Source organism: Phocoena sinus, chromosome X, assembly GCF_008692025.1.
Source record: "Phocoena sinus isolate mPhoSin1 chromosome X, mPhoSin1.pri, whole genome shotgun sequence".
Lineage (NCBI taxonomy): Eukaryota > Metazoa > Chordata > Mammalia > Artiodactyla > Phocoenidae > Phocoena > Phocoena sinus.
In genome coordinates, this window is record NC_045784.1 from 34,480,107 (window position 1) to 34,768,464 (window position 288,358).

Here is a 288,358-nt window from a genome sequence, read left to right on the forward strand (position 1 = left end):
TAAAATGGGGTAACTATACCCTGTTTATCTCACTCAATGCAGCTATAAAACCTGGATAGAGGGCTTCCCTGGTGGCCCAGTGGTTGAGAGTCTGCCTGCCGATGCGGGGGACACGGGTTCGTGCCCCGGTCGGGGAAGATCCCACATGCCACGGAGCGGCTGGGCCCGTGAGCCATGGCCGCTGAGCCTGGGCGCCCGAAGCCTGTGCTCCGCAACGGGAGAGGCCACAACAGTGAGAGGCCCGCGTACCGCAAAAAAAAAAAAAAAAACCTGGACAGAATGCATAGGGCAGCTATTTGAGGATTCTGAAAAGTAAACAACGTGCAGATTGGGAAAGAAGACATACCTGAATCCAAAGTACGACCAAACTGGTGGTGAGTTTATCATTTACTTTTCCTCTGCTATCCCTGGCCTAGAATCAAGGCAGCCCCAAACCTAGAAGTAGATACTGGGCAGGGACAGAGAGAGAGCTCCAAGGGAAGCCCTCTAGTTCTGTCTGGAAGGGCAGGAAAGAGATCTCCTGATGCTCAAAGAGAATAGGGGAAATCTCCAGGGTTTTCCCCCCTTTTCTGTTTTCTTGCACTCCAGGAAATCCTGCAGTAGCAGCAGAGACAGCAAGCAGCAACGGGGACCTGTGGGTGCCTAGAACTGAAGAAGGGGAACGTTACATTTTGATCAGAAGAGCTGTGTCCCAAGAGGATGTGGTGAACCCCCATAGCTATTTTTCTCTCTCTTCCCTCCTGCTGCTTGGTCCCAGACATGGGTACAGCTGTGGGAAGTACACAGCACAGCACAATAGCTAAAGCCCCATCTTTCTGAGGTCAGAGACTAAAAGGTGAGCCCCAGGGAAGAACTGGTAATGGGGAAATTTGGGGAGAGAGTATAGCTTGGGAAAACCACCCTATAAGATTGTCTCTGAACTCCTCGGCTCACTCCCTAGCTGTACATATGTGGATCTGACCCTAAATAATATACCAAAGATTCCGAGAACCGAATTATGGGATAGAACGCTGTCCAGGTCCCAGACTGGCCACTGAGCGGCACACACATGAGACAGATCTGAATAGCACTGCAGGGGCTTTAAAACTGAACTGAGCCCGGAGCCAAAACCCACAGAAGGCTGGCTGCAATGTGCAGCCTGAACCCAAACAAGTTGATGGCCCGTTAAAAATAGCTACGTTCCCCACAAACTTTATACAAGACCCAGAATCTCATAACTCGGAGTCTCCCAAAACATCCAAGATAGAATCTAAAATTAATCAGCATACAGAGAACCAGGAAAAACCTTCAACTCACATCGGAAAAGACAACCAACAGACACCAATGCCATGATGACAGGTGCTGGGATTATCGAAGACTTTAAAGTAACTATTATTAAAATGTTCCAAGAAGTAAAGAACACTTTGGAAATGAAGGGAAAGATAGAAAGTCTCTGCAGAGAAACAGAATATATAAAGAAGAATCAAGTTGGAAATTTTGAACGGAAAAATGCAATAACCAAAGTAAAAAACACACAAGATGGGCTCAAAAGGAAAATGAAAATAATAAATAGTGAATTTATTGGTAGATCAATAGAAATTATTCAATCCAAACAAAAGGGTGAAAAAATATTGAAAAATTAATGAACATGGTCCTGGAAGCTGTAGGAAAATACTAAAGGTTTAACATTTGTGTCATTGGAGGCCCAGAAGGAGATGAGAAAGGGTATGCTGTTGAGAAGATATTTGAGGACATAATGGCAAAAAACATCACAAATTTGGCGCAAGACATAAACTTACAGGTTTAAGAAGCTCAATGGATCTCAAATAGTACAGTATAAACCCAAAGAAATCCATGCCTAGACACATCACAATCAAACTGCTAAAAACTAAATACAAAGAAAAAATCTTGTGAGTAGCCAGAGAAAATATCACATTACTTATAGGAGAATTACAATTTGAATGTCAGCAAATTCTCTTCAGAAACTGTGGAAGCTCCTATGTTATCTTCTAGGCCATTTACAGTTTTGTGTTTTACATGTAGGTCTGTGATCGACTGATTTCTGTGACGAGTGTAATATCTGTGTCTAGATTATTATTATCATTATTTTTGCAGGTGGATGTCCAGTTTTCCAGTACCATTTGTTAAACAGACTATCTTTGCTCCATTGTACTGCTTCTGTTCCTTTGTCAAAGATCAGTCGACTATATTTATGGGGTTCTATTTCTGAACTCCCTATTCTCTTCCATCGATCTATTTGCCTATTCTTTCACCAATACCACACTGTCTTGATTACTGTAGCTCTACAGCAAGTCTTGAAGTCAGATACCATGAGTCCTCCAACTTTGCGCTCCTTTAATATTATGTTGGCTATTCTGGGTCTTTTGCCTCTTCATATAAACTTTAGATTCATATTGTCAATATCCATGGAATATACTTGCTGAGATTTTGATTGGCATTGCATTGAATCTAGAGATCAAATTGGGAAGACCTGATATAGTGACAATTTTGAGTTTTCCTATCCATGAAGATGGACTAGCTGTCCATTTATTTAGTTTTCTTTGATTTTTGTTCATCAGAGTTTTGTAGTTTTCCTCATATAGATCTTATACATATTTTGTTAGATTTATACATACTTCATTTTGGGGATACCAATGTAAATGGTATTGTGTTTTTAATTTCAAATTCTACTTGTTCATTGCTGGTATATAGGAAAGTGACTGACTTTTTAAAATTAACCTTGTATCCTGCAACCTTGCTATGATTGCTTATTAGTTACAGGAGTTCTTTGGTTGATTCTTTTGGATTTTCTACATAGACAATCATGTCTTCTGTGAACAAAGACAGTTTTTTCTTTCTCAATCTGTATACCTTTTATTTCACTTTTTATTGCATTAGCTCAAACTTCCAGTATGATGTTGAAAACAAATGGTACAGTAGGGAGACATCCTTGCCTGGTACCTGATCTTAGTTGGAAAGCTTCGAGTTTCTCACCATTAAGTTTGATGTTAGCTGTAGAATTTTTTGTATATGGTCAATTACAATGCAGGTTTCTCTACCCTAGCACTGGTTTCCTGCAGTGGTTTCTGCTACTGAGTCTCTGCTCTGGTAAGCTACAAATCCCTTTATTTGCCTTTCTGTCTCTCCAATATTGGGGGCAGTGGTTTGCCCTATGTTTTCTCTGTTATGGATCCAAGAAAAGTTGTTGATTTTTCAGTCTGCTCAGATTTTTACTTGTTAGGATGGAGTGGCAGCTTCCAGGCTCCTTATATGCAGAACTTGAAACTGAAAGTCCCTCACCAGCAAACCTTTTCTGAAAGAATCATTAAAAGAAGTGCTTCAAATAAAAGGGAAATGTTACCAGAAAGAAACCTGGAACATTAGGAATGTATGAAGAGCAAAAAAATGGTAAACATCTGGGTAAATAGAACAACCTCTCTTGTTGAGTTCTTTAAAATATGTTTGATGATTAAAAGTAAAATTTATCACATTTTCTGATGAAGCTTTTGATGCATGTAGATAGACTATATAAAAAGCAACTACAATATAAAGGAGGGAGGGTAAAGGGAACTATATGGTGGTAATATTTTTCCACTTAAAGTAGTAAAATATTGATTCTGAGTGGACTGTGAAAAATTGAATATGTATATTATAATCCCTAGAACCAACACTAAAAATACTATATAAAGAGACAGTAAAAAGCACAAGAGAAAAATTTAAATGTAATATTAAAACATGTCTAAATAATCCAAAAAGAGGCAGAAAAAGGGAAACAGAGAAATGAAAAATAGAAGGAACAATAAAACAAATAATGAAATAGCAGGCTTAAATAAAAATATCAATAATTAAATGTAAAAGTCAGAGACTGTCAGAATAAATTAAAAAGAAATAAGACCCAACTATATGTTCTTCACAAGAGACTCACTTCAAATATAATGATATAGGTATATTAAAAGTTAAAAGATATATCTTTAGGCAACTACTATCAATAATAAAAGGAGGACTTTCCTGGTGGCGTAGTGGTTAAGAATCTGCCTGCCCATGCAGGGGACACGGGTTCGAGCCCTGGTCCGGGAAGATCCCACATGCCACGGAGCAACTAAGCCCGTGTGCCACAACTACTGAGCCTGCGTTCTAGAGCCTGTGAACCACAACTACTGAGCCCGCGTGCCACAACTACTGAACCCCATTGCCTGAGCCCGTGCTCCGCAACAAGAGAAGCCACCACGGTGAGAGGCCTGCACACCGCAACAAAGAGTAGCCCCCGCTCGCCACAACTCGAGAAAGCCTGTGTGCAGCCAATGAAGACCCAACGCAGCCAAAAATTTAAAAATAAATAAAAATTTATAAAAAAATTAAAGAATAAAAGGAAAGCTGGAGTGACTATAGTTTAAAAAAAGAGAAGAAGACACTATGGCAAAGTGGCACAATGCTGAATCTAAGCTACTTGTCACCATTAATTCCTTAATAAACTATTTACATTCTTAGGAAAGTTTTACTGTCTTACCTTTCACGCATCCAGATACTAAAAAGCTGCTAGCACTAGCTGGACAGCTTTTGTGAATGTTCACGGGATTGGAATTAGAACCTTACAGACTGCTGCACTCTAATGATTTACCGTAAGAACACAGGACATAACACCTTTATCCCTAACTTTCCCAGTTATTTTCATTTTACCCCCTCCGTAGTACAAAGCCTTATGCTTCAAAACTACAAGAAAACAAGGTGGCCATATAACTAACATCACTTGCCTTGAGTCTCATTTGTCTGTTAAGAAAGTTATGTGTAGCCACCACAAGTAAGGGGATACTACTCTGAACCCCTTCTTTATAAGAATAGTTCTTTAAGTACAGAGGTCCCTTAAAAAACTAAAAATAGAACTACCACATGAACCAGCGATCCTACTCCTGGGCATATATCCAGAGAAAACTACAATTTGAAAAGATACATGCACCCCAATGTTCATTGCAGCACTATTTACAATAGCCGGGACATGGAAGCAACCTAAATGTCCACTGAAATGGGAGTGGATAAAGAAGATGTGGTATATATATACAATGGAATACTACTCAGCCACTAAAAAGAATGAACTAATGCCATCTGCAGCAACATGGATGGACCTAGAGATTATCATACTGAGTGAAGTAAGTCAGGCAAAGAGAAATATTGTATGATATCCCTTATATGCAAATCTAAAAAGAAACGATACAAGTGAACTTATTTATAAAACAGAAGTAGACCCACAGACTTAGAGAACGAACTTATGGTTACCAGGGGAAAGGATGGGGGGAAGGGGTAGTCAGGGAGTTTGGGATCGACATGTACATACTGCTATATTTAAAATGGATAACCAACAAGGATCTACTGTATAACAAAGGGAACTCTGCTCAATGTTGTGTGGTAGCCTGGATGGGAGGGGAGTTTGGGGGAGAATGGATACATGTATATGTATGGCTGAGTTCCTTTGCTGTAACCTGAAACTATTACAACATTGTTAATCGGCTATACTCCAATACACAAAAAAAAGTTTAAAGTAAAAGCGAACATTATATACAGGGGTTTCCTCACACATAAAAAATTTCAGTACAAAGCTATGTATTCTAACTTCCCATGGGAATGATAGGCAGAGAAATGATAGGGATTTGGGACCTAGTTTCCTAAATTTTGGAAAGTTACAGATCCTTTATGACTTCAGTTTTCCATTATATAATGGAGATAATAACACCTATGTGATATGGTTGTTGTGAATATTAAGATACCTTATGAAGATGCAAACTAGTATATATAGGATGGATAAAAAACAAGGTCCTACTGTATAGCACAGGGAACTATATTCAATATCCTGTGGTAAACCATAATGGAAAAGAATATGAAGAAGAATATATACGTATAACGGAGTCACTTTGCTGTACAGCAGAAATTAACACAACATTGTAAATCAACTACACTTCAATTAAATTTTTAAAAAAGATACCTTATGAGATGTCTTAGCATAATGCCTGGCACACAGTGGGTACTCAATGAACATAGTTTGCTTCTTCTTCGTTTTCATTCCCTAGCGTTATTTTTACTAAAGAAATTGAAAGTAAGGAGATATCATGTCAGCTTTGAAGTTCCAGAGTAGGCTTTATGGAGGGTATGTAATGATCTTGGCTTTGAGGGAAAGCTGAGATTTGATGGACAGTGAAAAAGAAGAAAGGCCTCCCAGGGCCTGGTAATAAGATGGGAAGAAGATAATCTTTGAAATCTCAGGCAGCCAAAGGTAGGATTAATGAATAAAGAACACTGGATAAGTAGGAGAGATATTGACTTGGAACCTAGCCTTAAGTAAACACAATGAGAAAGTCTTGTGTGGGTGTGAGAGTTGACTTAAGGTTAGCCCATGACTACATGGTGAAGTAGGCAGAATTTTCCTTTGGTGCTTTTCCAACATGACTTTTCTGCCTTTCCTTCCCTTTCAGCATCATTTCTTCCAAAGACTTCATTATACTACTTATGCTCAACTATCACCTATTTGGGAAGAAAGTGGGCTAAAAAAATATCCAATTCATACTAAAGGGGTTTTGACCTAATGCGTTAATCCTCCTAGGTCATCGGTATTTTAAAAGAGAATCTTGGATTGTCTTATGATTAATCAAGAGAAAAGCTCTCCAGTGACTGAATTTCCACCACTTCTCCTGAGTAGGGAAGACAGTTTTGATTATAGGGGCTACCCACTCAAATCATACCACAAAGATAACGTCCCACTCCATCTATGGGTGATAAGGACCCTAATTAATAGACCTGGGCATGCACAGTCTAGACATAATCATGCTTTAATGTCAACATTCTAAACGAGGCTCTAGAAGAATTTGTCTGAATTACCCCTATGTGAATGTCAGGGTTGAATAATATATTATTATATATAGCCCTGGGGACAAAGAAATAGCTCTGGGGACAAAGAAATGGAGGAGAAAGCAAGGGGAAAAAGGCCAAGCCTCAAAGCAACAGTATTAAATCCAAAGGGCCAGATGTATGATTGCCAATTATCCTCCAAGCTTTGGGAGTTAGGGAGGTGGGGTGCAAAACGGGAACTGGTCAGGAACAAACGTTAACTCCAAGGGGATTGTGGTGATCAGTCCATCCATAACATCCATGGCTCATGTTTCTTATTCAGTGGCTGCCAGCTGTGACTGCCCACTGGATTAGCTTAAAAGCTTAAAGGCAGGGTGAGTATAGAAGATGCGGCAACGGACTTGTGCAGAAATTTTAAATAAATATTAGAGAAGAATTGGTAGTTATTAAAATACAGAAGCTAAGAAGCTATTAGAATACAGAAGTTATGGCACATGCGTCCAGAGGAGGTAGTAAAATCACTATTTAAAGACTCATTAGACACCCATTTATTTTTAAGACAGGATTTAAGAAAAATAATGAGATCTAGCTTCTGGTAGTGCTGAGATACGAGCTAAATGACCCACAAGAGGTCTCTTCAAACCCAAGAGATTCTGTTTAAATGTTAGAATCCATCTGCCAGAATGGAAATTAAATCTGATAAGCATCCTTCTCGGAAAAACGTTGCTTTAGATGAGCAATGCTCTATTTGCTCTTCTCTTTCTTTCTTTTCATCCCTTCCAAATTAAAAACTGGCTCAAACCTATCTCAAAAGTAATTTTCTTGACATTAACCCCTAAGAACAGGATTCATAACTTAATATACCAAGAATGGCAAACAGACTTCACCTTGATAGAAGTTTCCTGAACTTTGTGTTGAGAAATATTCTGATGCTGCATTCAGAGGGCTATGTCTGATTAGCAATGCCTGCCCTGTGCAGGAAGCAGGGATTAGAGCATGCTCACCGGGTGTTTGCTACTCCTGCTATATAACAACCCAAGGAATATTTATAATTAAAAGCAAGAAAAAGGTAATCTAATATTTTAATATTCTGAGGCATATATGATCTCACAGGTATCAATGAGATTTGGTGCATGATATAATGGACTCCTTCCAAGTATATGGAAATAAGGGGCTAGTTACTGTTCAAAAGAAAAAGATCCGGCAGAAGAGGAAAAGACATAATACTGGTGCACTAAGAATAGGTAGGCTTTTTTTTCCAAATCCACTGGCCTAAAGTTAGAACCCTAAGGAAAATATTTAGGTGTTATTTAAAGGAGAGAGGAAACAGAACTGATACTGTTAGGACCATATACCACGTGGATTGGCCTAATGAAGGCACAGATAACATTCTTCTAATATTGATTACAAAACCGATTTTACAAGCAGAGAGCTGGACTGCAACTGTCATCCACTTCCAGAGCCCTCTTGTTAACCACAAAGCTATACTGCCTAAATCTTAGCTGGAACTCTGATCCCTCGCTGTGCTTAGTAACTTTTATTTCTTTTGATAGCCAAACTACTCAGCTGCCTAACAGCCTTTAGGGTCCAGCTCTTTCAAGGGATTCAACCCAGAATTTCATGGGCCTTGGAGTCAATCCCCCTCTACCATCTAAAGTCGTGGCGATCTGTCACATGGTCTGGTTGCTAGGGTGATGTCGAACACCCTAGCACAGTGCATACATTCCTCCAGCCCCTATCAGCTTTCCCTGAGATGAGCCAAAGGGGTACATGGGTGGTAGTTGGGGGTGATGTGGCAGGGGGATTTGAGGGGATATTGCCTGATATACTGTTGGAACTCAAAGATTTAACAAATGAATAAATAGTTCAACGAATGTGTGGAATTCTGGGGACTACCTTAAACAGTGGGAGGAAAAGTGCCTTCTGGCCTTGGGAAAACAAATATAGCAAGCCATAAATATAGAAGCAGGCCACTGTATGTAAGGCCGTTGCTTTCCTATCCTGCTATCACCAAACATCCTCCTCCTAAGACAGGAAAACTAGGATAGCTTTGCACAGAAGGCTTGTCTGTCAGTGGGAGAATCCCAAGACAGGAGGTTAAACTTCCAGTTAGCAGGGGGAAGTTTAGGTAGGCATGTTGACATCGGGCGGCACTTCATCTGGGAGTTCTCTAGCATGTACAGTATGAAGTAAAAGGGTCATGCACAGAATCATTAAAGTGTACGGTTTGTTCTAATTTCAAATCTGGGCATGAACAAATAGACTTTTTCCTCTTTAACAATATACTGGTATGTTGGGAGATAAACAACATCTACAACTCTGCAGCCTTTAAAAACTTTAATGGAGGAAACAGCTATGCTTAGTTTTAGTAACCAGAGATGAACTTGAAATAGTTTCTGAGTAAAAAACTGATTTTTGTTTTCAATTTAATCTTTTCTGAATTGTTCATTTTGGATGTCAAGCTGTGCTGCTACTGTCACTTTTAAAGAGGGAGAGTTTCGTGATGTTTGATCATCAAAGAAAATTAGTGCATAAGGCTGTACGAAATTGGCTATGTTTGGACTTCATTTTAAAAGCACCTTTGCAGAAGATATACAGTCTTGGGAAACAGTGGTACCTAGAATCTAGTAGCAGAACAAGTTTTGCCTTGGCAAGAGCAAATTTTGCTTTACAGTAAATTACTTGGACAATGCTTATGCCTTTTATGTTTCATCAATTTCAGTTATTTTATAAGCAAAATATTATTAATTATGGAATGAAATATGTAACTTAATTTCCATTTAGGTTTGGATATCATTCTAACTAAAATAAGTATCTACTTGGTGAAGGTGTACAGAAGAAAAACACATTCTCAGCTCCAACTTACCCATTATCATGGATTGCTGTCGATGGAGAAAACTACTTCATACCACCAGCTCTGCTCCACAGAGGCAACATATTTTGAACCTAATGCTCGTCTATATAATTTCAACTATATAGATTGCTTAATTCAATCCATTACTGGAACATAGGTAGAAACATTTAATTTATCCTGTGCTCTTGGGCTCAAAATAGAACTGAGTTTTCTCAGGAATATAGAAAACTAGGAATTTATAAAATTAGGGAAGTATGAAATTATGGCTTTGGAGTTGAGAATGAACTTTCACAGAATTCAGAATACCTAGATATTCTGCAGGGCAGGCTATAAGCGCTGGGAGATGAAAGCCCTCCAGGACCAGCCCTTGCACACTGATAGCTGGGACTTGGTGGATAAGGATGCCAGGTCTCAAGCCTCTTGGATGGGATACCTCTGAGGTGTCCGTCTACATCATGGATAGCAAACCATTTCTGTAAAGGGCCAGAGAGTAAAGTTTTAGACTTTGACACCACATGGTTTCTACCCCAACTATTCAACTCTGCTGTTGTAGAGTGAAAGCAGCCATAAACAATTCGTAAATGAATAAGCATGGCTATATTCCACTAAAACTTTATTTATGGACACAGAAATTTGAATTTCACATCATTTTTATGTGTCACGAAATATTCGTCTTCTTTTGATGTTTGTAACCGTTTAAAAAACCCTGTAAAAACCATTCGTAGCTCATGGGCTATATAAAACCAGGCTGGATTTGGCCCACATAGGCTGTATGTGCTAATCCGTGTTCTAACATTATCTCTTGAAGTTTCCCTTGGGGATTCCACAGTGGTATCTTACTGGAAAATTCACCCTTTATTGCTTTCCTTATCTTCCCTGTCTCATTTCCCCATTCACTTAACAGTGTTCCCAGGAATCACCTCCAAATAAGCTACTTGCACTTGGATACTGGTCTTGAGGTCTGCTTCTGGGGGGGAAGCAAAACTAAGACAACCAGCTTGGCTGATTAATCACTGAATTGAACATTCGTTGCTTTGACATCATGAAGATCCTGTTGAAAGACTCCTGGGATCCTAAGAGTAGATTCAATAAAAGGCTCTTTTCATTATATTCTCAGACTGACAGTGCAGTAGGTTAAATGTGTAAACTTTACCATTCCAGTCTTTTGATTTGCACCCAAGGTAAAACTGAGAGTGTTAACACCGGCAATGAGCCCAAGGCAGCCACTCTGTCTCAGATCCATCGCTCTCAAACCCTCATGCTGGTTGTATCCGCAGTGAGGACGTCAAGATGCTTTGCAGCAGTATGTGTGTGAGTCAGAGTCAACCGAGCCATGTAACAGCCCACAGGAACCCAGAGGCACTGGGTGTGATGATAACCACTGCAGCAATCTCTGTAGCCATGTGGATTTATGAAATGGGTTTCCTCCCCAAAGCTGCCTGACAATAACCAAAGGACTGAACGATTTCTAGATCAAGAATAGTAGGTGGGTAGATGGGGCGTTCATTTTTTTGGTCCCATCTTGTTCATTTTATGTAGTAATTTCTTTCTTTGCACATTGAAAAAGCTTTCCTCACCCTGTTCTATGCTGTTCCAGATGGCTGTACCCTCTCAACCTGGCAGGCGCCTGCCTATTGGCAGTAAGGCTGTGAACTTATTAAGTACAGCGATTTCTGATCTTAAGACACAAATGAAGCACAGTAGATTCTTTTATTAATGACAGGCTTTTCTAAAAAAGGATAGGCCATGGCATGTGGACTACAAGGAAATTATGTAGCCGTATCTGGTTCTGAAGTGCTAGGGACTTGTGCATTGTCTAAAAGTTGATTAATAGACACTGGTTTCCCCTAGTCCTACTTGGTATGCAACATACAACAAAAATATAATTATAAACTTAAAAGGAAAAAAAGCTGACATTCCAGAACTAGCTCTGGAGTGTTTACAAGTTCTAACAAAATCCTTCAAAAAATGTGTTTTAATTCGGTTTCTATTAGCAAGTCTAATCCATTGGGACTCCCTAATTACTAAGGTAAGTCTTAACTCACTTTCATCATTATTTTCTCTCTTTCAGTCCAAAATAGAAAGGAAGAAGTTCTCTTTATTAACATGTGAATTTTAAACTGAACTTGAGTCCAGCAATGTTAGCTATCACTGGTTCTTTCTGAGCCTAACCCTCTGGAGGGCTTCATTTTAAAATTCAAATACAGGGAGATTATTTATCACTGTGGTTTTGGCAGTGACATAATTGCCCCTTGAAGAAAACAAATTGGCAGCCTTGCAAAAGAGGAAGTGATTTTTATTTATTTATTTATTCTGTATGGGAATGAAGTTCTGCAAACAAATACCTCTGGCTACTGGGGCTTTAAAACATGCTGTATGGTGTTCAAATGAAAAAGCAACATGAAGCCAGTAAATGCCGATAGTCATAGGGTGTGGGAAGTGTAGCCATACTAATAATAACCAAAGTGCCGGGGAGTAGTAAACCAATGCCTTGGACCTATAAGCTGGCTGAAATTTCTACCCTAGGCTCCACATTCCTGCTTGAAAAACACCTTCTTCTTCTTTTTTAAAAATCTTATCTCAAGTTTTAGGATTACATTAAAAGGACTCAAGTAATTATTCAGATATTTGAATATATCCAGACTTAGAAATATCCACGAAGAATTAGCAGCATTTTTTCTGATATTCCTTACCGTGTAAACATGTCCCGAGAGGCTACCTTTACAGTAAATTAATGCAACAAATTAAAGGAGGGCAGATATTCAAGGCATTACAATTTTAAATGGTGGTAGTAGCTAGATTTTAATGATTACTTTAAAGGTTCCCCATCAGAAATCTATCCTAAAAGATTTCAATTAAAATAAATTAATGTATCTAAAACACTGAGCATCACACCTTCTTGATGGGACACATGAAGGCCTGTGTTTCTGTGGTGTAGCAGGATGCAGCCAGGGTAGAGTAGAAAGAGAACTGGCTTCTTCCTGCCCATAGCAGCCTCTGGGTACATATGCTGCAGGCTGAGGCGGAGGACAGAAAGGAGCTATTTCTTACCATCAACCAGCTTCCCAGCTCTGGCATTTTTTTCATCAATTTGCATAACCAGGAACAGCAGGTGTATTTCAGACACATATGGACCACTGTCCCACTTCCCCATCACACACATACCTTCTCCTAGGTCTCCCTCCAGGCCCACTCTATCATATACATTGCCATCTGCTTTTTAATGCTGAAAAGTTCACATCTAGGGATCTATTTCTTGGATGTAAGGCCTGGTTTCTTAGTAATATGCACATAATCCTGGGGTGTATAACACGTTTACCCCTTAGCTTTTGAATTTAAACAAACCCACAATGTTCAGTGAAATTAATTACTTTAAAATAATCACAAAATTAAAATGAATAAGGTCTATTACTCACTTACACGTTACTGAATACAGGTAGGGGGAGGATTAGGCAAAGAAGGATACAAAAAGGGGAGATTGTGTGATCTCCATAATGATCAGGTCAATGGAAATGAAAACTGCCATTATTCTATTCAACACAACCTCTCATTGCCATAAGGAAAGAAGATTCTACACAGGTGTTCATTTTTTATACTTTCTAAGGCATACCCTTTTCTATGAATGAAATATCAATATATAATAAAATACATTTAAAAAAAAAAGATTCAGCTTAAATACCCTGTTTGGGACCTAGAAATGAAATTCATCAGAAAACTCTTCATGATTTTATCCCATTTGGCCAGTAGAGATATCATTATATGGCATTTCTCCAAGTCCCCAAGCTTATTTATATCAGTTTGCTATCTTCATAACATCTGTGCTCTTAGGAGAGTAGGAATATACTTCATTGAATACTTTTCTGTGTAGCCAGGAGAAGAAGCAATAAAAACGCGGAAACCTAAGAACTGTCATATCAATCAACTATGTTTCAATTTAAAAAATTAAATTAAAAAAAGAACTGTCGGGACTTCCCTGGTGGCGCAGTGGTTAAGAATCCACCTGCCAATGCAGGGGACAGGGGTTCGAGCCCTGGCCCGGGAAGATCCCACATGCCGCGGAGCAACTAAGCCTGTGCGCCACAACTACTGAGCCTGCGCTCTAGAGCCCACGCACTGCTACTGAGTCCACACGCTGCAACTACTGAAGCCCACAGGCCTAGAGCCCGTGCTCTGCAACAAGAGAAGCCACTGCAATGAGAGGCCCGTGCACCACAACAAAGAGTAGCCCCCGCTCGCTGCAACTAGAGAAAGCCCGCGCACAGCAAAGAAGACCCAACGCAACCAAAAAAAAAAAGAACTGTCACATCGTGATCATGTAGGGAATGTGGAACGCTCATAAACAGTTGGTTAGAGCATAACCTGAAGGACAAATTTGACCATTCTGTCAAACTATCATGTGATATAAAGTAGTGGTATTTTTTCCAGAAAGTTATTGTATAGAAGCACCCTAACAAACAAGTGAACCAAGGTATAAAATATATGTGAGAAAAAAAAATATTCATTGTAACATTGTAAATGGGGCAAATGCTGGAAACATCCTAAATTTTGTTAGTAGGTTAAATAAACTATGGCTTATTCACACAATGGAATATTATGCAGCCACTAAAAAATTAAGTTTATATGTACTGATCGAGAAAGGTACCCAAGATATTTTATTAAGTAAACTGTATGTATACTATCACTTTATATATATATATATATACACACATATACACACACACACATATATATGTATATATATGTGTGTTGTGTGTGTGTATATATATATATATATATATATATATATATATATATTACAAGGAGAAATGGACAGGCTTCCCTCTGAGGAGAAGGATGTTGGCAGGAGAAATTTTTACTTTACATTTCATAGTCTTCCGAACTGTTTGAATTTCCTTTTTGGAAGTGCCCATTCATTACTTCTCTAAAATAATAACAATAAAATAATGAAAAATAAAAAAGGGAAAAGTGAATTATCCTTCTGGAAGCATACCTAGGTGTCATTTGGGCCTACAGTCTCTCTTTGACAGTGGCTGTAGTACTGGGTTAGAAGAGGTCAGAAATGCCTTCCTGGATGTGGCCTGAGTATTAGTGTTCCTGCATAGGTTATAGATTTGTCACCATGAAATAATATCTATCATATATGAATCAGTATAAATTGCTCATAGCACTGCTTGGGGGTAACAAGTTTCATAAACTCATCACTCCCACTTCATATTCCTATCAGGGATGCAGAGGGGAGAGGCCTCTAAATTTAGTTCTTTCAATCTTCAAGAGCTGCTTATAAGGTTTGATGAATAATTTGGTGTTCATTGCTCCATGTCTTTCAGAAGTGTATAGTTTTTGACTCTATCTCCCACTCAAACTTGCCTTTCCAGGCAGAAGAATAAGAAATCTTTTCATCTGCCTTCAAATAGAAAGACCTCCTGTTTTTCCAGTCATTTTAGCTGCCCTTTTCTGGGTCCTTTCCAGCTCCAATATGAATTTTTGAGAGGTTTCAGAATCAGAATTGCAAATGGTTTCCTCAGCATGGCTGTGCAGGGATTCTATCCAGTGTTCCCTTTATTGTTCCCACTGCTTGGCCAGCCTTTTGGAACAAGCTATCCAACTCCCTTTAGCCATTCTTCTCCCTCTGCAAGACACCAGACCTCTAAGATGAAAATGGAAAACATTCAGATGTTTCTAAATCATGGAATCCCAGAATAGAACTGAAACGGTCATTAGCTATAGTCCTGTCCAAACCTCCCATTCCATAAATGGGGGAAACTGAGGCCCAGAGAGGTTAAGCAAGGACTCCAACTTAAATCTCCCAACTTCCATGCCAGCCCCCTCTCCATTCCATCTGTGTGCAGGAGAAATATTAAACAGATTTAATAGCTGTAAATACCTCAGGCACCAGACTGAAAACCCACCCAAGTGTTGGGGTACAGTCCTGAAGGCACCCTTCTGTGGTGGATGATAACTCTTTATTTGCTGGGTCAAGGAGTGGTGTGTGGGGTTCCAGGGGGTGGACAGAGGTGACAGGGGTGGCAGGTAGGGGGAGCTTGTGGAGCTCAGAGCGGCATCTCTTCACCAACCAATATGGCAGTTTTTTAACATGTTAACAACTGGGACAGTCATCCAAGTGTGTTCCACTTGTGTAGCACTTGCGTTTATATAGTTCTTTGGTCTAATTTAGATAAAACGTACGTATAGTTTCTTTCTTTATTGGAATGCTTTGGTGTGTGAAGACTCAGAGTCGCTGGCAAAGTGATATGCTTTAAATCTTTTAAAATTTAGACATCATGAAATGACTTCCAGGTATTCTGAACATTACACATAATTAACCAAATTCTAGAGGTCTCACACCTCCAGTGGCATTACAGTACTACAGCCTTTTCGTATCAGTCATAAAAATGAAATGTTTAAATTGCACGATAGATATATCGACACAGAAATGTGAGCTCTCTAAAAATGCATGAGCTGATGCTTATCTGTCTTCAAGCAAAATGAGTCACAGTAATGTTTCCCTCTGTGCAACAGATTTTAAATTGTGATTTATGCAGCTTAAAAGCAGCTAAGTATACATTGTCAGTAACACTCTCACGAGATTGTTTGATGGAGACCACTTTGTACAAATTACCTAATCAACTCAATTCCCCTTCCTCAGAGCAGAAGAGTAAGGAATACTCAACCCCAGAAATGGGTGGGGTCTGTGTGTGTGTGTGAAGAGGCTCTTCTCTTATTCTGGTTTTCTCCCTCCAGCTCCTCAGGAGGTACTGCAGGAGACACAGCATACGTGAAAACTAAACAATACGATGTACAGAAATGTTCCTCCCCCACCCCCTAACACCAAAACATCTCTCCCACAGCTTGAAATCCCAACATTCCATTTTGTCTTTAAGAGTCCCCAAGTAAACAAAATTATTCCTGATGAGCCATAAATACTTCTATCTCCGGTAACCTTTTCCCTCACGAACAAATGGGATCTGGGTTCTCACAAGAATTAATTTTCTCATCTATTTATTTAACAGGTCTTTCCAAAATGTCAAAAGTCAAATTACACTTATTCATACTTTTAAAGAAATAATCTTTGTTGAATAGAAAAAGATGAGATGAATAGAGATATAGAAGAGGCTCAACAGAATATCTGTTGAATGTTGGATGAGCAAAAATTTAATCAATATGTTTGTCAATTACACCTCAATATACTGTTTAAAAGATCAATTCATAGGAACTTGCATATCTGAACTGGGAACTTCTGACGTCAAATCTGTATCACATAGGGTCCAACCAGAGAAGCAAAACCACTACACACACAAAAGGGATTTGTTACAGGGATCTGACCTTACACAATTGTGGAAGCTAGTTAAGCAGTCTCTGTGAGGTTGTTGTCTTTGCTTCTGATGCTGAAGTTTAAAGTACGCAGAGCAGGCAGCGGGGGGGGGGGGGGGGGGGGGGGGGGGGGGGGGGGGGGCGGGGGGGGGCGGTGGCGGAAGGGAAGATGGATATGAAATGAGGAAAAGCAAGAATGAGCTGGAACCCAGAAGCACCAGCTGAAGACCACAAGGACACTGAAACCCGTGTCAGTTCCTGTTGCCTCTGACCTTAGTAGAATGGTTGTCCTGTAGAAGCTGGGGACCCTTCCTCCCAGAGCTAAACCAACACATCTAGCCCAGGAGTAGAAGCAGCTGAAGGGGGAGCTGGGGGAAGGTGGGGCTGTGGAAAACCCAGCTGCTGTCTCACTCCCACGAGGTACGTGAGCAGACCAGTGACGATGTGTGTGAGCTACAAAATGGCTGCTGTTCTCTCCTCCCTCCAAATCTGAAATAAGAATCTCTCTTGTGGCCCACCATAATCAGAGACATATAGGAAAGGGATTCCTGGAATATGTAGCTCAGCCTAGTCAAGTTGACACATTGCAAAGCCACCATACTAGTCACTATACTCAGGGAGAAATGAGAAGTGTTAACAGATTTCTGAGAACAGATTTCTGAGTGTAAAAAAAATCGGACTGAAGGTCTTTGCCTAGTAGGGCAGAGAAGAGGGCAAGGGTGCTGCAAGGAGAGATAAGAAGGTATATATTTGGCTAGTTGCCCTCCTTCATTTCATTCATTAAAAACACGTGTTGAGCATTTACCGTGTGTCAGGCCCTGTGTTCAATTTTATTTTTCCAAGATGGCCACGCCAATATAACCCTTCCAGTATGTTCATCTTACACTGTGATCTTGAAACTCCTATATCAAGAGACGTGGTCTATGTTCACTCACTTTAATTCTGGGCAGGACTGTGACTATGGCTGAAGTGACACTGCACGACTTCTGAGGCTAAGTCACAAAGGTTATTGAATTTCTGGAGACTCTCATCACTGACTTAGTCCCCATGTTACAAAGAAGCTCAGCCCTCATGGAGAGGTCATGTGTAGGTGTTCCAGTTGACATTTCCAGCTAAGATCTCAGCATCAACCAGCTAGTATCAATCACTAAATATGTGAATGAGTTTTCCAATGATTCCTGCCCCCAGTCTTCAAGTATCACTCCCCCCAAATTGATGCCAAAATGGAGCAGAGAGATGAGTCTCACTCAAATTACAGATTTGAGAGCAAAATAAATGCTGTCATTATTTCAAGTCACCCAAGTCAGGGGGTAATTTGTTACACAGCCATAGTAACTGAAATAGGCTCTGTGCCAGACTGATAGGGGATATAATGATTGTTATATGTTGTTATATCCTAAATCCTTCTGCTATTAATATTAGATCCACTGGCTTGAAGCTAAGTTTTAAATCAGTACTTTTGTATAAATAATGGTATGTTTTATAGTTTTTGTCCTGAAGTAACTGTAGATTTGCATGCAATTTTAAGAAATAATACAGAGAGATCACATATACTTTTCATCTAGTTTCTCCCCATGGTGTTAACATCTTGCCTAACTAGAGTACAATATCATAACCAGGAAAATGAGATTGATGCAACTGACTGATTTTATTCAGGTTTCACCAGTTATACGTAATCATTTGTGTGTGTATATATATTTAGTTCTATGCAATATTATCACATGTGTAGTTTCATGTGACAACGATTAGAGTCAAGATACAGAACAACTCCATCACAAGGATCTCTTATGCACCCTTTATAGCAACAGCCACCTCCCTCCCAATACCACCCCCCCCAATCCCTGGCAACCTTTAATCTGTTCTCCATTTCTATGATTTTGTCGTTTCAAGAATGTTATATAAATGAAATCATAGAGTATGTAAACTTTTGGGATTATCTTTTTTCACTCAGCATAATTCCCTGGAAATCCATCCAACTTGTTATGCATATCATTAGCTTGTTCCTTTTTGTAGCCGAGTTGTATTTCATGGTATGGATGTCACATAGTTCTTTAAGCATTCACTCATTAAAGAACAACTGGGTTGTTTCCTGTTTGGGGATATCATGAATAAAGCTCTATGAACATTCGCATACAGTTTTTTTGTGTGAACATAAATTTTCATTTCTCTGGTATGAACGTACAAGAGTGAAACTGGTGGGTTGTATGGTAAGCATATGTTTAGTTTGGTAAGAGACTGTCATACTCTTTTCTAGAGTGGCTCTACCATACATTCCCATTGGCAATGTATGAGTGATCCAGTCTTTTGCATCCTCTCTAGAATTTGGTGTTATCACTATTTTGAATTTTAGCCATTCTGATAGGTGTGATATAGTGATATAATAACATATTTTGTAATATGACTTGGCCACATGTCCATGAACCCTTGTCCTTTCTTGTTTACACCCATGTTGGATGGTGGGGGGAGGGCTCTTTTATTTTTTTCACTACCACTTCTTCCCTCTTGATCAACCTCTTTGAAATGGAGAATACAATTAGCTACTTGGGGTCTGTAGCTAATGGCTGGTTTCATTTTCTTCGAAATCATCCCTAATACATATGCAGAGGCAGAATTCATTGCTTTATTACCCAAAAAAGATTTAAATAAATTTTCTACAACAAAACATTTTAAGTAAATGAGGAGTTAAAGAAAGATAACCTTGGGAAAAGATTAAATCTGGAATAAGGTTAAATATATAAAGTGCATAAGGCCTCTTGCAATTGAGTCACAGATTTGTCTGTGCATTTGTAGAGTTAAGAGGGAGATATAGGAAGTTATCTAGTTCATAACACTCATAAAGAACTAATAAACTGGTAACTCAGAAAAGGCCATCCTGATTCTGAGACCAGAATGGAAATGCCCCCATGTTTATAGAGGCCATGTAGGTAATGTAAATGAGTGAAACAAACTGGGACTAACATGACAAGGGAGGATGGTGCTAGGTCTGTGCTAAACTGAAAAGCACAGGCACAGTCTAAGAGGGCAGCCACTACTCAGTTTTAGCTGATATTGCCAAGAGGGTAAAGTAGGCCCAACGTATCCAGCTTTTCCAGTTTCTTAAGAGAGGCTATAAAGTCAGATTTGCAGGGGTTATCTTCTGATAATATATTAACAACTGTATCTGTTAAAATACTAGCTGAACAAACACTTCTTCAGTCCAGAGTTGGCCTACCACTGCCAGTTGAAAACCTCTGGCCTTGATAAGTAGGCAGGAACGTCTAATGCAAGACAATCCTTATAAATATGACCTTTCTCTTTATCAAAGCTCAGCTTTGGGTAAATCGTGAATGTCACTGAGTCGGTGGTTATGCTCTCTGACATGCATACAGAATGCAGATTGTCTGTGTGGTTGGTCAAGTATGGTGTCATAGATTTTCACAGTCAGCCAACAACAACAAAGTGAACAAAAGACTTGAACAGGCACTTCACAAAAGGTATCCAAATTGCCAACAAGCATATGAAAAGGTGCTCAACATCATTAATCACTGGGGAAATATGAATCAAAACCACAATGAGATAAAACTATACACCCACCATTTGATATATTTATATCAAATATAAATATATTTGATATTTGGAAAATATCAAATATACCAAGTGTGGGTGAAGATGTGGAACAACTGGAACTCTCAAACATTACTGACAGAATGTACAATTGTACGCCCTTGTTTCTAATAAAATTTAATATAGTCCTTCCTCATGACCCAGCCATTCCACTTCCAAATATATATTAAACATAAGAAAGGAATGCATACAAAGTCCATAGAAAGACTTGTACAAGAATGTTCAGAGCAGCTTTATTCAGACTAGCCTTTAACGAAGTATCCCAACAGGAAAATGAATAAGCAAAAAACTTTGTGGTATATTCATACAATTAATGAGCAATAAAAGAACTAATTAGGATGGATCCAATAACATGGATTAATCTCAAAAACATTAGGTTGAGTGAAAGGAGCCTTAAACAAATAGCATAGCTTCAAATTCTGGCTCCCCCAGATACTACCTCAGTGACCTTAAATTCTTTTACTGTTCTAAGCCTTTCATTTCACATCTATAAAATGGGCATAATAACACCTTCTTGGAGGTGTTGTCATGGGGATTGTTTATAAGGGGCTTACCTAGCACAATGACACATACATAGCGAAGTATTCAATAAACTGTAGCATTTCACTCTATAGACTTATGGAAACCAAATGCCTGAACATCTACCCTTCAAGGCTTGTCTACTGCCTTCTCCCTAAAGATCCTTTCACCATTCTAAGACGACTAGGAGGAGTAACACACTAAGTCCTTAACACCTTAGTGCAAATTACCTTTAGCAAGAAATGTCTTCTCAGAGACAAGCAGGATGGGCAGGTTATAGAGTAATTTACTTGGGGTAGATATAAGGAAAAGCACTGCTAAAGGAGGATGTGTCAGTTAGGGTCCTCTGCTGACAAGTAACCCAAACAAGCTCTGCTTAACTGAAGATAGAAGGTTGGAAAGTCAGGTTTGAGAGTCTGTAGAAACCAGGGTCACTCTATAGACCTAGGCCACCCATTCCCTAGCCACCAACTCAAAGCAAAAAGTGACTAATTAGTGCATGACCTCCAATCATTTTTGTGCATCATTTGCTCAAGATTCAGTCTTAAGAGACAGCATCATATTAGCCAAGCTCAGGTCAACTTCTCCATCCTGGCTCTTAAGGTAGGCAAGGCAAGGAAGGACTGAATGCCTTTGGCTTCCAAAGGGTGAGGCAGGAACCCAAAATTATGTTACACCAAGACCACCTTAATTAGGGAGAGATATTCCCCAAAAGAAAACTGGGGAACTCTTGGGAACTGGCAGTGGATTCTGGGCAGTTGAAAACAGCAAATGTCTACCAGAGAGAGTTCACAGGGCAGAGTAGCAGAGGGCCAGAAGAGGCCCCCTTTTCCATTCTTGGCAGGTTCTTAATTGACTGTATTTGGAGCTTAATGACCTTTTCAGCGATCCTGTTGTTAAATTCATCTTAACAACAGCTCTGAGCAGCAGAAAAGGACCACTAATTTATCTTCTTATTAGTGACCTGTTCAGTATCTCACTGTATTTCTTAAGAGTCCAAGTGCTTTCTGTGGAGGTTAGCAAGAAGCCTAGAACAAATGTTGAAGACTGTCATTTTGTGGTACATATCTTACACATGTGAAAGTTAAAAAATTAGGGTGACTTCTTGCACAAATCATAGGAAAGCAACTGTACTAGTAAGATACACATTGTAGTCATCAGTAGACAGAAATACAGAGAAATTTAATTTTCAGTTCATGTACATGTTGCCAGAATGAATATTTTACTTTCACAGAAATATCACTTTGGTGTTGCCCACTATGGCCTTCTAGGGAAGGAGGTCAAAATATAAATTTGAAAACTGTAATATATCTAAAGTTTATTTTAATTCAAAAAAAATTCCCCGGCTTTCCTATATGAATTTTCCTCAGCTTGAGAGAAACCATGTACTGCCATGCTAAAATAATTTTTGTATCCAATATGAACTTGATTCCAATAGTTTTTTAGTTCCGTTAATGTGTGACTGTATAAAGTCTTTGTGAATTTTGACAACTGACTTTTAAATATTGATTGCTATAATATCACAGCTTTTTAGACTCAGTTTTGTATCATTTGTGCATGTCAACCAATTCCAAGTATACTTCTGCTCCCTAGGCATCTTCACTTTGTAAAAACCTTTTTATCATGACACTGAGCTTCACATAGTATTGTTTTCATATTGTATCACAAAAGAGAACTGTATCTTCAATGCTGAACTTTTTAACTGAATTTTCAATTGAATTAGTAATAATGCCATACTTTTCCCTTTGACAGAATGAACTTATAAAAACTTCACTGTGATTCCATGAATTGGGTAAAACTAAAATTAAACCATCATCGAGATTAACAGATTTTCTGTTTGAAACTTCCAATACTACTGATATAAAACTGACCTTACTTAATTGTTTTTTGCAGTTCTTCGAGTTAACACAATAGCATCTATCACTTCATTTATAATATGTGCACATGAAAACTTGGAATAAGAATTAATGGCATTAATTTAGTAAAGCAATTGTTTGATGTAAATGAAAAGTCATGCTTCACAGCGTGATATATAAATACACCTTCTGACGATGCACATGTTAAACTGTTGATCTCAGGCTCAGGCTTCTTAAATAAATTACCAAATTTCAAAATAGATGTTTATGTATTCCTCACAGATTTATGTCCCAGGATCTTATACAGTCAATTATATTATTTTGGCTCCCAGGGTGGATGGTAAATGTCTCCAAAAATTTTGTGCAATTTACATGCCATGATCAACTTTCTTGAGAAGTGGAAATTCAGTGGTTCATTTGTCATTAATGATCACATACTTCATTTTCTCAGCTCATCGGAAATGAAAGGGTTTATTGCAAAATAAAAAGCATTGCTAAACATAAAATAGTTGTTGATCAGCATCATAAAATAAATGACAGAACAACTGTAGTAATAATGTTCAGGCTATTCCTTTATATCTGTGGACCAAATCCAGCCCATGTCCTGTTTGTGAAATAAAGCTGTATTGGAACACAGACGTTCATTTTCATTTATGAATATTGTCTATGGTTGAAACAGAGATTTTGTGATCCACAAAGCCTAAAATATTTACTACCTGGCCCATTAAAGAAAATGTTTGCCAATCTCTGCTCCATATGCAACACAGCAGGGCTGGTCAGTCTCTACTTCCTGTACATATTTTATGTATACCTAACCCAGAGTTTCTCAACCTTGGGACTATTGCCATTTGTGGCTGGATAATTCTTTGTTGGGGAAGTGGGGGTTGTCCTGTGCATTGTGGGATATTTAGCAGCAACCCTGATCTTTACTCCCTGGATGCCAGTAGCACCCTCCCATTTGCAGCAACCCAAAATGTCTACAGACATTGCCAAATATCCCCTAGTGGGCAAAATCACCTCCAAGTGAGAATCACTGACCTCGCCTATAATTTCCCACTGATCCCACCGATTGGGACCTGCCAGTTTCACGCATCTTGCAGGGTGCAGCTTAATACATACCACAACTGGCTGGTACTCCAAGTGGCCAGTGGGGGCAAAGCAGTGTCAAATACTTTTCCCACCACCTTCCAAGACCAGTGGGCAATAGCCATCTAGTCACTGATGAAGCACACTTCTTCAGAGTGCCCTGCAGTCTGTTCTTGGAAAGGGTGTGCTAGTTACTTTGTGTCTGGAAAGGGTCAGAAAATGAGTGCTGGGTTATTGCTAATCACTTTTCAGATTTAACTGAATGTGAAACTGAGAATATGGTTCACTTCCTATGTATCTCACACACTACTAGAGGAGAATATGGCAGAAGTTCTAAGTATAAAGTACCAAAACATGTGAACTGAATGAGTGAATAGGTAATATACAATGAATCCACTACAAAATTTCTACCTTCCTGTCTTTGGATTCCTTCATCTGTGTCATACTTAGAAACTTTTAGCATCTCAACTTCCTTTACTCTGGGCCCCCTTATTGAGTCCAACTGAACAAACCACTGGATTACCTTCCAGCATCTTAAGCTGGCACAATGAAATCACAATTTCCTCATAAGTGCTTCCTAAATAATGAATTCAGTTTTATCTAGTGTTTTGTTCTGCTTTCCTTGGTATAGCACTCAGTGACGCTATTCTGATTTTTGCTAATACACATTAGTAAATTCGCAATTTGCCAACTGGAGCCTGCCATGACTTCATTCTAGTTTAGGTGTGGCAATAGTTAGAAGTGGTGGGCTAAGAAGTCAGAAGAAATTTTCTCTCCTCTTCAAGGTAACACTCTCGGCAAAGTTGTTACAGAGTCTTCAAGGAATGAACAGCCTCATCAGCCAGGAGAGGAAGGAACGCTCTATGGGGTTTTGGGTACTAAGCCACCTGAGTCCTACATGTGTCCATTCCAATTCTTGGGATCCCATTCTCTCCCAATCCAAATATAACTTTTGTGTAGAATATCTGGGAAACCAATGTTTTTATACAACAGCCTAAGAATCAAAATTTGAGTTTTGTTTTAGCTATCTCAGCCCAGTGGCTGCAAGTGATAAGAGATTCTTTGAATAAAATCATAGAAATTCTATAAACTTCTGCTTTTGCTTTGATACAAGCGCTCATCTTTTTTTAAACTGTTAACTTCAGCTGGAAGCAACTAGCTTAAACTGTAAAAATTACATTTCTTAAGCTTTTCATATTATTCTATTACAACTGCCCCTACATACCTTAGAACCTTTGCCAAAATGAGTATGTTATTCCTAGTGAGCACAGGTAATAATTAAATTAGCTATTTGATTGATGCATGTCTTAGACTGATTCAGTGACAGCCAGGTTTTCAGACACATCAGCAACAATTAAAAGAGATAATCAACCTGAGATTTCACCCCACTTTCCTGAGGATCCATTGCCTGCAACCATTTCTGGTACCATTTTCTTGATCAAGCTGATTATTAAGCAGAAAAGTCACTCATTCATAGTTCTCACAACCGCTCAGAGGGCTGCAGAACTGGGCCGGAAACTAAACTTCCAGGAACAGAACTTGAAATCATACTTCAAAACAGACTTGATAAACCACTGCCATTGATCACTAGAAGAAGCCCTCATTGCTGCTATCCTGATGCCAGATGTGGGGCAGGAACTCAATTTTGCAACTACCGAGAAACTACTGGCATTGCCGCTGCTAGAGGATAGACACATCTCCAGAAGAAATGGAAGCATCACTGACTGCTCATTTCTAAACTGGTGTCTCACATGGGTGCATCTGATTGACAGGGTCTAGGTCCCATCTCTATACACTAGATGCAAAAAGGGCTGTAAATTTGAGTTTTTTGTTTTTAACGTTTTTATTGGAGTATAACTGCTTTACAAGGGTGTGTTAGTTTCTGCTTTATAACAAAGTGAATCAGTTATACATATATCCCCATATCTCTTCCCTCTTGCATCTCCCACCCTCCCACCCTCCCTACCCCACCCCTCTAGGTGGTCACAAAGCACGGAGCTGATCTCCCTGTGCTATGTGGCTGCTTCCCACTAGCTATCTATTTTACATTTGGTACTGTATATACGTCCATATATACACTACAACTCTCTCACTTTGTCCCAGCTAACCCTTCCCGCTCCCCATGTCCTCAAGTCCATTCTCTAGTGGTCTGTGTCTTTATTCCCGTCCTGCCCCTAGGTTCTTCAAGACCTTTTTTTTTTTTAGGTTCCATATATATGTGTTAGCATACGGTATTTGTTTTTCTCTTTCTGACTTACTTCACTCTGTATGACAGACTCTAGGTCCATCCACCTCACTACAAATAACTCAATTTCGTTTCTTTTCATGGCTGAGTAATATTCCATTGTATAGATGTGCCACATCTTCTTTATCCATTCATCTGTCAATGGACATCTAGGTTGCTTCCATGTCCTAGCTATTGTAAACAGAGCTGCAATGAACATTGTGGTACATGACTCTTTTTGAATTATGGTTTTCTCAGGGTATATGTCCAGTAGTGGGATTGCTGGGTCGTATGGTAGTTCTATTTTTAGTTTTTTAAGGAACCTCCAAACTGTTTTCCATAGTGCCTGTATAAATTTCCATTCCCACCAACAGTGTAAGAGGGTTTCCTTTCCTCCACACTCTCTCCAGCATTTACTGTTGGTAGATTTTTTTTTTTTTTAACATCTTTATTGGGGTATAATTGCTTTACAATGGTGTGTTAGTTTCTGCTTTATAACAAAGTGAATCAGCTATACATATACATATGTTCCCATATGTCTTCCCTCTTGCGTCTCCCTCCCTCCCACTCTCCCCATCCCACCCTTCCAGGCTGTCACAAAGCACCGAGCTAATATCCCTGTGCCTTGCGGCTGCTTCCCCCCAGCTATCTACCTTACTACGTTTGTTAGTGTGTATATGTCCATGACTCTCTCTCGCCCTGTCAAAACTCACCCCTCCCCCTCCCCATACCCTCAAGTCCGTTCTCCAGTAGGTCTGCGTCTTTATTCCTATCTTACCCCTAGGTTCTTCATGACATTTTTTTCCCTTAAATTCCATATATATGTGTTAGCATACGGTATTTGTCTTTTTCTTTCTGACTTACTTCACTCTGTATGACAGACTCTAGGTCTATCCATCTCATTACAAATAGCTCAATTTCATTTCTTTTTAAGGCTGAGTAATATTCCATTATGTATATGTGCCACATCTTCTTTATCCATTCATCCGATGATGGGCGCTTAGGTTGTTTCCATGTCCTGGCTATTGTAAATAGAGCTGCAATGAACATTTTGGTACATGACTCTTTTTGAATTTTGGTTTTCTCAGGGTATATGCCAAGTAGTGGGATTGCTGGGTCATATGGTAATTCTATTTGTAGTTTTTTAAGGAACCTCCATACTGTTCTCCACAGTGGCTGAACCAATTCACATTCCCACCAGCAGTGCAAGAGTGTCCCCTTTTCTCCACACCCTCTCCAGCATTTATTGTTTCTAGATTTTTTTGATGATGGCCGTTCTGACTGGTGTGAGGTGGTACCTCATTGTAGTTTTAATTTGCATTTCTCTAATGATGTTGAGCATTCTTTCATGTGTTTTTTGGCAATCTGTATATCTGCTTTGGAGGAATGTCTATTTAGGTCTTCTGCCCATTTTTGGATTGGGTTGTTTGTTTTTTTGATATTGAGCTGCATGAGCTGCTTGTATATTTTGGAGATTAATCCTTTGTCAGTTGCTTCATTTGCAAATATTTTCTCCCATTCTGAGGGTTGTCTTTTGGTATTGTTTATGTTTTCCTTTGCTGTGCAAAAGCTTTTAAGTTTCATTAGGTCCCATTTTTTGTTTGTTTGTTTTTATTTCCATTTCTCTAGGAGGTGAGTCAAAAAGGATCTTGCTGTGATTTATGTCAGAGTGTTCTTCCTACGTTTTCCTCTAAGAGTTTTATAGTGTCTGGCCTTACATTTAGGTCTTTAATCCCTTTTGAGTTTATTTTTGTGTATGGTGTTAGGGAGGGTTCTAATTTCATTCTTTTACATGTAGCTGTCCAGTTTTCCCAGCACCACTTATTAAAGAGGCTGTCTTTTCTCCATTGTATATTCTTGCCTCCTTTATCAAAGATAAGGTGACCATATGTGTGTGGGTTTACCTCTGGGCTTTGTATCCTGTTCCATTGATCTATATTTCTGTTTTTGTGCCAGTACCTTACTGTCTTGATTACTGTAGCTTTGTAGTACAGTCTGAAGTCTGGAAGCCTGATTCCTCCAGCTCCGTTTTTCTTTCTCAATGTTACTTTGGCTATTTGGAGTCTTTTGTGTTTCCATACAAATTGTGTATTTTTTTGTTCTAGTTCTGTGAAAAATGCCAGTGGTAGTTTGATAGGGATTGCATTAAATCTGTAGATTGCTTTGGGTAGTAGAGTCATTTTCACAACATTGATCCTTCCAATCCAAGAACATGGTATATCTCTCCATCTATTTGTATCATCTTTAATTTCTTTCATCAGTGTCTTATAATTTTCTGCATACAAGTCTTTTGTCTCCTTAGGTAGGTTTATTCCTAGTTATTTTATTCTTTTTGTTGCAATGGTAAATGGGAGAGTTTTCTTAATTTCACTTTCAGATTTTTCATCATTAGTGTATAGGAATGCCAGAGATTTCTGTGCACTAATTTTGTATCCTGCTACTTTACCAAATTCATTGATTAGCTCTAGTAGTTTTCTGGTAGCATCTTTAGGATTATCTATGTATAGTATCATGTCATCTGCAAACACTGACAGCTTTACTTCTTCATTTCCAACTTGGATTCCTTTTATTTCTTTTTCTTCTCTGAATGCTGTGGCTAAAACTTCCAGAACTATGTTGAATAATAGTGGTGAGAGTGGACATCCTTGTCTTGTTCCTGATCTTAGTGGAAATGGTTTCAGTTTTTCACCACTGAGGACGATGTTGGCTGTGGGTTTGTCATATATGCCCTTTATTATACGGAGGTAAGTTCCCTCTATGCCTACTTTCTGGAGGCTTTTTATCATAAATGGGTGTTGAATTTGGTCGAAAGATTTCTCTGCATCTATTGAGATGAACATATGGTTTTTCTCCTTCAATTTGTTAATATGGTGTATCACATTGATTGATTTGCGTATACTGAAGAATCCTTGCATTCCTGGAATAAACCCCACTTGATCATGGTGTACAATCCTTTTAATGTGCTGTTGGATTCTGTTTGCTAGTATTTTGTTGAGGATTTTTGCATCTATGTTCATCAGTGATACTGGTCTGTAGTTTTCTTCCTTTGTGACATCTTTGTCTGGTTTTGGTATCAGGGTGATGGTGGCCTCGTAGAATGAGTTTGGGAGTGTTCCTCCCTCTGCTGTATTTTGGAAGAGTTTGAGAAGGATAGGTGTTAGCTCTTCTCTAAATGTTTGATAGAATTCACCTGTGAAGCCATCTGGTCCTGGGCTTTTGTTTGTTGGAAGATTTTAAATCACAGTTTCAATTTCAGTGCTTGTGATTGGTCCGTTCATATTTTCTATTTCTTCCTGATTCAGTTTTGGCAGGTTCTGCATTTCTAAGAATTTGTCCATTTCTTCCAGGTTGTCCATTTTATTGGCATAGAGTTGCTTGTAGTAATCTCTCATGATCTTTTGTATTTCTGCAGTATCAGTTGTTACCTCTTCTTTTTCATTTCTAATTCTATTGATTTGAGTCTTTTTTTTTCTTGACGAGTCTGGCTAATGGTTTATCAATTTTGCTTAACTTCTCAAAGAACCAGCTTTTAGTTTTATTGGTCTTTGCTATTGTTTCCTTCATTTCTTTTTTATTTATTTCTGATCTGATCTTTATGATTTCTTTCCTTCTGCTAACTTTGGGAGTTTTTTGTTCTTCTTTCCCTAATTGCTTTAGGTGTAAGGTTAGGTTGTTTATTTGAGATGCTTCTTGTTTCTTAAGGTAGGATTGTATTGCTATAAACTTCCCTCTTAGAAGTGCTTTTGCTGCATCGCATAGGTTTTGGGTCATCATGTTTTCATTGTCATTTGTTTCTCGGTATTTTTTGATTTCCTCTTTGATTTCTCCAGGGATCTCTCGGTTATTAAGTAGTGTATTGTTTAGCCTCCATGTGTTTGTATTTTTTTACAGATTTTCACCTGTAATTGATATCTAGTCTCATAGCATTGTGGTCACAAAATGTACTTGATATGATTTTAATTTTCTTACATTTACCAAGGCTTGACTTGTGACCCAAGATATGATCTATCCTGGATAATGTTCCATGAGCACTTGAGAAGAAAGTGTATTCTGTTGCTTTTGGATGGAATGTCCTATAAATTTCAATTAAGTCCATCTTGTTTAATGTATCATTTAAAGCTTGTGTTTCCTAATTTATTTTCATTTTGGATGATCTGTCCACTGGTGAAAGTGGGGTGTTAAAGTCCCCTACTATGATTGTGTTACTGTCACTTTCCCATTTTATGGCTGTTAGTATTTGCCTTATGTATTGAGGTGCTCCTATGTTGGGTGCATAAATATTTACAATTGTTATATCTTCTTCTTGGATTGATCCCTTGATCATTATGTAGTGTCCTTCTTTGTCTCTTGTAATAGTCTTTATTTTAAAGTCTATTTTGTCTGATATGAGAATTGCTACTCCAGCTTTCTTTTGGTTTCCATTTGCATGGAATATCTTTTTCCATCCCCTCACTTTCAGCGTGTATGTGTCCCTAGGTCTCTTGTAGACAGCATGTATACGGGTCTTGTTTTTGGATCCATTCAGCCAGTCTATGTCTTTTGGTGGGAGCATTTAATCCATTTACATTTAAGGTAATTATTGATATGTGTGTTCCTATTTCCATTTTCTCAATTGTTTTGGGTTTGTTATTGTAGGTCTTTTCCTTCTCTTGTGTTTCCTGTCTAGAGAAGTTCCTTTAGCATTTGTTGTAAAGCTGGTTTGGTTGTGCTGAATTCTCTGAGCTTTTGCTTGTCTGTAAAGGTTTTAATTTCACCATCAAATCTGAATGAGATCCTTGCTGGATGGAGTAATCTTGGTTGTAGGTTTTTCCCTTTCATCACTTTAAATATGTCATGCCACTCCCTTCTGGCTTGCAGAGCTTGTGCTGAAAGATCAACTGTTAACCTTATGGGGATTCCCTTGTATGTTATTTGTTGTTTTTCCCTTGCTGCTTTTAATATTTGTTCCTTGTATTTAATTTTTGATAGTTTGATTAAAGGACTCACCTATAAATTTCACCTATAAATTTTCAGATGGGTTTTAAAACCATCACATTCTCTGACTACAGAAAGACTATCCAACATGCACCCCCATGTTCACAGCACCACTATTTACAATAGCTAAGACATGGAAACAACCTAAATGTCCACTGACAGATGAATGGCTAAAGAAGATATGGTACATATATACAATGGAATACTACTCAGTCATAAAAAGAACAAAATATGGCTTCCCTGGTGGCGCAGTGGTTAAGAATCTGCCTGCCAATGCAGGGGACATGGTTTTGAGCCCTGGTCCGGTAAGATCCCACATGCCCTGGAGCAACTAAGCCTGTGCACCACAACTACTGAGCCTGCACTCTACAGCCCGAGGGCCACAACTACTGAGCCTGCATGCCACAGCTACTGAAGGCTGCGCACCTAGAGCCCGTGCTCCACAACATGAGAAGCCACGCCCATGCACCGCAACCAACACCCAACACAGCCAAAAAAAACCCCATATAAATAAATACATTTATTTGAAAAAAAAGAATGAAATAATGCCATTTGCAGCAACATGGACTGACCTAGAGATTATCATACTAAGTGAAGTCAGAAAGAGAAAGACAAATACCATATGATATCACTTATATGTGGAATCCAAAATATGACACAAAAGAACTCATCTACGACAGAAACAGACCCACAGACATAGAAAACAAACTTTTGGTTACCAAAGGGTAAGGGGGTGTGGGAGAGGGATGGAGTGGGAGTTTGGGGTTAGTAGATGCAAACTCTTAAATATAGAATGGATAAACAACAAGGTCCTACTGTATAGCACAGGGAACTATATTCAATATCCTCTGATAAACCATAATGGAAGATAATACGAAAAAGAATGTATATGTGTGTGTCTGTATATATGCATATATATATATATATATAACTAAATCACTTTGCTGTATAGCAGAAATTAACACATTGTAAATCAACTATATGTCAATTAAAAAAAAGAAAGACTATCCAAAAACTAATGGGCAATCATGAATAGGAGGACTATGATGGATGCCCTCTACAAACGGTATACACCCAAATACTGACAGTGTTTAGATTAAGGTGTAGAAATTATAGAAGGGTTTTTCTTCTTGTATATAGTTTCTGAATTTTCTTCAATGAACACATATTCCTTAATTAAAAATAGATATGCAAACACATCCTCACATCTAAGTTTGATAATTAAGTAAGAAAAAAAATTCAGGATAAAATGTCAAACAGAATACCTTGTAAACCAAATTAAAAAAAAACTTTTAACAGCTTTATTGAGATGTAATTTTATATCATAAAATTTAATTGTTTTAACTGTACAATTAAATACTTTTTAGTAACTTTATAGTTTGTAACCATCACCAAAATCCACTTTTAGGACATTTCTATCACCCCAAAAAGATTCCTTCTACCCACTTTTAGTCAATCTCGATTCTCACTTCCAGCTCCAGGCAACCACTATCTAATTTCCATGTTTATAGATTTCCCAGTTCTCATACAACATGTAGTCTGTGTCTGTTTTCTTTCCCTTAGCAAAGAGTTCTTGAGGTTCATCCATGTTGTAGTATGTATCAGTCCTTTGTTCCTTTTTATTGCTGAATAAAATTCCATTGTATAGATATGCCACAATTTGTTTATTTACTCTTAAGTTGATGGGTATTTGGATTGTTTCAGTTTTTGACTACTATAAATAATGTTGCTATAAACATCCACATATAAGTCCTTTAGTGAACACTGCTTTCAATTTTCTTGGCTACATACTCAGGAGTAGAATTGCTGGGTCATGTGGTAAATGCATGTTTGCCTTTTCAAGAGACTGCCAAACTTTTTCCAAAGTTGCTGTACCATTTTACATATCTGCCAGTTCCCATTTCTCCATATCTTCCCTAACACTTTGCAGTGTCTGTCTGTCTTTCTTTTTTTTTTTTTTTTTTTTTTTTTGCGGTACGTGGGCCTCTCACTGCTGTGGCCTCTCCCGCTGCGGAGCACAGGCTCCGGACGCACAGGCTCAGTGGCCATGGCTCACGGGCCCAGCCGCTCCGCGGCACGTGGGATCTTCACGGACCAGGGCACGAACCCGTGTCCCCTGCATCGGCAGACAGACTCCCAACCACTGCGCCACCAGGGAAGCCTGGGTGTCTGTCTTTCTGATTGTAGCCATTCTTGTGGATGTAAGGTGGCATTTCATTTTATTTTTTATTTGCATTTCCCTAATGACTAATGATATTGAGCATCTTTCCATGTACATCTTAGCCAGTTTTATGTCTTCTTTGGTGAAACATTTATTAAAATCTTTTCCTTGTTTTTAAGTTTATTATTTGCCTGGCTATTGAGCTGTAAGACTTCTTTATATATTCTGTATATAAGACTTTTATCAGATATATAATTTGCAAATATTTTTTCTAGTCTATAACCTTTCTCCCAGTCTGGAATCTAGATTTTATGCATTCAATAGTATAATTATCACCAATTGTATGATTTTGTCCATGGAATGCACCAAATTTGAAGCAAATTGAATTAATGAGAAGGTGTGCTTTGGTAGAGCTCTGTTTCTAAGGTTTGAAATTGAAAAGGCAACTGCAATTGTCCAAGAGCTGGCAATAATTTAGTTACTTTAGAAACCCTGTAAATTAATCTTGACCACCAACTTGGACCAGGAGAAAAATTAAAGAAACAATATACAAGAGGACTAAATATATCCTGAAAAAACAAATCAGTACATTTAATACATGTCTCTACCACTGGTTTAAATTCCAGAAGCATTGAAAATCGTTTTGCCTCAATTATCTAGGGATTGGAAATCAAAGTATAAAACCATATTTTCCAAAATGATAAACTAAGGGTTTTCTGAGATAAGCATTTCTTATTTCAAAAGGAAAGCCACAGTTCTGGGGTTTAATTTCACAACTGAAATGTAAGTCATTTTATCTGCATCTGGATGATTTTATCAATGTAAAATAAAGCAGGTGGCTCAATTCAGCAAATATTTACTGAGCATCTGTTAAATGAGACCCTGTGCTAGGTGAGGCAGGGAATATTAGGACAAGAATAACTGTTCAATTGTGGTTTACTAAACAAGGTGACAGATAACCTAAGTGGTGAGATGTGCAGAATAATTTTATGAGCTGCTACGGATAAGCTCAATTCTGTATTCTGCTAGTGAAGAGTAAAACTGTGTAAGAGGATATAAAAATGAAACTCTTTCTGCCTCAGTTTTGTCTGAGTCCCCAAAGGACGAGAAAAACCAGTACATTACAAATACATTCATGTGCCTGAAGACTTGCAGAAGTAATGTTTTTCAATCTTCAGCCCATCATCTTTTTTGAAGACATATAAATGGTTTCAAGGGGCCCACTCAGCTTCACACCGACCTCTGGGTTTGGGAGACTGATGCCTGACCCTCTCAGAGACAAGTTCAAATGCTGAGAACAATTTTTTTCAATTATTAGTACATTTTCTTATGCAGAGGGAAGGACTGAACATGTGCATTTTATTATTTTATCTCTACTTTTCAGAAAGTGGGTATTTTGTTTGCTTATCCTACCAGTGTTTGAACATAAATATTAATATTTCCTCCCTTTTTACATAAAAGTTAGCATATGCATTGTATTACATCTTGACATTTTTACTTAATATATTTTAGAGTTTGTAGCACATCAGCACAGAAAATGCAGCCTCAATCTTTTCATAATTGCATAGCATTTATTGTGTGGATGTATCATAATTTCTTAAACCAATCCTAAGTTGATGGACATTGGGTGGCCTCCAAATTTTTATCTATTATCAAAGTTTTAAAAAAAACTACAATGAACAACCTTGCATATAAATTTTCTTATATATGTGCGTGTACACATTTGGTAGATAAATGTTCATTTTGATGTCTGTAAAAGTTTTCCAAGTCTCCTTAGGTCTTCTTAGAGACCCTGTATTATCTATATAATCTATTCAGCTACAAAAGAAACACTTGACAGAATAAGTGACATGTACGTGCACACATGTACATGTCCAGAAGAATTCTCGGGTCCAAACTGCATGTGTAATTTTGATGAATACTGCCAAATTGCCTTTCATAAGAGATATATTTACTATTTTCCACCAGAAATGTACACGGGTGCTTGTTTCTTTACAGAGAAGGCCGTAGTTTTCAATGAACTCAGTTGTTTTTTAACTAAAAAACAACAAACAAACAAAACTCCCAAAACCAAAAACTAGTTTTACAGACCCTCAGCTGGAATCAGGCTTTATTTTTTCCCTGTGTAGGCAAATTCATTCTTCTAATTTGCAGACAGGCAAACCCAAATGCAAATAAATTCTTTTCTAAATATAGGCCTCAAGTTATTACATTTTAAAACATCTTTTCTTCTGGTTTCTGCTAAAATTTCTGTTTATATGATCCATTTAACTGTTCCTCCTTAAAATTTTGAAATATTTGATCCATCAGGACAGAGTTGTGGTAGCTCCAAATGGAGATATAAGCTCATGTTAATACACACTGTTAAATCACTCCACTTCTTTAGTCAAAGAAGAAGTGTCCCTGGAAGCTAAACATTATCAAATTCTCCCTTACTGTCAGAAATATTACCAGAGATACAAAGAACTAAAACACCTCACATATTTACAATTTATCTTTCGTATGCTTTTCCACATAACTAAAAATTACTTAAAATACAAAATCACTCATTTAGGAAAAGATTTTTCAGATAATTTTCCCATAAAGAAAAATTGATTTTTTTCCAGAGGAAAACAAGCTTGGTGATACTATTAACATAGTTTATTTTAAAATAATGACATGAGGTTGATCAAAAATTTATAATGCTTTGATATATAACCCTATAAGAATAAGCAGAATTTGGGGTCCTATTAATGTGTAGTGTTATAACAATAACCATAATGACTCACATATTTATGGTGCTTTACAGTTTACAAAGCACTTCCATGTACATGATAATAATTGCAGCTGCCGTTGGTTATAAAAACCAGGTATTTTGATAAACTGTACACTAGAAACTATTAGTCTCTTTTCATCCAAGATGAGGGGAATGAAAACGCATTGTTTGCTTAAGGACAAAAAGCCAGTGAGTGGTAAATCATAGAGACGGGAAGTAGAATGGTAGTTCCCAGGGGCTAGGGCGAGGGGGGATGGGGAATTATTGTTTAATGGGTTTAGAGTTTTTAGTTTTGCAAGATGAAGCGTTCTGTAGATGGATGGTGGTGATAGTTGCGCAACGATATGAGTGTGCCTAATACCACTGAATTGTACTTAAATGGTTAAGGTGGTACATTTTCTGTTATGTGTATTATATCACAATAAAAAAAACTGGGGGGGGGGGGCGGGGAAAGCCAGTGAGTGGTGAAGCCTGAATTTGATTTCATTTTGATCCAACCTTTTCCTTCTACTCAGAGCAGTTATTATCCTCATGTTACAGATCAGGGGACTAAAGCCCAGAAGGACTGAATTGACTTTAGTCACACAATTATCAAGTGGCAGAGTTGAAGTTCAATCCAATGGAAGTGATTTTATAAGCACAGGAAGTCAAAATAAAACCAAGGACTCATCAAACCCACTAAGGGTTGGGTAATATTGCGTTAATCACTTTACCTGCCTGGGCTGCAGTTTACTAAGTTGTAAAATGAAGGAATGGATATAGATTAAACTATTTTTTTAAAAAATTCAACATTTTTAACCATGACTTACGATAAGAAATGTTTTATATTGACCCAGTACACACACATACACACCACCTTGCCCTAGGTTGGGTTTACCAGAAGCAGACCTTGAGGTAAGGATTTGATTGCAAATGATTTATCAAGGATGTTTTCGGGAGAAAGTGGTATGGGAATAGAGGTGGCAGAGCAGGAAAGGTGCAGAAATCAACCAAGGATCAAATTTCAGGTGAAGTCTCAGCCTCAGCCTGATCCCGTGGGGAGCTCTGGAACATAAGATACACCAGAGACTGACTCGCTTTGAGACAAGAAAGCTGGGCTTTCATATTTCATCCCTAGTCAATCACTGGTTACAGGCCACCCCAGCAGGATGTAACCTTCCAGGCATTTAAGTTCATGGTACCTGTGGTAGCCAGTCCCCAAAGGTGGCCTCCAATGATCCCAGCCTTGTAGTATTCACACCTTCCTGCCTACGCTGTTCCATGGTTGGTCACTTTAACCAATGAAATACAGCAGAAGCAATGGTATGTCACTTCTGAGATTAAGATATGAAAGACTGCGGCTTCCATCTTGGATTCTCTCTTTCTTCACTGCCTCTGTGGGAAGCAAGGTCTCATTTTGTGAGCAGTCCTATAAAGAGGTCCATGACATGCACTCTCATAACAAGGACCTGAGGCCCCCAGCCAACAGCCAGCAAGGAACTGAGGCCTGCCAACAACCACAGGAGTGAGTCTGAAGGCAGATCCTCCAGCCCGTCAAACCTTGAGATGACTGCAGCCCCAGCTATTAGCTTTACTGAAATCTCATGATATTCTCTAAGCTAGAACACCCAGCTAAGTTACTTCTGGATTCCTGACCCTCAGAAATTGTGTAAGATAATAAATGTTGTCATTTTAAGTCACTAGGTTGTTGAAAAATTTATTATGCGACAACAGATAAATAATACAAATACATTGGGCTACCATGTCTCCAGTAGCTGAAGGGAAGTTTTCTGAAAAACTACAGAGAAGATTCTTTAGGAAAGAAGCACAACGACACTGAGGGATGGGCAGAACCAGCAAAAGAGACCTGAGGTGATGTGAGCAGAGCATCAATCATGTCTGCTATCTCTCCAAAACAAATGTTTCATGAAACAACACTTACCCTTATTACATGCAATGCACTTTGATAATTTCTATTTGATTATACTCTTATTTGGTTTATTAAGTGCTGGGAGCGAGCCCTTAAATTGATTTCACAGTTCACTAACAAGTTGTGACCTGCAGCTGAAAAACACTGAACTTAATCGTCTTTGAGGCTCCTTTTAGATCTAAGCTTTTGTAATTAGGAGTTGGCACAGTGCTATTACATTAACGACTAATATTTATTGAACACCCACTATGCCATAACTATTCCAAGCACTTCACATATATTGCTTCATGTGAAGACAATAAGGTAGTAACTACTGATATCCCCATGTTACAGATGTGAAGACTGGTAAGTGGCAGAGGCCAGGAGGAAACCCAGTCAGTCTGCCTTCAAAACCCATTGTCAAGAGTGCAGGCACCTACATGCGACTGTTTGGGTTCAAATCCTGATGCCAAGAGTCGATCAATAAATGTTTCTAATTATGATCAGGATATAACCCAATTATTGGCAGTCATCAGCTCACTGACGGGGATAGTTCTAACAAAAGGAAGTTTAGGATCAGGGTCATGCATATGGACTGAATTTAGAGGTTAACTCATTGATAATCAGCTCAATGTTCCACTCTGCTTCAGCCATGCTGGCCCAGTCTTCACCTTAAATTTAGCCACTTATACATTTAAATAAGGGCTCTGGTCTCGGTTATTTAACATCTGCATGGTTGAATACCTAAAGTACATTTCACTGTAAATAGAAGGAATTTCAACATACTCATTTTTATGTATTGTTTCATTAAAGTACAAAGATACTTCTCTAATAAATGAATCTACCTAAAATACATTAGTCACCATTATGTAGAGAATATTCCTACTGAAGTCAGTGAACACTAATCAATCTTTGGGTTTGAAAAATAGGGTCAATAAACATTACGATATAAATGACTAAAATGGTTAAAAAACGGACTTCCCTGGTGGCACAGTGGTTAAGAACCCACCTGCCAATGCAGGGGGCACGGGTTCGAGCCCTGGTCCAGGAAGATCCCACATGCCGCGGAGCAACTAAACCCGTGTGCCACAACTACTGAGCCTGCGCTCTAGAGTCCATGAGCCACAACTACTGAGCTCGAGTGCCCTAGAGCCCGTGCTCCACAACAAGAGAAGCCACTGCAATGAGAAGCCAGCGCACCACAACGCGTAGCCCCTGCTCGCCGCAACTAGAGAAAGCCCGTGCACAGCAAGGAAGACCCAACGCAGCCCCAAATAAACAAATTAATTAACTAATTTTAAAAAACTGCACAGAACCTGTATATCTGGAACTATTACCTTTTGGCTGAATGCTTCTGAGTCATGTTTCCATCAATTATATCTTTTATGTCACAGGATAAATACAGCATTTACACAGGTAGTGAAGTCAGTATAAAAGCATAACATCCTTTTAATAGAAGATTATGAGTAATCAAAGATTTATACACCTGCTGAGTGAATTATCTAGAGCTGGACACATGTAGGGGATACATGTCAGGAAGATATTTCAGCAGCTTTGTTGTCAGGTGACTTGAAGGATTTAGAAAGTAGAAAGAAAAATATGGTTTATGTCCCACTTCATATGCTACTGTGTGATTATGGATTACAGGGCAACAAGGGTGACTGCAACCTAGCTTGTGACACTGTTAGCAGATATAAGACACTGTTCCCCTGTCACCTATTTTTTAAAAAAAAACACAAAAAACAAAACCCACTCATTTTGTATACATCGCTAAAGAGGGAGTTACAGAAAGCATCGTGGCTCCCCCAAACCAAATATCAATCTAGATATCCTGAAAAATTAACAATTTAAAATAAAAATTTTTTCTGGGCAGAAGACCTAAATAGATATGTTTCCAAAGAAGACATACAGATGGCCAACAGGCACATGAAAAGATGCTCAACATTGCTAATTATTAGAGAAATGCAAATCAAAACTACAATGAGGTAGCACCTCACACCAGTCAGAATGGCCATCATTTAAAAAAATCTACAAATAACAAATGCTGGAGAGGGTATGGAGAAAAGAGAACCCTCCTACACTGTTGGTGCGAATGTAAATTGGTGCAGCCACTATGGAAAACAGTATGGAGGTTCCTCAGAAAACTAAAAGTAGAGTTGCCATATGATCTAGCAATCCCACTCCTGGGCATATATCCAGACAAAACTATAATTCAAAAAGATATATGCACCCTTATGTTCATAGCAGCACTATTCACAATAGTCAAGACATGGAAACAACCTAAATATACATTGACAGATGAACGGATAAAGATGTGGTACATATATACAATGGAATACTACTCAGCCATAAAAAAGAATGAAATAATGCCATTTGCAGCAACATGGACTGACCTAGAGACTATCATACTAAATGAAGTGAAGTAAGTCAGAAAGAGAAGGACAAATACCATATGACATCACTTATATGTGGAATCTAAAACATGACACAAATGAACTTATCTACAAAACAGAAACAGACTCAGAGACATAGAGAACAGACTTGTGGTTGCCAAAGGGGAGGGGGGGTGGAGGAGGGATGGACTGGGAGTTTGGGGTTAGCAGATGCAAACTATTATAGACAGAGTGGATAAACAACAAGGGCCTACTGTACAGCACAGGTAACTATATTCAATATCCTGTGATGAACCATAATGGAAAAGAATATGAAAAAGAATGTGTGCAGGTGTATATATATATATATATATATATATATATATATATATATTTATTTATTTATTTATTTATTTAACTGAATCACTCTTCTGTACAGCAGAAATTAACACAACATTGTAAATCAACTATACTTCAATAAAATAAAATAAAATAAAATTTTTTCTAATGATAAAGGAAATACATGCTTTCACAAAGCATTTAGTAAATGTAGAAAATGTAAAGGAAAAAAATCACAAAGTGATCAGATATCAGATCATGAGGTAATAATTATCACTATTTATGTGTGTGTGTATATATATATCCAAATTGGCATCATACTACATGTACTTTTTATAATTTCATTTTTTCACTTAAAAACATACTATGGGAATTTCCCTATGTCAAAGTATTCTACTTGAACATTAATCTGATAGAATCCCATTCTATGGACATAGCATTTGTAACAGTCAGTATCCAGCAGGCAGACAGAAACCACTCTATACATTTAATGCAGGAACAGACTTAATGCTAGTAACTTGCTACAAAGTTATAAAACATGCTAAAAAAAAAAGAGAGAAAGGTATATATTAGTTAGCTATCACTATGTAACAAATCACTTCAAACTGACTCGTGTAAAACCAGAATTTACTTAAGAAAAAATTCTGTGGTTAACAATTTAGGCTGGATTCATCTAGGTATGTCTCTGGTCTCAGTTGAGGGCCCTCATGCATCTACAGTTGGTTGTGGGTTGGCTTTGCTGATCTTGGCTGGGCTCCTTTACATGTCTGGGGACCTCAGCTGGGACAAGAGGACTGGCTAGACTCAGACCCACATGGTTTCTCACTCTCTAGCAGGCCAGTGTGGGCTTATTCCATGGCAGTCACGTGGCTCCAAGAGAATGAGCAGAAGCCCGAGAGTCCTCTTGGGACCTAGGCTTGGGACTGTCACAGTGCCATTTTGTCTACCTTCTATTGTTCAAAGTAAGGAACAAGGTCAGCCCAGATTCCAAGAGTAGAGAAACAGATTCCACGAGTAGAGAAACAGATTCCACTTTTTATGTGAAAAACTGCAAAGTCACATTGCAAAGGGGCGTTGAAACAGGGAGAGAAAGAATTCTGGCCAGTTCTGCAAACAATTGATCACAGTGTGTCTTACGTAGAAACCTGAAAGCTGCCACCACTCCTGGGGCTGGAGCCCATATGTGGGCCATTGCACTTGTGACACTCGATGCTGATCTGTGAGAGGTACTACTGCTGCCTCTACTACCACTGAGTAGAAACCCAGGAGTCCATAGCCTTACTAATCTGTTAAAACTGCCACAGATGTTTTGGGAACAAATAGTTGCCTGCAGTCATTGCTGCTGCCTCTATTGCTATTGGAAGGACCCCTAGAGACAGACAAAAAGGCTACTCTCTTTTCCACCTTATAGTCTCCCCACCAGTGCCTCCCAGTAGCAAACCTCATGTGATGCAAGCTGAAAGGGAATATGGAAAATGTAGTTGACTGGTTTCTAACCACCTGTGATACAGAGAAGAGCATGGAAAGTATAGCTGAGAGTCAACTGAAAAGTGACTGCACAATAACATCATTTATTTAACTAGTCCCCTGTTGCTGGATATTTAGATTATTTCTCTGGAAATACAACATAAATGTAGAAAGCAAAGCCGTCAATGGGACAGTTTCTGAACCCAATGGACAATGTTTTTTAATTGCTAAAAAAGGCATTTAAAAAGGGATGCGTCCTTGAGCTCAGCAGTAAACAAATGATATGTAAAACAGAACAGCTCTAAATAGCTCTGCTCTGTCCCTCCAAAAGTAGATGTGTGTCATCATGACGGGAACAACACTGTTCTATCCACGTGGAGCTTTAATGACATAGTTTACCTCAAAAATTATTTTCTTCACATTGCATTTCCATTTGGTTGAGGTCAAAAGGAATTATTCTGAAGTCATAATTATAATTTTTGTACCCCCATATATACAAAAGTCTTACCTGAATTTCCCTATGTTCAACAGCCACAGGATACATATAAAATCCCAATAACAATTTTTCAAAAAGCATTTCTAGGGTTAGCCTCTATAGTGTTTCTTTCTAATAACTTATTTTTATTATAAATGTAATACTGCTTGTAAAAAAAATCAAATGAACATTTTCAGAGGTGAAATTCCATCATTCAAAGCTTGTCATGTATCTTTCATCCTGATGTTTTCCTATGAATGATCTATTTTATTATTATAGTCACAGAAGAATATTATAGTTCTCTTCTGTAACTTGTTTTTATAAGTAAAAACTATATATTATATATATATGTATATATATATCTTGATAGACCGTTTGTGTTAATTTATTATAAATATACCTAACATATACATAACATATAAATATACCTAACATATAACATATACCTACATCATAGCATTCTATAGTATGGATACGCTAAAATTTATTTTATTGTTTGTCTTCCCCAGAAGAGTGCAAGCTCCCTGAGGATAGGGACCTGGTTTGGTTTGGTCACAGCTGTATCTTCAATGCTTAGACAAGCACCTGGCAAATAGCAGGTGTTCAAAAATTTTGTAGAATGAAAGACTAAATGGCAAAACACTTTTGATGAATATTTGTATTGTTTCCATCTTTCACCATTCCAATAATGAATTTTGCAATTAGTAATCTTATAAATACATGTTGTACATTTATTTATTTTTGTAAGGAAAAGTCATAGAGGAGGAATTGCCGGGTCAAAAAAAACCACACCAAAATTGAAGAACTTCAATCCCTCTCAAATTCCTCCCAACATGTTCAGAAAGTCCCCAGTGGGAAGGGAGGTAGCACTTGTATTTAAAACTCTGGTCTTCCTAGCTATCACTTAGACCTGCCACTATAGTCTCACAAGTGTAGTCCTGTTACAGAGTGGCATTGGCCTTTTCCTTCCTTTTAATTTGTGCTGTCTGGGGAAGTTGTCTGAGATGCTTATGTTTCCACTCCATGTTCTGAGACATTCAGCTGTCATTCTGTTGAAATGAGAACAGTACCCTTTGTTCCTGAAATTTTTTGTTAAGCAGGCTATATTGGCTGTAAAACTTTATGCTCCCAATATCTCTATGAAATCTTTTTTCTAATCTAGCTTTTTTTTTAAACATCAGCTTTCCCCCAAGGCTCAGGGATAAATCCCTAATGAGGAAACACGAGGGCCTGCATCATTCATTCCATGTATAATATATATCGAGCTGTCCTCAGAACAACCCTAATTCTCTGATACTTATACCAAGGCTCCTTAGACCAAATCTGCAAACCTTAGTTCTCTCGTTTCTTTGGTTGAGTGCTTTCCTGAGTGGCTTTTGCAAACATACCTTTAGCAGGTCCAGTCTCAGTCCTGTAGACATTTCTGAATCCCAGGGTAAAAGTCACTTGCAGTGTTCAGGTAGGGATCCCTGGAAACACACAGATATATTAATAAATACAGAAATTTAGATGAATGGACATATGCTCAAAGTTCACTTAAGCAAATTCTCAAAACAGTTCAAGATTTTCCCCCCTTAAGCCCTAAAAACTTTAATATTTTAATCTTTTGTGTAGAGGGCTTCCTTTATAAAATATCCTCTTTTATTATAAATGTTATATATGATCATTTAGAAATTTGGGAAAATAGAGTATATATAAAAAATGGGAAATAAAATCACCTATAACCCCACCCCCACCCCTGAGCTACCAGTGTGAACATTTTATACAGATTTTCTTCCAATTTCCTTTCTATATGTTCTTAAATAGTTCAGGTCATAGTGCATATAAAATTTTCTATTGTTTTATTTTTCCTTAATATTATAACAAAAATGTCCTTTTGTGACTAAAAAAGTTCTTCATATACATACCCGCTAATAACCGTAAACTAGTCCCTTGTTTAGATGTACCATATATTGAGATTATGCATTTTAAAAGCTGTCCTTCAAGTTTCTCAGACTAGAAGTAAGTCATATTCAATTCCTCCTTTTCCTTCATTACCCAAATCCACTTAGTCCTGAAGGCTGTCTATGCTATTTCTGAACAGTTTCTTTTATCTGTCCCAGGGATTTCAATCCCAGCTAGAGCATACAGGGAGCTTTTAAAAATACTGATTGCTGGGGCCCCACCAGAGACCGAGTTAACCGGAATCTCTGGGGGATGGAGCCCAGGCATCCACAAGTCTAAATGCTCCCCAGTAGATTTTAATGCAGCCAGAGTTGAGATGCACTGCCTCGGCCCCTCCTCCAGCCCCACTTCCACTTTCCAAGGCCCAGCCCTCATCAACTCCCAATTAGGTTATTGCAGTTACCTCCTAACTCTTTTCCTGTTTCTAGTCTCTCTCTTCTGCAACCTCTAATCCTGCATACTGCTTCCTAAATTACTTTGGTAAAAACATGGGTCAGATCACATCACTCCCCTACTAAACAAGAGAGTCAAACTTGGCCTGAGTAAGGCCCTCCTCCAACCTACATTTCTGCATCCTTTCCTACTCTGGGTCTTCTAGTGCACCTCACCACGCATCTGAGTTAGCTTTCTGCCTTTGTTCATGCTGTTCCGTAGCCCATAATGATCTCCTTCTCCATTGCTCAAAGACTGCCATTATCTTACACATATTTCAAAGTCCATTTCAAATACCACATCCTTCTTCAATCAGGCAACAATCATCTATTGAATGACTACTATGTACCATCCATCTGTTCAACATTTTTTAAAATTTATTTATTTATTTTATATTTATTTTTGGCTGTGTTGGGTCTTCGTTTCTGTGCAAGGGCTTTCTCCAGCTGCAGCGAGCGGGGACCAGTCTTCATCACGGTGCGCGGGCCTCTCACTGTCACGGCCTCTCCCGTTGCGGAGCACAGGCTCCAGACACACAGGCTCAGTAGTTGTGGCTCACGGGCCTAGCCACTCCGCGGCATGCGGGATCCTCCCGGACCAGGGCACGAACCCATGCCCCCTGCATCGGCAGGCGGACTCCCAACCACTGCGCCACCAGGGAAGCCCTGTTCAACATTTTTTGAGTTGCTATTGTATCTAGGTACTGGGGATACAACAGTGAACAAGACAGACAAAACTACCTGCCTGTTTGGAGAGGAGGACAACAAAACAAGCACACAAATAAGAAAATGTTAGATAAGTGTGACGCAGAGAATTAGAATATATAGTGACTAGGTGGCTATTTTCGACTGGGTGGCTATTTTCATCTGAAATGGCCTTTCCGAGGAGGTGACATCTATACTGAGATCTAAATGACAGGAAGTGAGGGACCAGCCATTCAGAGTTTAAGGGGCAAAGCATTCTAAAGATAGGACCAGCTAATATGAAGGCTTTCAGGCAAAATGAAGTCTGATTGAAGAGCTGAAAGAAGGCCAGAGCAGCTGAAGCACAGGGGTACAGGGGGAGTCATGGGAGAGGAAGTTGGAGTCAGCTCATGTATGCTTTCTAAGTCAGGGAAAAGAGTCGAAATCTGATTCTTTGGGCAATGATGGGAAGCCACTGGAGGGGTTTAAGTGACAGGGTGACATGATATGGTTTGTGTTTGAACAAGATCACTCTGGTTGCTGTGGGAACAACAGATTGAGGGGGTGACAGGAGGAGCAGGGACCACGTAGGTGCTTTGGTGGCAGTCTGGTTCTCCTCCAAGTACTTGCTTCATTTAAGACAAATAAATATCAAAAGCTCCTCGTTTTTAAGCAAAATATTAAAATTCTTATCATCATCTAACAGGACCTGGATGGGCTGACCTCTCTCTGGCCTCCTGTACACCATCTCTGCTCCTGCTATTGAGCCTTGCTGACCTTTTGTCAGCTCCTCAAATATATCATTCCTTCAGGCCACAGGGCCTTTGGACTTGCTGTGGTTATATGTTATTTGTGTATGTGATAAAATATACATAACATAAAATTTACTATTTTTAACCATTTAAAAGTGTACAATTCAGAGGCATTAAGTACAACCATCATCACTCTCTAGCTGCAGAACTTTTTCATCAGCTCAACAGGAAACACTGGACCTATTAAGCAGTCACTTCCCATTCCCTCCTCCCCCAGCCCCAGGCGACCATTAATCTGCTTTCTGTCTCTGTGGATTTGCCTGTTCTGGATAGTTCACAAAAATGGAATAATACAATATGTGGTATTTGTATGGCTTCTTTCACTCAGTATAAAGTTTCCAAGATTCATCCATATGGCTTCCCCAGTGGCGCAGCGGTTAAGAATCCGCCTGCCAATGCGGGGGACACGGGTTTGAGCCCTGTTCTGGGAAGATCCCACATGCCGCGGAGCAACTAAGCCTGTGTGCCACAACTACTGAGCCTGCGCTCCAGAGCCTGGAAGCCACAACTCCTGAAGCTCGGGCACCTAGAGCCCATGCTCTGCAACAAGAGAAGCCACCGCAATGAGAAGCCTGCGCACTGCAACAAAGAGTAGCCCCCGCTCACCGCGACTGGAGAAAGCCCACGCGCAGCAACAAAGACCCAACGCAGCCAAAAATAAATTTAAAAAAAGAAAAAAAAGATTCATCCATATGGTAGCATGTGTTAGTACTTCATTCCTTTTTATGACTGAATAATATTCCACTGTATGGATTTACCATAGTTTGTTTACCCATTCCTTAGTTGATAGACATTTAAGTTGTTTCCACCCTTCAGCTGTTGTGATTAGTGCGACTGTGAACACTCATGTACACGTTCTTGTTAGAACACCTGCTTTCAATTTTGTCACACCCAACAGTGCTAGGTGATATGGTAGCTGTGGTCATATTTTGAGGAACTGGAGATCAGTGAATCTTAGACATGTATTAGTTTCCTGTGGCTGCTGTAACAAAATACCCCCAAATGGGTGGCTTAAAATAACTTAAAAAATTTATTTTCTCACAGTTCTGAAGGCCAGAAGTCTGAAATCAAATTGTCAGTAGGGCCATGCTTCCTCTGAGACTAAGGAGAATTCTTGCTTGCCGCTTCCTAACTTCTAGTGCCGACAGTCAATCCTTGGTGCTTTTGGCTTGCAGCTGCATCATTTCAATCAGTCACATGGCATTTACCCTGTTTGTCTCTGTGTCTTCACATGGCCCTCTTCCTGGGTCTCTTCTTCTTTCAAGGATACCAGTTATATTGGATTAAGGGCTTACCCTATTCCAGGATGACCTCCTCTTAACTTAAATAATTACATCTGCAACAACACTACTTCCAAATAAGGTCACATTCTGAGGCAATAGGGTTAGGACTTCAACATCTCATTTTGGAGGACACAATTCAATCCATGACAAACTGACAGACATTACTGGGCATCTGAATCCCCTGGGGACCTTGTTAACATGGGCTTGCGGTGAGGCCTGAGGTTCTGCATTTTCAATAAACTCTCCCAGCTGATATCAGTGCTGATAGGGTGGCTGACTGGTTTTGCTTTTAGCAATAAAAATCCAGAGTTAAAGGAAACCCCTCAGTCCTGGGAAAACTGGCATGGTTTGTCACCCTATTATATCATAGACCACAATTTGAATAGCAAGGATCCAGCTATGAACTATGGTAATTTACCCATTAATTACATTGCTGACTATTCATATTTATCTTTACATTTAAATAACTTATTTTTGCTAGAACGGTCCAAGTTTTCAAGAATCTGGACCCCAAAAAGCTCCAAACTGTGAAATGGTGAGTTACTTGAGCTGATGGGCACCATCTGTGAATATCATATATTAACTCATGAAATTATCTATGATGCTCAGCAGTGCCCCTGTTGGGTTGAAAATGGAGATTTCCAACCCCTTTACAGAGTAATTATGCATGGGCAAGAACTTTTTTTTGGCTAAGAGTACTCACTGGGTTTGAAATCTTCAGTATCTTTCTTTGGCTGCTGCCCAGGGACTGTAAAAATGAAGGAGAAAGCTCCTTTCTGAAGTTGGGTTTGAGCTCACTGCAGTAGGGACAGCATCCCTCCACTCTTGATTCCTATTAGGACCACCTGAAGAACTTTAAAAACTGCTGAGCCCTCACTCTGGACCAAATGACTCAGGCTACCTGGGATTGGGCACAGGCAGTCAGAGCTTCGTTCTTGTTGTTGTCATTGTTTTAAGTTCTCCAGGTGATGCAAATGAGCAACTAGAGTAGAGAATCATTGTGCAAGGTCTTCCTTTATAAGAGAAACCTTGCCAATCTGTTCCCTAATCCTTTTTTCACCTGCACCCATATTCTTCTCTACTCCTCTCTATGTCCACATACTTCTTTGTTATGGTTGATCATTACCTTAAGCAAGTTCTCCTCTTCCTCATATTTGTGTCCTGTTTATACAATGACCTCACTGACCTGGGACCATGTACAACCCATTGGCGGTAATAATTACTCCTGCAACCGACCTTGGCAGGCTTTCCTCAAGCTTTATTGACTGTTTTTCACTCTTTCACAAAAGGTATCCTTAACATCATCCACAACTGAGTTAGCCTGTGACAGTGCTGCTGTTCTGACTGCAGACTCTCTCAGGAATCAAGTGAAATCTCCCACAGAATCTGTACTGTGTGTTCCTCTACAAACCATCCACAGGAAATCTGGGTGGAGAGTACATTACTTTTTTATTGGGATATAATTCACATGCCATAAAATTCACCCTTTTAAAGTGTCCAATTCAGTGGTTTTTAGTATATTCACAAAATTGTGCAACCGTCACCACAGTCTAATTCTAGAACACTTTTGTCACTCCCCAAAGAACCCCCTTACTAACAGTCACTCCTTATTCCTGCCGCCCCCTGCAACCACTAATCTATTTCTGTCTCTATGGATCTATCCTGGACATTGCCTATAAATGGACAGTTCAACATGTGGTCTTTTGTGTCTGGCTTCTTTCATTTAGCATATTTTCAAAGTTCATACATGTTAAAGCATGTACCAGTACTGCATTCCTTTTTGTGGCCAAATAATTTTCCATTGTATGGATGTACTATATTATGTTCATCCATTCATAATTAATGGTCATTGTGGTTGTTTCTGGCTATGGTAAATGGTGCTATGAACATTCATGGACAGGCTTTTGTGTGGACAAGTTGTCATTGCTTTTGGTTCTATACTTAGGAGTGGAATCGCTGGGTCATATGGTAACTTTATGTTTAGCTTTTTGAGCAACTTCTGAATTGTTTTTGAACTGTATTTTTTGACCCTGAAACAGTTCTCTTTTAGTGTGAGGTGGTCTGTACTTGTTAGGGTGGGAAAAATGAGTCTCAGGGACTTTAAACATTTTTTTTCTGTTATCTGTTATACATTTTATGTGCAGGAACAATGGTACCTTCATACAGAAACTTCTTGTCATTCGGCTTCATCATTTCAAAATGTGAGGAAATCTAAAACATGGAGCTCCCGCGTTGGCAAGGACTGGGAGTGTCTGTCTGAGTTCCCGGGTTCCTGACCATCCCTCCAGCTGTATCTCCGGCCACCTGCCACAGTCTGTTACTGGCACAGACAAGGCCTGCTTGTTCCAAGGACATGACTACTGGGCCACTTCCATCTGAGAAGGCCTGGTGGGGCGTCCAAATGCAGAAACCTGACTGCTTTCCGTGGATAGCAATAAACCAGATGCAGACGACCCTGCAAATGTAAAGCTCCATTGTGTACAAAGCAGAAACTCACGTACCACGGCGGCCACGAAAAGGCCCTGACCTTCGACCCGGCCTCCATCCAGGCTCTCCTACTCCCTCCTGGCTGCCCTGCCCCGCTCCTCGGCTCGGGGTCTGAGCCTGCGCGGGCTCGCGGAGGCGGGCGGCCTTCTCCGCATGCGCAGTCTCTGCCGGCCTGTTCCTTCAGCGGGGGCTCTGCCGAGTGCGCGCTCACGCACACGCAACGTCTCGTCTGCGCGCTCACGGGGCCTCTCGCGGCACGCGCCTCCGCCCCGCCCGGCCCCGCCCCGCCTCCTTCCCCCTCCCGCGCGCCGGCCCGCCGCACGCCCCTGCCGCCGCCGCCGCCGCCGCCGCCGCAGCCGCCGCCGCCGCCGCCGCCGCCGCTGCCGCCGCCGCCGGAGCTCTGTAGTATGGCATCGAGGAGAATGGAGACCAAACCTGTGATAACCTGTCTCAAAACCCTCCTCATCATCTACTCCTTCGTCTTCTGGGTGAGTGGCTACGCCTGACCGGCGGCTGGGCCGCCGTCCATCGGTCAGTGTAGTGATGCTCCGGGAAGGGAAGGGGGAGGAAAAAACCCAAAGCAAATATCAAATCTCGGTCCCCTCCTTCAGGAGACAGACGCAGGGCTGGGGCTGCAGGATGGCGGGGTGCAGGCTTGGGGCTGCTCAGACCCTGGACCCCGCCCGGTGCAGGGTGTAAGGGGCTGCGTGGTGGCGGTGACTGCAGGTTGCCGACCTTTCCAAAATATTTTAATGCATTGACTTATTTTTTTAACTCGCGGGTTAGGGTCAGCCTTTGGGGAAAGTTGCGGGTTTATTCGTCTGTTTTCCACTCTGGACACCCCTCCCCACCCTCCCTTAGCAGCCCGTTCTCGGTGTCTCTTGGAGCTAACCTGTGGCCGGCTGGGAGCAGGCGCGAGAGCGCAGGGTTTGATCCCAGATTCCCGGTTATTCCCAACCCCGTGGGGCTGCGAGAGGCAGGCGCTGGGAGCCCTGAGCTGCCTGTCTGGGCAAGGGCGACCAAAGGCCTCCAAACGCGGTGATGGGGGGCGGGCGCCGTTGCCGCGCGGAGACGCACAGAGGGGAGAGGGTCTTACATAACCCAGGGGCATCTTTGCGCTTTCTTGGCGACCCAGGAGATGGGTCTTAGGACCCTTTTCCCACGCCCTTGCACCCTTACACTTATCTTTCTGTCATTGCGTAAACCCAATCCGCAGAGCCCTGGGGAAGGACCCCAGCCACTTGGTGACAGCAGTAGCGCCTCAACTCTGCTCCCCATCTAACTGGTGCTGCTACCGGTCCTTGAAGCTCAATGCAGAAGGATGACGTCAGCCCCTCAGCCGAAGCCTTGGGGGGCTGCGTGGTGCACTTCGCGGAGCTATGCGCGCTTTTGCGCGCAGGAGGAGGAGGAGCGGGGCGGGCGGTGGGGTGCGGGGGGTGCTCCAGGCTTGTGCCTTACCTCATCCTGTTTGGCAATTCGTGGAGTCAGTGCCGGGCTGACACTGCAGTGATTCATTTGAAGTAGGTGGTACCTAAAGATCATTCCCCATTATTTCTCTTTCCATGTCGACGACTCCCTTCTCTCCAAGTTCTCCTTTCCTACACCAAGCCACAGCCACCCTGCAGGAGAATGAATGTCTGTCACCACCCCCCCAACACACACACACACACACACACACACACACACACACACACACAAATAATCTGGGTCATTTCAGCGTTCAAGGCAGTCATTTTGAAACCCGAGGCTCTGCAGAAAAAGCCAGTCCTGCCTTTGGTTGTTTTTCTCTTTGCCAATTAGCCCTAATTGGTCCTAATTTTGGTTTGAAACTGGGGCACAGTGCTTTATAAGGTACCCAGACTCGGCTTGATGGTGAAACAAGCTGTTTGTAATGACCAAGACAGGAACTGAGATTTATTAAGGATTTTTTTTAAAATCCCTAATGCGCCCCCACCCCCGCGGACATTCCTTGTCACTGGCATTGGTGATTCTTCAGGTTGGGGAATTGTGGACTCTGGAGACCGGGCATACCAAGAACTCTGCATTGAGATAAGACAGAATAACAGGTATATCACACAAGGCAACCACAGAAATGGACTTTATTTGGACTGAAAACAACACAGGTTGAAAAATTTCAGCAGTGGAATTGTGAGCTCTGCACAGATCCTATATTATGTTCTTCTTGGAAAAAGCAATAATGCATGCTGGTTGCTGAAACTTCCCAGTAGCCATTCCTCGGAGCTGGCTTAGCTATTTTTGTTTGTTTGTTTCATTAAATCTCTTTGTGTTTGGTCCTTTAGTATTTACTTGACTTCCTATTTGTTACTGGAGTAAATCATACGGGTGATTATTTTTAGCTTCCTGAAAAATCTTTCAGCATCCCTGCAGGCTGGTAAAGAAGGGAGTCTTCTAGACGAAGCCTTTTCATATGAGCTCTTTAACTCTTCTTGGCTTACCTTCCCCCCATCTCATGAATCTAATTACTTAATGCACCCTGATACATCTTAAGCGCAGAATTTTATGTCCTCTGAAGTTCCTTGATGCCTGCATTTTAATGTTTTCCTACTTCCAAGATTTCCATAGTCTTAAAGTGTTTACCTAAAGCATTTTCAGTAGTTTAAATAGCCTTCAATAATCATTTCATACTTCACAACCAAAGAATGAGATCTCTCCAGATGCATGGGTATTTTAAGCAAGACATTTTCATTAATAAACCATGGTCCAAATGCTGTGTTCTCCATTGTACCTTAAATGCTGTTTTTCTTTTTAAACAGCTTTATTGAGAAGCAATTCACATAACATATAATTCACCCTTTTTAAAGTGTACAATTCAGTAGGTTTAGTATATTCACAGATTTGTGCAACCATCACCCCAGTCAATTTTAGAACATTTTTATTACCTGAAAAAGAAACCCCATGCCCTTTAACTGTCATTCCCCTTGTCCTCCCAATAAGCCCCACCACCCCAAGCAATCACTAATCTTTCTTCTTTTAAAAATATAAATGTATTTATTTATTTATTTTTGGCTGAGTTGGGTCTTTGTTGCTGCACGTGGGCATTCTCTAGTTGCAGCGAGCGGGGGCTACTCTTCGTTGCGGTGCGCGGGCTTCTCATTGCGGTGGCTTCTCGTTGCGGAGCACCGGCTCTAGGCATGCGGGCTTAAGTAGTTGTGGCTCGCGGGCTCTAGAGCGCAGTCTCAGTAGTTGTGGCGCACGGGCTTGGTTGCTCCATGGCATGTGGGATCTTTCCAGACCAGGGCTCGAACCTGTGTCCCATACATTGGCAGGCGGATTCTTAACCACTGTGCCACCAGGGAAGCCCTAATCTACTTTCTGTATCTATAGATTTCCCTTTTTTGGACATTTCATCTAAATGAAATCATATAGTATGTGGTCTTTTGTGAATGGCTACTTTTGCTTAGCATAACGTTCTCAAAATTCATCCATGTTTATTCCTTTTTATGGCCAAATAATACTCCACTGTATGCCTGTATCACATTTTGTTCATTCATTTGTCCACTGCTAGACATTTGGGTTGTTTCTGTCTTTTGGCTATTATGAGTAACAGTGCTACAAACATTTATGTACAAGTTTTTGTGTGAACATGTCTTCATTCCTCTTGAGTGTATACCTAGGTGTGGAATTGCTGGGTCATGTGGTAACCGTGATGAATCATTTGAAGAACTGCCAGACTGTTTTCCAAAGTGACTACCATTTTACATTCCTGCCAGCAGTGTATGAGTATGTTGATTTCTCCACATCCTTGCCAACATTTGTTATTATCTGACTTTTAAAATTCTAGCCATCCTAATGGGTATCTTATTGTGGTTTGGATTTGAATTTCCTTGATGAGTAATGATGTTGAGCATCTTTGTATGTGCTTATTGGTCATTTGTATATCTTCCTTGAAGAAATGTCTCTTCGTATCCTTTGATCAATTTTTATTTTGTTATTCTTTAATTATTGAGTTTATATGTTCTTTATGTATTCTTGACTCAAGTCTCTTATCAGATATATCATTTGCAAATATTTTCTCCTATTCTGTGTGTTGGTTATTCACTTTCTTGGTGGTGTCCTTTGAAGTACAAACGTTTTTTATTTTGATAAAGTCCAGTCTACCTATTTTTCTTTTGTTGCTTGTGCTTTTGGTGTCATATTTAAGAATCCTTCACCAAATGCAAGACTATGAAGAAAACACTGTCTATAAGAGTGACAACAATTCAGTAAATGCAGTTGATAACTTTATCTTTCTCTGGCACCTAGAACTGTCTGGCACATAGTAGGTACTCAAATATTTGTCAAAACTTCTGGAGTTATGTTAGGTAATTAACAAAGAGGATGATCTTTTAAGTGAAAGATGGAGGAAAGATTAGGCAGAATTTTTTTCCTTCCTGTTCTCGGTGAATCATTTTAATGGGACTGCTTCTCTTCCCTTAGCTCAGTTTAGATTTAGGACTAGAAGACATTTGAGCTTAAAATGGTGGTAGACCAGTAGCATCAAGAGATTGATGTACCTACAGTTATGAAAGAGAGATCTTTGTTTTATCTGGCCTCCTCTTCTATCTATAATCACTCTCCCTCTCTGAGATGTTCCTCTAAAGCAGTGGTTCTCAACAGGGGACAATTTTGCCTCCCCCCCCACAATAGTTGGCAATGTCTGGAGACATTTTTTAGTTACTGCTGGGAGTGAGGTGCTATTGGCATCTAGTTGGTAGAGGCCACAGGTGCAGCTCAGCATACTACAAGGTACGGGACAGCCCCTCACAAGAAAGAGTTTTATGGCTCAAAATGTCAACAGTGCCTACAACCTCTGCACTAGTGAACTTTACATAGTATACTAGTAAGTCCTATGTAGAAAAAGAGAGTCTTATGCAAAACTCCCAATGTATACTGTTGTTTGGAACCACCATACCCGAGCATTCTCAACACAATCGCAAGTAAGAAGAAAAACATTCTCCATGGTGTACCATAGTTCTTTATTTGAAGACAAAGGTAGGTAGTTCTTTATATAATAGTGTTGAAATGGATGGGACGATCTGTCCTCCGGTTAGATAGCATCACCTGAATGTTAGGTAAATGGCTCCTTTATTCTCTTTGATTTGTACGTTTCATTTTCAGTTTTATAGAAGAGGAAAAAAAACACACCTAGGAGTAAGTTATCCTGTGCTTTAAGACTAGCAAACAGTGCCTGACACATAACAGGTTTACTCTGGAAGTATTTACTTAATGAATGAATGAATAAATGAAATTTTATTGACTACTCTTGGGCTCATGTATTTATTTCAACTCATCTCAATTGGGAGGCTTTTTAAAATGATATTTCCTGTCTACCTGTGGTGGTTTAAATGTGTTCCTGACAGTGATGTGTGGAAAGGTGGAGTAGAGGACTGTATAAGACTTACTTATCCAAATGTTAGTTCAATTATTATATTTTTATGATCAGCTAGTTTGCCGGACATTTTAGTTACCTAAAATTTTAATTGGAATTGAATTTGCTATGTTTGAATTAAAAAGATATCTATCTTACACTAATACAAAAATATCTCTCCATGGCAAATATAGTTTTTTCAACAACAAACAGGAAAACTATCAATATGATGCTTACAAGGTAAATTCCATTTTTAAAAAAATTTTGTTGGAGTATAGTTGCTTTACAATGTTGTGTTAGTTTCAGGTGTACAGCAAAGTGAATCAGTTATACGTATACATATATTCACTCTTTTTTAGATTTTATTCCCACATAGGCCATTATAGAGTATTGAGTAGAGTTCCCTGTGCTATACGGTAGATAAGGTAAATTCTGTTTTGATTTAGAAATTTTTTAATGTATTTTAAACATTCATCTGTGTTCTGAGCTTAGATTTAAATCCACTACAGCTACATCCACTAAGTAATACTGTGAAGAGAAATATCCTTGCTTCATTCCAGTGTACATTGGATTTGGTTTCTTTGATTATCCGGGGAGGCAGTTAGCTTTATCAATAGTGCTATCAAATTCTCTTATAGTGAAATATTAGTGATTTTTTTTTAATTTGGGAAGCATCACTAATCTTTCTTGGGGGAAGATTGAAAGAAATAATAGTCAAAATGTTTCTTCTCTTTTGTCATCCAGAAAGTTTAGGTACTTGGGTTAAATAGAGGGGAAAAAGTCTTAAAGATTTTTGTTTTCCCTTCAGTTAAAAATTGCCTTGTTTTATCCTTCGCTTGTTAATTTTCTTTATTTATCCCTAAATTATCCCCATATTCTCCCCAAGAACTGCATATCTTCACTTAGTGTATTGAAACATTTTGTGTGTCCTATCAGTTTCCTATTCTTAGAGACATTTGTCCCAGAGCATTCTGGCCTTCGATCTGGGCTAGTGTTCTCCAGGCCTTTGAAGCAGCTGACATCATTATAATCTCCCTTTACCATAATCCTGGGGAATCCTGTCTCCTTTTATGTTGTATCCTTGGTTTTCTAGATGTCCAGTCTTCCTCTTTCTTGGTCGTTCATCCATTTTGGTGGAGCAAATCTCCTAGTAACTTTCTGGAAAAGAGTGCATGGGAGGTTAATTTTTTGAGACCTTGCAGTTGTGCAGATCTTACTGTGCTCTTGCATTTAATTTGATAGTTTGGCTGAGTATAGAATTCTAGTTTGTAAATCATTTACCCTCAGAACTTTGCTGCCACTTCCTCTTTTCCCCAGGTCTCTTGGTATTGTTACTGTTGAGAAATCAAATGTTATTTTGATTCTTCTTAAATTCTGCTGTTCTTTGAAAGCTTCTGGAATCTCTGTCTTGTTCCTAGTGCTCTGAAATTTCACAATACTACCCCATGGCGTATGTTTATTTTTATCTCTTTCCTCTGCACCCTTTCAATTTGCAAACTCATGTCCTTCCGTTTGGGGAAATTTTCTTGAATTGTTTTTTTGTTTTGTTTTATTTTAAATTTCCCTTCATTTTCTCTGTTCTCTCTGTTTTGATGCTGGACCTCTTAGATCCTCTGTCTCCCCCTTCTGTTTTCTAATTCTCTTTGTCTTTTTGTTCTACTTTCTGGGAGATCCCTCCCAGCTTACCTTGCCTGTTATTGCATTTTTCATTCGTTTTATATGTTGATATCTAGGAGCTCTCTGTTGAGGCCTAAGCGTTTCTTTTTCTAGCATCCTGCTCTTGTTTCATAAATGTAATATTTTAAAATCCTTCTGACAATATTAATGATTTTTTTTAAAGTTTGCTTTTTTTTGCTGTTTCCTCCAAGCTTCTCTGTTATCTGGCATACTACAGACTTACCTCAAATTTCTGGTACCCATTTTCTCTTTGTTGTTTAAGAGTAGAGCACTAAAAATGCTGATTGGAAGCTCTTAGTGGGAGTTGTTGATTATAAGTTGGGTGATTTGGCTGGGCAGTTGAGTTTTGGAACCAAGGTCAATCTCTTTAGGTCTTCTCCTTTGATCTAATCAGATTTCCTGTAGAAGAATCTTCCAATCTTCTCTCTGGATGAAGAAGGTTGGGGATATGGATGTCCCCACATGCAGTATAAATGCACCTGTTTCAAGTGTAGAAGCCAATGTTCACCGTGCTTTGGTTCCCCAGTTCACTTCACTCTCCCTGGAAAATAAATCTCTGAACCCATGCTGGAATGGGGGAGAAGGCAGAGACTGGAAGTTGGGGGGGATCTAAGTGCTTTTCAAAAAGCTTTTCCCAGATTCTCCTTATTTTAGCCCCCTTTCATCCCTACTTCCAAGAGTGCATGGAGCTGCCTTCTGGGGGTGCTTGTGTGCAAATATTTTATTCTTGACTTTTCTCACAGCTGCCATAGGATTTGGCTTTTTCTGAGCTCCCAAAATGTCATTGCGGTTGTCTCTTCTTCCATTCTCATTGTTACTGTGGGTTAAAAAAAATCCTTTTAGTGTCATTTCAGTGGAGTCTTGGGAGATAGCCAAAGTAAATGGATGGGTTCAATTCATCATCTTTAACTGGAAGTCCTTTATATCTGTATCTCTACATTGCATGGTACTAATTAAATACGTAGTTGATTGCGAGTGATTAAATAGACTGTCTGAGATGGCAACAGTTGGGCTATTCTAATAGATATTGGTATCTACTTTACAGTTTTTAAAAAGCTTTTGGATGTCAAGGGGAATGTTCTAGGTTGAAACAGGCTTATGAAAGCACATCCTATTTAAGGTCATCTGGTCATCAGGGACTGGAGTTGGACAAATGGGAATGAAGCTCTGAAGGTTGCTGCTGTTTTTTCTGCTCATCGAATTTCTTCCCACCAGGTGGAGGCCCATGTGTCTTCTGACCTAATTCAGATCTTGGTGAATTAATTTAATGTGGAAGCAGCAGAGTTCAAAGTATGGTGGGGAGTGGGGTGCTTGATGTTAGACAAGTCATTGCTCTGCTATTTTTCTGTTACTACAATGATAACCCTTTGTGTTTATTACAGACTTGTGCATTGTAATTTGAAAAGTTTTTTTCCTTATTTAAGCAACTTCCTGCGTGCAACATGCAATTAGGATATGGGTACTACCTTTTACAGCATTTGTGGAACATTGTTGCTTAGAAACTAGCTGACTTTTTTATCCAGATAGATTGAAATACTTTTCTCAATTTTAATTATAGCTAAAGTTCTTGATTTGACCCTATCGTGAGCTACATTACTTATGATTCATTGACTGTTCAGCATTTTGTCCTGTTTTAAGTAAGCACTTCAGAAGGTGCTTTGAATTGAAAGTCATCTGTGACTGTGTTTCTCTGTTTAAACATGTTAAACCTTTGACATAGGTGACTAATGCACCACTAAACCAATTTGAAGTGCACTTTAGAAATATATTCTTATGTCTTTTTCTCCTTTGGACCCATTACAGCAGCTTCCAGTTTGGGTTATCTCTTCATGACAGGCAGATTGTTGGATTACTGCTCTTAAATTTCCTTTTTTTGGCTGTTATCCCACTTGCCTTGACTGAATGCTTTTCATTCTTGGCTGAATATTTTTGTCCCCTTTTATATAGAGCCCCAATATTCATCAAGGAAAGGACATAGAGGGGTAAAGATAGGAGAGGGCTTTTCTTGCTTTCCCTTTGGTTATTTGATCACTTGAACATGTAAGCATGTGAAATAGTTTGGTGATAGAATTAAGGATCACAATTCTACTGTGGAAGATTCCTTTTTCGTCATCATCTGTTTTAGGAGAAATTGCAGTTGCCTTGTACTGAAAGATGGGCTGGGTCAGGTGCAGGTACTAGGTGAGTAATCTAGATCTGTGGTTCTCAACCCTGTTTGCTCATCAGGATTGCCTAAGGAGCCCTAAAATACTATGTGCTTAGACCTCACCCTAAGAGATTCTGATTCAGTTGGCCTGGGGGAGGGTGCCAGCTTTCATAATTTTAAGATGATCTTCCAGGTGATTCAGCTGTGCAAGTAGGATCGAGAACCATTGATTCAGAGAGAACTCTGTATAATAGCAGGCCTGGTTCATCTTGAGTCTCTTGGATCTGGAGATAGCTAGGGAATATCTAGCTATTGAATATCTAGCATGGGCCTGATTTGGTCTGCTTTGCCCAAAAGTCTTAGGCTAGGTCTCCAGTCTCTCTTAGTAAACCAAAATGGCCTTGTCACTCTTAGGAGACCTTGCTAGTCATTTCTAACTAGAGGAGTGCTCATCAGAATCATTAAGGGGCTTTTAAAAATCACAGCTGTTTGGTCCTAGCTCATGAAGTTTCCATTTTAATTGATTTGGAGAGGGGCCTAGGTATGTATTTTTTAAAAAAACATTCCCAAGGTGATTCTGATTCCTGGGATGTTACTCTGGTCTGTGATGCAGTTTGTCATAAATAAATTCGTACCGTATGAATGCTTTCCTGTGATGATCTGTAGTACCATAAAGCTAGTTTGAGGAGAAGCAAGATGTAGCCAATCTAGTATTTTTCTCACCCACTGAACTGGTCCCTGGCAAGTGTTTGCAATTGAACTCTTGGAGTTTGGAGTAGTTTCCGTTCCTTAGGGGGAATGTATTTGTTTACAGTTGCGCTGAGAAGTTAGGAAGAGACTTGGTTTTCCCTCTTTCAAAATATTAGACTGTCATCCAGTATGTAAAACAAAAACCTGAATTCATTTCTTACTAAAGTAAGAGAGAGCAGTACTAGTCAAGCACCGTTTATGAGTGAAACAGCTTGCGGGTCTTTTTGGGAAGTGTGGTGGTGTTTGATGGTTGCTCTGGGTACAGAAGCAGATTGGTTGACCTTGGCCTTAGAACCATGGCTATTTGGGTGAGACTGTTGTTGATGGCCTCTGAGAAGCATAGTCACTGCAGTGCATCTGCTGCTGATTGGTTGCTCTTGAACTGTGCGAGGCTGTCACTGTAATTAGCTTCTAGAAGTATGTTCCCTGAAAGAAGTTGAGTTTTTTTTTTTTGTGTGTGTGTGTGTGGTACGCAGGCCTCTCACTGCTGTGGCCTCTCCCGTTGCGGAGCACAGGCTCCGGATGCGCAGGCTCAGCGGCCATGGCTCACAGGCTCAGCGGCCATGGCTCACGGGCCCAGCCGCTCCGCGGCACGTGGGATCTTCCCGGACCGGGGCACGAACCCGTGTCCCCCGCATCGGCAGGCGGACTCGCAACCACTGCGCCACCAGGGAAGCCCCAGAAGTTGAGTTTTTATTGATAATTAGGCTAAGGTGAGTTGCCACTGCTCAAATAGGTTTAGAAGTGGGTGCTGGTAGTTACTAGTTACCATGCCTACTGAATAATCAATCTTCTTCCCCCCAGGAGTATAGAGACTTTTATTCTTGCCTCAGATTACCAATTCTCATTTCTCAGTGAAATGAGTTTGTCTCTGCACCTCAATTCCCATTCTCCAAACATCATCATGGTGATGTATAGAATTCTTTGGTGAGTTCATTGTTCTAATCATTCCACAAACAGTCATTAGGAGTTTACGATTTCCAGGGAGTATACTAGGACTTCTCTAGGGTAGACCCCTTTGGGTTGAAAAGGAACCCAGATCTTGATCATGAAGCTGGGTGGTAAATGTTCCTAAACATCCCTTCCACATCCACATCCGTATTTGTGTTCAATTTCTATTTCTGATGAAGCTTTTCAGGATTTTTCACCTCTTCCAATTTCTGTTTCATACTAAACTGTATCACTCTCTTGCTATTCTTTTAGCTATTGCCTTCTATTGCAGGGGATTTGAGATTAGTCCTATGTGAAGTCTTGGCTGAGACACTTGCTGTGTGACCTTAGGCAATTCACATGCTCTCTCTGAGCCTCGGTTTCCTCTTCAGAATTGAACATATCTGCCTCAGTCAAGTGGTGAAGGTTAAATAACATTCAAGTGCTTTGTAAAGTGTAACAGGTATGTTTTTGGCAACATTATTTCTTATAGTGTAGAGTGTTGCTTTTTTCTTAATTTCCTGCGCATGGGAGGTACTATGTCAATATTTGTTAAATGAATAAATTGATCAGAACACCCCATACCCTGGAAATTAGGGATGATTAACTTTTCAGGCTTTATAGTTTGCTACCAGAGAGAGCTGGTATTCCAGGAGGGTTTGAATGGAAACCAAAAACATAGTGAGTTTAGGTCGCTGAGTTTAGCCCTGTCATTGGGATAAGGGTATTCCTATTTAGGATAAATAAATATAAACCTGCCATTTAAAATGTATAAAATAAATAAGCTACAAGGGTATATTTTACAACACAGGGAATATAGCCAATATTTTATAATAACTATAAACGGAGTATGACCTTTAAAAATTGTGAATCACTATGCTGTACAGCTGTAACATATAACATTAAGTATAACTAAATAAAAAATCAAATGAGAAATTGATGGCTTATTCTTTTTTAAAATAAACTTTTTTTTTTTTTTTTTTGCGGTACGCGGGCCTCTCACCATTGTGGCCTCTCCCGCCGCGGAGCACAGGCTCCAGACGTGCAGGCTCAGCGGCCATGGCTCACGGGCCCAGTCGCTCTGCGGCACGTGGGATCTTCCCGGACCGGGGCACGAACCCGTGTCCCCTGCATCGGCAGGCGGACTCTCAACCACTGCGCCACCAGGGAAGCCCTAAACTTTTAATTTTAGAACAGAAAAATTGTGGAGATAGTACATAGAGTTCCCACATACCACACAACCAGTTTTTCCTGTTACTAGCATCCTACTTTAGTATGGTACATTAGTATGTTACAGTTAATGAACCAAGATTGATGCATTATTAACTAAAGTCCATACTTAATTCAGAATTTTTGGGTTTTTACCTAATATCTCATTAAGGCTACCACATTACATTTAGTAGTCATGTCTCCTTAGACTTCATTGGACTGTGACAGTTTCTCAGACTTTCCTTGTTTTTGATGACTTTGACAGTTTTGAAGAGTTCAGGTCACGTACTTTGTACAATGTCCCTCAATTGGGATTTGTCTGATGTTTTTCTCATGATTGCACTAGAGTTATGTGTTTTGGGGAGGAAAATCTAAGAGGTTAAGTGCCGTTTTCATCACATCATATGAAGAGTACATACTGTCAATATGACTTATCACTGTTGATACTGACCTTGATTACCTGGCTGAGATACTTTGTCAGATTTCTCATTATAAAGTTACTCTTTTTCCCCCTTTCCATACTCTACCGTTTGGAAGAAAGTCACTGTGCCTAGCTCACACTTAACGAGTGGGGAGTTTTGCTGTACCTCATTGAGGGTGGAGTATCTACCATTATTTCTTTTATTAGCAGAGATGATTTCCAGTCAACAGTTGTTAAAACCAACTGTAGGGGTTTACCTGGTGGCACAGTGGTTAAGAATCCACCTGCCAATGCAGGGGACACGGTTCAAGCCCTGGTCCGGGAAGATCCCACGTGCTACAGAGCAACTAAGCCCATGCGCCACAACTACTGAGCTTGTGCTCTAGAGCCCGTGAGTCACAACTACTGAAGCCCATGCACCTAGAGCCTGTGCTCTGCAACAAGAGAAACCACCGCAATGAGAAGCCTGCGCACTGCAGCAAAGAGTTGCAGCAAAGCCCGCTCACCACAACTAGAGAAAGCCCCTGCACAGCAACGAAGACCCAACGCAGCCAAAACTAAATAAATAAATTTATTTTAAAAAAACTGTAAATATTTTTTCAAATAGTAAAATGTTAAAAACATTTGGTTCAGTTGGGAACTAGACAGATTCTTGGTTACCAATATTATTTATGATTTTGGCTTATCTACAAATATAAAAAGACAAAGAATAACTCAATGTTGGAAAAAGTAGAGATAAAATGATCTCTTCACGGATGCAATTGTTGTATCCTGAGAAACCTAGTAGAGTTTAGTTTAAAGATAAACTAATACGAGAATTTGGTAAAGTGGTTAGATACAAGATAAAAATACAAAAATTAATTGCTTTTCATTATTTTAGCATAAGCCTTAGAAAAGGAGAGGGAGGAAAAAATTTCAGTCTCAGTAGCAACAGAAATCATAACTATTTCAGAATAGTTAAGAACATGAAGGAAACTAAAATCTTACTGAGGGTCATAAGAGCTGAAGAGATTAAAGGACATTGTGTTCTTGAGTGGGGAGATTTAATATTATAAAAGTCAATTTAAAAAATGCGCTTAATGTAATTCCAAATAAACTCCCAACGGGATTTCTTGAGGGGGATGGCACTCGATAAAATAATAATGTTTATATAGAAGAATAAATGCCTGAGAAGGCAGGAGAAATATGGGGTGGGGGGAAAGAAGTATGTGCCTTAACAGTGTTATCAGAATATACTATTGTATATAAGATGGCCACCATGATCCCCATTTCTGGTATCATGTTCTTGTGTAATCTCCTTCACTCGGGTTCAGGCAGGACCTCTGACTTGTTTCTAACTAATAGAATACAACAAAGGTGTTTCGATGTGTGTGAATACATGTACATGATCATATTAGGTAAGATTGTAATGTCTGTCTTCCTGAGAGACTCTGTCCCTGGCTGGCTTTGAAGAAGCCAGCTTCTATGTTGTGATCTACCCTATGGAGAGGACCACATGGCAAGGAACTGAGGGCAGTCTCCCACTGACAGTCAGAAACTGAGGCCCTCAGTTTGGCAGCCTGCAAGCAACAAAATGATGCCAACAATCAAGTGATCTTGGAAGCAGATCCTTCCCCATTTAGGCCTCAGATGAGACTGCAACCACCTGACACCTTGATTGAAGCTTTAGGAGATCCTGAAACAGAAGACAAGAGTTAAGTTGTACCCAGACTCCTGACCCCACAGAAACTCTGAGATAATAACTGTGTGCTGTTTTAAGTCTCTACACTTACGGTAATATTGTTATGTAGCAATGCATAACTACTACAACGATAAAGTCACTAATTGATTCAATATGATGTTGACTTATAAAGAGATAAATAGGTCAGTGGAATAATAGAGAATCCAGAAATAAATTCTAGTATATATGAGTTAATATATGAAAAGGGACATTCATTTTAGAGAAAGCTAAGTTTAAATGATTCTGGTACTACTGCATGTATGGAAAAAATAAAATTGGAGCCCTTACTTGAATTTTATTAAAACTTCTAGTTGTTTTAAATGCTTAGACATAAACACAAAACAAAATTCTGTAAAAGTATAGTGATCATATGAACAATACAGGAATGAGAGAAACTTCTTTATCCAAGCTGGAGACTCAGAAGCAATTAAATTAAAAAATCAATATATTTGCCTATAAAATTTTTAAAAATTACATGGCATAACTACAATAAAGTCAATTAAACAGTTATGGTGAGATTCAGAGCCAGTACCAGATTGTTAACTAATATACTGCTTTTTTCATTAAGAAAATCTTGTTACAAAAAAAAAATCTATTTACATTCTGATGGAAGCTCCTTCTTATTTTAGACTGATAATGGTTTGCTGACCAGCACTGGCCTACTGACCACACTTAGTGTATTACTGCTCTGGGAAAGGAGTCAGCAAACTGTTTCTGCAAAGGGCCAGATAGTGAATATTTTAGGCTTTGTGGGCCATATGGTCTCTGTTGCATCTACTCAACTCTGCCATTGTCCTGTGAAAGCAACACAGACAAATGAAAAATGAGTAAGCAAGGTTATATTAAAATAAAACTTTATTTACAAAAAAAGAGGTGGCCAGCCAGATTTGACCCTTGGGCTGTAGTTTTTGCTCTAGGGGATACCAATATAAGGAAGGTATAATACTTAGCCTCAAAAACTAAAGTTTAGAAGACATCTAGATGGCCAACAGGCACATGAAAAGGTGCTCAACATCTCTATTAGAGGAATGCAAATCAAAACTACGTTGAGGTATCACCTCGCACCAGTCAGAATGGCCATCATCAAAAAATCTACAAGTAATAAATGCTGGAGAAGGTGTGGTGAAAAGGGAACCCTCCTGCACTGTTGGTGGGAATGTAAGTTGGTGCAGCCACTGTGGAGAACAGCATGGAAGTTCCTTAACTAAAATAGAGCTACCATATGATCCAGCAATCCCACTCCTGGGCATATATCCAGAAAAGATGAAAACTTTAATTCGAAAAGATACGTGCACTCCAACGTTCATAGCAGCACTATTTACAATAGCCAAGACATGGAAGCAACCCTAAGTTTCCATCTACAGATGAATGGATAAAGATGTGGTGTGTGTGTTTATATATATATATATACATACACACACACATACATGCACAATGGAATACTACTCAGCCATAAAAAAGAATGAAATAATGCCATTTGCAGCAACACGGATGACCTAGAGATTATCATACTAAATGAAGTAAGTCAGACAGAGAAAGACAAATATGATATCACTTACGTGTGGAATCTAAAAAAAATGATACAAATGAACTTATTTACAAAACAGAAACACACTCATAGACCTAGAAAACAGACTTATGGTTACCAAAGGGGAAAGAGGAGGAGGGATAAATTAGAAGCTTGGGATTAAAAAAAAATTAAAATTTAAAGTTTTACATGGGCTTATAGGAGAGGGAATGAAGGAAGCCTTACCATTTTTAGCTTGAAAGAGTTGGTCATGCACTATCCAATAAGGAGTATACAAATTGAGATGTGTTCTAAGTGTAAAATGCATATCAGATTTTGAAGATTTAATATGCAAAAATGTAAAGTATCTCAATTTTTATACTGATTACATTACTACATGAAATGGTAGTATTTTCGACATGAAGAGTTCAATGAAACATTATTAAAATGAATTTCACCTGTTTCTTTCCAATTTGAATATGGCTACTAGGAAATTTAGATATGTAGCTTGTCAATATATCTCTATTGGACAGCACTGAACTAGAAGTGCTAGATGTTTAAATTAAGTGCTATGGGACCAAGGGAGAGAGCTCATCTAGCTGGGGAGTTTGGAAAGGTCATGCAGACAGAATTGACCTTGGAGAATGACAGGATTTTGGCAAGTGGTGCCCTGGGAGGATAATGAAGTCTATCAGATGGAGGAAGTGGCATAAACAGAGGTTTGGAGACAACAGAATGGTTTCTGTGTTGGGACAGGAGTGAGTTTAGCTGTAATAAGGGACAAAGCACGTGATGAGTCTAGGCAAGTAGGTATAGGCCTTATTGTGGGTTGTGTGCATGGGTTAGGGTTTGGACCTATTCTGTGGGGGAGGGGGGATAACTAGGCCATAGCTTTGAGCAGGGAGGGGTAACTTTGAAAGCTGTTTATACGTCTAATCTAGGAAAGAATAAGTTGATTCGGTTGGGATAAGAAAGGCAATAAACGGTGAAACCAGGTTAACTAGGAAAGACCAAAGGTCTAATATAGGGTGACAATGGGAATGGAGAATAGAAGATAGTGGAAAGCCACTTTATATCGTGGCAAGGATGTGTGTGAATGAGTGAGAACCCCAGTGTCGTGTGCTTGACAAACTTGGATAATGGTGGAAATGCAGACCTTAGAAGTTGGTTTGAGATTAATATGATGTGTTTAGTTTTAGACACCAGTAGATTTAAAAGACAGGCCCGCTCTCAGAAGCTTGCTCACTTTAGTCTTTTGCTGGCAAAAGTGGCCCTGGGCAGTTCTTTACTTTTGGTCGTCTCTGTACTTCCTGACCCTGCCCACCGGCCACCACGGTCACAGTTAATTGATCAGGGGAAAGGATCTGACCCTTGGATATTTGCTTGTTGGCTGGTCAGTGGAACTTGATGATCAGGCTTGTAAGATCTGAATGGAGCAGTTCTTTTTTTAGGCATTTGAACTTGAGATACAAGAGAGAGAGCTGGCATAGGGACAGGAGAAAGAAGCTCAGGGAGAAATCTCAGGGAAAGGGGAAAGCTAAGTCAGTGGGAGTGGTGGAGAGGTGAGTGGGACCAGTGAACTCCTGGCCACTAGACTATGTACGTTCTTGGACAGATCTACAGCGGCCCATGCTTTTCCCTTCTGGCTTGAAAGAGTGGCTTTTCTTGGTTCTGGTGAGGCATGATCAAGTGGCCATGATTCCTTTCCTCCTTATTCCGTCCTTTTTCCTAACAGTAAAGCTCCCTGGCTAACCAAGAAGGGTGATTAGGTGGATGTTCGAAGTTGTAAGAAAGGTAGGTTTGGAATTTAAAGAGGAGGTTGGTGTGGAGATGAAAAGTTGAGAAAAGCCCAATTTGTTCATGCAAGAGGCATGAGATTGTAAACAGTATTCTTTCCAGCTGCCCAGGAAGCCCAGCGTTCTAAATGCAGTTGATGCTAAATTGCTTGCTGATAATAGGTGTAATAGGTGTAGCAAAGCATTCAGCCAGCAGCACCTAATGGAAGCCTGAGTTTCCAGTAAGACTTGTTTATAGGATGAAGGTTCTGCTATAGGGTAGGAGCAAGTTATTCAAGCAAGTTACTTATTAATCTCCTTAACAGCAGCTTCTCTGTTTGTGAAGTAAGGTTGGCAGTTGTTTTAGTTTATATCCTTCAGGGATGTTTTAAGGACAAACAAGTAACAGCTTTGTATGTTGTAGTTTTCATTAGATAGTCCTGGTCTACAGAGGTGGTAGCTAGCCTGACAATTTTTATAAACAGCTTAGAACAGGCAGCTCTGAGTGGTGACTCAGTGAGGGCTTTGGGGGAGCTTCGATTTGGTCTCAATGCCACTTTGTTGGCAACTCGGATCAAAGTCTTTTAAGCTAAGATGTCAGGAGTGAACTCTGTGTATATAGCATGCAGATTATTTTGAGATAAAAATAAAGGAAAAGGGAGGTGCATAAATGAGTATTCAAATAAAAAAGCTGTTCAAATAAGCTGTCTACAAAACAATATGTACATGTGGTATACCATTTTTGTAAGCTAAAAAATGCACATAACAAATCCTAGAGAGTGACCCACATCAGAATGTTAATAGTTATGGTTGGGTGATAGGATAATTCATGGGTTACATTTTTATTTTTGTTTGTCTTTATTTTCCAAGGTTTTTCTTCTCTCCTTACACATAGCCATGAATTACTTTGTAATTAAGAAAACAGTGAATGCCGTTTTAAAAACAATTTTTTCTAGGCATTTTATAATACATAGTTTTCTTTTGTTTCTCAAAGATCGAGTGCCTGTTTTTACCACCTCGTCTCATTTATAATATAGCAGTTCTTTAGCCCAGTCTATTTTAGCTATTAGATTAAATTAATGCAGAGCAAAAGCATATTTAACTTGATTTTTAAGCCTTGTCTCCTCAAAATAAAGGGAAACGCATGTTTGTATTGAATACTTAAAAAGAAAATTTTGAGATGTGTTTCAAATATAATACTAAGACAGGGAATAATGTGATAATTATCTGTGTATCTACCACCCAGCTTTATTAGATCTTGGCATTATGCCTTATTTGCTTTGGGTTTGGATATTTGGATTTTAAAGAAATGTAAAAAAATTACAGTTGATTCTCCTACATCTTCTGTCTGTCATGAATTCAGTTTATCACTTGAGCCTATTTTTATACACTTACTAATATGTACATATCCACAATTATTATAAAGTATTGCCTTCAGATTTTTAAACTTTGTGTTAATGAAGCATGCCATGCATATTGTTTTGGAACTTGCATTTTTGGCTCAACACTGCTTGACATGTTTCCATGTTGGTGGATATGGATCAAGTTCAGCGGTTAACAAACTATGGCCTGTGGGCCAAATCTAGCCAGCCACCTCTTTTTGTAAATAAACTTTATGTATTTTCGATGGCCACTTTCACACCAAACAACAGAGTTGAGTAGCTGTGACAGAGACTGTATGGCCTGGAAAGCCTAAAATATTTACCATCTGGCTCTTTACAGAAAAAGTTTGCTGACCTCTGATCTAGTCCATTCTTTGTATGGATATATCATTATTTATCCATTTTCCTGTCTGTGGACACTTATTTCCTGATTACTTGTAAGAAATGGTGTTTTGGTGAACATTGGTATATATATCTCCTTACCAGAATTGAGAGGGTTTCTAGTGCAGCATATGGATCATGAAACAACTAAGCTTTTAATATATTTTGGTGTGTTTTTCATACTAAGCAAAAAAAAAAAAAAAAATCTAAGGCAGACTTGGGCCCTGTTAGCTGATAGGTGTGTTATTTAGTAGTTTGAGATAGAGAAGATATTTTTATTCTTGATTTAAATAGTTTTTCTCAAAGTGAATTTTTATTGCTGGAAGAGAGAAAAGCACTGAGTGGTCCACATGGAGCAAAGCAAGAGTTACATATGGTCCTTCCAGCCATCACAGTAGAGTTGACCCGCTCCCATTTCACCCTCCCACCACCTCTCTTCCCCTCTGGTTTTCACTCATATGTGGAGTGTTAAAAAAAAAAACAAAATAAACCAAACCAAACAAAATAAACTGTTTTTAAAAGTGGTTGTAAGTTGATGAGAAGAGGCAGCTGAGATGCAGAGTTTAGCCCAAGGTCATGTTTAAGTGAGGCTTCAGTTTGGACCTCTCCACCTGCTCTGACCTGATATTCAATGTCCAGGAGCACAGTTCTAGGTGGTAGACCTTGGTAGATGGGTTAGAGAGTACTTTTTGAGACTCCGCACTGCCGTGAAGCAGAGTCCTCATTGGTTCCAGCCTTGGCTCCTATAAGCTGGTCACGGCTTCATACACAAAGGTTTTCCAGAAAGGTCAAAGTTTACAACTTCAGTGGGAGTAATTACCCCACATGGCACTTTTGTAGAAAACAGAAACCAGGGCCATCTTTTCACATTTTTTCCTGTCCTCCCACCTTAGAACCCCAGTTTCCCAAGCAAGAGTTATACTGCTTCACAGACAGTGGATGCTCAAGACTGTCTAAGGGATCCTAATGTCAGGCTCAGAGTTGGTCCTGAACGCCTGGGCAGCTGCCTATTCACTTCCAAAGGTTTGAATCTGTAAGTGTCTTTTCTCCTTTTCAGTTCGTGGCTCGTGTAGGCAAGACATAAGAAATCCTGAGGGTCTTTCCACTCTCATTTTAAAAAATCATATGCCTGAAAGTCTCCAAATTACTGGCTCAAACTGCATGGGTTTACTTCCCCTGAAGCTGTTAAACATGGTAAGGACATGAACTTGTCTCTTACGACTATAAGCTCCCAACCACTTTGAACAAGATAGAAGCCAGGGCACTAAAAACTGTTGGAGACAAATGGGACCTAATGAAACTTCAAAGCTTTTGCACAGCAAAGGAAACCATAAACAAGATGAAAAGACAACCCTCAGAATGGGAGAAAATATCTGCAAATGAAGCAACTGACAAAGGATTAATCTCCAAAATTTACAAGCAGCTCATGCAGCTCAATAACAAAAAAACAAACAACCCAATCCAAAAATGGGCAGAAGACCTAAATAGACATTTCTCCAAAGAAGATATACAGATTGCCAACAAACACATGAAAAGATGCTCAACATCACTAATCATTAGAGAAATGCAAATCAAAACTACAATGAGGTATCACCTCACACCAGTCAGAATGGCCATCATCAAAAAATCTACAAACAATAAATGCTGGAGAGGGTGTGGAGAAAAGGGAGCCCTCTTGCACTCTTGGTGGGAATGTAAATTGGTACAGCCACTATGGAGAACAGTATGGAGGTTCCTTAAAAAACTAAAAATAGAACTACCATACGACCCAGCAATCCCACTACTGGGCATATACCCTGAGAAAACCATAATTCAAAAAGAGTCATGTTCCACAATGTTCATTGCAGCTCTGTTTATAATAGCCAGGACATGGAAGCAATCTAAGTGTCCATCGACAGACGAATGGATAAAGAAGATGTGGCACATATATACAATGGAGTATTACTCAACCATAAAAAGAAAAATTGAGTTACTTGTAGTGAGGTGGATGGACCTAGAGTCTGTCACACAGAGTGAAGTAAGTCAGAAAGAGAAAAACAAATACCACACGCTAACACATACATATGGAATCTAAAAAAAAAATGGTTCTGATGAACCTAAGGGCAGGACAGGAATAAAGACACAGACATAGAGAATGGGCTTGAGGACACAGGGAGGGGGAAGGGTAAGCTGGGATGAAGTAAGAGAGTAGCAATGACATATATACACTACCAGATGTAAAATAGATAGCTAGTGGGAAGCAGCCGCATGGCACAGGGAGATCAGCTTGGTCCTTTGCGACCACCTAGAGGGGTGGGATAAGGAGGGTGGGAGGGAGATGCAAGAGGGAGGGGATATGGGGATATACGTATGTTTATAGCTGATTCACTTTGTTATACAGCAGAAACTAACACAACACTGTAAAGCAATTATACTCTAATAAAGATGTTAAAAAAAAAACTGTTGGAGATGCGGTTTCTTCTTTGCTTTAAAGAAACAAAGCTGAAAGCAGCGGGAATCATCAAGCATTTTCCTGTGGAGCTGACACTAGCTTAAATACAGTTATCTAATCCACAAGTGGACACACAGATAAAGCTCACTGGCACAATTGCCAAGTAAAAGTTTGTCAGCTAGAGTGATCTTGCTTCCTCCCTGAACTTGCTTTCAGACAATAATCTGACCATTTATATTCCCTATGGATGGCAAAAGGAATTCTTGTCTATATCAGGGTAATTAACTATCTTAGCTCTGATGAAAAGAATTTTTTTATAGATTTTTTTTCATTTTTATTTATTTGTTTGTTTTTGGCTGCATTGTGTCCTCGTTGCTGCGCGCGGGCTTCTCATTGCAGTGGCTTCTCTTGTTGCAGAGCGTGGGCTCTAGGCACGCGGGCTTCCTTAATTGTGGCCCATGGGCTCAGTAGTTGTGGCTCGCAGCTCTAGAGCTCAGGCTCAGTAGTTTTGGTGCATGGGCCTAGTAGCTCCGCGGCATGTGGGATCTTTCCAGACCAGGTATCGAATCCGTGTCCCTTGCATTGGTAGGCGGATTCTTAACCACTGCACCACCAGGAAAGTCCCTGATGAAAAGAATTTAAGACACTGGAGTGCATTGGAAAAGGTCTAGTTTTAAAATTGAAGTCCCTTCCAGGCTGCTAAAATCACAGCCAATAGATGGGCCTCCTTTTCTTCTTGTACGATCAACCATACACAAACAATAATGATAATAATCCATCATACATTACAAAGATCATTAACATAAATTATTCCTTAAACTATATTAGTTAATGCCCACGTTTCCTACTTCTACCATCATTCAAACTGGGATACTGTTCTCCTGTCCCAGAACCTTGCGGCCTGTTGACTTGGGGCATAGCTTCAAGGGACCTGTCTTAAATCTAGTGTTCCTGTGTATCCATGGCAACATTTTGTAACCCTGCTCTGGGGCCTCTGACTTCCCTCCACATCAGGTCCCTATAATTGTAAAGTTCATTAAAGATTTCAGAGAATTTTTAAAAATCTATTTGTAGATGAGGCCATTGGTCAGAGAGACAGAAAAAGTTGCTTTCAGGTCGAGTCCAAGTTGAGCAGAATGTGCAAAGTTATGTTGTCTTTTGTATGTGAGCCTCCAGCACCCCCCCCCCCCCGCCCCAGCAATTAATCAATGGAGTTAGTCTCTTTTCTTCCCCTTTCATTCCTACCGCCCCCCACATCTCCTTTCCTCATATATGGATTTGTTATATCCGGTTTCCTAAGTTATAAATGCTGGATTTTTGCTTGGCCTCACCTTCACTCTTATCCCATGAATCACCACGCTCTGTTGATTCTAATTCTCAGATAGCTTACACGTCACTTTCCTTTTCTCCGTCTCACTGCCACTGTCTTTTCTCTCACTTCTCTCAGCATTACAGCATTTTCCTGTTTTTCCTACCTCCTCATTTCATCCCATCTATTCCGTTGAAGCAATTGTTCTGAAACAAAGCAATCTGATAAAAACTGGTGGTTCTTTCATGTTACCTACAAAGCTAAGTTAGATTTGTGTGTCTGTGTGCTGATAGTACTCGTATGGTAATCATTTACCTGCTTACCTGTCAGCCTGCCCTATTTATTCGTTGCATTTGCTCAAGGAATTTTCTAGGAATACGAGTGCCTGTTCTATGTCAGTTTCTGGGATTTAACAGTGAAGAGAATGAACAAGATGCTCTGTTAGGAAGGGGGGAAAGTAGACAGTAAAAAGAAAACAAATATGACACTTTCAGTGATAAGTTCTGTGAAGAACAGAGTTCCTGGAAAAGTGGCATGGGGCTTACCTGGTACAGTGATCGCAGAAAGCCTCCCTGAGCAGGTGACATTTGAGCTGAGACCCGAAGAAAAAGGAGAACCCAGGAGTTTGAATTTGAATGATGCAGAATTCAGTGTGCTATTTGCTGTTTGCTGACTATTGTTAATCTGATCATTCCAGTTATCTGTGCTGAAGTAGGTAACTTAGAAACCAGTGGACAGCAGCACTAGATTTGCCTTCCTAATTATTCTTTTAGCATGAAAAAACACAAACCTGATTTTTTAAAATTTATTTTTTAAGGGAGGTATATAAACCGTGGAGTAGAAATGGAAAAGGACTGTCTTGGTTAATTTACATAGGGGTGATTAAGAGATGGCCATGATATAAAGCACTCTGGCGTTAAATATAATTGTGACTGGAATGAGCAAATGAAATTAGGGTGGGCCATTCTGCCATTTCCTGAAACTTGCCTGATCCTTTCTTTCTCTCTCATTTTCCTTACATCTAACCTTGAAAATTTCTCCACTCATTTCCTTTATCCAAGCTGATGTGGCTTCATGGCTTATTCACACATATAATCACTCTCTTTACTTTTATGATTATATCACCACTAATGAAAAAAATACAGCACCCTGCTTTGTAGTGACAATAAAAATTTTTTTTTGCCATGAAATATAATTGTCAACCAAAAAATTTCCATTGTAGAATATCAGTTGTAGAATCAGCCAACATCTAGACTTGGGTACACAATCCACCTTGTATGTTTGCCTTCTGAAAATGCCTATTAAACGTCAATTCAGAGACTTGTGGTTATTCTAAACCCATTGTCAATTGGACCTCTTTTTGCATATTGATTTTTTTGACACCACCAGCTCTAGATTTAATCTGTTGTGTGACATCAGTCAAATAGGTTTGAAATTATGAACCCAAGCATTCCTACCAGAAAAGCCCCAATGAGCGTGACTTTATCTCATCACTTCCAACTAGCCTGTGGTCTTCGTTGTTGTATCTTTATATCTATGCCAGCGGCCCCCAACCTTTTTGGCACTGGGGACCAGTTTCATGGAAGACAGTTTTTCCACGGACGGTGGCGGGGGGATGATGGTTCAGGCGGTAATGTGAGTGATGGAGAGCGGCAGATGAAGCTTCGCTTGCTCACCCACCACTCACCTCCTGCTGTGCGGCCCAGGGTGGGGGGGGGCTGGGGGGTGTGGGGGACCCCTGATCTATGCAATTGTAATCATCTTAAACACACTGAGTCCACTTTTTCCAGTTAATGTTATTCAGATGTGGACTTGCATATGTCAAAATTGTTGTGTGTATTGCTTTGTGTTTGAAAAGTAAAGCCTTTACATTGTGAGAGAAACATAAAGGACTATGAAAATACTTATATACAGTTTAGAGTCATTAAAAAGCAGATACTTATTGTAGTTAACCTCCCAGGTTAAGAGATAGAACATTGTCAGTATCCCCAGAAGCCTCTTGAGGGACCCTCTTTATTATTGATATGTCTTCCTCTGTCCCCCTCACCTCTGTAGGGAAACGCTATACAGACGTATTTACCACCACCTTGCTTTTCTTTCTTCCTTCCTCCCTCCCTCTCTTCCTCCCTTCCTTCTTCTCTCTCTCTCTCTCTCTGTGCCAGGTCTTAGTTGTGGCATGCGGGATCTTAGTTGCTGCGTGTGGGCTCTTAGTTGTGGCATGAGGGATCTAGTTCACTGAGCAGGGATTGAAGCCGGGCCCCCTGCACTGGGAGTGCAGAGTCTTAACCACTGGACCACCAGGGAAGTCCCCTCTTGCTTTTCTCAATAGCTTTACCACCTGTCTTCTCTTTCTTTTGTTTTTGCCTGTCTTTAAACATTATGTAAATTGAATAATACTCTGTATTCTGTGACTTCTTTCACTTAATGTTGTATAAGATCCATCCATGTTGCTGCTTTGGGGTTACGTTTGTTCTTTTTCATTGCTGTATAGTATTTCACTGTGTGACTATACCATATATACCACTGTATGACATTTGGGTGGTCCCCACTTTGCTTTTATGAATAATGCTGCTATGAATACTCTGTTTCCTGTTGAACATTTGTGAAGATGTAGGTGCATCTTTAGCTTAAAAGATACCGCTAACTTTAAAAAAAAATTGAAGTAACATTGGTTTATAATATTTTATATGAGTTTTATGTGTATAAATTTGTATTTCAACTTCGGTATATACTTCAGTGTACTCACCACTAAAAGCTTAGCTTCCAGCCATCACAGTAGAGTTGACCCGCTCCCATTTCACCCTCCCACCGCCCCTCTTCCCCTCTGGTTTTCACTCATATGTGGAGTGTAAAAAAATAAAATAAACCAAACCAAACCAAACCAAATAAACTGTTTTTAAAAGTGGTTGTAAGTTGGTGAGAGTTCTAAGTATTTCGCCTCTTCTCCAGCACTTGATATTATTAAACTTCTCAAAATTTTTCCAATCTGCTGGATATTTAATAATATCGTGGTGCTTTGTGTTCCCTTGGTTAATAATGAGCAAGTGTATAGTTCAATATGTTCGTTGCACATTCTTATATCAATTTTGGGGCCGTATTTCATTTCCCCATAAAAAGACATCTTATTTTTTTCCCTAACTTCTGTGATCTGAAAGATTTTTTGACTAACAAATTATACTTTGTAATTGCTCGCATTTATATACAATATGTTTGTATATAGTATTTGCATACAAAGAATAATTTGTATACAATACAAAAATATGTAATGGTTAACCAGGTCATTTATTCGTCTGACTGTGCTTGTTTCTTTGTTTTTCTGAGCCTTGCAGCTTAGCAGCACTACCTGGAGCCTTGGCCTAGGCACTTTTTTCAAAAAGTTCTGAAAATGCCCAGTGAGCCCTCTTTACTACCTTCAGGGGACTCCCCTCAGTGCTTTGGAGAGCAGGCGTTGGACTAGAAACTCAGGTTTCTTTCAACCATCATCTATGTGTCTGATAAAGCATTATGTCTATTTCTTTGCCTTAGTTTGCAGCATTGGGAGTTGTGCAATAACTGATATCAGCAATACTTTGAATACTTGTGATCTAACTTCTTTTGGGAGTTATTTCCTTCCAATATATTTCCAAATGTGGAATTAGTAAACAGTTTATTTCTTTTAAGCTGTTATCTCATGTGTTAGGAGGTGAACAGATCAAACTAGCTATTTACTCACCGTCTGTCTCACATATGGCCATTTAATATGCATATTGTTAGTTTAATTTGTAGGCAGAGGAGGTATCAAATTTTCTTTTAATGTAACTAAGTGTTGCATTTAAGGACTTGAGTTTTAAAACATCAATTTATTAAAAGTCTGGGGCTTATTTGCATTCTGTCCTCAGAGTGTATAATCAGTCCTTTTAATTCCTTCATGTTCCACTAGAACAAATGACCAATTTATGAAGTTATTGAGAGAGTTGGTCTATGGTGATGATTTATGGCTATGAAACCTAACATGTAAGTTTAACAACAACTCCTGGGAAAATGTACTTGAGATGTTTCCAGATTTACCTGAGTTCATTAGCTGTGGAGGAAGGCATTGATTGTATTGATTTCCTGTATTTGAAAGTGTCCTGTATAACTCCTAAATCATCAACATTCTCCATTTTTTTTTCTTTCTCTGGGATTGTTACTTTTCACCACTGGCTTTAGCTGAATTTACATAATAGATCTTGTTATAAGGACCTAATGCAGAGGTTCTCAACCAGGGGGTGGTTTTGCTCCCAGGGGACATTTGGCAATGTCTGGAAACGTTTTCGGTTGTCACAATCAAAGGGGGAAGGTGCAACCGGCATCCATTGGGTGGAGGCCAGTAATGATGTTAAACATCCTACAAAATGCCCAGGATTACTCCCCCATAACAAAGAAGCATCTGGCCCAAAATGTCAGCAGTGGTGAGGCTGAGAAATCCTGCTGTAGTATAAATAAGTTTTTTTCTTTCCTTCTGTTTCTTCCCCAGTCACTGTCATTTCCATGTTTTAGGAGTGAATTATCAGTTCACATTCATGTTCCATGGAGCTCTAATATGACTGATATTGTGATATTGTTGGAAAGATTATATATATATATATGCAATGAAATTCGCCAATTTTAAGTGTAAGACTTGGTGAATTTTGACTAATGTGTACAGTTGTACAGTTGTGATTAATGTGTATAGTTGCAACTACCACTATAATCATGTTTAATATGTTTAAATTTTAATTCTGTAGCTTCAAATATACACTTATCAAATGATATTATGCTCCAGGGCAGAAGGAGACAAAGTAATTCAAGTACTAATGGGTAGCTTGTGACTGATAGGTAGAATGTATATGGTAATTCATGAAGGATAATGCCCGTGGGCTGAGTTCTGAATTTCACTGTATTTAATATGAATCTAGCGGACGCTTTATTTTTACTGGTGGCAGGGTGGGGGGGGCGGGTCACTTTTAGACGTCTGAAAGACTGGCTTAGAGGATAGTTGCTGCATCGTAAAACAGAAAACCTGTGTTAGCCTCTATCATAAAGTACCGAGTTTTATTGTCTACAAATTTCTGGATTCCCTTTGCACTTTCTAGGGCATTTCTTTTGGTTCATGCAGGTTAAAATAAAACTGGGTATTTGAAAGCAGACACAGAATATGTACTTCTCTCCTAGAGGATAATTTCCAGGATGTTGGTTACTTTGGTGGTTGAATTTAACCTCGGTAAGCAGTAGCAGTTTTCTGCGGTCAAGTGAATGGAAAACTCTTGCTTATTTTGCTGAACCACATCCTTAGAGGGGGAGCTTTGCCTTGACCACTAATTGCTGTAATTGGAATTTGGGAAATGATTTGAGATGCGACTTGGAGTGATAAATGAGTGGGAGTGCTTGACTGGTGTTTTCTCTTTTCCCCTTTAGTTCCCTTTCTAGTAAAGGTGGTATTCGTATTCCAGGTTTCATGGGGAGTTTATCAATGTGTCTCAAAGAGAAACATGGAAAGTTAGGTGGAAAGGTGGTATGAGCAGTTACTCTTGATTTATGTTCATATTTTTGTGCTATAATGAGAATGTAACAATTCTTGTATAATAACAAAAAATGAGGTAAGGATTGGAGCATTGCAACATTTAACTATATTTAACTATATTTTAATACTCTAGGCTATGGCTCAGAATGACCATAGGAATCTTGCTGGTTTTATGTGTGGGTTTGTTTTAGGCAAACTATCAACAGTACTGAAATGATACTCTGTGAAAAGGAAAAAAAAAAATGTACCCACAAATTTAAAATGCTGTGTTTGCTGGTTTTCCTTTCTTGGTCTTATGCGCCAATCAAGAATTGCTGGAGAAAGAAGTCATGTTGAATAATTCTGCCGATTCCACCATGTAATCTTGGGATCATTTGTGTCATCTCTTGTGGTAACCTTAGTATTTCAGAACGCTAGGGATGAAAACAGTCTTCCAACCTGATAAAATCAGGACTCTTTGGGAACAACATTTCAAATGCTAAGAAAAGAAGATTTTTCTGTGGGGACGTTTGTCCTCAGTCCCTTCTTCCTTGGCCTCTTAGCCCAAGGTGCCATCTTACCCACTGGTAATTGAGTTCCAAGAGTGAGTGTCTTGTCCAAAAGAAGTGATTTTTTGGAATGACCTTATCTTTGAGAGAAGGCATTAATAGAATGGTCCCAGATTATTCTTTTTCTTTTCCTTTTTTAAATAAATTTATTTATTTGTTTTATTTTTGGCTGCGTTGGGTCTTCGTTGCTGCACGCGGGCTTTCTTTTAGTTGTGGCGAGCAGGGGCTTCCCTTCATTGCAGTGCATGGGCTTCTCATTGCGGTGGCTTCTCTTGCTGCGGAGCACGGGCTCTAGGCGTGCGGGCTTCAGTAGTTGTGGCTCGCGGGCTTAGTTACTCTGCGGCATTTGGGATCTTCCCGGACCAGGGATCAAACCTGTGTCCCCTGCATTAGCAGGTGGATTCTTAATCACTGCGCCACCAGGGAAGCCCCCCAGATTATTCCTGATAATGGACTAAAGTATGGACAAAAATCTTGAGCATTTGAATTCCCCATTTGCCCCTACTTTTCTTCACTGCTTATTTACTCTTCTCTACCCTCAATGGATTTGTGGTTATTTAACCCCCAGGCTGACGCCAGGTTAGCATCAGAAGGATGGATTGGATTTTCTGAGTTCAAAAGTTTCGTTTGATGATGCTCAGGCCTTTAGTTGGTTAGCCATATGATTGGCAATGAGCCACTAAGAGATCACAATTTGGTGAAAATACTTAAAGAGCAGTGCAAAACTTTCAAAATCTGGAGGCATGGGACAGATTTGGAGTCATGCTGTTCTAAACAGATTTGTGTCCTAATATTTTTCGTTCAATCAGAATTTTTCCCATGTTTTAAAAAATCCTTTAAAAATAGCTTTAAATGGCCATGAATTTTTCCATCCTGAGGTTCATTTATTTAGCAGTTCCCTGCTGTTGCATTTATAGGTTGTTTCTAGTTTTTCACTAATAGAAGATTGTGATTAGTAGCTTTGCATTTACATCCTTTGCTTTACATTTCATTACTTGCTTAAGCTAATTTACTTATGGTAGAATTAAGTATGAATGTTTTTAAATATTGAAAACTTTTGCTAGAAGAGCTTTCAGAAAGGGTGTTTGCCAATATCCCCCTGCTAATTGTATAAGAAGATGTCAATTACAGCACACTCTTGCCATTGACAGAGATTTTTAAAAAGTTGGAGTTCATAGATTTAAAAAATGGTAAATTATATGTAGATTTAATTATAAGGTGGCACTTTAAAGATCTATTTGTATTTCATGAATTGTCCTTTTATCTGGCCTTTTTTCTGTTAGTGGTGTTTTATTGTTTTATAAGAGTGTTTATAGAGTAAAGCTATCCATCCATTTTGTTATTGTTGTTGCAGATTACCTAATTTGTCATTCCTTTCTAATTTATGAGGTAGGAGCCATATAAATTATGAGTTTGATCAAATAAAAAGTAAATTCATATATGGCTGTAATGCTATAGAGTATGTTGGCATAAATGTCCATTTACTTCTCTGTGCCCCAACTGGTCATAGTCCTAAGGCATTATGGCTGAGAACTTCTGGTCTGGTCTGGATTCTCCTTTTCTCCAGCACTTTCATGACCCCCTCACCCATTTTTTCCTAATTGTCTCACACCTCCTGAGCTGGGTTAAAATGTTACTTTATTGTATTAAGGGCATCACTGTTAATTGCATAAAGTTGTTAGTCTTTGCTACTTGAGTCATTGATCAAAGTTTCCTGATAAATACTGTCTTTTAATTTCAAAGGAAATTTCTCCTTAGTTTTACAATGTCATGGGCATTGGAAATGGTTCGTGTCTGTTAGCCTGGACATGAATGTCTGAAATACTCATTGCTCTTAAAGGAGTTTATATTCCATTGGTGGGTGGCATGAAATAAACATGGAAATAAAAAGTAGGATTTTGTTTGCTTGATTGTTTTTAACAGTTTTATTGAGATATAATTGACATATAGTAAACTGAACATATTTAAAGAGTACAATTTAAATATTGGCATACGCATAAAAAGGAACGAAATTGGGTCATTTGTAGTGACGTGGATGGACCTAGAGACTGTCATACAGAGTGAAGTAAGACAGAAAGAGAAAAACAAGTATCCTATATTAACACGTATATGCGGAATCTAGAAAAATGGTACAGATGAACCTGTTTGCAAAGCAGGAATAGAGACACAGACATGGAGAACAAACGTATGGACACCAAGGGGGGATGGGGGGTGGGATGAATTGGGAGATAGGGATTGACATATACACACCAATATGTATAAAATAGGGAACTAATGAGAACCTGCTATATAGCACAGGGAACTCTACTCAGTGCTCTGTGGTGACCTAAATGGGAAGGAAATCCAAAAAAGAGGGGATATATGTATACATATAGCTGACTCACTTGTCTGTACAGTAGAAGCTAACACAGCATTGTGAAACAACTGTACCCCAATTAAAAAAAATAAAAATAAACAAATTTTGGCATATGTATATACCTGGGAAACTATAACTGCAATTAAGAAAGTGAGCATATTTATCATGCCACTCCCCATTCCCTATTCCCAGGCAGCTACTGATCTGTTTTCCATTACTATAATTTGCATTTTCCAGAATTTTATATTCTTGGAACATACAGTATATACGTTTTTTGTCTGGCTTTTTTCACTCAGCAAAATTATTTTGAGATTTATCTATATTGTAATGTGCATTTATTTCCTTTCATTTCATTTCATATTTCATTTCAAATTTATTCATTTTTATTCCTGAGTAGTTTTTCGTTAAAAGGTTGTATCCCAGTTTGTTTACTCATTTGTTTGTTGATGGACAGATATTTGTGTTTTTTCCAATTTTTGGCAGTTAGCAGTAAAGCTGCTATGTATATTTATGTACAAGTGTTTCTGTGGACATATGCTTTCATTTCTCTCGGGTAAATACCTAGGAGTGGAATGGCTGGATCATATGGTAGGTATCTGTTTAACTTTTCTAGAAACTGCCAAACTGGTCTCCAAATTGGTTGTAGTGTTTTACATTCACACCTATAGTTCCAGTTTCTCCATATCCTCACCAACACTTGGCATGGTAAGTTTTAAAATTTGTGTATATTTTAATAGGTGTGTAGCGGTATCTCATTGCAGTTTTAATTTGTATTTCCCTAGTGATTAATAATGTTGAGCATTTTTTCATGTGCTTATTTGCATCTACATATATTCTTTGGTGAAGTGTCTATTCAAATATTTTCCCCATTATGTTTTGAAGCGTTATTTTCTTAAAATTGAATGTTGCGAGCTCTTTATATTTTTTGGATACAAGTCCTTTATTAGATAATGTGAATTACAAATATTTTCTCCCAGTCTGTGGCTTATTTTTCATTCTCTTAACAGTGTCTTTGAAAGAGCTTAAGTTTTTGATCTTGATGAAGTCCTATTTATCAGTTTATTCCTCTAAGGATCATGTGTTTGGTTTCATATCTAAGAAATCTTTGCCTAACCCAAGGTCACAAAAGTTTTCTCCTGTGTTTTCTTCCAGATGATTTATACTTTCATGTTCTGTATTCAGGTCTATAATCAACTTTGATTTTTTTGTATAATACAAAGTGTGGATCCAAGTTCATTTATATATATTTTTGCATATGGATATCCAACTGTTCCAACATCATTTATCGAAAAGACTTTTTTCTACTAAACTGACTTTGCACCCTTGTTGAAGATCAATTCTCTATATATGTATGGGTCTATGTCTATACTCTCTATTGTGATCCATCTGTTGGTCTATACTTACTCCAGCTGAAGCTTTATAATAATTCTTGAAATCACATGGTATTAGTTCTCCTAGTTGTTCTTCCTTTTATTCCATTTTCTGTAAGTGATTGTACAGAATTGGTATTAATTCCTCCTTAAATATTTGATAGATTTCACCAGTGAGGCCATCTGGGCCTGGAGTTTTCTTTATGGGAAGGTTTTAAACTATAAACTCCATTTCTTTAAAAGATATAAATCTATTCAGGTTATGTAGTTTTTCTGGAGTGAGCTGTGATGGTTTGTATCTTTCAAGGAATTAGTCCATTTCATCTCGGTTATCTGATTTATTAGCATAAAGCTTTTAATAATATTCCCTGACTGTGCTTTCAATATTTGTAGAATATGTAGTGATGTTTCCTTTTCCAGTCTTCATGTTGTAATTTGTATCTACTCTCCCTTTTTCCAGATCAGTCTGCTAGAGGTTTATCAACTTTATTGATCTTCTCAAGGGCAAGTTTTTTGTTTTATAGATTTTTCTCTGTTGCTTTTTAAATTTTTCTTATTTTGTTGATTTTGGCTCTGATCTTATTTCTTGTCTTCTACTGGCTTTGGGTTCAATTTTTTCCCAGTTTCTTAAGGTAGAAGATGAAGTCATGGATTTGAGGTCTTTCTTCCTTTCTAATATGGGCATTGAATGCTATAACTTTTCCCCTAAATACTGTTTTAGCTGCATTCCCAAATTTTTAATATGTTCTTTTCATCTTCATTCAGTTCAAAATTCTTTCTAACTTCTCTTTTGATTTTTTTCTTTAACCCATGGGTGATTTAGAAGTGTGTTATTTTGTTTCCAAATAGTTGGAATTTTTCCAGAGATCTTTCTCTTATTGATTTCTAAATTAATTTCTTTGTGGGAAGAACATACTTGGTATGACTTGAATCCATTTTAAATTTATTGAGAGTTGTTTATTATCCCAGAATGTGGTCTTGGCAAATGTTCCATGTGTGCTAGAAAATAATATGTATTTTTCTCTTGTGGGGAATGTTCTATGTACGTTAACATTGATAATGGTCAAATTTATCCTTAACTAGTTTTCTCAGTACTTGTTCTATCAATTGAAATATTCTTTTCGAAATCTCAGTTCTGGATTTGTCTAATTCTTCTTGAAGGTCTGTCAGTTTTGCTTCATGTATTTTGATGCTCTGTTCTTAAGTGTCCTCGTGATAAATTGAGCCCTTTTTCATTATGAGATGGACATTTTTTATCCCTAGTATTAGTCTTTGCTCTGAAATGTACTTTGTCTGATATTAATATAGCTACTCCAGTTCTCTCTTGACTAGTGTTTGTATGATATATATATTTCTATTCTTTTACTTTTAACCTATTTGTGCCTTTATATGTAAAGTGTGTATCTTGTATTCAGCATGTAGTTGGGTCTTGCTTTTTTATCCAAATGGACAATCTCTCCCTTTTTATTGGGGTGTTTAGACTACTTACATTTAGTATGATTATTCATATGATTAGGTTTAAATCTATTATATTGCAGGGTTTCCTATTTGTCCCACCTCTTCTTTATTCTCCCATTTTGCCTTACTTTTGATTATTTCTTATGATTCTGTCCTATCTCATCTGTTGGCTTATTAGCTATAGTTCTTTGTTTTGTGATTTTATTGGCTGCTTTAGGGCTCATAGTATACATCTTTAACTTATCATGGTATACCTTCAAATGATAGTTTACCACCTCACTTATAAGAACTTTGCAGTAGTATACAGTACTTCCATTTCTCCATTTCTAGCCTTTCTTCTATTATTTTATACATTTTATTTTATGTATGTTTTAAACACCACACTACATTATTTTTGTTTAAACAATCATGTTTTAAAGAAATTTAAATAAGAAGAGAAATCTTATATTTACCCAAGTGTTTATTTCTGTTATGTTTCATTCCTTAATGTAGATCCATATTTCCTTCTGGTATCATTTTCTTTCTTCCCGAAGTACTTACTCCAGCATTTTTCATGGTACAGATTTGCTGGTGATGAATTCTTTCAGCTTTTGTATGTCTGAAAAATTACTTATTTAACCTTTGTTTTTTTTTTGTCGTTGTTGTGGTTCTTTTTTGTTTTTGCGGTACGCGGGCCTCTCACCGTTGCGGCCTCCCCCGCTGCGGAGCACAGGCTCCGGATGCTCAGGACCAGCGGCCATGGCTCATGGGCCCAGCCGCTCTGCGGCATGTGGGATCTTCCCAGACCGGGCCACGAACCCACGTCCCCTGCATCGGCAGGCGGACTCTCAACCACTGCGCCATCAGGGAAGCCCTAACCTTTGTTTTTGAAAGGTATCTTCACTGGTATAGAATTTTATGTTAATAGCTTTAAAATTTCTGTATTTTAAAGATGTTGCTCATCTGTTGTCCTCCTTGTATTATTTCTAATAAGAAATATGTCATTCTTATCTTTGTTCCTTTGTATGTAATATTTCTGTTTTCTCTGGCAGTTTTTAAGATTTTTTTCTTTATTGTTAGTTTTGAGCAATTTGATTTGGTGTACTTTTCTTCATGTTTTGCTTGGGGTTTGTTGAGCGTCTTGAATATGCAGGCATATTGTTTGCACAACACTTGGAAAGTTCTGGCCAATATTTCTGTAAATCTTTTTTCTGTCCCCACCCTTTCTTGTTTCCTTTTATTGCAGAATGGTATTTAGAAGTGAGGGCCTGGGTCCTAGGTGTACTCCTATGGTACTGGAATGTTATTGCTTCTAAGCCCTGCCAGGGGTTAGGACATATATGTAAATATACTAACCATGCAAACACATGTGTCTGTGTCTGTCTCCTTTCATTCTTTTGTCTGTCTGTTCTCTCTTTCTCTCTCTCTCTCTCTCTCTCTCTCTCTCTCTCTATTATCAAATCATGAGCTCATACTCATACCTCTGATTCTGATCCATGGTTCATTCTAGCCTTCTTTCTCTGATGATGAGAAACCTGGCTCTCATTATCTATAATATATGTAAATATATTTACTGACTTCCTTAATCCTAGTATACACAAAAGTAGTTTGAGAATTTCTAACCCAAACCCTTGTGGAAAACACATTTACTAGCTAGAGTATAATTCTAGGTACCGTTCTTTTTTGTCTTAATTTACAGTTTCAAGTGAAGATACTCTTTGCCGGTTACTGAGGCTAATTATTTTTTTCCTCTTCCTCTTCAGTATGGTTACGTTATTCACTTGTGATACAATTGGGTTCTGTTGTTAGTGTTTGTATTCCATTTTGCTCTCTTCCCCTAAAACACGCACATCCTGCTTGATTTTAATTATCTATTTATATTTTTGGTATGTTAAACATTACCATGGTTCTCAAAATCAGGGCTGCACAAAAGGGTGAACTCACAAGTGTTAGTCCGTCCTCATCCCTACTCTCCCCTCCCATTGCCCCCTTTTCCATCCCTTCCCTTCCACCCCATTAGATAACCAATTTCTTTAATTTCTGGTTTACCCTTACTGCATTTCTTTTGCACAAATGAGAAGCTACATGAGTGTTTTCTTATATCCCCTTTTTTTACATGAAGGGTAGCATACCATAGATACATTTTTTTTTGCATTTTGCCTTTTTGCTTAATAGTTTATCCTGAAAACCATTCCATATCAGTTCATAGAGATCTCCCTGGTTCTTTTCTATGATAGCATAGTACTCTGCTGCATGGCTGTATCATAGTTTATTTAACTCCTCACCAGTATATTGATATTTAGGTTGTTTCCAATATGTTATAATTGCAGCAGTTTTGCAGTGAGTAATCCTGTGCATAATTATTTTTGTATTGGAGATGTCTCCTTAGTGTAGATTCCTAGAAGTGGGATTCATGGGACAAATAGACCTTTTTGTCCCTCTGTTTGCTTGAAGAATTTCTGGTTAATATCAGAAAATAGTAGCCTTTCCTTGCATTTCCTTCCTACCATGGTTTTGAGTGAAGCAAAAATAAGTTTGTATGGGAATATAGATGAGGACTTTTTCTAACATGTCTGGTATTTCAAATACACTCGTAATATCTACATCCCTCACGCATAAAATTCCTATAGTCATTCCCCCCCTTTCTTTATTTTATTTTATTTTTGCGGTACGCGGGCCTCTCACTGTCGCGGCCTCACCCGTTGCGGAGCACAGGCTCCGGACATGCAGGCTCAGCGGCCATGGCTCACGGGCCCAGCCGCTCCGCGGCATGTGGGATCCTCCCAGACCGGGGCACGAACCCGTGTCCCCTGCATCGGCAGGCGGACTCTCAACCACTGCACCACCAGGGAAGCCCCCCCCTTTCTTTAAATATCAACTTTCATAGAACTCTCTTATGTATGTTCTGAAATGTCCTTAATTCATAGCTTGAGCTGAGATTTGCTCATTGAAGTATAATTATCTGCATTTTGTCATTGTCTTGTCAAGTTTAAAAATACAGCAAAACCGGGCTTCCCTGGTGGCGCAGTGGTTGAGAGTCCGCCTGTCGATGTAGGGGACGCGGGTTCGTGGCCCGGTCCGGGAAGATCCCACATGCCGCGGAGCGGCTGGGCCCATGAGCCATGGCCGCTGCGCCTGCGCGTCCGGAGCCTGTGCTCCGCAACGGGAGAAGCCACAACAGTGAGAGGACCCCGTACCGGAAAAAAAAAAATACAGCAAATCCGGTGTTATATTAGTGATACATAGTCAATTGAAGTCAGTAATTTTTTCTTCTTAGCTGCAAGTGTTGCCATGTGTGCTGAAAGAAACTTGTTTAAAGAAAAAAGACGACTGGATAGTTTTCAAGTGGCATGGAAAATCAGACTTGCTTAATGGTGGAGAACCCTATGCTTGGTCTCAAATGGAACTTTGCATTTTTAACTTGTTAAACACAAACTATCAAGCCGGAATCAGTAGCCTGGAAGGATCAGTCTTGAGCCTCCCAAAGGCATTTCGTTTTTTTTGTTTTGTTTTGTTCTTTGTGGTACGCGGGCCTCTCACTGCTGTGGCCTCTCCCGTTGCGGAGCACAGGCTCCGGATGCGCAGGATCAGCGGCCATGGCTCACGGGATCCTCCCGGAACGGGGCACGAACCCGCGTCCCCTGCATTGGCAGGCAGACCCTCAACCACTGCGCCACCAGGGAAGCCCCCCCGGGAAGGCCGCCCCCCCAGTTTCTTCTTTTTTTTTTTTTCTGTACGCGGGCCTCTCACTGTTGTGGCCTCTCCCGTTGCGGAGCACAGGCTCCGGACGCGCAGGCCCAGCGGCCGTGGCTCACGGGCCCAGCCGCTCCACGGCATGTGGGATCTTCCTGGGCCGGGGCACGAACCCGTGTCCCCTGCATCGGCAGGCGGACTCTCAACCACTGCGCCACCAGGGAAGCCCCCCAAAGGCATTTCTTACTCTCTGCCTTCCACAAATGTCTGCCCCTCTGAAGCACCAGTGAACACACCCTTCTTTTTATCTGCTTTGTTGTTATTTTTGCAGCTCTGCAAATCTTTGTGGGAGACAAATGTTCCTCTGAATTCTATCTTGGAAGCCAAATTTCCACTGGGGCTTTTGCATCAAACTGCTCTCCTCACAGGCTCTTTGGTGCCAGATTTCCTTCCATGATGACAGGTCACCGGATATGCACTTCTACTGCCCTTTATTTCACAAAGTCATCTTTGATTGATAGTGAGTATCTGGGGGTAAGAGCTCAAAGGCAAGGAGAAGCAAATGCCTTTATCTGCAGATAACAGCTTCCTAATAATCCTAGCCCTTATCTGCCTGTTAAAATGGTCAAGTGGTGCTTTGCCCACTTATGTCAGCTGACAGCAGATGAAGCATTCTGTACCTTTCAGATGATTGTTCCTTTACTTCCTTAATGCTGCTAATGGTCCATCGGAAGAAGAGAAAAATACTCCCAAATCTGAAGTCTTATTTGGAAAGCAATATTGAGATCGTAACATACTCTGTTTTAATTTCTCTACAACACTGATAGACTTAGGTAGGAAATTGAATGGCATTGTTTAGACCATTTTACACGTGGAACTGTTTATATTCTGAAAGCTTAGTTACTTTTTCGTATCTAATACATAATCTTAAACTGAAGTGCTTGTTTCTTTTTTTTAATCTAAGTAATAATCATCTATTGGAGGTAGGTCCATGTTGGGGCTGATGAATTTGAGTAGAAAGGAATTTTGCTGCTCAAAGTATGTGCAGCCTTGGCATAGTCTGGGAGTTGTTAGAAATGAAGAATTCAGACCTCCTGAATCAAATTTTACATTATCCACAAGAGTCCTAGGGGATTCATAAACACAGTAAAGTTCAAGAAGCACTAACGTAGAAGACGAACAATTTGTTGAGGAATCAGGGCATCTAGAACTTATTCCTGGTTCTTCTCATTTTTCTTTTTCTGAAACAAGAACATCTTTCTTAATTCTCCAAAGCTTTGATTTTTCTCACATTTAAAAACTGATTTATGGGCTTCCTTGGTGGCGCAGTGGTTAAGAATCCGCCTGCCAATGCAGGGGACACGGGTTCAAGCCCTGGTCTGGGAAGATCCCACATGCTGCGGAGCAGCTAAGCCCGTACGCCACAACTACTGAGCCTGTGCTCTAGAGCCCGTGTGCCACAGCTACTGAAGCCCATGTGCCTAGAGCCCGTGCTCCGCAACAAGAGAAGCCATCGCAATGAGAAGCCCGTGCACTGCAACGAAGAGTAGCCCCCACTCACCGCAACTAGAGAAAGCCCGTGCACAGCAACAAAAGACCCAACACAGCCTAAATAAATAATAAAATAAATAAATTTATTTAAAAAAAACTGATTTATAACTGGGGTTTTCCAGGCTCACAGGAGATGAACAAAGGGGCCCTTTTGCTATGATGTCTAAAGAGACACTTTTGAACTCACTGGGGGAAAGCACATAACTAAAGATTGGGCATTGTTACTGACTCCTTCTGCCTGCCTACTAAAGTACCTGTTGATGCCTTAGGGCAGAGAATGATCTCTTGGAGATACAGTCAACCCTCATTTTTCATGGATTCTGTATTTTCGAATCTTTGCTAAAATCCACTTGTAACCCCAAAATCAGTACTCGCAGTGCCTTTACAGTCATTCACAGACATGCAGAGTTGCAAAAAGTTTGAGTCACCAGACACACATATTCCCATTGGAGGCTGAAGGAACCAAAGCTCTGCCTTGTTTTAGCTCTCATAGTATAAACAAGTGTCCTGTCCACAGTCTACTAAGTGCCACTTTGTTCTCATTTTTGTGCTTTTTGTTGGTGACTTTACTGTTTAAAAGTGGCCCCCAAGTGTAGTGCTGAAGTGCTGACTAGAGTTGCCGAAGTGTAAAAAGGCTGTGATGTGCCTTACAGAGAAAATGTGTGTTTGTTAGATAAGCTTCCTTCAGGCATGAGCTGTAGTGATTTTGGCGATGAGTTAATGTTAGTGTACCAACAGTATATATTAAATAAGTGTCTTTGAATAGAAACACACATAAAACGAGGTTATGTGTTGATGGGTTATTAAAATTGTTACGACCCAGAGTTCTCAGGAACTGAACTCTGTATTTCCACTAGGAGCAGTAGGTCAATATTTGTTAAATTCGGTGTTTGCGGAGACTTAACAGAACATAACTGCTGAAAATAATGAGCATCAACTGTATGTTGAAAAATCAGGCTAGGCTTCCAACTGGGCATCATTTTCTCTTTTATGGATGGTGGCAAGACTTACGTGTTATAAGAAATTTTCAGTTGTGTTCTGTGAGCATAACTTCAAATAAAGATACCTGGTAATTTACAAAAACCCACTTCACCAATATTTGGAGGCTTTCTTGGGACTGAAGCAATATGATAAAGAGGTTTTTAATGTCTTCCTGTGAATGTGGTTGAATTCTTTTAGGCATGGCATGTGAAACAGTTGTACTACAGTTGCTTTTGGACCACCAATTCGTATGTTAAGGTCATTTTCTTTTGTGTCTGTGTTTTTGTTTTTCTTTTCAAAATCCATGTCTTCCCTTCCTGCATCCATGATCTATGTGGCTGCCTCAGTCCAGATCCACATCATTTATTGCCTGGATCCTAGACTAATTTCCAAATGCGTTTACCTACAGCCCAGTCTCCAATGCAGCCTCCTTTCTGCTATAGTAAATCTGATCCTCTCCCTCCTCTGCGTGAAATCTCTCAGTGACTCCCAGTTACCTTGGGATAAGGCTCAAGATTCTCTGAGATTTGACCTCTGACTTCCTTGCCACTGTGCTTAAAGGTCCCTGATCACGTGATACTCTCCCACCTCTGTGCCTTTGCGTGATCTGTCCCTCTACTTCCCTTTCTTCTTCATCTACCAGGAAGTCGCCTCTGGGTCTAAGATGCTGAAAAGTACTTCTTGTATTGGGATTGTAGAATTAAAAGAAAATTTCCCCCCTCTGTTAGAGCCTTGATGGAAAGGAATGTTCAGCTTGGTGTCACTCTTCCTTTTATAGGAGTATCTGGCCATGAGGTCTCTCGAAGTATTGAATAAATGAGAATTTAGGAGTGAGTCTGATCTGATTAGTATCATAATAGACTAGTTTTGTATCAACAGCCCTGATCTGAACCAGTTCTCATATAGCTAATCTTGAAGGAAACCCAGTGTAGAATAAATACACCATGAGCATTCAATCCTGGAAGATACAAAAAAAAAAAAAGAAAAAGAAGCGAGGGTGAAGAGATTAGCTATGAAGCACAATTAAAACAGTAGCAACTTGTTCTATATGGTCAGTTGTATTAAAACATCTGATGCTTAGAGTAGCATTTGTTCAAGGACTAGAGAACATAGAGTAAATTAATGCAACAGAGCATTGATACTCCAGATTTAATTCCTTCTCTCCCTGATTCACACAACGAGTAACATATAGTGGTCAAAACGAATGAACTACTGCAATATAGAACACTGTGGATGAATCTTATAAGTATAATAAATGAAAGTAAGTCCCTGAAGATTACATGATAGAGATATATCAGCGTTCAACATGAGATTGCAGGTAGTGGTTACCTTGCGGGGAGGGAGGCGCGGGGAGGGGGCAGGGATGGCCACGTAGAAAGATATGTTATTGTCCATGTTCTAGTTTCCGTGATAAGTAGTGGGTTTGTGTGCGTGTGTGTGTGTGCACGTACGCACGTGCATGTTAATATAAGAGATACAAATAAACAAGAAGGCCATGAGTGGTCAGGAACCGAGGATTTTGATTAATGACTTATCTGATTCTCTTCACCTGAGCTCTACGCTGAAAAGAAATCCCTGTTTGGAAATGTTAGGGGAGCCTCCACCTTTTTACCCTCTCTTGGAGGTGAATCAAGCACATATATAAGAATTTTAAGTATTCCATATGGGGAAGAAGGTGAATAAAGTGACCACATATAAAATGGAATATTAATGGTGAATTCAAAGACAATAAGCATTATGAAAATGAGTAAGTAATGGGAACAAGGCACAGATAGCCTGTCTCGTTTGAGTCAATCAAGTACTGGAGATGTGGAGATGAATTGCAATCAGCCTTAATGGTGTCCCTCATTTTGTGGTGCTCGTTATTAGCTTGTCCTACATTTTCTTGGAAGCAGGAAGCAAGCAAAGGGCACTCTTCAAAGAAAAGCAACTGCGTGAGGCTTGTAAGAAAAACATGCATCGTATCTTTTCCACGTTGCATACCACAGAAAAAGAGCTTTGTCTTCCAATTTTCTGAGAAATGCCCTTCATTTGAAAATGATTTGGTTTCACATTTCTGCCACCAGCACTCGCTCTCATGCTCCATGTCTCATCAGTCCTACATTCCCTTTTCTGCTAGAATCCTTGAAATCTCTTTCTAGTAGCAGTTGGTGCAAGACAATGTGCATTTGTTTTGGTGGCAGCCTTCTCTAGTTTTCATGCCAGAATGTCTGCCTTCACAACGAGCTCGTTTTAAGGCACTTTAGATTTCAGCTGATTCCCAGTATCAGATGCGAACAGGCAAATTTCTCTCTGAATTCTCTCTCTCTTTAGGCAAGAGCTTTCATTACCCTCTTGGCAGGGTCCAGAGAGAGGAACTGAGCGTTGCTTGGATTCCAAAATCATTTTAAAAACTATATCATGAGTGTCTTCCTGTCTCCTTGGTGACATGTGACCATTTTCCTCCTGGAAGAGCTATTCCATGTATTTTTAGTAACAGCAGGAGAGGATAGATATTTGGGTGAGCTGTGTACCCAGCTGGGAAGCCTAAGCGGACAAAGGGTCTTAAGTTTCCCTTGATCTTGTTTTTCTCCCCAACCCCCTACCTTCTCTTTTTGTAAAGCACAGAAATGGAAGGCCCACTTGTGAAAAGCACCTCACTGAAGGCTTACTGGCTTCCCTTCTCTTCTTTGGCCCTTTGTTCTGTTTCTTCCCTCTTATAAGGGAAGCTCTTAAGGTTTGCCAGCTGTTTGTCACTTCCAGAGATATTATGCTCTTTCTGTCATGTCTGTCCAGCCCGGCTAAGAGTGGAGTCTTACTTTTTGCCGACCTATAAATAGGAACTTCAAGAAAGTATAATTTAGCGATGTTTTTGTGTTTTCCAAGCCTCATTTCTCTTGTCTGTGCAGCCAGCGTCATAGATTTATTGCCTGATTGAATTTGGCTAATTTCTAACTAAAAGGGATGTTCTTTTTTTCTAATTAGCAGGAAAGCTGCTGTGTTCTTTCTAATAACAATAGGCATTATCTCCATATTCTCTCCCATCCACCAGGAGGTCAGCCCAAGCCTTTTCATATCTGAGCCGTAGAGTTCCCAGCAATAACGCACCTGCACTCTTCACACCTCGATCTACATAACGTTTGCCAGAGTCGCGCTAACCACAGCAAATCACATCGCCAAGCCCAGAGGCATTGTGGGAGGAGGGGACCCTACACAAGGGAGGTGTGACTTGTTGGGGGTATGAACGTAATCGTCTCCCACAGTAGAGTTTTGAAAGCATTTTGAGCCGAATGCTTTCAGTGAAATGAAAGCAGATCTTCTGGTTGCTGGGATGAAGGATGAGAGCTGAGGAGAGAGGAAAACCAAGTTTCTTGAGTGGTTGGTGTGATGAACGTGCCAAGCCCAGAGGCATTGTGGGAGGAGGGGACCCTACACAAGGGAGGTGTGACTTGTTGGGGGTATGAACGTAATCGTCTCCCACAGTAGAGTTTTGAAAGCATTTTGAGCCGAATGCTTTCAGTGAAATGAAAGCAGATCTTCTGGTTGCTGGGATGAAGGATGAGAGCTGAGGAGAGAGGAAAACCAAGTTTCTTGAGTGGTTGGTGTGATGAACGTGCTTTCTGAATGAGAAATGATAGGAGGGTCTGGCCAAGGGATTTATATGAAAAGTAGCTGAAATATAAAACCTAAACACTTTTGCTTATTCTTGAGAAATAAGGCACCAAAAGCAATGAATAAATATAAAGACTAGTAGACTGCCTACATAAAAATGAAGAACTCTTATATGGCAAACGCTGTGAATAAATAAGGAAAATACAGCTGGGAAAATTATAGACAGTAGACAAAGGGGTAATATTCCTAAAAACAAGGAAGACAAATCTGTCCATAGAAAAATCAGCAAAAGTCATGAAGAGGATGTTTACAAAAGAAGAAATATAAATATACATATGGCTGGCAATAAACATTTAAGAAAACATTCGTGTTAACCAGTAATCAAAGAAAGGCAAACAAATACAAGGTTCTGACAAACAAATATCAATTCCTGATATATTTTCATAGCACTTACATAAAGGAGGGGTAAGGAAATAGAGAGGTAGGTGGGGGAGTGGCAATTTGGGGAAGGCCTCTCTGAGGTGGTCCCATTGGAGCAGAGGACTGAATGAAGTGAGGGCCCAGGCCATGTGTTCTAGAAGCATTTCAGGCTGAGGTGAGAGCATGGTAAGGTCCTGAGTTGAGACCAACCAATGGGAAAGCCGGCTGCACTTCTTGAGCTGGGGAGTAGTAGAGAATACAATGATATATGTATCTAATGACGCAATCAGACAGTGTGATAAGTAAAAAAGCAGGTTGTCATAGCCCACAGAATGGGAGAAATATTTGCAAATCATATATCTGAAAAGGGACTTGTACCAAGTATATATGAATAACTCTTACAAGTTAATAACAAAAAAGGCAAATAATGCAATTTAAAAATGGGCAAGGCTCCCAAGCAGATATCCAAAAGGCCAATAAGTACGTGAAAAGGGCTTGAGATCACTAATCATTAGGAAAATGCAAATCAAAATTACACTAAGATACCATTTCACACCCGCTAGAATGTCTATAATTAAAAACACAGAAATACGAAGTGTTGGCAAATATGTGGAAAAATTGGAACCCTCATACATTGCTGGTGGGAATGTAAAATGGTGCAGTCGCTTTGGAAACCAGTCTGGCAGTTCCTTAAACACTAAACATAGAGTTACCGTGTGATCAGGCAATTCTACTCATATACATATACCCAGGAGAAAGGAAAACGTACTTCCACACAAAAACTTGTACACAGGAGTTCATAGCAGCATTATTCATAATAGCCAAATAGTAGAAGCAACCTAAATGTCCATCAGCTGATGAACGGATGAATAAAATATTACGCACACACACGGGAATATTATTTGGCAGTTAAAAGGAATCCAGTACCGATTCAAGCTACAACATGGACAAACCTTGAAAACATTATGCTAAGTGAAAGAAAAGCCAGTAATCAAAGACCATGCATTGTATTATTCTATAAAATGTCCAGAATAGGCAAATCTATAAAGACAGAAAGTAGATTCGTATTTGCTTAGAGTTGAGGGGGAACTTGGGGACTTGGGAGCAACAGCTAAGGAGTATGGGGTTTTGATAATGTTACTTAAAGATATCAGTATCTTATTATGTGTTTAAACTTTTAAAAAAGGAAGTATAGGAATGTTTTAGAAAAATCAGTAATAAATGGAGAATTAATTACAAAGAAGCAGCACCTAGCCCAACTGAGGAGCAGAAGGGGTAGCAGGAAAATGGGCAAGATAAAGCATCATTTGACTTTGCTCCTGGTACCTACAAGAGCCAGAGCTACAACCTTCTTCAAGGTATTAATTCAAAGTTTTCAAGTGTAGTAGCTGATGTGTTAAAGTGAGGTCTTTGGGCCCTGGGATTCTGAATCAGAAGGTCATAATATTGGCAGTCTGCAACCTGGAAGTGATGAATGCAACAAAAGATATCTGCCCCCGACCTTTGTGCCACACCAGAAGCTACTGCTGTGACTCCACACTCAGGGGAGCCACTGTCACTAGAGAAGCTCCCTTTGTGAAGATGCACCTAAATTGGAGCTTGAAACTTTTTTTTTTTGCTTTGTGGAAGCATTTTTAAATGATTAGGGTTTTTATAGTATCAGTTTTATTGTAAATCTATTGTACTTAGACATCTAAGACCATTTATAACATTGTTTGTATGAGGAAATGTGTCCAGGTTTCAAATGACTTAGAAATGATCTTTTGGGAACCCAGCTTTTTTCGTGAGATAGAACCGCCTACCGTTCAGAACTCCTCTCTGAGTCTTGGTGTGGATACAGAGTAGGACAGCCTGAGAAAATAAGATAAGGAGATGCAGTTCTTCTCATAGATTTATGCACAGTCAAATTCCTATTCTACTGTTTGCTGCTCCGATGTTCTGGGAGCTAATGTAGAAGTCGGCTCTCTAGCTTGTTAACTGTGATTTGCATGCAGTCAACATCCCTGAACTCCTGCGTATGATGAATTTCATTAATGCAGTGATTTGTAAAAAGGGTTTGAATTAAATGCTTCTTCATGCTCCAGAGACTGCATTGGGCTGCTCTGTCTTGGTTGCTGCAGTTTCTCGAAGTATAGTGATGGAAAAAGGAAAAGATCGCTAGGAGTGAAAGATAATCCAGAGACCTGTGGGTACAATATTTGTAGATCTTGAAACGGGAAAATAATGTAGCTTTATTTGGACGTCTCACTTAGAACAACTGCCTTTCCCCCTCTAGTTTTGCGAAGAGAAGCAATTATACCCTCACTGTGCTTCGGTTTCTTACTCTGTAATAATAGTTTCCCCCAGGTTAGCCTTAAGAACATGGAGAGCTTGTAAGCGTGCAGATGCCTGGACTCCCACCCCAAAGCTTCTGGTTCAGAAGGTCCATAGTGGGGCCCAAGAATTTGTACCTAAGCAATGCTGCTGAGCTCTCACACTTTCAGTAACATTTACCCGTAAAACTGAGAAGGCCACATTCAACTCTACAATTCTGTAAGTTCATGTTCCGACACATGAGGCATGAACACTGATCATTGAACTGCTCAACAGTCTTTAGGGTTCGCTTGCTGACCCTGCAGAAGCCAAACCGTGACCATGCTTAGTGTCTACAGACAGACTGGTTTCCGGTCTAATTTTAGCCTTGAGAGAAAAAGAGAAAGAGGAGAAGGAAAATCTGACTTGGAATTAAGATTACCATGTGAGTCTTGAATGGCTTCAAAGCTCTATCTTTTTGCTTCCCCGGCATCCCCAAATTCTGGCATTACCTGAATCTTCCCTGACTTAGCCTCCTGGTCCCTGGTGAGGAAGGATCCCAGCCTGTAGGAAAATATGGGAGAACTGGAGAAATAAAGCAAAGGGGAAGAAGATGGAGAGGACAGAGAGTTGTAAGAAATAAGTCAAAGTGCGGGGGGGACAAATTGGGAGATTGGGACTGACATACACACGCTACTATGTATATAAAATAGATAACTAATAAGAACCTACCGAATAGCACAGGGAACTCTACTCAGTACTCTGTAATGGCCTACATGGGAAAAGAATCTAAAAAAGAGTGGATACGTGTATCTGAATCACTTTGCTGTACACCTGAAACTAACACAACACTGTAAATCAACTAGACTCCAATAAAAATGAAAAAAAAAGAAATATGTCAAAGTAAGTTGAGGACACTAAGCTTTTAGTTCCTTTAAACATATGTTTCTTTTCTTTACATCTTTATTGGAGTATAATTGCTTTACAGTGGTGTGTTAGTTTCTGCTTTATAACAAAGTGATCAGTTATGCATATACATATGTTCGCATATCTCTTCCCTCTTGCATCTCCGTCCCACCCTCCCTATCCCCCACCAGGAGAGTTCTTGAGATGCCATTTAAAGAGAACAAAGCGACGGTAACTGAATTGTTAGCATTTATCACAGGGGCTTGAGAACCTAACATTCCAGAAAAACTTGACTGCTGAGCACCCCAACAGCAGAATCCAGTGTGAGGGCGCAGGCCATGTGTTCTAGAAGCATTTCAGGCTGAGGTGAGAGCATGGTAAGGTCCTGAGTTGAGACCAAGCAGTGGGAAAGCCGGCTGCACTTCTTGAGCTGGGGAGTAGTAGAGAATACAATGATATATGTATCTAATGATGCAATCAGACACAGTGTGATAAGTAAAAAAGCAGGTTGTCATAGCCCACAGAATGGGAGAAATTTTTGCAAATCGTATATCTGAAAAGGGACTTGTTTCAAGTATATAATGTTAGAAGATAGTATTTGGTTTGAAATGTTCAGTCCAGCTGCCTTTCTTTTCTGGCCATTTCGTAGTGGATAAGAGCCATGTGATATTTTCCTTTCCTAGGTATTTTTCCTCAGGCTTGTCATATAGAGCTCTTGTGAAATGGGGGAAAAGTGGTCTGCTCTCTTCTCTATTATATGTATTTTATTTAATATGTCTTTATTACATTTTATTTTTATTTCTTCATAATCTATTCATTTATTTAATTGTAAAGCCATACATAATGAAATGATTAGAAATTACTCCCCCAAAGAAAAATTCCCACAATCCCATTAATCAGAGATAACTTCCTTCAACATTTTGGTGTGCAGCCTTTCATACTGTTTTTTTTGAACTTGCAGAGAATTTCTTTTTTTTTTAATTTTACTGAAGTATAGTTGATTTACAATGTTGTATTAATTTCTGCTGTACAGCAAAGGGACTCAGTTGTTATACATATATATATCCTTTTTCATATTCTTTTCCATTATGGTTTATCCCAGGATATTGAATATAGTTCCCTGTGCTGTACAGTAGGACCTTGTTGTTCATCCATCCTGTATATGCTAGTTTGCATCTGCTAACCCCAAACTCCCAATCCTTCCCTCCCCCACCCACCTTACCCCTTGGCAACCACAAGTCTGTTCTCTGTGTGTGAGTCTGTTTCTATTTCATAGGTAAGTTCATTTGTGTCATATTTTAGATTCCACATATAAGTGATATCGTGTGGTATTTGTCTTTCTTTCTGACTTACTTCGCTTAGTATGATAATCTCTAGGTACATCCATGTTTTTTCTTATGATTTGTTTATTTTCTACAAAAATGCAGTCCTGCTACTCAGATTATTTAAACACCTCCTTTTGCTAACTTTATTGCAGATATTTTTCCGTTTAGCTCAATACATTTCTGTGCCCCAAGACTCCATTGTAGGAGTAAACCATTCTGTAGATAACCAGTGCTCTATGATACTTTTGCACACTTTTTTGCTATTGAGCAATGTGATAACCTTCCTTGCAAGTGCATTTTTACATGTGTGTCCAGTTAATTCCCAAGGATAAATCCTTAGAAGCTGAATCCTGGGTCAGAGGATATACAGTCTGTCAATGCTTTTGATTCCCAGGGCCAAATTGCCCTGTAGAAATGTTGGTCCTGTTTACACACACTCTCAGCAGTGTCTGGTTAATAATCTGCATGTTTCAAAATGAGTTTTTATTATTTTTAAGAAGCTACTTCATGGCATTAGAGAATTTAAGTATTGGTTCTTGAATGAAAGCATTAGCGAATGTGTTTGAAGTGTTGCTGGTGAATATTATTTGGAGCTTTCTCTTCACACAACCTTTCTGCAGCATTTTTGCGCTGCCTCGATGAACCAGTTTTATTATTAGTGGAAGACAGTGGGCGAGACTCAAATGTTTACCATCGGGCTTCCTCTGTATTTAGGAGCTGCATGTATGAAAATATCTTTCCTCAAATACTATTTCGTATTTATTTGTGTAGTTGAAAAGCTGGTGCAGCCCAGTATCTGTTCACACATACATTTCAAGACTGTATTCAGTCTTAATCTCCTGTTTTAAATATCTTTTAGAAGTAATGGATTTCTGTACATGGTGCTTGGCATACAGCTTAAAAAAAAATTAAAGTTAGCGGAATTCAGGGACCTCTGTTTCCTACAACAGTGCAGAGGACCCTTTGAAAAAATACTCCGTTATCTTCTGAGCGAGGCAGGGACGTATTCCTTTTGAAAAGAAAAACTTGGAATTCTAAAGCCGTTCTTGCCAGTTCCTGCAAATACAGTGCTCAGATTTCACACCAGTTTATTAACAAAGACATGGATGTCTGAAATGACTAAGAGAAGGGTGGACACGGCAAGAAAGAATGTTGCCATGTTATGTTAAAGTTCCCTCTCGGACCTCAAAAATGCCCCTTTTGCCAGAGCTGCATAAAGTTCCATTATAAAAAAGTAAGAGGTAGTACAGAAAACTTGAGGAATTTTTGTCCCCTAAATGTGCAATTGGCATCCCGAGGAAAGTTTTATCTGATTCCAAATTATTTCAGTTAACAGACAGTTTCTTTTTTAGTTTCTCTTGGGGCCTTTTTTTTTTTTAATTTAAAAATTTTATTTTATTTATTTTTTTATACAGCAGGTTCTTATTAGTTATCCATCTTATACATATTAGTGTATATATGTCAATCCCAATCTCCCAATTCATTACACCACCACCCCTACCCCACCACTTTCCCCCCTTGGTGTCCATACGTTTGTTCTCTACATCTGTGTCTCTGTTTCTGTCCTGCAAACCGGTTCATCTGTACCATTTTTCTAGGTTCCACATATGTGCATTAATATACGATATTTGTTTTTCTCTTTCTGACTTCACTCTCTTGGGGCCTTGACAGAAACTGGCTGGATGTTTTATTTAACCAACATTTCTAAGGCATGTTCTGTGTCATAACTAGCATTGTAAGCATTCTGTAAACATCAACTAATTTAATACCCACCATCATGTGAGGTCTGGGTACTAATATCAGCCCATTTCACAAATGAGGAAACTGAGGCACAGGGCAGTTCTATAAATTGCCCAAGAATACTCAGCCAGTAAGTGACACAGCCAGTAGTCAAACCCGGGTAGCCTGAAGCCTGGTCCCTTAGCTGTGCTACCTGGCAGGTAAAAGCATCCACACTTTGTTACAGCAGTGATGGGTTTTAGGAAATGTTAGCTTCTATTTTTGACGGGAAGAAATCGGTCACCATTATATTCTCTAACAGACCCGTAGTTCTCACCCTTGACTGCACATTACAATCACCTGTGGAGCTTTTCAAACTCAAGGCGCCCAGGCCACACCCCTGACCCGGTACATCAGTGGGACTCCAGGCCCAGTAGTTTTAAAGCTCCAGGTGATTCCAATGTGCAGCCAAGGTTGGGAAGCTGGGTCTAGGAGAAGATACATTACTGATGGCCATGACTTTATCTGAAACAGCTGATGAAAAGGAGCACTGCTGGCCACATCTCGGTTCACTCTGGAGGTGAGTTTATTCACAAAGGAGCAATCTTGTTTCAAGCGGAGGCGGTTTGAGCGTGGGAAAGGATGATTCCTTCTGAAGATTCTGGTTCTGACTATCTTTGAGACAAGTCGGAGGTGTGAATCCGTTTGTGGTCGTATAATTTACCCAGCTGTTTCACTTTATTACCTGGGAGAGTGGAATCAATGCCCTTACTTGAATCAGAGCCCGGTTGGTTTTGATCTTCTCCATCTGTACCTCCAGGTGAATCTCACAAGAAGGAACAAAATCAGTGGCAGTCGGGAAGGAAGGCCATGTCTCAGACAGATGGCTGAACAGCGAGAGGCTTGGGCTGCGGCCTCTTTTGTCCTCTGTGAAAGCTGGAGTACTCTGTTTCTTTCTTTGACTGGACAGAGAAGGGAAGGTGAGAATTTGGAAAGAGTTTTTCTGTTGGAGTAGCATTGTGAAATTGAATAGCCAAGTGCCTTTCTAGAAAAATGACTTCTAGTCATGGCGGGGTGAGCGGGGCATCTGTAGCATTATAAGGAAATCTACCAAACCTGGGTCAGTAGCTGATGGTAAACCTCCCGGCCGTTTCATCTGAATCATGCTGGGAAAGTGAACCTGTTGGTGGGGACATTTATTTTGGAATTGGCAGCCTGTTCAAACAAGACTGAAACGTGTCGGGGAAACGGGGAGCACAGTCGCTCCTGTTAGGCACTTGAGTTTGTCTCAGAAGCCCGTTGGGCGCAAGGGGATCCCACTGGTGTAGGAGCACTAGGGCGTTTCTCATTATGGCTGTACATGAAAGCTAATTACAGAGGGTCCTGTTTCTGTTTGTTCCTGTTGGCAGAGTGTCTTCTAGAATTGCATTTCTGTGACTGCTGTCTCGGGGCACATGAAAGGGATGGTGATGACTGGAATAGACTCTGTGTACCGCTGTTTAGGGGGACAGCAGAGACAAATGGTACAGATTCAGTGGGATTTGTAATATAATCCGTGACCCAAATCATTTTTTAAATGGCAAGATGTATGCTAAATACAGAAGAAGGTTTAGTAGCTGGAATAGAGTACAGAGAATAATAACCGCCCACGTGCCCAGCCCCCAGTTTAAGAAATGGGACAATAGCAGCTCCGTAGGGATCTCTCCCCTCCGCCCTCCCCCAGCTGCCTGGTACTCCTTCCCTCTAGAGATAACCACCGCCCTGCCTGTGTTGCTCGTTTTCCTACTTTTTGTTTGGTTTTGAAAACCAAGCAGCAAGCACAAAGTGGGCTGACGGCAGCCCTGCTCTGCCGCCTACATCAGCAGAGGACTCATTTCACTCCCTGGCAGCATTCTGCTTTGCCCTATTCCTGCGCACTGGGGACAGGCCCCAGTGAGCTGAAAAGAAGGAAATGCAGAGGTGCCTGTGCCCCCCCGCTCCCAACTTTCCCTCTGGGCACCTAGTACGTGGCTGTACACCACAGCACCATCAGAGGTCCCGAGGGGGAGGACCCCCATTTCTCCTTGGATTCACTCGTGGCCTTGCCCATCAACTTCCCCAGAAAAACTTCATGGAACCTAAAGCCAGACTTCTCCTGGAGACGTGGCTCAACTTACCTTCCCTTGGGACGTTCATTGACTAGAAGTGCTGTCTCCCTTTCGTTACACAGCTAGGTTTGTGCTTCCTACTTGGTTTTCAAAACCAAACAATACAGTGTATAGGGACACATACATACATGAGGATACTAAAAAGTAGGAAAACAAGCAACGCAAGGCAGGGCGGTGGTTATCTCTAGAGGGCAGGAGTACCACGCAGCTGGGGGAGGGTGGAAGGGAGAGGTCTCTACAGAGCCGTCAGCCCGTGGTCAGGAAAAGCAACACAGGAAGGATCTGGGCCCTGCTGACCCGGTCACTCTGTCCTCAGGTTTAATGGCAGCAAGTGTCTAGTGACGACAGCCCTCAGTGTGCCCCTCTCCGGAGTCACCTGGCTCCCGTCTGGACTGGTTGCCCTCTTCTTTCGGTGCCCAGCTATCCTCCTGGACTCATCCTTCACTCTCATCCCGGGTTCCCTTGGCCTCTCCTGGGTTAGAGTTGGTTTTCCTTCCCTCTTGTCTTCCTCTTATCTTGGTGATGCACATCCTCCAGTAACTTTGTGAGGAAAGGTACGTGGGAAGTAAATTTTTTGGAAGCCTGGCTTGCCTAAAAATGTCTATTCTACCATCACGCTTGATTGGCAGTTTGGGAATAGCATTCCAAGTTAGAAACCCAAGTTCCGAAGGGAAATGAACACGTTGTTCCTTTGTCTTCTTTTTCTACTGTTGCTCTTACGAAGTGGGAAGCCATTCTGATTCCTGATAGGCTACTGGTGACCTGATTTTTTTCCTCTGGAAGCTTATAATGTCCTTTTGTCCCCAAGGATCTGAAATGTCACACTAATGGGCCAAGGCATGGGTTTCTTTTCATCCACTGTGCTAGATGGGCTGTGACATACTATGTGCCATTTCATTCGGACACCTCAATTCCTTCAGTTTTGGACATTTTTCTTGAATATTCTTTTTTTTTTAAAATGAAGTATAGTTGATTTACAATGCTGTGTTGAATATTCTTTTTGTTCTCCATTTTTCTCTTCTCATCCTGCAGGTAAGCATCCAGGGGCTGGACTCTCTGTAGCTGTTATTTGATTTTTCATTTTCTCCTTTTTTTTTTTGTATTCGAATTTTTGGAAGATATCGTCTAACACTTCTATATTTAAATTTCTCATAATATTTTTAAATTCTGAGAAGCTTTTGACTTCTTAATTATCTGCGTTTTGTTGTTTATCATCTTTTTATTTCATGGATACACGATCTTATCTCTCCAAGGATATCATTGATATCCGTTTGCTGCAAGCTCAGTCATCTCTGTTCCCTCCAGCTTGCTCTGTTCCGTTTGCTTGTTTTGATCTCTGTCATCTTTGTAGGGGCTTTTCACAGGTGTCTGGTAATCCTTGGTTGCTTGGGACTAGAAAGCTGTTGTGGAGTTCTGATCAGGTGGGTGGACCTTGTCAAATTTGTCTCCCCATAGGGTGATCCCGGGGTAATTGATGGAAAACCCCAATGTTGGTATCTTTAGGTCTTTCCCTTTGGGTTACATAGATGTCCTAGAGAAGCCTTCCAGTCTCCCACTGGGAGGGGTCGATCTGGAGTTCAGCCTGGCAGCTCCTGGGGGAAGAGGCCTGGGGTGGGGGCTGTCTCTGTATTCAGGGTTCAGTGTGCCATCTGTCTGGTCACTTAACGCCCCTGTTTTCACCAGAGTACCCATGGCCCAGCGATGCCTCCCAGGCCAGATGCCCTGTATTTTATCCTCTTCAGGAAATAAACATCTCTGGATGTTTGCCTGGGTGGGGAAGGGGCAGTCACTCAGTGGAATGGAACAAGAAGCTAGAAATAACAGCTTCTAAAACAGCTTTTTTTCCAGCCTTTTGCACTTTTGCTATCCTTTGTATCCCCAGTTCCAAAGGAGCCTGGCGCCCATTTTCAGCTTTTCTCCCTGATGGCTTGAGCTCATTTTCTCCCCTCGCCTCCTGAATTTGTTACCCCTCATCTCTGCTTTTCACATTCCAAAACTTTGTTGCTGTTTACCCCTCTTTTCTCCTAGGCTTGTATTTTAAAAAACCAGTTCCTTTATGTGGTCTTAATGGGGTTACAAGAGAGTGAAATTAGATGCGTGTGTTTACCGACTTAACCTGGAGGCTGGAACTTCTTGTCTTTTTTTTACATCATTGGATCTAGTACACATCTTACTATTTGAAGCCAAACGCCAAGTCCATTAACAAGGTTTCTGACCATTCATCCAACACCTTTGTGCCAGGTGCTGTCCAGCCCTTGGCATGTGTAGACATGCAAGTAGGAATGGATGTCATCCTTAGTTTACGAAAGACAAAACTGATACTCAGCTTCAGCCGTGCATCCAAGATCACTGCTAAAAAATGGCAGTGTTGGGATCTGAATCCAGTCCAAGATCTGCGTTTTGAAACCCTGTGAAAGTTTTTAACAAGCCCAGTGCTTTCCTTATCCCAGGAGCTGATTTGAACGGATGCCTGTGAATTCTATGAGGATCTCTGAGTTAATTGGACTTTGAAGGAGCAAAAGATTCTGACATGTATGGGGTTGAGTAAGCTTGCCTGGGCTTTTGAAAAGTGAATGGGGTACCCACAAAGCGTGAGAAGCACCTGCCTTCCACAGCTGCAGCGCCCCGCGCCTCCCGGCTAGCTTGGTGTGTGACTGAAGGTCACTCGTCGGCACTGTGCCGTCTGTCTGTAGAACAAAGCACGCATGGTTTTCTGGCCCACCCAGTAGAATGTGTGTCCTACTGGTGAGACTGTGCTGTGATGAAGGGCTTATTTGCTGTCTGGCCACAAGGCTGGGTAACTCATTGCCCATTCACCGTCCTGAGCACCGGCATCTCATTTCCCTATTGACAGTTTTGCTTCTGCTCTGCAACAGTTTGAAGGCATTGATTTGCAAAAGAAATGCAGCCAGAAATGGGAGCTTTAGAGTCTTTGCAGATTTAATTATTTGTTATGGTTTTTTGCAACCAAAATTTTCAGACCAAATTATGTGTCCCCAAAAAGTGTATTTCAGAGCTAAAGTGTTGCCTTAGCTTTAAGGAGAGACTAGATAGGTTTGAATATTAGAGTATTAGAAATATTGGTAAACACCGAGACCTTTTTTTCCAAATGTTGAGAACGTTATTGTTCTTATAACAGGTTTCAGCTTCCGTGAGCTTTCTAAACATGGCTGCTTGCTTGTTAAGAGTAAGATTCTGTTTGTATTCTTTCCCGTAACTATAGCTAGTCCTTTGCCTAGAAGAATGTAATATAAAACACTTAAAATAGTTGGAAATAGGTTTTCGAAAAAATACAAAGTACTATTAACCTGCCTCTGCCTATGAACCCTTGAAATTAGCCGGGGTTCCATTTGAATACAGCATTTCAAGCCAAATTATTTTTAGTCTCTGTGGAGAGAACCCTTTTCATTTAAAGGGATTAAAAGAGTGCTGGACCAATTTCAGCTGCTTTAAAATGCACATTTGGGGCCTTTTTATGTTCCCGCAAGTTCTAAAGAAAAGAACATTTAGGACACTCTGTAAACTGCTTCACAGTATTGGCATTCAAATTTAAGTAGATCTTTGCCTAGGAGAGAAATGATAGATAACATAGGCCTTGAGTATTTTCTTTGGGAGTAATAAAGTGTTTTACCTTTATATTTTAACTTATTTTTTAACATTTTTCATCACGAGGATATCATCTCCTCTGTTCTTATTACCCAAAAGAAAATATCTAGGTGTCTCATATCAGAAAAATCTGCTATACCAAAGCCAAATTTTGAATCAGAAGAGAAATGTAGAAGACCTTGTCAACACAGACCTGAAATCCTGAGGTCACTGTCCCTCCCTTTAGACCTTGCAGGAGGGGACTTACACTGGAAAAAGCCTGGACTTTGGAATTGGATGTAGGTTTCAGTTCTGCCCACACCCTGCATTCTGGGAAATGTCATCTGACCTCTCTGGGCTTGTTTCTGCAGCAGTAAAGTACTTCGCAACTTTCATGGTTATTGTACGGTTTAGAGAGAATGCACGTGGGGGGGTCCACTTATAGCAGCTGGTGTGTAATTGGGGGCTCTAATTATAACAGCACTAATTGACAGCGTTTACTGCCTATTAGCCTCTGTTCTAAGGGTTTTATGTGTAACTCACTGAAGCCTCGTGAGACTTTACAGTAGGTACTATATTAATATCCCCATTTTACAGATGAGAAAACCAAGGCACAGAGAGTTTAGCGTGCTCTGGGTTATACAGCTAGTAAGTGGTAGAGCCAGACTTTAAACCCAGTCAGTCTGACTCCAGAGATTTCACCTTAACCCCTGTATGTCTTAACTGCTCCACAGTAGTGGCTGATGATGCCGTGTTGGGTTGTGGTCATCTGTAGGGCAGAGTTCCTGCTTTTCGCCTGCACAGCGCATAGTGCGTGCTGTTCCCAGTAGCAGGTGCTCCATAAGTGCTTGCTGAATGAGTATGTGAAGGAATTTCCATAACTTACCGAGATGGGAAGTTTTTGTGGAGGCCCACTCTTCCTCCACAAAATGTGTTTTTCTTCAGAGCCCCCCTAACTCAATTTCCCTGAGCCCCTATGCACCTCCTTTCACCAGAGCGCTGGTGCCAGACCCTGCGTCAGTATTTCTACTGAGCTTTGTGTAGCATGGCTGATCCCCGTAGCTGACCTGGCTCTAATTGCATCAAAGGGACTCTGAAAGATTCGCTTGGTAAATACGATCTTTGAAAGCTATTCCCCTAGAGCGGGAGTTGGCACAGCATTTCTATAAAGGGCCAGACAGTAAAGATTTTAGACTTTGCAGACGATAGGGTCTCTGTCACAACTTCCCTATTGTAGCTTGAAAGCAGCCATAGACAATAAATAGATGGATGGGTGCGGATGTGTTCCAAGAAGACTTTATTTACAGAAAGACGCTGGCTGGCCATGTTTGGCGGGAGAGCTGTCTTTTGTCAACCCTACCACACGGCGCTGCTTTTCCCACTTTGTAGTGCTGAAGAATCACCTAGGGCATACCTTCTTACATGGAGATGCTTGGGTGCTACCCCTGTTAAAGGCTGATGTTCAGAAAAAGTAAAATTATTTCTTTCACGCAGATAGAAAAATGAGCACGGGTTAACGATTCTATTTTACTCGGATTAGGGAACCTAGCAGATGCTATAAGTAGTTCAAAGGGAAAAAGTCCAAAAGCATACATTTATATTGAGTGAAGGGGTTGAATTGCATATGGCGGCACAACTCATTTTTTGCCTGCAGAGGGGGAGGGAGGTCAATCACAACTGAACAATGGCCATTGTAATGTCTACCAGTCACCTATAATTTAAAGAGTTGCAGAAGAGCTCAAGGGCAGTGAAAGCTTGGAAACTGATGACCTGGAGGGATGTGCCGTATGTAGACAATGCAGAGCTTTCCTTTGAAACACGTATTTCATACACCCCCGAGGGACTGGTCCTGTAGGTCCGATGTTATGCTCAGAAATCTGCATTTGGAACAGATCTCCAAAGCTTTGGTCCAGCGGGAAGGCTTCATACCACGCTTTGAGGAACATAATATGAAGGTTAATTATTTGTCTGCCCTTCTTTTTCCTCCTTTCTGCTCCGCGCTCCTCTCCCCTGATTTAGGGAAATCAACCCCATCTTGTGAGGTTCACGCGTACATTTGACCAGACAGGTCACACATAGTTTCTTCATTGTCGGGTGCAGTGGGGACAGGGGAAGTTTGGATATTGGGCAACACTCATCCTCTTCTTCTCTCTTTACTATTTGTTTGCTCATGTCAGGGAGAAGGACCAAAAGGATGGAGGGGAGACTTAACCCGAATTAATGATAAAAATAATTTAGAGGAACTAAGGAAAGGATGCTTGCAACAGAGGATGCGTGAACCTTGAAAGCTCTCGGTGCAGTTGTAGGAAGGTGGAGGGAGACTGGGAGAATTAGGCCAGTGCTGGGAGGGGCTGTAGGGTGGGCACAGACCGGGAAAGCAGGAAGCATGAATTTTAAACAATCAGGAGTACAAAGACTTCAGTAAACACAATAGGGAACTCAGAGCTCATTAAGTTGGCAATCCATTATACATTTACCTTCCTTCACATCTTTAACTGCCAGCCCGTGTCCTGGTCCATCAGACGCTGTTCCTCTTTGGACAGAACAGCAAACCTGTCTTGTGCGTTTCCAGAGGATGGGGAAGTTCAGAAAAATCCCAGACTGTCAGCAAGCTGACTTCCTTTTTTGCTAAGTTTTCTCTCTGTCTGAAAAAGCAAAGGGATGGATGGGTGGGTGTCCTTGATACAGAGTATCTGGAAATTATCTTCAAGTCAGGGTGGCTGAGATGGAATTTCCCTCTGATTTGCTTTCCAGTGGGAGCAGTCCTTTGTATCTGAGACTGAGGGTGGGAGAGTGAAGAGAGTTCATTCCTCCATAAGTCTTTCATCCAAATAGTTCCAGCTTCTCAGACTGGACCCCTACTCGCAGAGCTACCTTGAAAATGGTACCATTTCATGCTAGCGGGAGAGCCTTCATGTGAATTCCCTAGCGCAGTGAGTTCAGCATTTAAAGGGCAGACGTGTTTCCATCACCTAATTCTCTGAAAGATGCTATACAGGGGCTTTCAGGGAAAATGGATACAGGGACACCAGGGGAAACAAGGGAAAATGGCTGTGTGGAAATGGGAGTGGGTGGTGGGAGGTGGGAGGTGTGCCTGATGGCAGAGACTGTGGACAAGAAGTTGGTGATGCTGAAAGCAGGATGGCTTTGCTTCCTGGCAGAGAAACGTTGGCTTTGAGCACCTTGTGCTCCTTGGACACCTGCATCTTACTAAGGATTCCATCCTTATCTTGTCTTTTCCTTGAGAGTATATCTCAGAACCTGCCTGTTTTGCTGCCAATGTCAAGTTACCACTCATTCTGAAGTCTTAGGCAGAAATGCTAGTGTCAAGAGCCTAAGTGATGAGAATGCCCCGGCAGTAGGCACTGCTGCCCCTGGGCTATCCCAGGCCTCCTGCTTGAGCAGGAGGCAGAGGTGGCAGCAGCCACGGCAGCCGTTTGGGCCCCACTTTCACTAGAAATGTAGCACCAGTGCCTGCCCTGCTGGGATCGGGGATGCCCATGTGTGCACCTCAGGCTGCTGCCCAGCCCCTGCTGTGTTCACTCTGCTCAGAGTATTTGGTGCCTCCTGAAAGAACCCAGCAAGTGTGCTGTGCTCTTTTTGCGGGAGGTATTCTTCCTCCCCTCACCTTGTTTATACTCCAGAGGGCCCCTGGGATGGGGAAGGTGATCAGCAGGTTGTCCTTTGAGACTCATAACCCTTAGTTCCCAGTTTGGACTGGAAATCCGAGCAGCTCTGTAACTTCTGCCATGTTGACCTTATCTGTTCTGTATTCAGGGATTGCCAGCTCAGCGTACTGACACTCAAGTGCAAAGTGTATACGGTTGAAGAATGGAGTTTTAGGATTGTTTGGGGTTCTCCTGCATTATATACGTCATCTTTTTATTGCAGGGTTGTAGATATCAACAGATACAGAGGCTTAAAAAAAACCTACAGTGGGAGACGTAACGAAAAAGAAAAATGAGGAGTGAGCCACCCAGACCCAAAATGAAGCTAGTCAGATTTTCCTAATTTAAAGGTAGTATATCTTCCCGTCCTTTCCTCTAAGACAGTGGTATCTTCTGTGTGAGGGAAATGAGTGTGATGTATTTATTGTTATGCAGACCCACTTGGAGGTTTCTGGGGGACGTGGTAAGGGTAGGCGAACTTGTCTGCCTGCGTGCAAAGCAGAGGCTGTGTTTTAGGACAGAAATGATGAGACGTGGAGGAGAAGCAGGTAGGGGAGCCGTGAGAGGGGTAGGCTCACTTCTGCCAAAACACAATTCTGACATTCTCCTTGCCTTTCAGTTGCAGCTGTAACCCATCAGTGATGACAGGCCACCCGAAAATCCCCTTCCTGGGTTTCAGTACCCTGACCACCACCAAGTAAAGAATTCCCCTTCTTATGGAAGCAGATGGGACGGCTGACCTAACTCCTGTCTCTTGTTGTCAAGCAAGGCCCTGCCTTGGCCTTTGCCTCCTTTCCTGGGTGACAGGCCCTGAATCTGCCACACAGGAGAACACTTGGCATTTGAAAGCCCCTCTCTTAGAGTCCTTGGTTTGGAAATTGCTTGCCTTTCCTGTTTGTGATCGACAGCCAGATTTTTTAAAATTCTGTGTCCCAGTTGAAGCAAGGACATTGTCACCATGGACCTACAGTGTCTGTCTAGAGAAAAGTTATGAAAGCAGTCAGAGGCCTCCCTGCCCAGCTCTGGCAGCGGCCTGGCCTGTGGGGACTTGGCTGTGAGGTGCAGACGGTTCCTCTTGCTGTTCACCGTCAACCTTCCAGGGCACAACCCCAGCTCGGAAATCCACAATCTCTCAGGGCAGTGAAGAGACCTACCATCAGGCAGAGCGCTGGACCTAGGGCAGGTGTGGGCTGAGTATGTCTTGGCATGCCATTTGGTAAGGAATAAAGAGTGTGGGAAAACTTGTGACCGGCCTCTGCCCCTTGGTGTCCTGAAATTGCTGACTCAGGGAGGGGGACAAGACCTAGGTTTTTATTGCTCTATTCCTGACATTTAGCAGGACGCCTGGCACCCAGAAGCCCAGTCGATGTGTACTTAGAGCCTGCCATGATGAGGGATGCTTTCCCTTCTGGATAGATTGGGACAGCCTATGGGATCCGGGAGGCATGACATGGACAACTAAGGGTGTTGGACTCTGTGGCAGTGAAGTACCAAAAAGTTACTGTCTATATTCCAAGAAACAGGTCTGATGTGAGAAGGGTTAAGATTAGGAGGACTGGACATCAGCAAGGATAGCGTCGGTTGAGAAAGACATTTAGACATTTTCATTTACTCTTAGAACAGACTACTTTGCTGGTTTTAAAGCAAGATCAGCCCATCATATAGAATTTTATTTTTTTTTATTTTCAAGACAATAATTTTTTTAACCTTCATTTCTGTCATTAGTAGTCTTTTTAACTTTTAGGAAATAATCCTAGTAAACCACACCAGAGCCTCTGAATAGGATTTTGTCTGCCATTGTAGCTATAGGAGAGGAGTTGGTAGAACCTAGCTTTTCACGGTGTTTTTTTTGAAGAGCTTTCATCTCTTAAATGAACAACACAACAAGACCCCAGCCAGCCAAAGGACAAAGGCTAAAGTAATAAGGAGAAGAGTGGGAGATCAGAGGAATTTTCATCAAGATATTTTGTACAGGGCTTCCCTGGTGGCGCAGTGGTTGAGAGTCCGCCTGCCGATGCAGGGGACGCGGGTTCGTGCCCCGGTCTGGGAGGATCCCACATGCCGCGGAGCGGCTGGGCCCGTGGGCCATGGCTGCTGGGCCTGCGCGTTCGGAGCCTGCGCTCCGCGGCGGGAGAGGCTACAACAGTGAGAGGCCCACGTACCGCAAAAAAAAAAAAAAAAAAAAAAAAAAAAAAAAAGATATTTTATACAGTCCCCTGAACACACAACTGGTGGCTGGCTCCAGGAAAGGGAACTGGGAGGTTAGGGTTTCTGGGTGGAAGGCAGATCCTCTTCACCATCCAATTCCTTTGTGTCTTTTAAATTTTGTATTACATTCATTTATGGTCTTTCAGAAATTAATTAGTTAAAAACGAAACCACAGCTTCCTGATGGGACAGAGGGAATAATTGTTTTGTCACTCATCTCTCAGGCACGTAGCATCCAAACTCTGATGGTGATTGTTTTGACCCATACTGCTTGGTTTTGCTGATGTAATTTCCAACAAGGCTTATTTCACAAACAAATGCGGATGCAGAATTTTAATGCAGGGTATGCTGTATAGATAAGTAACTTCTGCATTTACAATCAACCACGTGGCTCTTTATAGCCAGTAGTCCATAAACATCTCATTTTTATAAAGCCAAAAAGAACCGATTTAATGTAGTACTCTGCTTCTGGATCCCTGAAGCAAGTCCAAAAATTTTCAGGCTGCCAGGCCTTGGCCAGACCACAGTATATTGATTTTCGGTCTTGAAATTAGTTCTTTAAAAAGAATTTGAAATTTTTCATGCTTAGTTCTAGGATCTAAGCTTTCTTTGATTTGCCTGGGATTGAAAGGCTCCAAGTAACTGAATTTCCTTGGCACTAAATAAAAAGCTATAACTTCGGTTCAGACTCTGACTGGTACGTGCTATCTTGCATTAGATCAGGATTAAGTTCTACTTGGAAATACAGAGGAATTGATTAATCATGTTGGCAATTCACCTTCAGTAGAGTGTAATGGAAGACGGTGGTGAGGCAAAGAAAAATATGCCTATTTCTTACGCCTGTGTTTAATTTTGGCTTCAATAACTCATTTAGTTCAAACTTGGTTCTTTTCTTTCTTTCCCTTGTGATGAGCATGTGATAGCATGATCCACAAAGCAGTATTCAGATATTAGTTGTGCACTTATTTCTCTGTGCTTGGGAGAGCCTTGCCAACTGAGGATTAGAAGAAGCTGGTTTTTTCCTCATTTACATAACAAGCAATATGGTGTCAGAGACAGAATCAAAGATCGGAGGTCAGAAGAGCCAAATTCTCATCTAGCTTTTCTACAACCTTAGATGGCTGGCTTTGAACAAGTCTCAACTGAGCTGAAATTTGTTTTTTTAAATTTCAATCTGCACATTTGGGGACAACCCCTCCTCGTGTCACAGGGAGGTTGTAGAGTTCTATGGAGAGCCCGTGTGAGGCAATGCTTTTGTAAACACTGAAGTGTGATCGTGGTCAGTTTTGTTTTGGTTTGGTTTTTTGATTTTATTTTTTAAAATTAATTCTCAATTGCAGTATGGTACAAGTTTCAGGTGTCCAACACAGTGTTTCACAATTTCTAAAGGTTATATTCCATTTATCATTATAAAATATTGGCTAAATTCCCTGTGTTGTACAAAATCATGGTCAGTTTTATTTATTCCCCTTCATAAGTGTGACTGGCAGACCCTGTGATTTCTGAGAAGCTTGGCTTTCGTTGGAATGACGAGATAAGCTACTGAAGCTAAGGCCATGTGGTAAGATCAAAGGGCTCCCTGGAGCTCAGCCTCCATTCCTCCAATTAAGCAAGAAGAGGATTGAACTTGAATCGCTGAGAATTTTAAAGCTCACCATACATTCTAAGAATTTCTCTTGACTTGGCTTCCAAAGCACCCCGTTCTCTTGGTTTTCCTGATAACTCACTGGTTTGCTCTGCTTCCTTTACTAGGTCTTCTCCTCAATCTCTTAATATAGGCGGGCCCCAGGTCTCAGTCTGTGCCTCTTTTCTCCAAAGTACCTTGCTCGGTGACCTCATTCCATCTCACGACCTTTTAAATACCAACTAAATCCTGAAAACTCCCAGACTTTCTCCTGAAATCCAAACTCATATCCCGCTGCCTTCTCTACTTCGATATCTCCAACTCAACATGTCCCCAATCTGAATTGATCCTCTCCTTTAAAAAAAAAAAAGAAAAAAAAAATCGGGCTTCCCTGGTGGCGCAGTGGTTGAGAGTCCGCCTGCCGATGCAGGGGACATGGGTTCGTGCCCCGGTCCGGGAAGATCTCACATGCCACGGAGCGGCTGGGCCCGTGAGCCATGGCCACTGGGCCTGCGCGTCCGGAGCCTGTGCTCCGCAACGGGAGAGGCCACAGCAGTGAGAGGCCCGTGTACCGCAAAAAAAAAAAATCCCACCAAGAAACAGTTCCACCTGAAGCTGTACCCTTCCTTAAGCTCCCACTTCTTTCTCTCCCAAATTATGTTCTAGGTATTTCTCCAGGCTCTTCCCCCTCCTCACCAAGTGCCCATGGTAGGGTCCCAAGAAGGAGAAATAAGTATCCCAGTGTTAGAACTGAAACACATTGTCATCCACTTATTTGAAGGCTGAGGCCACAGGTCCACGGCCTCCCAGCCAGGTGTCATGGATTCTCGTTTTCTTGGCAAACAGCTGTGTGAACTTTCGGGTGGTACTTTTCAGAGCCATCCCGGTGGAATCATTCATAAAGTCGGAATAGCCCAGGCTGGCTCCAGGCAAGAGGTGCAACCAAATAATATATTAGCCATACTTTTCCATTCAGCATTTCCATTTTCTACCCAGTCAGCCACAATCCTCAGCCCTCAAGAGTGCTGTTATTTAAAACTGTGAATCATAAAGCTGTATCAAGCCTACCAGCTAGAGGAAATGTTGCTGCCGGATTGTTTCTGACCACGCACATCTCTTGAGACCCTTAAAACCAGATTCATGATGAAAGGTGCTTTGGAAATGCAAATTATTGTATTTATTTTCAGGCTATTAAATTATTTATGTATGCTAGCAGTGGAGGAACTTCTCTGCCTTTCGACTAATAAATATTGACTGCTCTTCGTAGGGTCTTAAATAGGGCTGAGTCAGTTCACAGGCCCTTAGAAATAGGTTTCAGTATTAATGGCCTCTAAACTAAGAAACATCACCTAGAAATATTTTCTAGAGCCTAAAAGATTAAGGCGGGAAGAAACAAACGATCAAGGCAGAATCTGGCCTGATTATAAGTAGTATATTTAATCTTTCTGTAGCTTGCTCACTGGAATTCAAAAGGAAAAAAAGTATAATATAGAGCATCCGGTCATCGAAGGTGGTGGTTCTCAACCTTGGCTGCACACTGGCGTCACCTGGGTGCCTAAGGAACCCTGCTGCCTAGGTTCCACCCCACAGAGAGTCTAGTTTACTTGGTTTTAGGTGGGGCCCAGGCGTCAGGAATTTTGAAAGCTCCCCCCATGTGATTCTAATATGCAACCAAGGGTTGAGGATTCTCAGAACAGGGACTTGAAAATACTTCGCGGGCTTCTGTCCTAATTTGTTGTTTTCTGGAAGAGACCAGAACCTCCTTGGAATTTTCCATATCTTTTACTTATTTGTGGGAGATATGAAAATGAAAACCAGTTCCCCTTCGCCTTTAAACATTATACTTTTGTAGAATCTGGAGCGCTAGGCTACATGTACATAGCCAGTTCCCAGGGAATGGAGCAGATACATTTCACGCCCTGTTCAATGTAGGAGATTCTTATTAGCGTCTCCCTTAAAGTGTGTAAGCCCCGAGACTAGCTCACCATCGCGTAGCCAGTAAGTTGCAAGACTGACATTTGAACCCGGATCGCAGATCATCTTCCATTCTTTTCCCATCTGCTGGCTACAAGGGAGGACCGTCTTTGGATGGCTACCTGCCAAATACCCACAGTATAATTCTACAAGAATGAGAAAAATAATGTTAAAGGGAGATCTGGGGGAGTGGGTTAACTGAGCAGCTAGGCCTACATGAAGATAACTGCTGTGCGTGAATGACTCAGTGGAGGGTGAAAGGCTGAAGATTAAGTGGAGAGTGGGAAAGAATGGAGTAGAGATCCTGGGACGGGGGATCCAGAGCACAGGTGGAAGTGTTAGTCTTGAACAGGTGGAAGGACACATCTTTGATTGGGAGGGAGGCAGGAGCAGTGTGGATACAGGTACATTTGGAGGTCTGGCAGGAAGTTAAGGTGAGCTTTTTTCCCGATGGCTTCCATTTTCTTTGTGATGTATTAAGAAATAAGTCATCTGTGGGAACTTCATGAGGCAGGGTAGGTGGTCTGAGGGGATAATGTTTGAAAAAGCCCTTGTGGAGAGTGGGAAAGAGATACCAGGGAGATAATAGCACTCAGTGTCAAGAATTCATGAAGGATGGGAATCATGCGAATTTGTCACTGCAAAGACTATGTTTCTTGTTCGTTGCCATTTTTTTTTTCAGTGCTCAGCATTGTGCCTGAGACGTGGCAGGTTTTGAAGAAATGGTTGACTTATCGAAGAATAAATATAGTAACACTAAGGAAGTGAGCGCTGGAAAAATGGAAGCGTATGGGCACAGAGTGGGATATATATATATATTTTTTTTTTTTTGGCTGAGCCATGAGGCTTGCAGGATCGTAGTTCCCCAACCAGGGATTGAACCGGGCCCTGGCAGTGAAGGCGCCGAGTCCTAACCACTGGACTGCCAGGGAATTCTCCACAGAGTGGGATTTTAATTTACTATTCTGGAGGTAGAGTGTTAGGTGCTGACAAATTTCGGGTTGTGGCCCCGGGAGTAGATGGCAGCGGTGGAATGGAGGTGAAGACCATTGCCATTGGGGAATACCTCAGGACTGTGATGCTAAAGACAAGAGGTCACCATGGATGACAGAACGTGGAGTAGAGGACAAAACTATCAACCACCTGTCAATCTTTAAAAACGTAAATGGATTGGTACTTTAGTAGGAAGAAGTAGAGTGTGGTATATGCTATAGCCAGATGGTCTGAGCATCAGGGGAGAAGGGATAGCTGTTTAAGAGTGGAAGGACAATGACCTGGAAGTGGCATTGGGTCATAAAAAAATTCTAGCATGCTTCGTGGCCCTGAGTGTGTTGGGCGTAGGAGAAAAAGCCACAGAAGACATGGTATCCTCAGAGGAGAGCTGGGTTCTGCAGAGGGCCAGGAGTTGAAAGGGACATTCCAAGGAGAGGAGCTTATTCCTCAGCAAAGGAACTGAGTTTCAATGGGAAGACTTTGGAGGGAGTTTGCAGTGTGTTTCAGTTATCTCTGCCATATTAATGCTGCTTAACAATCAACCACAAAACCTCAGGGAGCATACAACGGTAAGTATTTATTGCACCTGTTTCTAGACTCAGATGGGAATCACCTCGGTGGCTGTCATGATCTTGGTTGGGTTTATGTCTGGGGGTTGGCCAGCTGTCAGCTGATCTAGGCTGGGGTAACTTGGCTCTGTTCCGTGTATCTCTCATCTTCCTCCGGGGACCAGTAGATTAGCCTGGGCATAGCCTTATAGTGATAACAGTGGCTAAGAACGCAAGCAAGCACAATTGCTCAGGTGCTTTCCAAGTCTCTGCTTGGGTCATATTTGCTAACATCCTATTGGTCCAAGCAAATCACATAGCTAAGCTCAGAATAAGTCATAAAAGTATATGGCAAGGGGTATGGATGTAAGGAGGGATTAAAAATTGGAGCCAGTTTTGTAATCTGCCACACTTTGGGAAAATGGATAAGGAGAGGGATAGAAGAGGCTGTGACTGGAAGGGTGTACATCTAGGGGTGAGCAAGGGTGACTTGTAGGTAAAGCACGTATGGTATATGGCTGGTAGAAGCATTAGTTCCAGCAGGCCTCTGATGGATTGGGGGTGGGCAATCTGAGCCCTCTCAGGAAAAGTATGATCCACTTACCCTCTTGGCCTTAGTTTCCCCAACTATAAATGTGAATATTAACATTTTTCAGATTGTTAAAATCACAATGAGGTAATACAGTTGAAGACAATCTTGTGAATGATGAACTTACGACGTGGGGATAGGGACACGTAGGTCAGCTGACAGCCAGCTAACCCCTTGCATGTGAGTAAACCCAGCCAAGATCATCAGAGCCTTATCGAGGAATGTCAGGGCCAGATTATCACGTAAAGCCTGTACAGACATCTCAAACCCTTACCACTGCTTCAGTGACTCCAACTGCAGGTCTCCTGGGGAAAAAAAATATTCTTCCTTTGTCATTAGGAGGCTATCAAACTGAGTAGCTTTTGCCCCTGGTGGATGGCATGGATGACTCTCCAATATCAGATAGCACAGAGCAATACAGACCTTGAATCAGGAATAATGCATGGCTCCTCTAGAGGGCAGTGTCCTCTACCCGGGCCCTGCTAAGTCCTCTGGTGGCCGCAGTAGGACTTCATAGCTCTTTGAAAGAACCTGCTCAGAGCCCTCCGGACTGGAATCCGGGAAACAAACTTGCTTGACTCCAAGAGTGGCTTCCTCTGACCTCCCCTTGGATAAAGGTTAACTTCCCTACTGATTAGAGGAGGCTTCTCAGATGCAGGGGTCTAGACCCTGTTGCCCTCTCCTGGGCTGTGTCCAGAAAGAGGGGTCTGTTGGCATTAATCCCAAGGACTCTTCCCATGCCCTGCCTCAATGCCCACCATGGGGCAAGGGGGCCTGTATTGGTAAATGGACTCTCAAGAGTGACCTGCGGATCCCAAGCCAGGTATGCAAATGACTCCTGGAGTGATTCTGATCACATCGGTGAGGACCCATTTGTGACTCTGAGCATGGCTTCAGAGGGATCGCACCAAACATGACCTTTTCATCCTGGGGGCACTTGCAGTGGAAATTCTGTTTTGTTTGTTTGTTTCTAATCTGCAGTCCTCTTTTACTGAACAAGGGAACAGCCCTTATCTGTATGTGGTGTGGCCGGGTGCATAGTGCCTGTCTGTGGAGGCTTCCAAAGATGGATGTCACGAATCTTAAGTTGCATAGTAAAAATCTCTGCATGCAAGGTTTCATAATCGGTCTTATTCCTCTTTGCTTCATATCAAGTCAGTATTAGAGCTGAATGTCAAAACTTCTTGCTTTATATTCAGCTGTCAGCTAACTGTTCTCATCATTTTTAACACCTCTGCTCTCTTGACCATTCCTTGGTGAATTTGAAAAGCTGGGCTCTTCTAAGCACTTACACTTATCCATTTATCGACTTGATTCTCATTTCACATGTAATGAATATTTGTTTCTTGTTTTGTTTCTGTATTTGATGGCATCATCATCAAAAGTGAGTCCTTCACTAGGGTATATTTAGGTTCGTTTTCTAAAACTGACACATGGGATATGTCTAAAAACTGAGATCGATATTGAGAAATTACTGCCCATTTATTTTAGGAATCATTGATGGAGCCTTGGATTGGCCCAGCGTTGACAGCGTGGATTCCTACCATGAGGTTTTAAATCTTAACCGGAGGCCAACTTGTTTACAAATTTACTTGAACACAGATATATTACAGAAACTTGGCACACAGTTGCAGAAGCTCAAAAATTATAACTAGCTTGTTCTCTGCCCACTTAAGGAAAATGCCCCTGCCGCCAAGCACTGGTGCCTGGTGCCGGATTTATCAGAATCCAGGCGAGGACTGTCATTTTAATGCTCTGAGGGGTTGCGAACAATGATCACAGCTCTGGGGAGACACTGAAACCTCGTCCCCGGCTCCTCTGGTTGGGGCTTTTATAGCTCAGAATAGGGAGTCAGTCCTCTTGTCTCCTGCCACCATCCTCTGCTGAGATTGATAACTCTGACCTAGCTTGACTTGGACCCAGGGTGGTTTCTTCTTCCTAAATTCTGCACCCCATTGCTTGCCCCTGCCTGCTTTTCTAGACCACCTGCCTAAGGGGCTTTCTTGGGAGGCAGGGCTTGCAGCAGGGAGAGGGGAGTTATAATAGTCATAAAGAGAGAGATCCAGAGCACCTGTTACATGTTGCCTAATAAAAATGAGAACCTCTGACGTTTTGCATTTTTATAGCTATTTTTAATGGCCATTACATTTTAGGAATTAGATAATCTTTGGCTCGGGCTAAGTAGCACAAATATAGACAAGAACTATCCCATGTATTTCAAATGCTTTTTCTCCTTTAATATTCTTGTCTTATTAAAGTTTACAACAGTTTTGTTCAATAGAAATATAACGTGAAAATAGATAACCAACAAGGGCCTACTGTATAGCCCATGGAACTATACTCAATATTTTCTAATAACCTATAAGGGAAAAGGATCTGGAAAAGATATATATAGATAGATAGATAGATATAGATATATCTGAATCACTGTGCTGTATACCTGAAACTAGCACAACATTGTAAATCAACTATACTTCAATTTTAAAGAAGTCAAAAAAAAAAAAGAAATCTAGCGTGAGCCTCATATGTAAGTTAAAATTTTCTGGTGCCCACATTGAAAAGTAAAAAGAAAGAGGTAAAATACATGAAATATTTTTCATTCTTATTTTGCAGGCTAAGTCTTTGAAACCCAGTGTGTAGCTTACACTTATGGCACATCTCAGTTTGCACTAGCTACGTTTCAATGGCCACTGTGGCTGGTGGTTCCTATAATGGATAGCACAGACCTGACAGCATTACGAGGGTTGGTGTGATGTGGTGTGGAGAACTTTTCGCCACAGTTCTCACATTTTGTTGTTGTTGCTAGCTGCATCATTTTGATTAAATTTGGGGCGATACATTTGCAGTGTCTAAACTGCATCCGTAACCATCACACTGTTTACTTGATTATCCTTCAGCACCTTGTTGCTTTTTGAATAGGCCTGGGGGAGACCTTGTGGAGAACCACTGCTGTTTCTGAGAGAGCCTGGGGATTGGCAAAGCTAAGCAGAAATAATTCAGCCTGACTGTGATGCAAGACCCAGTTCATGTGGGCGCGTATACAAGATTAAAGACTCAAGGCTGGGCTTTCCTGGTGGCGCAGTAGTTGAGAGTCCGCCTGCCGATGCAGGGGACGCGGGTTCGTGCCCCGGTCCGGGAGGATCCCACATGCCGCAGAGCGGCTGGGCCTGTGAGCCTTGGCCGCTGAGCCTGCGCGTCCGGAGCCTGTGCTCCGCAACGGGAGAGACCGCAACAGTGAGAGGCCCACGTACTGCAAAAAAAAAAAAAAAAAAAAAAAAGACTCAAGGCTACAGTCACTCCTCTTAGGAAACTGGATGGGAGGTGTGATGCTCAGCATGAAAATATCTAAGAGCATTAGAGCTTGTTGCAGCTTAACGCTGCTCTGACCTGAGGGCCTGCAATGCCCTGAAGCTAGCACTACATGTGCAGGTAGGACTTTCAGAAATCTGGCCCTTCTCATGGTCATTTTTTCCCCAGACTTGTTTCATCCTTTGGTCTCTGCTCAATTTAGTATTTGTTGTTTTACAATGATAGAGTGCCTTTCTAGCTGGAAACCAGGTCATTCTCATCTAAATGGCATTGGCAGGGAATAAATTAGGAGTTTGGGATTAACATATACACACTACTACATATAAAATAAACAACAGAGACCTGCTGGATAGCACAGGGAAATATAAACAAAAAATAAATGGCATGGGCTTTTTTGTTTTTGCACAGGAAGCGGGAGCAGAGGGACTCAAGAATTGGCCTAATCATACAGTTATGGCCAAATGAGTCTGGCTTCCAGCTTTTACAATATTGTACTGTGGTAGGTTTAGGATTCTTGTGGTGGTGCTTGAGAAGGAGAATGAGGCATTTTCAAACTTTGGAATGTTACAAAGGAGAAGAGAACAAAACATCATTTTAATTTAGTTATTTTATGCTTAGTTACAATCCAAAGTGTCCAAGTCAATTTAGAAAATGGTTGTCCTTCATGTAGTTTAAGAAGTGTTGCCATGCCTTGTTACATTTATGATTTTGATTTATTGTCAAACGTGTACTTGTTTCTACGAGAAAATAGGTAACGGATATACCTCTCTGGTCTACAGCTGTCTTTATATTAATGATTTTTGAAAATCAATAAGCCTTGGGTTTAAAGGGTGGTAAATGCACAGGCCTCCCCTAACAAATATTATAATAAATGGGTTTGGATCTTTTAATTTTTTTAGTTTATGTTTCCATTTCCCACAGTAGGACTGGATTTGCTCCCATTTAGACTCAAAGTTGGGCCCAATGATGAGAATTATGCCACAGTGGTATGCCCAGGTAAAGACTGTTTCTGGATATAGCAATATCCTTAATGTAACATGATTTAAAATCCAAACACGTCTACAAATGGTGGCCCAACATCTGTAGGGCAGTTTTTGTGCATAGCTCCACTATTCTGATTTAATGATTATCTTATGTTTATCATATACCTTTAGACCATTTAGGGGGCCAGCATTTCTTCCTTAATTGATTCATTCATCCCCTTTATTTTTTCTTCTACTTTTACAGCTTTCTTTTCGGTGTTGTCTAGGATAGATGCAGATGATCTCTTTTCATTCCCGAGTCATCTAGAGAAGACCCCTACGGTACAGCACCACAGTCGTGCAGAAATGCCCCGTCTGTGACAAGTGAGCACTGCTCCTGTCCACATCTGCAGGAGAACCGAGAACTGGATACATCTTTAATACTAGCCTTTTAGCCTGTGCTGCGGCCCATTTACACGCTTCTTCGGGGCAAAGTAAGATGGGTAGATCCCCCCCTTTTATTTTGCTTCTGAATTTTAAGATTTTTTTCCATTTAAATTAGACAATAAGTGATCAGCTTGCTGGAATTCTTCATTATTCATAGGTGTAAGAACTTTTTGAACGTGAACTGCTTTAAATTGTCTTATTTTTTTAATCTACCGACCTTGAAAGTAACTATCTTCCATCTGAATCTTTAAACATTATTTATGAGTTTATTTTTTATTCTGGCCTCCTAATGGTGGTGGTCTCAGTGCATTTTATGGCAGGAAGTTTGGGGACAACTTAAAGGAGAACTGGTGAGGATCAGCAGGGATGTGTCTTTGTCAGTCCTTTTGGGAATTTCAGTTCCCCACCTATTTGCATAGAGACCGTTTGAATAAGCATTGTCTCACTCTTTGTATTGTAGCTTCTCCAGAATCCCAAGTTTGAAATGGAGAAATTGCTATAGTTTCAAGATATCTCCTCTATTGCTCCCCTAACTTGGGAGGTGTGGATTGAAGAAAGAACAGTTACTTCTTGGCTGTGTGATCTACTATACCTTAGTGTAAAGTTGAATGTATTTACCTAAACTCTCAGCTTTCAGTGGTGTTGTGACATTACTTCTCCAGGACAACGCTTTCAACAAGTGTTAAGGTTCCACAGGTTTATTCAGCTCTGGTAAATCTTTGCTATACCTTAAGCAATGATATCTGTAGGTCTTAGGACTGTAGAGAAGGCACATCATTTAGAGAAGATTCTCTAGTGAATTGGTTCTAAGATTACACCTGCCTTAATTGGAGTAAACTGCTTGCCTTCTAACTGTGCTAATGCCGTTAAGGTTTCAACAGTCTGGCATTGTGAAGTCACCCCAGACAATTGATCTTCATTTTGTACCTGTAGCAATGATGATGCTAATTGGTAAAATTCCACTGCACAGAGTTGTAGGATTCCAGGTTAGTATTTCTTTGGTCGGTTTGTGTAAAACTTTCCTTTTGCACCCAACTGCTCCCAAATCAGTGGCTGTTAACCCTTTTTAGATCATTTTATTTCTGAGCAACCCTGTTATAAGATAATCTAAAGAGTAGAATCATTAAAATATTAAGTTTGAGATGGGGGCAAAGGAAATTGCCCCCATTGCCCCCATAACGAGCAGAGCCAAAGTTAATTTCAGCTGCTAATTCTGTTGAGCTACTGTAGTTTGAAGCGTTCCCTTCCATTTGCCCGCTGGCAGCCAGAAGGAAGGTTTGAAATGGTTGGCCTTCTGGCATGTAACTAATCTTGGAAAAGGTTGAAGTCTAGTTTGATTTCATGACTTAATGCCATAATATTCATTGCCTGTCATTTGTCAGCATTACACTGTCAGGAAGGTATCTCTACCAAGTGTGACACGTGAATATCTACAAAATGGTTCTTATCAGAGAGGGAACCCTTTAAAGACTTGAATATTGAGTGATGATTTCATTATTGTTATCACTAGTAATAAGAAAAAAATTTGCTCTACTATTCAAGAATATAAACCAGATCATTAACTGATAAAGAGGAAGAAAGATAACCTGTAGGAGGGCAAACCTTAGGGGGATATGCAGCCTCATAGGGAAAGAAGACTAGAGGTCATTGGGTCTAGATTTTCTTTTAACTGCAGAAGTCTCTTCCGCTGTTTCCTGGATCAAAGAACATCCAACCTCCAGAGATGGGGCACATACAACCCCACCAAATAGTCTAAGGCAATGTGGTTTATGTACATATGGTTTATGTACAAAAACATTTTCTTTTTTTTAAATTTTATTGAAGTATATAGTTGATTTACAGTGTTGTGTTAATTTCTGCTGTGTGGCAAAGTGATTCAGTTATACACATATATATTCTTTTTTTAATTTTTTAACTTTTTAAAATTAATTTTATTTATTTATTTATTTATTGGGCTGCGTTGGGTTTTCGTTGTGCGCAGGCTTTCTCTAGTTGCGGTGGCGAGCAGGGGCTACTCTTCGTTGCGGTGCGCAGGCTTCTCATTGCGGTGGCTTCTCTTGTTGCAGAGCATGGGCTCTAGGCATGCGGGCTTCCAGTAGTTATGGCATGTGGGCTCAGTAGTTGTGGGCATGGACTCAGTAGTTGTGGCTTATAGGCTCTAGAGTGCAGGTTCAGTAGTTGTGGTGCATGGGCTTAGTTGCTCCACGGCATGTGGGATCTTCCCGGACCAGGGCTCGAACCCATGTCACCTGCATTGGCAGGCGGATTCTTAACCACTGTGCCACCAGGGAAGTCCTATATATTCTTTTTCATATTCTTTTCCGTTATGGATTATCATAGGATATTGTATATAGTTCCCTGTGCTATACAGTAGGACCTTGTTTATCCATCCTATATATAATAGCTTGCATCTGCTAATCCCAAACTCCCAATCCTTCCTCCCCCATCTCCTTGGCAACCACAAGTCTGTTCTCTGTATCTGTGAGTCTGTTTCTGTTTCATAGATATGTTCATTTGTGTCGTATTTTAGATTCTACATATAAGTGATATCATATGGTATTTGTCTTTCTCTTTCTGACTTAGTATAATAATTTCTAGGTCCGTCCATGTTGTCGCAAATGGCATCATTTCATTCTTTTTTATGGCTGAGTAATATTCCATTGTATATATGTATCACATCTTCTATATCTGTTCCTCTGTTGATGGACATTTAGGTTGTTTCCATGTCTTGGCTATTGTAAATAGTGGTGCTATGAACATAGGGGTGCGTGTATCTTTTCAAATTAGAGTTTTGCAAAGACTTTTAAAAAATATGCCTTTTTTTTTTTTTTTTTTTTGCGGTATGCGGGCTTCTCACTGTTGTGGCCTCTCCCGTTGTGGAGGACAGGCTCCGGACGCGCAGGCTCAGCGGCCATGGCTCACGGGCCCAGCCGCTCGACGGCATGTGGGCTCTTCCTGGACCGGGGCAGGAACCCGTGTCCCCTGCATCGGCAGGTGGACTCTCAACCACTGCGCCAGGGCACCAGGGAAGCCCTAAATATGCCTTCTTGAAACATTTATCCTTTTGGTCTTGGTTTTGCTTTGGGGAGCAAAGCAGAATAAGTCCACTTATACTTGCAGGTGATAAACCTTAAATCTTAAAAATAGATCCTTAATGCTTTCCTGATGCTAAAGCCAACTCAGTTTAAACTGTTAGTCAGGAAGAAGATTTACTTTCGTTTCTCTAAGAAGCCAGTCATCCTCATTCATTCAACCATCAGATCGTTATTGAGTACATACTTTGTAGGCCTTACTACGAAGTTAGGTAATGCCTGAATTTGGCCTTAAGGGCAGTAGTGCAATAACAGAAGCTGTGCGTGCAAATGATAGTTACAAAGTTGACCAGCACTACTTATAGATGGTAATAAATTTAAATTTTAAACGTACTTCTAATTTTTTTCAGCAAAATAATTGTTACGTCAGAAAACTTTTTTTTGTTAACTGGTTAGTATAGAATTTACAGTGTTGGCTGAGGTAGAGATAGAGCTACTTCTTCAGGTAAATCTAGCTGGTCAATTTCATCATGAGAAGTTTCTTCAACATATGCATTCACGAAGAAAGTACTTTCTCTGACTTTTAAAAAAATTTTTCTCTTTTTATCCATTTGTTATGGGATTTGAAGTTTTGATATTTTGTTCATGTCAGTGTGAACTAATTATTGGGTCATATAGCTAATTGAGCATTTCTTATTTATGGGTTAGTGCCATTTGGTTTCTTAGTTTTTAATTTCCTTTTACATTTCCAGATCCTTTCTCAATTTGCATAAAGTAGACCATAGAAAGCCTAATATTTGTAATACCTATAGATTGTATTGCTGTTTTGTTTTTAAAATGCTTATCATTTTAATGATCTTTATACTGGGTTTTTAGATGATATCCACCACTTTGCTAATTTACTTTTCTTTAAAATTTTGTTACCTAACTCCTGCCCTCAAATTTTGTTTTATTTGAGATGACTTCTAGATGCCTATGTCAGAACTAGTTCATTCATATTAGGAAAAGATTGATGTCAGAGAGAACTATTATCCTAGTTCATGGTGGTTAATACTTGAAAGTATGCAAATCAAAATGTTTAGAAGCAGTCGTTCTCACTTTTAATTAAAATTTATTTGCATATTAAATATGTATGCAGATGTTCTTCATGCAAAGAAGTAACTGGCAGAAAGGTCCTTGAATTGAGTAGCTGAGAGCAAAGGCCACTGGGGTATCCAAAGATTTGGGAGAGAGGAGAAGGCAAATTGGCACACACTCTTAGCACCTAAAAGCTCAGCAAGACCTGTGTAAGCCTTTAGAAAATAAACACCATCCAGCACTCCTCTGTCATTCCACAACTCGTGTCCATATGTGAATAATTGTAGGATCTGGTAAAAGGTTTGTCCATATCATTTTAAAGATGATTTAAAACAGAACCAGTGTTTCTGGGACTTGGTGTTTGCCCTGTTCCGACGTTTGGGCTGTGACTCTCCTAGTCTGTGTTTTACCCGGCAAGTTTCCATCCAGTGAATCTGATCTAGCCCCTGGCTCTATCCCATCTCTCTCTCAGATTGGCTGTGTTACAGAAGTGGGCAGGAGAGAGTCGCCATGGTAGCAGCATTCCTGATTCCTCCGTCTACTTAGGGACTTTATTCTCAGCATCCAGACTTTTTTCCTTCTTGCCCCCTTCCCTTCGTGAGAGGACTCACATATATTGACACAGCTCTTTGCCGCACCCAGAGGGTCCTCGTAAAATTTCTTTCCAGGCTCTTGGTGCCTTGGGAAATAGGCCAGGGACATGACAGAACTGAGACCCAGAGGTTTCAGAACTAGCGCTTGAACCTCAGCTGCCTGATACTGCTAAACCTCGGCTGCCTGTGTGCACAGGCTGATAAGAAGCCACGGTCAGGAGGGGTCTGGAAAGTTAGCCCTTCCGCCATGAACAAATGTGAGGACACTTATCTAGGACAAAGGCCACAAGAGAAGCAGGATGTGGCCCAACAGGCAGGGCTATAGCCCTGGTTCTGACTCCACCGTGAACTTCCAGGCAGTGAACCCTGCCTGGTCCTGGAACTTCGCTATCTGCTGACTAGCTTCCACGCAGACTTTATTACTGCCCTCTCAGATTCTCCTTGTTTGATAGCAGCCTTCCACAGACGTCTGTTTGGAGTACTTCTATGATTTATGACTTCCACCGCAAAAATAAATGACAAAATCTTTACCCTGAACTCTGAAGGTTGGAATAGAAAAGAGCTAATTAATCGAGTCCATGAAATCACTTAAATTAATTTTAAAGGAAACGTGCCCCAAGACCTAGTTTGAATTTTGTACTTTACCTTGGGTGGGGTTTTCTAGCAGAGGCTGAGATGCCTTTGAAGGAAGAAAACTGTTATGGAATGTCTCTTCTGTTACATTTTGGCAAAACTTTTGGGGGCAGAGGCAATGTCATACAAGGATCTTGCTTCTGAACTATTTCCGTTTCCTGAGGAAGATGGTGTAGGTCTCTGGTTAAATCACTTATGAAATAGACACTATTTCCCGTCCTTTGTTGACGAGGATTAATGATATTTCACCTTTAGAAATGTCCTTGCCAGAAAGAGAAGAAAAATAAAGCAAGCTTTGGAAAAATCAAAAAAAGTGATGCTGATACTTAATGTTTGTTGAACACTTACTGTATACTCCACACTGTGTTACCTCATTTAGTCCTTAGTAAAACCTTGCGTTGTTTGCCTTTTTAGGTAGTAATATTGTCTTCATTTAACAGATAAGGAAACTGAGGGAGAGAGTAAGTAACTTGCCCAAAGTCCCACAGCAGTAAATTGTAGAGTGAGACTCTAACCTATTTTCCAAAACACTGTTAACACTACCTGTGTGATCCCTTCCAGGTGAGTGGGGCTGTGGGTCTGTGTGGCTACCCCACTGCAAACTCCAGACGAGGGCCATGCAGGCCTTAGATGGTGACTAGTACCCCACAAAGTTCACAGCAAGCTTCCTATTTCTGGCAAAGGATTCAATTACTCATTTCCAGACAAAACTTTTAAAATTCCTTACTGGCAGCCCCACTAATTTATATCTACTTGCTAATTAGGGAGGTTCTTTTGCAAAACTTACATGGGTTGTATTCCAGCCTGAGACCACATTTGAGCCAAATAGTGCAAAAACCCCTCTTGCTGTTGATGATTAGAATAGCTAAGAATATCTGCCCTCTCCACTCTTGAATAAGTCAGACCACTTAGCTGTGAGACAGAAGCCCTTGTCTTTTATTATTTTCTTTTCCTCTTGCTCAAATCGTTCCATAACCATTACTCTGACTTTGAGTGAATAACTGTTATTCACCCTTTCCTTGTAGAGAAATGTTTAAAATTTCAGATTACACTCTGTTCCAAAGAGTTGTCGCCGTTCACAATCAAATGTCTTAACGCTCGGGATCAGTGAGGCCACCAAGCAAATCTCCAAGGTAATTCTTGGATGAGAATTAACACAAAGAGTAGAACATCATGGACAAACTGGAACTCTAGTCCCAAGGCCATTGTGTCGAGCAGAAGTGAAAGATGACACCAACAGTAAATACAGCGCTGAGGCACCTGCTGGGATGGGGGCCAGGCTGGGGAACCGTAGGCCTGTGCTCCTTGTGACTAACAGGATGAGGGCCAGGCAGGGGTTTTTTCCCCCCCGTGCCTTCTCTCGTAAGACTACTGTCTTATTGAAGAAACATCACAGGGCAAATTGCCAAGCTGTCACAAAGCATGTGGCTGTAAGAAATTACCCCTTTATAATTCAGGTTCATTGTTGCATCCTGACTTTCCGAGAGGTTTTTCCTTAGCTGGCCACGCTGGAAGTTCCTGTGTCCTGGTTAGGATCTCAGCTTACTGCTGCTTTTGGTATCTGGCAAATTGGCCTTTGGGTATTCTAACGGGCAGAATTCCTTCCTGTCAAATTCCAAAAGTGCTTATAAGTCTATTATACTTCAACTAAAAAAAAAAATCCAAAAGTGCAGTTTTTAATTCCTATGACCCATGAGTTCCCATGAAAACTGTTCTTCTGATGTTGCTTTAACCTTGTACACTATGGTACATATTTACTTCCTCTAAGACTTCCCCAGTTGGCTTCCGTTTTACATGCTCAAGGCCATGTCTGTATCTAAGAGATATGTAACCTTGTGTCCTTGGTCCTAGACTTAGAAATGTCATGGCGGTCATTGCTTTGGTTCCCTACCGGGTCCCTAGGGTGGCCCAGTTAACTAGAGCTTGTTTTCCTTCCCGCACTGCTTAGTTATGGTTGGGGAGGCTGAACTCAGTTTTTCCTTCCCGGTTGACTCTTGAAACACAGCCATCTTTCCCCGCAGGAGAGCAAGCCCCTGCTGATAGGAAATCTCTCCGTGTGCACACGGCAGTTTGCCAGCATGGGTGGCTGCCAGTGGTTTGCTCTAGTTGCAAGGAGTTGATTTTCCATGGACGGCGGCACAGTAGGCTCTTCGTTGATAGAAGCTTCTTTGTGGAGAAGTGCCTCTGGTGTGCTTGGGGTTCCCACAGATATTTGTGACAGTGGAGTGATGAAAAAAAAAAAGGTTTTCACATTGCTATGATTTGGGGCTTATTGAGAGGCAGAGGACATGTCAAGATTAGGGTATGCTGCAGGCCCCTCAAGAGGTAATGGGTTGCTCCAGCCCCAGGTGGGCCAGCTGGCTGTTACGTCAGACCTGGAGCCCCTCAGGAAATCCCCTCACTCTCTGTTGGCCTGTTGAAGGAAAGTATTAAGGATTCCCCACTATGTGACCCGACTTGGTAGGACATGGCATGGGGCCCTGGCTAATAACTTTGTGAAGAAAGGCCAGCTCCCTGGAACTGCACCTTCGGGAGATGGACCTCCCTCCCACCTAACTCCCCAATTCTGGCAAAATGCTGCAGCCTCTGATCTTCTGTTTTTTAGATTGAAATCGTATTGACTTATCGCCTTAACTCTATGTGGCACCTTCTCCAAAAACACGGGGCAGGAGGCCCTCTAGGGTACAATCTGAGGGCTACCTATAAAAAGGTTTTTCAGTAGGGTAGAAAACACTAGAATGCATGCTCGGAGTGAGGGTAAGTATTGCTTCAAGAAACCCTCATTTAAATTGTGTATACGAGGCTTCAGTATAAATCTTATTTCTTACGTAGATTGATGGTGGTCAAGTCTGAAGCCCTTGACTTTGAGGCTAGTCTCAGATTGTGTCCCACTCCCATCAACATGCTTTTCCAATTGGCCCAGCTTCTGCCCTGCAAAGCCTCCGTTGTGCGGAATCATCCTTAAGTATATGGACCTGGGGCACTGCTAGGTCTTAAATCATCAAAGACAGATTAAATTATGGCCACACTGCACTCTCTGAGGCAAAGGATATACTCATGGACTTAAGATTTTTTTTATGAGTTAAAACAAATCACTTTTCTATTAATTCTCAGTTAATAAGAAAACTCACTGAGTCCCAGCACGACACTGTAAGCGCTTTGGTTAGTTGGCGCTTCTCCCTTGAATCCAGGAGGAGGGTAAAGCGGACAGCAGGCAGGGACCTTTTCTGGGGAAAGAGCAGGCTTTGGTGCCTTTTTTTTTTTTTAAAACATCTTTATTGGGGTATAATTGCTTTACAATGGTGTGTTAGTTTCTGCTTTATAACAAAGTGAAACGGTTACACATATACATATGTTCCCATATCTCTTCCCGCTCGCGTCTCCTTCCCTCCCACCCTCCCTATCCCACCCCTCCAGGCGGTCACAAAGCACCGAGCTGATCTCCCTGTGCTATGCAGCTGCTTCCCACTAGCTATCTACCTTACGTTTGGTAGTGTATAGATGTCCATGCCACTCTCTCGCTTTGTCACAGCTTACCCTTTCCCCTCCCCATATCCTCAAGTCCATTCTCTAGTAGGTCTGTGTCTTTATTCCTGTCTTACCCCTAGGTTCTTCATGACATTTTTTTCTTAAATTCCATATATATGTGTTAGCATACGGTATTTGTCTTTCTCTTTCTGACTTACTTCACTCTGTATGACAGACTCTAGGTCTATCCACCTCATTACAAATAGCTCGATTTCGTTTCTTTTTATGGCTGAGTAATATTCCATTGTGTATATGTGCCACATCTTCTTTATCCATTCATCCGATGATGGTCACTTAGGTTGCTTCCATCTCCGGGCTATTGTAAATAGAGCTGCAGTTAACATTGTGGTCCATGACTCTTTTGAATTATGGTTTTCTCAGGGTATATGCCCAGGTGCCTTTGTTTTTCATGCTGTAATAGGTGGGCCTGACTAGTGGGTGTGGAGAATGCATTTAGCTATCTGTACAGTACACTTGGCCTGTGACCCACAGCATGGGTAAGGAATTGTTCCAGCAAGCTCCTCCGAGCCATGCCTAGAAAGTATCCTCTAAGATGTATTTATTTAGTCTTTAGAAGGAGAATGAAATGAGAACAGTGGCAGCCGCTGTTGATTGGGCATTGACTGTTAGGCATGGGCCTAAGTGATTTAGTTTACATCATCTTATCTGATCCGCTTAACAATCCTCCCGGGTGGCTATCATCATCCCCGTTTGAGGAAAAAGAAAACTGGGTCTTATGGAAATTAAGTAATTTATCCAAGGTTGCCCGTCTGAGTGGCAGAGAAGGGATACCTGTGAGCCCAGCACTCACATGCCATGGGGGGTTGGGGGGGTGGCCTCTTTACACCGATTGTATAGTCCCTCCTGCCTGGAGTGTTCTCTCCTGCCCATCCCCAGCCATCAGAATCTATTACATTTGGCAGGGCCCTAGTCTGAATGTTAAGTGTCGTGAAATGATTTCCTGTTCTCTGTAGCCACATGGCACGTGGTTGCCCCTCTTGTGGCATGTCACATTCTGCTGTGTATTGGCTTATAGTTGTCAGATGTGAGTATTACCCGCTCTTAGGGTGCAGTTCTCAGTGGATGGTTCTATTCTTCTTTGGTTTCAGTAACGAAGTACCCACTGTCTTCATCAGTGGGGTCTGCTTTGGCAGTTTCAAGTTCAGGCTCCACCTTTCCTTCTTCTGGGCACAGTGATTCTTGTTCTTGAGAGATGAGAATATTTCCCTTCACAGGAATCACTATGAAGTAATTTTACATGACAATCATTGATTTTCTGATTGTGACTGTATTTGTCAGAGCGATTCTTTTAGGAACTTCAGCCGTAATGGGATAGGCTTTTTGAAAATATATACACAAGCAAAAACGGACAGCTTTTATTCTACAACAGATCTGTTCCATTTTTTGCTGTTACACACCTTCATGAGTCTTGAAAGGGGATGGGGAGGAAGCCAGGAAAAACAGAAGTAGGTTTAAAATATGCCAGCATCTTCAAAAGCTGGAGAAAACCAAAACTTCCATTAACAGATGAATGGATGAACAAATTGTGGTATATCCATACAATGGAATTCTATTCAGCAGTAAATAATAGCAAACTAAAATAAAATATGCTAGTATCAAAATTGGATTTTCTTTGCATTTCAAAAGTCTGAAGGTAATTGAAACTCCGTTTATGAGGATTGGATGTCTAGAGAGCTTTCCTTGTAGGGGAAGGAAAACTATCATTTCTTGAGCCCCTGCTCTGTGCTGGGCTCCACATTCAACGTGTTTCTGCTCCGCCTGGCTTCCTCCCTGCTCCCTTTGAAAACTCATAAGTAGCATAACAGCACAATATGGGAACAAATGGGCAATTCCCAAGATTGCATCTTATCACTGTCTTTTTTTTAGAGATGGAAGCAGGCCCAGTGGGGTGGTGCCCAAGGATACAGCAGTCCTGATCTGATAAAGCCGGAATTGACCCCAGGCCCAGCTTACCCCAAAGCTTTTTGTCCACAGCATTTACCGTTCAAGGAGAAGCCCTGGAATTTTTACTGTGCCATAAGAGAGAGACTCTTTCAGTGAGTGTCTCCTGAACGAGTCCTCCCCACCCCCTTGCCAAGGCCGACTTGATCAAATCACCTACACTTTGAGATGAATTGCTATTTTATTGCCTGTTAAGGGTAGTTTTTTTCTCTCTTAGTGCCAAAATTTAACTATGAAATATGCGTTTTAAAGTGACATTTCAGGGACTCTGACATTTATATGGGAAGGAAAGACTAGAACAAGATCCCACCTCATGCTTCTCAAATAGGAGACATTTGCCCAGGAGTCGAGGCTGACTCTGCTTTGGAGGTTAAGTCGCAACAGCGAGCCATACATTTCTTGAGCACTTTCTAGGTTTTAGGCAGGGTCCTAAGCATGTGAGCTGTATTTCACATAATCCTCACTATCCCTCCATGAGGGAAGTCTGTGATTCCCCATTTGACACATGAGAGAAAGGGGGCTTTGCCCAGGGCCACACATTAGGGAGTCACAGGAGCTGGGCTTTATGTCTGGTCAGATGCAAGGCAAAGCCCGTGCTCAGTCTTCATGTTCCAGGATTTGTGTGTCAATTCTCGGCCTTGGAGACTAGTGCACAAGCTCCCAGGGAGAGGGCCCAGATTTGTTGGCAGCACAGTTGCTACTCAGAGCACAGCCCCCGTCTGTGAGCACTTTCTCTGCCTGCAGTTCTGAAGACAGGCTTCGAACTTTCTCAGGTGAAGGTTTGTTCCTTCCAGACGTTTGTTTGGAGTTGAAGAACAAAGAAAATTGGAAGAACCTAGTGAGGCAAGTGCCCTTGTGAAGGCCTGTACTTTCATTGTTAACTTGCTTTATCCAGGTTCTGGCTTATTTTTACCTTCAGGGTGACATTGACAGAGTTAACTATGAGGAAAGGAGTCCAAAAACCCTCTCCGAAGGAGGCAGCAGCCCTCTGGCCAGCTCAACCCAACAGCAGAGCTCTCTCTCTGTGATGCCATCTCCTTGGTGGACTTTTCCATTTTGTTTCAGAGCATTTCCCCATGGGGCAGATATTATCTCCATTTTATAGACCCAAAATGGCAGAGATAGGATGTGAAAGGAGAGGTTAAAAAGGGAATGGAAAAGCAAAGAAGGAATGCCTTTCCCCTGGATACTCTCCTGTAGACTTTGGGAAAGTCCTCTTACCATTTTATCTTGGGATTTGTGAGGTCCATCTCCATGAGCTGCCACCTCATGGGCTACTGCCCCTTAATTTTCATTACAAAGTATAAGATACTGATTTCCACTGGGTATGAAGAGTCCTCCTCCTATTACGGTAGAGATTTGTCCTATTTTGTTTCCTGAAAGCCATTAGCAGTTTCTTTTGTTCTCTCTCTGGCACGCTCTGGTGTGTGCATTCGTTTTGCAAGAGTGAATTTGTAACTTGTCTTCCACCGTGTCTGCAGTGAGGCCTGGGGATTAAAGGGAACACATCTCGAGGTTGTATAGGACCATTAAATTGGGCAGCTGTGGCAAGGACAGCTCAAGACTAGACTTAGGATTCATGGCAACTGATTAAAGAAGTCGGCAGAATGATGTCGAGTAAGAGCAGGTGGACACTCCCATCATGGGGGGGAAAAGCCACCCAATCTCTCTGTGAATATTTACAGGACAATCGAGCTTTGCTCATCACTGTGCGGAGTACTGTGGTGGGAGGTTGTCTGTATTTTCTAGCTATCATCTATTTGGAGAGCTAAGACCTAAAACACAAAACAAATGAAGAAAGAAGGATCATCTCACTGTAAGTGCAACCACAGTGGTCTTTGTGATCTAGGGTGTTGGCTACAGTGCAGCAAACATTGAGAGTATAAAAGGTTCAATAAGATACCACCTCTAAGCTAAGGAAGCCTTCCTCTACTGAGAAAGTGTACCTGTAAATGATTAAGTTGTAGTGTAATCATGTAATGGAAACAGATACAAGAGTAGGCAGCTGGAGGGAAGCCATGAAAGCTTAAACTGCAATGATGCTGCTTGGGCTCAGATCTTGACTCTGCCACCTACTGATCAGGCGATCTTGGGAAGCGTATTTAACCTCGCTGTGCCTCCATTTCCTCATCTGTAACACGAGTAGTAGTAATAGTATCTACCTCATGGGAGGTGGGATTGTTATCAGGATTAACCAAGCTGATACACACACACACACACACACACACACACACACACACACACAAATAAGAGTTCCTGGTACATGGCATTGCTATGTGAGTGATGCTGAAGAGCAGTACAGAAGGGGAAGAGAACCTCTTCTAGAAAAGGGTAGAGTGCAGGTCGGGGAAAGTTGTACGATGTGGTCCTTACCACAGGGTCTTTAAAATGTCCAGGGGATGTCTAGACAGAAAATGAGCAAAGACACAAAATGGCATGATGGTTTGTAGGGAGCTGCAGTTGGTTGGGTATTTTTTGAAAGGTCAGATTTTTTTATTTTTTGCGGTACGCGGGCCTCTCACTGTTGTGGCCTCTCCCGTTGCGGAGCACAGGCTCCGGACGCGCAGGCTCATGGCTCACGGGCCCAGCCGCTCCGCGGCACGTGGGATCTTCCCGGACCGGGGCACGAACCCGCGTCCCCTGCATCGGCAGGCGGACTCTCAACCACTGCGCCACCAGGGAAGCCCGAAAGGTCAGATTTAAATGTAGGGGATTTAAATCCTAGGAGAAAACATGATCCAAGTTGGGCTTCAAAGGATGGGTAGAATATTGATAGGTGGGAAGGAGTGCTTTTCAGGTTGGAGAGAATGTACGAGCAAAGGTATAGAGTTGAGGCTGTTTGCTCAAACAATTGCAAAAGAACATGCAAAAAAGATCACGAGGTGGGGGGCATTTTCAGCAATGTGGTTGATTGCTAAGACTCAGGAGAAAGGACTTCATACTAAAATGTGGGGTTGAGATTTAGCCCATACTAAACTAGAGTGTTCCCGGTTTTACTAAGGAAAGCAAAATTGTCAGGATGGAAGCCGTGTGTGAGACGAAAGAACTTGGTGACGAGGGGACAAAGCGTAGATTAAGGAGGGAAAATTGGAAATTTAAACCAGCTTTGCTTTTGTGGTAATGAATGAAAGATTAGAAGTAAGGGCAGAAAGGCTGGTATCTTTGCTGTAAGCGACCAGTGAGGTAACTCGCCAGGGTTCACAGCACCCCAGGAATGCTGTGTGCTTCTCTCGCTCCAGTGGTATGAGTTTTGCTCTCAGCGTAGGATGTATGGCTCCAGTGAATGTGCTGACCTCAGTAAACTATGCGCAGGAGAGAGATTTTGATTCAGGAGGGTGATGTGTAGGTTCAAATGATTCTGACTCGCCTGTTTGTGGGATCATTTTGCTGAGAAGTGCTAATGCTTCTGACCTTGAGTTTAAGAAACAGCGGCACTGTTATTCTGGTGGTGTTCTGTGATGTATAATCTCTTTTTGCAGCCTTCTGTGACTGCTCGACAGTGATTGGGAATGGGGAAGAGTCACACTAACATCGAAAGACATCTTCATACGGTATGCCGTAGCTTGGTCTTTCAGTAATTTGACAAGTGGCCTTTTTAATTATGTCTTTTGCAATTTCTTAATGATTTTTGAGTTTCAGAGTAAATTAATTATTATCACTAGAAACAGTCCTGATAAATCTACCCATGTTCTCCAGAAACTCTTTTACACCTCCCCACCCCCTGTATGCCAAGTGCTCTACACATCTTTACTCACTTAATCCTCCCATCAGCCCTGCCAAGGAGGTACCGTCATCCCTGATCCCACGGGTAACTTGCCACCCACTTGGGTAACTTGCGAAAGATCTCTCAGATGGTAAGTGGTGTAGACACGATTATTCTAACCTGGGAAGGCTGCCCCTGAGCCTGTTCTCGTGGCCACTGCTTCCTCCTGCCTCTCACTCTTTCCCTGCTGACAGTAGGTGACTTCTTTTTTTTTTTTTTTTTTAATATTTATTTGGCCGCTCTGTATCTTAGCTGCGGCACGCGGGATCTTTAGTTGCAGCATGTGGGATCTAGTTCCCCGACCAGGGCTCGAACCCGGGCCCCCTGCATTGGGGAGCGTGGAGTCTTACCCACTGGACCGCCAGGGAAGTCACAGTAGGTGACCTCTAATGTGGTACCCAGTGGGGGTTTAGGAAGCGTCACGACCTCAGTACTGTGTAGTGAACTCACCCCACTCATCTGCACTCATCCTCTGACAGTCCCAGGTTGAACCCAGTCAGGCAGCTCATTGCTCCTGTGATGTGTGGAATCTCCTGAGGTGGCTGGGGGTGAGGAGGAGACATCGTTGGAGCCCTTGCTGGTTCCCAGGAGCTTTTGGTCCTGCTGCCCTAGAAGCCCCCTGCCGCCTGGCTGGGCCTCACCCCCTTGACCAGGGTCCCCACAGACGAATCCCAAGGCAGACCTGCAGGTGAAGGAGCTGCCAGGCTTCATGCCTCTTCCTAGAGTGCAGGTTAGAACAACTTGTTAGCACAGACTTGAAAATGAATGAAAACAAGCCTTTTGCACAGAAATGGCTGTGCAGAAAGTGAGGAGATGGGTATTCTCCAGCTGCAAAACCATATGGTTTATTTTTCCTAAAAGCCAGAGCAGGCTTCTGGGTTCATAACTGTCTAGATGCTTAACAGAATGAAAGACTCTTCCAAGAGGCAATTCAGAACATAAAAGGATTCTAGGCAGTACAGGTTCTCGGTAGCGTTCATGGCTGCGGAAATATTTGGAAGAGCTTAATAATATCAGTATTAATAATAGAATAACAATGGGATGGCCGTGATTTTTGTCTAACATTTCCTGCTTATCAGGCCTGAATGGCTGCTGGGCACGTTAGACATATTATCTATTTCAACCACTCATCAACCTTACAAAATAGTAGAGTAGAACCATTGTACACATGAAGAACTTGTAAGCATAGGGTTGTATTTTTTGGTGTCTGCCCAATTTTTGTTCAAGTTAGAGTACCGTGTGTCAGTCACCTGGCAGCGAGTTACTGGCCTGACAAGTTCCAGACTTTTATTGGTCAGACAGACTTAAAGCTATGGTCTTTTTAAAAAATTTTGTTTTATTTTATTTTATTTTAACTTTTTATTTTATACCGGAGTAGAGTTGATTAACAATGTTGTATTAGTCTCAGGTGTACAGTAAAGTGATTCAGTTATACATATACATGTATCTATTCTTTATCAAATTCTTTTCTCATTTAGGTTGTCACATAACATTGAGCAGAGTTCCCTGTGCTGTGGAGTATGTCCTTGTTGGTTATCTATTTTAAGTGTAGCAGTGTGTACATGTCAATCCCAAACTCCCTAACTATCCCTTCCCGCCATCCTTCCCCCTCCCTATAACCATAAGTTCCTTTTCTAAGTCTGTGAGTCTGTTTCTGTTTTGTAAATTAAGTTCATTTGATTATTTATTTTAGATTCCACATATAAGCGATATCATACGATATTTCTCTTTGTCTGTCTGACTTCACTCCGTATGACAACCTCTAGGTCCAGCCATGCTGGTGCACATGGCAGTATTTCCTTCTTTTTTATGGCTGAGTAATATTCCAGCATGTACATGTACCACATGTTGGCAGAACACTCTCTGACATAAATCACAGCAATATCTTTTACGATCGCCTCCCAGAGCAATGGAAATAAAACCAAAAATAAACAAATGGGACATAATTAAACTCAAAAGCTTTTGCACAGCAAAGGATACCATAAACAAGACAAAATGACAGCCCACAGAATGGGAAAAAGTATTTGCAAATGATGTGACCGACAAGGGATTAGTCTCCAGAATTTACAAACAGCTCACGTGGCTTAAAACTATGATCTTTAATCTAGCCATAGATGGTGCATTTCGAATGAGGCCTGTAAGGGTATTAAAACTTTGGGGAAAGTCTTCTGGCAAAGAATATAGATACAGAACCGCAGAGCTTTTGCTATAATATCATTTGGATTGCATGTTCACTGAGCAAAGGAGAAGTTGCAGGATTTGCGGCCAGTGGGATGTGGCTCTGGACTTCACTAGTAAATTGTTTGGCCATTTGGCTCATACAAGTGAACACGTAGAACTGTGGGACTTTGTGAAGATGGCATTTGTTTTTACTCTTTCCTCGAGGTGGCAGTGGATTAGAGTGGAAGGTTTGGGAGGGATAGGTGTGTGTAAAATGGGAGTCCTCAACAGGAGATGTCCGAAACCAGGTGAGAGAGACGGGTGGAGCTGGAGAAAAGGAGTTCACACTTACCATTGCTTGGAAGAGTTTTTGAAATTCCAGATCGTCTTAAAAGGAGGGCATGGGCTTTTCTGTGCCTGCCAAAAGGAGTATAAGTTTAAAAGGTAAGAAGCTCCAGTGGCTTCACAGTTCGAGCACATAATGATGTGATGTATGTGCTGTAATTGTATACATTTCCGTGGAGTGAAATGTCCCTAAATTTTAAAAATTGCATGGAAGCGATTTGGGGTGTTACTTGATTTTTAAAATTCCACCTTTCAGAGAGAGAGCAGGCACACACATTGCTTTCATCTTTACATCTGGGATATTTGTATCTTCAGGTTGCTGGAGATGGGTACCCATGGGAGAGCAGGTTGTCGCAGCTTAGAGTCCTTCACTGAGGTCACTGACATTCCCCTGCGCCCCAGTTAGAAAGAACAGCACTGGTGTGTATCTTAAAAATAACTCAGCCTGAGAGCCATCTGACCTTCGGAGAGAGTTAAGGGTGCTCCAGGGGAGAAGATAGGCCCTGAAGTTTGGAAAGGGCTGTCCTGACTAGAGATTTTCTTCTAATGACACTCAGTTGGAAATGCAAACATTTGAAAAATTATCCTCACTGCTGTTCTTAACATAAGAGTTTCGACAGGTTGGTTTTGCTAGCTAGGGACCTTTGGTTACGCTGTATAAATTATTCCCCCACTTGGATGAAAGGGATAGAACACATGCAGTCAATCCACAAACCATCATAGTACATTTGTCCTGAGTTTTACCGAAGTACATTTCTGTGATACGGAATTTTGTGTCACAGGATTCTGTTTTTAACACTATTAAATCCCAGAAGTTACCAAATCTACTGAGAAAACAAGCATTTTGCTTCAATGGGTGCTGTAAGTAGGGCACCATACTGGGGGCTACTGGAAATGTAAAACACAGTGGTTCAGTTCCTGACCTCCACTGCTTTCATGCTATTAAGATGACAAGACGTTGGGATTGACATATACACACTACTATATATAAAATAGATAACCGACAGGGACCTACTGTGTAGCACAGGGAACTCTACTCGATATTTTGTAATGACCTACAAGGGAAAAGAATCTGAAAAGGAATACACACACACACACACACACACACACACACACACGTATAACTGAATCACTGTGTTGTACACCTGAAACTAACACGATATTGTAAATCGACTACACTTCAGTATAAAAAAGGAGAAAAAAATTATGAGGAATGACAAAAGAAAAATGACAAGGTGGACACATAAAGTTTCAAGGCAGATCAAAACCACAGTCTGTGAAGTGACGTAACTGTAGCAGTGTTCATTGAATAGGTTTTCTTTGAACCCTTTGATTTGGGGTCTTTATTCTCAGGGTTTGATTACTGAAGAGCCCTCGACACTGCACATTTGGGTGATGTTAATAAACTCACTTTTCAGGGGCACTTACAGTTTGGAGAAGCAGGTCAGGCACAAGTCGGATACGCAAAACAAAATGAATTAAACTAAGTATCAGGCAAGCTGGTTTATCAAAGTTCCTAACGTGGTATAATCCAAAGGACCCGGCCCGTGAGCCAGGGCATTAGCTTTTACTTCTGTCTTGGTCACTTACAGAACACGGGCCTTCGGTTAACATTTAATATTCTCTGAACCTGCATCTTCATCTTGCAAACAGGCATGTGGATTGTGTGGACTTCACAGGGTTATTGTATTAAATGGAATTTTCTGAATGAAAATACTTTATAAACTAGAAAGCACATTACAGATGTGAGATGATATTTTAATGTTACTTGTTACATAAAATCCAAGAGCCATTTTCTTCCTCCTGCTGTCTCTAATGATTATATAATAACATTTCTTCACTCATTCTTTTTCTGCTTGTGTTTTCCGGTTCTCTCTCAAAACACACCTCAATCCAGATAAAGATCATCTCCATCATCTCCTTGTGCCCCCTCCTGTCAGCCTGTCATCCATTATCCCCTCCATGGGTAATCACTCTTACGATAACTATCACTGTAGGTTATTTTAGGCTCCTGAATTTTTTTTTTGTCCTCATCATTGTCATTTTTTTAGAACATCTTTATTGGAGTATAATTGCTTTACAATTGTGTGTTGGTTTTTGCTTTACAACAAAGTGAATCAGTTATATATACATATGTTCCCATATCTCTTCCCGCTTGCGTGTCCCTCCCTCCCACCCTCCCTATCCCACCCCTCCAGGCGGTCACAAAGCACCGAGCTGATCTCCCTGTGCTATGCGGCTGCTTCCCGCTAGCTATCTACCTTACGTTTGGTAGTGTATACATGTCCATGCCTCTCTCTCGCATTGTCACAGCTCACCCTTCCCCCTCCCCATATCCTCAAGTCCATTCTCTAGTAGGTCTGTGTCTTTATTCCTGTCTTACCCCTAGGTTCTTCATGACATTTTTTCTTAAATTCCATATATATGTGTTAGCATACGGTACTTGTCTCTCTCTTTCTGACTTACTTCACTCTGCATGACAGACTCTAGGTCTATCCACCTCATTACAAATAGCTCAATTTCGTTTCTTTTTATGGCTGAGTAATATTCCATTGTATATATGTGCCACATCTTCTTTATCCATTCATCCGATGACGGACACTTAGGTTGTTTCCATCTCCCGGCTATTGTAAATAGAGCTGCAATGAACATTTTGGTTCATGACTCTTTTTGAATTATGGTTTGCTCAGGGTATATGCCCAGTAGTGGGATTGCTGGGTCATATGGTAGTTCTATTTGTAGTTTTTTAAGGAACCTCCATACTGTTCTCCACAGTGGCTGTACCAGTTCACATTCCCACCAACAGTGCAAGAGGGTTCCCTTTTCTCCACACCGTCTCCAGCATTTACTGTTTCTAGATTTTTTGGTGATGGCCATTCTGACTGGTGTGAGGTGATATCTCATTGTAGTTTTGATTTGCATTTCTATAATGACTAATGATGTTGAGCATTCTCTCATGTGTTTGTTGGCAGTCTGTATATCTTCTTTGGAGAAATGTCTATTTAGGTCTTCTGCCATTTTTGGATTGGGTTGTTTGTTTTTTCGTTATTGAGCTGCATGAGCTGCTTATAAATCTTGGAGATTAATCCTTTGTCAGTTCCTTCATTTGCAAATATTTTCTCCCATTCTGAGGGTTGTCTTTTCGTCTTGTTTATGGTTTCCTTTGCTGTGCAAAAGCTTTGAAGTTTCATTAGGTCCCATTTGGTTTTTTTTGTTTTTATTTCCATTTCTCTAGGAGGTGGGTCAAAAAGGGTCTTGCTGTGATTTATGTCATAGAGTGTTCTGCCTATGTTTTCCTCTAAGAGTTTGATAGTGTCTGGCCTTACATTTAGGTCTTTAATCCATTTTGTAGGCTCCTGAAATTTAAATGACTGAAGAATCAACAGATACCAATATTATGTTATCCCCATGGTGTAACGCGGGCCCCGGTGCAATCCCAGACCTGTTTGCCTTATTTTTTTTTAAACTATATTATCCCCCCCTTCTTAGACCCCTGGAGCAGTGGAAACCAACCCTTCCAGAACAGCGCCCAGACTGCATCACGGGCAGAACCCAGGGGCTCCCTGCGTCCTTGCCCTGACCCTCCCGGGACACTCAGGCAGCAGCCACAGAGGGCACGAGACCCCTGTCCCTGTGGGCTCTTGTGGCCTGCACCCCCGTCACCCCCAAAATGGCCACAAGGGCCAGAATAAACAAGTGCCGAACTACCTATAAAGGAAAAAAGAGAGACTATATCATTAAATTTTTTTACTGTATCATTAAATTTTAAAAAATTAATACCCTCAAAAAAAAATTAATACCCTCTAGCATTTTGGAAGGTGTTTGTTTCATATGTACGTGGTCCTCAGGCTCTTGCCCCTCCACAAATGGTTAACAGATTGTGACACAGTGGGACACCTCTTCCTGTACTGTATTGTCCATAGTTTACCCATTTCTCTCCCAAGCCCTCATCCTCATGTCGGTGGCATCCCTGCTGCAGTGGTAGAAGCCACTGTCCGCTGAGCTGGCAAGTCAGAAGAGGGCTGGTGTTTAACCCAATGTGGCCAAAGGCACAGTGTGGAGCATGTTCATTTATTTGAGGTCGCTTGGCGCAGGGCCTCAGATGTGTTCAAGGGCCTGAGCCGCATTTTGGGGGAGGAGCTGAGGGAAGGATCTGACCTCCTGGGAGTTGCCAGTGCCTCACCCTGCCCCCGAGGGCCCCAGTTAGGAGGCCCGGACTTCCGCTCCTGTAAGCTGGGTCTGGCCGCCCACCTGGGGTTCCCCCAGGGCCTCTTCTGGACAAAGGCTTGTATTGGTGACGGTGCTCTCAAGAGGCAGGGACTTGGTCTTCCCCCAGAATGTTCTGGTGCTGCACAGACTGTAGAGTGGTTAAAGTGAGGCTGAGCAGGTAGCCCGCTTCACAGCCCCTCTCCTTTGTTCCAGGAGGAAAGGGAGGGCCAAGCCGATCAGCGCGTGGCCCTGCTTACAGCTTTTTCTGAGCTGTTCTCCTAGCTCTTGTGGATAAGATGAGGCATAGGGACTTGGTACTTCCCCCATCACAGCCGATTGTATCAGAGAGGTCACCTGACCTGACATGGGCCCCCCTCGGATCGTCTCCTCCGTGAATTTGAAGTCAGCGTCCAAGGCTGTCCGTCAGCCTCTGTTGGATGTTTGAATTGGCAGGTGCTCTCATGGTGGGGGGTGGCTTTTGTCACTGTGTAGAGAGATCCAGACTGCGGCCAGTGTGCGAGGGAGGTACATCCCAGAGCCCTTGCTTCTAGGGGAGGGAAAGGGTGCCCCCCCCGGCACCTGTCCCTGGAGCTGCCAGCTACTTGTGCTGCCCACTGCAAGGTGCCCATGACCCTCAGGAAACCCCCCTTTTGCTCCAGGTGGCTGCTATGGCTCTTCCCTGCAGCCACGCAGTCCAGGGTCGCAATACTTTCTGGTTGAACAACCCAAGACCAAATGAGCTGGAAGAAGAGTTTAGCAAGAATAACGATAGCCGTTGATTTCAGAGATCAGAGTGTACCCGTGGTGCCTGCTGGGTCTACCCTGGCAGCAAGTCAGTCACTCACAGTGTGTGCCAGGACTTCGATGGCTCTTGCCGTGGAATGCCAACATATGAGAAGGTCTGGCGGCTTCCCCCGTGCCCAGGAAAGCATGTTCTTGGTCATTAGCTTGTGTGGAACACAGGGGGGCTCGGCTCGTCTGGCCCCTTCACGTTCCTTGCAGTCACTTTCCACCAATGCTGTCGTCAGTGGGGAAGAATTTCTGCTTTTTGCTGGGAAGACTATTTTTAAAAATAAGTAGATGGTGACTGTCAGGGAAGGAGGGGACTTACATTAGTGGCCCCTGCGTTGGAGGCGCCTGGTGACCAAGTTGTACTTTTCTGAACTTATTTGCCAGAGCCCACGGCAGTCGTATTTGTTTCTAAGCACAACATGGAAACAACACAACAGCCTTTAATGCAGGTGCCACACCTGATTGCTGGTGTGTCTCCAGTCTGTCAAGCTCCCCCACCCATGTCGCCCATCCCAGGCCCGCTCAGCAACCTCAGGGGCCAAGATCGGGTGCCTGTTGATGTGTCCTCCATGAGGCGCATGCTATCAAAGCACTCTCTCTGATCGTGTTTAGTCATCAAAAGCAAGCGCTAGATGCCCTGGGATTCATATAGCTAATAACAGAGTCCCACGAGGGACTCATCTATGGTTGGACTAGAAACGGGGCTCCCTCAAGAGCCAGTGGCTTGGTCGCCAGCAGGATATGCTGATGCTACACAGTCCATAGTATTTACAGTGAGGCTGACCAGCTAGCCTGCTCACGGCTCCTCCCCTTCAGCGGGAGGGCGTCCCCGGGGATGCAGTAAGGTGTTCACAAGGCTTAGGGTGCGAGCTAAAATGCCATTCATAAGACATAGGTGGCAAATCCTAAGCACGTTAAGGAAATGATTACTGTCTTGGAGCACCAGGGAAGGCCTCTTGGTGGAAAGGGCAATTCAGTTGTGTTTGAAGGGCACGTAGGACCTGGCTGGACAGCAATGGGGCAGGGGGGCCGAGCAGATAGAAGCAGCGTGCGCCATGCAGGGGTGAGCTCAGCTGTGACAGCTGTGTCACACTGGGGGTAAAAAGTGGAGCTGTATTTGTCTCCATAACCAAGTCCTAATCGCACAGTTCTTCTGAGGAGCTATGTACTTGTTTTAGAACTGATTTCTGGTGCAGTATACCGTTACTAATAGCACCTTATTAGACTCTTTTTTTAGTTTCAATGTATGTCAGGTTTTCAAAAGAATCTTTGTCTCTATGTGAAGAATATGAAGGTTGCCTCTGTAGCTTTTATAAATTTATCTTTTTTACAGTTTTTTTTCTAAGATTTTTTTTTTTTTTTTTTTTGCGGTACGCGGGCCCTCTCACTGTTGTGGCCTCTCCCGTTGCGGAGCACAGGCTCCTGACGCGCAGGCTCAGCGGCCATGGCTCACGGGCCCAGCCGCTCCGCGGCACGTGGGATCCTCCCGGACCGGGGCACGAACCCGCGTCCCCCACATCGGCAGGCGGACTCTCAACCACTGCGCCACCAGGGAAGCCCCTTTTAAGCATTAAAAAAAAATTAATTAATTTACTTCTTTTGGCTGCATTGGGTCTTCGTTGTTGCACGCGAGCTTTCTCTAGTTGCGGCGAGCGGGGGCTACTCTTTGTTGCGGTGCATGGGCTTCTCATTGCAGTGGCTTCTCTTGTTGCGGAGCACGGCCTCCAGGCGCACGGGCTTCAGTAGTTGTGGCTCGCGGGCTCTAGAGCGCAGGCTCAGTAGTTGTCGCGCACGGGCTTCGTTGCTCCGCGGCATGTGGAATCTTCCCGGACCAGGGCTCGAACCCGTGTCCCCTGCATTGGCAGGCGGATTCTTAACCACTGCGCCACCAGGGAAGCCCTGTACGTTTATCTTTAACCACGTTCACTGATGCTGAAAGCCAGCCAGCCTTTCTGAGTCTAGCTGAGAAATGGTGGAGAGTGTACGCATTTGCCTGGGGAAAATGGAGGGATTAGAATAATAGAGCAAACATTCCTTCAAGTGCCATTTCCTCCTTTTAAAGAACACAGCTCGGGCTTCCCTGGTGGCGCAGTGGTTGAGAGTCCGCCTGCCGATGCAGGGGACGTTGGTCCGTGCCCCGGTCTGGGAAGATCCCACATGCCGCGGAGCGGCTGGACCCGTGAGCCATGGCCGCTGAGCCTGCGCGTCAGGAGCCTGTGCTCCGCAACGGGAGAGGCCACAACAGTGAGAGGCCCGCGTACCGCAAAAAAAAAGAGCACAGCTCATTTTAATTGTGACGTCATTTCACTGAGCAAGTATTTCTCTTGCTCTTCGTGTGACAAAATTATGTGACCTAGCATTTCCTTTTGGAGATCAAAGGAAATGTTGCTTGGAGTCTGGGAAAATGGTTGCCCTGGTTTCTGCATTGCTGAAGGTCCTATTCATTCATGTATGAAAATCCAGGGAGATAATTGGCCGGGAAAAGCACGAGGCTTCCAGGGTACTAGTCAGGCTCAGAATGACTTTTCAGGCAATTCTGCCTTTCCTGCTGGCTTCCCATCCGTAGGACTTCTGCCTCATGCTTGCCTCCAGAGACCCTGCGGGAATGCCCAGAAAGCTGCTTACCCTCTGTTGTCACACGTTCATTTTAGGCAACGCCTACTATTAGAAAGTTCTTCCTTGTATCTAGACAACAGTCTGTTTCCCTATAACTTTCCCCATCACTGGCTTAAATATAGACCTTTGAGGACTGGCCTAGAAACACAGGCACCACGTCTAACACTGTTTCCAAAAGAAAATGCATTCTGAGCTCCACACCAGTGGTGTATCAGTAATCTTCTGGAGTGCGACCCCATTCACCCACTGGAGCGTGCCCAGTAGGGGACACGGGGGAGAGGGGGGAGGGCCAGGGACTGGGTAATATTGGGCAAAGAGGACCCCAGCTCCAAGAGCTGCCCCACTTTGCTCACACTGCCACAGGGAGCAGAGATCATGATGGTGGGGAAACGGCCTTGGGGTAGGACAGAGATGAATTTATCTCCGGGCTGTACCGTTTATTAGCTTTGTGGCTTTGAGCACGTTGCTGAACCTTTCAAAGCCTCAGTTTTCAAAGCCTGTTTTTCATCTGCAAAACAGATGAAGAATAAACGTGACAAAGCATATAGAGAGCCCAGTACTGCTCAGCAAATGCCGTTTATCACAGGCCCGTACGCACACGGTTAACTGTGTTTCCGGACTGTGCCCTTAGTTGGCGAAGGACTGATTGCATCCCCCTTCTGAGCTGTGGGGCAGGCAGATACGATGCCACTGCCTCAGCTGGTGACTCAGCCCATTGCTTTGGGTCAGACCTACTTTGAAAGTCAGATGACTCCGCAGCTTCAGAGTGGGTTCTCCTCATATATATCAGCCATGGCCTCTCATCCCTCTTCTCAGGGCCAAACCCAGAGTTCCTTAGTTGCCTAAACTTTCCCCAGAACATGCTACAGTTTTCTGTTTGCATGTCAGGCTTTACTGATTCTTCAGATTGGTCCTCTTGTAGGCTTGTGTCGGACATTTGTGATAGTTAACACTTCTGGCCCATCCCAATATATACATCAGAATATTTATTCTCATTCCTGGTTCTTAAAGTATCAAGCTGTTGCTCGGAGCAGAACATGTGTCCCTTTCTATAGATTTTCCTGCTGGAATCGGGAGAGATAATGGATAGCATTTTTAGAGAAATAAATTAGAGACCATGCCTGCAGATTTTAGTTTTTAATTGTGGCAGCCAGCTTCTCAGGGTTGAGAATCCAGCTTGCATCCATGCCAGAAACCAAGGCGGTGGTTGAGGGCTAGGGCCTTGAGTACCTGTTCTGCCGCTTACTGGTGATGACCTCAGGCAAATTTCGTAGGCTGATTAGGAGGATAGAGCTAGACAAAGCATTAAAGCACTTAGCATCGGTGCCTAGCACATGGTAAGTGCCCCCTGCCCCCGCCCCCTGCCGTGGTACATTTTTTAAAAGAAAAATCTTGCTGGTATAAGCACTGCTCATTCTCTCAACTCCTAACCATCAATTATAGACCTCATGGAGTTACAGGATGTTAGAGCTTCGAATTACGTTTCCATTAGTGGTGATGGATTAGACGGAACTATTCCATCCTTTCGCATTTAGTCCCCCTTGTGGTCAAAAGCAGACACTTTATGAAGCAATGTGCTGGATAAGAAGCGAATTGGCCAAAGACTAGGTTTTTATCTCAGTGCAACGGCCTGGGCCTTGTAAGAGTCAGGTCCACCATTTGGCTTGCTTAGTGCAGCGCTGGTGCTGATGGATCTCATGGCCTCTGAAGCTCACCCTTGCTCACCTGCCTGTCATCTGGTACTCAATCACTTAACAACTATTTACTGAGCACCTACTATGAGTGGGCATTTGTCTTGGCTCTGGGGCTACATCAGTAAAACAGGCCAAATTCTCCACCTCGCAGAGTTCACATTCATTTTGGGGAGACAGACTAAGAAAGTAAATTAAGGGACTTCCCTGGAAGTCCAACAGTTAGGACTCCGTGCTTCCACTGCAGGGGGACATGGGTTTGATCCCTGGTCAGGGAACTAAGATCCCGCATGCCACGTGTTACAGCCAAAAAACAAAAAAAAAAAAAGGAAAGTAAATTAAATAGTGTTCGAAGGTGATAAGTGCAGTGGAGGAAAATAAAGCAGGGAAGGGAGGGAGTAAGGAATGCTGGAGGGGCAGGGTTCAAGTTTTAAAGAGGGTCATCAGGGAAGGGCCCATGGAGGAGCAGAGACTTGAAGAAATGAGAGATCTTTGAAGTCCGGGCAGAGGGAAGAGCAAGTGCAAAGTCCCTGAGGCAGAAACTAGGCCAAGAGTGGTTGGGGGGCTGTGAAGAGGCCTGTGAAGCTAGAGCCTGGTAAGCACGAGGGGAGCCAGTGGAGGGCCCATGAGAGGAACTAGCAAGGGATGCAGGTCGAGTAGGGCCTTGCAGGCCAGTGGGAGAACATTGGCTTTGGTCTGAAAGAGGGAATGTGTGGAAGAGCTTTGAGCAAAGGAGTACTATTATTGGACATATGTTTGAACAGATCGCCCTGACTGCTGGGTTGAGAAGAGGGCATGGGGTCAATGGTGGAGGCAGAGAGAGATGACAGAGATGGCGGCTTAGCCTGGGTAATAGTGGTAGAGATGGCGAAGTGTCTTCTTTGTGCCTTTCTGAGATGACTTTTGTTTTTGTTTATTTGGCCAAGAACATGTGTTACCTAAAGTTGATGTTTTTCCCCACAATACCCTGCCAATATTAGACTTCCGAAGTTTCCCTGTGTGTCTTATTTGGTGGCAGTATCACATATGTGTGCAGTGTAGATATTTGAATGTTGAAAGTTAATTAAATCGCCAATAGAAGTGGGTTTTTTCCCCCCATAAATCGTCTCAGGAGAAAGTAGGACCACTGAAAGGACAACACCACCTCACTGTTCATGTAAGAATCTTGTTATTGAATACCGCATGCACGTTTCTTCCACAGATTATTTTTTTACTCATTTAATAATAGGTCCTCTGGCATGGTGTCTTATCAGCTCCAGTTTCACCTGCAAAGAGGCATGAGTTCCTCCAAACACCCCACCCCCTCATCCCCCATCAACACGTAGCCAGACAGAGCACCGGCTTTCAGGGATTTCTTCACCGTCTGAGTTCCAGCTTCTGTTTCCTTTACACATGTATGTATAAGGTATATGTATATATGTAGGTGTTTTGAAGATGATGATCCCATATAGAAATTATGCAAAGAACATTTTCCCTTTTGAAAATAATGGAACTCCCAGAGCTAAATCTGTTCAACAACATAATCCTGAGAGACATGTGCTGCTCTGTCAGATTGGCATTCCAGGTCATGTTTATGGAGTCATTGTTAGGACTAGTTTATCCAGGTTCATTCCCATGCAGTAACTCCCAAGGCCACGGCCACTGTAAGGGAGCTGGCTTTAAAGAAGCGATCACCACTCAGGTCCATCGTGCGTCTACTGAGCTCCCACTGGGTGCTCACCCTAGACACAGTGACTGGCTTTCAAATTAAAAATTGGGGCTCATAGTCAGACAAGCGCTGATTCTACTTAAACGGGCATCAGGACAGAATGTGTGAATGACACGTTGCCTGGGAAAATCAGGCACAGGATGTGGGTGAGGCTTTGGTGGAGACAAAGGAAGTAAAGGACCTTATTTCCTCCCACAAGACCCTTCAAATCTTGATGGACACACAGTTAACAATACAGGGCAAGATAAACGCGTGGTCAGCACAGACTGTCTGTCAACATGCATCAGTAATAGAGTTGTACCTCTTGTTTATAAGCTTACCCTGACTTGAACTTCTCTTAAAATATCTTTTCTTATTAGCGTGGAATTTTTTTTTTTTTTTTTTTTTTTTTTTTTTTGCGGTATGCGGGCCTCTCACTGTTGTGGCCTCTCCCGTTGCGGAGCACAGGCTCCGGACGCGCAGGCTCAGCAGCCATGGCTCACGGGCCCAGCCGCTCCGCGGCATGTGGGATCTTCCCGGACCGGGGAACGAACCCGTGTCCCCTGCATCGGCAGGCGGACTCTCAACCGCTGCGCCACCAGGGAAGCCCCTTAGCGTGGAATTTGATCCATCTTTTCAGAGCGCTGATCCAGTCTTAGGTCATCTGAGGAATGGAAGTAAGGGAAGTGGTTTCTCCCCACAGCTCTTCCTTCAGTTAGTCGGCCCCTGTTAGGGAGGCTAAGGCTTGGGGCTCCGGCCACTCATCCGCCTTTGTGTGTGTGAACTGGTCCAGTGGCTTTTAAATATGAGTGAGCTCAACTTGGGGGTTCCACGGAAGAGGCGTGCCATAGAGGAAATCCCCCAAACATTGAGCTTCTCTCACTTTAGCCACTACAGCCGATCCTGATTTCTAAGTACATAAATCTCCTTGTAAGTGGCTTTGCTGGCCCCAGTTCCTAATAGGCGTTCACCTTTATGCCATCTATTTAAATATCTGGGTCATCAGTGAAACCAGAGGTGTGAACTACATCCAGACAGTCTTAACCTCTGGTTTGCTCACTTCTTCGTTTTACACACTCCTGGAGACCAGGAGTCAGAGTAAGACGCTTTCTACCAGTGTAAATCAAAACCTAAGTCCTGTTTCAAACATTTTCAAGGAGAACTCAACAATACTTACAAATGAAAAGCAATGCCAAGAGGCTCAGGAAAAGCTGCCCTTAAAATTTCTCCCTGATATAATATAGAATGTTTCTCAATGTGCTAATAAACATGGAGGGATTTTTTTTTTTTAAATTCTGGGGCCTTTCTTTAGGGATTCGTTTAAGAGGGAGGAGACCTAGGGGCTTCCCTGGTGGTGCAGTGGTTGAGAGTCCGCCTGCCGATGCAGGGGACACGGGTTCGTGCCCCGGTCCGGGAAGATCCCACATGCCGTGGAGCGGCTGGACCCGTGAGCCATGGCCGCTGAGCCTGTGTGTCTGGAGCCTGTGCTCCGCAACGGGAGAGGCCACAACAGTGAGAGGCCCGCGTACTGCAAAAAAAAAAAAAAAAAAGAGGGAGGAGACCTAAAGTCCAGAATCTTTTAGAATAATATCCAGGAAATGTGAAACTAACTCAGGGCTGCCCATTCTCTCTCATTTCCTAGTGGGATAGTCAGAGGCCCTGATAACATGTTTGGAAATTTCCTGTGACCCTTTGTTGAATAATGGAATTAAGTATAAGGTGGAACCGCTTAGGCTGCATTTGAAGGGGTTGAGTTTTTTAAGTGGTCTGTCACTTTGATAAAGTGGTCTGTATTATGATTTTAGCAGCTGCGCAGCCCTGATTTTCTGTGATAGGCCTATTTCAGATGTCTCTACAGTGTTCAGACCCAGTTTTTAATTCAGAAAGTACTGTCACCATATTGATCCATTTCCATCACTTCCTGGGCCTCTAGGACATTAGAGATGATTTGGTCTCCAGCCAGCCAGCTGCACGAGCCACTCCCCAGCTCGACTCCCCCAGGCTGAGCACAAAGCCCAGCCAGCACTGGCCCCTGGTAAAAGCTATTGACCAGTGTGGTCTGCACCCTAGCTAACAGTTGGGCTTGATCTTGGCCCCTCTGAGGACCTCTGGGCAACTCAAAGAAACATGTAAAACTTTAGCTGGGAAGGACTCCTGTAGACATCACTGGGGTCAGTCCAGTCATTTCACAGATGAAGAACTAAGGCAACATGACTGGTTCAAGATGGTGGAGGCATATTTAAGACATCTGGGAGAAGGAAGCGTTGTTTGCTGGACTGACAACATCCCTGCAGCCATTCCCTATGAAATGATCAGCTGCTTCACTACACAAGTGAAGGAAGAGCCTTTGATGAGTCCACAGCCAGAGCTGGAATTCCTGACTTTTCATGTTGCTGTTCAAATCCCTTTTCATATTTCACAAGCATCTCTGATCTGTAAGACAATCTACACTTCAGACCCTGGCTATATGGTCACTGATAAAATCCAAATAGAACCTAGCATTTGTGACATATCACACCAGGCTCATGACCTAGCTCCTGGAACTTGAATTCTATGAATTGGCTATAGGATGAAATGATATTTAAACACAAAATCTCAGCAGGCTTTACTGGGTACATAAATAAAGAGTGCCATGTCTGCTCATGGGCGCACCTGGGGTCAGGGAACTGTGCTGGTGTTTTGTTTCCCTTTGTTTTCTCTTTAGAGGAGAAAAAAGTATCTTTCTTCCATGTCTTCCACTTCTTCCGTTAGCTGCTACCTTCACAGATGTGTCCACTCTGTTCTGTGTCTCCTCACGGTTCCCGTCTTCCAGCATTGTCCTCCCGCATTGTAGTGCCCACCTGCCTCAAGCTATAGCCCTCATCCTTCCCACTGTTCTGTGCTTCCACTTCCTGAGACACGGTCCTCCCTTGCTGTCACTTCTGGCCTCAGCCCTCGCCTGCAGCTCAGACTTGCTCCCGAACTCCAGTCCCACATCCACAACTGCCTTCTGAACCTGTTACCTCTGTGGCTTTTTCTTGCCTCAAACACAACAGAAAACAGAACCTGGACCAGATGGTCTTTGGGTTTCCTGTTGGTTCTCAAACTCAGTTTTAAGAAGTCAGCATTTAAGAGCATCTCAATACTCTCTCTTCCTCTTCTCAACTTCCCTAAATCTTTTTAATGATACCACTAACCTCCCCACCATGGAATGTGTGTCCTCTTCTGCACATATATGCATGCACCCACGCACATATCAACATAAAAATGACAGAGCAAAGGGGTTGAATTGGCTAACATACTTGCCTAGAAAGAAACAGCGCAAAGCATATGTCTTACTGCTCTTAAGATGACAGTGTCATCTTCATATAAAAAGTAAAGCTTGTTGATATGCCAGTGAACTTATGTATTTTTAGATGTCTGGGTACAAGTACAATGCATGACCCCCTTTCTCTTTCCCAGCAACCACTTGTCACCTTGGAAAGCTGGCAGAACAGTGGTCTCGAGTCCAGAAATGAGCTGACTTTCCTATTCCCACTGCTGACAGTTTGTCAGTCACAGGGAGGACCTAATAAACTTCCCGGTGCTTATTTGCCCAATGGCACATCTATAAATATATTTCAGAGGGAATAAGCATGTCAAGTTTGAAATTCAGATTTGTTCTATCAGAATGTCATTGCTGGAGGAAGCACTGGAAATCAGGTTTTTCCACCTCCTGATCTTCCTGAAGGGGGAACTGAAGCCCAGAAAGGTTAGGTGACCTGCCCAAAGTCACACAGCTTATTAATGACAAAACTACAACTGAAACGCTGGTATTCTAGCCCCCAGCCCAGAGCTCTTCCATTCACCTGCCTTTTAAATATGCTGAATCCCTTTCTGCCACTCATCTGGAGTGAGTTCTCAAGCCCACTGAAAAACCCCAATAAATCCTGGTTCTTAGTCTATTTTAAAACATTAAGCATTTACACAAACAATTCATAATAAAATCGTAAGTTGTAACTATGACAGATTCACACTGTTACTTCTTCAAGTTTAAAGAGAAGACCATGAGATTATGGAAGCTGCTGATTTCTCTACCTTCTGGTTGCTTTATCCATGTCTCTAAAATCAGGTCAGAACACTGCAAAGACTGGCTCTCCCCTGCCGTCACCTCAGCACACACGCTCCTGTAAGATACGAGCTGAAAGCATGGTCTGTCGGCTACTTTTCCTCTTAAAATCTAACTTCCAAGGGCCTGTATTTTTTTTTAAACATCTTTATTGGGGTATAATTGCTTTACAATGGTGTGTTAGTTTCTGCTTTATAACAAAGTGAATCAGCTATACATATACATATGTTCCCGTATGTCTTCCCTCTTGCGTCTCCCTCCCTCCCACTCTCCCCATCCCACCCCTCCAGGCTGTCACAAAGCACCGAGCTAATATTTTAATTATTGATGGTGTGTATAGAGTTTCTGTGTCAGGCATTTTTTCCCCGAGTTATAGAATCATCTGGAATGGGGGAAGAACATTTCTCAATATCTCAGTGTAGTTGCTGAGAGCGAATTAACCTGTAAACCTCTAGGATAATTGAATTGTAGCTTTCACCTAAAATGGCTGTCTAGCTGAGATTCCTGCCTACAGTTTTTTCTGCATGTTCCTTTCAGCTGGTTTTAGATCCTGTGTTTTCTATCCCATATAACTTCTTAGGGAAGAGTGCATCTTCTAGATAGCTTGTGCTTCTATAATTCGATTTTCTGTAATCTTTGTTTGCCCTTAGTTTCATAATACATGGCTCATGAGCCCCACTTTCTACATGAACGTCTGCACGTTATCCTAATGATGCCACAGATTCCTATTTAGTATATTATGTAGTTAAAGAAAAAAAATATATGTGGGCTTTATTCTGTCAGACCCAAACCTGGCACAGCCTTTCATGGGCACAAGAGGAGTGGCTACAGTTTAATCAGAAGGTCTGTGGTCTGAGTGCACTCCCACATTTTCTTGTGGGCTCAAGAAAATGCCTCTGGGGAATGGATAAAGAGGATGTGGTACATATATACAATGGAATATTACTGAGCTATAAAAAGGAATGAAATAATGCCATTTGCAGCAACATGGATGGACCTAGAGATTGTCATACTGAGTGAAGTCAGAGAGAGAAAGACAAATATCATATGATATCACTTACATGTGGAATCTTAAAAAAGGCTACAGAGTCAGTGGTTTATCCTACAATCAGATAAGCTGCTGTTTATTAACACATTTTCAAGTCTTTAGACTAAGAGATTGGTTCAAGATGGAGTAGAAGGACGTGGTCTCACTGCCTCTTGCGAGAGCACCGGAACCACAACCAACTGCTGAACAGTCATCGAAAGGAAGACACTGGAACTCACCAAAAAAGATACCCCACATCCAAAGACAAAGGAGAAGCCACAGTGAGATGGTAGGAGGGGTGCAATCACAGTAAAATCAAATCCCATAACCGCTGGGTGGGTGACTCACAAACTGGAGAACACTTATACCACAGAGGTGCACCCACTGGAGTGAAGGTTCTGAGACTCCCATCAGGCTTCCCAACCTGGGGGTCCGGCAACGGGAGGAGAAATTCCCAGAGAATCAGACTTTGAAGGCTAGCGGGATTTGATGCAGGACTTCGACAGGACTGGGGGAAACAGAGTCTCCACTCTTGGAGGGCACACACAAAGTAGTGTGTGCGTCGGGACCCAGGGGAAGGAGCAGTGACCCCATATATTTCGAGCTGTGTTGCAAGCATGCAGAAAATGTCAAGCCACCATGAGATGCTGGGAGTTCAAGAGACCAAGAGACTTAGCCTGGCTGCTGCTGGTGGGCGCCAGGCCTGCCCTCCTGGCTTGTGGTTGAGGCGGGAGCCTGTAAGGTGGCAGGGCCTTCACCAGGCCGCTTGCGTGGTTTACCTACGGGCCCTGATCTGTCCCCTCCTTGGCCACACTGTTGGCTGCTTGCTAATTGGTTCTTCCGAGAAGGAAGCAAAACTTCCATGAGAAAGCCAAAATCGGGGACACACTGCTTGATTTCGGAATTTGAGGTCTCTGAAGATCTGAGACGCAAAATTGCTTTGGCGAGCTCTGAACCCACTCATTCATTGCACCCCAGAGCAGAAGAGAGAGGTGAAGAGAACCTGTCCTTTACTTTGCACTCTGTGGGTACTCATCGAGGCACACGTAGGGGTGAGTGTTGCTGTGTGTGTTAACAGGAACCAAGAAAAAAAATCCTGCAGACCACAATGACTTTTGTCTTTGGCTTGTCTTTGTATGTTTCTTATCCTTGGTGAGAAGCATTATTATAGCGGGAAAATGTGAATAAGTACTTGTTTATCGTGTTTTGTGGCGCTTCAGCCCTTTGCTTGTAGTTTTTTTCCTCCAACTGCCTGGCAATTTCTTCCAAGACTCACCCCGAGTCCACCACCCGTACCACCACGAAATATGGCTTTCCTCACTTCAGGGTGCACCGCGGCCCAAGCTTTTCCTCCGTCGTCTGTTTATTTCATCCATGCGGCAGACACGGACCGGGCGTTGACTGTACACAAAGCCCGGAGCTCCTGCTTTTGAGGGGCTCACAGTCCTGGACGTGCATGGGAGGGGGATGGGGTACAGCACGATGATGGCATATTTCCAAGTAAGTTCTGTTTAAGGCGGCTGGGAGGAGGGCGTCCAGGGTACCCTAAGAGTTTAGGATGCAGACAGGTAGAGATAGGAAGGGTAAGGGTTCTAGGTCAGAGGATCATCACGAGCAAAGGCTGAGAAGCAGTCAAGTACAGGAAGTGCACCGAGGACGACTCCGTTTTCCTGGAAGTACACAGAGTTGACAAAGACCAGTGAGGAAGATGAGGCTAAAGACGTGGGTCTGGGCTGCATTGGAGAAGGACTTTCCTCTCTGGCTGGTTTTTAGATTCCTGGCACCCAGGTGCTGGGAGAGGCTGGTCTATCCCAGTCTCTACCTCATTCAGAGCAGGAGTTCCTCAGAGGATGTCTGAGTTGGTCAAGGTCAAAACATTGGGTGGCTTTTTCCCCAAGCGATATGGTGCCCACAATGTTGTGTTTGTTTGCACCCACTGGCAATCTTTAAGAGGCACCCTGGGAGGTCTGCAAAAACAGTCTTTTGGCAAAAAAAAAAAAAAAGATTTGTGTAATTTACATTATATGAACTTTCCAACAAGTTGATATCATAGGCTTTGTACTTTCCATGAGGAGAGGTTTTATACACAAAGCAATGACTGCGTTTGCAGAAATTATTTTTTGAAAGAAAAGGAATAAAAACGTTAATGTTTGCCTTAAAAGCAGGATTTGTGTTAACTTCGACGTACTGCATATAATCTTTGTTAGGGTCGTAAGCGAACTTCATGAAATCACTGGTGACAGAAATATAATATCGGACTCTTATACTTGGTGAGTAATAGACACTTTCATTAAAGCCATTGTGTTCCCAGGGAGATCAGCTCGGTGCTTTGTGACCACCTAGAGGGGTGGGATAGGGAGGGTGGGAGGGAGGGAGACGCAAGAGGGAAGAGATATGGGAACATACGTATGTGTATAACTGATTCACTTTGTTATAAAGCAGAAACGAACACACCATTGCAAAGCAATTATACTCCAATAAAGATGTAAAAAATAAAAAAGCCATTGTGTTCCAATAATGACTGACACTAGTAGAGTATAGAATGCAGCTACTCAGTGTATGTCTGAAAGGTTACTGAATCTTTGGGGGCAGTCATATGAAATCGCAAGTGTCTGGATGAGACATATTCGGCCTAAACAATGAGTAGTTTAACTAAATTTTTTGGTTTTGTTCAGTACACTTACATTGTAATATTTACACCTTTAGGCAGTTAATGCCAGAGAGGGAAGTAGGGGAGAAAGATTCTCTTTGGTTTCATGTTAAGTTACCTCTCAGTATTTACCTGATGGAGAAGTTTTGTTAGTATTTGGCATGTGAAAGACCCTGTTTTATAAAATAGAGGTCTAAGACCCAGAGGAATGAAATGTATTTGTCAATGAATATTAAGCCTTTACTCTGTGCCCGGCACTGTGCTAAAGTGTTGAGTAATAAGATAGCTCAAGCGCTGTCCTTTCTACCTAATGTTCACTGCATTCTTACCCCTAATGAGTAGAGAGTTGAATCTTAAATTTCGATTTTAGTGGAGGAAAAGCATTTTGTTTCCATTTGGAGGAGTATGGCCGAGGTGTTCAAGGAAGGTACTTTCTTTAGCAACCACCAGGTGTCAGTACAGGACTTGGAACTCTTGGCAACAAACGCATTCTTGGTTTTCCTAACTCACTAAGGCCGTGCCCATTTTGACTTTTCAAAGGCGGTAGACCTCCACTGGGCCACTTTCTCCCAAATATTAGTGTCAAACACTTTCTCCTCAAGACTGCATCACATTCCTTCACCTTTGCCTTATAAAAGTAGCACAAGTTCCTCGACCTTTTTCTACATTAAAGCTTTTAATTCTGTCTTTCATGGTGATGGTTCTACAAAGTAGGGAGGCTATCGGGATGGGGGTAGGGGAGTTTCACGAAGCTCTTGTTGCTTCCACTGATCCCATCCCCCAAACCGGTGGAGCCCACTCTCGGCTGATATGGGGAAGGGTGGAGGGTCTGTTCTTTTTCCTGCACAGAGAAACAATCTGATGGTGGAGCCTGATGGCTCCAAACTGCAGAAGGAATTGTACAGAGAGAAGCTCCTAGGCATCCCCACTGACCCAGCCATTTGCTTCCTCTTGCAGTGGTATGTGTTCACGTACGGACATTAAGGAACAGTGTGTTTGCTGACTGACAGGGGAAACCTTGGAGAGGCGGGTATTGATTTGTGTCATACAGGTTTTCACCAGTTTCTCATCCTGCCTCCTCACTTTTTTTTTGTTTACATATATATAAATAATCATTTTCTTACATTCTCTTCCATTATTGGTTATTACAAGATAATTGAATATAGTTCCCTGTGTTATACAGTAGGTCCTTGTTGTTTATTTTATATATAGTGGTATGTATCTGTTAATCCCAAACTCCTAATTTATCCCCCATTTTCCCCTTTGGTATCATAAGTTTGCTTTCTATATCTGTCAGTCTGTGTCTGTTTTGTAAATAAGTTCATTTGTATCATCTCTAGACTCCACATGTAAGCGATATCATATGACATTTGTCTTCCTCTGTCTGACTTACTTCACTTAGTATGATAATCTCCAGGTCCATCCACGTTGCTGCAAATGGCATTATTTCATTCTTTTTATGGCTGAGTAATATTCCATTGTGTACATATAACCACATCTTTATCCTTTCTTCTGTCAGTCTTTTTTATTTGCCTCCTCACTTGAATGGGCAGGCTGCACAGGGAGCTGAGGCATTTGGTGTGGGGCATCGGGGGATAGGGTGGGAGAAACTGGGGAAGGGCTTCCTTGGACATCCGAGCGTTTTTTGAGCCTCATAAGATGTCAGAAGTGGTGGCAGCTGGAGGGATGTCAGTTCGAATGAGCTGCTCAGCTGTTGGTAAACTGAGGGAGAGAGACGGGCTGGGGAGCTAGAGACACAAAGTCGGCCACTGGCTTCAGCAGCTAAGGCTCCTGGGGTGTGTGGCCTGCAGGGGATGGAGCGTCAGGCATGGCACGCAGCCCCAAGTCTATGCCCTGAAGTAAGGGCCCGAGTGATGCAAGGCTCTATGGTGCAGACACACTGTGGGGATTTCCTTCGGGCCAATCAGCGCGACTTGACAAATTGTAGTACAGCTAATTCCAGGCACTATTCAGATTCTGTTGTTTTATAGTGAATAAAATATTGTAAGTAAGGCAGCACATCAATAGGGATTCAAATATAGTTTCAGTATTTTGCTTTTGTAGAGATTTTCGTCGTGACAGTTAAAGAAGATCACCTTGTTCTTGAGAACATCACGTAGGATGTCTTTAAAATATTCCACATACACACATGCCATTGAAGAGGGCGGCTGACATTCCTACTGGAGTCACGCCCAGCCCTGCGTTGAGCAGCAGCTCCCAGACCAGATCTGGGAAGGCTCTCAGACCTGTATTAGGATTGATTGATTGAATTAATTGATTAATTAATTTATGGCTGCGTTGGGTCTTTGTTGCCGCGCGCAGGCTTTCTCTAGTTGCCGCGAACGGGGGCTACTCTTCGTTGCGGTGTGCGGGCTTCTCATTGTGGTGGCTTCTCTTGTGGCGCACGGGCTCTAGGCGTGCGGGCTTCAGTAGTTGTGGCACGCAAGCTCAGTAGTTGTGGCGCACGGGCTTAGTTGCTTCGCGGCATGTGGGATCTTCCCGGACCAGGGCTCGAACCCGTGTCCCCTGCATTGGTAGGAGGATTCTTAACCACTGCGCCACCAGGCAAGTCCCTAGGGTGTACTTTTTTTTTTTTTTTTTTTTTTTTTTTGCTGTACGTGGGCCTCTCACTGTTGTGGCCTCTCCCGTTGCGGAGCACAGGCTCCAGACGCGCAGGCTCAGCCACTTTGAGGCATGTGGGATCTTCCCGGACCGGGGCACGAACCCGTGTCCCCTGCATCGGCAGGCAGACTCTCAACCACTGTGCCACCAGGGAAGCCCCCTAGGGTGTACTTTTTCAGCAGCTTTTTTCTTTTAAAGTTATTTAGTGTTGGCTTGACTTACAGTTGATATGGTACCTGCGTATGGGATTGTGTAAGGGACAGATCTAGTTGTCCAAAATCAAAGTGTCTTTACTGTGTGGTGGCTTTAGATCATGGGCTCTGGCCTCTCCCACTGCTTCAGGAAATCCTACAGCAAGTGCCTGCTTGCTCCCGGAAACTGGAGTCTTCAGATTCCAGCCACATTGCTCTGTGTTAATTCTCACCTCTCAGCAGCAGTCTCACACTTCTCCTGCTTTTTTTCAGATCACTGGGGTGATCCTGCTGGCCGTTGGAGTCTGGGGCAAACTCACTCTGGGCACCTATATTTCCCTTATTGCCGAGAACTCCACAAATGCTCCCTATGTGCTCATCGGAACTGGCACCACTATTGTCGTGTTTGGCCTGTTTGGATGCTTTGCCACATGCCGTGGTAGCCCATGGATGCTGAAACTGGTGAGTAGGTCACAATATAATACTTCTTTCTGATTCTGTTTTGCAAAAAATATAAATCACGTGAAAGCAAAGTGGCCCTTCTTGAAGCCACAGACGAGTCCTTAATAGTCATTGACTCTAATTTTAGTGCAGGCTTTTACCTAACCCACCCTTTAATCCCCTAGAGGGAGAAACAACCCCAGATACAGCCTGACACACAAAAAAATCCCGTCCTGGTCCCTCAAGGTAGATGATGACAAAGCAGTGGCCAGCGGTTCTAATAAGCCATTTATAGCCTCGTGGCAAGATGCCCTGTTCCAGTTTTGAATTCTGTCTTAGAAATCTCTTCAAGCATGTGATGTGCAGCCTTGGTGGGTGAGGCAGCACCCCGAACATGAGCAGCCTTTCATTTCCAAGTTCCCAGTGGAGAAATACTTTTCTGCCTCCTTGAGCTGGGCTGTGCTGGGATGCGCGGGCACGCTCTCCTCTACGCCTGCACAGCCTGGCTCCGTGCAGTGGGGGTTGAGCTAAGCCAGAGCTTCCCCACTCAACAGACACAGCAGTGATGTTTCCCAAAGGGTAAGGATAGGCTGTTGAAAGGCTGCTGCTGCAAGTCTTAACTTTCTGGTAGACCAGTTGCCTAATTCTCTAGTCTCTTGCCCGTGCTTTTCATTAATAAGAGTTTATGTGGAAGGCTTTCCCAGATAAAAGGCAGCAAGAGCCTCTCCTCAAAAGAAAATTTTGTTTAAAAGGATTTCTTTCTCTGAAAGGGGAGAGTAGAGATTCCCTCGGTGCTGGGTGGCCCGTCCTTTCTTGTTTAGCCCTAGATTGCAGTAACCCACGACACCGTCTAGTGACAGATACGGGTGTGAGGGTGATTCACTCCAAAGGAAGCACCTTCCAAATGGGCACTGGTCAGTCTCTTTGTTGGCAACCTGATGGAGGTCGTGCTTGATTTGGCCATTTTCTGTCCTGAAGACCGTGTGGGAAGCTGATAGCCTGGCCACAGCTAATCCTTCCAGGTTGGTGGAAAAGCCGTAGTGAGACCATATGGAGGCACTTCTGCTGCTGTCACCTCCATTAGCGCTGTGAGTCTACCTTCTAGTACCTCTTACAGGCGCTAGTGTTTCCTTTTGGTCTAGTGCTGTAGTTTTCAACTTTGATCTGTGCCTGAGTCACCTGGGCTTTTTAAAAACACCTCTGCCAGAGGCCAACCGCCAGCCAGTGGAACCAGACGCTGTGACAGTCAGGATCTGGCTCCACATTTTCTGAAAGCTCTCCAGGGGTGCTATTGCACAGCCGGTGCTGAGACCCTCTTCTTCAGTACAGTGAGTAGCAAGGGAAGAATTAACTCCAGAGGCATGGAAAACAAACTGCTAAAAAGCCATCTGTCCAAACAAGAGGGGAGGAGACCTGGAGACCTGACTGACCCTGATGCTAAGTGGCTTAAGTCTTGAGGGGCAAGGATGTAACCTCTTTGGGCCTTTGTCCCCATTTATGAAAGAACAGTATTGGATTAACCCACCAAGGTTTCTTCCGGCCCAAAGACTATGACCGAAGCAGGCAGGAGTGGGCGCGCAACAATGGAGCAGCCATCTCTGGCTTCTTCTGAAGGTCTCGTTCCATGCTGCCGTTTTCTCCTGACGAGCAAGTGACCCTTTTGGCGAGTAGAGAAGTTTGGGGGGCTTGGTGTTGGTTTTGGTCTTCTAAAAGCTATCATTTAGTTCCTTTCACCCGCTCGATGTTGTCCTGTGTGCACGCTCCATTTTATTTATTCCTCACAACCGCCATAAAATTCAGGTTGTGTTTTCATGTTACGCGATAAAGACTTGGAGGTGAAATACCTTGTCCAAGTTCACACAACTGATGTGCAGAGAGCTGGGACGGGAAACCAGATAGGTGTCTTTCGAAAGCCAGGACTATTTCTACTCCAGTATTTTCATTTGGAGAAAACTCGAGCCCTGCCACCTGGATTTAATACAGGCTCTCCCCAGCAGGCCTTCTGAAGGAGGAGCAGCTCTCCTCTGGAAGCTTCCAGAAGCAGAGAACCTCCTAGGGACGTGAAACTGCTGATCTAGCTGAACAGAGCAGAAGTCACTTGATTAGCTGTCCCTCTAAAGTTTTGCAGTCCTCATTTAACCTCATTAATTGCAAAACAATTGAAAATAACTCTTTTCACTTTATGGAGGCCCAGAACCGCGGCCCCTCTCCTAAGAGCTACACCGCAGAGTCCAAAGTTCTTTCTCCCACCTGCGTCCTGATGATTACTTTCTCACAGGACTTTCTGGTGGAGTCTAGGCCTGCGGTGAGAGTCTCCCTAGAGTAAATTGTGCTTCTAATTGCATTTTGTACCAAGCTGAGAGAGAGAAGTCGTGTACATGGAGCCTTCTATTCATAACTGTGTGTTTGATACTTCAGTGTCTGTGCTTTCAGCGTGCGGAGAGACTTTTATTAATATTTTGAACGAAACCAGCATTTTAAGGCAGTATTTCCTCCTTTGAATATATGTGCCCCTGGCTGAGAAAAATAATTTATGATCCCACGCACACATATATACTTTACAAGACATACGTACACTTTACAAGTAAGCAGTATGGCCACGTGCAGTGCAGTCAAATTCTAGGGCGTCACCAAAGGCCATTCGCAACATTCAGGAGCGTTGTATTTCATTTTGAGATGAGAAGAAGCAGATTCTAAGACATATGCCTCGTAGGAGAGGCACTGGGGGTTTTAGATGCTTGCGAACATTGTGGGTCAGCAGCGGAGCTGATTTGCTTTTCAAAAGGCTATCAACTCCGCAGGCAGAACAAGAGAGGTAAGCGACCCACTGCTGCGGGTGCCGCCGCATTCAGGCCGTCTTGAGGAAGGGTATCACGTGGGCCTGTGCACATCTGGGCCGCTCTGTCAGAATGGGAGGGATACAACTCCAAAGGAAGGGGGTTTGAAGCCACTTCATAGGAGATGTGCTTAAGGAAACAGGAGGGCTTGCCCGAACTGAGAGAAGCAGCCGGTCCCTCCATGGCTGTATTCACACAGACGAAGGGCCGTGGCGTGGAAGAGAGGTCACACTGGTTCTGGCGTCTCCTGAAAGCAGATCCAACACCAGTAAGTGGAATTTACAAGTAGGCAGACTGTGGCCAAGCGGAAGGAGCCTTTCTGGCAATCGGAACAGTTTAAAATGTGAATGAGCTGCGAGGGTTGGGCGGGAGGGAGTGGTCCCAGCTTGCAGACGCCAGGTGACCCTGGTGAGGAAAGTGGTCTAAAGGACTCACAGAAAGGGTGGAACTGTGTCCTGTGCCCTCCAGAGTACTTTCTACCTCGAGGAGCCTAACATTAAGAATAGTGGATACTTAGTTGTAAAAAGCCCTTCCAGATTTCTCTTGGTTGAGCTGACAGGCACGTTGCCGGTCCCTGGACGCGCTGTCCTCAGCCCGTGTGCCCCCAAATGCTTATGCACATTAAACAGACACACGCTTATATGGAGGCTCGCGAGGGAACATCTGGAGAAGAGGATTGTCCCCCTTTTCCTTCTAGGGAATATGACAACTTGTCTAATTCCCCCTGACAAGAAAGGACCTAGCCCAAAGAAGCACTGTTCTCCCCCCGCCATATCTGACTGTGTCCTTGTCCACTTGCTTTGCAGTATGCCATGTTTCTGTCTCTGGTGTTCCTGGCTGAACTCGTGGCTGGCATTTCTGGGTTTGTGTTTCGTCACGAGGTGAGTATACACCAAGTGGAGAACTCAGTTCAAGGGTCTTTGGGAGGAGGATTTTTGAAACGTCTTGGAATGTGTAAAGGATGCAGAGAAGCTAGCTGGCATCTCCAGTGGTATCTGCTAGTTTCCAAATGCCATGTACTATGAACTGAAACGCCCAGAAAATTCTACAGGTGGGGATTTCGCCAAACTCGAAACCTTAGTTGTTGACCCTCACTCTATTTCTTTATATAGCTGTCGCATGAAAGGATTCTCCGCCTTGTTGGACTTTTTAAAAATTACTTTATTTTTGGCTGTGTTGGGTCTTCGTTGCTACGCACGGGCTTTCGCTAGTTGCGGCGAGCGGGGGCTACTCTTTCGTTGCGGTGCGCGGGCTTCTCATTGCGGTGGCTCCTCTTGTTGCGGAGCACGGGCTCTAGGCGCACGGGCTTCAGTAGTTGCAGCACGTGGGCTCAGTAGTTGTGGCTCGCGGGCTCTAGAGCGCAGGCTCGGTAGCTGTGGCGCACGGGCTTAGTTGCTCCGCGGCATGTGGGATCTTCCCGGACCAGGGCTTGAACCCGTGTCCCCTGCATTGGCAGGCGGATTCTTAACCACTGTGCCGCCAGGGAAGTCCTTCCTCCTCCTTTTAGAGGAGTGACCTTCCATACAGATTAAATACTTTAAAAGTAGCCACTTCAGCAAGGCACAAATGTATATCCGTATATCAAGAGTTCTCAGAGGCCAGAGGCAAGCCAAACAAGTCGTTGGCCAAAGGCGAAGTGCTACATTTCCCCTAAGCAGCCTGTGCTCTACTGTCTCCTCCCTAGAGCCCCTGCGGGGCGCCCCCTGCCGCCCCGGGGTAAAATCCACACCCCAGTGGCGAGGAGCCCCGTGGCTTCGCTTGGTGGTGTGGGAAAAGGAGAGAAGACAGTCACGATTAAAATCCCCTACAAAGCTGCACTTTTTTATTTACATGTAAAATCTGAGATTTCTACAGCTGGGGAGAATGATACTGAATCCGGTTTTGCGATCAGAACTGCTAGTTTCAAGGACACTCCCAGCTGTCCTTTGTCACATGTGGCCATCCTTCCATGTCCTGTCACTGAGGCTGCTCTATTTGGACAACGTATAGATGCTAATGCAGGGATGAGCTGCTCTCACGCTGGCTGTAGCTGCCGTGGTATCACTTTTCAGTACTGGTTCTAACTCCCCACTCCCCAAATTCATTATTGTTCCCTGTAAATAACAGTAAAGATAGAAGCAGCTACATATGTGTTCGAATGGAAAGAAATAGCAAGACGGAGGTAGGAAAGTCAGTGAGGTCGAGTGTGATAACTGTGGGTCTTGAAGTCTGGCATCACCTGTTCCCAGGCCCTGCCTTTGTGCTTGGCCAAGTCAAGTTCCCAAGTTCCCAGTGAGCCTGCCTTAGGCGCTTTCTCCCCCCTCTTCCCCTTTATCAGATGTGGCCCCTCAGATGCCAAGACGGACTTCTAGAACCATTTCATGTGGGCACTGCATCCAGAGCTAGATCCCCCATTCTTATTCTCAGCTGAGGTAAAACGTGATACCTAGGACCTGAACATCCTCACCTGCCTAACCGCTTTTCACTGAAAAACCATTTCTGGAAGTGGTGGCTGGGGGTTGCAGTGCCACTCTTCGGCCACCAGTAGTGGTCTTGAGTTTGGCTAAAGAGTCAAACACACATGATGAGAATAGGTCACAACCTAGCAGCATTGACTGGGAAGGATACAGTAAAGGAAACATAGCTTGCAGGCAGGGCAGCAGTGGGCTTGTTTCTTCAGTGGGAGTCCTCAAAGTGGTCCAGGCTCTAGTCTGTGTAGGCCTGCCCACACCTAAGAGACGATGTCAATAGTGTCTCTTTATCTCTCGTAACTGTCCAATGGGCATAGCGTCCAGTATCTCAGCAAGGAATGCGCCTAGTTAGAAGAGTCACCATATTTAGCCCTAAGCTTCCCACCAGGTAAGTATTGTCATTTGCTGAAGTCCAAGGCCAGAGTCATTTCACCAATCGGGGCACTTTTTACCATAAGCGGGGTTGCCTGGTAACACACCTGATGCTCCGCCTTCAGTAGGTTTCCAGGAAAACAGAACTTGAAAGATAACCCAAGGTCAAATGTGTTCACAGAGAAGGAGAAAGGGTTTTGCTAACCATTTATTAACAAGTAAAGTCCATGTCCTTTAGCCTCTCTCATCTCAACGAAGACAGGTAAGTGAAAGCTGGTTTTGCCCCACTCCTGTGTGGTAGACTAGGGATCTGATTCTGGTCAAAACATCGGTCTTCCTGCCCGCCCCACACACAATGGCCTGTCCTTTGTCATTCTTCTGAGTAAGGGCAGAAAAAGTTATAGAAAGAAAGGCAGTAACCAATTCCAAGAAAATAACTAGAAAACCATCACAGCCCTTTCTGAATCTGACTAGCCACCTGAGTGGCTCATTGAACTAGGCAGGGTTCCTCCGGATTGGGGGTAAGGGAACATTTTTTTTTAAACTCGTGAGCTAACAACCCCATTGGCCGATCTTCTGAGCTCTTTTGTCTCAGAAAACAGGGCATCCCCTCCCTGGCCTACATTTATTCAGAGACTTTCAGAAGAGGCTATTTTGGGGTGGAAGTTGGTAAGAATCTGTGTCCATCTGGGCTGCAGTGGACCAGAAGCACATCACCCCTTGTCTTCCCTAGATCAAGGACACCTTCCTGAGGACTTACACTGATGCCATGCAGAATTACAATGGCAACGACGAGAGGAGCCGGGCGGTGGATCACGTGCAGCGCAGCGTAAGTTCCAGGAAGGAGATGGGGCCGGCAATGGCCTGCGAGGTCGGGCCTTGGACTTGTGGGCTGCCGGTGACGCTGGACTGGCAGTGTTTGCTCTTGAGCCCCACTCTCCGCCTCTTGGCCCAGTTCCCTTTCCAACAGTGGACATCCAGTACTTTTTCAGGGTCCGGGGATCCAGGTAATCAGTGCCAAGAAGGACCACTCCCTCCGGTTTGCTTTTCATCCGTAAGGATGTGAGCATCCCAAGGAGAGCTAGTTTGCCCTTAAAATCTGAAGCCTTGGAACAGTGAGTGTAGGACAGCCTGACTTCGAGTTGGCTCCCTAAGACCAGCCTTCTGGGAAGGGTGTCTTGAGGCTGGGCAGTGAGCTGTGTTCACCGGCTTGGGCGGTGCAGTGGGGTTGGAGAGCCGATCTCAGAGCAACTGAGGATCCTGCAGGCGTGTGAATGGCCTAGGCTGCCTGGTGCTTCTCAGAGGATATGAGGAAAGTAGTTGTTTCCTGCCTGGAGGTGCTCAAGCCTGACTGCCCATCAGGATCATCTGGAGAGGTTATTTTGTTTTTTTGTTTTCGCGGTACGTGGGCCTCTCACTGTTGTGGCCTCTCCCGTTGCGGAGCACAGGCTCCGGACGCACAGGCTCAGCGGCCATGGCTCACGGGCCCAGCCGCTCCGCGGCACGTGGGATCCTCCCGGACCGGGGCACGAACCCACGTCCCTTGCGTCGGCAGGCGGACTCTCAACCACTGCGCCACCAGGGAAGCCCCTGGAGAGGTTTTTGATTGAGGGGTGTCTTTTATTGTTGTGTTGTTTTGTTTTTACTTCAGAAGCAGTATTTTTATGTTTTTGGTAATTTATTTTGGTAGAATCTCAGTTACCCAGAAAAACTGCAGGAATAGTACAAGGAGCTCTACCCCTTTTACCCGGATTCACCAATTAATGATATATTTTGCCCCATCCGCTCCAATATCCTCTATGTCAGCAGTTGGCACATCTTTGCTGTAAAGGGTCAAGTAGTAACTATTTGAGGCTTTGACTGTCACAGCTACTCAACTCTGTAGCACAAAATCGGCCCTAGACAACGCGTAACACAGAGGCACAGCTGTGTCCCAGTAAAACTTGATTTACAAAACCAGGTAGCTGGTGGGCTGTAGTTTACCAACACCCACTCTCTCTCTTCCTCCATGTGCATCTTTTTTCCCCCTAAACCATTTATGTACGTATTAGTACAGATCTTGGGGAGAGCTTTCTAAAACCATTTTGGCCTGAGCTCCCCATCGACAGTCCTGATTCAGTAGATCTCTACGTCTGTCTCTTTAGCAGCACCTAATCACGCAGGTGATTTTGATGCTTAGCCAGGCCAGAGAGCAGCTGCTTGGCTTTGGGAGGTGGAAACCAACGCAATATGGCATCTAGGACTCACTTCGTCCGCTGAGTTCACGTGGGTATGCCAGTGAGTAGAATTGTTAGTGGAGCTTCAGCTCATCTTGACTCGCCAAAGCCATGCCTGTCGACTTAGGGCCTGGGCCCATGTTTTTCTCTTAAAAGCTGCAAGGCGCTGGGTGCAGAGACCACAGTGCCTTTGATCTGCCACACTTAATTCTTTTCCTTTTCCCGTTAACAGCTGAGCTGCTGTGGGGTGCAGAACTACACCAACTGGAGCAGCAGCCCCTACTTTCTGGAGCACGGCATCCCCCCGAGTTGCTGCATGAACGACACTGACTGTAATCCCCAGGATCTGCACAACCTGACCGTGGCCGCCACTAAAGTGAACCAGAAGGTACTCGCTCCCTCTTGGTCCTGATGGGACTCAGTGGTGAATGTCTGGGGAGGGCTTTTTTGTCTCTGTGAAATTATGACAGATAGGTTAGAAATGATAGTCTTGGAGAGAGTCAGGAATCTTCCTTTGTGGTTCTTTCTGGCCAGGGAGAGGCACTGGGCTGCCCACTTCTGAAGGAGAAAGCCGTGCCTCAGCGAGACTCTACGAGGCATAGTTAGGAAGGGTTAGCAAGTGGTTCCTGTTAACCCTGATGCTGATGTCAGGGAATGTGGCCTTTCTTCTTTCTGGGTGTCTGTCTTCTGCTTAATGTACCTTCGAAACATGAAATTATTCCCAGCTGGGTGCCAGTCCTCAGCGGAAAGAGGGAGTCGAGTTGACAGACAGCATCTGCTTCTGCGAGGAGGGTGGCCTTGATTTTAGGGACTTCACTGCATTGGGAAAAGAAATCAACAACTTCAACTCACTCTCAACATCCTGACTCCCAAAGCAATTAGAGAAGAAAAAAAAACTGGCCAAGAGAAGTTTGAAAGTTAGTACGTAGTAGAAATGAGGGAAATGAAACTTAGGTAGAGAAAAGGAAAATCAATTCTGTATTCCACTCTGCAGAGAATCTGATGAAGACGTGATACAGCTGTGTGTGAGGGCTATCTATCCTCAAACATTTAGGGAAATGCCAGATAGAAACTATGTCTTGCTGAAACAAAAGGGAGGGAAAAAACCCTACTGTTGAGTTTACCTGTGGTTATGCCGCCATCAGGTAAATCTTCTTTTCTTACTAAGGTAAAGTTCTAGTTTTCTTTTCTTTTTTTTTTTGGCCACGCTGCACGGCATGTGGGATCTTAGTTCCCTGACCAGGGATCGAACCCGTGCTCCCTGCAGTGGAAGCATGGAGTCTTAACTATTGGACTTCCCTGGAGTCTTACTTAACCAGGGAAATCCCAAAGTTCTAGTTTTCTAAGGTCTTCAAAATTCTATGGGATCTGGGCCAACTACTGAATAATTCACAGAAGATAGCCATCCTTTCAAGATAAGAATGTTAAGAGATGGTTTCTATATTTTACCCATGTAATGTTGGTATCTGTAGCAGAACTGCTGCAAGGCGTTGTTGCCATATTCTGGAAGCTCCTTTTGTCATTCTGGGTTTATTACTTGGCTGTTGGTGTGGTGAGATATGATGTTCAGTACAGACAGCTTCTTGTGTGAGCTAAGAGTACATCTGTTCCAACTGGAATTTTTTATGAACCCAAAGTTTGAGGCCTCCTTCGCCTCTCATCAGCAAGGTGACTCCTGGTTTCTTCATGGACACCTCCACTGAGCATCCGTATATGTCATTATGCTGCCATCGTGTGAAGTGCTGAGCAGACCTGGCACTCAGTGGATGCTCCGATGTACAGAAGGCAAGACGTGCTTTATGGAGTGAGATATTGGCACAGCAGAGCCTCAGGAGGTCCTTTGTAGAGGCAGCAATCATCAACCTTGATAAAAGCCTTCTTTCTGAAAAAAAATTTCACCCAAACTACTTCTTTTGTGAAAGTTGAGGGCTTCGAAGTCAGGACCACAGGGTCTGGAGTCAGACTGCAGTTTAAATTCTGGCTCAGCCACTTGCTGGTTGTGTGATCTTGATCAAGTTACTTAACCTTTCTCAGCCTTGTTTTTCTCATCTGTAAAATGGAGAGAATAACAGTTCTTGCCCCTTAGGATTGATAGGAGAATTGAATGAGATAAAGCATCTAAAGCACAGTGCATGGCCGAGAGTAAAGGACAAGATGAACGTTAACTGTGAGGTTAAATGGTAGCTGTGGTGTAAATGTCACGACAGTAACGGTGATGTCTGTCTTCCACCCTACCATCCTGTGCCTTTTATTAGAAATGATGCAGCAGGTCCTTGTAGGGAGGGTCTTTTGTTTGTATTCAAAAGCAGGCTTAGAGGTAGATCCTATAGTGCATCTCTAGAATCCTTACAGTGATTTCCAGAAAGATAGCGGAGCATTTTTTCACTTCACTGATAACCTACAAATTGGCCTCGCTCCCAGCCTCCCCCCACCCCCGCCCCGCCAATCCTACTTTACATTTTCCTGGGTGCCTCAAATACCTGGAAGAGATACTTCTCTCTCACTTCCCTTTTACCCTCCAACCTGGCTCCCTCTGTGGGGAGAAAGTGAATGAAAACTGAAATTTGCCTAGGAAGTTTCATTAGATATTCTCATTTAATGCCCACCTGAACTTCTCAGACCAATTATTTCCCAGGCCTGAGTCTGTGACACCTCATCTATAAAAGGTAAGCAGTGCGGATGGGGTGGAGATGTGGAGTGATAGTCGATGCTCATAAAGGTTAGCCTCCCCAAACTGACTCCCTCCCCCAGGAAGATTAACTCCCACCGTGTCCTAGTTCTGTGGAATCCTGTTATATAAAATACATGTATTCTCAGTCCCCATAGATCTTTTAGTGTCTTGAACCCTGTGCCCTGATAGCACAGAAAGGTGGCTCTGGGCTCTTACCTGGCAGCCTGAGAAACCTACCTTGTACAAATCACCGGCAGAGAGCAGGAAGGTGAGAGCGGTTAAGCAGGATATTTATTGTTTTGTTTTGAGGACAGCTTTGATTTTGGTTTTGCTAAGCACGGTGATCAAACGTCCACAGGTTCAGTTAGCTAACAGCATTGACCGACCCCTACCCCCTAGGAATTCCTTGCCTTTTTTTTTAAAGAGCCAGGGCAAGAAGAAGAGAGTTATTCTGGTTGGCAGCTCCCGAGGTACCTCCTCCCAGTACCTGCCTGGAAGCAGCCGTGCTACTCCTGCTACTGAAAAGCCTGCCACTTGCAGGCGTTTCCCATCAGAGGCCCTGTTGATTTAGACTTGCTGAGAGGGTGAGCAAATTACCTGTTCTGTTTCTGGGTGTTTCCTAGGACGTTCAGCAGGTCTCTGTAGATTGATCTCACACCTGACAATCAGGCTTTCATTTTCGGAAATTAAGAGAGATCGTTGTGGGTAGATAAGAGAATTTTCGGGGAGAATTTGAGGTGGAAGGCAAACGTGCACTGGGGTTGTAGGATCGAAGCAGTTCGGGCAGTCTGCAGAGCTAGGCCGAGACCTGGAAAATGGGCTTGTGGGTCCACAGAGTGAACAACAGAGGAAAAGCTGGAGAAGGAAAGCATTTATTACAGCCTGGGTCTTGTATCGTTTAAACAACAACGAAGAAGCTAAATCACTTTCATCTTTTCACCTTAAGTCACTCTCCTATTGCTATAATTTATTAATTTGCTCTTTGTTTAGAGTGAAAAAGGGTGGAGGAACTTTTCTTAGTGAAGAGTGCTTCTCAAATGGGCACGTGAAACATCTGGAGATATTAACATTCATTAAAACATTAAAAATGAGTAACTCCGGGATCTGGCAGATTCTGGTTCAGTAGGTCTGGAGTGAGGTCTCAGATTCTGCATTCCTAACAAAATCCCCAGTAAATGCTGCTTCTGCTGCTTGTAGCAAAACCCCGGTGCGAGGAGCAAGGTTTAGAGAGAACGGTTTTGCCACAGTAGTACTAATGCCAGGCCCTTACTTCATTTTTCTGTTTTCTCTTACTGCTTGGAGTGGGCTTTTCAAAAATAATATGACTGACTGATTTCTACTCCATTGTAGGAGATTTCATACTTTAGAAAACATATTCACCTTATGTGCAGAATTTAAAGTTCACAGCAAAAACAAAAAAAATAGAAAAAATAACCCTATTCCCCCCCACCCCGAAAAAAGACCAAAAACACCTATCCCAAACTATTTTGCAGAGTAAGAAAATAGCCCACCTCACGTCTCTCTGGTTTTTATTACTGGGTTTGTGTTTCCGTATTTTGAGCTGATGTGACACTGGCAGTGGTCTGAACTTCATTCCCTGGCCCGAGCATCGCTGTGGGGAGGAGATACAGGACGACCAGCGCAGAAAAACTCTATCTTAGCTGCTGCCATTCGGGAATATCCACCTCTCTTCTGGCTTTGACTTCTTCCTAACCCGAACTGACTTTCTTTCCACTACCTTTTGGAAAATAGTGTGATATACAGTTTCACTAGTAGAAATGAAATCGGTGAGCAAGCTTCTCCTATAAAGAGAGAAGCAAATTGCAAAACTCGCCATGAGCGATAACGCATTTCCTTTCCCGCCCCTGCCTTCAAATTTGCATCAGGTAACTAAGGAGCATAGTTTGTCCATTGCATTGAAAACACGTGTCAAAGCACTGCTGCTAAATTAATGCATCTTGGTCTTTGCAAACAGACTTTTCACAAGCTCTATGAGAAATGTTTAAACTTTGAATTTAAAAATGGGAGACATGTTTTTGGTTGTTCTTGTTCCTCAGATGTTACTACACTTTAGTGGGCCTTTCTTGATTAACAATAATCCTCTTTACCCTGTTTATGAAATTGTCTTGATTTTTCACAGACTTCATACATTCAAGTTGGGGCCCTTTTTCAGAAAACTGGAAAATGACCATGTCTTCCAAAGCTGAACACGTCAGTTCAGAAGTGTAGGTTGATTTGGCCCAGTTCCAAACTACAGAAATACACTCACACACTGACACACATATATGTTCGCTAATTCCTGCTGTTTGAGCTGTCAGGCGTTTTAACAGGAAGAGTCAGCTTTTGCCTTTGCCTTACGAGTGATGCACAAAATTTGGTGTCCTACCTGGACTGGGTTGATAAAAAATACAATCCAGAATAACAACAAAACTAGTTTAGCAACATTGTCGAACTCCAACCAGACCATTTCTTTTAAAGAAATTAAACTTTATCAGTATTAAACTAACACTGAAATTGGTAAAATTGGTGTTGGTTTTAATCACAACATGTGGAGATTTCACAGGATGTTAAAGGGAAACTCACTTCATTTTACGAATGAGGTTATTGACATCATAATAGAGAGAGGGTAAGTGACTTCTTCAAGGTCCCATAGTAAATCTGTGGAAAATATGACTCTAGAACATGGGTTTTTCCCTAAAAAAAAAGCTTAATGGTCTCCGTAGGAAGAACCCTAAAATACCATAAAGTTGGCAGGTATTCAAACACCACCTTCTAACCAGAGGATTTCACTTTATTTATCTAAGATTCTGTCATTTGTGGTCAAAATGCTAGTAACTATGTCTATGATGCTGAGTTTTCCTGATCAGGGATGCAGAATGCCTTTGCACGTGTTTAAGTCTGCTTCTGTATCCCTACAGCATTCGCCTCATGGATCTTACAGACTTCTTGCTAAATTTCATCATACAACAGAAACGTTTGTGGATGAAAGTGTATATCTGGGATTTACTTTAAAATAATCCAGCCAGGGGATGCGTGTTGAAATTTAAATGAAACAAGATTGGCCATATGTTCACTGTGATTTTAGAGGAAGGGTCACTTGGGGGTTCTGTACCGTTTGTATGTTTGAGATTTTTCATTCTGTTTGCGAAATGAAGGTTGGGGTGTATGTGGGAGTGTCGCGAGGTAACCCAGCCGGTCTGGCCTGGGTGAAACATGTCTCTGAGACCGTGTCTCTGTGTTTTCAGGGTTGTTATGATCTGGTGACCAGTTTCATGGAGACCAACATGGGAATCATCGCTGGAGTGGCTTTTGGGATCGCATTCTCCCAGGTAATCTTGCGGTCGGACCTAGCCTTTCCTCTGTCTCCTGCTCTCCTTTCCCTCCCCCTGGTCTCCAGATTCTCTGGCGGCCTCCCCGTGCCTGGGGAAAGGCTGATGGATGGGGTCAAAACTCCTTGCTCATTAGTCCTCAGGTCATCTGTTTATTGATTTTCCTTTTTCAACTTAAATGAAGTTTTGCCATCAAGGGAATATTGGTTACAGTTCAACTAATGACTAGCTCCAGAAAAACAACTCCCTTCTTCTGTAGGTCAAATGGAGGTTAGCTGAACAAAGTGTTGCCTTAATTGGAACCTAAGCAACTCCAAACATCAAATGGCTGATTTGGATTCGGGGAGGGGGGGGTAGGGCTCTTTTCCTGGTTGACCTGTCCCTTTTTGGTTCTTAGTTCCCGGGGATTGTGCATGAGATCGCTCCCTTTTAAAGAAAGCCGAAATGTAGCAAATTTCATCCTGTCATTATTGGATCTCAAGGTTTGATTATTGTTTCTTAAGAGGAAACTGAATTTGTGTATATGAAATGTTATATGCCTTTATCTCCACCCAGCCTCTGAAAGAGAATGGGAGAAGCCATTATGCCACACATACTCGAGGATGGAACATGATTAAGCTAAATCTAAAATTTTGCCCACCTGCACCAGGCGGTGTGTTGCCCCACAGGCTTCTGATCTCCCGGCCAGTTGCTATAATGTTGCTGTGGGTGGAAGGATCGGCATATATACCTAACAAACAACCAAAAAAAAATTGATTTATCTTTAACACAGAATTTTCTTCAGACCAACAGATCATTTTCCCAACAAAGCCCAATTAGTGTTACCTCAGTAATGTTGCCATGGCTCTGGTTTTATCTGCCTGAATTCTATATCAGGTCTCGCAGACTATAATTATACCCCTCCCTCCACGGCCCCTATACCACTTCCCTTCTTGCTGAGCAATGCAGATGCACTTTAATCTTCTTTAAGTTTGTTCCTAAAACATCTTTATCGAAATACGGCCTATGAAGAGAAGCGCACACATTGTAAGTGTACGGCTTAATAAGTTATCAAAAAATGAGCTTACCTGTGTACTGACCACCACTTAGATCAAGGCATGTTAGCCTGGCAGTTTCTGCACATGGAGGGCTTGGCCTCAGTTAAGTCTAATAAGCTTTTCTTCCCAAGAAGTTACCAAACCGTGTGTGACATTTCCTCTCACAAGGGCATGTGGGCCCAGCCAGCACGAGTGTGTATTTCTTGTGGCAGTTTTAAAAATCTTTTACCACGTTTTGTTTTTTTTTTTTGCGGCTCGGGAAGGGCTTAAACCCTCAACACGCCAACACACACAGACCAGATTGGTGCCACAGACAGTACTGATTAACTCGGTCTCGAGAGACACATCAAAAGAAGTTGCAGCCCTGAACTTTCTTCTGGTTGCTATCCTGTTTCAGTAATAACACTTCAGTGACATATCAGTAATGGCCAGGGGACATTTTAGAGGATTCTGGACCATGTGTCCGACGCAGTGTGCAGGAGGCATCTGGCAGGTGCGCATATGGTCTGCTTTACATATGTATGTGCAGTGTTGGGTTAACCACCTACAGGACAGGCTTGTGCTTGCGTTTGAGGAGGACCGTCCCCTTGGAGGAAGGAATATGGCTGCAGTCGGCCCTAAGGGCTACCCTAGACCCAGGAAGGGACACGAAGCCGGTACTCTCCCTGGGGAAAAGAGAGCCTCAGAGAGCCAGGACTCTCGTGGATGAAACATCTTTTCATCCAAGAACCTTTCCATGTGGCCACGAGGAGTTGGGAAAACAGTCCTACTTTCGTGAGTGAGGTGAACCAGGTCATAAAGAATCTGATTAATACCTCTCACACTTCTCACATCCCCGTGGAGGGATTTAGGGTGTAGACCAGTGGTTATCTGGCCCGATGAGCACTCATCTCTGTGTGCTACGTGGAAGAAACCCCTGCCGTGGGGCTCGCCGAGTTTGCTCTGTGGCCCTCTGGGGCAATGAGAAAGGGGCTTTGGCCCCAAGGAAGCCCCAGACAGACTCTCTTCACAGAGTTTAGGTTTCTTCAAGGTACTACGGAGTTGTTGGGATAAGAAAACAAAACCCAAAGCCCAGGAGCATTGCAGAGGCAGTACCATTCACCCACGTGGCCGGTCAACCACAGTGGGGCAGAGACTTGAGATCTGCTGTGCTCAGCTTGGGGCAGAAAAAGGAATGGCCACGGCCAGCTGTTATTAGCCAGACGCACTAGGAACTGCAGCTTTTAACGGTGCCAGCAGCCTCAGGGTACCTGGAAGCTGAAGCTGGCTTCCAGTTTTCAGTAGATCCGGGGCCTCTCTGGGACCACGGTGGCCACTTACCAGATGCCCATTCAAGAACCAGCCTTACTCACCTGCCACCAAAGCTTTAGCCACAGGTGTTCAAAAATTCTAGAACAAGTGTTATAGTAAAACTTAGCAGATGTTGGCTGATACCAATAAATCAGTCACAGTGGCCTATGTGGTAGCCTTCGTAGAAGAAAGCAAGCTCTGCCGAGTAGAGGCCAGAGTGAGTAGGGAAAGAAGAGAGCACCCTGCCCCACTCCTTACCTGCTCTCCGCCTTCTCCTTGCCCTCTTCCTCACCTGCTCTCATGACGTCCACGCTATCCTCTGTTGGAACAAACCGGCCTTGCCCATCTGTTGTCTTAGAAATCAAAGGTAGTATAAAGTACAAGGGAAACTAAGCCGAGTCTAGCCTTTTAATAGACTGTGTGAGAACTCTGTCCTGTTACCTAACTTAGCTAACTTAAAGCTAGCTCTTGAGTGCTGTTTTTGGATAGCAGGGTTTGGGCAGGTGTTTAATATTTCTCTGCACAAAGTCCCAGTGCCTTTGCCCTCTCAAGGAAAAGGCCATTTGTCTGGACTTGATGGGCAGGTCCTGCGGCCCTATGAATTTATAGCAGATGGCTGAGTGTGTTTTTATAGGGTACCTCCTCCCTGCATCTTTGGCAGCTACTCTTTTATTCGAGGGGTCTTGGGAACACACACACAGAGAAATAGCCTCACCTCCCTCGTCCCTAACATGACCTGGAAACCAAGCGTCCGAGTCTGGACACTTGTATTGCTCAGTTTGTGACACTGCTTCCCGCCTTGGTTGGCCTTCTGCTATGGGTCTCTGTATTTAGCACTTCTGTATCCAACGTAAATAGCTTCGCTAGACTTGGAGACTATTAGGCTGGATTAATCCCCCAAAGCACAGAATGTTACAGTCCTGAGTAAGGACGGTGGAGCTGTTTTCCAGAAGGGAGAGTTGAGTGCTTTGCTTGAGGTTGGGTGGCTACTGTAGAGCCAGGATTACAATTCTGATGGTCTCATCTGGTCTGCTGTATTCAACGTTTAGGCCAGAGATAACCTTTGTTCTTGCTTCATATAGCACCTAAATGGAGCTCAGTTTGTGCCTTTATAATGAAAGGATTTGAGTCCGTGGAATTGCAAAGACAAAGGTACTCATTAAAAAAAATACAGATCCTGGCTTCCCAGGTGGCGCGGTGGTTACGAATCCGCCTGCCAATGCGGGGGGACATGGGTTCGAGCCCTGGTCCGGGAAGATCCCACATGCCGCAGAGCAACTAAGCCCGTGTGCCACAACTACTGAGCCTGCGCTCTAGAGCTCGCAAGCCACAACTACTGAGCCCGTGAGCCACAGCTACTGAAGCCCGGGCCCCTAGAGCCCATGCTTCGCAGCAATAGAAACCACGGCAATGAGAAGCCCACGCACCGCAATGAAGAGTAGCCCCACTCACTGCAACTAGAGAAAGCCCGCGTGCAGCAACAAAGACCCAACACAGCCAAAAATACATTAAACAAATACAGATCCTCTTCCTACCTATCCATCCCCTGACCCTCACCCCTGCAGGGCCTCCTCCAGGGCCCACAGGCTACTGAGATGATTCCTTACGGACCAAGGATTCTTTTCTGGGCCTTGTTTACCTTTTCTGTATAGAGGGCAGGGAACAAAGGTGTCAATAGCCTTGATGAGACATGGCTGAATAAGGCTAACGGAAGTTTTTACTTATTCCCCTAGTGTTTTCAGGCCTGGAAACGGTCCCTAAAAGCATTTATACAGTTTTATTTCAAACCAGATACCTTGGCACTTACCCAGTTCAGTCATGAACATAAAATCTCCACAGACATTCTAAGGATCGAAATTCTCGACCTATCGCTTTTGCCACTTTCTTGTTAAGAAAGTTGCCTTTTACACCTTGTTTGCTGGCCTCTCTCTGCCCCTCAGGAATCGGGGACCGGGCCACGTTTACCTCCCATGGTGATCGCAGGGGAAGACAGCCTTGCCCTGTCGCCTTTGCTGACCTGGACCCCACCCCTCTCTCAGCCCCTCTGCCGACTCTTGGAGTCCATCCTGTTCCTAGTAATTGGCAGAGCCCCAGCGACGTGATCGCTGTTACCGGCGCTCTCTTTGTGGGGATATGCTTCGAGAAGGTTAGAGTATACCTTTTGTAAGTCTGTCCTTCCCTCTCTGGCTTCTCAGTTCTCAAAGGGCCTCCCAGAGGTTTTCATGACCCCAAAGAAAGCAGAATATGTAGTACAGAGAAGGCCGAGAGCGGTAAAAATAAAATGTTACTTCCAACGATTAGATAAAGTCTTAGACGACCCAATATAAATAATCTGACCTCAGACTCCCTAGGCTGTACGGCACTTGACACTTCGCCAGTCACGGGGAGAGGCAGAGGTGACTCTGGGGTCTCCGTCCTGAGGGCTGTTTGCGTAAGAGGCAAGCTCTCCTTTTCCCGTCTTCCTCCGGGGTTTAAAGCAGAAGTTTGTTCCGGTGCCCACAGTCTCCAGCCTTAAGACACGTCGGCAGTGTGCTTCTGAGGGGCAGCCTGGAATCCCTCTGTTCTTTGAGGCGCTTTTTACATATATTTAACCTAAAACAAAGATGGATTTTTCTGTGTACAGATTAATCGGGTCTAGTGGCAAGCGAGCGTTTGGTCCCGACTCTGAGGAAGAGGCTATGTCTTTACCAGGCTTTCAGTTATGTACCTAGAAATAATCTGGTAGTAGATGGTATTAAGTATAGGATGTTTCCCCCGCTCCCCGCTTTCCCTTAACTTGGTGCTTAGGGAAATGAGAGATCAAAGTTTTCTCTCGAATATGATGAGACACTGTAGCAAACACTGTAGCAAATTTGACGTCAGTAATCCTGCGAGCAATTCAAAACACCCACCATATCCCAAATCCTGGTTTTTCTTGCCCTAGAATTAACTAGAATAAAAGCCAATATATGTAAACTGCTGTTTTCACAAAGCTTGTGTGTGCCTCAGCTCAGGACTTTTTTCCGGAACAATTTCTGAGTAGATGTTAACATTATTGCCCGGGGGATTTTTGCAGAAACTAACGCCTGTGGCCGGCGATTTGTTCTGTAAGTGAATATTGAAACACCCGCGTCTGAGTAAACAACTTTTTTTGCACTTAATGTATTTACCTGAAACTTTGTTCACGTCTTACTAAAGCATTCTAATATTTCGTTTCAACGGGATAGGCGGTATAGCAGGCACCTCTGTGCAGGGGAACAGAACATCTATTACAAATATGCCATGTTTCACTGTGCTTTCCCCTGGAAGAGCAGACTCTATACTTTCTGGCGGCATTTTTTATTTTAGTCCTGTGGGTATCATTTCCTCTAGAAGATGTTCATTTATTTTACCTGGTGGTCGACAGGGTGGGTCTTTGCAGGGGGCTCTTTCAGAAACGCCACAAGAAGGACCAGGTGCGGGACTACCACTACGTTCACCAGGATTGTCAGTTAACCATTCTCTAGCTACTGCTAACAAAAATTGCTTGTAAGACTTTTTATTCTGTGCACTAAGGCTACAATAATTTTTTTTTTTTCCTGCGGTACGCGGGCCTCTCACTGCTGTGGCCTCTCCCGTTGCGGAGCGCAGGCTCCGGACGCGCAGGCCCAGCGGCCATGGCTCACGGGCCCAGCCGCTCCGCGGCATGTGGGATCCTCCCGGACCGGGGCACGAACCCGCGTCCCCCGCATCGGCAGGCAGACTCCCAACCACTGCGCCACCAGGGCAGCCCAGGCTACAATAAATTTTAAACGCATTGAATACACCACAATTAATCAAATAGAAACCCACTTTCTTATACCATTTTCGAGTTTTCCAGAGGATATTGAAGTTTGCCAGATATTGATCAGATCGATCAGCTCCTTTCATATATTCGTCGTACTCTAATATACATGTGGGCTTAGTTATCTGATGTCCAGTCCTCCTAACTTTCCTGTAGATGCTGTGGAGGAGTCATGAATAATGTCGCCATGTGGACTAACCTCTTGTCTTTCCATATAAGAAGAATCACTTCTCCCCTCTGTAGATTTTTAGATTTCTCCTTTAATTGGTTTGGTAGACCACGACTCTCTCTTATAGTCCCACAAACTCTGGGTTTATTTTTCAACAATATTTCAGATATGGACACACTGTTGTAAAGATTGTCTGGTTAATATGGTGCCATGAACCAAGATAAGGTTGTAGGACTGATAATATTGTTTCTTGCAGTTTCTTTCCTTCACCCGTGTAAATCTCAAGGTTGCATATATATCCAGTTTCACTTTCGCTAAGCACCCTGACCAAAATTCCATATCTTGTAAATTTTCCGGGATTATGGGTTTTGAATCTGAGTCGTCCTCTCCACTTTATCTTTGCCTCCTCAAGGGATAGCTCTTGTTTAGGTATATAGATCAGTTGAAATTTGGGTAGAAAATAATCCAGAAGAGGTTTAACTTTTGAAATTCTGTCTGCAGGAAGTGGAGTTTCTGAGTTATCGTTAAAGTGAAGAAATGTCATTATTTGTTTGAACCTTCTTCTCGTCATAATCTGTGGAGAGATAGGTGTTTCAAGTAAGGGATCAGTTGACCAATATTCTTTCCAGTGTGGCTTTATTTGTCCCATCAAAATTATTAATCCAAGAAACTTCTTCATGTCACTGTTGGTTACAGCAGTTCATTTTAAAGCCTTATCATACTTTTTATACGATTTTTCATTCTGTTGGTGATACAGGTTTGTTTGAGAGGCGACCAACTCGAAAAAGTCGTTACCAAAGATTAATTCTGTTATTTCACTAACACTTTGTGCGTTATTAGTCAATAGTTACACCTGACACTCCTATAAAGTCTAATTTCCATGAAATATTGTCTTCAATCCACCCTTCTGTAGAAGCAAAGGACCATTCTCCAGCACCATGAGTTTCGTTTTCACTTTCCATATCAGAATCAATCACTAAGGTTTTCTGTCTTTTGTTGGTCTAACATTCACATCGTCTGAATCAGAACTATGTTCTGAAGAACTGTCACCTTCTGAGACACTAGTGTATATATATATATATATATATATATATGTCGCTTGGACAATCAGAGAAAGTATCTGCCTAAAATTCACCGAAAAATTCTTCTTCACTCAAACTTTCATGATGTCAGTTTTTAAAATTTTACGGTAATAAATTGCGTTCATAGTATACATAAGGTTGGAACAAAAACCTAACGGATCAAAATGTGAGTGATAACGACAATCATAAGTTGTATAATGAACCCTTGATCAACTTTAAGCTCTAACAACTTCACGCAGTGATGTTAAAAAATAATTAAAAAAAAAATGTCTTCTCCCATGGGCAAACAGAAGGTATACTGTTGCCCTAGAAATACAAAACGTAGTTAGTTTGAAAGCAAATAGCTTTTGTTTTTACTTATATTTTTAAAAGTTATTATTTCTGTGAGAAAGTTTGTCTGGTGCCCTTAAGGATGACGCTGTTTCTGTTTGAGGAAAAAAAGATGGAGGGACATGCCATATTTCCTTGAAAGCAGACATCTCAGATGCAAGAAATATTGAAGTGTACTGTGGAATTTTCTGGCTGTGTGGCTCGTGAATTGCCATGGGGGCCAGGAGCATTGCAAACTGTGCAGTGGAACGCTGGCTACTGTTAAGTGCTAAAATACACATGAGGTCAACGAGAAAAACCTAAAGCGCTAAGCTTTACAAAGAAAGGAGGGTCTGGGAACTTGAGATCAAATAAAGAGATGCCCACCCACAGTCCTCTCCCTGAAGTCTGCAGTGTAAGGCAGGAAGGAACCCTTGGTGGCGTGAGGCAGAGGAGTTATTCTGGAGAGGAAAGGGGTCTAGGCCCCAGGGTGGGAAAAGGGGCTATCCTTGGCTAGAAGAGGGTGGAGGCTTAAACTCTGTGTGGGTTACCTGTATGGTTTGGGGGAGATTCTTTAACCTCTCCTGAACCCATTTTCTTCTGTGGACAGTTGGGACGGTAATACTGCCCAGGCATGTAGTAAGTATTAAATAACTCGATATTCCTGATCCTGCTATGTGCCTCTAATACTTGGGTTTTGGCTGGCATCTGAATTTTGAGCGTATCAAGTGTGATCTGGTGTATGTTGGTCCTAAAAAATGGTAGTTCTAATGAAAAGAGACAAGCTATAAGGTTCAGAGTCCTTGCACTCACGGAGGGGATTTTAGTTTCTCATTTGGCACAGTATTCTGGAGGTGACAGCCATGGTTCCTCTGGCCACTTGGTGGTACATGCACGATACTACGTATTTTGTGGCACAAAATGATGGTGGCCAGAGCCTTGGTAGGAGACAGGGTAAGTCCAGTCGGGTGATTTTCCTTACCTGACAGAAGTTATAGTTTGCAGATTTCACAGCACGATTTCCATTTGAAAAAGGAAGATAAGAGTCTGGTATTTCACCAAGAAAGGGAGGCCGGTTGGAACCTGCAGGATTGAGCGGAGAGCTAGAACAGAGTTGAGGTGTTGCCTTGACCAACGGTGGGACCCAACGTGTCACCTGTAAGATAAGGGTGAGCAGATGGACTGGATGAGTGGTTCTCTCACCTGGAAGGCTTGTTAAAACACCAATTGCTGGACCCCATCCCCAAGAGTCTGATTCAGCAGGTTTGGGGTGGGGCCTGAGAATGTGTTTCTAACAAGGTCCCAGATGATGCTGATTCTGCTGGTCCCGGGGCCACATTCGACACTGTACTAGATTACCTCTAAAGGTCATTGCCACCTCTGAACCAATTAAGCATGGCCAATTGCTTAAGGAGAAGGGACCCCACATGGCCAAGAGAAGCTGCAGCCCTCTACACTCCAGTGCACAATCAGGGTCCTGTCCAAAGAGCGATCCTCCAGCAGGAATGGGAATTTTCATTTCCTATGAGCAGATCCTTAAGCACCCGCACTTAAGGATGTCTTGCTCGCGTCACAGCACCTTTTTATCAGATCCACCTGTGTTACAGGTTAAGTCAAGGCACAAAGTGGGCAGAAGACTGAGGTCTTCTGAGGAGGTGGAGGTACCCAGATATTGGTTGTGCCGGGGCCCCTGAAAAACCAAGGGGTAGACCTTGGGTGTAGATGGGCCCATTTGGGCCTAAAATATCTACATGGTTTAGAGACAAAGAGAAATTAAAGCCCCCGCTCCGCCCCACTTCTCACAAGCCATGACTGACTTCACTGGCAAACTCACCCAGTCAAGGATTAGCGTCCCATTGTCTCAAGGAAAAGAACTATTATCCTGTCAGCCGGGTATGGCTGGGGTATCATCCCACGTTGAGGTAGCTTCCCAATGCATGCGCTTATGGTTTTGAATTCTGGCATTCTGCGGTACTTAATTTTTTTCATTACTCTCAGAACACATGAACACATTTTACTACTACTTACATGTCAAAAGTTGTTTTTAATGGCCAGAGCGAGCTAGACTTGGAACCTTATGTTCAGCTGGAGAACCTCCAGCTGACCTCCACTAGCACTTAGACTCCCTAAGTCTTAGTTAGATCCCACCACTGAAATCGGGTTTGATCGTTTTCCCTAGTGCCCTTGCCCCATTCATGTACAAAAGCCCTCAGTTGTGAAACATTACATCGGAGGGGGCGGTGTTAGAAATGTGTTAGCTCGGTGACTTCACAGCCTCGTTCTCTTTTTCCTTCTGCCAACAGCTGATTGGCATGCTGCTGGCCTGCTGTCTGTCTCGGTTCATCACGGCCAACCAGTATGAGATGGTGTAAGAAGGTGAGTGATGGTGGGGGGAAGTTAAATCTAGGATTCTCCCTTTGGGGCACATACTCCCCTTCAAAGGGACAAGAGTGCTGCCTGGCCACTTCACTCTGATCTCGGTGGCACTTGGCCACGTGCCGAAGCCTCATTTCTGTGGTGCTGGGGAGGAGATGTGAGCACTGCTCTGGAAAACGTCGAAACGCTCTCTTCAGCTTGTTACCTTATTTTAAGGCCTTATTAATGGTGAGTCACTCACATGTTTTAATTTCTCTTAGTCTTTCAAGAATGATGGAAGAAGAGACCCATTTTCGAAAGGAACTGCAGCAAACTTTGAAAGACTTCCAAAGAATGTTAGAGCACAGTACATAATACACCTGTCCTAACACCCTCACCCCGTGCAACTGACACTCCCACACAGTCTCTGCTCCACCTTTGAGCCTGCATCGTGCGTAGCATCCCATCTTGTGAAGCCCTGTTGTGCCAGAGTGTAGCCAGGTTCCCTGCATCTAGTCCTAGGGGACCCCACCCAAGGCTCTGTGTGTGCCACCTCCTCCATCTGTACGTGGTCCAACTGCAGCTCATTGTAGGTGACTGGTTCTCCATACCATCACTGGCCCTGCAGGGCCCTGCATGTAGTGTGGGAGGCTCCTGTTAGCCCTTGATCATGATTGATAAATGCCGCGCCCCCCTAGATGTAGGTAAGCAGATAGCTACCTGTTCTTTTTGGCTTAATCTCCTTTGGTTGCGTTTTCCCTTTTACTAAGGCTCTTGCCTACCTTCTTCAGGCTGCCTAGGACATGTAAAGAGATGCATTGGTAATTGTCCATGAGGAGAAAAAGGCACGTGTCATGCACGAAGGAAATTGTCGAGCTTTGGGTGGCATCCTTGCTCCTTACTGTTACATGCCTGGGAACTTACAGACAGTTTAGTGCACCTGTATAATCCTTTTACAAAGCTGTATCGTTGCTTCCTGTGAAGGAAATAATATTACTTCTGTTTTTCCCCAATTAACTGCTATTGTTACTTTACTTCTTTCTATATTTTTTCTTTGCATTGACATTACAGACATCGAGGACCTCATCAAATGGATTTAAAAATGAGTGTGAAGGGGGAACAATAGTCAAAATATTTTTAAAAGATCCTAAAAAACAATTCCTCTGTCTCGCATGCCAACAAGAATGCATTGATATTGTGAACATTTGTGATACATGTGTTAATAAATAGTCATTACAAATTGCTGTGCTCTGGTTTTGTTCTTTGGTTAAGTTTTTAAACACATTTCTATATTCCATCTTGTTCCACAGGGGATTGGAGGTGGACCACCTTACACAATGACACATCCCCCCATACAAGCTCCCACTCCACTGAAATAGCATGGGGCAGTGTAAAAATTGAAGGGTTAGATTTTTTTTAATGGACATTCCAGGAACTTGAATCACTTATCATAAACAGGATGTACTGTTGGCTGCAAACATAGACCCTTCATATTTCAGGCCAGAGGAAGATTTCAGAGTTTTTTAAGTCTGGATGTCATTTCAAAAAAAGGAAATGAGCATGTATTCTTCCTTTTATTGTTCCTAACGAGCATGTATTCTACCCTTCCTTCCTTCTTCTCTGGATTGAATAAACTGTCTAGAGAAGAGATGACATCATACCATTCAGTTGTCCCAATGCCCTGGCTTGTACTAAAGTATGAAATCCTTACGCTTGATTTAAAGAGCATTTTAGCAATAGGTGCAGTATATATTATCTGCGATCTATTTTTTCCTTCTTAATGAACCATCCTTAAAAACTAGTAAAAGCATTTATTGATCTGTCCCCAAATAAGTGGATTAAAAAGCTCTTTCTTCTCTGTAATTAGGATGGAGATGGTGTTTTAACTATATGCATTTATTAGCCTGAACTCTGCCTGAGGTAAACCCTAAAAGGCTTATGAAGGCTACTGACCCACACCTTCAAATACTGCCTCGTCAAAAGGTCAGCATTTTTAGAGAGTTAAGTAGATCTCTTCTATGGAAACATATGTAGCCCAAAACTTTTCAAAGTTTCATTTAAATTTCTATAATAAGATGAGGCTTCTCTGTAAAATCCTACATAGAGTCCCACCCAGGGTTCACCTTTCTGCAAACTATGCATTCAGTACTATACTGATACAAATATTGTTATACTTTGGTAAACAAGAAACCTATACACTTTCTAAATTGAATTCAGATCTCACCATTATATAATTTCAATGTGAAACATTTTGACTAAGGTTGATTTGACTTTAAAACTATAAAATATTGATATTTCTGACCTTGCTCAGAAATAAGGTATATTTAGCTTTAGACAGTACTGCTGAACATTATTCCAAAGTCGTATACTAGTTCATACTCCCACCACAGTGTAGAAAAGTTCTAGCTGTTCCACATCCTCACCAACACTTGTTATTCTCAGACTTACGTTTTAGCCATTCGGTGTGCATGGTAGTATCTCAGTTTGCCTTCACATTACGATTAGTGATACCGAACACTCAGTCTGTCGTTGACCACCTTGATGTCCTCCTCCATTTTTTTGTTTTGGCTGCACCACGAGGAATGGGGGATCTTAGTTCCCCGACCCACTGGATTGAACCTGTGCCCCCTGCAATGGAAGCATGGAGTCTTAACTATTGGACTGCCAGGGAAGTCCCAATAGCCTCTTTTATGAGGTGTTCAAGTCTTGTGTGTTTTTAAAAATTCAGTTATCTTAATTGATTTGTAGGAATTCTTTATGTATTTGTGATGCAAATCCTTACTTGGATGTATTTATTACAAATATTTCCTCTCAGCCTGTCATTTGACTTTTCACATACAGTCAATTCTTTTTTTTTCCAGCTTTACCAAGATATATTTGATATAATATTGTGTAGGCTTGAGGTGTACAAGGTGATGACTTGATCCACTGATACACTGCAAAATGATTACCACAGTAGGATTAGTTAACACCTCCATCACCTCACTCAATTACCATTTCTTTTTTGTGGCGAGAACATTTAAGATCTACTCTCTTAGCAACTTTCAAGTATATAATACAGTATTGTTAACTATAGTCATCATGCTGAACTATAGTTCTGATCCCCAGAACTTGTGCATCTCATAACTGGATGTTGGTAACCCTTTGATATCTCCCCATCTCCCCCACCTCCCAGCCACTGGTAACCACCATTCTACTGTTTCTCTGAGTTTGTTTTTCTTTATATTCTACATATATGTGGGATCATACAGTATATCTTTCTCTGACTTATTTTACATAGCATAATGCACTCAGGTCTATCCATGTTGTTACAAATGGCAGGATTTCTTTTTTTCTTGTGGGTGAATAATATTCCATTGTATATATGGATCACATCTTCTTTAATCATTCATCTGTTGATGGACACTTAGGTTGCTTCCATACCTTAGCAATTAAGTAACACTGCTATGAACATTGGGGTACATGTACCTTTTTGAATTAGTGTTTATGTTTCCTTCAGATATATACCGAGGAGTGGGATTGCTGGATCATATGGTAACTCTATTTTTAGTTTTTTGAGGAACCTCCATACTGTTTTCCATACTGGCTGCACCAATTCACATTCCCACCAACAGTGCACAAGGGTTCCCTCTTCTCCACATCCTTGTGTGTGTTCTCTCGTTTCTTTGATAATAGCTGTTCTAACAGGTGTGAGGTGATATGCATTTCCCTGATAACTAGTGATGGTGAGCACTCTCTCAAGTACCTGTTGGCCATTTGTACGTCTGGAATAATGCCTATTCAGATCCTCTGCCCATTTTTAATTGGATTTTATTTGCTATAGAGTTGTAGGAGTTCCTTATATATCAATATTTTGGACATTAATGCCTTATGTGTAGTTTGCAAATATTTTCTCCCACTCTGTAGGTTGCCTTCTCATTTTGGTGACTATCTTTTGCTGTGCAGAAGCTTTTTATTTTAATGTGTAGTCCCACTTGTTTATTTTTGCTTTTTTGTGTGCTTTTGGTTTCATATCCAAACATTCGTTGCTAAGACCAATGTAAAGGATCTTTTTCGTTATGTTTTTTCTGGACTCTTATTTTTTAAATTCCCATATGTTACATTCTCCATGGTTCCCAAGTTGCTTTAATAGAACAAGTGGAGCTGAGTTAGCTGAAGGTGTGTGTGAAGTTCTACTTCCTTGCTCAAGAAGTAGGCTACAACTGAGCTTTTGGTTACAGGACGAGCATGCCTGCTCATAATAACGAGCAAGAAATCTAAGCCAGTACCTTGAGAGGGTAGGGATTGTTTTCATTTAATAGATGAAGGTACTAAGACTTCTAAGAGTCGTGATCTTCCAAACCCAGTGTCCACGACAGCTGAAATGCCAGAATGTGCTTACATTGCAAAGCTAGAATTTCTACTCCATATGAGTACCATTTCACACAAATTAATCATGGAAATACCCATTGCTTGACTACCAGTGCACACGTGGATCAACGGGTAAACGTAGAGTAGCCAATCCACTTGGAGATAATTACAAGGGATTCTATAACTACCCACTTCCTTTAACATAATAGCATTTCATTTCAAAAAATTATATAAATAGTAAAATTTCAAGCTGCCTTAAATTTTTTTTTTACACTTTACTGTATGTATTTTAAATCTCAATAGAACTTTTGAAATAAAAGGTGAAAAGAAAACGTATCATGAGAACTTCTAGTTCCCAAATTAAATTCCTGTGAAATATCCCAAACTCATTTTTCACCAGTTACTACTTGGTGAAAGTAGTTTTCTAGACTACTCTACCTTGGTATCAGGAAGTGCCTCATTCTTCTACTTTCAGACTGGACATACCCATCCCAGTCCCTGAAGTTTAAATTGCTAATAAGCAAGAAGTAGGGTGACATTAAGAAGTAGGGTAAATGAGAGAAATGCAAATCCAAACTACAATGAGGTATCACCTCACACCAGTCAGAATGGCCATCATCAAAATATCTACAAACAATAAATGCTGGAGAGTGTGTAGAGAAAAGGAAACCCTCCTACACTGTTGGTGGGAATGTAAATTGGTACAGCCACTCCGGAGAACAGTATGGAGGTTCCTTATACTAAAAATAGAACTACCATATGACCCAGCAATCCTACTCCTGGGCATATATTCGGAGAAAACCATACTTCAAAAAGATACATGCACCCCAGCGTTCATTGCAGCAGTACTTACAATAGCTAAGACATGGAAGCAACCTAAGTGTCCTTCAATGGATGAATGGATAAAGAAGATGTGGTACATACATACAATGGAATATTACTCAGCCATAAAAAAGAACGAAATAATGCCATTTGCAACAACATGGATGGACCTAGAGATTGTCATACTGAGTGAAGTCAGTCAGACAAATATATGATATTGCTTATATGTGGAATCTAAAAAAAATGGTACAAATGAACTTATTTACAAAACAGAGATGTAGAAAACAAACTTATGGTTACCAAAGGGGAAGGGGGGAGGAGGGATAAATTGGGAGATTGGGATTGACATATACACACTACAATATATAAAACAGATAACTAATAAGGACCTACTGTATAGCACAGGGAACTCTTCTCAGTACTCTGTGATGACCTATATGGGAAAAGAATCTAAAAGAAAAAAAAAACTGTCATGAAGATCCTTGGGGTAAGACAGGAATAAAGACACAGACCTACTAGAGAATGGACTTGAGGATATGGGGAGGGGGAAGGGTAAGCTGTGACAAAGTGAGAGAGTGGCATGGACATATATACACTACCAAACGTAAGGTAGATAGCTAGTGGGAAGCAGCCGCATAGCACAGGGAGACCAGCTCAGTGCTTTGTGACCACCTGGAGGGATGGGATAGGGAGGGAGGGAGACGCAAGCGGGAAGAGATATGGGAACATATGTATAACTGATTCACTTTGTTATAAAGCAGAAACTAACACACCATTGTAAAGCAATTATACTCCAATAAAGATGTTTAAAAACAAAAACTCTTGCCCAAATTAATGAAGCTCTCCACTGTCAATCCTAGCAGGTGCATGGAATTAAACAATTACAGTGGCTATATGTGTATGTATAACTGATTCACTTTGCTGTACAGCAGAAACTAACAACATTGTAAATCAACTGTAGTCCAATAAAAATTAATTTTTAAAAAAGTAGGGTAAATTAAGTGCCAGTCAACAATAACGGTGTCTCAGAAAAGGCCTGATAAATGCTAATATTAGCACTGCACTAACATGGACATTTAGTGAGAAGAGCCATGTGGAAGCATTGCCAGGATGGGAGTCCAGAGACTTAAGTCTCAGCTTAGACCTCAGAATTTCCTAGGAGACTTGTGTAAGCCTCTTAAATGCTTAACAATTCTTTTTCCTCATCTACAAAATGATAAGGATGGATAGATGTTTCTAAAGACTCTCAAAATTACTTGGCTATCTTATAGCTCAATGATTGGTCAGTCCAATGACCACCCTAGTACTTTGAGGTTTCGTTGGAACTAAGACGGTTCGGAGTCAAGTCAGACCTCACCAACCAGAGGGTGATCCCACCAACATCCACACAGCGTCTATGGGATGCCACACATACACACCGTTGTTGGCAAAATTTATGGAAGATCACATTTCTAAATGAACGTCATCTCTTAGATTTAAGTATTTTTACCTTTATACATGAGTTACTGCCTGAGGAAGAAATTCATGCAATTTTGAAAGCATGAACCAAAATGCAGACTACACGAATTATAAATTTGTAGAATTAGGAATAACGGAAACGATAAATAAAATACAACAAAGTAATATTGAAACATGTCCTCTACCAGGGAAGGATTGACAGGGAAGAAATTATTTAACAGGTACGGAAAATGAACTATCAATTTTAGCAAAATTGGAGTATAATGGGCCAGATTTACCCTCCTGCCTAAAATAACCAAACACCAGGCAAAATATACGAAACAACAGTTTTGAAGACACTGAAATCAGACACAGAAGAATAGTAATCCCTGAGAGACAGGAAACAAAGAAGGTGAGCACTGTGGTTCCCCCTCAGCTTACCGACTTGAGAGCATTTCCAGGTTGTGATATAGGGAGAGGAAACATCCTGAGGCAGAATCCCTGAGTTGAGGAGACAAACCTCCGTGTCCAGGGAGACCAAAGCAGCTAGAGTTTACAGGACAGAGTACTGGAGAGGAGAGCTGCACAGAGAACTCCAGAGATCACAGAGGAACTCCCTTAAATATTCAGTAGAATAGGGATTGGTGCATGTATGTGGGAAAGCTACCAGAGACCGGTGGAAAAGACACCCTAAATGTTACAGTGAAACAGTACTTGGGGCTCACATAGGTACAGGGATAGTGCCTATACACATCAGCAAGTCTAGAAAAACTCACAACTTCACAGGGCGTTGAGCAGAGTACTCAAAAGGGTCTGAGACATAGTTCAGTTACTTCAAAACCATTTAATAACCTTAAGTCTTTTTTTAAGATTTGTCAGGGGGATCAGAGCCTTGTTTATCCTACGGCTAATTATTCCCCACTACTGAGGCAAGTACTGGATATTTTTGTATTCCTATAAGTACACAATTGCCCAAGTTTGTTGAAAACTATAAACTGACAGATCCAAGAAGCTTAACAAACCCTAAGTACAAAAAACATGAAGAAAACTACTTTAAGGAACATATCATAAGCAAATTGTATAAAATCAGTGATAAAAAGAAAAGTTTTAATTCACCAGAGGAAAAAGAGGTGATGCACAGAAAACAAAGATAAGGATGACTTCTGTTTGGAAAGAAAAACGTAAAGTAAGAAGACAGCTGCAAGTGACCAAATGTTTATGTCCCTCCAAAATTCTTATGTTGAACTCCTACCCCCAAGGTGATGGTATTAGGAGGTGATTAGGTCATAAGGGTGAAGCCCTCATGAATGGGATTGTGTCCTTATAAAAGAAGCCTCAGAGAGCTCCCTAGCCCTTTCAACCATGTGAGGTTGCAGTGAAAACATGGCTGTCCGTGAAGCAGAAAGTGGGCCAGATACTCACCAGACAATGAATCAGCTGGTACCTTTATCTTGGACATCCCAGCCTCCAGAACTGTGAGAAATAAGTGTTTGTATTTAAGCCACACAGTGTATGATATTTTTGTTATAGCAGCTGGAGCAGACTAAGCCAACAGTGGAACAGCAGCTTTAAAGTACTGAAAGGAAAAAAACAAATAACCCAGAATTCTTTACTCAGCAAAAATATCTTTCAAGGCACAGGGAAATAAAGACATTTTCAGATATAAAAAAATCTGAAAGAATTCACCACCAGTAGACCCACACTGTAAGAAATGTTAAGGGAGGTCCTTTAGGCAAAAGAAAAATGATACTAGATGGAAATATGTATCTATTCAAAATAATAAAGAGCACCAGAAGTGATAACTACCTGGGTAAATATAAGACTTTTTCTGGGACTTCATCGATAGTCCAGTGGTTAAGACTCCACAGTTCCACTTCACGGGGCACGGGTTCAATACCTGGTCGGGGAAGTTCCACATGCTGTGTGGTGTGGCCAAAAAGAACCAAACAAAAATGCAAACTGAATAGAGACTATTTAAATATAAACAATAGAGAGAATGCTAGATATCAAAACTTATATGATATGACCCAGTTGTAGTCAAATAAAAATATCATTACAAAACATTGTAAATCAACTATACTTCAATAAAAAATAAAATAAATATCATCAAATGTAAAAAAAGACTTTGTCATTTAATAAATTTAAAAGATAATTGACTATTTAAACAAAAATAATAGCAATGTAGCATGGGTTGTATAATATATGTAAAACAAAACGTATAACAATAGCAAAAAGATTAGGAGGGGAAATATGGAAGAACACTATAGTAAGGCTCCTTCAATATATGTGAAGTGGCATAATATCACTTGTAGGTTAGACTGTGATTAACTAAAGATATATATTGTAACTCCAAAAGCAACCAATAAAATTTTAAAGGTTATAATTAGTAACTCATTAGGTGGGATAAAATAGGATTTTAAAAGTATTCAATTTAGAGACAAGGGGAAGATGGTGGCAGGTAAGACGCGGAGATCACCTTCCTCCCCACAGATACACCAGAAATACATCTACACGTGGAACAACTGCTACAGAACACCTACTGAACGCTGGCAGAAGACCTCAGACCTCCCAAAAGCCAAGAAACGCCCCACGTACCTGGGTAGGGCAAAAGAAAAAAGAATAAACAGAGACAAAAGGATAGGGACGGGACCTGCAGCAGTGGGAGGGAGCTGTGGAGGAGGAAAGGTTTCCACACACTAGGAAGCCCCTTCGCGGGCGGAGACTGTGGGTGGTGAAGCAGGGGAGCTTCGGGGCCGCAGAGGAGAGCACAGCCACAGGGGTGCGGAGGGCAAAGCGGGGAGATTCCCGCACAGAGGATCGGTGCCGACCAGCACTCACCAGCCCGAGAGGCTTGTCTGCTCACCCGCCGGGGCGGGCGGGGCTGGGAGCTGAGGCTCGGGCTTCAGCTGGAGCGCGGGGAGAGGACTGGGGTTGGTGGCATGAACACAGCCTGAAGTGGTTAGTGCAACACGTCTAGCCGGGAGGGAGTCCAAGGAAAAGTCTGGACCTGCCGAAGAGGCAAGAGACTTTTTCTTCCCTCTTTGTTATCTGGTGCGCAAGGAGAGGGGATTAAGAGCGCTGCTTAAAGGAGCTCCAGGGACGGGTGCGAGCCGCGGCTAAAAGCATGGACCCCAGAGACGGGCAGGAAACGCTAAGGCTGCTGCTGCTGCCGCCACCAAGAAGCCTGTGTGCAAGCACAGGTCACTATCCACACCGCCCCTTCCGGGAGCCTGTGCAGCCCGCCACTGCCGGGTTCCCAGGATCCACGGACAACTTCCCCGGGAGAATGCACGGCGAACCTCAGGCTGGTGCAACATGACGCCGGCCTCTGCCACCGCAGGCTTGCCCCGCACTCCGTGCCCCTCCCTCCCCCCGGCCTGAGTGAGCCAGAGCCCCCGAATCAGCAGCTCCTTTAACCCCATCCTGTCTGAGGGAAAAACACACGCCCTCCTGCGACCTAAACGCAGAGGCGGGGCCAAATCCAAAGCTGAGCCCCGGGAGCTGTGAGAACAAAGAAGACAAAGGGAAATCTCTCCCAGCAGCCTCAGAAACAGCGGATTAAATCTCCACAATCAACTTGATGTACCCTGCATCTGTGGAATACATGAATAGACAACGAATCATCCCAAATTAAGGAGGTGGACTTCGAGAGCAATATTTATTATTTTTTCCCCTTTTCCTCTTTTTGTGAGTGTGTATGTGTATGCTCCTGTGTGAGATTTTGTCTGTATAGCTTTGCTTCCACCATTTGTCCTAGGGTTCTATCCGTCCGTTTTTTTAAAAAAATTTTTTTCTCTTAATAATTATTTTTTAATTTAATAACTATTATATTTTACTCTATTTTATCTTCTTTATTTCTTTTTTCCTTCCTCCCACCGTCCCTCCCTCCCTCCTTCCTTTCTTTCCTTCTTTCTTACTACTTCTACTAATTCTTTCTCTCTACTTTTTCTCCCTTTTATTCTGAGCCGTGTGGATGAAAGGCTCTTGGTGCTACAGCCAGCAGTCAGTGCTGTGCCTCTGAGGTAGGAGAGCCAACTTCAGAACACTGGTCAACAAAAGACCTCCCAGCTCCACATAATATCAAACAGCAAAAAGCTCCCAGAGATCTCCATCTCAACACCAGCACCCAACTTGACTCAACGACCAGCAAGCTACAGTGCTGGAGACCCTATGCCAAACAACTAGCAAAACAGGAACACAACCCCACCCATTAGCAGAGAGGCTGCCTAAAATCATAAGTCCACAGACACCCCAAAACACACCACCAGATGTGGACATGCCCACCAGAAAGATCCAGCCTCATCCACCAGAACACAGGCACTAGTCCCCTCCACCAGGAAGCCTACACAACCCACTGAACCAACCTTAGCCACTGGGGACAGACACCAAAAACAACAGGAACTACGAACCTGCAGCCTGAAAAATGGAGACCCCAAACACAGTAAGATAAGCAAAATGAGAAGACAGCAAAACACACAGTAGATGAAGGAGCAAGGTAAAAACCCACCAGACCTAACAAATGAAGAGGAAATAGGCAATCTACCTGAAAAAGAATTCAGAATAATGATAGTAAGGATGATACAAAATCTTGGAAACAGAATAGACAAAATGCAAGAAACATTTAACAAGGACCTAGAAGAACTAAAGAGGAAACAAACAACGATGAACAACACAATAAATAAAATGAAAAATACTCTAGAAGGGATCAATAGCAGAATAACTGAGGCAGGAGAACGGATAAGTGACCTGGAAGATAAAATACTGCAAATAACTACTGCAGAGCAGAATAAAGAAAAAAGAAGGAAAAGAACTGAGGACAGTCTCAGAGACCTCTGGGACAACATTAAACACACCAACATTCGAATTATAGGGGTGCCAGAAGAAGAAGAGAAAAAGAAAGGGACTGAGAAAATATTTGAAGAGATGATAGTTGAAAACTTCCCTAATAAGGAAAAGGAAATAGTTAATCAAGTCCAGGAAGCACAGAGAGTCCCATACAGGATAAATCCAAGGAGAAATATGCCAAGACACATATTAATCAAACTGTCAAAAATTAAATACAAAGAAAACATACTAAAAGCAGCAAGGGAAAAACAACAAATAACACAGAAGGGAATCACCATAAGGTTAACAGTTGATCTTTCAGCAGAAACTCTGCAAGCCAGGAGGGAGTGGCAGGACATAGTTAAAGTGCTGAAGGAGAAAAACCTACAACCAAGATTACTCTACCCAGCAAGGAACTCATTCAGATTTGATGGAGAAATTAAAACCTTTACAGACAAGCAAAAGTTGAGAGTTCAGCACCACCAAACCAGCTTTACAACAAATGCTAAAGGAACTTCTCTAGGCAAGAAACACAAGAGAAGGAAAAGACCTACAATAACAAACCCAAAACAATTTACAAAATGGGAATAGGAACATACATATCAATAATTACCTTAAATGTAAATAGACTAAATGCTCCCACCAAAAGACACAGATTGGCTGAATGGATACAAAAACAAGACCCATATATATGCTGTCTAAAAGAGACCCACTTCAGACCTAGAGACACATACAGACTGAAAGTAAGGGGATGCAAAAAGAAATTCCATGCAAATGGAAATCAAAAGAAAGCTGGAGTAGCAATTCTCATATCAGACAAAATGGACTTTAAGATAAAGACTATTAAAAGAGACAAAGAAGGACACTACATAATGATCAAGGGATTGATCCAAGAAGAAGATATAATAATTGTAAATATTTATGCACCCAACATAGGAGCACCTAAATACATAAGGCAAATACTAACAGCCATAAAATGGGAAATTGACAGTAACACATTCACAGTAGGGAACGTTAACACCACAGTTTCACCAATGGACAGATCATCCAAAATGAAAATAAATAAGGAAACACAAGCTTTAAATGATACATTAAACAAGATAGACTTAATTGATATTTATAGGACACTCCATCCAAAAACAACAGAATACACCTCCTTCGCAAGTGCTCATGGAACATTCTCCAGGATAGATAATATCTTGGGTCACAAATCAAGTCTTGGTAAAATTAAGAAAATTGAAATTGTATCAAGTATCTTTTCCAACCACAACGCTATGAGAATAGATATCAATTACAGGAAAAGATCTGTAAAAAATACAAACACATGGAGGCTAAAAAATACACTACTTAATAACGAAGTGATCACTGAAGAAATCAAAGAGGAAATAAAAAAATACGTAGAAAGAAATGACAATGGAGACACGACAACCCAAAACCTATGGGATGCAGCAAAAGCAGTTCTAAGAAGGAAGTTTATAGCAATACAAGCCCACCTTAAGAAACAGGAAACACCTCGAATAAACAACCTAACTTTACACTTAAAGCAATTAGAGAAAGAACAAAAAAAACCCCAAAGTTAGCAGAAGGAAAGAAATCATAAAGATCAGATCAGAAATAAATGAAAAAGAAATGAAGGAAATGATAGCAAAGATCAGTAAAACTAAAAGCTGGTTCTTTGAGAACATAAACAAAATTGATAAACCATTAGTCAGACTCATCAAGAAAAAAAGGGAGAAGACTCAAATCAATAGAATAATAAATGAAAAAGGAGAAGTACCAACTGACACTGCAGAAATACAAAAGATCATGAGAGATTACTACAAGCAACTCTATGCCAATAAAATGGACAACCTGGAAGAAATGGACAAATTCTGAGAAATGCACAAGCTGCCAAGACTGAATCAGGAAGAAATAGAAAATATGAACAAACCAATCACAAGCAATTAAATTGAAACTGTGATTAAAAATCTTCCAACAAACAAAAGCCCAAGACCAGATGGCTTCACAGGCAAATTCTATCAACCATTTAGAGAAGACATAACACCTATCCTTCTCAAACTCTACCAAAGTATAGAAGAGGGAGGAACACTCCCAAATTCATTCTACGAGGCCACCATCACCTTGATACCAAAACCAGACAAGGATGTAACAAAGAAAGAAAACTACGGGCCAATATCACTGATGAACATAGATGCAAAAATTCTCAACAAAATACTAGCAAACAAAATCCAACAACACATTAAAAAGATCATACACCATGATCAAGTGGGGTTTATTCCAGGAATGCAAGGATTCTTCAGTATATGCAAATCAATCAACGTGATACACCATATTAACAAACTGAAAGAGAAAGACCGTATGATCATCTCAATAGAGGCAGAGAAAGCTTTCCACAAATTTCAACACCCATTTATGTGAAAAACTCTGCAGAAAGTAGGCACAGAGAGAACGTTCCTCAATATAATAAAAGCCATATATGACAAAGCCACAACCAACATGATCCTCAATGGTGAAAAACTGAACGCATTTCCACTAAGATCAGGAACAAGACAAGGGTGCTCTTATTCAACAGAGGTTTGGAAATTTTAGCCACAGCAATCAGAGACGTAAAGGAAATAAAAGGAATCCAAATAGGAAAAGAAGTAAAGCTGTCACTGTTTGCAAATGACATGATACTGTACATAGAGAATCCTAAAGATGCTACCCGAAAACTACTAGAGCTAATCAATGAATTTGGTAAAGTTCCAGTATACAAAATTAATGCACAGAAATCTCTGGCATTCCTATACACTAATGATGAAAAATCTGAGAGTAAAATCAAGAAAACATTCACATTTACCATTGCAACAAAAAGAATACAAGATCCAGGAATACTCCAACCTAAAGAGACACAAGACCTGTATGCAGAAAATTATAAGACACTGATGAAAGAAATTAAAGATGATACAACTAGATGGAGAGATATACCATGTTCTTGAATTGGAAGAATCAACATTGTGAAAATGACTCTACTACCCAAAGCAATCTACAGATTCAATGCAATCCCTATCAAACTACAACTGGCATTTTCCACAGAACTAGAACAAAAAATTTCACACTTTGTATGGAAACACAAAATACGCAGAACAGCCAAAGCAATCTTGAGAAAGAAAAACGGAGCTGAAGGAATCAGGCTCCCTGACTTAAGATAATACTACAAAGCTCCATAATAAAGACACTATGCTACTGGCACAAAAACAGAAAGATAGATCAACGGAACGGGATAGAAAGCCCAGAGATAAACCCACGCACATATGGTCACCTTATCTTTGATAAAGGAGGCAGGAATGTACAGTGGAGAAAGGACAGCCTCCTCAATATGTGCTGCTTGCTGGGAAAACTGGACAGGTACAGGTCAAAGTATGAGATTAGATGACTCCCTAACACCATACACAAAAATAAGCTCAAAATGGATTAAAGACCTAAATGTAAGGCCAGAAACTCTCAAACCCTCGGAGGAAACCATAGGCAGAACACTCTATGACATAAATCACAGCAAGATCCTTTTTGACCCACCTCCTAGAGAAACGGAAATAAAAACAAAAATAAACACATGGGACCTAATGAAACTTCAAAGCTCTTGCACAGCAAAGGAAACCATAAACCAGACCAAAAGACAACCTTCAGAATGGGAGAAAATATTTGCCAATGAAGGAACTGACAAACGATTAATCTCCAAAATTTACAAGCAGCTCATGCAGCTCAAGCACAAAAAAAACAAACAAGCCAGTCCAGAAATGAGCAGAAGACCTAAAGAGACATTTCTCCAAAGAAGACATACAGACTGCCAACTAACAGGTGAAAGAATGCTCAACATCATTCATCATTAGAGAAATGCAAATCAAAACTACAATGAGGTATCATCTCACACCGGTCAGAATGGCCATCATCAAAAAATCTAGAAACAATAAATGCTGGAGTGGGTGTGGAGAAAAGGGAACACTCCTGCACTGCTGGTGGGAATGTGATTTGGTACAGCCACTATGGAGAACAGTATGGAGGTTCCTTAAAAAACTACAAATAGAACTACCATATGACCCAGCATTCCCACTACTGGGCATATACCCTGAGAAAACCGTAAGTCAAAAAGAGTCACGTGCCAGACGGTTCATTGCAGCTCTATTTACAATAGACCGGAGGTGGAAACGACCTCAGTGCCAGTCACCGGATGAATGGATAAAGAAGATGTGGCACATATATACAATGGAATATTACTCAGCCATAAACGGAAACGAAATCGAGCTATTTGTAATGAGGTGGATGGACCTAGAGTCTGTCATACAGAGTGAAGGAAGTCAGAAAGAGAAAGACAAATACCGTTTGCTAACACATATATGTGGAATTTAAGGGGAAAGTATGTCATGGAGAACCTAGGGGTAAGACAGGAATAAAGACACAAACCTACTAGACAATGGACTTGAGGATATGGGGAGGGGGAAGGGTGAGCTGTGACAAAGTGACAGAGAGGCATGGACATATATACACTACCAAACGTAAGGTAGATAGCTAGTGGGAAGCAGCCGCATAGCACAGGGAGATCAGATGGGTGCTTGGGACCGCCTGGAGGGGTGGGATAGGGAGGGTGGGAGGGAGGGAGACGCAAGAGGGAAGAGACATGGGAACATATGTATATGTATAACTGACTCACTTTGTTACAAAGCAGAAACGAACACACCATTGTAAAGCAAGTATACCCCAATAAAGATATTAAAAAAATAAAGATGAAACAAAAAGATGGAGAGATATACCATGCTCTTGGATTGGAAGAATCAACATGGTGAAAATGACTCTACTACCCAAAGCAATCTACAGATTCAATACAATCCCTATCAAAGAACCACTGGCATTTTTCACAGAACTAGAACAAAAAATTTCACAGTTTGTATGGAAACACAAAAGACCCCGAACAGCCAAAGCAACCTTGAGAAAGAAAAACGGAGCTGGAGGAATCAGGCTCAATGATTTCAGACTATACTACAAAGCTCCATAATCAAGACAGTATGGTACTGGCACAAAAACAGAACGATAGATCAACGGAACGGGATAGAAAGCCCAGAGATAAACCCACGCACATATGGTCTCCTTATCTTTGATAAAGGAGGCAGGAATGTACAGTGGAGAAAGGACAGCCTCCTCAATATGTGCTGCTTGCTGGGAAAACTGGACAGGTACAGGTCAAAGTATGAGATTAGATGACTCCCTAACACCATACACAAAAATAAGCTCAAAATGGATTAAAGACCTAAATGTAAGGCCAGAAACTCTCAAACTCTCAGAGGAAAACATAGGCAGAACACTCTATGACATAAATCACAGCAAGATCCTTTTTGACCCACCTCCTAGAGAAACGGAAATCAAAACAAAAATAAACACATGGGACCTAATGAAACTTCAAAGCTCTTGCACAGCAAAGGAAACCATAAACAAGACCAAAAGACAACCCTCAGAATGGGAGAAAATATCTGCAAATGAAGCAACTGACAAAGCATTAATTTCCAAAATTTACAAGCAGCTCATTCAGCTCAATAACAAAAAAACGACCCAATACAAAAATGGGCAGAAGACCTAAATGGACAGTTGTCCAAAGAAGATACACCGTCTACCAACAAACACATGTAAGAATGCTCAACATCATTAATCATTACAGAAATGCAAATCAAAACTACAATGAGGGGCTTCTCTGTTGGCGTAGTAGTTGAGAATCTGTCTGCTAATGCAGGAGACATGGGTTCGAGCCCTGGTCTGGGAAGATCCCGCATGCCGCAGAGCAACTAAGCCCATGAGCCACAGCTTCTGAGCCTGCACGTCTGGAACCTGTGCTCCGCAACAAGAGAGGCCGTGACAGTGAGAGGCCCGCGCACCGCGATGAAGAATGCCCCCCGCTCGCCGCAACTAGAGAAAGCCCTCGCAGAGAAACGAAGACCCAACACAGCCAAAAATTAAATAAATAAATTTATTTTAAAAAAAACTACAATGAGATATCATCTCACACCAGTCAGAATGGCCATCATCAAAAAAATCTAGAAACAATAAATGCTGGAGAGGGTGTGGAGAAAAGGTAACACTCCTGCACTGCTGGTGGGAATGTGAATTGGTACAGCCACTATGGAGAACAGTATGGAGGTTTCTTAAAAAACTACAAATAGAACTACCATATGACCCAGCAATCCCACTACTGGGCATATACTCTGAGGAAACCATAATTCAAAAAGAGTCATGTACCAAAATGTTCATTGCAGCTCTATTTACAATAGCCCAGAGATGGAAACAACCTAAGTGCCCATCGTCGGATGAATGGATAAAGAAGATGTGGCACATATATACAATGGAATATTACTCAGCCATAAAAAGGTATGAAATTGAGCTATTTGTAATGAGGTGGATAGACCTAGAGTCTGTCATAGAGAGTGAAGTAAGTCAGAACGAGAAAGACAAATACCGTACGCTAACACATATATATCTTATTTAAGAAAAAAAATGTCATGAATTACCTAGGCATAAGACAGGAATGAAGACCCAAAGCTACTGGAGAACGGACTTGAGGATATGGGGAGGGGGAAGGGTGAGCTGTGACAAAGCCAGAGAGAGGCATGGACATATATACACTTCCAAACGTAAGGTAGATAGCTAGTGGGAAGCAGCCGCATAGCACAGGGAGATCAGCCCGTTGCTTTGTGACCACCTGGGGGGGTGGGATAGGGATGGTGGGAGGGAGGGAGACGCAAGAGGGAAGAGATATGGGAATATATGTATACGCGTAGCTGACTCACTTTGTTATAAAGCAGAAGCTGACACACCACTGTAAAGCAATTATAGTCCAATAAATGTAAAAAAAAAGGAAAACAAAAAAAGTATTTAATTTAAAAGGAAGTAGAAAAAAGGAAAAAAAGAACAAATCACAGATATGACTAAAATAAAACATGTAGCAAGATGAAATTTTTAAACCTTACTGTATCAATAATCACGTTAAATTTTAATGGTATGTATGCCCCAATTAAAAGGTAGATATTTTCAGATTGTATTAAAAAACCAAGACCCAACTGTATGGTCCCTAGAAGAACACACTTTAACTATAAAGGCACAAATAAAACTAAAAGGATGTGAAAAGATATACTATGCTAACACTGACAAAAAGCTGGAGTGACTATATCACTATTAGGCAAATTAGATTGCAGAGTAAAGAATATTCCCAGTGTTAAGGAATGTAATGTCATATTAATAAAGGGATCACGAGGAAGAATTGCAATCTTGAAAGTTTATGCACCTAATAAATCATGCAAACATGACAGAACTACAGAGAGAAATAAACAAATCCAATCTACAATAGTTGGAGATTTCAATGTCCCTCTCTCAACAGTCGATTTTTTAAAGAGAAAAAAATATCAGCAAGGATATAGTAGACTTGAAGCACAAAATCAACTAACTTTACCAAGACAGAACATTTGGGCCATAAAATAAGTACAATAAATTTAAAAAGATTCAAATCTATACAAAGTATACTCTGACCATAGTGGAATTTAAGTAGGGATCAATAACAGAAAGATCTATGGAAATTCCTCAAATATTTCAAAACTAAACATACTTCTAAATACCCTGCGGCTCAAAGAAGAAATAAAAAAAATATTATAGGGCTTCCCTGGTGGCACAGTGGTTGAGAGTCCGGCTGCCAATGCAGGGGACACGGGTTCGCGCCCCAGTCCAGGGAGATCCCACATGCCGTGGAGCGTCTGGGCCCGTGAGCCATGGCCGCTGAGCCTGTGCGTCCGGAGCCTGTGCTCCACAACAGGATAGGCCACAACAGTGAGAGGCCCGCATACCGCAAAAAAAAAAAAAAAAAAAAAAAAAAAAATTATGAGATATTGCAAAAGCAATACTTAGGAGTACATTTAAAGCACTAAATGCCTATATTAAAAAATAATCAAATTTCAACGTTATCTTAAATGTAAATGGACTAAATGCTCCAACCAACAGAAACAGGCTAAATGGATACAAAAACAGGACCTGTATATTTGCTGCCTACAAGAGATTCACTTCAGATCTAGACACATACAGAATGAAGTTGAGGGGATACAGAAAGATATTCCATGCAAATGGAAATCTAAAGAAAGCTGTAGTGGCGATACTCGTATCTGACAAAATTGACTTTAAAATAAAGACTGTTACAAGAGACAAAGAAGAACACTACATAGTGATCAAAGGATCAATCCAGTAAGATATAACAATTGTAAATGTATATGCACCTAACATAGGAGCACCTCAATATATAATGCAAATGCTGACAGACAGAAAAGGAGAAATTGACAGTAACACAATAATAATGGGGGACTTTAGCCCACGACTTACATCAATGGACAGATCATCCGGACAGAAAATCAATAAGGAACACAGGCTTCAAAAGACACCTTAGAGGGCTTCCCTGGTGGCGCAGTGGTTGGGAGTCCGCCTGCCGATGCAGGGGACACGGGTTCGCACCCCGGTCTGGGCCGCGGAGCGGCTGGGGCCGTGAGCTATGGCCACTGAACCTGCGCATCCTGGAGCCTGTGCTCCGCAACGGGAGAGGCCACAACGGTGAGAGGCCCGCGTACCGCAAAAAAAAAAAAAAAAGACACCTTAGACTAGATGGACTTAACTGATATTTATAGAGTATTCCATCCAAAGGCAGCAGAATACACATTCTTTTCAAGTGCACATGGAACATTCTCCAGGATAGATCACGTGCTGGGTCACAAAGCAAGTTTCAGTACATTTAAGAAAACTGAAATCATATGAAGCATCTTTTCCAACCACAATGCTGTGAGGCTAGAAATCAACTACAAGAAAAAAAACTCCAAAAAACATAAACATGTGGAGGCTAAACAACATGCTACTAAGTAAGTAATGGATCACTGAAGAAATCAAAAAATACCTAGAGACAAAAACGAAAGCACAATGATCCAAAATTTACGGGATGCAGCAAAGCTGTTCTAAGAGGGAAGTTTATAGCGATACAAGCTTACCTCAGGAAACAAAAAAAAATCTCAAATAAACAACCTAAGCTTATGCCTAAAGCAACTAGAGAAGGAAAAACAAAACCCAAAGTTAGTAGAAGGAAAGAAATAGTAAAGATCACAGCAGAAATAAATGAAACAGATTTTAAAAAAATAGAAAAGATCGATGAAACTAAAAGCTGGTTCTTTGAAAAGATAAACAAAATTGATAAACCTTTGATAAGCCAGACTCATCAAGAAAAAAATGAAGAGGGCCCAAACTGATAAAATCAGAAATGAAAAAGGAGAAGTTACCACCAACACCACAGAAATACAAAGGATCTTAAGATTACTACTAATAACTATATACCAATAAAATGGACAACCTGGAAGAAAGGGACAAATTCTTAGAAAGGTACACTCTCCCAAGACTGAACCAGGAAGAAATAGAAAATATGAACAGACCAATTACCAGTACTGAAATTGAAAATTTGATTAAAAAACTCCCAACCAACAAAAGTCCAGGACCAGATGGCTTCACAGGCAAATTCTACCAAACATTTAGAGAAGAGTTAACACCTATCCTTCTGAAACTATTCCAAAACACTGCAGAGGAAGGAATACTCCCAAACTAATTTTATGAGGACACCATCACCGTGATACCAAAACCAGACAAAGATACCACAAATCAAGAAAACTACAGGCCAATATCACTGATGAACAGAGATGCAAAATTCCTCAACAAAAGACTAGCAAACTGAATCCAATAATACATTAAAAGGATCATTCACTGTGATCAAGTGGGATTTATCCCAGTGATGCAAGGATTTTTCAATATCTACAAATCAGTGTGATACATCTCAACGAATTAAAGAATAAAAACCATATGATCATCTCAATAGATGCAGAAAAAGCTTTTGACAAAATTCAACACCCATTTATGATACAAATGCTCCAGAAAGTGGGCATAGAGGGAACATACCTCAACATTATAAAGGCCATATATGGCAAACCTACAGCCAACATCATACTCGACGGTGAAAAGCTGAAAGCATTTCCTCGAAGATCAAGAACTCGACAAGGATGTCCACTCTCACCACTTTTATTCAACATAGTTTTCGAAGTCCTAGGCACGGCAATCAGGGAAGAAAAAGAAATAAAAGGAATCCAAATTGGAAAAGAAGAAAAACTGTCACTTTGCAGATGACATGATACTATACATAGAAAATCCTAAAGATGCTACCAGAAAACTACAAGAGCTCATCAATGAATTCAGTAAAGTTACAAGATACAAAATTAATACACAGAAGTCCATTGCATTTCTATACACTAACAATGAAATATCAGAAAGAGAAATTTAAAGCAATAATCTCATTTACCATAGCATCAAGAAGAATAAAATACCTAGGAATAAACCTACCTAAGGAGGCAAAAGACCTGTGCTCTGAAAACTATAAGATGCTGATGAAAGAAACTGAAGATGACACAAACAGATGGAAAGATGTACCATGTTCTTGGATTGGAAGAAATAATATTGTCAAAATTACTATACTAACCAAGACCGCGACAAAGATCCCATATGCCACAACTAAGACCCGGCACAGCCAAAATAAATAAAATAACAAATAAATAAATATTAAACAAACAAAACAGAAACAGTCTCACAAACTTAGAGAACGAACTTATGGTTACCAGGGGGGACAGGGAAGGTGGGAGGGGCAAGGGATTAAGAGGTACAAACTACTATATATAAAATACATAAGCTACAAGGATATATCGTACAACACAGGGAATATATTCAATATTTTATAACAACTATAAATGAAGTATAACCTTTAAAACTCTGAATCACTGTTGTGTACTTGAACCTTATATAATATTGTACAACAGCTATGCCTCAATAAAGTATATACTATATATACATATCCATGTTATATATATATATATACACAAACACACGTGTGCAGAAGCTACAGTAATCAAAATAGTGTGGAACTGACATAAAAAATAGACACACAGACGAATGGAACAGAATAGAGAGGCAATAAATAAACTCACACACTTATGGTCAACTAATATTTGACAAAGGTGCCAAGTATATACAATGGGAAGGGATAATCTCTTCAATAAATGGTGTTGAGCAAACTGGATATCCACATGCAAAAGAATGAAATTGGACTCTTATAGTTTACTCAAAAGTCAAATTTTAAAAATGGGTTAAAGACTTACATAAAAGACCTGAAACAGTAAAACTCCTAGAAGAAAACACAGGGAAAAAAGCTTCTTGACATTGGCTTTGGCAATAATTTCTTGGATATGATACCAATAGCACAGCCAACAAAAGCAAAAATAGACAAGTGAGATTACATCAAAACAATCAACAAAATGAAAAGGCCATCTATGAAATGGGAGAAAATGTCTGCAAACCATGAATCTGATAAAGGGTTAATATCCAAAATATATAAGGAACACCTACAGCTCAGTAGCAAAAAAAAACCAAATAATGTGATTTAAAAATTGACAGAGGAACTGAATAGACATTTTTCCAATGAAGACATACTCATAGCCAACAGGTATATGAGAAGGTGCTCAATATCACTGATCACCAGAGAAATGCAAATCTAAACTACAATGAGATATCATCTCATAGCTGTTAGGATGGCTATTATTTTTTTAAAGTAATTTTTGCCAGGGGTGCAGAGAAAAATGAACCGTTGCACACTATTTGTAGCAATGCAGCCACTATGGAAAAAAGTACAAATGTTCCTTAAAAAGTTAAAAATAGAACTACCATGACCCAGCAGTCCTACTTCTAGGTATAGCAAAAAGAATTGAAATCAGGATCTCAGAGAGATATCTGCACTCCCATGTTCATTGCAGCTTTACTCACCATAGCCAATTCATGGAAACAACCTAAATGTCTACCATTGGATGACTGGGTTTAAAAGCGTGGTATACACAAACAGTGTAATATTATTTAGCTTTAGAACAGAAGGAAATCCTGCCATTTGCAACAACATGGGTGAACCTGGAGGACACTGTGTTAAGTGACATAAGCCAGACACAGAAGGACGAAGGCTACATGCTACCGCTGACATTATGAATTTAATATAGTCAAACTCATAGAAGCAGAACAGAATGGTGTTTGCCAGGAGCTGGGGGTGGGGCGGGGGGGGTGGGGAGGAAACAGGGAGGGATTCGTCAAAGGATTAAAAGTTTCAGTTATAAGAGATAAACAACTCCTAGAATAACAGCATAGAGCCTACAGTTGACAATACTGCATTGCCTACTTAAAAATTTGCTAAGGGTAGATCTTACATTAAATGTTCTTATCACAAAAATTAAGTAAGTAGGTAAACAAGTCAGTAAGTATCAATCAATCAATCAATCAATATAGGGCAGGAGGGAAAAAATATCTTCCCACAAAGAAAACTCCAGGTCTGGATGGCTTTACTGGTGAATTTTACCAAACTTTTAAGAAAGAGATAATACCAGTTCTACACAAAGTATTCCAGAAAACAGAGAAAAAAAAAAAAAAAAAAAGGTGAGGGAGGCATAATTCCCAAATCATTCTGCCAGGAGAGCATTACTCTCATACCAAAACCTAAAAAAGATATTAAAGAAAACTGCAGACCAATATCCCAATGAACATGTATAGAAAAATTCTAAACAAAATTGTAGCACGTTGAATCCCACAATATATAGAAACGATAATATGTTTTAATTTGTAGGGTTTATCCCAGGAATTAGCACTTCTCTTCTACCTTGTACTGAAAGTTCTAGCCAGAACAATCACACCAGAAAAGGAGATAAAATGCATCTACAACATGGCTGAATCTGATGATTGTTACGCTAAGTAAAACAAACCAGTCAGAAATGATCATATATTGTATGATTCTCTTTATATGAATATAAATAGGCATATTTAGAGACACAAAGTAGATGAGTGGTTGCCTATGGGTGGACGGGCGGGGGCGTGGATGTTGGGGAGAAATGAAGAGTGTTAAAGGATACAGGGTTTCTTTCTGAGGTGATGAAAATGTTCTACAATTGATTGTGGCAATGGTTGCACAACTCTGAATATGCTAAAATCACTGAATTGTACACTTTAAATGGGCAAATTTTATGGTAAGTGCGTTATATCTCGATAAAGTTGTTATAAAAATATTTGTCAATTATTATTTTTTAAAAGGTATATTTTTGTGTCACTTAGTTCTTCCGGGTCTTCCCCTAAGTATGGTTGATTGTAAAAGTAAATAAAATCCTTGTGCAGGTTAGCAAGAATTCTTTCGCCATTGCCTGTGTCACATTTTTTAAGTTTCTTCAGGTTGTAACATTATACAAAGATTGTTTCAATTCCTTGAATTCTTAGGTCATTTGCTTGCCAGATAGTCATTTCTATTCGACAGAATAGTCATTTCTGTATATGTTAATATTTTAAAAATCTGTTTCCATAAGCAATTGTGTGCTTTACCTGGCTATGAGATTGCAAGCTCAAGTCACTGAAGGCAGTATCCTCATTTTTAAACTTTTCATTGAAGTGTAAGAGGCGAACAGAAAGTGCTCGTGTCACAAACGTGTTTTTGATGATTTTTCACGAAGTAAACACGCTCATTTCACTAGCACCAAGATCAAGATATAGAACATTCCCAGCTTCTCGGAAACTCATGTTCGGAAGAGAATGCTTTTTATTAACTGTGGTAGAAAACCACATAAACACGAAAATTATCATCTTAACTATTAAGCGCACATTTCAGTAGTACTAAGTACTTTCACATTGTAGTGCAACCAATCTGCAGAAATGTTTATCTTGCAAATTTGAAACGCTATACCCGATAAACATCTCTGCATTTTTTTCTTCCCCCACCATTCTACTCTGTTTCTATAAATTTGATTATTTTAGATACTTTGTAAGTAGAATCATACAGTATTTGTCTTTTTGTGACTGGCCTACTTCACTTAGTATCATGTCCTCGAGGTTCATCCACGTTGCAGCATGTGACAGGATTTCCTTCCTTTTTAAGGATGAATAGTATTCTACTGTATGGATGGACCACATTTTGTTTATCCATTCATCCAGTGATGGACATTTGGGTTGTGTCCACCTCCTGGCTATCGTGAAGAGTGCTGCAATGAACATGGGAGTGCAGATAGGAGAATGTCTTTTAGTACCAGAAGTACCTAACGTTGACTGATGACAGTCATGTCAGGAACGTTCTAAAGGCTTTATCCCATTTAATCTTCACAGTGATAATATGAATTAGGAAGCATTCTCATTATCCCCATTTTACAGATTAATAAACTGAGCAACAAGGAGGTTAAGCAACTTTCCCAAGGTCACACCAGTGGAGTTGGGACTCGCAGTGAATCAGTCTGGCACCAGAACCACACACTCAACCACCATGTAATATTGCCTCTTCCTTATTGTCTGTAATGATGCTATAAAGTATCTCCCATGGAGTTTTGCTCATATGTGTGCTCATAAAATGTTCCGGTCTCCCAACTACACGCCCCTTTAATTAAAAAGATGAGCATTCCCTCTTGGAGCCCCAAATTTCTTTCAATTTGATTCATTTACAAACTGCAATATCATAAAGTATATTTGTTAAGCACTCGACCTTCTAAAGCTTCTTTTCTTGTTCTGGGCAAGCTTTTCAGATATGGTGCATGTTGAAAAGAAATAATCAAAATTAGCTTCATGTACTCAATTCTATTAAAAGTTATTAGCAATTAATACAGAATTAAGGGGGAGGGGAGTAATTAGCCCTCTTGCCCTGAAAATTAATAGGTCCTTTTCATTATACTCCTAAAGGGTATTTTACCCAATAACATTCCATTTCAGACTAACGTAAAATGAAAACTACGTTGTTTGAGAATGCTGGCTACAAAACGATTACAAACCACAAATCTCACAAAGATTAACGGGGAAGGAAGATCAAGCGGAACAACAAACTATTAATAATTCTAGACAGGATGAAGGTAATCAAATCAATGTGTCAATCATTCTACCAGAATCGAGACACAGTATTTTTTGAGGGCATGGCCAGGCTTTTGTAAAGTAAGAGTTGATTTTTTTGTTTGCTTTTGTTTTTGTTTTTTGCGGTACGTGGGCCTCTCACTGTTACGGCCTCTTCCGTTGTGGAGCACAGGCTCCGGACGCGCAGGCTCAGCGGCCATGGCTCACGGGCCCAGCAGCTCCGCAGCATGTGGGATCTTCCCGGACCGGGGCACGAACCCGTGTCCCCTGCATCGGCAGGCGGACTCTCAACCACTGCGCCACTAGGGAAGCCCTGATATTGTTTTTTATAGGTTAAACTAGGCTTTCAGAAGTGGGTGATTTCTGGATAGTTACAAAAGAAATGAAATATGCTCCATAAATCCTAAGTTTAAAAATGTAAGAGCCTATACACAAAGATACTCTCTTCTTCATTTCTAGGCAAAATTATCTCCCTGCACAAGGGGCCCAAAACTGCTCAAGGTTAAGAGTGTCAACAACTCCAAATGAACCACTAGGGGGCAGAAGCAGACAGAAGCTGACCAACAGGTTCCTCTCAGACCCCATTCACACTTGGAGTGACTTGAAAGACTACTGATAATTGCCTCCTATGTATAAGTCGAATTTGAAAATTCATGTTTTCTTACTAAGAACCAGAAACCAAGATAAAATTGCCTAATTCCCTCTTTTCTGTTCTGATGCTTGAGTTACCATTTGGAAAGAAATACTGACCCAGGAGCCGTGAGAGCAGCCACATGAATACAAGGCACTACTGTTTTGTTTTCTGCTCCTCTCCCACTCCAGTTTTACAGTCCTTTTTATCCTGACAGCCACTTGGTTTATTCTGGCTTATGCGTGTGGTTACCCCTCAATACTTGGCAACTGTGCTCTCATCCCAGAAGCAACATCCAGACATGTCTGATTATATAAGCAGCCCATTACCATACACGTTTAACCTATACCATAGTCATTTCCTAACAGGCATAGAGTCCATGCCTCCCACTCCCACTGTCACAATGTGTTGAAATTTAGCCAGGAAAAGTTGCAAAGGAACAATAAACAAGTACCCAATATATGTAGTAAAACATGGCATTGATGCCAATTCTGAAAACTTTACCCCACATAAACCCACAGAAATATGTTCTGTAAGGCAGCAGAAGCTGGATTACAAAGCACCCTGAACAAGTGCATCCACATATCACTGTAATTGTCTATACACTGAGGAGAAGTAAATACTGTTGATTTTCCGTTCGGCAAACTGGGCCCTTAATATGTGTTAGACTAAAGATACATAAGTATGAACCCTGTCCTCAGAGAGCTCACAGTCGAGTTGGAAGATACAGAAAAGGAAAGGTAGCATAAATAGAATATTGCATTCTATGTGAAATCCCAGTGATTTGGATGGGGTATTGCTTAGCTAGGAGTGGGGGACTGAAATGCGAGGGATCTGATATAAGTAAATGCTTCGCTTCCTGGGGAAGGACACCCAGAGTCCAGTACTAAAGGATGAGTAGAGCTGGCCAGGTCAAGAGGAAGTAGAAGAGTGTTGGAGCCAAGGCAGGCGTTTGGAGCAAGAGACAAGGTAAGAATAGGATGGGTGTGGTGGTCCGTGGGAGGGCAGGTACCATCATCAGTTCTGTGCTCACTGGGAGTTGGGGACACAGCAGGAAGAATACCCAGGAACAGAGGTCTCTGGGCCCATAACAACAGGTTGAGAACTGGGGGTTTCACCGTGCAGGCAACAAAGCCCTGGGGAACTGTTTTGAACGGGGGAAACTGATCATTCTGGAAGAAATTGAGAAGCACGAGGTTAAGGTCAGAGAGACTAGTTAAGAGGAGGCTACAATTATCCAGAGATGATGCCAACCTTAGGTAAGGCACTGAGAGTTGGGGTGGAAAGGGGTTACACTGGGGGGTTCAAATGGATAGGTTTTGGTATTTGAGGAGGAATCAAGGATACTCTTGGATTTCTAGCCTGGATGACTAGGAGGGCAGCGGGACCACCAGCGGAAATGGGAAACACAGGAACAGGGTTGGGGGACAGCAAGGGGTCTAGTTTTAGATAGGGTGAGTTTGAGGTGCCTCAGGGCTGTCCATGTGCAGATGTCTGACAGACACATGACCATCGGCCAGGTGAGTCTGAGTTGAGCTGCAGAGGTTGGTAAGGCCTCTTGTCACTGGTGGCAGAAAAGATGGAGTGGATGAGATTTTGCCATAGGATGAGTAGAGCAGAAGGGCAAGGACTGAACGGTCAGAGAACCCCAAGGTTGAAGGGACAGGCGGAGGACGTGGGTCATCAGGCTGGGGTAGAGAAGGAACGGTCAGAAGCAAGCATCTTGTGGAAGAAAGTGCCGACAAGGACCTCAGATTACAGGTTAGGAGCACCCAAGGTCCTACCCATAATATTCTGTTAGTAATTACCTGAATGCCCAGCAGTGTGATAGGTCCCACACAGGAGGGGGCCGCTAAGAAATCTACCACAGGACTCTTGACCTCAAGAGCCTTGTAATCTAGTTGGGAAAACAAAACTCACTTCATAGAAGAGGCTAAATGAAAGCCTAAGGAAGAGCTAAACAGATGGGGAGGGGCAAGGTCCAGAGGACCTTGTGGGAGTGAGGGAACCAAGACTTCCACGAGAAGCAGGACTTGGCTGACCTTGGGGGGCCAGATGGGCCATAGGTGGAGATCCTGCTAAGAATGGCAACTTGACAACAGAGGCCAAGAAGAGCACAACGTAATGTCTACTGTAGACGGAGCGGCCACTTCACATTTGACAAGAGACAGGTGCCACTGGAAACGCAGCTCAAAGCTAGGACTGAAAGGGCCTGAATGCCCACCTGGGCGGTGCAGATCGTGTTTAAGGGGAAATGGAAAGTTCAGTGCGGGAAAAGGATTGCCTTCGTTAACAACAGCTGCGAAGTACGCATTCGCCACAGAGGGAGTAAGAAGAACTCTTTCTGACCTTCAGAGACAAATGAAAGCAGTGTTTTAAAAAAATTAATACAATGCTGGTGTCTCTTACTTTCTACTTTTGAAATAGTCTGACAAATCAAGTTTTTATTTTCAGGAAGTATAATTCCTGTGCTATGTTTAGTTGTCAAGTTTCCTGGTTACTGTTACTTTCTGCCTAACTCTCAAACTTGAGGAAAAATAAAATTGTACTTCAGTGAGCTTTAGCCTGTGAGATTCTATACACTTCATACTTTTATAGTAGTTTCTCCTCCTTCAGAGAGCCTCAGAGAAATCTATGCCCAGAATCTTCAGAAATCACTAAATATGGGTACTTTAGTCAAGTGAATGATAAACTGTGATATCAGTGTGGTGCTGTATAGCAAAAGAACTTTCTGAAATATGATTGTATTTCACCCTTATTTAAAATCCTTAAGTTTCACAATTCAATAAAAGAAAGGCTGACAAGTTAATGGAAAAGTGGGTGAGGGGCATGAAAAGGCAGTTCAAAGAAAACAATTGCAAATAGCCATAAGCCCATGAAAAATGCTTCTCATTCACTCTTATACTTCACTAACATGTAAAGACATGCATATAAAAACAGACGAATCACCGCTTTCACATCTGAAAGTATCTGCTATCATCCTCCATAGGTGAGGGTGTAGGGACTCTTGTCCGATGTTAATGGCAGAGTGTAAAACTGGTGCGTCTTCTGGGAAGGACAATTTGACATTGGCTTTCACATTGTAAATCTGTGCACTCCTTGACCCAGCAATTCTACTCCCAAATGTCTCCCACTGATATCGTTGCTCAAGAGTTTCAAGATGTGTGTAAAAGAATCTCCCCTGCAGCATTTCTGGTGAGTTTTTTTTTCCTTTTCTTTTTTCAAAATAAAATCTCGGTCATCTAGTAAGAGGGGGGTGGTTAGACTGTGGTATCTGCAGACACTGTTGTGGCCTTGGCCGTCGTCTACACCCCTTCAGACCCACTACATCCTCCCTCATAGACTCCCATTTGTTCCTGAAAGCCTGGCGACTAAGTGAAGAGCTGTTTCATGAAAGAACACCTACATGAATCTTACTGGGTAAATTGTGTGGGGCTCTAATCCAACTTCAAATACCCCAAAACATTTCGCAGATAGAATGAGAAATGACTTGAACTATGCAAACAAGTTTGTGTAAGTAATACTCATCGGTTTGCGAGCGTGCACATAATCGTTTCACTGTTCTTACCCACAGTGGATGGTGGGTGGTGGGGTGGGAGCAAAGGAGCTGTTCCTTTAAGAATTCTGCTTTCTGTGCCATCTTCTCCACTTTTCTGTGGCTCAGTTACCTTGCCCTGGGATTGTTCTTAAAAATAAAGTCATAGCACAGAAAAACATTGGGGAGGAGAGGTGAAGGCTACAACGCAGGGTGTTTGGATCCCGTGGAAGCAGCACACGAACTCCAGGCTGAAGATGTGTGGGAGGTGCCACTGCTTCACCCCTCTTCCTGGGTCTCCATATACAAAACCAGACGCTTTGGGCTTCCAACACGGTACAGTTTAAATTAGTTCTATTCGATAATCTCTGACTAGAAACCATTGTTATTTGAGCAAATTGGGGAGTGTGTCTTTGTCTGAAACCGTAATGTCAAAATTCTCATTATAGTGCATTTATTTAGGATGTTTTGTGGAGGAAAAGTCCTTATACCAATTGGAAGAAGATATTGTCCCCCAAAATGGTGCGACTTTAACAGCACTTATAGAAAAGATTAGTAATTAAGTGAAGAAGAAGAAAAAGCAAGTTGCAGGACAACATAGTACAATCTCCTTTTTAAAAGGACTTATATCCATAATACATGTTTCTGGAGAGAAAACTGAAAATACGTACAAGGAACTGTAGCAGTGGTCTTTTTGGAGGAGAGGGGTAGGGACAAGAAAGACTTAGGTGCACTATTTTTAGTATGTGAAAGTACAATTTTTTTTTTTTACAGTAAAAAATGAGCAAAATAAAGAATCCTCCAGTGATTTCCCACATACTGGAGAAAGGAGCTAGAGTTAGGGTTCAGGCACTGAACGCAGAGGACCCTGCAGGGTCTATCTGGCCACACAGGTCTCACACGTGCCCCTGTGTGCCTCATTAGAGCCCCACCAAACCACTTGCCGCTCCCAGAATGCACTATGCAGCCCTGAATTTCTGTGCTGTTTCCTCTCTCTCAGGAATGCCCCTTCCAAACTCATCTGTCAGAAAACTCCCTCTTTTCCTTCAAGATCTAGTTCAAATGCACCTTCCTATTGGATGTCTTTCTTGACCGCCCCAAACCCCAATCCCTGCCCAGGCAGGTATGCGCTCAGAAGTGCTTTCCCTGGGATGTGAATGCTTGCGATTCAGCTGATGTGCTAAGAAGGGCTCCTCCCAGGTCTGCCAGCTGCTTGGGTCACCATTTTCCAATTGGAGGAAGGAATGGCTTAAAGTAGGGTATAGGATGCATGTGACAACCGCCCCAATCTGGGTGCAGTGTTCACTCACATATGTCAAGGCATCTCTCCCAGCTTTCACTCAGAGCCAGACAACTGCTACCTGAACCCTTTCCCTTAAGGCTGTTAGACCTGCAGCCAGGGGCTTACGTCTTATTGGCTTAGCCCATCCTAGGGCCAGGGAAGATTGGGCTGACTACCATGGGTTCACCTATCTTATTTTACTTGGTAAGTTGATTCTTCAGAGCAAGCTTCCATTGGGTTATGTTGGCCAATGCAAACTTAACCTTGGATTCACAAGAAAACTCTCCATCAAAACATTCCGCCTCATTTTTAACAAGGAGAGAAAAATAATCTATAGAAAGAAGTCCCTATGATGTATGCAGAACTCTCCTTCATGTCCTCACACCCAAGGTTAAACAATAACAAAACTATAAGAAACGCTCACTACAAAATAAGCAAGAGTAGCCAGTGGAATTCTGAAAGAGAAAGACAATACAGGGACACTGACCCTACCGGACATTAAAATATACTGGGATGTCTTAGCAATTGAGAAAGTGCTTGAATAAAGAATGAGACCAATGGAGGAGAATTAGGAAGTCCAGAAATTAAATGAGGTACATGACGTTAGCATATGATAAAGATGTCATCTCCAGTTGGTAGACTCATAAGGACTTTATACTACTGGGTTGTGAGCTAAAAAAAAAATACAAAGTTGTTTCTATACCTCAAACTGTACAAGTGTACATTGGAACAAGTTCCAAGTGAATTGGAGATTTAAATGTAAAAGAAACAAGAAATCCATAAAAGCATTCCAAGAAACATGGGTAAACAGAATATACAGTTAACACACACCAAAAAAACCCCAACATAAATGGCCCCTAAAACAGGTAAAAATATACCCAACCTCAGTCATTGTTATAGAAATGCAAATTAAAATTACACTGAGGTATTATTTTTCACCTCTCAGATTGGCAGAAGTCTAAACGCTCGACAACACATCGTACTGGTAAAGTTGTGGGGCAGCAGGCATGCTCACACATTACATGTGGAAATGCAAATGTCATAGCCCATATCGAGGGCAAATGGACACTATCACAATTACAAACGTGTTTACCTTTTGAACCTATTGCACAGATGCACTTGCCCGTGTAAGAAATGACATATGTTCATGATTATTCATTGCAGCACTGTTTGTAATTGCAAAAGATTGGACACAACCCAATTGCCCATTAATAGGGTATTGGTTAAATAAACTTTGTCACATCCATACAATGGAATACTATGCAGTTGTTCAAATCGAATGAAAATTATTATTCTCTATGTACCAAAACGGAAAAAAATCTCTAGGTTATAGTGTGAAAAAAGAGGCAGACCAACATATATAGTATGCTTCCTTTTGTATAAGAAATGAAGACTCTAAGAATAATTACTCATATTTGCTTGTGATTACATAAGGAGGCACTAGGGACACAATTAAGTAGGATGACTGATTGCCTAAAAGGGACATGAGAGAAAGGAGTGGATGGAGACAGCAGAAGGGATATGCTTTAATATATGCCTTTCCATATTTAACTTTTGACTACTGTGAATGCATTTCCTTTTCAAAAAATAGAAATAACAATTAAAAGCATACTCTGGGGCTTCCCCAGTGGTGCAGTGGTTGAGAATCCGCCTGCCAATGCAGGGGACATGGGTTCGAGCCCTGGTCTGGGAAGATCCCACATGCCACAGAGCAACTAAGCCCATGAGCCACAACTACTGAGCCTGCGGTCTAGAGCCCGTGAGCCACAACTACTGAGCCCACGTGCCACAACTACTGAAGCCTGCGTGCCTAGAGCCCATGCTCCACAACAAGAGAAGACACTGCAATGAGAAGCCCACGCACCGCAATGAAGAGTAGTCCCCGCTCGCCGCAACTAGAGAAAGCCCGTGCATAGCAACAAAGACCCAATGCAGCCAAAAATAAATTTAAAAAAAAAATACATACTCTGCAGAAAACTTTTGCCAAAGTCAGAGCTAAATAACACAAGAGTGGAGTAGATCTATTCTAAAGCATAAGCTCCAAGTTAAGTGTGTTTTATTGTATTATTAACTTTGCCTCCTTATTAGAATCTACTGTGATCCTTTGCTTGGTGTGATGGCTCTGTCACATGTAAAACTAGGATGTCAATATTGGCTGGATAAGTCTGGAGAATACTATAATACATTCTTAGGTCCACAGATTAGAAAAAGTTATCCATAAAAAGTATAACATATTTCCATCAATTATTCACTGAGAATCCATATGGTAGAGGATAGTTGAGTACTCTGTGGGTAAATAAAAATGTGATTCTTGGCTTTAAGAAAGTGACATTTGATGGCCAAGAAGCGATTAATCGTTTCCAGGTGTGAACTTACAACCAAGATTTCCTAAGATTAAGCCATTAAACATCATGATTGCTGGGGAAACATACCTTGAAACCTTGTTCAGGCTATGTGGCCTTGAGGCTGATTTCATCCTCCACTGTACCAACCCAGGTTTCTCAATGGCGTTCTGGATCAGAGGAGTATCATAGTTCAAGCTTCGCTTTATCATGTCTCTATTAACATCTTTTTCTTCATCTTAAGCATTGGGGCTTTGCTCCGTCCTCACTCTTTTTGCCAGCGTGTCTCTCTCTCTCCCATCTCTTTGATGCTGTTCAGTCACCTAGAAACACGTGCAGTGGCATTCACAGGCAATGATTGGCATCAGATTTCCCTCGTTATTCTGCCATAGAGTCAGCATTGAAATCAATGGGAAACCAAGTGCAATCACATAAAATTGATTGCCATTTGGATCCTATTGATTATCCTGCCAGATCTATGACGAGAAGAATAGCTTTGCTGGATGGCAAAAAGGCAGTGACTACACATGCTTCAGCTGCCATTTGAGGTTGGCTGAAATAGCATCTGCCCATTGGTCTAGATCAGAAAGTAAGAAAGAGATGCCCTTACAGAAAAGCAGCCCAGCAGAGGGAAAACGTTTATTCTTGTCCACTAATGATGTCTTCTTAAACTTACCTTCAAGGACAGTCATTCAACAATACTCCGTCTTTTAACCGCAAAATTTGAGGACTGGGCTTCCCTGGTGGCGCAGTGGTTGAGAGTCCGCCTGCCGATGCAGGGGACATGGGTTCGTGCCCCGGTCCGGGAAGATCCCACATGCCGCGGAGCGGCTGGGCCCGTGAGCCATGGCTGCTGAGTCTGCGCGTCCGGAGCCTGTGCTCCACAACGGGAGAGGCCACAACAGTGAGAGGCCCGTGTACTGCAAAAAAAAAAAAAAAATTTGAGGATTGAGGACCTCTGGGACCATCTTGGACTGAGTTACTATAGATAACCCTCTTACTACAAACACATAGAGGCACTGGATAGAATGAATTAACAATAATGTGTAAATATATAGCTTAGTTCAAAATAAAGGAAAGCAAATCCTTACAAGTACAAAACTAAAAGGGAATCAAAAGCAAGGCTCCATGGGTTTGGGGTGGGGATAGGGTGCAGCATCAGATTCCAGCTATAGGTCCTCGTGGCCAAGTATTGGGATTTAATGGTCATATAGGGACAGAAGATATGGCCCTGGGTCAATGCAAGACAATGAGTTGGAATGTATTTGTTTTGTAAAACCAGATTTCCAAAAGAGCTGTCCCCTCATTGAAGGTCGATTAGAAGAACTCTGGCTCAAGGATTTAACAAGGAGGTGGTCTCCACCCACAACTTTAGATGGATTTAAAGTTTCTAAGAATATAAAGCCACAGGTTTATGCTACAAGAAGATGTGTAGTATGAATTTTTACTACCTATATGATATGAGAATCCCTAAGCTGAGAAATCAATATAAAAACTGGTTCCAGACCAATAAAATCTGAGCCACCTGGCTGAGAGAAATGGAAACACCCTGTAGGGATCCTTCTACAATCCAAGACACACAGAACTTCAGAAATGTGGTGGTTTTAAAAATAATGTCCAAAATATTCTTGATATTCCACTGCTATTTCACTTAATTCCAGGCAGGCTTGTGACTGCTTTGACCAGAGTACAGCTGAAGTGATGCTACATGATTTCTAAGGCTGGGCTTTAAGAGGACTTGAACCTAGAAATCTTGAACCTATCACCTTGTTTGCTGAATCATTCATGATGGAGCCCTAAACCTCCAATGTAAAGAAGTATCACCACTCTGAGGCTGCCATGCTGGAGAGTTCACATGTAGCTGTTTCCACCTACGTGTAGCTGTTTCCACCTACGTGTAGCTGTTTCCACCTACATGTCAGCTGACCTGTTGGCTGATAGCCAGAATCAATGACCAGCCTTGTATGTGAGCCATCATGGATGTCTAACCCAGTAAAGCCTTCAGATGATTCTAGGCCCAGTTGGCATCTGACTGCAAAAAACCATGAAAGAACTCAAGCAAGAACTACCCAGTCAGGCCCTTCCTGAATTTCTGACCCACAAAATCGTGAGCAACATAAAACAGTCATTTTAAACCAATACATTTTGGAGTAATTTGTAGCAACAGACAACCAGAAAAGGGGGCAAGAAAATCTCTGGGGAAGAGATGCTCACCAACACAAATTATGAAAATGAGAAGAAAGGATCCTCAATGAGGGAGAAGTCCAAGGACATTATGCAGGAAGATACCAAGAACTGGAGACAATGTAATAATCTGAAAGAGACTATATGAGGTATGTTAACCATGACTAAAGACAAGATCAGGCACTATCAGGGTGGTAAAGAATCGATACATGTGTAACTGAATCACTTTGCTGTGCACCTCAAACTAACAACATTGTAAATCAACTATACTCTAATATAAAATAGAATTTTTTTTAAATGATTAAAGAAATTTTACACATACTCTGTTAGTGATATTGTGGAGAATCACGCACTTTCACGATTGTTGGTGGGGCACAAAATGTTCTAACTGCTATGAAGAACGATTGGGTTATATCTATCCAAATTACAAGTATAGTTACCCTTTCACCCAGCAATCCCACTCTGTGACTCTATCCCATAAATATAGTCGCGTGCTTGTAAAATGATATATTCACTACAGTATTATCTTTGAGAGTTATAACACTGGAAACAACCCAAGTGTAGGATACTGGTTAAACTAACCATGATATACCCACACAATGGAATGCTATGTAATGGCAAAAAGGAATGAGGTCCTGTTTTTACGTGCAAAAAGTAAAACAGGCCACTGTTAATATAGTATATGGTGCTGCCTTATGGTAAACAAGGGAGAAAAAAATCAGTATATTCAAAAATCCTTGTATTTGTATAAAGAAACATTGGGAGAATACATAGGAAACTATTAAATGAAGTTACTTATTGAGGGAGGAATGTGTTGTTTTGAATCCTAAGCTATACAAATAAAACGAGGCTTTGAGACATTTTAATAAAGAAAAAGACACGAGGACTTCCCTGGTGGCGCAGTGGTTAAGAATCCGCCTGCCAATGCAGGGGACACAGGTTCGATCCCTGGGTGCGGAAGATCCCACATGCCGCAGAGCAACTAAGCCCATGTGCCACAACTACTGAAGCCCGTGCGCCTACAGCCCGTGCTCCGCAATAAGAGAAGCCACCGCAGTGAGAAGCCCACGCTCCGCAAAAAGAGTAGCCCCTACTCGCCACAACTAGAGCAAGCCTGCATGCAGCAACAAAGACCCAACACAGCCAAAAATAAATAAACAAACCATTAAGAAAAACATGAAAAAAAGTAGTATTTAAAGAAGGAAAATGAAAAATAGTTATTAGAATTAAAATCCAATGTCTATGTTAGACACAGCTGAAAACCTGTGAAAATTACTTATAATTCAGCAAAGGGAAATGAAGAGGTGGAAAATATAGCCAAAAATCTAAGAAACATAGAAGCAAGAATGTGCAACATATATCTAATAAGAGTTCCAGAAGGAAAGATTAGAGAGGATGGGGTAGAGAGTATAGGGTAGAGATCGACATAGTGAAACTGCAAAATACAAAAAAATTGTAAAAGTAATCAGGGAAAAGACCAAAGAACAAAAATTAGACTGGGACTTAACAATAATGTCAGAAGATAATTGAATACTATCTTCAATTGTTAACCTCAATTCTATTCTCAGCTAGATTGTTTTGACTCGATCTTGAAGTAACTCAAAGACATTTTTAGAAAAACAAAGAAAGAGAGTTGACATGCATAGAACGTTGCTGGAAAAACTCTAAAGGATATACTTCAATAAGAAGGAAACAATCCAGAATGAAGAAGTGGGATGTGAGAGGCAATGTGAGTTGTCACTGCTCAACACGGAGTTCAAAATCTAAATAAATATTAACTATAAAAACAGTGACAATGAAAATGAGTGACGGGAGGTTAAAAACAAGGAGCGACTAAATATTAGACAAGAAAAACATGGAAGATGGGAGGACGATGCTTAGAGTTTGTGTTCCCAGGTCTTCTCTTGTTCAGGTGGAGGGTAAAGATAGTAACTTTTTAGGTCAAGTATGTTTGTTAAGCAATTAAGGGTTCCCACTAAAGGACAGAAATGGAATGATAACTTCCAAGTGAGAAAATGAAAACAGAGGAAAAAAATTAAAAAAATAGAAACCGTGAGAAGGTACGGTACAAAGAAAATGCAAAAGACATATTAACCACAAAAACATGGAGGAATTCAACTCACCTATAGTTTCTCACCTCAGATTTTTTAATCCAGAAAAATTCCTTAAATATGATGAGAAAGGAAGCAAAGAACAGAGAAATCAGACAAAGCAATACGTATGTCAAATGGGATAATCTTCAAGTCAAAAAGGCATTATTTGAGATTAAGTAACTCATTACATTTACACAGTAATGAAAGGGAAAATATAACAGGAATATAAAACAGTCATGATTTGGAATGCATCCAACAGATCTTCCAAATATACAAAGCCAAAAAAACCAAAACAATACTGCATAGAGAATTTTAAAACTATTCAATTAGTGAGGAATTTTAACACATCTCATTGAGAGATACAGATCAAGAAGAGGAAAACTTAAGTGTACAGAAGAGCCAAACAACACAATTAACAAGCTTGAGCTAATGGAATGTGTAGAACTGAATCCAACAGCTTGTGAATAGATACTTTTCTCAAACACCGGAGAATGCTTACAAAAATTGACTATGTACTTTATTATAAAAATGTCTCTAAAATTTCAAATAGTATCTCACTACCAGGCAAAAATTTTCAGAGAAATCATTACACTACCTTGCATCATCTACCATTTGACTTTAGTGTTTGCTCACACGTGCATGTGTATGCACACCAAATGCACATATCTTCGGAGAACAGAGAGTGAAAGTTTTCTAAGAAGAAATAAAGGGTTTTCTCCTGTTTGCTCGAGATACCGTCTCATGATTCACTGCCCATGTGTTGCTATTTTCATTGTGTTTTTGAGCTGTTCATCAGAAGGGTGGTGTTAGCAACATTTGTTCTTCATTATCTATGAATGAAATTTGTGAGCTCTCAGTTGGACCTCAACCGAAAACTTTGGTAGCAAGGATGAAATGGAGGACAGTAGACAAAAATATGAGTTCTTAAAAATATTTTTTCTTTCTTTTCAACATATTTAAACAGTCTCTTTAGCTCTGTAGTCTGAGAAAAAAAATAGCTGGAACAGAGAAACTCATTGCTTTATTAAACACTCCCCTGATCTTACTGTTAACCTGACAGCCTAAGAGAACATGTATCGGCAGAATGACGACAAACAAATGATGAATTGAGTCTGATCTCTTTCTCTATCCAAGGATGAGTTGCCGTATTGATCTGGTAAAAGATATTTTTGTTCCTTTTTACATCAAACTCAGTACAAAATTCTATAGTTCTGAAGCCTATAATTACCGTCTTGCATATATGACAAGTTTAAGAATTAGGACTGTCTTTTTAAAAAGGTTCAGATGTTACAATTTCCAAACAATATTCTAATGATACATGACTGGGGCTTGGGGTGAAAGATCTTGTCTATGTGACAGGAAGCTAAAGACCTATTCTCTAAATCTGTCCCATAACTATAGAAACTTTGGGGGCACTGACACAATTTTAGAACATCAATGCAAAGCTTATAGTATCAATTGATACATAATGTTGAGACTCGTAAACCTATTATATTGGGCTGAGCTGAGAGTATATGAAGAATGCAGACCTGTAATTGTACACAAGATACACATAAAGACGTGAGGCAGATTGGGTGATGCTCGTTAATTTCTCCAAGGCCACCTAGCTGGTGAATGACATCTCAGCATTTGACTCTAGGTGTCCCTTCTTCCAAGGCGTATGTTCTTCCCACCACACGATTTTGCCATACGCTCCACAAGCTGCATATTTTGAGCTAAGAGTTTAATTCACTTGAAGGTACATTTTCTATCAGTACCAGAAACCTTATTTACCTTGCATAAGAATGGGCCAATATGGATGTATCATTTAAGTCTCAGAAGCAGCTCCATTCTCCTACATTTGGAAACATGTAGGACCAATTTAATCAAATTTCATGTAGGAAACCAAACATAAACAAATCTTATTTTTTAGTTTGCAGCAATTGAGCTCTATAACTTCGTTTACTTATTTGTTCCCTTTTTAAACAAGCATTTATTAGATGTCTATTGTGTGCCCAGTATCACATTCGATGTTAGAGAAAAGTTAGATCTTCAGCTGCCTTTTCTCATGGAAATGCTTATAATTCAGCTGGAGAAAAGCAACATACAAATAGACACTAAAAAACAAAACAACTAGGCTTTCCTGGTGGTGCAGTGGTTAAGAATCCGCCTGCCAATGCAGGAGACACGGGTTTGAGCCCTGGTCCGGGGAAGATCCCACATGCTGTGGAGCAACTAAGCCCGTGCACCACAAGTACTGAGCCTGTGTGCTGCAACTACTGAAGCCCACACACCCTAGACCCCATGCTCTGCAACAAGAGAAGCTACCGCAATGAGAAGCCTGCACATGGCAACGAAGAGTAGCCCCCACTCACCGCAACTAGAGAAAACCTGTGCACAGCAACCAAGACCCAACGCAGCCAAAAAAAAAAAAAGACTGTAGACTGGTTCTACAATCATATATAGACAAATGAAATGGTGTGTTAAGGACGTCAGAATTCAAAGAAAGGGCAATGTCACTATAAAATGGCATTGAAGAGGTAAGGCTTAACTGATAAGTAGAATCATTAAGACTTGAAGAGTGTGATTTAGTTCAGCTTGGAGGACAGCCTGGCTTTAGAAAATAGGAGGAACCAAAGTCACAGTGTGGACCCGAGCCCTCTCTGACCTCCTAAACTAACACGTTTCCCTCTTTTGGTCCCTGCCTGAGCATCCATCACATTTCCTGAGAACTTACCAGGCTGCCTGCCTAGTTTCTAATAAGCAGGGACTCTGTCTTCTCATCTAAGTATCTCTGGCACATGGTACATTTCACATTTATCTAGTGAATGAATGAATAGCAGGTGAATTTTGGTTGAAGAAGGACTTCATTGTGATATTATATATTATGATTTTAAATACTTTTGACAGGTACCTATTCCGCAATCCCATTCTGCCAAAAAACTATTGCATATACTGAGCGAAAATTATATATTACTGCATTTTATTTGTGATATAAATGATTTTTTTAAAAACAATGGTGTCCTCCTGGGCATATATGTGGAGAAAACCATAATTCAAAAAGATATGTGCACCCCAATGTTCACTGAAGCACTATTTACAATAGCCAAGACATGGAAGCAACCTAAATGTCCATTGACAGATGAATGGATAATGAAGATGTGGTATATATATATATATGCACACATATATGTATACATACACACACAATGGAATATTACTCAGCCATTAAAAAGAATGAAACAATGCCATTTGCAGCAACATGGATGGACCTAGAGATTATCATACTAAGTGAAATAAGCCAGACAGAAAAGACAAACATATGATATAGCTTATATGTGGAATCTAAAAGACAAATGAATTTATTTCCAAAACAGAAAGAGACCTCACAGACACAGAAAACAAACTTACAGTTACCAAGGGGGAAAGGGGGGTGGGGAGAGGGATAAATTAGGAGGCTGGGATTAACATATACACACTATTATGATAACCAATAAGGACCCACAGTATAGCACAGGGAACTATACTCAATATTATATAATAACCTATAAAGGAAAAGAATCTGAAAGTATATATATATATACACACATATATAACTGAATCACTGTGCTCTATACCTGAAACTTACATGATACTGTAAATCAACTATACTTCAATAAAAAAAATTAAAACACTGGTGTGTCTTTTTCTAGGTATTGATTGGGTACCTCTCAGATGCTTTCGTTATCCCAGGATTTACTACTTTGCCAGATTTGGAGAATGTGATGGACATATTTATGTTCTCAGCTAACAAGACTTGTAAATAGAAGTTTTTATGAAGGTTTTTACTTTCTAAGCCAAATTTAAAATTTGTAATGTTCAGTACTTAAATGAGAGCACATGTGCCCTGCCAATTATATTTACACTACTTCTTTTCCTATTGTATACTTCAACCTCTTAGATAATATACACCTGGATGAAGATGGTTTGGAAATTTGGTGTAGTACTTGTCTAACGGTTAATAATTCTATAATAAATACATCAAACCTGAACATTCTTATAACAGCTTCTAGTTGGGGGCAAAATCATGATGGCAATGTAGTTTTTTTAATCTCTCCAAATCACCTCAAAACAACTAGGATAGCAAAATAAACAGTCCACAGGCACCATCTTCAACCAAAGCAAGTGACTGTACACCCATGAGCTCCAGAACGCAGGTGAGTGGATCCAAACCCTGACATCAGCAGGACCCCTATGGGTTTAATAGCTGTGGGAGGTTAATAGAGGGGGGATAAAGCGGTGTTCTGACCATCTTAGGGGACCCAGGACACAGAAATTACCAGATACTTCCAAAAGAAGTATTCCATTTTGAGTGGAATGTTCAGTAGGCAAGTCTGAGAACTTAACAGACATCTTCATAGCTTCCATTTGCAAGTAACTCTAGAGAGGACCACGAGAACCCACTAAGGGGCTGTCATGGGGTACTAAGGTGAATTAAGCCCATAACAACTTCACAAATACACAACACCTGCCATCCCGAGGAACTGAGAGCCTCCCTGAAAGAGAGTCCTGTTGGGAGTGGAATCTGAATTGAGCAAGCCAGAAACACTGGTGGGACACACAAGTTTCACACTGGCCAAGAGAATTCCAAACCGAGTAGGTGGCTACAGAGAGGCTGTGTTTTTTAGTACTCCCCAGCAGAACCAGTTACATAACTCGCAGAGCACAGCGTAAAGGGAAAATCCAGAGCTCCTTGTTCACAAATGATTAAAAATTTCAAGACGGTAACAAGAGAGCATGAAACCCGGAGGTGGACCCTGTGTGGCTATACAGGCCACATGTCCATGAAGCCAGCCCCGCTTCTGAGCCAAAGCAGAAAGGGAACCCCTGAACAGGGAAGCCAGGAAAGCAGCTCTGGTTTGCTCTCTCCCTATTCAGGATCCTCCTAAAAGCACAGAAAAACCCACATCACTTAAACATGAGCAACAGAAACAGAGGGCGATCAAGCCCTTTACGATGATGTTATAAGGCAAAAGAGGAATAAATCAACATACCAACAGGTCATGAAGGCGCAGCAAAAAATTGTAATACAAAACCTATTATGCAATAGTACAAAATAAGGTTAAAAGAAACTATGAAAATTATAAAACTATGAAAAAGTGTTTCCGAATGCAAGTTCTTGTGCCGGACGCGCAGCGAGGCCAATCAAACCAAAACGTCAGAGTTTGGAACGGAGGGCGGTTGACTGCAGAGCAGAGCAAGGAGACTGAGCGCCTACCGCTCAAAAAACCTCGAACTTCCCGAAGGCGTTCAGCAAAACATTTTTAAAGGCCAGGTGAGGGAGGGGCGTCCCAAGGTACGTGATCAGCCCGTGCACAATTCTCTGATTGGTTGATGGTGATCATTTAGGCGCCAGAAGGTGCGTGGGGGGGCGGGGCACGGGCTCAGGATCATCAACTAGTTAATTTCTTCCATTTGGTGGTGGTTTTAGCATCTGACAAACTCAGGGAATATGCATCAGGTACTATTATCCAGGTACTTCAGAGAGGAGCTAAAGCAGAGGATATGGGGGATGGGTTTGTCCCGGGAAGGCCCCCGTAGGGTCCTGCTCGGTTACAATTGCCCCCTTTTCTTTGGCACCTCTCAATCTTGAAAACAGGTGTTGGACAAGAAAGAGAATAACGTTTTGGATAGAGGTTCATCATAAACTCGGCAGAGGAACTCGGTTTCAGTCTCCAATCCCGTTTCATCCTTCCCCAAATCTTTCAGGGAATGGGGTGACAACACCTGGCTACTTCCTGCTCAAGTGGGGCATAGTCCTGCCTCAATTTGGGTAATGGATGTAACCGAGCAGGACCCTATGGGGCCTTCCCAGGGCAGACCCCTCCCCCATATCCTCTGCTGTAGCTCCTCTCTGAAGTACCCGGATGATAGTATCTGATGCATATTCCCCGAGTTTTACAGATGCTAAAACCACCACCAAATGGAAGAAATTAACTGCTTGATGATCTGAGCAGTGGCACCCAGACCTTCTGGCACCTAAGGAATGATCACCATCAACTAATCAGAGAATTGAGAATGGGCTGATCCCATACCCTGGGACACCCCTCCCCACCTGGCCTTTAAAAATGTTTTGCTGAAACCCTTCATGGAGTTCGGGAGTTCAGAGCACCAGCCATCCATCCTCCTAGTATTGGCACCTTTACAATAAAAGCTGCATTTTCCTTCACCACAACCCGGTGTCAACAGATTGGCTTCACTGCACGCAGGTGTGCAAACCCAAGTTTGGTTCGGTAACATGGACACAGAATTGGAAATATTCCCGAGTTTCAAGTCCCGATCCAAGTCTTGTATGATCTCAGTCCCTTAGTCCACCCTTTTGGTGCCAGCCGACCCAATCAGAAGTAGTTGGAGGAGTGACAACTGGAAGTTTAACGGACAAGTATTGGGCTACGTCCCGCAGGCCTACAAGGCCTGTGCTTGCTGTTTTAAGACCTAAGAAAGAGCCTGGAGTCGGCAACAGAGACATCAATGGTCTGGTAGATGGGGGAGCTTACACATCTGAAGCAAGATCCTGGAGCAACACCCCACCATGTGCAGCAGGTGGTGGGCAGGACATGGTGGCAGGCTTTGCTCCCAGGGGGAAGGGGAGATTACCAGTTACAGGGGAATTGACATCAGGTGGACTCATCGGTTACCAGGGAAACCAGTAGAGGGGCACGCCCCTCACTACTCCTTTGGTAAGAACAATCACTAGCTGGGCCCTGGGGCAAGTAGGTAGGAAGGTCAGTTCTGTGAGCAGGGTGTAGGTGAAGCAGGCACTGGTCGAGCAGGGGAGGTACAGAGAGCAAGAGAACAGCCATCTTGAGTGGCCTGATCATATACCAAGAGACATGTCATTTCCTGAGGAATTCAGAGAATAAGTCTGAAAACCAGTCTGGACCTGCCAGTTTGGGGGAGACTTGTAGGCAGGTAGCCAGTTGTCTATTATTATCTAAGCCAATTTTAACTTCTGACGTGGTATTAACATATACATAACAGGAGCTATTGGCCACTACACGTCTCCTTTTTTCTGCTAACATCTGATCTAAAGCAATTTTATTGTCTAAAAATCTATCTACTAGTTACAAGAGGAGACCTTGAGGTTATAAGGTTGCAGCTGCCATCTGCCAGCAGACACTGCTTTGAGAATGGCTGGTGGCGTCCTGAGTATGACACAGCTCAGAATATTCGAGCTCCCAACAATACAGGAACATGCCTGAAATCACGTCCACAATGGCAACCTAGTTTTAACTTGGATGTCTGAACCACAGCTACTCCATTTTGATATTCAAAAGCATTCCCCTCCCCAAGGCCAAAGCAGATGTACAATGCACGTTCAAAAGGTCATAAAACAGGCTGCTTTGGTCAGTAAAGTATAAGTTAAATCAGGTATAAGCCAGAATGACTTCCCCATACCTCAAAAATGTGGAGATTTTTCCATTATTTCCCCTTTTGATTGCAAATCCCTGAAGGGTTTCAGCAAAACATTTTGAAAGGCAAGGTGCTCATGATCATCAAGTAGTTAATTCCTTCCATTTGGTGGTGGTTTTAGCATCTGAAAAACTCAGGGAATATGCATCAGATGCTATTAATCTGGGTCTTCAGAGAGGAGCTACAGCAGAGGGTATGGGGGAGGGGTCTGTCCTGGGAAGGCCCCGTAGGGTCCTGCTCATTTACAAAAGCAGCGATCAGAAACAGGCAAAAAAAAAAAAAAAAATCTCTGAAAAAGCTGTCATGACTTAGGAGCGAATTAGCAAATAAAGAAAAAAACCATTTCGGAAACAGAGACTCAGAGTAACACAAGAGTGAATAGACTCCATGTTGAAGTACAGTAAGAAATAGGGGATAGGAAAAGAAAATGAAACAAACAAATAAAATCCTTCTGTGAAAAGCGAATTTCATAATCTCTAACCACTTGAATCCTACTTGACAAAAAACACTAAGTTTATTTTTCTCCTTTATTTGTTGAAGTTTGATTAATCTTACCTAAAGAGGTTATAGTTAATTAATTTTTTAAAAATCCAGTTTCAAGGAGATATTCTGGCAACCAATTCTGCATCCGTATTCTTCACAATTCATTTGATAATTTGAAACATTAACAAAAACATTTTTAATCTGCTTTTCAAAGGGAACATCTGTGTGTTATTGTTTGTGACAGTAGCTTTGTTATAGCAAGTGAAACATCTGGAGAGACTTGATTACTTGTTGACAGAAACTCCAATGCAAAACACAGGTGAACAGCAATGTATTCTCCCTGGGCTCAAATAAATAAGCCCAGCCAATGGGGTTGGCCTAAGCTAATAAATTGGAACAGAGCAGTACTTGGGATCCTTATTTCTGAGCCATTCCTTGTAGTGGGTCTAGATCTGTGGCCAATTTTGGTTCTTCCCCAACTTAAAAGAACTAGAATTAAGAACTTTTAGCTTGTGACTTTTACTCTGGATGTTACGAGTGGCCTGTTCAGTCTCCTTGGGTTAACTCCCTGCTAGAAACAAAGAGAATCCAAGTCTCAACAATCCAGATTGTTTGAACCCATGTTGATGGAATTTTTCAGTCTTTCTAATTTTCAGTTCACTTGGTTATTAGAATCAGTTGGGTAGTATTATTTGCCAATGAACAGCTCAGGGCTTCAGAGATAAATAGATGAACAAGTGGTTTCTAAGACCCCAACAGGTAATTTATTGACCATCTTAACCTTCTTACAGCTTAATTAGGTAAATAATGGAATGCAGGTGAAGGTGCCTAACAGCGTGCTAAGCCGGTGCTAAGCACTCAATGCAAATGAATCTAAGTGTAGAAGGCACTGCTGATTATAAGCACAAAGGCCATCTCCTCCTCCTTTCTTGATGGCAGAGAACCTCTCAACCCAGAGACTGAAAATGCCAGCTTCTCACTTTCCGGCCTCCTTCGTAGCTAAGGCACAGACATGTGACCCAATTCTGGCCAATGATAAGTGAGAAAGGGGACTTCTGGGGAGGACTTCCTCCCTAATAAGAAATACTTCATGAGTAGAAACATCTCTTTTCTTCAGTTGAACATTGCTGTGTTTGCACTCAATGCTTGGGACCATGACAGCCACTTTGCAACCCTGAGGGGATGAGCCTAGGTACCTAGCTAATACCCCAAGGAAGGCAGAGCAGAAGATGGAGGGAGTCAGTGTCCTTGGTGCCATTGTGGAGCCACTGAACTGACCCTGATCCCACCCACCTCTGGATTTTTTTTTTTTTTTGTATATTAAATAAGAAGCATCCTTGTGTTGAAGCAATGTTAGTTGCAGCCAAAAGCATAACTAATACATTGAAGGAGCTCTCTCCTTTTCGAATACCTCAGTAGAACCTAAACCCAGTTTTCCTTTAATGTGCCGGACAAAATGTGCGTAAGTTGCCACTGAGGGGAACAGGTCCTTTCCAAACCCCCATCTGTTTCCACATTCAGTACTGTGTGTCCTCAAGTCTTCTTCATCCACAAAATGGAGATGGTTCCTGTTTCTCAACTCGTTAAGTGTTTATGATGACTGGTAACCTAATTGATTTGTGGCCCCCAAATTAAAGGCACTAGAAAAGATTTTTTTTTAAATGGTAGTTTGCCATATGAGCTCTGCCCAGGCTGTGCTGTAATTTATGGATGTGCTAACAGGCGAAAGGACAAAGTGACCTGTAATTCACTGACAGAGCCCTGAGAGGCTGCATAATGTCCGTTCCTCCCCATCATCACATGAGTAATAACCATCAAACACACTGGTGGGTACTGAGGGACTCCCTTGTTTCTGAGCTTGTATCCTGCACTGGATCCAAGCCCCATGCCCAACAGCCTGTGGTGATGACATCCCGAAGAAATCGGCACAGTGCCTCACAGAATCCAGCCCAGATTGAAAAGTAATAAACAATTACAGGGTACCAAATTAATACTGAACGAAGATGTAAATGATTAGAGTCAATACTGAATTGCTCGGTGAATCTATTCCAGCAAGAGAAAGCAGCAGTGGTCGGTAGAGGCGGGGAGCTGGCTTTCTTACGAGCCATTGTTCTTTGTAACTTCTCACCGGCTCTAGCCGAGGCCTTGGTTCAGATTCCCCCAACAGCTGACGGTTGCAGCTAGAGTGAAATCAATCTTATAATCCTTCTAGCCATTGTATTCCTAATTTCCCTGTTTGTCCACCCTTTCTGTTCAGACCGTGCACTCTGAAACAAATTCCACATAGGGTTTCTGACATTATACTTGCCTATTGCCAACACTCTGTCCCTCTGTCAGCTGGGTGTCTGCACCACTGAGAGGGGCATGATGAGTCCGAGGCAATTCCTCACCTCTGCGGAGTGGGGCGAGTGGCCGAGCTCACTGTGTCAGAAGAACCTGCCAATTCCTCAGTCAGAGCTGCAGGGTGGGTCTGAAGGTGCTGGCCCATGAAACTACACGGGAGAAAGGGGAAACCCTCCAGAAGCAGGGGAGAGCGAATCCTGGGCTGTAGGGTGTGATGGAGAATAACAGCTGCTTGTGTAGGACACTGAGCCCCTGAGAGGCCAAAAGATGCCAGGGGCTGCATCTGTTGCTCACCTTACTCTTGGGCTCCCACCCAGAAGAGGCAGTAACGGTGCTAGGGGCTGGAAGCAAAAAGAATTTCCCAGGAAAATAGTTCCCCAGCCAAGATCCCCTGCTCTCGAACAAGCTAGGGATTGAAAGACGAGGAAGCAAGCCCAAAGGTTTCTTTTCTGTTTTCCCAGGTCAGTCTAGGAAAGAGCGGATCCTTTGTCCACCAGGGGTAGAGGAAACAGCACCTTTGCTGTGCCCCAGCCCGCCAGCAGTCTGTAGAGACTGCCTCACCACGCTGCGGGCTGAACTCCATCCCCAGAGCAGCCAGAACATGACGTAAGCAGTATGGAGCCCTCAGTGAAGCCGTCCGAGCCCCAGAGAGGTGGGCTCAGCCCTCTACGATCACAATCATGTCCACAGCCCTTAGACCTCCCCTTGCCCTGCTGTAGCCTCAGGGAGACCCTGCAAAGGGGAATCCCCAGGATGGCTGCTGCCATTGGGGAATACACACTCTGGCTCACACACCCTCCCTCCGTACCCGAGAATGCTCACTGCGGACTGGAATGGTGAGAAGGGCTGCTCTGTCACTCTGTCATCACCTTACAGAGCTGTTGCTGTGCTATCTGGTAGCTCAGCGGGCGGCTTTCTGTCTTAACCTATTTTATTCATGAAGACTGATTCCAGGACCTACAGGACTCTCCGTCCCACACTAATTTCTTTCTCTCTCTAAGACTTGTGAAGGCTCGACTGAGCCTACGTGTCATGGGAGACGAAATGTTTTCCCCTGCAACGCTAGAAACCACCCTAGGTATTTCAAACAGAGGGGGGTTAATACCAGCAGCTGGTTACATGGGTCAGAGAAGAGTGAGAAGCCAAAGAGGGGTCCATAAGGCAACACAGAGATCAGCCACAGCAGAAAGGTGCTAGTACCCTTAGGACGGGGGACACGTGGGAAGAGCTGTTGTCATCAGAGACGAGAAGCTAGGGTCACATGTCAGGAACTAGAGACATGCTGAAGGCTGCCAGGAAAGAGGGGCTACCAGGTGGGGGCTTGTATTTGTCTACTGGTGTGTAATAAATGATCCCCAAACTTAGCAGCTGTAAACAATAAATTTATTACCTTACAGTTGCTGCAGGTCAGGAACCACCAGCTGAGCTGGGTCGTTCCGGTTCAGGTCTCTCACAAGGCTATGATCAAGGTGTCAGCTGTGGCTGCAGTTAGCTCAAGGCTCAACTGGGAAGGGTCTGTTTCCCATATGGATGTTGACAGGCCTCAGGTCTTCACTAGTTGGTTGAAGACATCAGTTCTTAGTCAGGTGGGCCTCTCCCTAGGGCTAATCACAAGATGGTGGCTTTCTTCCTATAAAGCAAGGCTCTGGGCTTCCCTGGTGGTGCAGTGGTTGAGGGTCCGCCTGCCGATGCAGGGGACGCGGGTTCGTGCCCCGGTCCGGGAAGATCCCCCATGCCGCGGAGCGGCTGGGCCCGTGAGCCATGGCCGCTGAGCCTGCACGTCCGGAGCCTGTGCTCCACAACGGGAGAGGCCACAACAGCGAGAGGCCCGCGTACCACAAAAAAAAAAAAAAAAAAAGCAAGGGCTCTGAGAGAGAGAGCATGTGAAAAAGGGAGCGCAAGATGGAAGTCACAGTCTTCTTGTGACCCAATCTTGGAAGTGACTTCCAACACTTTAGCCATATTCTATTTGTTAGAACAGAGTCATTAGGTACAGGCCACACTCAAGAAGAAGGGATCACAAAGGGCATGAATAGCAAGAAGCAAGATCTTAGAGGCTGCTTGCCACAGGGACTGTAGCCACCCGCAGAGGCAGAGGCAGCTCTTAGTCTGGGGGCCCAAAGCTTATGCAATCTGGGGAGCCCTTTTAAGACAAAGCATGTAAAATTACAAATATAAAAATCACAGTCAGGTCCAGTAACTGGTGAAAGTATAAACAAAATGGGGAATAGCCATACAACGGAATACTATTTGGCAATGAAAAGGAATGAAGTATTGATTCATGCTACACCACGGATGAATCTCAAAAACATGCTGCTCGGTGAAGGAAACCAGCCACAAAAGACCACATACTATTTGATTCCATTTACATGAAAATGTCCAGAAGAGGCAAATCCATAGAGACAAGAAGCAGATTAGTGGTTATCAGGGCCTGGGCTTGGGAGCCAGGATTGACTGAAAAGACACGAGGGAAATTTGGGGTGATGGAAATTTTATAAAACTGGATTGCGGTGATGGTTGTACAACTCAATAAATTTACTAAAAACCAACGAACCATACACTTACAATGGGTGATTTTCATGGTTTGTAAATGATATTTCAATAAAGCTGTTACAAAAATTATACACACAGGACATTGGAAGGGACCTGTGAAAGTGAGAGGCCCTGGAGCTTAGGCTTCATTAACTTTTCAGAAAATTTGTCTCCGTGGAAAAGATAGAGCTATTGCAGAGACACTGCCTGAGGCGGTGAGGGGAGAAGGCAATCACCAGGCTTCTCCTCTCCCTTCTCCGTCCAGTCTTCTGCCTGGGCCTCCAATTGCCCTAACCTGCCCGGAAGCCAGGGAAATGGAGTGCTTTGTGATACAGGGTGGAGATACGAAGGTCTGGGAGGAGATATGAGAACAAAGAGGCAAATGACAGGCTCATGGGCCCCAGCCTGCAGGGCTACCTCCACACCCTAATGCCAAGGCAACTTGCACCAGCTCTACCTTTTGGCGTTGAGAGATGTCTTGAGAGGAAATTCATAGAAGGCCCACGTTTCCAAATGAAGACCTAAGCTATGGATTATTTATCATCAAACAGTATAGAACACTGGATTGGTTGGTTCGCTTGAGCTGAACGTTCAAAATCATTTATTCATGCATATATATGTATGGGAGGATGGAGAGCAGGCTTTGGGTGGGTAGGAGGAAGGGAACAAGGAGATAACTCATGGAAGAAAAATACTGGATGTGTTAAATATTCAATATCGGATGTATTGTCCTGGCAGCTTTCCTCATTTAACTCTTGCAGGCAAGGAGTACCAAGGGCAGGGCCGTGGGAGCTGTCAGCCCCAGGTGCAGGCAAGAAAAGGATGCATTGTTTGTGGAGAACTTAAAAACTATAATAAAACCTACTAAAAGTTGGTATCTTTTATTATCAACATGTCCAAATAATTCTAAACAATGTCAGTGATAATACTGCTCCCCTCAAACTCCAAATATCATATTGGTTTAAGTTCTAAAACTGCCAAGTTTACAGCTGAGTTTTAAATAATATATATGTAAACTTCAAATGAGCACATTTTCATTACTTACCCTGTAAGAAACACTGTTTTCTGCACGGGAGGTGATACAAAGAACCCCAGTTATACAGTAGACCACACACACAGTGGACTCAGCTACACACATCCCATTCTAGAGTAAGCTCATGTTGGTTCAGAATCATTTGGGCTCACCTTGGCTGAAGTTTGCGTCTCCAGTCCTGGCGGTACTACAGATTCCTGCATTCAAGTGGTAGATTCGGAAACACAGCGATGGCACAGTGATCGTGAAAACAAAGAAACAGAGCTTGAGATGCTTCGGTCTGTCATTCTAGGTGCAGTGACTTTGAACCATGAGGTGCGCACTCCATTGGACATGTTTTTTTCATGTGGTTCCCCCTCCTTCAAAAATATATTAACATATGATAACCTATATGAGAAAAGAATCTGAAAAAGAATGAATATATGTATATGTATAACTGAATCACTTTGCTGTACACCTGAAACTAACATGACATTGTAAATCAACTACACTACAATAAAATTTTTAAAAATGCATTAACATAAATAAAACTATTAATCCAATTTCTTTTTCATTTTTGGCACTATTTATTTTATTTTATATTTATTTTTACTTTATTTATATATTTATTTGTTTATTTTAAGTATTTATTTTTTATTTGTACTTGATTTTCTATTTCTACTAGAAGGAAGGTTCAACAAAAGAAAGATGTTCTCTCTCTGTGTTTCTTAGTTGGCCGTTATAATCATTTGTTTTATTTCATAATTATTACTGAAAAAGATTTTGTCATATAGAGGAAGGGAGCTTTACAAATAATCTGCTCTGGGCGTCAAATATTAATAGATATGCTACTGCATATAACCAAAAAGTATCATCTCCATAAATAAGGAAACTGAGGCCCAAAGAGGTGAAGAAATTTGCTGAAATTCACAAAAGTAGCAAGTCAGAGACCAAGGATTCAAACAATATTGTACGGTCAGCAGAAAACATGTATCCTTTACATTTATGAACTCATTTGATACTAACCACAACCAGTATCATTGTCCCCACTTGACAGATGAGGGTCAAATGACTTCCCCAAAGCTCCATAGCTAGTAAATGGCAGAACAAGGATTTGAACCCTGGTAGCACTGCATGGAAGCAACCTGAGTAAACCTTTACTCTGGGCTTCCTCGTCAACTGAAGTTCACTTCCAAAGCCATGCTCAGTTCCCATGGCTGCCGCAGCTGAGTGACTTAGACCCGCTTCCGTTTGTGCTGTCCTCTCCACCATCCACTGCCACCAAGAAGGAAATCTGGCAGACGCATGTGGGTGATTTCTAAGGACACAACTGCAATCTGGTCTGAAGTTAGCTCAGCCTGGTTGTTTACCTGGTTTACTTTGAGAAAGTAAGGATGAGAAAGAAGACTGACTTTCTGGAGGTCGGAATCCTTGGGTGTTCTAACATATATTTACCACCACCCCCCCCCCCCCCGCCCCCACAGACTCAGACTTCTTGGTGAGCTTTCATAAAGGCTGAAGAAAACTGCATGGTGCTTCCTTCACAGGTAATACTGACCTGCAACACTAGATGGCAAAATGGTGCTATGTTACTGTGTTGTTATCTGAAAAAGCCTGGTATAAAAGTCTTCCCCCCAAATCCAAATCTGCTGAACTGTCCTTTTTTAAAAAAAAAATGTTTATTTTTGGAAAATAAAGTTCTATGTGGATAACTCCACATATCTTAACTTTTAAAAATCATTGTTTAGAAATGAACTATTTTGGATGGTCTCAGTCTCCTAGGCTCTATCAAGTAGGTAAATATATGTCTCTTTGCCTAATGGCCAGCTGGTCAAAAGCTACCTCCTAATTGATCAGATAAAAACGGGAGGATAACAGAAGATAATGGAGATAGTATGAAATGTACTTTCAAAAGCTGCATGTTAACAGAAATGTGACAAATGTATACGGCACAGATGTCATCTGTCATGGCCTCTTTTGTTTAAATAAACGTAGAAGCCAATAACAAATTGGACACACTGCTTTTGCTCATTTCATTCATTCAAGAATAAGCACCTCTTATGTACAGGGCAGTTGTAGGCAGCACAGAATACAAAGAGAATTCTATTCTGGCCTTTAAGAAATCGGTGTTCTAGAGGGGGACAAAAGACAAATGTGGCACTACTGTCAACCATCAGCCCCTGAATCATTCTTTCTCCGGAGCCTCACAGTTAAAGCTGCTGGTCCCCCCTTCCTCCCCCACCCCCTGCAAGCCTTGGGACCACCCAGGGTCCTGACCCGGGCAGGCAGCGCATCAGCGTATCAAGAGCGGCCCCATCCAGGGGCTCAGGGCTGAGTTTGTATTGCTCTCTGATTTGCCTGCCCAAATCAAATTTAGCAGAGTCCCTGCCTTATCAGAAGTGCAGAATAACTATTAGCAGGAGAGAGGGACGCATCATGGTGTACAGACATTGAGGAGAATTGATCCAGGAAGTTTTCTAGAACACTGCCACGAGCAATGAAGAGAAGGTGGAATTACAGGCTCAGAATATTATCCACACCGAGGCAGAGAACTCTGTCCGGGTCAGGGGAGCCTGCAGGGTTGCTTTGTGACCACCTAGAGGGGTGGGATAGGGAGGGTGGGAGGGAGATGCAAGAGGGAGGGGGTATGAGGATATATGTATATGTATAACTGATTCACTTTGTTATACAGCAGAAACTAACACACCAATGTAAAGCAATTATGCTCCAATAAAGATGTTAAAAAAGAAAGTGTGGTCTGGTCAGCAGCCTTAGCATCCCTAGGAAATTGTTAGAAATGTAAATTCTCAGGCTCCACCCCAGATCTACTGACTGAGAAACTCTGGGGCTGGGGCCTAGCTATCTGTGTGTTAACAAGTCCCCCACGTGATTCTAATGCACACTTAAGGTCCAGAACCACAGGGTTAGAGTATGGCCCCTGCCAGGGAGGGTTGATAGACAAGGGAAGCTACACAGGGGTTAGACCTTGAAGGGCTTTGTGCTGAGGAGATCGGTGTTTTTCTGTTTTATCTTGTAGGCAATATGGGAGCCACTGAGGGTTTCTAAGGAAGGAAGTGGTCAGAACAAATCTGTGCTTCCAATCCATCACTCTCAGGACGGTGTGGAGGAGGATGTGGAAGGAGGGGAGACACCCCCTCTTCGGAGCATCTCTAGCTTCTCTTCTGCCTTCACCACAAAGCTCCCCCCCGAACCCCGCCCCAGCTCTCTTTGTTTGTTCTATAGCCTTGTCTCCTGGTGATCTCACCCACTTTCCTGGTGTCAGCCACCCCCTTGGCAGGTGACTACCAAACCTACCTCTTTAGTCTGTATCTTGCACCCGGCGGACCGGCTTGACTTCCTGGATGTCCAGCTGCCATCTCACACTCAGTACAGCTGAATCTGAACTCACCATCCACAAGCTACAGCTTCCTCTCCTGCCTTCTCGACTTCTGTTAATGGCAAGACTGTCTATACAGCCATTTCGGCAACAGCTGCCCTGGGGGTCATCTCCTAAGCTTTTTCAACCCCAGACTTACTTAATCACAGCCTATTCAGTGCTCCAGGAGTCCTCGGCACATACTTTTATTCCAACACATTGACGTGAGTGTCGAGGTCTGAGGGTGAGCATCTTAAGGGAAAAACAAGCTCATTTGCATATGTATCAAGCTGGCACAGAAGCAGAGAAGCTGGATAGGGTAGACCTAGGATTTTTACTGAACAAAGGAGTGAATTCCACCCCTTAAAGCTGAGGGTCGAGACAGACCAGAGAACGGCAGAGAGATGCGAGTAATGCCAATTGGTATGGGGAGTGCAAACCCATAGAGGGTCCCTGGTAAGCCCTGGAAGCATGTGCAGCTGTGGGGTATGAGGGAAAGATCGGTTATGAGGAAATGGGATGAAGTTATAAGAAATTACAGAGGGAGTGGGTACGCAAGCAGAGGCAGCAGGTATAGATGAAGCTTTCTACAAGTCTAGGGAAGAAAGAAAGGGAGATGGGCTAGCATTTCATAGGAGAAGGAAGGAAAAGGGAAGGGTGTTTGGGGGGTCTTGTTTTAAAAGGTAGGGGAAAACTCTGAATATGCAATTCAAGAAAAAGCAAAAAAAAAAAAAGAAATCGGTGGAATAGGAAAGACTTAAGACATCAGAGAGGGTTGAGGGAGCGCTCAAAAATCACAAAGACTGGGGTAGGTGACGTCATGGACACAGAGGAAGGGGCTGGTCTAGGAGCAGAGGATTCAGCTCCATGGTGTCGGCAGGTGGGCTGAATCGACACTTTCGGAGCATGTCATCTCTGAGGTTGGTGAGAAGGTGGAGAAAGATCCAGAGATGTTGAAGTGGCGAGAAAGAAAAGTCAGCAAGCTCACAGAGATGTCTGTGATGTTGAGGAGAGGAAAATGGAGGCAGGAAGAGGTTGGTGGTCTTTGGGAGAATGGAAAATGTTTGGAACACGAAGAATTTGATTGGCAGTCAGCAAGAGGCCCCACACACAAGCTTCCCAGCATCGTCCACACTGGGCCCACTGCCTATATTACCTCAGCTTCTCCCCTGCCTGTTGGAAGCCTTCTCCTCTTCAAGCCCCAGGACCAAAGCCACTGTCTCTCTGAAATCTTTCTTGGGAGCCCGTCCCAGGCACAGCTGTTCTCATTAATAATAACGTTTATGTAGTGCTTTACAGCTTAAAAGCAATCACGCATACCTTTTCTTACATACGTTATCTTAATTAACTACTCTCTCCTCTGTAGTTATATAGCACTCTGTTCCTTACAGGAATGTAACACTTTATCGGTTCATATGCCCCAAAAACGAGATGTTCATTCTGTCTACTAGACTGTGAGTTTATTAAAAGGCAGCGTTGCACCTGACTCACCTTTGGAACCCTGTCTAACATAGCACCTGGCCCCAATTAGCAGCACAAAGGCATAGGTTGAACCAAACGAATGAATCTCTGTTGAAAGTATATGCTTAAAACAATCCTATTGATCCTTCAAGACCCCGTTCGATGGCAATTTATTCTCATGCCCCATCAGTAGTATCTTCTTCAGATTAAATAAGCATAATTCCTTCTTTTTTCCTCAGAAAATGTATTTTCATTCTTTAGGTTTCAAAGTGATTTTGTTCAGACGTCTCGAAATTATTCTTAAACATTTAGTGTTATGGAGTCAGAAAAGGCCTCAGTGGGTTCTGAACCGTCGATGCTTCTCTACTCCTGGTTTGGCACAGGCTTGGGGTTGGCTTTGGATAGCTTTTCCTTCTGGTTACTAAAAGATATTAACAGGTACAATGAGGTTCTTCCCCCTAACTTCAATTAGCATCACTCTTCATTGTTAAGTAGTAAGAGCTTTTGTCTTGAAAGGCAGAGCAGAAGACCACCTTTTTGTTGAGAACAGCCAGCGTCAATTCTAAATATGCTATGTGGTTTGGTTATAAATACATCCCAGTGATTCTGGTCCTTAGGCAACTGAGAACCTTCTGCTTAACCTATGGCATCCAAGCGGGAAACAAAACAGAAAGATCTCCTGAAAGCCTAAAAATACGAGGGCAGGTTGCCCCAATCCAAACTTCACCTACAGTTCCCTAGAGTTTGTGGGATTCCTAGCAGGAAGAAGGTGGTGAAAGCCATATTTTAACACCGTGAGTACCACTCCACTGATGGCTACCATGTTCTGGAACACATTCCTAGCTCCCTTTCTGACTGTTGAGATCTGCTGGGAGACAGGGATTGTGGTGAAAGGATGTAGTGTTTCCCAAACTGGGCTACACATAAGGATCACTATATGTGTTAAAAATATGGATTTCCTGCGACTGACTTCCTGAGATACTGATTCAGTTGATCTGAGGTTGAGCCAGAGAACATATATTTTTTTAAAAAATTGTCTAAGGTTGGATTCTCCCAGAATCAGACCTTGAGAAAAATGTGAGAGCAAGGAGTTTATCTGAGAGGTAATTCCAGGGGGTAATGATAGGGAAGTGAGGAAGGGGAGAAGTCCAATAAGACATGTTATTGAGCAGGTTACCACTGTGGGAAATCACATCTTAGAAATATTCCACCCAAGGTAGGTATTAGCTGGGGTATTAGTCAATTTCCATCATTGATTCCCTGGCCCTGCCAGCCTGACTGACAGGTGAACCAAGGGGGCTCTGGCCCCCTTGCCCAAAGGCAAAGGCAAGGAGCTGCAGATGTGATCAGTTGGAGGCCATCTGATTGGCTTGCACAGGGATGGTGAATGTCCAGGGGATACAGGTAGGCCCTAACAGTGTTAGCTGCAACAAGCATCCTGGGTGTTTTGGATATAGCCAAGGCTCACAAGAAGCCAGATTTGGGAAATCTCACTAGGATTTTATGTAAAAACTCAATAGTTTTTATTTACCATTTTTTTCTCCATGATCTTGCTGACCACACTCCATCCTTTGACAACAACCACCAACAAAGATGACAACTCCAACCTTTTACATTGAAATGGATTTCAATCCACTCTGAAATTTTAACGAAAACACTTATTACCAAACAACTCAGGTGAACAATGCACAACAGACAAGAAATGGCTTGGATTAGAAGGAAAGATGAAAGCACAGTGTCTCATCTACTACTGAAGAGGAAGGAGAGAAGGGTCCTAGTCTACATCAAGGTGTCTCAATTGTCTCAGCAGCTATGAAGCCAAGGACATCGACATTTCCTATGCATCAGGACTGCCTGGGATGCCTTCTAGCTGCAGGACTGGGACTTTAATAAACGAGCCATATTATGTTTATACTTTACTGTTTAAGTAATGGTATTTCACTCTGTGTAAAGCCACTTAAAACACCAGTGGAAACACATGCATGGACCATGAAACAACTTTAAATGGATAATCAATTTTTATCACATATTGAGGGTTAGGCTGGTATATCTGAGTGAATTATGAAAGTCTGTATGTGCTCTGGCTAGGAGTGTTTGCATACCAAATCTTCTTCTTTGTTACAGAATCAATCTATTGTAAGCATGTTGGGAGTTTCGAAAATCTAACACTGAAAAACTTCCATTCTGAAAGAATTTTTCTGAACTTTAAAAACGGATGTATTTTATTTGGGCTTAGCTGTGAAAGATTGTATTAGAACATCTTAATTCCCCTGCACAATGATTCTCCCCTAAAATAGAGGGAATAGGATCAACATGTCAGACACCAAGAAAGTATGGCCAGCACGAAGATGAACTTACTGATGAAAGTCTAGAATGTACAATGTACCCTAAAACTTACAGGATATGGTTTTGGAACAAACATGAAGAATTTGTTTTTGCAGTGACATGTAAACACATGGAACTCATTATATCTGCAAAGCTGGGCAAGATGAGAAGGTAAATGTGGTCAAGGAGAATTTGGATCAATTCATGGATAACAGAACGTTAACAGTTCACTAAGGGGAAATTAGGGAAGTTCAAGTTACATCCCTAGCCTCTGAGATTGATGTCATGGATGCAAACTGCCACATTCTTACAAAGGAGTGGTATCACCTTCAGATAGAGAACACAAGATTGGTGGACCACTGATCTCACATATTATGACATTTCTTATGTTAACTAGAGGATGTTGAAAATGTCATAAAATCTGAGCACCCTGAACCACCAAGAAGCTATCAGCTCTTTGACCTCCCAAGTTCCTTGAAGCACTTGTTGTTCCTTTTCCGGTTCCAAAAGAGAACGGAGTAGAGAAGGTACCCGGTCATAATTACCCTTCCTTCCCACACACCTGACACAATATACACCAATTGTGAACTTCCTAAAGCACTTCGAAAATTGATACTCTCCTTTATTTGTAAATGAGGATGCAGAATTGGGAAGGGCAATAGGCCAAACTTAATTATTATTATTATTTTTTTTTTTGCGGTACGCGGGCCTCCCACTGTTGTGGCCTCTTCCGTTGCGGAGCACAGGCTCCGGACGCGCAGGCTCAGCGGCCATGGCTCACGGGCCCAGCCACTCCGCGGCATGTGGGACCCTCCTGGACCGGGGCACGAACCCGTGTCCCCTGCATCGCCAGGCGGACTCTCAACCACTGCGCCACCGGGGAAGCCCCAACCTTAATTCTTTAAAAAATGATCCACACCTCGGCCAAACAGTTCATTCATTTAGCATGTCTGACCATGTTTTAAGCACTAAAATAGAATCAGGATCAGTACTCCTGCCAACATAGCCTAATCACCAGTTGGTTTCACTTTTTAAAAAAATTTTATTGAAGTATAGTTGATTTACAATGTTGTGTTAATTTCTACTGTACAGCAAAGTGACTCGGTTATACATATATATATTCTTTTTCATATTCTTTTCCCTTGTGGATTATCTAGTTTCCTGTGCTATACAGTAGGACCTTGTTGTTTATCCATCCTGTATATAATAGTTTGCATCTGCTAACCCCAAACTCCCAATCCATCCGTCCTCCACCCCACCCCCTTGGCTGGTTTCACTTTTAAATCCAGTGTTACATGAAGTTTGACTATGTGACAAGTCAAGTGAGACTATTTATTTCAACCAAGTCCCCATTTGATATTTGACCATGTGACATGTTCACACACTTAAGGGACAACCACAGGGACTACACATGTTCCTCAGATCTGAACTGTCACCCAATGACAGGTTTACATCAAAAACTCTGATGCTGGAAGATATAATTTTGTGCATGTGATAATTTTAACTTGTATTAATTGACTGTATTAAAGCATGGAATATTTTTTTAACCATAGTCTGACCTGTGTGCTGAGATGAATAAACATGTGTCTTAATGTAAAACATTCTTACACCAGAAAGAACATTCTGGTTTTGTTTTAGGTCATTGTTCACACAGCTCTTTTCTAACTCATATTATTTTTCAAAATGTTCATAACCCTCTGATAATTTATTTTTATTACCTCTGTCCCCTTTAGGATTTGCAGGTCAAAAAGGAGGAAGAGGAGGGGGGAGGAGGAGAGGGAGGAAGAGGGTGAAATTTAAAGAGATGGAATTTACTATCAAAGAAGAAATGATTTGTGAATAACAAATGACATAGGTCAAACCTCCGTTTTGAGTGATAAGTCCATTAAAAAGGTAAATGATAGTAGCATTCATTTAATCGACATTAAATTCATCAAAATAACTAACAGATTTGGGTTTAAGAGAAAAATAACTAAAAAATTCCCATTTTAAAAAAGTTGTTATCAGATGCTGAACTTTGTGATACACAATAATGACTCTGGTTAAATCAAGGAATATTTTGAGTACAAAAATAATGCATGAAAAATATTTTAAAAATTAAAATTGAAATGACTCCTTCCTGCTTAGTAAATGTCATAGAAAAGGAGCAAAATTACATTTTCATTTACTTTCAGTAAAGTCTGAAACATCTAGCCTTTGTGTAAAATTGGCATAAAAATATAAGTAAAACACAATTGAAGAAAATATTAAAATATGAAAATGATTGCTATAACTAAAGCCAAGAACTTATAGCATTCTAAAGTTTTTTTTTAAATATTCCTGCATCAATTCCTTGAACTCGATATAATCTACTAAGATAACTCGATGGTAAATAATACCAAAAAAAAAAAATTGATTCCCTTGTTTAAAAGCAGTTGTAAGTACCTGCGTGTCTTGCGTATTAAGCACTTTATGGGAATAGCTGAAGGAGGGTTACAAGAGAAGTTTCAAATCATTTCTAAGTTGTAACTAAATTGGGAAGTAATACACATAAAACAATCAGAAAATTATAAAATAATACATTAATAAGGAAACATAAAATAATATAGCATAATCTGTCTAGACAAATGCAGAAAGAACATAGATGGAAATGTCTGATTTCAGGTTAGAAAAAGAATTCACAACCCCTAGTAATTAGCGAAATATAAAAAGATGTATTGTATACACATATACTCTAAATATACACACGCACATACATATAATTAGACATTCCTGTTGCTTCCAGATTACACTGATAATCAGGTATTTTTCTAGCTCACACTGTATCCACTGCAGTTTCTATTTTTGAATTCCCTAGTTGGTGTTTGATAGTAATTCGGCAGTATTCAACAAATCGTAAATTAAGAAGAAATAACAGATAATCTTCCTAATGAGGAAGTTCCTGTATACCCCTGAAATGAACTTCAGCTCTGCCAAATTCTTGAAAAATTCCCCACGTATTTGTTTCCGATTATTCCACATTAGGCAAAAATATGCAATATTGCTATGTTTTACCCTAATATTCTTCTTCCTATGTCTCTAAATCCTAACACATCTATAACATTCATTTGATGAATAATAACATTTCGGTGCACTAGGTAATACATATGTTTTTTATTTGCCACAAAGAACTGTATTTCCTCAACTGATTTATATACCACCTGGACAAAATTTTTTTTTTTTTTTTTTTTTTATGCGTTACGCGGGCCTCTCACTGTTGTGGCCTCTCCCGTTGCGGAGGACAGGCTCCGGACGCGCAGGCTCAGCGGCCATGGCTCACGGGCCCAGCCGCTCCGCGGCATGTGGGATCCTCCCAGACCGGGGCACGAACCCGTGTCCCCTGCATCGGCAGGCGGACTCTCAACCACTGCGCCACCAGGGAAGCCCAATTATTTTTATTACGGTTTATTTCATTTTCTCCAGCATCCACAACTGAGAAACACTTGTAAACAGTCAATGACAATGGTAAAGAGGAAAGAAAGAAAGAGAGAGAAAGAATGAACAAACATGAAATTCAAAATCGAAACTCTACATTTCTTCAGAGAACCCCAATGAAAAATGCAGCTGCAACACTTTGTTTGTTTTTGTTTATAACATTATTTTATTTTTAACATCTTTATTGGAGTATAATTGCTTTACAATGGTGTGTTAGTTTCTGCTGTATAACAAAGTGAGTCAGCTATATGTATACATATATCCCCATATCCCCTCCCTCTTTCATCTCCCTCCCACCCTCCCTATCCCACCCCTCTCAGTGGTCACAAAGCACCGCAGCTGCAATACTTTTAAACTAACAAATTCAAGATAAAATCAAACAGCCACCCATTTTTTCTTCTGTGTTTCCTTATGGACAACTAGATAAAATTCACTGACAGTTCCAAATTTTTCCAAAACAGAAATAATTATTTGGTTTATAGTCTGCATAAGGGACTTGTAAAGAAATTATACAAACCACAAAAAATTATCATGACATAATAACAAAGAAAGTTAATGATATTTTTTTAATCTCATGACTTCATTTCCTGAATTACATTTCATCTAGGACCTGAGAAAAAGTTCAGGGAGTATTCTACCACTTCTAAGTTAAAAGTACTCCTTCACAGATTATTGTGTCCTGTCGATGACTTCTATTGAATTTCCTTGATAATTTTTTAACCAACAGAATTGCAACATGTTAAAGGCAAGCAATTCAGAGAATGTTTGGGAAACATACCCGTGTTTGAGGCTATTTTCCTAATGAATATAACATGGACTCATTTCATTCCTCCTTTCCTGGAATAGCTTTGAATTTCAAACATTTGTTAGCCATTAACTACATTTTGCCTCTAATACTTCATATGTGCATTTTGGAGTCCACATGCAAAACTAACTTATTTGTGATCCTATAACTCTAGTAATGGCCCTGCCCAGAACCACTAAGGTCAACCCTCCCTCCCACCCAAATCTGAACAATCGGTTCCGACTGGAACTAAACAGATTAACAGGATTTATCATCCAAAGATACTTTCTGTGCCTTTCAAAGTCACCCAAGGAAAGTCCTCCAGAATCTTCTCTAAATGGTTCATCGTTTTGTTTTTTTCTGTTTAGCTTTAAGTTTTACCAAAGTCAACATTTGTATTACTACAAGCCCACCTTCAAAATCTGGTGACACTCGAGTTATTTTTGCATGATTCTCTGAAGCAACCAAACTAGAGATGCTGATTTGCTAGTGAACAGTTTCTCAAATATAGGCCACAACACATACACATAAACATACATAACTCATAATGTAGGTATTTCTTGACTCAGAAATGCCTAGCTGATGAATTTCCTATACATACAAACAGCTAACCAGGGATGGCATCAACTGCTTTGTTAGTAGCCTTAAGAGTCTCCTCTGTTGCCCACTTTCATTTTCTCCTCAGACTGATCCACAGACTTTGGGGAGAGGAGGAAGGGGTGAGGTATGCTGAATTCCACCAAAGTGATTACACACGCCCACCCCAGTACACACGCTTATACACGTGCTCACAAAGTTGTGGCTCTATGTGTGATCTCCCTAAATGTTCACTCACGTGCAGACAGGGTGTCTTGATATATGCATTAGGAATTATCCAGTGGCTTCTCAAGCCTTCCAGATATGTTCCACAAAACTGATTTGGGTCACTTACCCCAGGGCCAACAGCACAGAATGACCTGTGTAACCTAGTTGGGGGCTGCAGGCCAGTTCCCAGGGTGGTGCAACCCAACTCTCATAAATTCTACTGTAGGGCTTGAGTTATTCTTCAGGGTGCCCATAACAAACAATGACCCCTTTTCCTTAGACAAGCTTCTGCAAAGGTATTTTAAGTTCCAAGAGGCTAAACAGATAATCATTCTCATTCATCTATTGAAGAATGAATTTATTCTACATTTATTGAGCACCTACTGTCCTCAAAACTGTTTTGCTTATGAACAAAGAGGACACAGACACAGACACACACACACACACACACACACACACACCCTAACAAGCCAAGAAGAATATAGTAGTTGCTGTAAGAGAGGCTCAAATGGAAATGAGAATTCAGAGGCAGAAGATACTGCTTTGAACAAGGAGTTCAGGGATTCTTTCCTAAAGGAAGTCTTGGTTTGGCTATGCCTTGAAAGATGGGTGTGAATTCAATGGGTGGGAATGGGGTTGGGAAAAGAGGTGCATTTAGGCATAGAGGTGGAAAAAGTACAAAGTCACTGAAGAGCATAATATGGTCAGAACATGGGCTTCCCTGGTGGCGCAGTGGTTGAGAATCTGCCTGCCAATGCAGGGGACGCGGGTTCTAACCCTAGTCCGCGAAGATCCCACCTGCTGCGGAGCAACTAAGCCCATGCACCACAACTACTGAGCCTGCACTCTAGAGCCCGCGAGCCACAACTACTGAGCCCATGTGCCACAACTACTGAAGCCCGTGTGCCTAGAGCCTGTGCTCTGCAACAAGAGAAGCCACCGCAGTGAGAAGCCTGTGCATCACAACGAAGAGTAGCCCCCGCTCGCCTCAACTAGAGAAAAGCCCGCGTGCAGCAATGATGACCCAACACAGCCAAAAATAAATAAATAAATGTATTAAAAAAAATATGGTCAGAACGTGAATTACACGATGAGGAAAAGAGGGGACCAGACAAGGCCAGGAGCTGGGAGCAGATATGAGGAGCTCTAATTAATAAGATGAGGAATTGGGTGGGCCATGGAGATACATAGCAGGATTTTCATTATTTGTCTTTAAACTCTTTTTGTAACTGTGAAATACAACAAATTCAGAGAAGTGTATAAATCATAAGTATAGCTAAGGGAATTATTATAAGGCAAACACCTAACAAACCAGCACCCAGGAAGCAGAACGTTACCAGTGCCTCAGAGGCCTCTCCTCATGTGTCCTCCTAGTCACTCTATCACTCCCTTAAGGGTAACCACTAACCTGACTGTTATGATAATGACACCATTGCTTTTTAAAATAATTTTACTACCTAGGCATGCACTCCTTAAACATAGTTTAATTTTGCTTGTTTTGAGAACTTTATATAAATGCTATAATTCCGTATATATTCTTTCGTGTGTCTGGCTTCTTACATTGTGTTGTATTTGTGAGACTCTCCCACGTTGCTGTGTTCATTCATTTTCATTGCTCTAGAGTATGTCTGCGTGTGAATATATCACATTTATCCATCCTATTGTTGATGGCTATCTGGATTGTTTCTAGTTGGGGGCCATCATGAATAACGCTGCTAGGAACCTTCTTGTACCTGTGTCTTGATGCACACACCATCTCCTAATGTTGGCAACATCACAACAACACCTAAAGAAGGAGTGGACTACACAGAAACTAGTGACAAGGAAACTCCTTTAAAGATCAAGAAACTAGTTAGGAAAATCCTAACTAGTCTTGAGGATCTGACTCGGGATGTTGCCTCACTTGTCAAAAACTCACTAGGCAGAAGGTCTTTGGTTTCTAATATTCAAACCAAAGTAGGAATATTTCCCTTTCACTTTGGATTGTGGGAGCAAGAAATTGGATTTACCATAATCCTTGGTCCACAATGGACTCTATTACTGGTCCATTCCTGGTCTATTTCAATTAGTTTTTTTATTTTTTACTGTTTATTTGGTTAGTTTGAAAAATGTAATCATCACCTGCAAATCCACAGCCCCAAACGAAAGCCAGGACCTTGGTAATAAATACAGCTCACTCTACATTTTCTCCCATCGTTCCATCCTCCAGCCTTTCCCTACCTGGAGTAGAGGTATTTTTGAACATTATGTAAAACTCTCAAAAAGGACTATTGACCCCAAGTAAGTATCCACTTGTGCTAGGTAAGTAGAAAAGAATATTGATTTCATTCTCTTTATGTCCTGCTATTTCCAGGGAGGTAGCTAAATGATAAAACAATAAGTTGTGTGAATCATGTGAACACATTCTCCCAGGACAAAGCAATTGCCAGGGCTCCACAGTTTTTTTCACAGGTAACTACTCACTCCTTTTAGAAAGATTTCTAGTGGAAATACAGCTTATGGCACAACAGACTTAAAGATAACCCAGATCTGAGAAACCTATTCCTTGATGATAAAACTGAACAGTGCCATGAAATTTAAATTCCTTGCTATAAAAAAATTATGATTATACAATATTGACTTTCCTTGATAATAAAAGGCAATTGGATGATTAAAACTCATTTTAATGGCAAAACATTCCTTATTATATGTTTTGCCACCAAATTGCTTGGTTTTCAGTTTAACTATGAACGTACAACTTTGGTGGACTGAGTATTGCCAGGACAGAGTAAAGGAATCTGAACATCACGGTTTTGAGAAAAGAACGATAAGTCCAGTATTACAAAGTTACAGTAGATGGTGCTAGACGGGTGCAAAAGATCCAACAGCCATTTGGGCCACCTTCAAGATTTCTCCTGAGCTTAGCAGTTTAGAAAATGTGCAATTTAAAACAGTTGAATTAGTGAGATCAATGGATGCAGAACCCTATAATTAGACAAATGTTAAGGTTTTTATGGAAATTAACAGTGAAGACAACTTTAAAGCTAAGGTCAAATCGTCTGTCTTTCTGGGGTACTGGTGCCAATGTTAAATTGCTAAAAGAATGGTTTTCTATTCATTTAAAATAATGTCAGCTATCAAATTAATTTTTAAGCTACTCTGCTCTTGGTATTAGTTATTTATTACTTATAAAGTATTGTACACTATGCAGGTTGGCTTGGAGATTTTAACGTCCTGTGTAATGTATACAAAGTGATTTACAAAGCGTGACCTAGTATACAGTTTTCTGTAGATGTAAATGAGTATTTTTATGATTATTTACTTAAAAGTATTTTTTTTAATATTTGTGTTCATTACTTTTTTACAGCCACTTGGGGCTAAGTATTCTTCCTCTGATTCTTTTAGCTTTTTAGGTGAAACGGCTGAGACACAGGATAATGAAGTAAATAACTTCGAACATGTCTATTTTCCCCTTGCAGCCACAGTACAAAATGACTCTCAAATCGATGAGCCGGAGATCAGGCAAGCACCAGCCCTTAATGAGAGGGTTATCTAGGGTTAAGAAGAGAGGCTCCAAACCATCTCACTGGGCGCATCTCTGTAACAGATGCTTCCTTCCCATGATCTGCTGAGTGCTCAGTGGATGCACTGGTCCTTGCCTTCCCTGGAGAAAGCAGCGACACAACAGCGCTAACCATATTCAGGATGTGACTTATCTCAGAATCTGTCAGTGACTGAGGGAAAATGTCGGATGGAGTGAAACTCACCCCTTGTCTCTCCCCAAAGCCACGTTCAGTCTAGGTTCATTTATCGGACAGGGCGTGGTGGAAATTCCTTTTCTGAAAGGTAACCCACATTTTCTAGCATTCAGTCGTATGTCCAGTCCAAAATACTCTCTTAGATGCATACTTGCAAATCCTTGGAACTCCGAAGGCGTTTTCAGAGGCTGGGAGGTCCTAATTTTCAGTGAACTCTCTATTTATGAATCATTATGGCCTATTGATTGAATGTGTGACATACAGTTCTAATACATCCGTCTGCCTTATCTAAACAGAATAGAAAATGTCCTATGGGCAGGGATACTATCTATAGTGATAGGGTGTTGATAGTGTTTTGCTTTTTATAGAACTTAGAACCTAAATGGTTAAATAAATATAACATTAGTATTAAATAATGATAGTAATATGAATATTTCTTTCATTTATTTTCCAAAATGTGTTTAGTGTTTATTGTCTCTAGAAGAATGGGCCTCGTCCTGGCTGTGATCAGTAGTGACAGACGTCACAGTGGCTTTGGCTTCCTCAGCCACACCGACAGTATATCCAGAGACTAATATGTGATAGGCCTGTCCAGGAAGAAGGAGGAGAAAAATCCATATTTTTAAATGTCATAAAAGCGATTTGTGCAGTCGCCCAACAGCCGACTTTCAGATGTTAATAATTAGGCTGCGGGCCAGGCCCACGGCTCAGCGGCTAACACACTGTGCGTGCCGCCCTCGAGAGGCCCCAATCTGACGCTCCCCGGAAGCTCTCCCCGATCTTTCAGGGGAGCAGGAACACGGTGGAGGTGACACTGGGCGCCTTCGGAGGAGCGATTGGCGTGATGTATCACCACTCACCAGCCCTCACCGGAGACCTGTTTAGAGCGAGATTACGGTCTCCGCAGAACCTCTCATTTCTCCTGATCACGGGGTGACGGAGCACTTTACAACTTGCGCTCGTTAGGCGGGGAGGGATTTAAATGCAAGGCTGGAAGGGCCCCTCCATAAACCTCAGCCAGATCAGCCCCGATTCACATGAAGTTTCTGCTTCCTCTGCCTTCGAGCCGACCAGATCAACGTTTATGGAAAAATGTAAACTTGAAACGTGGAATGGAATACGAGTCTCCCATATTTCATCTGATCACAAATTTAACAGACAACTGGGGAAGCCTCTGAAATTCTGGCAGGAAAATGGTTCTTTCTCAGAATTGAGGTATATTTACTGCCCATCTCTATGGAGCCCCTACTACCACTAATGGGAGAACAACCCCTATAAGGTCAACACAAATGTTCCTGTAGTAGTGTTCATTAACAGCGCTGCTCAGTGACTGTTTAAAATCGCTCCTGCTACGATCTCTCCCATGGATGAAATCATTTGCTTCATTTTTAACCACTGCTGGTAATTCTAGGATTTCCAAATCTTCCCCTACGCTCCTTATCTTGAAGGCATGATCTAACATTATTATTTTTATTATTTGAAACTTAAAATTTCTGGGGATGGTCTCTCAGTGGTTTTTGAAAGTTAATCCATCACAATGATTAATGAGATAATATTCCTTTCTTGAGATTGCTATCAGTATTACCATCAAAGGGCCCATCAACTTCCCAAATTCAGAACTGCATCTCTTTGTTTCCCTCTTCCCCTTTGCTTCCCACATACAATTTACTACGAAGCCCAGCTGTTTATTTTTTCCCTCCACAATATCTCTAATTTCTGTTTGTTAATTCACTAAATATGTATTAAGTGACAGGAACAATGCTACAAATGGGGGCTCTGTGCTCGAGCTAGGCCTGAGATCTACTTATTTTCATAGTCATTATCCTGGACCAAGTCTGTGCTGGATTAAAGATGGCCACACATTCCTTGACAGTTCTCCCATTGAGAGGTTTTATATATGTAATGAGATCGTAAGCCTTTTAAGGTATAGACTTTATATTCTATACATGGACTAAATAGGTGACACACCACAACTAACATTTAACCCACCAGAAATATTCATGTCAATTAGAACTTGACAGAATCCCATCAGTGTCGATGTAATCTTCAAGGTCTTCCAAAAAGTCTGAAAAGACTTTGATCTCTAGAATCAGAAACTCTGTACAGCATTGTCTTAATTTTGATAAAATTCCCTTGAAAGAGCTCATTATAACTCTTTCTTATGACGCTTAATAAAATTTGCGGGTTCTTTTCTTAAAACAGAAAATAAGTAAATCAAATATTTCCAAGGATTTTCTAATGGATTCCAAGAGATTAGATCTGTATACCTTTTTTTTTTCTTTTTTGGCAGGCTCAGCGGCCGTGGCTCCCGGGCCCAGCCGCTCCGCGGCATGCGGGATCTTCCCGGACCGGGGCACAAACCCGTGTCCCCTGCATCGGCAGGCGGACTCTCAACCACTGCGCCACCAGGGAAACCCTCTCTCTGTTTTTAATGTCCTGTTTTTTGTTCCTTTTTGGATTGAGGAGAGGAAGGAAGCAGGGTGGAAGAGACAATAATTGAAGTGAAACTTTTTGAACACAGCTTGTCAAATTATTTTGACTTTGGAAATAGAGATATATTTTAGATAATTAAAAACAATTTAAAAAGGAAACAAATTGGTGGCAAATACAGCCGAGAGACCGGAAACAAGAATGCTGCTTAAGAGGTTATTGCAAGAATTCAGCTCATATATAAGGGCGGCAGGGGGTGGAGAAGAGGCGCAGACACTGGTGGTGGCAGAGTCATCACCTTTGAATGCTGCTTTCCCATGTCTACTGGAGCTGTCTGTCTGATTGAAGACAATTCACGCAATTTTAGAGTTTACCCCCAGGGGTACAATAGAGAGCAATGGGAGAGCCACCATAGTTGAAGGAAGGAAGTAGTTTGGGAAGTGAAACTTGCATTTTATGAAATATTGATTAATCCTTACTTGCTCAGCCCACACTAGCCAGGAGGGTGGACAGATGCGGGTGTGGGTAAAATGGCTGTGGTGACAAAAATACCTTTGGCGCTGAGCCCCCTGAACTTCATAGGGTTCCTAAAACCTCAATGTCCTTTCGCCTCTCCTAGAATGATTCAGAGTCACTCAATTAGGTAGCAATGAAAGTTACCCCCTCACCTTAGCTGCTCAACTTTTCCCATTGCCATCACAGGGGCTGTCACTGGTTATGTTGGGGCTTTGCTTTGTCCATCCACAGCACTCATCACAAGCTGATCCTGCCACCAGCACTGACTCTGCTTGTCCCCTAGTCACTTCCCACATTGATGCCACTGCTCCCAAGCCTATTCAGTCAACCCCATTGAGGTGGCCTCATTCTGAGTTCTCCAGCCTCTCTCAGTGCAAAAGTTTCCTGAGGTTGGGGAAGGGAACACCTGAGAAGCAGCCACCAGAACTGGGCTCACAGCAACCGACTGATTTGACTGACTGGAGAGACAAAGGGCCTGCTGTACTCTGAGGGATTGGGGGAGCCCCTGCCTACTTTTTTTTTTTAATTTTTTGGCCACGCTGCGCATTATGCAAGATCCTAGTTCCCCGAGCAGGGATCAAACCTGCGCCCCCCTGCATTGGAAGCATGGACTCTTAACCACTGGACTGCCAGGGAAGTCTGCCACTGTCTTCTTTACACTGAGGAATTTTAATCCTAGGGCCCAAATGTTAGTTAATTCCAACTGTGATCATTTCAATGAAGGCCACTTTGAAGAACTGTCAAAAGCAAGTGTATTTGCCTTAAACTGGGTGGTGGGTAATATTTTTGTTCATTGCATCATGATCCTTTATACCTTACATATAGTTTATAATTATTCCTTTCTATCTATTCAATATTCAATCAATGTTTAAAAGACTGTTCTAGTCACACCTCAGGAGAATTTTGAGATTTTCTTTACCAGGGTTCAGATCCCAGCTCCAATACTTACCAGCTGTGTGACTTTGAGCAAGTTACTTAACCTCTCTAAGGCTTGATTTCCTTCTCCGTGAAATGGGAACATCCTAGTACCTCACAGATGGTTGCAAGGATTAAAGGAGAAAATACATGTAAAGTGCTTAGCCAAGTAGTACCGGGTGCATAGTAAATGCTTATTAATATTCACTAGAACTTAAAATATAATGATGATGGGAAATGATAGCACAGGAACACGCTTATAATAAAATGTGGAGTAAAAGAAGAAGTCCAAATGACTCTAATTACCTTAAAATTATATATATATATGTGTACATATATATATATATATATATATATATATATACGTATACACACACACACATACACATGTATATATAACATAAAAATAATATCTGGATGTTATGCATAGAAATAATGCTGGAATAGGGACTTCCCTGGTGGCCCAGTGGGTAAGATTCTGCTCTCCCAGGGCAGGGGGCCGGGGTTCGATCCCTGGTCAGGGAACTAGATCCCGCATGCATGCCGCAACTAAGAGTTCGCATGCCTCAACTAGGAAGTCCGCATGCTGCAACTAAGACCTGGCGCAACCAAAATAAATAAAAATAAATAAATACATATTTTTTTAAAAAAGAAGAAATACTGGAATAAAATAAGACAAAATGTTATCAGTGATATCTTTTAGGAAGCATGATTACAGGTGATTTTCTTTTCTTTTTTATACTTCTCAGTATTTTCCAATTCTCTACCACTGAATACAGTTACTTTAATAATTTGAAAAAGAACAATAAATGTTATCTTAAAAGGATAAAAGAAGGTGAGAATGACTGGGGCATCCTAGATTTGGGGAACCAGAAGTGAGATGACACTGGAGAGCTAAGTAGAAGGCAGACCATGTAGAGCCTTGTAAGCTACCTCGGGGCTTTGAGACTCGTTATCTTTGAATGGCAATGGAAGGCCAGTCAAAGGTTTTAACCATGGGTTAGGGCTCACACTAGATTCAGGGTTTCCAACAAAAGGTGGTGAAGTAAAGGTATATTTGTTACACTCTTTTGTTCCAAGCCCACAGATTTGAATGAAGGAAATCAAAGGAAAATTCCATCCATACTGAAACTAAGAAATGCCTACTATGCCCCAAAGAGCGAAGGATATTTGCTAAGCAAAGTGAACCCTGGGCCAAGTTATGGGCCAATGTTGGGCGGGGAGTAGGGGACACAGAGAGCTAACAAATAACTCTCCAGATCTCAAGCAGGGTGTAAATATCTCTGCACATAAGTGAGAGGGTTTTGAGGCATCTACAGGTAATGGGTTCTTTGAGAATGGGCTGGGGAGGGGGGTGTGTGTGAGTGGGCCATGGTGGAATAGAGACCATCGCTGTATAGACTTATTTCCACCCTGAAAAACTATAGGGAAAGCAATGGTGAAGAAATGGATATGCCATTTTTGTTTTCCCCAGCCCAGATAAATGTCCTCTAGAAAGTAAGGCAACTGGTAGTCAGAGTCAGAGAGCAAAGGGAAGTCAAACCATGCCAAACCAAACCAGACAAAAAACATAGGCTCCATAAAAGAAAACATTCCGATGAGCTGAAAAGTTAAACTAACCCATCTCCCCAGTAAACAATACCTTCCCCTTACCCCACGGAAGAGATACAGATTTGGATACAGTTTTCTAAGCCATCGTACCTGATTTAAAGCTTCAGGCTACCGCAGCATACTTCCTTTCATATTCATCACAGTGTTCCTTTTGTTTGTTTGTTTGCGGCAAAATTTACCTACAATAAAAGATGAAAATCTTAAGTTTACAATTCAATGAGTTCCAGCAAATGTATACACCTCTGTAATTACCATCCTAATCAAGAATAAAATAGAACATTTCCATCACCCAATAAAGCTCTTTTGTGCCCCCTTGCAGTCAAACTCTAACTTCCCCTTCTCCCCTCCCTCCAACACAATCACTGTTCTGATTTCTGTCACCGTTGATTAGTTTTGCCTATTCTTGAACTTCATATCAACGTAATCATAGAGTACGTACTCCACTGTATTGGGCTCCTTTTGCTCAACATAATGTCTTTAAGATTCATCCACGTTGTTCCATATATAAGCAATTCATTCACTTTTATTGATGACTAGTATTCCATTGTGCGACTATAGCACATTTATTTATCCAGTCATCTGTTAACAGACATTTGTATGATTTCCAGTTTTTGGTTATTATGAATAAAAGGGCTGTAAACATTCTTGTACAAATCTTTTTGTGGACATAAGTTTTTATTTCTTTGAATGAACTGGAGTAGAATTAATGGTCATAGTAAAGGTGTGTGTTTCACATTACAAGAAACGGACAGTTTTCCAAAGTGGTTGTACTATTTTATACCCCAGCTGCAATGCTGGATTTCAGTTACTCCACATCTTCAGCAAAATTCAGTGTTATCAGACTTGTAAATTTGAGCCATTTTAGTGGGTGTGAAGAAGTATCACATTGTGGTTTTAATCTGCATTTCTCTGATGACTGGTAATGTCGAATACCTTTTCATATGCTTATTGGCCTTCATATATTTTCTTTTGCAAAGTGTCTTTTCAAAAGTATTTTATGCATTTTAAAATTGGGCTGCTTCTTATTTTATTACTGAAGGCATTCTTTACGAATTCTGGATACAAACCCCTTGTGAGACATATGCATTATGAATATTTTCAACTAGACCATAGATAGCTTGCCTTTTCATTTTCTTAACTGATTTTGGATGAGCAGAAGTTTGTACTTTTGATGCAGCCCAATTTACAATTTTTAATGATTAGTTTCTTTTGTGTCCTGATTAGGAAATCTTTGCCTTCTTAAATTCATAAAGATAGTTTCCTACACTTAATTCTAGAAGTTTATAATTTTCGCTTGTTTGCTTAGGTCTGTGGTTCATCCAGAAATAATTTTTGTGTATGAGGTAAGTTTTTCTTTTAATGTATGGATGATTAGTTGTTCTAGCAAAACTTTTTGAAAAGACTTTCCTTTTTCCCATTGTCTTGGCCTCTATATCATAAATAAATTGACTGTGTGTCTATATCTATTTATTATATTTTGTTTCACTAATCTATTTGTCTTTATGCCTTGATTTGATAGCTTTATAATAATCCTTGAAATTGAATAGGTGTGAGTCCTACAACTTTTTTTTTTAAATCCCAAGACCATATTGGCTATTCTAGGTCCTGTTCTGCTCTGATCCCTCCTCTTTAGTACACTGTCAGAAAATTCCATATGCTCCAGCTGCCCCAAACTCTGACCTCCTCAGCTCAGTAAGACTGGCATCCTCTGCTTGGTCTGCACCATGCACCAAAAAGTACCCTAAGTCAGAAAGGTGATGTGAATTTGAGGCTTCCCTCCTGTGTTTCTATCCTCTCAAGGATCACACTCCTGTACTGCCTGTTGTTCAAAGCCTGCAAACACTTGTCTCCTATATTTTTCCAGTTTTTTAGTGTTTTATGATGGGAGGGTAAGTCCATTTCCAGTTACTCTGTCATGGACGGAAGCTGAAAGCGTCCTCACGCTATTATGAAGTAGTGGCCTCTTTCTGAACTGCCACCATATAAGCAAAAGGGAGGAAGGACCTTGCATGGCCTATATAGATATTAGTATCATCTCTACTCCCCCACCTGCAAAACTAGAAAAAGAGGAGAAAATAAACATACAACACAAGTTAGAGGAAGAATTTACATCAGAAGAAACATCAGAAGAAACAAAAAAAATGTCAGATACTCTAGAGCAGCACTTTCCAACAGAACTTTCTGCAATGATGGAAATGTACTTCTGAGCTGTTCGGTATGGTAACCACCAGCCACATGTGGCTGTGGAGAACGTGAAATGTGACAGTGCAACTGAGGGACTGAATTATTATTATTTTTTTTAATTTATTATTATTTTTTTTTTGTGGTACGCGGGCCTCTCACTGTTGTGGCCTCTCCCGTTGCGGAGTACAGTCTCCAGATGTGCAGACTCAGCGGCCATGGCTCACGGGCCCAGCCGCCCCGCGGCATGTGGGATCTTCCCAGACCGGGGCACGAACCCGCGTCCCCTGCAACGGCAGGCGGACTCTCAACCACTGTGCCACCAGGGAAGCCCGGGACTGAATTTTTAATGATACTTAATTTAAATTTCATTTAATTTTAATTAATCTTATATTAATTAATTTTGGCTAGTGGTTACCAAATGGTTAGTATCACTCTATACTCTCATACGAACTTTTAAGGGGATAAAAAGGGAGACTTTCAGAAAATCAAGTCAGTGAGAGACTTGTTTTAACAGTTATCAGAATATACTGAAAAGTCACTTTTAGCCAATCAATATGATATTGACATAAGAAGAAACATAGTAATCAGTATAAAAGGATAGAGAATCAAGAATTATAGCCCGTGTATATGAGAAATTAATAGATGACCAAGTCATAGTTCAAACCACTGTGGGGCCTTTAGGGACTTTCCACCCCCTCACTTGTTCCCGTAAACCAATTCTTCTCCCTATCGTGCGCCACTCCTTCTCCCTATCGAAACCAATTCTTCTCCCTATCGTGCACCACTCCTTCTCCCTATCGAAACCAATTCTTGGAGTTTTTCAGTTGACGGGGACTTGCCAGACAGCGGGTAATTTTCCAGTTGCCCGTAACAGGTATACGCCCTAACCGCCACAATGAACAGACAACTATAACGGCCAGAAGGTGGGACAAAAGTTCCTAAGCCAATGAATTCAAAAGTCACCACATTTACCCAATCATTGTGAGAATATACCCGCCCTATGAGTAAATAAACCTATAAAAAGTATGTGATTCCGCTTTTAGGGGTTCCCCATCGGCCTCCTGCGTGAGGTTCAGGGAACCCCGGTGCATCGGCTCCTAATAAACCTCTTGCGTGTTGCAGCGGCTCTCGACTCTTGGCGGTTCTTGGGCGAGTTGGAATCCCTCGTAGACCGTTTGGGTCTAACACCACTTTTTTGGAAAAGTATGAATTTATTCAAATAAGTGGTATATTACAATTGGATAACCATATGGAAAAAATTAAAATGGACTCCATCTTCCATGATATAAAAAATAAATTTCAGAAGAGTTAAAGATGTAAATATAAAATTAAGCAACTAGAACCTTCAGAGAAAATTAGGCGACTACATGTACAATATAGGGTCAGAGGAAACATTTTTAACCAAGATTAAAAACACAGAAGCTATAAAGAAAAAGATAGATGTATTTGGCTTTACATATAAAAAAAGTATCTAATTTGCAAGGACAGTTGTTGCTGGTAGGGGCTGATTGCATCACTCTATATGGGACAGAAAGCTAGGGGAGGGGGGCGGGCTACAGAATCAGGCTCTCCACTGAGGGACTACTAGATTCCATGACCACTTCTCTCTTTTGGAATGGGAATGTCTATCCAATGCCCTTCTCATTATTGCATTTTGGGAAGCAGATAACTTATTTTCTAGTTTCCCAGCTCCACAGATGTAGAGGAAGTTAGATCCAAGGTGGATCATATCCAAATCCTCACCTATACCTGATTTAGATGATTTACAGGACGAGATTTTGAACTTTTTGAGTTGATGATATTTATATGAGATTTTGGATTCAGAGTCAATGCTGAAATGAGTCAAGACTTTGGGGGATGTATTTTGCGCACAAGATTGATGTGGTTGTTTTTGGGGTGGGATGCAGGCAGAGGGCAGACTGTACTGGGTTGAATAGTGTCCCTAAAAAATTCATCTCCACCTCAGAATGTGACTTTATTGAGAAATATGGTCTTTGCAGATGTAATGTGTTAGGTTAATATGCGATCATAACGGATTATAGCGGGCCCTAAATCCAATGACCGGTGTCTTTATAAGAAGGCCATGCGAAGACACACAGGGAAGAAGGTCAGGTGATGATGGAGGCAGAGACTGAAGTCATGTGTCTACACGCTGAGGAAAGCCAAGGATGGCCAGCCGCCACCAGAAGCCAGGAGAGAGGCAGGAGACAGGTTCTCCCTCAGGGCCTCCAAAAAACAAACAGCCTTGGGCTTCCCTGGTGGCACAGTGGTTAAGAATCTGCCTGCCAATGCAGGGGACATGGGTTCGAGCCCTGGTCCGGGAAGATCCCACATGCCGTGGACCAACTAAGCCCGTGCGCCACAACTACCGAGCCTGAGCTCTAGAGCCCGCGTGCCACACTGCTGAAGCCCATGTGCCACAACTACTGAAGCCCACGTGCCACAACTACTGAAGCCTGCGTCCCTGGAGCCCGTGCTCCGCAACAAGAGAAGCCACCGCAATGAGAAGCCCGCGCACCGCAACGAAGAGCAGCCCCCGCTCACCGCAACTAGAGAAAGTCCACGCACAGCAACCAAAACCCAACACAGCCAAAAATAAATAAATAAATTATAAATTTATAAAAAACAAAAAACATACTTGTTAACACCTTGGTTTCAGATGTTTAGAATTGTGAGACAATAAATTTCTGTTGCTTGAAAGCATCAAGATTGTGGTGCTTCGTTACAGCAGCCCTAGGAAACGAATACAGTGCCCTAGCTGAGCCTCTCCTTCCGTGCTAGTTAACCCAAGTGGGCTTTCTTCTATTAAATAACAGTTGCTGGGGCTTCGTCACATGTCCTTTGCCTGTGACTTCTCATTTATCTCTCTCCTTTTTCAATTTTGTAGAGGTATAATTGAAATGCCCTATTTCATTTCTCTTTTGCATGCACTGAGAATTTGGGGGAAGCTCTGGGCAGTGTCAAGAGATGATCCACCTCCCCCGCTCAGCCTCCTAATGATTACAGTGGCTTAGTGAGCACAGCAGTGTTTCTAAAACCCTTTAATTCAATAAGTATTTAAACAGTAAAAACAGCCTCAAACAAAACTTTTGCATGACAAAGGATACCATAAACAAAATGAATAAACAAAGAGCTGGAAAGATATCGCATAAGACAATCAAAGGCATAGTTTCTGCAATATACAAAGAGCTCTTATAAATTGACAAGAAAATGAAAAACAACTCAATAGAAAACGGAGGAAAGGGTATAAACAGACTAGTAACAGAAGTGCAAATTTAAATGGCAAAATCATATGAAAAGATGCTCAAATTCATAAGCAGTTAGAGAAATGAAAAATGAAGAAGCAATAGTCACTTTATATACAACAAAGTGGCAAAGATTAATAAAGAACAGTGCCACCACTTCTTAGCGGTAATGTAGGGAAGAATGACATAAATTGTTGATTAAACTGAAGCACTGCAGCCTTATTTAAAAAGTAACCTGGAAATTCCTATTAAAATTAACAATACAAATATCTTTTGACCCAGGAGAGATTTTTTTTTCTGTACTGTTCAAAATAAATGACCAAAAAAAAAAAAGAAACAAGAAACAAATTGAATACCCATCAGGAGAAAAACAGTTAAATAATTATAGTAGATTTACAAGATGGAATAAAATATGTAGCATTTAAAAACTGAATCAGAGAGGGACTTCCCTAGAGGTCCAGTGGTTAGGACTCCTCACTTCCACTGCAGGGACACAGGTTTGATTCCTGGTCGGGGAACAAAGATCCAGCAAGCCATGTGTATGGCGTGCCCCCCACCCCCCGCAAGAAAAACTGAATCAGAGATAAATAAGATGACTTAGAGATATTTCCATGAGGTGTCACTGAGAAAAGGAAGATGCAAACAAATTACGTAGTATGAACCTATGTTTTTAAACACTCACCAGATGAAGGCATATATGTTTGTTTATCATATCTGTTTGTAAGATAGATTGCATTATGGTTGCAATTTTGTGCTCCTCTCTGTTCTCATGCCTTTGCCATGTAACTTCACAGTTTCTTCCATCAAGAGATGAAATAGATTTCCCTGCCCATCGATTATGATGTGAGCCAATGAGATGTTAGCTGATGTGACACGAGCAGACTCTTGAAAAAGTGCTTGGGTGATTGGACTTGCCTGCCTATATTTCTCCTATCTCCATGGGAAGGATATTCCTGGGCTAGCTCACTGATCCGAGGAGGAGGAGGAGGGATCCTTGAATCAGAGCAACTCTAACAAAGATAAAAGCTATTCCAGACAAACCCAATCTACAGCAGAGCCCCTAGCTGATCCTGAGATGTATGAGCAAACCCAACCAAGAGTGACCAAACCCCAATCTCATTATTTATGAACTACAATATTATGTAACTGCCATATTAAATTACTGAGTTTTGGGTAGTTCATTATGCAGAATAACTAACCAATACTGTGTGTGTGTGCGCGCATGTGTATGCGTTTATCTGTGTACATACATTCTGTCTGCATAGGATTAAATGTCTGTGGATAAAATAAAAGTATCCGTGGGACTTCCCTCGGAGTGCAGTGGTTAAGAATCCACCTGCCAATGCAGGGGACACGGGTTCGAGCCCTGGTACGGGAAGATCCCACACGCTGCGGAGCAACTAAGCATGTGCACCACAACTACTGAAGCCCAAGCACCTAGAGAAGCGCTCCACAACAAGAGAAGCCCCTGCTCACCGCAACTAGAGAAAGCTTGCGTGCAGCAAAGACCCAGCACAGCCAAAAATAAATTAAAAAAAAATAAAAATAAAAGTATTCACAATAGGTTAACCAGGATTATGGATTATTAGTATCATGTAGTTTGATGTGGGAAGAGAGGGAGAAGAATCAAGCAAAAATTAAAATATAAAGAAATAAATACATAAATAAAAGGATTGCTCTAAAACAAAAATACATGTATATTATCCCATGTATCTACATACACACACACACACACACACATATGCAGTGGATTAGATAGTGCCCCTCACCAAAGACATGCCCACTCCGTATCTCAGAATATGGCCTTATTTGGAATAAAGGTCTTTGCAGATGTAATTAAGGTAAGGATCTGTAGATGATATCATCCTGGATTATGGTGGACCCTAAATCCAAAGACTGGTGTCCATATAAGAGACAACAAAAGACAATATATAGAAACAGAGAGGAAGGCCATGTGAAGACAGAAGCAGAGATCAGAGTAATGCATATAACAAGCCAAGGATTGCCGGCAGCTGGTAGACACCACCAGAGAAGCCTGGAACAGATTCTCTCCCTCAGAGCATAAAGAAGGAAGCGATCTTGCTCACACCTTGATTTTGGACTTCTGGCCTCTAGGACAGTGAAAGAATAAATTTCTGTTTTAAAACACCAAGTTTGTGGTACTTTGTTGTGGCAGCCAGAGGAAACTAATACATACTCTATCTATGGTGTTCATCAGTCAAGATGGTGTTCAGCTGCACATACCATAAACTGACCACACCCACTTTCTTATAGATTCATGCTTTATCATGGGTATACATGGTTATCTTCCTTATGGTGACAAATGGATGCTGCATCTGAGGCACCAAGCTGCTTTTCCAATGGTAGGAAGGGAGGAAGGGCAAATAGAAAAAGGTGAAAGGCAGATGCCAGTGTGGTCTGTCTTCTTTTAAAAAGTTTTTCCTGAGAGCTGCTGAGAAATTTCATCTTTCAAGTCACTGGCCAGACCTGACCTCTCCTAGCTGCAAGGGGGCATAAAATGCAATCATATCCTAGAGATATTTTGAAGATTGAGCCAGTGTGATTTATTGATGGGTTCAATGTGAAGTTAGGAGAGAGATGTAAAGAAGTAAAAAATACACAACTGGAAAAATGAAACTGCTCTCAATTAAGAAGAAATGTACAATTATAAATAAGTTACATGTTTAACTACAATGAAGTATCATCTCACACCGGTCAGAATGGCCATCATCAAAAAATCTACAGACAATAAATGCTGGAGAGGGTGTGGAGAAAAGGGAACCCTCCTACACTATTGGTGGGAATGTAAATTGATATAGCCACTATGGAGAACAGCATGGAGGTCCCTTAAGAAACTAAAAATAGAACTACCATATGATCTAAGCAATCCCACTCCTAGGCATATACCCAGAGAAAACCATAATTCGAAAAGATACATGCACCACAATGTTAATTGCAGCACTATTTACAATAGCCAGGACATGGAAGCAACCTAAATGTCCATCAACAGAGGAATGGATAAAGAAGATGTGGTACATATATACAATGGAATATTACTCAGCCATTAAAAAAGACAAAATAATGCCATTTGCAGCAACATGGATGGACCTAGAGATTGTCATACTGAGTGAAGTAAGCCAGACAAAGACAAATATCGTATGATATCACTTATATGTGGAATCTAAAAAGAGGGTACAAATGAACTTATTTACAAAACAGAAGTAGAGTCACAGATGTAGAAAACAAACTTATGGTTACCAGGGGGGTAAAGGGGGAGGGATAAATTGGGAGACTGGGATTGACATATACACACTACTATATATAAAATAGATAACTACCAAGGACCTACTGTATAGCACAGGGAACTCTACTCAACACTGTAATGGCCTATATGGGAAAAGAATCTTAAAAAAGAGGGGGTATATGTATATGTATAACTGAATCACTTTTCTGTACACCTGAAACTCACACAACATTGTAAATCAACTCTACTCCAATAAAAAGTTAAAAATAGTAAGTTATATGTTTTTGAAGAGGAAAAGGAAAGGGGCTCAAGGAAGAGATAGTAAGGGATGATAAGATGCCGAGTAAGAGATATAAAATGTACTGACAGGACTCAGGAAATATGGATAATAACAAAACAGTTATAGAAATAACAACTACATTTACAATGTAAACTATGGACTTTGGGTGATAATGATGGGCCAATGTAGGTTCATTGATTGTAACAAAGGTATCACTCTGGTGGGGGATGCTGAGAGTGGAGGAGGCTGTGGGTGTGTGTCTATTTCGGGGACTTCCCTGGTGGTCCAGTGGCTAAGACTCCGTGCTCCCCAGGCATGGAGCCTGGGTCTGATCCCTGGTCGGGGAACTAGATCCCACATGTATGCTGCAACTAAGAATTCACACGCCGCAACTGAAGATCCCACACACTGCAACAAAGATCCTGCATGCCGCAACTAAGACCCGGCACAGCCAAATAAATAAATAAATTTAAAAATAAATAAATAAATAAATATTAAAAAGTCTATTTTTAAAAAACCAAGCATACAGAAAAATATAGATGTTAATAAACAACCCAGGTACCCCCAACCCAATTTTATCAGATGTTGACCTATTCACCATGATTTTTAAAAATGCTTCTTTAAATGAAGTATTTCAGATTGCTGGAAAGAAACCACCACATTTGAAAGGCAAAAAGTAGAATAGGTATTACTGCTATCAGAAGAAAGTAATATGGAGACAGGCTTGAAAAAATTGTCCAATATGAAATGGAAAAGGGGAAATAAATGAAACTAAATAGGAAAAAAGTAACAGCTAGGAAAGGGAGACAAAAGAATACCGATAAGCTCCAGAAGAAAAGGGTAGAAAACCTAGAGGAGAAAAAATATTCAATGATAAAATTAAAGGAAACTTGCTTGAAATTAAGGAAGCCACGAATCTGTGGATTGAATGTATACTAAATTCAAGGGAAAAAATGATTTAGAATAGTAAATAGTGAGACATATACAAGTAATGTTACTGAACCTCAATGAATACATAGAATCTTATGGGCATCCATAAAAAAAGCTAGAATAAATCAGGGAGACTTCAGACTTCTCCACAGCAACACTCAGCCATGGAAGATAGTAGGGTATATTCAGAGTTCTGGGGCAGAGAGTGTGATCCAATAATGTTATAGTCAGGCTAACTGTTGTCCAGATTAAAAAAAAAAAGAAATATATTTTAAAACCTACAAAAACTCACAGAATATTGCACCCACAAACTCTTCTTGGGGAAAAAAAATCACCTGATGACAAAATCAAGCCAACCAAGAGATGAATTGAAATTAAAAAACCAAGGAATGAGGAAGCTGGTAAAATCCAATTACCATAAAAACAGTTTGATATACAGAGATTTAAATTAAAACAATGGGCAAAACATCAGGCAAATGGAACGAAAGTGAAAAATTAGTCAGCAAAATTAATATCCTGTAAGGTTAAATTTTTAAAAACACATTAAAATGGCAAAGAGAATCAATTTTTAATGATAAAAGGTACAATTCAAATAACGAACTAACATTTGTGCAACAAGTAATATATATTCAACATGCATACATTAAAAGCCTGAAGAAACTACAATGAGAAATCGATAACATGTCCAAAAATTGGAGACGTTGACTTACTCTGCAGTAACACAGACCAAGTATACCAACTCCCCACCTCCCACCATCATCAAAATCTAAGTAAGGTTTTATTGAGGATTTAAATAACATAATTAAGATAATTGATTGAATAGATATATATTAAACTTTATACCCTGAAAACAGGTAATATTTCTTTTTCATGTATCCATAGAACTATAAGAAAGACTTTGTCTTTAGTTCTAAGATTTCATCAACAATAAGATACACCAATGATTCAATAATAGCAGTAGAGGGCTTCTCTGGTGGCACAGTGGTTAAGAATGTGCCTGCCAAATCAAGGGACATGGGTTCAAGCCCTGGTCCTGGAAGATCCCACATGCTGCGGAGCAACTAAGCCCATGCACCACAACTACTGAGCCTGCGTGCCACAACGAGCCACAGCTACTGAGCCTGCGTGCCACAACTACTGAAGCCCGCGCGCCTAGAGCCCGCGCTCCGCAACAAGAGAAGCCGCCGCAATGAGAAGCCCCGCACAACGCGACAAAGCATAGTCCCCGCTCGCCGCAACTACAGAAAGCCCACGTGCAGCAACGAAAACCCAACGCAGCCAAAAAAAAAAAAAAAAAAGCTGTAGGGAAAAATCCTTAACAGTTGTCAATTTTCTTTTAGTAGACATGTTGAGGTATGTTACAATTTTAGAGTGATTTAAACAAAACACATTCATCAAATTTAAGATGTCATCAGATTGTAAAATCTAACATTATTTTATGTTCCACTAAGAAAGTAAAAACGCTGCCAATTATGTAACTGCAAGATACCATTAATTGTTGATAAGATGTCCCATTTCATAAACATTAAAATGTGTCTTAGAATCAATAAAAAGGGCAGTAAAATTAAAGTTTATATTAGAACTGAAGGAATAAGGCATAATCAAAGAAAACTTTAATAAATCCCCAGAGTAGAAATCATGCAGATTATATTTGTTGACCCCAAACAATGAAACTTAACTTAATAACAAGCATAGAAACTAAAATAACTTATATTATATAGAAATTTAAAAAATCTCAAGTAACTTTTGGGCCAAAGAAGATATCAAAGCCACAAATAGAGTCTATCTAAAGAAGAATAATTAAAAGAACTAAAGCAGTAATCAAAGAAAAATCCATACCCTTAAGCAGTTTCATTACTAAATAGGATAGATGAAAACAAATGAATTAAATAGTCAACTTAATAAGTTTTAAAAAACTGGCAAAACAACAAAGGAAAGCAGAAAGAAGAAACTCATAAGATAAAAAATATAGTAAAACCAAATGTAAAATAGATAGCTAGTGGGAAGCAGCCGCATAGCACAGGGAGATCAGCTCGGTGCTTTGTGACCACCTAGAGGGGTGGGATAGGGAGGGTGGGAGGGAGACGCAAGAGGGAGGGGATATGGGGATATTAGTATACGTAGAGCTGATTCACTTTGTTATACAGCAGAAACTAACACAACATTGTAAAGCAATTATACTCCAATAAAGATGTTAAAAAAAAAAGATGTGGCACATATATACAATGGACTATTACTTAGCCATAAAAAGAAATTGAGTTACTTGTAGTGAGGTGGATGGACCTAAAGACTGTCATACAGAGTGATGTAAGTCAGAAAGAGAAAAACAAATACTATATGCTAACACATGTATATGGAATCTAAAGAAAAATGGTTCTGAAGAACCTAGGGGCAGGACAGGAATAAAGATGCAAGTGTAGAGAATGGACTTGAAGACATGGGGAGGGGGACAGGTAAGCTGGGATGAAGTGAGAGAGTGGCATGGACATATATATACTACCAAATGTAAAATAGATGGCTAGTGGGAAGCAGCCACACAGCACAGGGAGATCAGCTTGGTGCTTTGTGACCACCTAGAGAGGTGGGATAGGAAGGATGGGAGGGAGACGCAAGAGGGAGGGGATATGGGGATATCAGTATACATATAGCTGATTCACTTTGCTATAAAGCAGAAACTAACACACCATTGTAAAGCAATTATACTCCAATGAAGATGTTAAAAAATATATATATAGTAAATTTTTAAAAATGACAGAATTCATAAATCAATTCAAAAGCAGTTGTTTCTTCAGAAAGGGGACAAAAAGCTAAATGGCCTAAATGAGAAAAAAGGATGACTATGAGAATGAATACAAAAATCTACAAATGAGATTAGGTTTATTATCATAGAAACAGAGGATCCTGATAGAACTAGAAGAAAATACTTTACACAACTCTGTTGATAAAATGGATAAATTTCCAGGCAGATAAAAAGTATTAAAAATGACTAAAGATTAAAAAACCCCAAATGGACTCATAACCAAAGTTGTTGTGTCAGTAAGGCCCATCCGAGAAAACAGAAACTGCCCTAGGTATTTTAACAGAGAGGTTTTAACATTGGAATTTAATTACACAGGTGGTGGAGGGCTGAAAGAACAAAAAGGCAAAATTGAGGAAGTGCAGAGATAATAGCTGTAAGAAGCAGCTGCCACTCATAAGGTTGGGGGAACAAGAAAGGAGAGGTTGGCATTACTCAAACCTAAGAGGTCAGACAAGAGGCCCCAAGATGTTGCTGCTCAGACCTTTGTAGAGGGGTCCTGCCAGCTGCTGCTAGCATCCCAGTGCTCAGAGGAGCAGCTCCACAGGGCTGGGATATGGAGCAACTGAGAGAGATTTGTCTTAGGTAGGGTGATTAGAGAAGACCCTTGAGTCTAGATGGGAAAGAGAAGAATGAGCCAGCCAGACACAAAGCCAGGGAGCTGAAGGTGACAGACCTGAGATATGTTTAGGATTTTGTGACTAACTGGATGTGAAGGATGAAGAATAGAAGGATGTCCAGGGTAACTTCCAAGTTTCTGGCACATATAACTAACTGGCTGGATAATGGTGCCATTTCATGAGAAACGTGATACTTAAGGGAAGCAGGCTTGGCAGCGGTGTAAGTATGGTTTTGGACATGTTGAGTTTGAGATGCCTGGGAGGCACGACTGTGGAGAAATGGGGTGAATATATGGGTCAGAGGCTAAGAAGAGGGGTCTCGGCTAGAGACACATCTTTTTTCAATTTATTTATTTTATTTATTTATTTCTGGCTGAGTTGGGTCTTCGTTGCTGCATGCAAGCTTTCTCTAGTTGTGGCGAGCGGGGGCTACCCTTCATTGTGGCGCGCGGGCCTCTCACTGCGGTGGCCTCTCTCTTTCAGGAGCACGGGCTCTAGAGCGCAGGCTCAGTAGCTGTGGCGCACAGGCTCAGTTGCTCCGCGGCATGTGGGATCCTCCCCGACCAGGGCTCGAACCCGTGTCCCCTGCACTGGCAGGCAGATTCTTAACCACTGCGCCACCAGGGAAGCCCCGAGACACATATTTTTGAGTCAACCACATATGGATGACATTTGACACCATGGCAATGCCCAGGGCAAAAGAACAAGGGGAGAAGAGAACAGGGTCTAAGAGGGAGTCCTTATGAACTCCAACATTTAAAGACTGGGTAGAGAAGGATAAACTAGCAATGGAGACTAAGCAAGAGAGAAAGGAGGAAAACATAGAAGCTGAGGAAAGAGCACATTCCAAAGAGGATGTGGTCGGCAGTGTCAAGTGCTCACAACATCAAGTAGCAGGAGAACTGAAAACTTGCTTTGCACCATATAGACAGTGACTAGTAGCACCAGCAAAAGCAATTTCTGTGGAGTGATGGCTCTGGAAGCCAGAGTGGAGTGGGTTGAGGAGTGAAAAGGACGTGACAGAGATGCTTAGGCAACTCTGGGGAAGGTAGCCCGTGAAGGGAACAAGAAAGATGGTGTGGCTGTTGGTGCTGGATTTTTTATAATCAAAACCTTTTTGATCCATTGCACTCTTATGAAAACTAGAATTTGGGGCAGCACTTAAAAAACACTGTGATTCAACGCTGATATCTGACCACCAATGCAGTGTCTCTGCTTGAAGTATAATATGTATCTTGAAATTAACATGTTTAAAATTGGATTCTTTTTTTTTGCGGTATGTGGGCCTCTCACTGTTGTGGCCTCTCCCGTTGCGGAGCACAGGCTCCGGACGCGCAGGCTCAGCGGCCATGGCTCACGGGCCCAGCCGCTCCGCGGCATGTGGCATCTTCCCGGACCTGGGCACGAACCCGCGTCCCCTACATCGGCAGGCGGACTCTCAACCACTGCGCCACCAGGGAAGCCCCTAAAATTGGATTCTTGATCCTCTCATTCAAACATGCTCTGCCAGGACTCTTTCCCATTTCAGTGTTAGCTCTTTTTGGTTGCTTGGATCAAAAACTTGTCTTCCTTGATTATCTTTTTTTCTGACACCTAAATGCAATCCATCAGCAGATTTTACTGGCTCAACTTTTTAAATATACCTAGAACACAACCACATCTCACCACTGCCATCTTTGTCTAAGCCACTTTCATCTCTCTCCTGGATGATTTCAGTGGTCTTCTAACTGCCCATCTAGCTTCCACTCTTGCTCCTCTGGAGACTATTCTCAACCCAGAGAATAATACAGGGTTCTTTTCATATGTAAATCAAAGCATGTCGTGCTTTTGCTCAAAACACTCCAATGACACCTCTTCCTCCTCTAAGAGCTAAAGTCTTTAAAACAGCTTACAAATCCCTCTGTGATCTGATCCCATTGCCTTTCGGATCTCATCACCTAACACTCTGCCCTTTACTCTACCTGCTACTGCTACACTGGCCTCTTTGTCATTCCGTGAATATTTCAAGCACGCCTCTGCCTCAAGGCCTTTGCACTGGCTGTTTCCCCGTTTGCCCTGCTTTCCCCCCAGCTATCTGCATGGCTAACTTCCTCTCCTCCTTTCATTTATGATTTCTCTTTAAATTATTTGTTCTTCAAATACTACCTTTCTTGGCTAAATAAGTTTGAGAGATTTAAACCATGAATGTTGTAAATGTTCATGTTATGTATGATGAGGAATTTGTGAACTGTTTTAAGAATGTGTGCTGAGGGCTTCCGTGGTGGCACAGTGGTTAGGAATCCACCTGCCAATGCAGGGGACACGGGTTCGAGACCTGGACCAGTAAGATCCCACACGCTGCGGAGCAACTAAGCCCACGCGCCACAACTACTGAAGCCCACGTCCCTAGAGCCCATGCTCTGCAACAAGAGAAGCCACGACAATGAGAAGTCCGCGTACTGCAAAGAAGAGTAGCCCCCGCTTGCCACAACTAGAGAGAGCACATGCACAGCAAGGAAGATCCAACGCAGCCAAAAATAAAAACAAATAAATAACTTTCTTTTTTAAAAAAAAGCAAAAAAAAGAATGTGTGCTGAGAGAAAGCATAGTGACAGAACTGACAAGAAAGGAAAGGAAGGAATGAAGGAAGCAAGGAAGGAAGGAAAGAAAAGAAAGAAAAGAAAAGAGAGAAGGAAAGAAAAAGAAAGAAAGAGGGGAGGGAGGGGGGGAGGGGGGGGAGAAAAGAAAGAAAAAGACATCATGTATCCCCAAAACTTGCAAGCGGAAGAGGTCCAAGGCCCCAAACAATGCTTCACATTTCTTGTCATTCACAATTCTCATATACAGCCTCATGATATAGACCAATACAATATACAGTGAAAATATATCATAGCCGGGTGACATATTAACAGCCTACCATATGCTTGATATTCTATAAGGTGCATACTTCATCTTTAATGCTTCCATTAACTCTGCAAGGTGAGGAAACTGAGGCTTACAGAGGGTATGTGTCTCCTCTGAGCCCACAGGCTAGGAAGTGGCAGAGGAGTGACTTACACCTGGGGGTTGTGGGGTGGGAGATGGAGACGGGTCTGACTCCAGAAGCTTTGCTCTTTCCATTACACTATGTGATCTGACACCTCCACCCTCTCAAGTAGATAGAATGTTTGTTAGAGAAAACTTATTTCTACCTAATTTTGGTATTGAAACACAAATTTACTTGGATGTTTCTATGGCCTTGATAAGAATACAGTCATAATTTTGGAATTAATCACTTACTTTGCAATGTGTGGTGGGTTTAATTTTTTCTGTGGTTGACTTATTGATATTATACCATCATATACAATATCTTGTAGGTGAACTTGGCCTCCTTGCACACCTCATTGTTTGGAATGGATCATAGAAGCATTCCAAAATAGTTCGAGACTTGGGAGTACATCATACTCCTACTAAGCATTCCTCCCATTTCAATTTCTGGCCCTGTGGTGGGGAGAGAAAGAGGACGGGGGTAGGAGCAGGGAGGGAGGGGAGGGGAGAGGAGACTGTTTCTATCTGGAAGATAGGTTAAGAATTGTGTTCTAGAAGGAAGGCAAATTAATACCTTATGCTTGAATAAATAAAAAATAGAATTTTGAGTAAACATGACATTAGATAGTAATAATCCAAGCACTCTATTTTCCAGCTTTGGAGGAATTACACAAATGGTACAAAGAAATGCAAAGTACTTGAACCAACTGGCTGAACGCACAGAGGTCTGGTCCCTAGAAGAGGTCAAGAGTGACATTTATAGAAGCAGCTGAAATGGTCATTCTTAGCGGCATCAGTTTGCTTCAATCTGGAGCTAACGAAGCTGAACATGGTGTCTGAAACTAAATGAAAAAACAGGAGGGAATGAACAAACCCTAAACCCACATTAGAATTTCTTAATTTAATACTTCATAGATTCCTAAGAATCTTCAATTTGTAGTATTCTGGATTCTGAATCCAAAGCCCCAGTGATTTAGATAATATGCTAGTGAAGGAGACTAAATGAGAGAGAGAAGTTTTCATACACTTCATACACAGCAACGTTGTTCATTTTTTCTCTTATAGACTTTTTGTTAAGTAAATAAAGATTGTTCTTTCTAAAACCAAAATCTAATTACTATGTGAATCACCTCAGCATTTCCACTTATAGTTTTTTTTTTAAATTTATTTAATTAATTAATTAATTTATTTTTGGCTGCGTTGGGTCTTCATTGCTGTGCGCGGGCTTCTCATTGCGGTGGCTTCTCTTGTTGCGGAGCATGGGCTCTAGGCGCACGGGCTTCAGTAGCCATGGCACACGGGCTCAGTAGTTGTGGCTCGCAGGCTCTAGAGCGCAGGCTCAGTAGTTGTGGTGCACGGGCTTAGTTGCTCTGCGGCATGTGGGATCTTCCCCCACCAGGGATGGAACCTGTGTGCCCTGCATTGGCAGGCGGATTCTTAACCACTGCGCCACCAGGGAAGTCTCTCATCTATAGTTTAAATCAGGATTGTAATGATATTTGAGCCCCCCCCAATAGAAACCAAGTAAGTCGTTTCTAAAGATACTGTGTAGCCCCAAATAAACATTTTTGATAAATATTGCTGACTGAACGCTGTGCCACAAACACTTTCTACTTCCAGCCAAGCAATCACCCATTTGGCACAAAATGAAATTACACGAGACGTTCTGTGTCTTAAAGATGGAAAACGTTTCCCTGTCTAATATTCTTCCAGGAACAAAACGACAATTATAACCATGATAATTATGACAAAGTCGCTTATTAATGGTGTACACATGAATTTGTTTCCAAATTTCTACTAATTGTAAAACAAAGAGAAATATCGTATGATATCGCTTATATGCAGAATCTAAAAAGAAACGATACAAATGAACGTATTTACAAGACAGAAACGGTCTCACAGACTTAGAGAATGATCTTATGGTTATGGTGGATGGGGGGGAGGGTGGAGGGAAGGGATAGTTAGGGAGCTTGGGATTGACATGTACACACTGCTATATTTAAGATGGATAACCAACAAGGACCTACTGTATTTTACAGGGAACTCTGCTCAATGTTATGTGGCAGCGTGGATGGGAGGGGAGTCTGGGGGAGAATGGATACATGTATACGTATGGCCGAACCGCTATGCTGGGCACCTGAAACTATGACAACATTGTTAATCGGCTATACTCCGATATAACATAAAAAGTCAAAAAAATAATAAAGAGGCTTTTTAAAAATAAGATTGGGACAAAATGCTAACCATAACATATTCAGACATGCCAGAACCTGAAAGCTTAAGGTTGGAGGCCAGCAGACTCACTACTGCCATGTTCCCAGGTTTTAGCAACTTCCTATCTTCTCCCAACTCAGTCTTCATGAGGGTGTTCCCTATAATGACGATTACATTGAGATTAAATACCACCCCCTACAATTTTAACTTGGAATATTATGATGTGATTTCTGCATTTTTGTATCATGTGACAGTGGCTCCTCCGTGGCAGATGACAAAAATGCCCTTCTTCCCGATTCCATAAAAGAAAAACTGGCCATTAACTTGGGACTCTAGCAAGGCATTTAGCAAGGCCTCTCATAATATTCTGTGGTCAAGAAGAAAAATATAGGCTAGATGATTATACAGTTAACATGATTCATAGCTGGCTGAAACAACATACGCCAAAAGGTGCTAATTAATTAATTAATTAAAGATGCTAATTAATGGGCTGATATCAAGCTGAAGAAGCTTTCCAAATGTTCCAAAGTACTTTGCCCTTTGCCCAGCCAGTGCTGCCTGTAAATTATCAATAACTTGGATGAATATGTAGGATAGTTATCAAATGTATGGGTAAGACTCAAATACATTAGAGCACCGAGTTAGGACCTAAAATATTGAAACAGGCTGAAGTAATGGGCTAAACCTAATGAGATAAAGTTTAAGTAAGATAAATTAAAAGTTCTGTACTTTGGTCCAAAAAGATCTGCCCTGTTCAAGAAATGGGGTACAGAGAACTGGACAACTACATGTAAAAGAATGAAATTAGAACATTCTCTAACACCATATACAAAAACTCAAAAGGGGTTAAAGACCTAAAAGTAAGACCAGATACTACAAAACTCCTAGAGGAAAACATAGGCAGAACACTCTGACATAAATTGCAGCAATATCTTTTTGGATCCGTCTCCTAGAGTAATGGAAATAAAAACAAAAATAAACAAATGGGACCTAATTAAACTTAAAAGCTTTTGCACAGCAAAGGAAACGCTAAACAAAGCGAAAAGACAACCTATACAATGGGAGATAATATTTGCAAACAATGTGACCGACAAGGGATTAATTTCCAAAATATACAAACAACTCATATAGCTCAATATCAAAAAAACAAACAACCCAATCAAAAAATGGGCAGAAGATCAAAACAGACATTTCTCCAAAGAAGACATACAGATGGCTAACAGGCACATGAAAAAACGTTCAACATCGCTAATTATTAGAGAAATGCAAATCAAAACTACAATGAGGTATCAGCTCACACTGGTCAGAATGGCCGTCAACAAAAAGTCTACAAATAATAAATGCTGGAGAGGATGTGGAAAACAGAAACCCTCCTACACTGTTGGTGGGAATGTAAACTGGTACAGCCACTATGGAGAACAGTATGGAGGCTCCTTAAAAAACTAAAAATAGAATTACCATATGATCCAGCAATCCCACTCCTGGGCATAAAAGCAGAGGAAACCATAATTTGAAAAGATACATGCACCCCAATGTTCATTGCAGCTCTATTGACAATAGCCAAGTCATGGAAGCAACCTAAACATCCGTTGGCAGATGAATGGTAAAGACGATGTGGTACATATATACGATGGAATATTACTCAGCCATTAAAAAAGAATGAAATAATGCCATTTGCAGCAACATGGATGGCACCAGAGATTATCATACTAAGTGAAGTTAGCCAGAGAAAGACAAATATCTTATGATATCGCTTATATGTGGAATCTAAAAAACAAATGATACAAATGAACTTATTTACAAAACAGAAATAGACCCACAGACATAGAAAACAAATTTATGGTTACCAAAGGGGAAAGGGGGGAGGAGGGATAAATTAGAAGTTTGGAGTTAAGATACACACTACTATATATAAAACAGATAACCAACAAGGACCTACTGTATAGCACAGGGAACTCTACTCAATATTTTGTAATAACCTATAAGGGAAAAGAACCTGAAAAGGAACATATATACACGTATAACTGAATCACTTTGCTGTACACCTGAAACTAACACAACATTGTAAATCAACTATACTGCAATTAAAAAAAAAAAGAATGGAATACATAGAATTTTGTTAACCAGCTGCATATGGATGTAGCAGTTAAAAGAAGTCCATTTAAATAGTAGGCAGCATTGTAAGAAATAGATATTTATTGGGTAGTAGAAGGAACACTGGTTCCGGCATCAGCAAACTAGGTCAAATCCCAGTTCTGCTACTTTGGCTACTTAAACTCTGTGATCCTTACTTCCTTCTCAGGGTTGTTGTGAAGTTAAAATGTGTTAACATGTTTAAGTTCCAAGCACTTGTGTGCAATCAATATGATCTAGAAAAGTTACCATTTACAGTAAAATAGGTGGCCACGCCACTCCATTCTGTCCTAGAAAAAATGGTGCTTGAATGAATTCCAGGTGCCACACTTACAAGCAAAGTGGAGCTACTTCCGGAGACAGTGAGCAGGATGGATGAGCAACTCCAGAGAGACCACGAAAAACTGCTGCAGGAACTTGGAATAGCTGGCTTGAAAAATAGTGGATTGGAGACCCTATCTATTGGTATCTGACGGTGTGCTGCATGGCCTCCCAGAGGGCTCCAAGATGGGAGAACTAACCTAGAAGATGGAAATGACAAGAATGTGGGCCAGGGTGACCACTTGGTGGGGATGTTGTGAGCAATTTCAGCACAAGTGGATGGCTGGACTACATGGCCTTTAACAAGACAGTCTGATTGTCATATTTCTATGACACTTAGCATGAAGTGGTTCCTTCTAATTTCTACCCCAAAGTAATCCAGAGTCTCCACTATCTTGAGTTGGGCTGGTTTCTAGCTTTTCAAGGATACCACCCTCCCACCAGCTCTTATTTCTAAATCTCTTATTTCTCCAATGTGCCTTCTTTGACCAGTTTACTGTTGTTCTGTATTTTGTTTAGGAATTTCTGGTTACTTTAAATGCCATCCTTCCCGGAACTATCCAAAGGACACAGAAGGGGTCATTTGTGAACGCTTTTTGGGAGACAGACCAGCAAAACGTGATGTTATGGTTGCTGAAGTAAGAAGGTAAATGTGGCAATTAATCTGAACTAAGCTCCAGAGTTGGAGCTGTGGACCAAGAAGTGGGGTGGGTGCCAGACACCAGACAAAGCTTTTACTGAGAATTTAGCGTATTGGAGAGGAAGCAGGGACCAGAGGCCTGGAGCCTGCTGACCTGCAAAAAGTACTCAAAAGTTGTTTGCTCACCAGACGACTTCTGTTTTCCAGAGGCAAAATGAGGCCTGGGCAGGTTGCTCAGCATCTCCAGCCTGTTCCGGATTGTAACTGGGAAAGCGCCTAGGGCAACCGCAGAGGCTCTTCGCCTCCGGCCGGGCCAGACCCGCCCGCTCCCCTCCCAGGTGACCCCAAGGAACCAATTTTTTTTTTCCAGGCGCAAGTAGAGGGGGAAATTGGCGGCGCTCCGGTTGCCAGAGACGCCGCCGCCACTTCGGCTCGGCTGGGGTGAAAGAGGACGCTGGGGGGAGGGGGCCGTGGCTCCTGACTGGCTGGGGCACGAAGGCTTATTTGCATAATATTCCTTGACGGCACCTGATTGGCTGAAGCCGGAGGGGCGGTGGTGGGGTGATTCCAAGGGCCTGGAGCTCTGGCTCCGGACCTTTCCGTTCAGGAGTTACCCGGGTGGGCGTGAGTTGTTCTTCCGGCCCTGCGGGAGCCGAGAAGGCCCGGTTTGGGAAGTTTTGCAAGCAGGTGCATGAGCCATCTTTTTCTTATAGTGTTTAAGAAAAGTGAAAGAACAGGAGTCAAGAAGCTGGGGGATGGAGAGTGACCTCGACACCAGAAGAAGGAAGGAAACAGACCGGGGAGGAGTGGAGGCCAAAAAGAAGGCATTAGGGGCTTTCTCCCAAGCCGGGCTTTTTTTGCTGGGATCCCTTTGCTAGATCACTTGAATTTCCGTTTTCTGCGAGTCATTATCACACTTTGCTGAAACTGGGAAGAAAAGAGGCAGGATCCCGGCATTTTGTAACTCAGATTTGAATACCAAGTTTTCATCAGAGGTATACGGACTTAAAATATCCAGAGGGTCTGTCATGGGAGACAAAATACGTTTTAATTTATAGAGAATCAGTTGTTGGAAACTGGATGTGTGTGTGGTTTTTTTCGAGATTACTTCTCGCAATGTTTTTTTGTATGTCATTGCACATAGGGCTTAAAATCAAGCTGGACTATTTTGTACTTGCCGGTTGCTGAAGCAATGGGGGGAGGGTCTGTGGATCATCATAGACCATTTCCACATTTTAAGGTTTCTGACTCTTCACATAAACACCTTTAGACTATGATAAGATCCTACATAAAGTACAATTTCATCTTTGTAAAGTACTTTGTATTTACATAATAATTTGTACATCTATTATCTTATTCACCCCAAATCTGGCACAGCCCATGGGATAAGATCCATTTTATTGATAAGGAAACTGGGGCTGGAAAAGTTTGCAAGTCTCCACGTGTATAAAGAGGGGAGTGAGATTATTTTAATGCTTGAAATTTATATAATGCTTTTTTTGCTCTATATTTTCCTTTCCATTGATTCTCCCAAAGCCCCTGATAGGTTGAGCAGGTAACATGATTCCAGTTTTTCTAGATAAGAAAACAAGGGCTATGATCTGGCAGAGCTAATAAGCCCTGGGAAGGGGGCTCCCCAGGCTGAGCTCTGTCTCCGTAAGTCACTGACTCCTGTCCAGCCCTTGTCACACCAAGTCACAGTTTCATTCAAAAGACAATTAGGAAGATGGTTTGCTGTGGGAAAAAATTAAATATATATTATTAAGGTGAAAGAAACAGGGAAAAAATAAACCTCTTATTATGTGCTTCTCCCTTTTGGCACTTTTTGTCCTGTGAAAAAAGTGTACTAAAAGCAGCCCTGAAAGGTTTTGGAGAAAAGAGATTCAGAATTAGAAACTTGAGTCTTCTTGAATTATCTGTAGGACTGTTGGAGAAGGCTGGTGTATGAAGGACAGACATGGCATGGGGATTGAGATGGTGAAACAAAAATGAAAACAGGCTGTGGTTTGGAGTCTCAAAGTGAAATTGAAGGTGCAAGGCTCTTAAAAGTTAAATCCAGCGATTTGGTACCTAGTTTAGGGCCTATTAAATGACCTTGCGTTTTAAGAACTATTTTTGGAAAGGTACATTTCAAACTCCCCTCCAAAAAAAAATATTGGACACCTACCCCCTTTTCTGTTAAATGATTAAAGACACCCAACACCGGACCTACCTACTGTCACTCTCTCCTGGCCCTTTGGCAGCCAAAAGGCCACAGGGCCTGGGGTCTGGGATCTCTGAGTAGCGGGACTTGGACAAAAGTCAGGAATTTGGCTGCTTCACCGCATTGTCACATCTGATCTCTTGGGAAAATGTGCAGATCCGATTGTGGGTCGCTCTTCATCCCTGGCAAAGTCTGTTACAGGAAATATTGGGAAAGACATCGCCAGCAGGGAGACAAAAGCCTCTGAGGTCCCCCTCCCCCAGCAGCTGGCCAAGGCCAGGGCCACGGCGGGAGCACCACGCGTCCACGTGCACCCGGCATGCCCAGTCACCCTTCTTACGTAAGAGTCTTGGGATGGAGCTGCTGCTGCTGCGGATCCCTCTTCCCCGACGGCTATTAATAAACCGGATCGGTAGTTTCCGGGCCACTGCCAGCATAGATACGGGGTTGGGGGCCTCACTTTACAACCTGGGCGCCAGCACTTCGGTCATCCCACCCTGGGAGCGTGAGCAAGGCGCACCCATCCCCCCGCACTCCAGCCCGCCCTCTTGCGGGACCGGACGCCGGCACCTTCTTTACCCGCACTGTGCCTGGCCCTCCCCCCAAGCTGGCCTGCTCTGCACTCGGCGATGGCTGGGTGCGGCTGTTCTGTCCCTCCTCTGCCCTGCCCTGCCCTGCTACTGCGCCCTCCCTCCGCCCGGGTATCAGGCGAGAGGCGGGGCTGGCCCGGCGCGCCCCGCCCCCGCTGTAGAAAGGGCCTGGAGTGTTACTCGCGGTCATCCCCAGCTCGGGCCTTTTATCTCCGCGCTACCGGGGAGGCGGGAGGAGGAGACACGGCGAGTGGCCCTGAGCGCCGGCGACACCTTTCCGGGGCTCTATAAATTGAGCACCTGGGATGGGTAGGGGGCCGACGCCACCACCACCGCCCGCAGTCAGAGTTCGGCCACTGACCGCAGCAGCGTCCGCAGGCAGCAGCAGCCAGCGGCGGGAACACTGAGCTACCCAGCAGCAGGGGGTCTGGAGGCGCCGGAGGAAGTGCGTGCCCCCGCCCCACCTCTGCCCCGTCAGCGTGGGTGCTTGGACTCAGGCTTTGCGGAGGGAGACGGGAGTGGGGAGCACCCCCTCCTTTTCTCCGCGGCCCTGGGCGGGGGGCGAGGAGGTGGGACTCCTGCTGGGAGTCACCCGGGAGGCGTCCCAGACAAGCTGTAACCAGGGAAGGAGGTGCGCGCGGGTGGGGGCGCCGGGCACTCTAGCTGCGTGAATAATCTGCTCTTTCGTCCCCGTCTCCCAACCAGGCCAGGGCTCGACCCCAGAGACCACGCGCCGATATCGCGAGCTTCCGGACGCCAGAGCCAGGAGAAGTCGTGCTTCCCGCGGGGCCGGGCTTCGATCTAGACGAGAGTTGGAGAGGGCGGAGGAAGCCGGGAATCCCGCCGCACCGGCTGTAGCCAGGCCCCCGGCGCGGGCCTCAGAGAGCGCGTGAAAGGCGTACAGCCCCTCGCCCCGGCCGGCCATCCCGTGCCCCTGCGTCCCTGTGCTTCGGCGCCCGCGCGGCCACCATGATGCAGGTTTGCGACACCTACAACCAGAAGCACTCGCTCTTTAACGCCATGAATCGCTTCATCGGCGCCGTGAACAACATGGACCAGACGGTGATGGTGCCCAGCCTGCTGCGCGACGTGCCACTGGCCGAGCCCGGGCTGGACAACGGCGTCGGCGTGGAGGTAGGCGGCAGTGGCGGCTGCCTGGAGGAGCGCAAGCCCCCGGCCCCCGGCGCGGGCGGCGGCAACGGCAGCTTTTTCGCGCCCTCCCGGGACATGTACAGCCACTACGTGCTGCTCAAGTCCATCCGCAACGACATCGAGTGGGGGGTCCTGCAGCAGCCGCCGCCGGCGGCGGGGAGCGAGGAGGGGAGCGCCTGGAAGTCCAAGGACATCCTGGTGGACCTGAGCCACCTGGAGGGCGCGGACGCCGGCGAGGAGGACCTGGAACAGCAGTTCCACTACCACCTGCGCGGGCTGCACACTGTGCTCTCCAAACTCACGCGCAAAGCCAACATCCTCACTAATAGATACAAGCAGGAGATCGGCTTCAGCAATTGGGGGCACTGAGGCGGGTTGCCCGCGGCTGCCCAGCACCCTTCCCGGCCCCATCTCTCACCCTCTCTTTCCTCAAAGCTATTTCCTTTCTGGCTCTAGGGCACGATGGGCAAACTGCAAAGTTGGGGGGCTGCGTACGTACAGGGGACGCGGCAGGGCTGCATGGAGGAGGGGGCTTCTTTGGGGAGAGGAGAGGAAAGCGGTGGCAAAAGAGGTGGGGTAGTGCTCAAGGACTTCCCTCTCTCCCGCGGGGGTGGGGAGGGGGAAGGAAGGGGCTGTGTTCTACTTTGGTGGGAATAGGACTGAGTTGACGCCCTGCATTCAGTCTGTGCTTTTCCTGGAGTTTCTTTTCTGTTCTTTCCGGAGGAGAAGGGCCGAGAAAGGGCCATTCCAGGGCGCGGCGCTGGGTTGCCACATTTGGGAGCCTGGAGTTGGGCGCTAGGGAAGGCGGGGCGGGCGCGCAGCCTCCCGCCGCCCTGCCGTTGGGCTGGTGGAGGCCGCAGCGCTGCTAGGGTTGCATCAGTTTTCCTGTTTGCACTATTTCTTTTTGTAACCGTGGCCCCGTCTTAAGTATTTCCAATCTCCTCGCTCTGAAACTTCGGCGATTCCATTGTGATAAGCGCACAAACAGCACTGTCTGTCGGTAACCGGTACTACTTTATTAATGATTTTCTGTTACACTGTAGAGTTGTCCTGTGGTACCCCTATCCCATCCTTTTCACGCCACCCCCTCAGAGTGTGTAAGCTGGCACTGTGCCAGCTCGTACGAAGCGTGCCACTCAGTGAAAGTAATGTTATTATGAGAAAGTGGACTTACCCGAAATGGAACCAACTGACATTCTATCTGTGTTGTACATAGAATGATGAAGGGTTCCACTGTTGTTATGTGTCTTAAATTTATTTAAAACTTTTTTAATCCAGATGTAGACTATATTCTAAAAAATAAAAAAAAGCAAATGTGTTAACGAAATTTGACAAAAGTTTGTTGCTTTCTAATCCACCAATGGATGGCTTAGTAGTTAAATAAAATACAGTTAATTGATTTTTTTTTTAGCAAAAGCCAGTTTTATTTTTCTCTGGTATTTCAAAGTGGTAGATAATCATCTCCGTAAGTGTTCAGTTTTGTTTGGGAAGAAGCTACCAAGCTTTTTATTTCTAATTCAGTACCAAGGTAAGCACATACATCTCAACAAAAAGTTCATAAATATTCAAAGCATTTGGGAAGGTACATATATTACAGTTTTCAACCAACTTGACTAGCTTATTGGAGTGCTTAGTCAACATTTTGAATCTTTTAAGGGGCTCAAGCACGACCTATGCATTTTGAGGCCTAGAAACTTATTTTAAAGGCAGAAATTTCACTTGGCTACTGAGAAGTAAAGAGTCGGAAGAAAAACACCAGCTAACACTAGTGCACGCATCTTGCAGGTCTTTATTTACAAGTCTTAGGAGAGACTTAAATGTGTTATAACATGTGCTGTGGCCTCTTTGACTAGTTCCCAGTGAAGTGCTAAGCTTTGTTAAGCAGTGTCCAGCAATGCTTCCAGTTTTCCAGGGAGCCAGTCTGCTGCTGTGGACAGCAGATCTGAGCATGGCTGTGGTAGGGCCCTTTGGAACACTTCCTTAGATGCCATTATGATGTTTTCCTGGGAGGGTGGGACAGGTGAAATGCAATGCTCTGTATTTTCTCTATTTCATGATTCGTTTAGGGGGGATAAGTGTTGGATCGACTTCAGTTTTCGATCTTGAAGTCGTGAGACATTCTCTAAGCTCATAGAGCTTGAATTTAAAATACATATAACTTTGCAGTTTAAAAAAAAAGGCAAAAAGTTTTTTTGTGCTGTGGGCAGCTCAAACCTATTATCAGCTTTTAGCAGCAGTGAAAAAATGGGGAAGTGTTAAGGCTGGTGCCTGTGCTCCCAGAGAAAGTTAATAGTTAATATATAAAGATAAGCTAGGCAGCGCCAGAAGTAAGGTGTATGGCCTCTTGCCCTGTATCCCCTTGAAAATCCCAAAGTGCAAGCAAAAAATACAAAGAAAGGAAACTACAGAAGCCACATGGTAGAAACACCAAGACTTGGAGCCAGAAAGTTGTGTGTTCAAGTCCTCTTGTTATTACATATTAACTGTGAGAATTTAACTCTCCAAGCTTGTTGCCACATTTGAAATTAGGCATAATAGCTACAAGGCTTACTTCGTGGAGATGCAGTGAGTGAAAGGAGTTGGTATATAGAATGTCTGATGCTTAGAAGTTTCTTTAGGTGCTACTGAAGGGCACTACAGGTTCTCTCCAGCTCTCTGAACGTGGCTTGTATCTTTATCTCCCTCCTTGCCTTTCTCCAGGAATATATGAAGTTTAGGACAATATGTTCACTTTAAAAGCATAATTTCAATTACATACATGAAACCACAGGTAAACTATTTCCTTTCTCAAAGTCTCAGGGAAGAAGCTGAATTAAAATCAAATAGTCATAGTTTGGGCAAGTGATAGCAAGAATTTTATGACATGTTAACACGATGTTTTCAGAACGTTCTTGTATATAGAATACAGAAAGGTAGATGTTGATAGCAAAACCAAACTGTAAATAAAGCTATTAACTTTATCTTTTGAAAAT

The 288,358-nt window shown here is 41.9% G+C and overlaps 2 protein-coding genes across 2 annotated transcripts; both read left to right on the forward strand.

The window, feature by feature from the left end:
* Nucleotides 1-50,673: 50,673 nt before the first annotated feature.
* Nucleotides 50,674-187,374, forward strand: TSPAN7 (tetraspanin 7). Its single transcript, XM_032620718.1, has 8 exons — nucleotides 50,674-50,826; nucleotides 162,046-162,234; nucleotides 165,857-165,931; nucleotides 168,606-168,701; nucleotides 170,321-170,476; nucleotides 176,005-176,088; nucleotides 186,081-186,153; nucleotides 186,414-187,374. The coding sequence occupies exons 1-7, from the start codon at nucleotides 50,746-50,748 to the stop codon at nucleotides 186,147-186,149; spliced, it is 750 nt and encodes a 249-aa protein (XP_032476609.1). The 5' UTR covers nucleotides 50,674-50,745; the 3' UTR covers nucleotides 186,150-186,153; nucleotides 186,414-187,374.
* A 97,049-nt stretch (nucleotides 187,375-284,423) lies between these two features.
* Nucleotides 284,424-286,713, forward strand: MID1IP1 (MID1 interacting protein 1). The gene is made up of 2 exons (XM_032620798.1): nucleotides 284,424-284,679; nucleotides 284,940-286,713. Exon 2 carries the CDS (start codon nucleotides 285,204-285,206, stop codon nucleotides 285,753-285,755), a length of 552 nt encoding a protein of 183 aa, XP_032476689.1. The 5' UTR covers nucleotides 284,424-284,679; nucleotides 284,940-285,203; the 3' UTR covers nucleotides 285,756-286,713.
* Nucleotides 286,714-288,358: the final 1,645 nt, after the last annotated feature.

What these genes read in the sequence shown, in the direction of transcription:
- TSPAN7 (XM_032620718.1), top strand. Translation starts at nt 50,746, where the DNA reads ATGGCATCGAGGAGAATGGAGACCAAACCTGTGATAACCTGTCTCAAA. An exon ending in TCTACTCCTTCGTCTTCTGG is followed by an intron (nt 50,827 to 162,045) that starts GTGAGTGGCTAC and finishes GCTTTTTTTCAG; the next exon opens with ATCACTGGGGTGATCCTGCT. An exon ending in TGGATCACGTGCAGCGCAGC is followed by an intron (nt 168,702 to 170,320) that starts GTAAGTTCCAGG and finishes TCCCGTTAACAG; the next exon opens with CTGAGCTGCTGTGGGGTGCA.
- MID1IP1 (XM_032620798.1), top strand. Translation starts at nt 285,204, where the DNA reads ATGATGCAGGTTTGCGACACCTACAACCAGAAGCACTCGCTCTTTAAC.